General features: G+C 42.6%; 1 protein-coding gene and 1 long non-coding RNA gene across 6 annotated transcripts; both read left to right on the top strand.

Moving 5' to 3' along the window:
* Nucleotides 1–60,236: 60,236 nt before the first annotated feature.
* FGFRL1 (fibroblast growth factor receptor like 1) lies at nucleotides 60,237–215,111 on the top strand. Of its 2 annotated transcripts, XM_015862663.2 has the most exons (7): nucleotides 60,237–60,722; nucleotides 61,634–61,741; nucleotides 136,290–136,562; nucleotides 204,596–204,676; nucleotides 208,092–208,376; nucleotides 211,343–211,696; nucleotides 214,511–215,111. In XM_015862663.2, the coding sequence occupies exons 2-7, from the start codon at nucleotides 61,681–61,683 to the stop codon at nucleotides 214,918–214,920; spliced, it is 1,464 nt and encodes a 487-aa protein (XP_015718149.1). In that variant the 5' UTR covers nucleotides 60,237–60,722; nucleotides 61,634–61,680; the 3' UTR covers nucleotides 214,921–215,111. The 2 variants fall into 2 exon arrangements, with proteins under 2 accessions (XP_015718149.1, XP_032299943.1); XM_032444052.1 differs by lacking the exons at nucleotides 60,237–60,722; nucleotides 61,634–61,741 and adding an exon at nucleotides 122,645–122,732.
* Nucleotides 215,112–215,118: 7 nt separating this feature from the next.
* LOC107313939 lies at nucleotides 215,119–273,690 on the top strand. 4 transcript variants are annotated; one of them, XR_001555259.1, is made up of 3 exons: nucleotides 215,119–221,795; nucleotides 239,779–239,839; nucleotides 271,925–273,690. It is a non-coding gene; the product is annotated as an uncharacterized LOC107313939 (long non-coding RNA). The 4 variants fall into 4 exon arrangements; XR_001555261.1 differs by lacking the exon at nucleotides 239,779–239,839; XR_001555258.2 differs by lacking the exons at nucleotides 215,119–221,795; nucleotides 239,779–239,839 and adding an exon at nucleotides 254,051–254,356.
* Nucleotides 273,691–280,900: the final 7,210 nt, after the last annotated feature.

Here is a 280,900-nt window from a genome sequence, read left to right as displayed (position 1 = left end):
GCATCTGGTGCAGCCCTGGTGTCTGGGTCTGTGGCCTGGCACGCCAGCTTCGCACAGCCGGTGCCTCACATCATGGCCGGAGCGAGATCGTTACACAAACATATGGAGGTAGCTCCGGAGCGGAGCTGTGCCAGGGGTGGATTTGGACTCATCGTGCAAAGCGGCTCTTGGTCGTGCCTGAGGCTTCATTTGTGAACTCCTCATTGAGCATCATGCCTGCGGCTTGCCTTCATCCAACTTCCTTGCCCCGGCCAAACCATGTATCATCCTGAACGGTCATAGAATCGTAGAGTCATAGAATCATAGAATGGCTTCGGCTGGATCTTAAAGCCCATCCAGATCCAACCCCTGACACAAGCTGGGTGCCCCCCACCAGATCAGGCTGTCCAGAACCAAATCTAGTCTGGCCTTGAATACCTCCAGAGATGGGGTGCCCACAACTTCTGGGGTCATCTCAATACTCTGCCCAAGTTTGGTCTCTCTACCAGCCCTCATCCCTCTCCAGCCCTACTGAAAATCTCATGGAGGTGGTGAAGGCTTGGCAGCATGCTGAGGGCTGGTTGCATCCACCCTGCTTGAGCCATCATAGAGAAACTACTTGGTGACTTATAATCGGTTTGCTTTGCACAGCTGATCTCTTGGGTTAGACTACATAATTTCTTTGGTTGGGTTCTTGAGGGCCATATACATTTGTGGCAATACATGGGTACAAATGACTAATTTTAGAAAAGCATGTGCTAGGTCTGCGTCTACTTCTTTCTGTCCCAAAAAGGAGCGGGCTCTCTCGGAGAGCCCTAACCTTGTCTTGAAGGCCAGGACAACATGCTTTGCTGGTGAGGTGGCCTGAATTTCGTCACCCTCATATCACTTTTGATTCTTGGCAGACGAGAGGCCATTGCTTATAATACTGCTTACCTCTTCAAAAGGCCTGTTTGTCTACAGATCTCATATGGCTTTATAAAGAAGCTAAGATCACTATTTCCATTTTCTACATGGGGAAACTATGGTACAGGAAGCAAAAATGAGTTGCTCAGCCTACACAGCAATGCTGAGATAGAAGCAGGAAAGAGTCCTGCCTGACTCAAGTAGGTGAGCTGCCAGTCTTGGAGCACAGAGTTGAGTGAGAGAGCTTAATGGGACATGTACCTTGCTAGATTATTGAGTGAATCCATACTATCTACTTTCACTGCTCATCAGTGATGCTCTTTAACCACACTGGACATTCTCCTGGGAAGAAGGCATTGCAGGCAGATGATGAGGTGCCGTGGCTAGTTGGCATTTATGGCTTCTAGAGGGGTTGTATGGTCTGGGTGCTCTGATAAGATCCTTTCTACAAGGAGAGAGTGTGTTAATCATCTGGATCATCCTGGATTAATCATCTAGGAAATAATTTGGGAAGTATTCTTTCCCCTGACCATTGTAAGGAATTTGGATATTTTATGGTAAAATCAAATATTTTGTATCGGTTTGCAACGCATACAGATTGCAATAGAGAAGTCTCATTTTGCTCTTGACAGCAAGAAAGACTCAGCAAGGAAAAGCAAAGGCTGCAATATCCATCTGACAGTACAAGGATCTGGGGCAGGGACACTCTTCTCAAGATCACACAAGAAACTAGTGGCTGACTTGAGAATGCAATCTATTTTAACTAAAACCCTTGCTCAGTGATTAAATAACCAGCTTGTGTTCCAAATATGATTGTTTTGAGATGAAAAGAGAAACAGAAATGAAGAGATGAAGAGCTGGGATGCTGAGTGCTTTTTGGTCTTTTCTGTAACATAGCTTGATCAAAGAAATGGAAGAAAAATGTTGGATTTTTTCATTTTTTTGCCATCAGTAGCTGTGATGCACATGGCTTTTCTCCATGCATGTGGCAGAGGAGCTTTGGCTTTTTCTTAATGCCTCTGCATGTTTGTGATCCCACTTAGAAGACCTCACAGGGATTCTGGCCTGCCAGTCACAACTGGGATCTGCCTCCAAAGATCTCCAGTTTCTCTCTGATTTGCTCTTGTCTTAATCAGTTTGCCCAAATGGAAAATCACCTTATCTCCGTGTGTGCCTTTGGCTTGTGGGGTGGTTATGTTATGGGGGTGGACAAATGGGTTCTGGTGCTGACTGCTGTGTTTCACTGTGAAAATGCATCTGAACTGTACTGAACTCTATGGGTTTGGGGCTGCAGGTACAGACTGGCTCCTGAGAGAACTTCTACAGGAGCTCCTCTCCTTCTCATGCCTTGAGTTTTACCTGTGTGGATGGAGAAGGTGATGATGAGTGGAATTTTACCTCTCCTTTTTACTTCTGCAGAAGTACCATGTTTGACATCAGCATGTCATGTGCTGCCTTCAGACACAGTCTGGAAACAGATTTCCTCATTAGCAAAAAAGGCAAATCTCTAATTTTGGTGGTTGCTGGGAGCTTTCCTCCATGGGTTATGCAGCCTGGAAGAAACAGGAAAAAAATCATATTGACTCCCAAAAACACAAGCAAAAATCTCACCTCTACAGTTGGATACGTGTTAGCAGAGGGGAAAAATAGTCTTGCTCCCTGAAGGGTATCCCTCCCACTGCCCCATCCTTTCTCTGCCTGGCAGACCCAGCATGCAGTGCTGTATCTCCTGCCCTGTGCACGCAGACGGCAGCAGGCCGAACTCAGCCCCATCTATTAAAACACAGCTTCTGCCAGATGTCACCAATACGCAGCAGAGCAGACCGCGGGATATTCCTGCAGGAGCGTGCCTCTCAGAAATACCATTCTGCAGCTCCCCGGCCCCCAAACTGCAAAGGCTCTGTTTGCCTGGAAAAAAAAAAAAAGGGCAACTCCCCCCCAGCCTCCCCCTCCCGAAAAACAACACACACACAAGAAAAAAATATCTGAAGGCATCCAGTTGCTCCTGGGCAAATTGCCAGTGATTGAGTGACCTGCTGCTTCCCCAATATTGCATTCCGCTGGCATGTCTTTAGCCCTGGCTGACGCCAGCCATCTAACTCACCCCCAAAGCAAACATTTCCAGTTGGCACCGCTGCCTTGTTTTTCTGAAGAACCGATTCATGCTTCCCTTAAAAAGTTTTACTATATCCATTTTTTCTTTTTCTTTTTTTCTGCTTCTTATTTTTTTTTTTTTCTGGTGCAGGGAGCCACCGGGGAACAGCTGCCGCTTCGGGGATTTCTCCTTCATATAAAATAAAATAAAATAAAATAAAAAAATGAGAGAAAAAGGGGGAGTTTTTTTCCGCCTCCCTTTTTAGCGAGCATGATAAATCCATTCAGAGCGCTCCTTGTGCGCGAGTGTGGAAACCTTCTGCTAAAAGAGTTATTCTGTTCTCATTCACAGATAATTGCTCCCGGAGGGGCCGGGGAGAGAGCAAGGAGGAGAGACCGATAATCCGGGAGGACATGGATACAAATATCAGACTGCGGCGCTGAGTGCTTGCTTAATTTATTGGGAACGAGCTGTTACTCAGCACTTTGCAGGATTAGGCCTGCTCTAATTCTGTTATTTAAGGAGACACCGAGTCGAACGACAACAACAACCCACCCGGTGCCATTGCGGAGACGGGTGGCGTTGGGGAGGGAGAGCACATGCTGGTTTATTTTTTACACTATGGAAAGAATGAGCTTTTAGGACACAAAGTCCTGGCCGTTGGTGAGGGGGTGGCGGGAGGGGTGTGAGGGGACAGCCTGGCTCCCAGCTGACGGACAAACCCAGGTTAGGGCTGCTGCTCGGCCAGCTGGGATGATGTATGGCAGCAGGGGGGGCTCCCCGAAAGGGCACAGCTTCACTGCCTGGCAGGTAGATGGGTGACAGCACCTGGTGTCACCCGGCTGCAGGACAGTCCAAACTACCATCAGTGCCTGCTGGCCCCCAGAGCGCTGTTTAGTTAATTATAACCAATTTCATAGCACACTGGCTGTTTGTCTGACGGGCTGTTCTTCCCGAGATCCTCATGTAAAGGTGAGAATTTGGGCTCCTTCCCTCTTCAAATCTTCTTGGGACTCATTGTCCCACAAATGGGGGATAGATGACTCTGTGCTTCCAGCATGATGCCAAGCAACTTGGATAGGGTAAAGGAAAGAACCTTCCCTTCCTTGTTTGCACAGAACCACAGCATGGCTGTTCTTCTCTATTAATTACCCAGAGAGCTGTGAGTGCCCCATCCCTGGAGGTGCTCAAGGCCAGGTTGGATGGGACCCTGGGCAGTTTGATCTGGTGGGAGGCAACCAGCCCACATCAGGGGGCTGGGGCTGGATGACTTTCAAGGTCCTCTCCAACCTAATCCATTCTATGATTCTATGGATGAGGTTGGAAGGGACCTCTGGGTCCAATTGATCCAACCCCCATGCTCACCCAGGCCCAGGTGTTGATGGATCACTTCTTTCATTTTGAATTTGTCCCTGTTCATAGAAGGGGAGTTAGACAAGGTGACCTTTAAAGGTCCCTTTCAACTCATATGATTCTATAAAATTCTGGTGACATTTGACCCATTTATCTTTATTTTTGCTGACCTTTTTGTAAAAAGAAAAAAGTCCCTCAAGGAAGCCAAGGCCTTGGAAGGAAGAGTTTCGGTTTCTCTGACCCAAGTGACATTAAAATACGGTTGGCTTTTCTGCACAAGTCTTCTTTTTTCCTTTTTTCCCTTGGTCAAAAAAGATATATGTATCTGACTGTCCATTAAAGCATCTATCACCCAAGCAGAAAGGGGCTGAACATGGCTTTCTGTTTTCTCATGGAGTGTTGCAAGGAGAGATGTGTAGTAACTTGGACTATTTCCTTGTCCCAGATTCATGTTTGAATACCCATTCAGCTAGGGAAAGAGTAACAACGGGCTCGTAGAAACCCTGTTCCTCCTTGGAGAAGATACAGTTACCACCATGCCCATTTTACTGGTGGGGAAACTGAGGCAACATAGGTGAAACAGCTTCTTGAAGGAACATTCTGTCGAATATGGGAGTTGTAGAGCATTGTTAATCTTTGTGTAATAAGCTTGTTGCAACGTAAGAACTGATGATTTAGGGAATCTCCGCATGGAAAACTATTCCTGGAGAGAAGAGATTTCCTTGTGGCAGGATGATGTGAGAAATGGGGTGATGCTTGAATAAATGATTGCATACAATTCACTTGGATTTACTATTGGGTGGGAATTAATGCTGGTTTTAAACATCCTTAGTCAAGGGTAGCGTCCCAGTGTCATTTCCCATTTGAAGATCAGTAATTGTCCCCCCTCTGTCTCTCCTCTTGGCATTTGGAGAGCTTTTTGGCCAGAACAGCCCTGTGTTCATTTCATAGTAGCAGCTAAAGGAAAAGCTGACAGCTATGAGGTAGTAAAGACAAATGGTGGAAGGGAGAGATTTGGGAAATGCGGGTCTCAGGCTGTGCTAGTGAGGGGTGATGACAGCAAACCCGTTTCTCCAGCAGAATAAGACCTGAAGAGGAATACTTCACTCTTTCAGACTGCTAATGTAAATAAAAGGCACACAGTGGGTTCCCAATCAGTTAAAAGGAGTTTTCCCATCCTGCATTATTGTTAGAAGACTGTGAGCTGTATAAAATGGGATATGGTTAAGGCACCATAGTGATTTTACCTTGTAGGGCTGAGTCTGAGCATTCACTCAGCTGGAGCAAACAGTACAGCAGTTGATTTCCCTTTTGGTTTTCAGGTTCTTCATTCATGAATTTTTTGGGGATACATTTAAATTCATACCAACATTTGATTTGATTTTGGCTAAGAGAAAAACCACAGAAATATTTCCACTAATCTTCCAAGATGTATTAGCCTGGTGTGATCCGGCTGCATTGCATTCAAGTCTATTAGCCTAGTGTGATCCGGCTGCATTACACTCAGGTTTTAACTGTGCAATAGCAATACATGTCAGTTTCCTGGATATGCCATATTTTAAATGTTAACTGGTTGGTAGTTTTAGTGACAGTATCATAATTTCATGATGTCATGTCTGAATACTTCAGACCATTTCCGTGACGATTAAACGCCATCATCAAGATGGAGCAAGATGGAATCGTGTATCACCAACATCACAATTAAATCAACCACAAAAAGTGATTGCTTTTAGTCCATGATATCAGAGAGGTGTGACTGCAGGGCCTGGAACATCCAGCTGGATTTTGGCCCAGCTTTTCAAAACTTCTGCTCCCTATTTGCTATTGTTCAAATCATGTTTTATGTTCTTCACTGCCCTTCATTTGTGTTGCTATTGGGATGAAGCATGGCAGGGATCCATGGGATTGTGCTGGCTGCCAGCTGCACCTCAGGGCTGTGCCTTTGCAGTCCCGGAACCCTCTGCTCCAGCTGTCCAGCAGCATTTGCTGTCTGTGGTTTGGTGACCTCCTGGTTAGACACAGCTGGGGTCTCTTACAGTGCCAGCACTGTGAAACTCTTGTTGCTTTGGCACCTGTCTTCAAAAAAGACATGGTCTTCCTATAAGTACCCGAGTCTCCTACAGCCTGCAGTGTGTTCAGTGTCACAGCTGAGCTGTCAGGGAGGGAAAAGTGCCCCATATCATTTCGGTTATACTACCAGTGCCTGTGTGCATCAATTCCTGCTAAAGATGCTGAATCTTCCTTTGCCCTCACTGATGTACTCCCAGTTCCTCTCAGTGGGTGTAGGATGCTCTGGTCTTCCCCAAGACCTCCTCTTTCAACAAGTTTTTTATTTATTTTTATTTATTTTATCTTATTTTGAGGGTAGTTCTTTGGCCTTGGATGAGTCAAAACCCTACTCCCAAACATGACCAGTAGATGCATTTAGAGCCAAGCACTACCATACCTTCCTAGGGAGCACATAAACAGCACCTCATCAGCCTAAAGCTTGAGAATTTAAAGGTAAATTAAAAGTACACACTTAAATAGATGTATATATAGCCCTGTTTTCTAAGGCAGCCTCATGATCTGAGTTTCCTGACTCATGGCTTTGACAGCTTGCTTTTGGCAAGAGCAATTTCTAATCAAATGACAAGGAAGAGTGCTGGATAATGTCAGCAGTGGATCTGAAACGCTGCTGAGAATACAGACGCTTGTTCCAGATAAGGCCATTGCGTCCCACAAAAATAAATGGTACATGGAGTGAGTTTATGGGAATGTGGTCTCCATAGCTGGCTAAGAGCATTCTCTAGCACCATCTAGTGCTCCAAAAGCCTAGGTTGTTAATAAGTGATGAGATTTAATCATCACATAGATCAATAGCATATGCAATTTCAAGCACCGTGGTGCTGAATTGATGCATATCTTGGAATACATTACATGAAAGGGTATGCATTAAATTGAGTTAAGTGTTGGCCATGAACCCAGGCAATAAAATGTGGCATATATATTGCAGACAATGAAGATCTGTGATTTATGCAAGCTGGGCTTTGAAAGCAAGGATCTGTATTACTAAACTGTGTTCAGTCATTTCAGAAAATAAGAATAGATTCATAAATTTAGACCTCAGGAGCTGAATTTCCCAGAAGCATTTAAAATAAATCCTCCTTTTCCCCAGCTCACTGTCGCTTCCTTTCCAAATATCCTGTCCCTCACCTAAAATGTTCCATCATCTCAATTTATATAATTTCAATTTTTGCATGACTTTAAGACAGATCAGCTTCAATCCAAGAGAAGAATTCCTAACTACTAGAAACAGAAAATGGGATAGTGATGGGCAAACTACAACACTTCAAGCACCTGAAGACAGAGTTGTATTTATATACTGAATTTTCTTAGAATCAGAGAATCATATGTGTCCTGGATTGAAAAGGACCTTAAAGATCATCTTGTGTTCCTCCTTTGTTGGGGTTGTATGAAGTTATTGCTGAGATTTAAAACAAATTTGTCCAATAGTTTCTGGCTGGCTGGAGGCATGGCTATCTATTGCATGATGTACCTTAGCTCAACGTGTTGAGGACATGTCAAGCTCTCATGGAGCACGTACTTTTTACAAATATTTATAATTTCTCTGATATATTTTCATAATAACTTCCTTTCAGAATGTTAATAAGGAAGTGATTCTCATAAGAAATCTCGCCATCTGTCATATTTTCTTCCTTGAGACTCCTTGTGGTACAAAAGCCTTGATCTATTCTGCTGGTTTTAGATAACAAGCTGGTTTTTATTTCTTCTCCAACACCGCAAGTAAGCCAAAGCAAGAAACTCAGAATGTATATGCTTTCCCATTAAGTTATTATGGACCTAATCCACAAAGTGATTCAGCTCATTTTTCATTTCTCAGACAGGGGTAATGATGTCAGCAAGAGGTGCACAGCAGTGCATACTTCTCTCAAATCCTCCCTGTGTGGGTTAGTAAAATCTTAGGGTGAGAGGTAACGGCCTTAAGTTGCACCAGAAGAGGGTCAGGTTGGATACTGGGCAATTTTTTTTCTCTGAATGAGTGGTAAAGCATTGGCATGGGCTGGCAGGGAGGTGGTGGGGTCACCATGCCTGGAGGCGTTCAAGAACCTTGGAGATGTCATGCTGAGGAACATGATTTGGTGGGCATGATGGGCTTGGGTTTTCAGTTGGATAGTTGTTCAAGTGAATCTGAAGCCAGGATGGATGTCTCTGGAGGACACAACCTGCAGTCCCTGTGATCCAATGGGAAGCAGAAAAGACGTCAGACTGCAGAAGTGAGCTTTCTTTCCAGACCTTACAACTGAAGTAGAGTTGCAACTGGAGTGTCTTATTAGCAGGAGGAACTTACTTTATTTGGAAAGAGTTTGATCTGAGACTGATATGTTCTATTATTAATGAAGTTTAGATTTCATGTGTGATTTCATGTACTTGTGCATGTAGCAGCAAAAGGACTCTTGGCTTAATACTGGTGAAAATCAAACTCTTTGGAAGGATGCTTTCTTCTTTTAGGGGATCTTTTAAAAATCTAAGCCAGGTGTTTGTTCTACACTTGGAGTTTAAAAGAACTTCAGTGATATGAAGAATGTAGGCAATTGCAGGAAGGTAAATATCACTAGAATTCTCCAAGAGAAAAAAAAAAAAGAGAGAAAAATTATGGTCTGAATTTACACGCTATCAGAGTGCACAATTTGTAATAATGCACATTTATTTTTAATGGAGCCCATGTTTGTTGGAAAAGATGCCAAGCAAATACATTCTCAGCTGGTGAGGTTAGGCTCTCCTGATGTAATACAATAATCCTCCTTTGGGATCTGGGACTCAGGATTTCCCTTCTTGTGCCTGGTTCTTCAGATAGTGAAGGGCCATTACCTTCAGAGAGTTCTCCTCTTCAGAATCAGATTGTTTACTTCATTCACGCAAACTATCCTATGTCTGAAAAATACCAACCAACAGCAAAACATTAGTTTATAAACTTTCCTTTGAATCATAATAATTGGGATCTCATTTATGAGAAGAATAATTTATTGCAAACAGGTTTGTTGTTTGCTTGTTTTCTGGCCTAACTTCAGCAGTGCATGTTACCGAAAGTTACTGGAAAAGCTTGCAAAAAAAAAAAAAAAAAGAAAACCAAATGTTTAAAAAACTGCTTTTTTGTTTTTATTTTTTTGTTTGTTTTTTATTGTCTCATTCTGATTTAATACAATATCTTCCTTTCTTTTAAAATACACATTTTTCATAGAATCATAGAATCACCAAGGTTGGAAAAGACCCAGAGTGGAACAGAGTGGAACAGCATGGAACAGGTCAAAAACTTCAGTTATGGCCTTGACTTTGGCTATAGAACTTGCATCTCAATCTAAACAAGAATGTCTCTAAAGCTGTGGGTTTCAGGCTTTCTTGAAATAGCAGGTGGCTGCTCTGATAAGAAAAGCAGATTCTGCCCATTACACAGACAGGAACCAGGTGCAATGTGCAGATCTGCGCTGGAACTTCCTGAAAGTTTGGGAGTCTGGAGCCAAAAATGCTTCTTGGATCCGACTACTGCTACACTTCCAATTATAATGATTGTTTGTTATTATTTTATGGTGAGTCAAATTGCTGTGACTGAAAACACAATCTAAAAACATACATTTTTTAACACACCAATGAGAAATATGTTAATGAACAATTAATAGGCTAGTGAACAATGCTGTATTTTGAATATTCATAAGCCTGTCATTCAAGGAAGAGCAATGCAGATGTTGTGTAATGCTTTATTAGAGACACTGAGTGGATGAGGTTGGAAGCAGCTCTTGAGACCATCTAATCAAACCCCTTCCTCAATCATGGTTACCTAGAGCAGATTGTGTAGGGTCATGTCCAGTCTGGTTCTGAATATCTCCACACCCTCAATTATTAACCTGTTCCAGTGTCTGAACTACTCCAAAGTAAAAAATTGCATGTGTTTTTATTTGTCCTCATCACTTTTTGTCCTGTCCTACTGAAAAGAGTCGGACTCCCTTGTGCTCATTCCAACCCATCAAGTATTTATGTACATTAGGATCACCTCCAGGTTTTCTTCCCAGTCTGAACAGTCCCAGCTCCTTCAGTCTCTTCTCACGACAAAGATGTTTCAGTTACTGACTTGTATTTGTGACTTTGTGCTGGGCTCTTATGGTGTTTTGAAGCTAATGTGAAGGAGAGAAAAGACATTGGACACTTGTTTAGATAAACATTGTTACAATGGGAAAAAGATAATACAAGCTATATGATACAGGTGGGCCACTCAAAAGCCCACTACAAGTAACCAATGTGTAGAGACATCTTTCTGCTTAAGAAGAAAGGAGGTGATGGAGTCACCACTCCTGGAGGTGTTCGGTAAGTAGGTAGATGTAATGCTGAGTGACATGGTTTAGTGGGCATAGTGGTGATGGGTTGAAGGTTGTGAGATGATCCCAGTGGTCTTTTCCAACCTTAATGACTCTGTGGTTCTGAAAGACTCACAGAGTAGAAAAGTGAGAGCAATTTATGGCTGGAAAGGTTGGTGTTCTTTGGCTGCTAGGTAGATAAGGTTTGGTTATGCACTCATGAGGGCATATTTATCCAAGGACATTCACTGCCATAGCAAGAGCTTCAGGTACTGGTGAGCTGATGGATTCTTCTGCTACATAGGCTGGGCTATTGAGTTTAGGCATGACTTCAAACCCAGCCTCTTTATTAGTAACACACTCTTGTAGTCACCTTGAATTATTTCATCGCTGTGTTTGCTTCAATTCTGGCCCTCCTACTAAATGTTAATTTGCATGTAGATAGTGTATCCTAATAATCATTCGTCTAAGACTCATTCAACACATTTAATTAAGACGAACACTCAGAGGTGAAAACTTTCTATTCAGTGACTCTTCTCTGTATGGCAGAATCAGTTGCATTATCTATTGGTGAAGATATATTATCATGAGCAGTTGAATAACTTACAAGGCAAATCTCAGCTAGTGTAAATTTGGCTTTCTACAATATTTTTGCAACTTACTTTTTAATAAGTAACAAGACCTCAGCTATGCTCTGAGCAACTCATATTTTAATAAACAAATAATTAGTTTTCCATTTTGAATGCACACCAGAGAAATGCAATTACAGACGGTGTCTGATTAGGTTAGAGCATACATGTATTTCTTAAACTAAATGAGACATTAGTTACCTTGGTGGGCCCACAGATATTTGCATTACTGAAGATGAAGTTCTCATCTGAGGGTGTGCAAATGGCTCAGCTGCACTTAGAAACTGAGTGGTGGAGTAACTCAAATGGATGATCAGAGCCTAACTGAAGCCTGACTGAAACTTGTGTTCATAAAACATATCCCATAAAATTGCTGATGTTTTAAAGTAAGGACTGGATTAATTCTGACAAAATCTTGCTTTAACATTGCAGAGTCCATTTATTACCCTGTTTTTAGAGGTCTGCATCACTGAACGAAGCAGTCATAACCCATCTTTCAACCTCTGCCTCCAGATGGCTTTCCATTGCCTCAAGTGTATTTACAGAGTTCTTCTGAGAAAATGGAAAAGCAGTACATGCCTGACTCATAGTGAGAGCTTTCCAGAAATGGCCAACACCTCTGTTGTGGAAAAAATTCACACCCCTGGAAGACAGCATATAAAAACCTTTGTCAGAACCGTATCCAGCTCAGATAAGTTAACTTGTGCAATTGGATGAAGGTACTTTGGATTTATGCAGCTTGCTTAAAATAACCTTTGTTCTAGGTGCTCATGTATTGTTTTACATTTCATCTCACTTCTGTACGTAAGATCTTCAGAAAGCCATGACATTTCCATACTTGTGGGTTTGATTTTTAAGTACTAAAAATCTGACTATTGAATTTCCATCAAAACAATCAGAGCAACACTTATTTGGGTTTATAAAGCAAATGTTTAGCCACCTAATTTTAGGCTTCACTTTTCACAGAAATCTGGCTCATTTCGCCAATATCTGAAAGACTGAGATGAATGTAGCAGTATCTCTATTTTTGACATGCTTTGGAACTGGGTCACATACAAATGACACTAAAATGAGTGCTGTGCTCCTAATGCACACATGCTCTTAATGCTCATGAACTTAGGCCAAGACAATCCCAGGCAATGCTACAGGCTTGGGGAAGAGTGGCTAGAAGTCTGTATGGAAGAAACTGACCTGGGGGTGTTGGTTGACTCTTGGGTGAATGTGAGCCAGCAGTGTGCCCTGGTCATCAAGAAGGCTAAAGAAGAGGAGAGGCTTCCTGCAATACATGCTGGGCAATTAATTATTTGTTAGCATCTGTGAAAAGTAAACCTCCAAAGTTAGTCAGTGACTATTTAGTTTCTTTCTCTGCTCCATCTGTCCATCTTTAATGTTCTGTGGTGACTTACATTATTACTCTCCAATCAACGTGGTTGCTCTCAGGGCAGGTCACTGCACCTAAGATTGGTTCACATGAATTTAATGAAATCACAGCATAACATTTTCCATACCTCATAACATGTCCTTGCTACAGTGAGTTACATGCAGCTTGTAAAAGATTTGCTTCGTCTTTTAAAAGAGGAGGAGTGGGGGTGGAGAGAGTCCCTTTCACTACCTGATTTATATGCCAAATATAAAACTAAAATGAAAAATGTGGCTGATTGCCTACAAAGTTTTATGTCAGGTGTAGAAGCCAGTGGCCCCAATCATAAATCATGCTGCTCATTTGTAACCGTTGCAACAGATTTATACGATTTATAGCTGGGTTATTGGGCTATGTCATCAGTGTAAGCTTTTTCTTGTTAATAAAAGGGCTTCTAAGTTGAGAGATGGTTTGTAAAGCGATTGGTTATACATACATATATATATATATACATATATATATGACTGTGTTTGTATATATACACACATATGTATTTGGAAGGATGAGATGTCTTATTGTTTGTATTCTACTGACACAAAATTCTTGTGAAAGTCCTGAGCCCCTCCCTGAGCTCTTACTACTTTCTTCCTTCTCTAGAGACTTGCAAAACAAGCTCCTTATTCATAAATGTGAGATGATGCCGTAAGGATGATGTTTCCGATGGTGATTCATGTAATTTACTCAGTATGTTTGATTCATCCATGAAGAAAAACAAACTCTGACTGAGGGATGGATGTTTAGGAGGATTTGACATTTGATTTTAGCTGCGTTTTACAGAGTTATAACAGGAATGGTAGGAAAACTTCCCCTGGAGCAGGAAATTAAACCAAAATTTTGCCTCTGATATGAATTTGCAGAGCAAAGGGGGCTTTTCTTTGACTTGGTCTTTGGAAATTCTTCTTCCAAAGGTTTTCTTTATGTTGCAGGGTATCAAAGTGATGCTCTTTCCAAAAGAGAAAAGATGGCGCTGTATGGATAGATGAAGAGCCTTGTGTGCACTTGTGTTAAGATGCCTTGGGGTGAAAGGTTTTGTGACAGGTAATTCTGCTCACAGACCGCCCATCTGCACACAAATTTCCCTGTTCATGTTCATGACAGGTAATTTCAGAGTCCCACGTTTGAAACCCCAGGATATCATCCCAGTGTTATTTCCAGTTTACACTCCAATTTCAGTTAGCAGTCCCCTCTAATGACCGTTTTCATAAAAAACTACAAATATTTATGATATGAAGAAGTCTTTCAATCATTCCATTAAAAAATTGTTTTCATTTATTTTACTTTAAATTCATATGTGAAATCTCTTATAATTAAAAATGATTACAGAGACCTCAATCCTCTGTGACTTGTAACTCTGTTTTATAGAAATGCTTAAGAAAATGTCCCCCAAAGTTTATATTTGAATCTTATTTATTTTTATTTGTAAGAAATGAGAGAGGCCCTGCCCTCTGGGCCTCCGTCAGATCATAAAACCTAAAAGCAGAGTCAGATTTCATTGTAGAAGCAACTAGACCTGTACAGCAAAGCAGAAAAAAACCAAAACTCTGCTCTTACAGGATGAGTTTCTATGTGAAACCTTTAAATACTGGAGGCCATTTAGTAAAAGTTAGCTTAAAAGGACGGTAATTTTTCAATTAATTTTTAAAGTTATTTTAGTTACTTAAATGTAATGTTTCTATGAAAGTAAATCAAGAAAACAGAGAAGAGGGAATTAGGAAGTAGAAGAGGAGAGAGGTGAAGCAGAGTGGAGAAGTGAAGCGTGGAGAAGTGAAGGGAAGAGAGGAGAGGAGAGGAGAGGAGAGGAGAGGAGAGGAGAGGAGAAGAGAAGAGAAGAGAAGAGAAGAGAAGAGAAGTGAGGGGAAGGGAGGGGTGGTGGAGAAGAGAAGAGAAGAGAAGAGAAGAGAAGAGAAGAGAAGAGAAGAGAAGAGAAGAGAAGAGAAGAGAAGANAGAAGAGAAGAGAAGAGAAGAGAAGAGAAGAGAAGAGAAGAGAAGAGAAGAGAAGAGAAGAGAAGAGAAGAGAAGAGAAGAGAAGAGCTCAGTGATGATATTGAGATCTTCTATCCTTTGAAGGGTTGAGACCATGTACTTTGGCAAATCCTGCATGATTTTCTAGCTGCCAGAAGATCAGGTTTGCAGCAGTTCCTCTTGAGTTCTTTAAATTAAGCAGATAATAAAATTGTTTTGTTGCATCTTTGGTGGGGAGAGAAGTAAGAGCTGGTTGGGCAGATACAGAGAGAAACAAGATCCTGATGCTCCTGCCAGCTAAATTTATTGTAATGAACAAGGCTGGATGAGGATCCACATCCTGCAGTTGGTCTCTGCTTGTCGCAGCTACACTGAAAATGGTTTTAAATACTGCATGCTGTTCTTTAATATTTTTACCAATTCTGAGTGTGCATTGCTTGATAAGCCTCTGTGATCTTCTTGGGGGCTGACAGAAACAACTTTTGACAGAAGATCAGTGTGAACAGATAGGAACTTGTGCTGATGAGAGGGTGCACAGGTGCCTACCCAGAGGGAAGATCACACAGTGGTCTCTATCAGATGGATATCTGACTGCAATTATGTAAGAGGGAGGACATAGAAAGTCCTCCCTCATCTTTCTACAGGTTGTTAAGGTCTTTGGTATTCATTGCATTGACAACATAGTTGAAACAGTGTTGCTTTTGCCCGATGATGGACTTTGTAGTGAAAGACCAAGATCCTGTGTCCATGACATTGAAACCAGATGATCATTATGGTCCTTTTCAACTCAGACCATTCTATGATTCTGTGACATCCTAAAAACGTGCAAGTTAATCATAAATATGCTGGTGGATCTTAGAAATTCATTCAAACTTTGAATAACCATTGACCTGTTTTTATTTACCAGTTCATGTGGTCTTTCTGCTCACCACTGCCATGACAACCTACTCTGAAATACAGATTCCTGTGTCATTTGTGCAGCTCCTAAATGTATATGTCTGCCATGCAGTGTGGTCCACACCAAAGACACCCGTAAGGAGCCATATGGACATGTTGCTATACATATCCATACAATATATGGATATTCTGTAATTCTATAAGTGTAGTTTAACTTTTGGGTTGTGGAGCCAGGAGTTTGATTTGATGATCCCTGTATGTCCCTTTCAACTGAGGATATTGTGTGACTCAATAAGCCCCAAAACCTCACTTTCTGTTGATGCCATCTGCAAGAGCACGCTAGGAATGAGAAGAAGGGTGAGCCCATGGAAATCACTGATGTGAAGTATCTCTCCACCGGACCGCAGAGGGCTGAGGAAGATAAGGTGGAAGACAGCAAAATTCACAGTGGGAGGAAGGCAGCCTTGATCCCAAAGGCTATTTAAATAGCAACATAATGATGTGACAATTTATGGCTCAGTTCTCCTCTACCTTTCACCTTGTGTGGCCCTCTGCTGTCAGACACTCTCTGGGCTGAATTCCCCACTCTCCCTGTTAACAGCTTCCCAGTGTGCGAGAGCACAGATTTATTGTGGGGGAAATTGCCTTCAACTGACTGGCTCCAGGTCCTCCAAGGTTTTAGAGCAGTGTTGCTCCAGAGAGATGGGTCCAGTATCAGTTTCGTCTTCAAATATTTCATTAGAGCTTTTAAAATAAACTCTTCTGAAACCAAGAAAACATCACTGAAGCTAAGCTCTTTATTAATAAAGTACTGAATTAACCCAAGAAAAGAATACTTGAACTATCAAATGAACTGCTGGGCCATGGCTGTTTCAGTGCTGAACTGAAACTGGATCATCAGTAGTGCTGGAAGTGTAATCATCTGCTCTGTACATAAGAGAGAGTCCAAGGAGTTCACTGATTGAAACTGTTAGTCAGGAATTTCACAACTGTCATTCAACTCCATGTGTAAAAATCTTACTTCAAATACCTCAAATAGCTCGTGTCTGAAACACAAGAACTACTGACTTAAACCCCAGTTCTTATGTTCCCATCTGACTTTGCCCTCTCTTCTACCAGAGACTCCATCATTCAGACATTAAAGGAACATGTTGTAACAAGTGGTTTGGAACCCTTTTTTTGGGTACTGCCATCTCTGTTCTACTGCTAGGAATCCTGCTGCCCAGGTGGAGGAGCTGAGGTTTGATATTTCCCGAAGTACAATGGCTAAACAAATGGCAAGCTGAAGAGAGGCTGTTAGTTCACCAGCTGATTTAACAGGCATTGCTTTTTGGCAGCAGAAGGCTGCTTCTGGCTGCTCTGACCATGACTCGTAGGGATGGGTTGCAGTCAGTGCACAGGGGGTTTTGGTACTTGTTGAGGTCAGGAAGCCAGTTGGACATTTTTTAGCCATTCAGACCTGGAGATGAGAGTGTGTTAGCACATTCCAGGACCCGAGGAAATGGCCACAAGGTTTAGACTGGACATAAGAAGGAACTTTTTCTCTAAGAGAGTGGTCAGGCACTGGAATGGTTGCCCAGGGAGGTGATGGAGTCGCCATCACTGACAGTGTTCAAAGGGCATCTGGATAGGGAGCTAGGAGATATGTTTTAGTAGTTTTACTGTAGGTATGGTAAAGAGAGGATGGCTGGACTAGCTGATTTTGTTGGTCCTTTCCAAACTCGTGTTTCCATGATTCTATGATTCTATAAAGTAAAAACTGTGGGAAGCCATGGAATTGTTTGCCAGTCACGAGTTCTGTGACTCTCCCAGGACAGGAGCTTGCAAATGTGCTTACCACCTATTTAATGCTAGCTTTTGTTCCTCAGTTGCTGCCCACAGCATGGGAATGGGCCAGATTTGCAGACTGGACACTTTCCATCTAAAAATATGCCAGGAAATGGTTACTCTTCAGATCACTTTAGGACATGGACAGAGTTGTGGTACTTACAGTTTTTCTGGAAGAAGATAAGATTTTCATTGTTTTCTATGTATCTTTATGCAGAAAGTTTAGAGGAGTATGTCAGTCTCGCCTGTTTCTGCAAGACAAAGAGATAAGAAGGAATGTCTTGTGCTAATTATGGTTGTTTCCCATCTGTTTCCTTTTGAAATAATAGCTTCATGGAGAAGGCTATGTAGTATCAAGGGAGATTCTCGAGAACAGCTTGGAGCAGACACATTGTGGATGGGTGTAAATATGCCCCACATGATGACAGGAAGGTCAGGAGTACATCGTGCCTCTGCTTTGAAATGTGCTGAAATAAAAAAGAGAACAAGTAGTCTTGGAGGATATAAAATATCCCCACAGGGGGAAAATATGGGGTTGGACTGGGTGACCTCCAGAAGTCCCTTCCAACCTCAATCATTCAGTGAGTCTGTAGTTTTATAAGTGTTAGACAGCACTCTGGTGGTGTATTTTTCCATCTTTTTTGCATAAATTCATGTTGGAATGAATAAAAAAAGATGTCAAATAAGTGCACTTACTCTTTAAAGATAAAAAATAAAACCAAAATGACACATATAAAAGTAAGGTTGTTGTAATCTGGCCGTGGATCACTGCAGCCACATGGCATAATCTCACCATGGAAGCCACAAGTAGAATGCTTCTCCTTTCCCATTTTTAGTGGAGATGAATGCTGGGAAGATCCTCAGATTATTTTGATTACGTAAAATCATAGAATTGTAGAATCCTTAACATTGGAAGGGACCTTTAAAGGTCATTTACTCCAACTCCCTTGCAATGAACAGGGACACTCACAGATACATCAGATTGCCCAGGGCCTTATAAAACAATAAAAAACAATAGTATCATCAGATTTGGGGGGAATTGAGATAAAAAATATTAGTATCATTAAATAGCATTGTTTGCATTCTCCAGGAGACCAGAACAGCAGGAATTAATCTGCTTAGCAGCAAGATTTTTTTCTGCTACATTCTTTTTCTGAATTGTCTTTACCATACATCTGCAAAACTACCTGCATCTTTCTAATCCTCTAGAAGTTCTATAGGAAATTGTCCTGTGGGACTTCTCTTGGAGCAACTGCGGCTTTCCCTGGACCAAGTCATTTCTTGGCCTCCTTATTTGTCCTGTATACTCAAGTCACCCTCTTTGCATGTGCTGGCTTTGTCATTTATGTTGGCCAAGGTGTGGAAGATGCTGAGGAAAGTCAGAAAACCCACATCTACTTCTGTTCCTGACCCATCTTCAGGCTGAGTATGATGATAAGATTGCATTTCCTCAGTTTTTGAATGCTGTTTACATCATCTTCTGGAACAGGTTGCCCATGGAAGAGATGGAGTCACCATCTTCGTAGGTGTTCAAGAAATGCAGAGATGCAGCACTGAGGGATGTGATTAGTGGACGTGGTGGGTGTGGGTTGATGGCTGGGCTGAATGATCTTAATGGTCTTTTCCAACCTCAATGATTCAATGATTCCATGATTCATAAGAGGTGCTAAGGAGCTTTCCAGTACTAATCTCTGTAGTAAAGAAAGGCAAGCAGAAGTGATGCACTCAAGGGACATGGTGGGACCGCTGGTGATCCCTACATGGTGAAGTTCTTGCCTTCAAGAATTTAAAGTGGGAGGAGAGATACTGCCAGAATAACCTGGGGCAAAGGCAAACACCCAAGTGCAAAGCTGGTGCCAAGACAAGCAGTGTGGGATAGCACTCAGGCCCTTGCCAGCACTGAAAGTAGTAGGAGCCCATACATTTCAACCCAACAAGAACGAGTTCTCCCCAAAGTAAAGTAATGTGTGATCCAAGTAGGCTTATCTGCAGCCCATTGGGCTGGATGAAAATGTTGCGGTTGCCTGCATAGTTATGTTAGCATAAACTATGGATGTTATTTGTATTAGTTCCTAAGATTCTTCACAGTGAAGCTGTGGTTGAATAATTCAGCAAAATTTCAAATAGCTTCCACAAAAAAAAAAAGACATTAACCATCTCTGGGTATTAATGAAGTGAGAAAAGCAATTAGGTCTAATTTCAAATGGCTCAGCCATTAAGTAACAGATGTGAGAAAAGCTGTGTAATTCAGCTCTGCTCGTCAAAAATAAAATTGTCCACAATTTTAAACCTCATGCTGAGCCGCTGGAAGGGTTAGGCAAGGTTTGTTTGAGAAAGTACACAGGTTACACAGGGGTGTCAAGATCAAGTGTGCTTTGTGTTTGTCTTCTTCATGAAATTGGATCTTTCAGGTTTTGAGGTTTCAAAGATCAACTCTGCCCTCAGACACTCCCAAGAAACCGAGGTGAACCCAGCCAAACCAAGAGCTGACACCAAGACTGAGAAGAAGCCTTCAGTTCAGAAATGGGAAATACTCTCCTCAAAAGGCAAGTGGGGAAGCTCAGCCTGCCAGATGGCAGAACCCCCATAACCGTTCAAAATACCCAAATTTGCAACAGCAGTGTTTGCAAATGAGAGGCCAGGTCCTGGTCTCAAATGTGCGTGAACTCCATGTGCAATTATGTCACTGAATTTTGTGGGGGTAAGTGGGAGTCATACTCATGTTGTAAAGTCTAGAAGTTGGCTCTGAAACTCAGTCCTCCCTTTGCCATGCTCTCGGATATCTGGCCAGACACCATTGCTTTCTTGTGCTACATCCATGCAAAAATATTGTGCACAAGATGGAAATGACTATTGCAAGGGGCAAGGGCCAGGGTGCAAAGCTGTTATCTAAAGTGACAGAAGATCCCCAGCACAGGAGTATGGGGAAGATATGTGGTCCCCACAGTTTGGAAAGAGATGTAGATACTCTACGGTCAGCAGCTCATAGGCTCCATCACCTTGAATGTCTGACAGACTAGTTGGCTAATGAAAGCCTGGATCAGGTCTCAGATCCACACCTCTCAGTGTATTGCAAGACCCATACTCAGGGCAGATCTCCCTGAAATTCACTGTATCAATGGAGACTTTATATTAATTTGACAGCTTTTGTTTTTCTTTGGCTGCATGATGGGCACTCATATCATGGATCTGCAGATGATCAAGTGAAAGTGAAAATTCATGTTGCAACTCACACCATTTGCTCTGCTGGTGGGGTCATCCAGAGGCAGCAGATTTGGGAGCCTGGCATCTGCCTGCATGGAAATCAGTGAAGGTCACCAGAGTAGTATCACCTCCAGGTCTTTGGATTTTTTGGTTAAAAACAGCTTATAGCCACTGTTGACCTGTGCTGTGTTTGAGTCGGTGACCCAGAGATGAAAGACTTCTATCCTATTTCTAGTCCTTTGACTTGCTTTGCTGTAACAATAAATATTCCTCAGATATCTCGGAACTCCCAGAAATATAGCCTTAAAATAAACTTATATCACAGGCTAGTAATTACTGAATGTTTTGTATTGTTTCTCCTCTGGGAGTTATATATCCCTCAGGAAATGAGTTTCTAATTGGGTAGGATAGGAGAAGCAGGGCAGCAACAACAGTGTGGGAAAGCCAAATAAATAAAAGCTTCTAGATACCCTCTGGCCACCCTGTACAGAGAAGTGACAAATGACATACCTGGATGAGAGCATTTTAACTTTGGGACTCCTTGGGAGGTGCCTGCGCCATCTGGGACAAAAAAGATGGGACTGGAGGAAAAGAGAAGTAAAAACACTATTAGAGACCTGGTAATAATTTATATGAAGTGGTGCACAGCTATGCTTACAAAAAAATACCAACCAACCCCAGAACAACAAAAAACTCTTGATCGTGTTACTGGTAGTACCTGTGAAGAAATTCAGCTACTATTTTTTCTGCTTAGATTAAGAAAATACATATATGTACCCTCTTTCCAGAGTTGCTAACCAGCTAATTTCAGGTCCAACATTCCTTTTATGTACTGGGAGTCTGGATCCTGTCGAAAGTACCTACCTATTCATAGAAAGGTTGGGCTGAGCCATTTTCAAGCACTCTATGGCTTGAAGAGCCATGTTATGCATGTTCTGCATTGGCAAAGTGCTCTAGGATGTAGCAATAACAAGATACCTGATTAAATCAACAAATATCTTGAATTCAGCTTTTATTAAATTCATTATACTCCAACTGTTACATAATCTTAGGCAGTAAATGAAGCAGTTCTTAGAAGGACCAATCTCCTTGAACTATTTTCCCCTCTTGTTAACAACTTCAATCTCATTTCCTATTTCCGGCTCTAACTCCTGCCGATAATTCTCATTAGCTAATATTGAATCCAAGAGGGAAAAATATATGAATAGTAGACATCCGATCCAAGCTTTGTACAGAGAATTCAGGGATGGAATGTTCTTGAGAACAAGAGGTGTTTTTAAATAGCAAAAAATTGCTCGTTAAGGAAGAAAATTTGCACTGACACCTATATTCAGTGCTGCTGACGTTCGTTCCCACAGTGCTCTTATATCAAATAGAACCATCATCTTGAGAACTCGGTTAGCAGTACTGGCTTGGAGTGCTCTTGCCTCCTTCCCTGACTTTTAATTCCTCTACACTATACCAGTTTTGTAGCAAGCATTCTGTACAGCCATTCTGAACCACATCCAGACCCATCATGTCCAAAGAAGTGCATCCACTATACCCTGACACAGCTCTTTCTTCATGCACAAGTAGATGTGGGGATGACCAACTACAAGGGTTCATGGTTCAGACCAATCTCACTCTGGAGTTTCAGCTATTCCAAAGCCCATCTGAATGTTGCTGGGTGACTTGCCATGTGCTTTTTTTGCAGAAGAGATGAAAGAAAATATTTATATAATAATGAGTAACTGTGCTAGAGATGGATGTAGGAAGTCATCCTTAAAAAACTTGGTCATGAGAGGGTCTCTCTGATGTAGCAGTTTTATAACCAAACCTATACTGGAAATACATCAAAGAGACACTGGCTATGAAAGAAAAGCAGGAAGGGAGTGGTCTGAGGAACTGCAGCTACACCAGTGACCCAAGCAGAGCCAAGGAATGTCCTCAGGCACTGCAACTCAATTGTGCTGCTAAATTGTCAGTATCCAGCCAGCTACTGCAGATGGTCTGGAAGTTAGCAGGGCCAAAGACCAATCCCACAGCAGCTTGTCTGTGGCCAAACTGCTCTGTAGGACAGCAGTACAAACTCAGATGGACGTGTGCCAGTGTGCTGGGAGGTCATTTTGGGTGTGAGCATCAGGATGGTGAGCTGTTAGTAGGAGAAGAAATTTGCATTTCGTAGGGTTCAGTTTCTTCATTGAGATTCCAAAAATTTCTCTGCACGAATGGAGAGGGTTTGTGCAGCTCTGAGTTTTTATCTAGATCTGGAAGCATAACTTAGGCTCAGCACTGCCCTCTGAGCTCCCTATGAGGAGCTGTAACCACCATCAACCTCCCCTCATCCTTCTCTGCTCTGGGCTGAACAAACTAAGGTATCTCAGCCACTCCTCATACATCTTGTCCTCTAAAGACAACAAGCTGAAGCAACTCTTTGATAAGATCTGGTTTGGCTTTACCTGAGCCAGGTGTAACTTATTTCCTCCCAGACTGCACAAAGCCATGTTATTTAGAGCCAAAGGAATTTATGTGTGTGATTTGTTTTGTAGATAAAGGTCTGAGAAGACTGGTCTGTGGGAGTCTGATGAGTAAAGCAGTCAATGGAAAGCTTCAGGACTGAGCTAAATCTTTGTCTAATGGTTGTGGGCCAGAGAGAAGTTTTAGATCTATTTACAGCTATGTGTGAAAAGTAAGTTAGGGTTTCAAAGATAGGGAAGACACTGCTCATCTGCCTATAATGATAATGGTGCATTCTCCTTCCTTCTATTCCTACTGAGAATTCAAATCCTGGTAAGTCTCATTCTGAAAATCAGAAGCAACAGTCAGTGCCCTCCTTGCTTAGGATGTCTTGTTTCCTCTTCTCCCATTAGCTGCATACACACAAGGGGAAGTCCCAGGAAGCCTCCAAATTACTTGTCTTTAGCCATAAAATAGAGATTCTCTTTCTAAAGAAAAAAAATCGTGGTGACTAATGGATTATCAACCTAGAAAGCAAAGTACAGAGCTTACAGTGGTTTAAATAGTTGTATTCCAACTAAAGTGCCCTGGGAATTCACTTCACTCAAAAGCACAGAGATTCTGGGATGTATCTTTTGTTGGGTTGTTGTTGTTCTAAATTGCAACAAAATTAATTTCCTTACAAAATCCATTCTGTGCTGTGCAAATCAATACATATTTATAGCGCCTGAGTGGAAAGAATAATTTTGTCTTTATTGTAACAAATTTTTTAATGCAAACTAACGTCCAGTTGTAGATTCATCTTCGAAAGAGTTGCTTGAAAGCACTGATTTAATCTGATAAGTAATAGGACAATTAACTTGTTACATTACTTGCAAGTCCAAGATAAAAGCTGGATTCCATCTTAGTGATGCTTTTTCATTGGAAATAAATGCTTTTGCTTTGTCTTTATGGTGCTGATCGAGTTGTTGAGGTTGGAAAAAACAATAAGGTCATCTGGTTCAAACATCAGCCCATGTCTGTGACTGATCTAGACCACATCACTTAGTGCCACATCTACCATGTTCTTGAAAACCTCCAGGGATGGTGACTCTGCCACCTCCTCTGACCAGCTTTAAGTTGCTGACCTAAGCAAGGTATCCTGATCCCAGCAGGTTTCGTCAGCACTTTATAGGACTAGCCTTAGCAAAAGTCAGTAGTGATTAGAGTATCTACTAAGTTGTTGATGGCTCTGGGAGCTGAGGAGTGCTCTTCAAAGCAGAGACCTGATAAGCCAAGAGGGAGAGGCCATCTGCCTCTATGTAATTCTATGATTCTACGCGTGAGCTGTAAATGTGAGCCCTAGGTGCTCACAGAAGGTTATGGCATAATCATAGAAGATTTGCATCAGGTGCATGCCTATTGGCCATTCATGCTAGTCTCCCTTGTCCTGATTCCGTGGCAGCAGGGTGAGGGTGTGATGGGTGGCAAAGTCTTTCCATGAACTTCTGACTTGAGCTGTCATATGGGAGCCACACAGTTTGCTGCTGGGGATGAGGGAGTCTTGCAGACAGGCCTGCACTTTATCAAAGGCCTTTGGAGGCCTGTGGAGTTGGATGGGAAGAGGCATCAGGGAAGGGCTGCCAGTTGGATCAGCTCTGTTGTGTGCAGCCTATGCTGGCTCCTGTATCCTGGCTTCTTGCTGGCAGTTTCCACTGCTCCACCGAGATTGCCCTCTGCAGTGGAATTGCCAGGTCACAGCCTGAACCAATGGTTGAGCACCAGGTGAGAAGGCATGGCTAACCCAGGGAGCTCAGGTGCAAGCAATGCACCTGAGTGACCAGAAGGGGTGGAGCCTGGATCCATCCCTCTTCACCCTCATTTAAGGTTTAGCAGCTGAGAACAGCGTCTCTCTGGATAGAGACTGTACTTCTCTTAAGCTGTCGCTAGTTATCAGAAGGGGTGAGTCAGTTTTCCTTCTTTTTTTATGTGTTGTTGCTCTGTTGGGTTTGTATCCCATTAGAAGGCACTGACAATCACCTTTCTTTGCAGTGTACCCTCTAAGAGAAGGACTTGCCAGGATTCCTAAAAATCCAGAAGCAATAACTGAAAGGGACAATTGTTTTTCCCGGTTCTTTTTGCATGGGTAATAGTGGTAGATTCTGCCTTTTCAGTGTCCTTTCAGATGCTGCAGGCAGTTCTTGCCTCTGTGAAAAGATTTATTTTCTTGTGTTCTGAACAACGAAAAGGACAAAGCCTTCTGGAGACAGGATCTCACAGAGGAGGCTCTCCAGGCCTTGTGTCTGCCAAAACGCAGGAGAGAGGCACTTGGAGGATGCCAAATGTGGAGCAGCAACCCACCTTGGCAGGGGGTGAAGCCCATAGATTTGCCACCAACCAGTCTGATGGAAAGCTGAAGAGCAGCCAAGTTGGGTGAGAAAGAGGGAGCCTGAGGCTGGGCTCTGGAACTTCGTTTTGTATACCTGAGAATGTGAGTTACCAAAAACACCACTGATTTCAGTGGGTGCTGGCAGTGTGGTTCATAAACTGCTTCCAGGCAGAGAGTTCTTGTTATTTTCCATTAGAAAATGCCAATTCCTTACAATGGAAATGCTCTGCAGGGCTGTATTGCCTCTGTGATGCTGTGAGAGAAGCCAGGCTGCTTTCTTACCCAACTCCTTGGATCCTCACAGCCCATCCTGGCAGGATGCTTTAACCCTCCATCCCATTCTCCACAGCCAGGCTCCTGCTGACCTGTGAAGGCAACACAGCCATGTAGTTTTCTACTCCCTAATTAGATTATTGGCTCAGGCACGGGAGCTGCTTTTCTTCTTAATTGTGAAACTTCTGGAAGAAAATCTACCCCTGATTAATCTCCTTCCCATCTTTGCGTTGGTTATGGGAGATGCTGGATCAGTGCTTCCTGGTTTCCTACTGGAAGCTGTTCTGTTTCCAGGCAAATGGTATTTAAATGGTGCCTGGAAGGATACTATTAAAAGAACTTACTATAGGGAAACACTTTAGAATCCTCTTTTAGAGGGAGCACAGTGCTTTTGACTTGAAGTTTACAGCAAATATGTGGCTCTGTGGTAAGTTGTCTGTGTTGATCCTACAGTGGTGAAAAACCTGAGTGTTTTCACTTCTGCAAGTCATCTAAGCAATGGCATGAGGATGTAGTCTGGTTTCTTCCTATCTTTTTTTCCCTGCTGTAAGGGAAGGGATCCCTGGGTCTAGGAGCAGTCTGGGCTGAGCCAAATGTTTTGGGAGGAAAAAAAAAAAAATCAGAAATGGAAAAATTAATTGCGTGTTAAACAACAGCATCAAAAAACAGCAATAAAACCCCAAACATTCCAGCTTCCATCATCTCAGGATTTCACAACTGGCAGGGAGATCTTAATAAGCTATTTAGTGGCCATGGCAAATTGTGGAGGTGTTTTCTGTTGTCATAGTTGAGTAGAAGTCGACGGTGTCTGATTTATTGGTAGCTGAGACTCCAACTTGTGTTTTTTCATCAGACAATGTTATAAATGTAGAGTGTTCCCTACCTTGTCTCTACTGAGATATCGCTGATTGTGAGACTCAGCTTTAGAGCCCTGATTTTGATATAATATGTACGAAAGAGAAAATCCTCAGAGCCTGGAGGCAGGTATGAGAGCACAAACACCTCCAATGACTTAGGGGATTTAATTTGCTGCTTCACAGCTGTGCAGCAAGAGGTTGGGATCTCCTGGGCAGGTCTGTGATGCAGCACAGTGATGCTTGCAAGAACAGATAAGCATTGCCTACTTCTCCTTAAGCAGTATCTCACTCTGAATTAACCCAGTGATTTAGCTCCCACTAGAGCATTGGTTTTAGTTCCATTTTGCTTTATTGCAGTTGTGTTTAATTGATTAAACACCAGAATGGGGCTGTGTAATGAGGCTGCTTAAGTGTAATGAAACCCCTGCTTTGTTGAAAACTAATGTTTTGTCTGTGGACACTGGAAATCCTGCTAATTAAACACTTCAAAACTGTTAAATATACGGTTGTGTTTGTACTTAGGAATTCGGGGAGCTACAGAAATGGTGGACTACATATTTCTTCCTATGCTCATCCAGGGATTTTCCAAGCAATTCCTTCCCCAGAATGAATTTCAGGGTACTTGAGCTTTAAAATATGCAGCTCTAAAGTAGCTGCAATTGGGGATGGTTATTACTGAGGCATACTTTCCTGTCCTCACTTTCACACGAAGCACCGTCCTTGTGTGACTTTGGTTCAGGGTGGCTTTCACCCTTGCTCACTGCCTACTGGAAAGGGGAGTATAAATCAGAATAGCCCTGTTACATCTTTATCTTCATTGGCTGTATTTCTTGCAACCCTCTGCAAAACCCCTCTGAAGCAGCCAGAAGAAACTTGGGTTTGTCCACCAGGTGGTACTGTTCAGCTGCTGTAACGATTTAATTGTTCTATCCCAAATCCAGCCAGTTTTCCCCTTTGGCTCAAGCTTTTAAAAGCTTTGCACCTTCGTGTACCAAGCTGAAGCCAGAGCCCTGCTAATTATTAGGGCTGTGGCTGAATGTGTGCATTCATGCTGGACTTCCCTTCACACTGAGGACCAAATGATCTTGTTTTTTTCCACCCCAAACAAAAGGGCTGGGCTGAGTTCTGGGAGACCAGAATAACTTTGTGCCACTGGGATCAGTGCTTTTATTCAGATGTTTTCTGGAACAACAGTTTAACTTCATGATGGATGTGGAAAAGTACATTGGTTTTACAAGGGCTGCAGCAGGGCCTTGCTAAGAGCTTGTACCCCTAACCTGCTGTGCAACTTTCCCCCTGCAGTAACAAAAGGGGACAATCCAAGCTCCTATTAGGGCTGTTGGAACTCTTGCCTATATGTTCTCTGTTCATAGAATCACAGAATCATGGAATCATTTGAATTGAAAGGGACTCTTAGGGTCCATCTGGTCCAACACCCCTGCAATGAAGAGGGATGCTGACAGCTGGTGCTCAGAGCCCCTTCCAGCCTGATCTTGGGTGTCTCCAATGACAAGGCATCCGTTACCTCTCTGGTCAACCTGGGTTGATTGTTAGACTGGATGACCTTTTCCAGCCTTAGTGAGTCTATGAAATGAAGATGCACTTGCCTTATTGCTGTTAACAATCGGATCAATGCAATCACTGAGGTCTTAGAAACTCTAATATGAACAGGGCACCATTAATTCATTGGGTTTGCATGCTGAATTCCTGTTGTTGGCTCTCACTGTTTGTAACTGCATGATGTTGGGATGTGGGGGGAGGACAGAAAGGGATACTGCATAGAAAGGGCCAAGTGGGAAGGAGCAGAGGAGATTCTTTGCACTGATGTGCAAGTGGAGAAATGATTTCCTCCTTTAGGGATTGGCTCTGTTAGGCAGATCTTGAATTATTTTAAATGCAGCACCATGTTGAGGTCCTTGAGCCTCTCCCTTCTGGATCTGGTTCTGCATGGGTTGGTGGATCTCAAAACAGAGCAGAGTTATTCACAGAAAGGCTGTGTGGCAGATAGCTCACAATGGGAGCCAGCCTCACGTCATTTGTAAATGCCCATTCCTGCTTCCCTTCAATTTAATTTCTTCCAGGCTTAATTTGCTATTGCCCCATCCATAACCTCACTCACTGTTCTCCAGAGCTGCCTCTCTGTGCTCATCTCCCAGGCCACATCTTGGCTGTGTCTGTGGACCTGGGGAAACAAGTTTCACAAGTTTCTAGCTGGATAATGTTGTCTTGCCAAAGGGATTTGGATCCCATGTATCAATATCGGTGTTGCAAACATTGGGATCGTGGGATGTTTTCTTTTTCATTCAGGACTCCTTTGTACCAGTTGTTTTGTTCTCCTCTTAAATTTCTGTCCATTGGCAAGGTGTACCCTCATGGCTTCTGGTAATGATAACATTCATCTATCTTTTGTCCGAGTCCTTTTTTAGGGCTGCAAAAGCAACATCTAAGATTCCTCACAACTGAAACACTTTGTGGTTTGAGCAACAGGTTTATCTGCCTCCCTTTTACTTCGCGTTTCCCCTCGATGTGACAGATGATTCATATCATCCCTTTTATCCTCTCTGCTTCTCTTCTTAAAAACTGAAAAGAGCAGCAGTGTTTCTTCAGTGCAGTTGCACAACCAGAAGAGGCATTACCAGCATGTCCTTTGGCTTTCAGCGCTCAGAACATTGTGCAAAGCCCTAGTGGGCTCTGTGTGATGCACATCTTTGCTTTGACATCTGACTATTGGGGCTGGGTAACACAATACACCCACATATTCCCACTAAATGGCACCTGAATTAGAATCGTTGACATTCTCTAAATTAATACTTTATTTAATGGCTTTTTCTGCCTGTTTTGGGCTTAACAAAGATGCCCAGCATTGGGGGAAATGGAGTTTAGTATTTCAGCCTGCTGTTCTGAAGAAACCAAGATATGTGGGAATCAGATTTGCCCTGAAATACTTCTCCCTGCTTTTGTGAACCTAACTTTGAATGGTAGTACTTGAGAATAGATGCTCAAAGCCCAGCATTTCTACTGTAAATATGCAGAAACAAGGATGCTAACAGTGCACTATTCTATGAAGTCATATACATACTGTAGCTTGAGACTGCTTCTTGCAGCTGTGGGCTTGAAAGCTCTCATTATTTCATCAAGGGACCTTGCAGTGGAAGCATCCAACTGCTGGAGCCCTAGGGAGGGCAGTGGTCTTGGTCTTTGGAAGCAGCCTTGTGCCTTCATGGAGTGGAGACCTGCCACCCTTCTGCCATGCTATGTCTATATACATTACCCTCTGTGCCCCAGCCTTCCTAGTAGCTGTGCAATTTAACTCATTATTGCCTTTATTATATATTTTTTAGTTTGTCTAGGCTCCTGTCTATTCACCCTTGCTGGAGGATATATATCCAGTGGTGAAAGCTCTACTAAGGATAAACATGTGGCATGCTTGGATGTCCTTTGAGGTGAAGGACCGTCTCTTGTGGAGTGGGGAAAATGTAATTTTCCTGCTGTCAGAATTGGTTGTCAAAAAGCTGTGAGGCAATGGACCATACAGTGGTGCCCAAGTCTTGAGGGAGGAGGCAGCAAATCCACCCCACAGCTCATTAGTTTTGAGAAATGCTTCAGAGTTCATAGAGTGCTTCCTGGAAAGTGGCTTTGAAAGGCCATTTTCCACTTTCAAACACTAAATGAGTGCTTTCGAGTGAGGTTTTCTGTGCCTCGTTTTGGGAATTGATATCTGTCTCATGTCTAAGGAAGGCTGGAGGAAATTGTAGCTTCAACCCAGAGCAAACCAAAAAGGTTTTGGCTTCTCAGTTGGGTGGCTAAACTGACAGATTAATTATTCACAGTCTTGTGCACTGCAAATGGATTACTTTTTTCCAAGAGTCCAAGGGAGCCATGGCTGGTTGGATGAGACCTGTGGTGTTTCTTGTCATCACAGCTGGTGTTCAGATTGCTACATGCAAGAGCGCACAACTTGATTCCTATGAGAACTCATGTAGTCTATTGTTTTCTGTATATTATACAGGGCCAGTGTGCAAAATAGAAAACTCAAGAAGAGGTTTTTCAAGACAAAAAATCTATCTATTCTTTTTTTTTTTTTGTGGGGAGGGGGTGGGAGGGGGGGTCTATGTGACCATTGCTTCTCTACTTTAGGTGCGAGCATAGAAATCAGATGTAGTTCCTAGCTGAGGAATTGGGTATTGCTTGCAGATCACTTAGTGGAGGGGAGAAACTGGCCTATTGAGTGCTCTCCTTTAGACCAGAGGCTCGACTCTCTGAATGGGATGGTTTCAGAATATGATAGTATCATAAGCAATATTTGAAGAGCAGAAGGGCAATGACTGAGAATGTAGTTCAAGTTTTCAAAAGCATTGTGGCTGATTTTCCCCCCCAAACCCCATAATTTAAATGTAAGGGGGCAAAATGAATTGGGTGGTTTAAATTAGGCGTTAAAGAGCTTCTTTGTGCAGGGAGGCAGCAAGCAGAGGGATCTTGTTGCCACAGGATGTTGTGGAGACTGTCAGCTCCAAGGAGGGAGGCGGACAAATTCATTGACAGTGAACAGATTCAGGCTGTACTGATGTGACAAGTGACAAGTGCTGGCTGGAGATGTGGAACATTTCTCTAAGTATTTGTACAGCCAGAGCTTGGCTGTTTGTGGAGCAGGAATATTAAACCAAGGCAAGTTTGCCCAAACTGAATTCATTTGCAGCCTTCAAGGAAAACGTGTATGGAAAACCTGCTGGAGCTGATCCACCTCCGGCATCTTCTCTATGCTTGGCAGCCCCAGCTGTCCCATGGCCTCATTCCCTTGGGCTTGGCACTATCAGATGCAGCCTCTGGTGTAGCTATGATGAGGCATCATGGATGATAGGCTGTCCCTGATGGTTGGAACAAGGGGTTTGTAGGGCATGGTGTGAGGAACTGGTATCGTGCAGCTGGCTGCTGCTGGATTTTGCTCTTGCTGATATGTGTGCTGTGCAGGAATACAATCCTTCCCCTTGCACGCCACCCTTCATAACACCACTGTCTATGAGAGAAACAACAGAGTCCGTTTTTCTTCTGGTCAGGGTTATTTTGGTGTGGCACCGCGCTCTGTCGTGCTGCCCAAATGTGTGAATGAGCTATGGGGTGAAGCTGGGGTGAATAGACCCTGTTCTGTTCCTGAATGACTGCAGAAAATTCCTTCAGAGGTGTTATGTGTACACAGAGGCTATTGCAGGCTTCCTGAAGGCTGCTACACCTTCCCTCATTGATGAGCCCGTAAGGGTTTCGCATATGGGATTATTACAGGGTGCCCTTTTAGCCCCTTCTCACACGACACCATTTGCATTTGTTCTCCCTCTGGAGAACAGGAGGGAGAAAACAGTGGGATATTCAGGGGGTTAAAACCCCTGCACTTAACAAAAATGAAATGGGATCTCATGCCAACTGTGTGATTTGCACTCTCCTCGCTTTGTGTGCAACATCAGGGCTCTCCCCCTGCTCTCTTTTAGGTGATTAATTCCACCTCCCGCTAAATGGATTTACAATTAAAATGGGCTTATTTGTAGTGGCCACTGAATTTCACCCCTCCCCCTCTTTTTTTTTTTTTTTAAATTAAAAAAAATAATAATTGAAAACATATCCCAACTCAAGCTGCCTGTAAGTATTAATTTTCATTTCCACAGAATGCTCTGTCTCCAGGGCAAGGAAGGAAATTCCAGAGAGTTAGCCAAGACAATCAGGGTTAATGTGCTCTTTCAGAAGTGTGGTGCAAGCGGGACCCTCTCTTTCCCATTCAAAAGTCAGTTCAGCTGCAAAGATGCTGGTTTTGGTATGGTAGGGTTGGGTCGTGGGGCTGTGTTTTGCCCAGAACAGGGCTTGGGTGATCACAGTCCATGTGCAACAGCTATGGGAATTGTTGTGCAGCTTCTCACATTGTCTGTATGTTGCTCAGAGGGGGAACATGTGCTTCTTCATGGCTGAACAACGGCTGTTTGTGGTCGTGTGGTGGTATCGAGTACAGAGAATGTTGTGCAATGATGACTTGAGAATAATGTTTTGTGGGGTTGATACTTCTGGGATGTCCTCCCACCTCCTCTCCCCTTGACATCCAAAAGACCAAGGATAGACCCTTTAGGTGAAAGTGTCTCATTCAACTCAGTTTGAGCTGCCTCAGCAAAAGTGCATTGAAAACAGAAGTGAAAACAGCTCCCATCCCTGGAGACATTTGAGCCCAGGTTGGATATGAGGCCCTGGGCAACCTGATCTGGTGAAATTGTAAGAGTTCCCCCCTTCCATCCCACAACTACTTTAGAGTTGGTGATGTAATTAGAGATGTTTTTGCGCAATGGTATAAAACCTTCCAAGTGAGACTAACTTGCTGATCCTCCACCTCTCTTCAGTTAATCAAATTTGTATTTTAGGAGGTCTTGCTCTGTTCCATATCTAGATCCTATCCTGGAAACAGTCAGAAACACAAAGTTCTGCTTACATGATAAGCTTTCAGGGTCATTCACTCAAACTCTTCTTGTACTGCATGTCCAAACAGCTGAGCAGCAGAGGAGTCCCAAGGTTGATAAGAACATCTACAGACCCACTGCAAATACTCAGGGCAACAGCACAAGGCCAGTTGAAATGCACTGGGTTGTTAACACTGATAGAACACTGTCTGCATCAATATTTAGAAATAGCTATACCTCAGGCAAAAAGTGTGTTGAAAATCTGCATTTATGCTACTGAATAGTAGGAGTTTATGCTTTGCTCTTCAAAGTATGTAAATAGTATTCTGAAAATGCTTTTCTTCACCTGAGAATCCAATTCCTTTAACTATAAACTTCATGGCGGGTTTTCTCATTTGTTAATGAAAAGCCGAGGTCCTATTTGTGGTGAAGGAAAGAATTGCATGCAACTACCAAGAAATGGGATGGGGTTCACTGGAGATTGTTCTGTCCAAACGTCAAAGCATCAACATCTAATGGCCCAGCATCAAACTGCCACCAACTGCAAGGTCTCTGAACAGTAGTATTCTGAAGGTTTACTGAAGTAATTTGATTTGAATTTCCTTATATTTGGCGTGATGACCCTCCGTGCTGACTTGTGTAGTTATGATAAGGGTGCAACCTAAGGCAGTTTGTGTGCTCCTGTACCTTCAACCTACATGCATATGTTCAATGTACACTGAAGGTGCTTCTTCCCTAACAACGCTAAGATTGAACCATACATAGTCTCTACGCATTGTGATGTCCCTTGGTAGATAACGCTATGCCACTGAGAAAATGGCAAAAAGTAACTTAGAGAACAACTGTCCACAGCTTAGAGGCTTGACTGACACCTTTTTTCTATGCAGTACAGAAAACCTTGGTTTTGTGGTGTCAAAATGGTGTCTCCAGCTAAGTTACTTACAGCAGTTATTGTTTTTTTTCTACCCTTGCAGGAGCAGATTTGATTAGGAGTCTGGAGTACTACTTTGACAATGGTGAATAGTAGTACTTTATTCCTCCTCCGTCTTTACGCAGAGTAAATCAGCCTAATAAAATACATATTTATATAGCATGCCAAAAAGTGATTATGTCAAATACTGAACTTTTTGTGTGCAAAAAAGAAAACAACTTTATAAAGTTGTCATTTATATTTCTATATAAATTATTATTTATAGGCCAGGAAATTATACTGTGGGTAGAGTCAAACTAAATAGGTAAAAAAGGGGAGAAGGAGAAATGCAGTCTGTTCCCTTGTTCTGGTCCCCTTTGTGCTGGACTAGCCCAGCTTGAGGATGCATCTACTTTTAAAGCCTTTGTCCTTGTGCACCCAGGTCTTTGTGACCCCAGTGTTAATAGATGTGATGTAGACCTTTTTAAAGGCTCATTTGTATTTGGTCAGCCAGTAGTTTTGTTCTGCCCAGGCTCCAGCTGTGCAAATCTTGCCGTGGATAAAAGCTTCCCTGCGAGCAGTGATGTTCACTGCTGTCAGTGTCCTGCTCGGAAATCCCCTTCAGCTGATTGCAGAAATGAAAATACAGGCTTTCAAACTGTTACAACTGGACCCCAAGCAGCACTTGTAATCCTCAGAGAGGGGATTTAGCAAACTGTTCTGAAAGCTTCACAGCAGCTGAGTTCTGCAAAAGAAGTATCACTGCTGTTCACAGTGGAGGTATGCAGGTCAAAAGCAGCATGTGCTGGTCAGCAAGGAATGCGTTGACTTGCAATACTTAAAATTGAATTAAAGGCCCTCGTTGCATGGTCATTCTGGCTTTTCAAGTAACGCACACTTCTGCTACTGCGCTATAGCTCTGCGAGTTGAAGGCTTTAAGCCAGCAGTTTACAAGAAAAAGATGCAGTTTTTCTTCTCCAAACTGGTAAGGATTAGAAATGTTGTAAGTTGTCCAAGCAGTTCCGGGAGTTGAGTTGGAGCCGTGGGGCTGGATGCAGCAAGGCTCAGCAGGTTGTGTGGTGTTGGTGAGGGACAGCTGGATGTTTCTGCACTTCTACGTCCCCCCACGGCTGCAGCTGTTGGAAGAAGAAACAATCTGGGGCTGGCACAGGGGCCAGGAAGATGAAATCAACCTCCCCTGCCCAGCCTAGGGGCTTCCACCTCCTCCTCATTGCTCAGTAAAAAATAGCTGTGGCCATTTGTCATCCCCTGTTGCTCGTTTGCCTGTCGGTCTGTGCAATTGGGACTGTGGTCCTAGATTCCTTTACCAAAGGCATTGCTCAATGAGATGTGTGTTCCAGCTGCTGATGACAGCACAGCCAAGATTTTCTCATCCGTGTGGACAATTTTGCCTCTTCATCCTCTTTGCTTTCCAACTCCTTCTTGCATCTTGATATTTGCACTCAGAAGCTTTTCGTGTGGTTCTAACAGCCTCCTGTAGTCAGGGGGGTATTGCTGGAGTAATCGCTGGTCTTCAGTCTTTATTTTAAATCAGAGCCAGTGAAGTACCTGAAAAAGGTGAAAGATCATTCTCTTGAACACGAATAATGATCTCCATAGTAGGCTTAAGCCACTTAATGGACCTCCTTATTGTGTTGCCTTTGCTGTTTCCCTTGGTACCCAACCACACTGCATACGGGGAGATATGGTGGTGATATAACCCTCTTCTCACAGCAGAGTGCTGTTATTGTGCCCGCTAAAAACCCAGCTGGACCACAAAGGGATGGAGAACAAAAAAAAAAAACATATGCCAAGATCATGATTTTACAGAAAACAAACTGCGGAAACTGGTCTAGAGACTGTCGCCTTCAGAATGCCAAAGCTCCTATCTTTCATATCAGCAAAGTCTTCGTCATCTTTTCACCTCCTCCACCCAAAGCAGCAGGAAGCTGGACCAGGTGGATCTTTTTGTTGTGCAGATGAAAGTCCAACTTCAGCTCTGAGAGCATGAAGCCATTGTAGCTCTGGGAGAACAAAGCTGATCAGCTGGAAATTACTCAGCTGCATCCATCCTTTCCTTCTTTAATATTGTTTATGAGAGATTTTTATTCAACCTGTAAAGTAGTCAAGGGTTCCCGCTCCTCCAGATGTGTTTGCTCCAGCCTTTCTGGTCCAAAGCTTACTATTTGGATCCTTGGGTATGCAGAACTTCATGCCTACAATTTCGCTTTAGCTTTCTTTCATTATTTATTTTTCTTTTATTCTCTGGGGCCATCTAGGTAAACAGTTCAGTGTTTGGCTGTGGCTGATAAGTAATTATTGGGATGCTGGTATGAGGGAGATCAAGTACAATTAAGCCAATAAAAGATAGCTGTCAATTGTGAGGAAACCTCCCAGGGAAATGGGTTGGTTTCCAAATCTTTGCATCATGTTTTCAGTGGATTCTCAGGGGCAGTCTGAGCAAGGAGAGAGGCATAAAGTCAACAACCGCAATATGTTTTCCTCTAAAGTGCAATGTAAAAGGCTTAAAATGCTACAGGAATGGGAAAAGTAAGCAGGATCTTTTTCTCCCCCTCTGCTTAAGTGTGAAATGCAGCTCTGATGTCTCCGTCCTGGGTTCCCCTGGGTAGATGCTGAAACTGAACCCAACATCTCACACTGCACGTGTGAACACTGCAGTGTTGTTCAAGAAGTGGATGCTTTCTCCCATCAGTTCTTCCTTGGAGGGAGATCTGAGACTCTCACCTTGGAATGAAATAGCTGAGGTGTTAATTTAGCACTCAAACATGAAAAAGGGCTGGGAATGCAGCTGTGTCCCTATGCTTAGCATCACATTGAACCCAAGTCTGTCAGGTTCTGGATAGCTGTAAATAGCCTGTTTTCCTCCATCAGCTATGGTGAAAGGCCAAATAGCTGTAATACCGAATAGTGATGGTCTGTGCTTCTCTGTTTCTGCATGTTTCTCGAGTTCAACATTTTCCAGATTGCCATAAGCACATTTCTTCTTGGGTCGATGCTGGTATCTTGGTTTTGGGTCTCTCTCTTAGTACACTAGATGTAGAGCTGTGAACCCAAACTCCTTTAATGGACAATTCAAGCCCATGCTTGGAGCTTAGCAGGGTTGGTAATTCTGAAATTGCTGTTCTATGAGCACAGTCCTTACCAGTCTGGGCTTGTGGCATGGAAGTCGGTGACGTTGGTTCCTTTAGCAGAGGGCAGCTTGAGAAAAGCATGTAGGTGCATGTAGACTCATGTAAAACCATTTCATTGCTATCAGTTCTCACAGCCCTGAGCTCCCTAAGTCTAACTGCAATAATATGTTTGTGCTTGTCAACATGCGAAGTCAAATTAGGTCCTCCCTATGCTAGCTTTGCACTGTTGATGAGTCTGCGCATAACACTTGGGTTCTTATCTTCTCTTGATTCATGTTTCTATGCTCAAAGAGACACCTGAAACCGTGTGACCTCTGGGACTTACTGAAGGATGTCTGCAGAGGTGAAGGTCAGCAGCTCTATGGAGGCTAAGGGGGAAGCAAACTTCTAGAAAGAGGGACATTTGGAAATGGTTTCCTTCATGCTCTGCCGTGCAGCAGATGGAAGTGGCTTCCCCAGCACTGTGTACCACCAACCAAACAACTGCTGAACTCTTCAGAGCTTCCAAAGTGCAATACTGGCTTTATCATGGAGATAGTGGCTGAGCTTAGGGTAGTATGACCACTGCCATCAAACTTGCCAGATTCATCAGAAAACCTTATTAGAGTCTTATCTTTGACAAAGTTTTGGTTTAGTGATCTGGAATCATTAATCAGGCTAATTTCAACTCATGTTTATTGGCCTGTTGCTGCTGTATAGCCATGAACAGCTGAGCACACTGAGCTTATCAGCTGAGTGATTGTCTCTGATAAAGGAATTGCCTTCAAAAGAAAACAAGAGAAGGTAGCAATCCATCATCAAATGGTCTGAGGGAAACCAGTGGAAGTGTTCAGTTCATACGTGTTCAGCAGTGCTACTTGATGTTAAATAAAGGGTGAGGGCAAATTCCATCAAGGACCTAAATCCTGGGCTGTGCCCTGGGGTCATGCTGCTTCTGGTATATGCTGTGAATCCTCTCCCAGAAAGGACAAATGTTTTATATACGTGTGTGTACAACTCTACCTATGTATCTCTGACAGTGCCCCTGGTATCCTGCTTTCTTGATGTTTTCTTACCAAATCTTGAGACCTACAAACCCAAAGGCTTTGACCATGGCAAACAAGCTCCCTTTGTATGAGAACGATGGGTTTAGGGAGGTGATGGTGTAGCTTTCCCAGCTTTCTTCCCTTCTTTGTCATGATTTTTTCCTGGATATCCAGCAGCCTTAGAATTACCCTGGAAAACAATGGAAATTGTAATGTCCAGCTGTCACTATGACCAAAAGTAAGTTTATTGAGTAGCAAAACAACTCAATGGTGGTGAGGCATTGGCACAGGCTGGCCAAAGAGGTGTTGGATTCCTCGTCTTTGAAGTCATCCGTGGTTGGGCTGGATGGGGCTCTGAGCACCTGATGGAGCTGTTGGTGTCCTTTCTCATTGAAGGGGAATTGATCCACATGGTCTTTAAGGGTCCTTTTCAACTCAATTCTATGAAAATACTACAGGTAAATGGTAGGGAAAGATAGGAATAGACTTGGGAAAAAAAAAGTAAGAAAAAAGGTGATGCTCTTACCTTCTAAAACAGGGGGGGATGATAGCCCTAAGCAAAGCTCTGTGCTCTACCCTTGCCCTACAAAACTGCAGCAGCCCTGAAATGAGGAAGGAGCCAGGAAGTTGGGTAGTTTTTCTTTGCAAATGGCCACAGGAGCCATGTGTGTTGGAAAAGAAAACCTGGAAAAAGAAGGCACACGTACCTGCTCGCAAAGAAAAGCCTGTTTGTGCTGCTAGCACACTAGGGGAAATTGTTCAGGAACAGTTCATCCATGTAAAAATATGATCCTTGTGAGACTGCCAAGGCTGGTTAGAGCTGAGCGGATTCGTTGTCTAAACGCAGGTCAGACAAATTATTGGTGCCTAGGGGCAGCTTTCAGTTACACACACCTTTTTTTCCCCTATAATTTATAAAACTTATGGACAGCAGGATACAGGCAAATAGCTCATTGGGGTCCCAGTTACTCCTTCCTCTTTCAAATTCCTTGGCCTCCTTGTAGAAATGCCCTTGCTATCGTTTTATTTATCTTCAGACTTGGAGCAGGTCCTGGGCTGGGCTGGAGGGAGAGGAGTGCTTTTCTGCAAGAGTAATCACATTAATGGTCCTTTTTATGTTTTTGGCTTTTTGATAATAGAACAAACAGTGTCTTGTTCTGTTTTTAAATTATTTTTTTAATATATAAAGCTTTTATTTTGTAGGAAGCTACATATTTGTCAGGTTGTTTCAAAGCTGGCTTTTAATCACCTGCTCTGACTTCTTAGATAACACAGAGCTCATCTCTGCTACAAGCCCATAACTCTTACTAGCACAACGTCTTCTTTAAATACACCCTGATTCAAGGCACAGAGCCCCCCCAAAATGTCTACACAACTAATTCCAAACAAATGTACCAAAATCTAAGGCTAGAAACCAGTGTATTCCTTGTTCTCCTAATTATAAGGCAGCTCAAGGAAAAGAAATAGCTGTGCTCCCACCTTTCTGCTTGCTTAATTTCTTTTTTATAGAGAAAAATGGTTTACAGCCATGAGTTAAGAGTCAGGGCTCTTGGGTTCTTTTCCCAACTTAGCTACTGACTCATATTACGTTTGGCAAATCATTTAACATCTTTGCTTGGCTTTCTGCTCCATAAGAGAGATGTAATAATACTTCAGTGGCTCAATTAACTAAACCTTGTAAAGTACTTCGAGATCTTTGGATGAAATTGTTCTAAATGGTGCTAAATATTATGGTAGTGGAAAAAAAGTGTACTAGTGAAGCACAGCATTCACCAGGTGGTATAGCAAGGAGATGGAATCATGCCATAGAATCATGGAATGGCTTGGATTGGAATGGACCTCAAGGATCATCCTGCTCCAACCCCCCTACCACAGGCAGGGCCACCAACCTCCACATTTAATGCTAGAAGTAGTGAAGCTTCTGGGGATGAGTATGGAACCTAAAATCTCTCCCTGTGTTGCCGAGGATGTCTTTCTCCAAAGAGTGAAGAACATCATGTTTTTGAAGGTGTGGGGAAATGCATTTTGACAACAGGGCAGCGTGGATGGGTTAAGCTGTGCTACAAGGCTTCTGCTTCAGTTTCATAGAGTCATTCAGGTTGAAAAAGATATCTGAGATCATCTAGTCCAACTGCTCACCTACCATCAGTACTGCCTGCTAAACCATGTCTGTGAGTACTACCACTTCCTTAAACACCTCCAGGTGACTCCATCACCCCCTGGGCAGCCTGTTCCAATGCACTACCCCTCTCTCTGAGAAGAAATTCTTCCTAATATTCAATCTGAACCTTCCCTGGGGCACCTTGAGGTCACTCCCTTTTGTCCTATCAACAGAATGAAGCAAGAAAACTGTACTGCAAGAATGAAGCAAATCTTTGTGCTTTGGCTGCTTCTTTGGCTGCAGCTCTCCTGAAGTTGGTGCAGCTGCTTATGAGTGACCAACAGCTCCATGCTCCTGCAAAGACCTCCAGTGCTTTTGGTGCATCCTCCAAAGAGAGGTGATGGGTAGAAACAAAGGTGTTGGAGTTGCAGTGTCGTTCAGAGCTTGACCACAAGCCACTCATGGCATGTTCCATTACTCAGTACAACAGAGAAGTTAAGAAGTGTGCTGTATGAAGTAGGGCCTGGGTCCTGCCATATAGGCAGAGGAGGAATCTGAGTGCTTACCTCCCAAGCCTTAATTTTTAATATTGAAAAGCAATCCAGCTTGCAGCACAGAGGGAGTGAAACGAAAAGGAGGGAAGAGCAGGGAGAGGATAGGAACTGCAAGGCATGTGGTTTCACAGGCTCACTGGGTGCACAGCCACAGGGTGTTGAAATATTTAAAGGGATTCAAGATAAATAAATCTCGCCTGGGTCCTGTCTCAGCAGTGCCTGTTGGCATAACTCAGCGTCAGAGCAGAAAGTAACCCGCACTTACAGGCAGTGTGCGACTTGAAACAAGCTAATCCATCACTCAACTCTCCACCCTTGCCCTCGCCTTGCTCTGTCTGTGATAATTTCTAATCAGTGTTTGGGTCCAGGTGTCACTGTAGCAGCTGTTCCTGACTCCATGCAGCAGAAATCTCCCCTTGCCAAATGCAAACCCACCCATTCTGTAGTTAGGTCAGAGGCCAGCCTTAGCCTCTGTGTCTGTCCTGCACCCAGATGGGGCTGCCCTGGGATGAAGGCTGCCCTGACACCATGCTTGCACCCAGGTTCACTGTGCCAGGCTATCTGTCCCTTGCAGCCTGATCCTATAACCTGTGGCTTGTGAGTTGACCCCTGTTTATAGATTGGATGTGCTTACAACTGGCAGCAGCCTTGGCAACCTCATAAGCAGAGCTGCATTTTCTATTTCAGTTTCAGGGCAAATTTGTCTCTTTGGGCACTTTCTCCAGCATTCACCCATTTTCCCCTAAAAGTTACAGAAATCCTTCATGGCCCTGGTGTGCCATTACCCCTACAGGATACCCAACCTGAACATCAGTACATGCAGCAGGGCAGGACCTTGGTGGACAAAAGATGCAACTTCCCCTCTTCTGGCCGATGAAAGGTTTTCTTTGGCCATTTCTTTACTGTATTCACTGAACCTTTCTCATTATTTAGGAAGAAATCCAGCAGAAAACTCTAACAACCCTCACTTAGCTTCTAGTGATATGGTTCATCTTTGAATTGTCTGTATCTTCTGAGTTGCCCAACCCATAGCATCACTCATAGAAAGGATAAGTCTTCCATCTCCCCGTTAGGACACAGACAGTTTTTCTGCTATTCATGCACCTGCGGCTTTTCTCTGTCATCCCAGAATACTGAAAGGTCCCTTCTCTGCACTGTGCGCAAGGTTGACCTGTCCTCTCTTGGAAGCAAACTGCTGTGCTCTCTAACTGTTAGTCACCTCCTGGACCTGCCCTTTCCTGGCTCTGAATGCTGTTACTGAGTCATGCCTTCTCTTGGCAAATAGACCCCTGAAGAGTAACAATTCAGGCTGCATTGCTGCCAAGTTTGTCATATGATTGGAACAGTGTTGAGAGACTCTCCACAAGTTAGAAAAGGAAAAAGAGGCTTTCCCAGTGGATGCTCTGCTCCATTAGTACCTTCCCTTTATGGGTGGTTTGATGGTGGGGCTGGGCCAACACACACCAGTTGGACATGGCGTTCAGTGGGGAAAAACACTGTAAGATCAGGTTCCAGAAGTTGCCCAGACAGTATGGGCATGCCTGAAGATTGGTTTTTATCTCCTATCTTCGTTTAACTCTCTGTCAAGTCTGTCTTATGACTGTCTTGTGGGAGACTCTGGTTGGATATTAGGAAAAATTACTTAGAATGAGTGGTAATGCATTGGAACAGGCTACCCTGGGAAGTGTTGGAGTTATCATCCCTGGAGGTGTTCAAGAAACATGGAGATGTGGCACTGAGGGACATAGTGGGCATGGTGAGGAGGGGTTGGCAGTTGGACTTGCTGATCTTAGTGGGCTTTTCCAACCTTTATGATTCTTGTTTGATTTCCAGTGTATTTATTAGGCAAAACCTAATTTGTTGGTTCTGCTAACCAACAGCTAATTAGCTAATTTGCTAATTTGTTGCTGACCTGAGGAAGAAAAGTCAGGCTATCTGAAGGATAGTTGCTCATGGTGACAAGTGGTGCCTTCTTACATGTAGAAGTCACAAGGGTTCTGACAAGTTCACAACATGACATCTCTTCCTTCTCTGTTTCTTGCTGTTACTTATTATGATCTTTAATTAGAAGATAATGATAGAGCCTGCACATGTAGGCTGGTGTACCTACATCTAAATATGTATGTGTCTGTATCCTTCATGCTTGAAGGAAAGTAATCTGTAAGACAGGCAAACAAAGCAGGTCTTAAGTGATCATTTCTATAGAGGACAGAAGGAGGAGGGAATGCCCCAAGCCTGGGCTGTCTGCAGGCTGTAGGTGAGTCAGGCCTATCTGTGTTCAGTACTGAAGGCTTTGTACCATGCCAGGAGTGGGATGTTGGGAAGACACAACCTAACCCTCTGGTAGACTTCTGTTGGCTTGGATCAGGGAACTGAAGAGCCCAGCACTGAGTTAAATACATGGCAGAGGAGATGTCACCTGTGGTCGTAAGTCATTGAGCCTAAATTGTTGCTTTCTGTTATGTCATTTACAGCACCAGAGTGTTGAGTTTTCGTACGAGGGGACATTATAAACCTTCACTAAGAACTTATTCAAGAATTAAAATAGGATGGTAAATTTAGTGGAGATAGGTGCCAAGTCTCTAGAAGGGTCAGGACCTGAAACAAAGCATCTCCAACCTTGTTCAGTGCCATCATCTTTCTTGCCTGATGGGAATTGGGAAGCTGGTTCAATACACAATTTTTAACCAAAAACCTCTAACTTCAGTATGCTGGGAGGGACTTTTCAAGGGAAGTCCACAGACAATGTGAATCGCTTGGTGTTTGATGTCCAGCCAAGGTATCTCTCTTCAGGATCGTTGCCTGTGTTTGTGAATTAAACATGCGAGACATAGGAAGGTCAGAGCTCTGCTCTCCATCTGACCTCTCATAGGCATAATGTCAGTGCTGACTGTAAACAACTTCTGTCTCATGAGCCGAGTTGTTGTGTCCTAGAGTAATATTATTTCAAGAAATATCTCAACTTTCTTGCACTTTCTCTTGTTCACACAGGTCAGCTCCAGGTTGGCTTTAGGAAGCTGAATTTCTTTTAAGATAGGAAGGTTTACTTTGGCTTAATCTCTGTCCCCACTTATCACTTTGTTTGAGCCCAGACTGTTGTTTCTGAAGTGAGAAGCACATTTCAATAACAACATGACCATTGTGTCTTCGGTTGCCTCTTTTTTTTCTTTCACTTGGGTGTTTTTGTTTCTCCACCAAGGCAAACTGTTTCTCACACAAATCAACAGCTGAAATGCACTCAGGGGAGTTGAGAAAAGCCAGGGCCATGTCCCCTAGCCCTTGATTAGCCCCAGTTCCCTCTGCCCTCTGTGGGAATCTAACAGCACAGGAACTGCTGGATCAGGCATCTAGTGATGAAACAAGCTGCCAGTGAAAACTAAGTCAATAAATCTCTGGGTCTGAAGCATCTGGTGATGGTACCTGGCTTTAGGAAGACCACGAAATCAGGTCTTGGCACCTCCCGTGTTATTTGACTGTTTATTCTGGAGAAGTGTTGAGACTTCAGAGCGCATTAAGGACCATGTGTAAAAACATTTGGCAGAAAAATATCCAATAGTCAGTAAACAACATGAATGTATTAAAAATAGATCATGCCAAACCAATGTATAATTGTCTTCCTGTTTTATTCCAGTTTCTAGCACAGCCATGGAGTATTTGGGAACCACTGTGCTATGTGATATTGCACCATGCTAGAAACTGGATAAAAATACTAAGTGGTTAAAAATAGATTTGTACAGACTATGTATTACCAGGAGCAGTGGAGTGTTGCTGTTGAGGAGCTCCCAAGGACACAGCAGGGTGCCAAGGAGGTCAGTAGGGGAGGTGACTCTTTCACACCTCCAAGACCAGAGCAGTTCCAGGTCATATGGTGACTTGCTCTTTCTCTTGGTCCGTGATGGCACTGGGAATATTTGTGGGCTGTGGGTGTTGTTGGTGATGCTTGAGAGATGGCAGAAGCAGAAAGGAGGAATCTACAGTAGTGATGAGTGAACAGCATCCTGGGAGCAGATATAGAAAAAAATGAGTTCAATGGAGATCTGAAAGTTACGGTAAATAATGAAACGAATACAACGCTCTTGGAACAGTCCCAAGAAACAGGCTAAGAAAGACCCCTTTCTGAATGTTTTAATCAGTCTTGAGATGAGCTATGAATTGTAGTCATAATAACAGCCATAAGAAATGGTACAGTGTTTTGAAGACAATATAGAAGGAAGATAGATATTTGATATTCTTGCAGCCAGGAAAAGCATATTCATATTGTGTTCATGCAGTGATGCAAATATAGGGTGGGACTCACTCATTCTTGGAAGATGACTAGATAACAGCACTGGTCAGATGGCAGCAGGGCTTATGCCCTGCCTTTAGGCACTCATGTGCTTCAGTTCCCAGTTCAGCCCCAACCTTTAGGTCCCAACCCCTTTTCACGCTGTTGATGACTTGGATGCAGTCTCTCAGTAATCACATTCCTGTTCCCTATAGAATGCAGAAATATCAGGCATGGCCATGTTGCTCTATGCTGCAACACAAGCTCCTCATCTGCCAAACCCACCAGGTTGCAGACTTTCCAAATGGCTTCAAAACTTGTACATTTTTCCATATCTCCTCCTGATGACAGGCTTGTGCAAGGTGTGGTAGGAAGAGTGTGTAGATTATAATGTGGTTAGAAGAGGCTGAAGTCATCTAAGTCTTTTGAGACTCTATCTGTTTCGTATGTTTGAGTTATGCTAAAAACAAGGCAGTAACAGACTAATACCTGTGCATGGCATCAGGCTGCTTTCATAGTGACCCTGGTTTACTTGAGATTTCAGAGCCCATTAAAAGGCATTTTGAGACTAAACACATTTGCTCATTACAAGCCAAATAATTAAATAACAGTAGGACTGCAAACACTTGCAGCCATGAGGCTGCAGGTCCCATGCTCTGCAGTAGCCATTTCCCCTTTCCTGGAACAGGAGATGATTTCATCCTTTCCTGCAGCAACATCATTACTAGCCAGCTTTTTGATGGGGAATGCCATGCACCTCATTCATCCAGCTCACTCGAGCACTGCTGATGACAACCTGTAGCATGGATCTTCCCCCAAGCTGTGTTTGTTTAACCAGTATTTAGCAAAGTCGTTGTTCCTAATTTGTCTGTCTAATTTGTGTGCAATTAGCTACTTTTGAACCCATCATCCTGCACACCTACTTGTGTGAAGTGATCCTGGTAGGTGGAGAAAAGTTGCTGTCAAAATCAAAGCAGCTACACTGGCGCAAGCAAGCCAGGAGGTGGGTGTGATGTGGCAATGCTGGAAATCCCTCTGCTTTCAGGGGCTATACATTAAAATGTACATTGTAAATGGGGCAGCTGGAAAACAAGAGGATTTGTCAGCTGTATGTGTGTATTTGCATCAGGTCTGGGCTTGCACAACTCAGACCAGTTGTTTCTCCATGAAGACCTCTTTCCAAGATCACGCATCCATTTGCAGTAATGCATCTTTTTTTTTTTTTTTTTTTTTTTTTCCTTTTCTTTTAAGCAAAGGGTGGGTTGGGAACATCCAGTTCCTCATATTCATGATCCAGATGAGTAATTGGCATCTGTCCTAAACATGTGTCCTCATGCATTTTATGTATATTTATGATCTTCCTCAGTAGAAAGATGAATGTGCTTTGTTTCTGCAGATCCTGCTAAGCCCACTTTCCTCATCACTTTCTGCACCTACAGACTGTCCACAGACATGTAGCTGCCCAAATGGATATTGGGGTACCCCAGTATTGTATGGAAGGGAAAAGCTGGAACAACATTTCGGCTGGGATAACAGGCTTGGCAGAGCACGGCTCTGCTTGGCAGCTCCCACATCCCTCTGATCCTCACAAATGCAGTGTGATGCTTGTAGCTCACTCCTTCAGGTAATGCTGTTATACCAGAACAGCCAGGATGCTGGAGTATCTCTGGATCTTGCTTCTCGGAGGCATAAGGAAAGGGTTCTATTCTGTGCTGGAGTGACTCCCTGGCCTGGAGTCCCCCAGCCTTTAACCAGAAGATGGCACAATGCAACCGTTGTATGAACCTGGCTACTGTTCCCAAGCCCATCAGAGAGCTCTCCCTACATAAAGCCCTGACAGTTGCTAAGAGGAGAATTTAACGGTCTGAAGTTCCTTAGCAATGTCTGCTAGCACTCAGGTGAGCACTGGAGTGTTGCAGACCCCAAATCTGTCTTCTTAGGGTCTTCTTCCCTGGCAGCATTAAAGACTGGTTTGCATGGGGCCCTGGGCAACCTGATCTGCTGGGGGCAAACCAGCCCATGGCATGGTGTTAGAATTAGATGATCTTTAATGTCCCTTCCAAATTAAGCCATTCTATCATTCTGCGGTTCTTGTGCTTTTACACATGCATTCAAGCCGGTATATGCATGTGCCTTTCTCCTCTCCCCCTCTCTCCACTTACGCGTTTGTGTGCACACATATGTGGGGATATCACATATACGACTTACATAGGGTTACACCCACTTCCAGCAGGCCTGGATTTGGCAGGCATTTCGGACAGCCAGCAGCCCACCTGCTTAATTATCCCCCTGGCCCCCAGCAGATCTCTGACCCTACAACAGATGCAAGTGAGACCCCAGGAACTAATGTATTAGGGACCTTGAGCTGTCAGCACCGGCTTGAGGCCTCAGTCCCCCAGCCTGTGTCTGCACACCTGGGCTTGTTGGCAGCACCAGAACCCCAGGTGCTCCCTGCTCTCGTATTCCTCTGTTTTCCTTCCTGTGAGATCTGGGGACTTTCTGCCCGCGTTCGTGGGACTCTTGTGGACTCTCAGCCCGGCTTCATGTTGTACACCTGTGTTAGGGTTGTACCTATGGCTTTAGAAGCCAGGGAATGGCTCAGGGAGGGGAGGCAAACCCAGTAGATCTGTGGCTGTAGGTTATTTACAGTCTGTATCAGCTGATGTCCATGATCATCGTCAATCTGCCCTTGGGAAGACTGAGAGTCCAATGCTGCCTTTGAAAATAGGAAACCGAGGCTCATAATAAAGCAAAGGACAGGGCACGAATATTCTAAGACTCTATCCAGAGCTCAAGAAGCATTTGAACACTGCTCTCAAACAGCTGTTCTGATTTTTGGGTGGTCCCATGTGGAGCCATGAGTTGGACTCCATGATTCTTATGAGCCCCTTTCAAATGGGGATATTCTATGATTCTATAAAATAAAAGCAGTCCAGATCTGGATTCCTTCTTCTGTTCCTTGGCTGTGGCTATAGGTAAATGTGTATCATTGTGGCAAACAGTTACCCCTGTTGTGCCCCTGACCAGATTCTCAGGCACATTGCATTGCTTCAACAGTCGGGACTTGTAAAGCCCTCTGAGTCTTGCATGAACAGGCCTGTAGGAGTGCTAAGCATTGTGGTGCTGAGGATGGATTATTTTAAGGCAGGGCACAATTAATGCTGTTGATGATGAAGGTATGACAGGCAGCAGCTTAACAACAGATCCTGCAATCACTGAGGGCCAGGAAGTGAGCAAGGCCAGATTTTCCTATGAATTCTTTGCCTTTTAGCTCAGTACTGACATCAGATTTGTGCCAGTGGGCATCACCTTAAGGGATGCGTCCCAGACATCAGATGCCCATCTCCAGAATTACTCCCAATGTTTCTTTGATTGCTACTGAAAGTTTTTATTTCACATCTCTGACCTTCTCAAATACAAACCCTCTGACTATTTAGAAAGATACAAGTCCAAGAAAATTGTGGTGGCAAAGAGAGCTTAAAAAAAAAAATTGAAAAGAAATAGTAATTACTTGCTTGTGTTGTCTCTTAGGTCGGTGAAATTTGTTCTTTGGTGCGCCTGATAATGATTGCATTAAATAATCCTGCTCTGAACAGAAACTGTTGGGACTAATTTAGGTTTCAGGGCATAAATCCATCCTTAGAAGACTGTAATGTGGTAGTTCCTTACCATTGAATTACATGTTAAGTATCTTACAGTAGAACTGTAATTATATGCTCACTCCAAGCATTGACAAGTAAACAGGATTATAACTGTCTCTGGAACCAGTGCTTGTGTTAATTCTTCAAGAGAAAAAGGAGATTTGAGGACACATTTGGGGTTTATTTTCTAGCTGAAAGCATATCACTGTTATTTACTATTCACACACTACTGCTATACATGGCAAAACAGAGCAGAACTTACCAGCTAAGGGGGAGATGTGGATAAGAAAAGAAGAAACAAAACTAGATTTTGGCGAATTCAGAGTATAATCATGTTTCCATTAGCTGGGAAAGTGTGGGAAGGGAATAGTTAGATATTGACAGAAACAGGAAAATTTATGTGATGCATTGGGAACATAATGGAGATGTGCTTGCACAGCATCGGCACTGAATGGCTCAGCCATCCTAGATGGTCTGGAACGCTGTACACAGAGCTTATTATCCATCATTTCTTATCTTCTCAAGCACTTCTGGGTCTCAAAGGGCTTACCAGTCTGAATCCAGCAACAGGATCCTGCCAAACAGTTTTGGCCTGGCCCTGCAAATCAAATATCTGGGTTTGCATGGCTTCAGATGTAAGAAACACAATGGTGTCGAGCTGCCTTTGAAGGAACTCAGCTGGGTGCCTTTGCTTTAGCAGGAAAGTTTAGCTGCAGGGGGACAAACCACCCATCTGTTACTCACTCATAACCGGAGACTTGGCAAAGTTTCTTTCTCTCTTTCTCTGGCCAGTGCTGGGGTGAGGAAGGGGAACGATTAGGGGAACAATTACCAAGATTAATCTCCTGTAGATTGGATGGACATGTAATCTTCTGTCTTCAAGAAAAACTGTGTTGAGGCTATTGTTTACTTTTCATCTGGGTTTAGATCTTCACAAGCAAAGGCAATAAGATGGAAGTAGACACAAAGGGAAAAACATGAAGGAGAAATGAAGCTGAAAAAAAAACAACAAAGCAAAACACCCACAGAAATAAAAACAATGAGAAAAAGGACCGTGTTTTTATTCTGCAGATTCAGTGGGGGCAGGTGTAAAGCTGAAAAGTATCTGTAAAGATTTCCTCAACACGGTACTAACTAAAGTGAGTAAATGATAATGTGAGAGGACAAGGGCTTGGCTCATGGGAAGGGAAGAGGAAGGGGGTGGTGTTGGGAGGGTCATGTAGGTATTTGCATGGGGCAGTAGAAGCCAAAGCAGCAGAGGACATGTCCCACAGTTTTCTTTATGAGACTTGCTGCCTCTAACAGGCTGAACATCAGCTCCAGGCTCAAGTGGTTGTGAGCTTTGGAGAAGTTTGGACTCTGAGCCAACTTCTGTGGCTGAGGCTCATCTCCGACCATTATTTTGTCAATCTCAGCTCACAGCTTTCACATTTACTCATTGTGCAAAATCTGCTTGTTAGGGGGTGGTGGTGTCAGCCGCTTGCCCTACACCTACATTGTCAGGAGACACTTTCACACCATGTGCCCTGCACTGGGTGGTGGTATCTGGGGCTTCACACAGGCATTCTCACTTCCAGCTCACAAGAGCTGTGACATGACTTGCCATAAATCAGGAGCCTGTACATGATTGACATCTGAACTGGCAGTGAGAGGAGAAGGGCTGACATCTGGTTTATACGTGCTCTGTGTCAAAGTCTGGGTATGTCCTTGGTGGCAAATACTGTTCCAGTGAAAGCCCAGAGATATGTTGCTTCTCCATGAAATGGAGGTACTTACAGGCCAGTGAAGAGGGAGGCTGAAATTTAATTTACAAATGGTAGTAAAATGCTTAGAGATACATGAGTGACCAGCCTGAATATATCTGAATAGCACCTAAACAGCTTCTTACACAAGCCTAAGAACTGATGACTATTTGGCTTTACAGGTTTCCTGACTTTCCCAAGGATGACTGTATCTCTGTACGTGTATGGCTGGAGAAATTACAACTTTACACTTGGTATTTCAGCTTGCAGTTCCAGGCACCTCAATTTCCTTGTCTTCACCAGTTTTCCCTGAGTAAGGATCTGTTGATGTGGATGTTTTTTGTTGGTTTGGTTTGGTTTGGTTTTTTGCACATTTGAAATTAACCTCAAAGGGATGGGAGAAACTCACTACCTCCTTCTACAACCTGCATTCCCTTTCTCACATAGTTGTACCCATGATAAATGTGATTTACATTTTTGTTCAGCTTCTTGAAGAAAATAAAAAGACAGAAGGAGCAAACCAACCTGCCCACAGTTGGCTATAGAAAAGTATCGGTTTCTTTGAGTGCAAACATCAGAAGGATGGAAAGAGACAAGGTCAATTTTTATATTCTTGTCCTCAGGAGGGAAAGATCAAGAGAAAAGTTCAAAAGCCCTTGTTAGATGGCAAAAGACTTGGCCTGAAAGACTTTCCAGGACTGCTGGAATACTGCTTTGTTGAAGTTCATTAATATAGCATAATTCAACTGTGTCTTCAAACAGAACTGTCAGAAAAGTTATAGTGGCAGTAGGTTAACCTCCACTCCACTTTGAGTTTTGGGTCACTTTTGGGTGATCCAAAAAGCTTTACTTAGATCCAAAGTACATCTTTTAACCATCTTGCCCAGCACATTTCCGAGGCCTGTGCAAAAAAGTAACCACTAAGTTGTTCTCACATATGTGATATTAGATTTCTTGGGTTTTATCTTCAGTACAGCATGGACCTAAGTGTAATAAAAGTAATTATGCAAGAATATAGATGTTAGCAAACAAGTTTTTCTAATTAAAAATAAGAGTCTTCTTATTTTCTTCCTGCAGACACCATCTTGGATATCCTCCAGTTGCGCATTTAAGAGATGTGTGGATGTGATGCTCAGGGACACGGCTCAGCGATGGACATGGAATGTTAGGTGAATGGTTGGACTCAATGATCTTAAAGGTCTTTTCCAACCCAATTGGCCCTCTGATTCTTTGATCCTCTTGACAAGCAATTTTTCATGTCCAAAGTTTTGTGTTTTTTCCTGAAGGTTGCTGCTGCTTCCCAGCTTCCTTGGTTTCAAGCCATGCAGATGTACTTCCTGCACCCAAATTTCTATCAGTCCATCTTGAAGCACCTTCTGGAGCACTTGGATTAAGTGCTCAGCCTGTTGTGTTGCCTAAGGATGTCCTCATGGTGAGTATGCCCAGATACATTGTTGGGAAAATGCTTGTTGGGACTGAATGCTGTTCAGATGCAAGCAAAGACTGACTCTGTGATGATTGCCTTTGTGGGGGCGATTCTTCATCCCTTGGTTGGTGAAAGCAGAGTGCTTCCTTGGGCCATTACTGTGGGCTGGTCTTGTGAGAGCTGCACACTCTGCACACCCACCAGTGTGTCTCTCTCTACTGGACATTGTGGCTGGTGACTTGGAAGAGTAGAGCAGTGGTTTTAAACCTGGTTTTATTTGTGAGTTTCTTCTGAAGTGAGGGCCTGGTGGAACTTTCTTGCAGATACCCTCAGTGTCTGTAACCCAATGCCTTTGTGCTGCATTACGTGACAGACTTGTTCACTGCTTTGTTGAGTTTATGTACCTTGGATTACTCAGTTTCCATAACATCCAACTTGCTTGCATGTTCAGTTGAGAGCTGATATTGAATTCCTTTTCCCACACTAACTCTGCAGGTCAACACAGCAGAGGGATGGAGGCAGTCTGGATTCCACCTTGGGTTATGCAGGTACAAACACAATTACATCCTTGGTTTTTAAAAGCTCTGTTACTTGCTGTGGTCCTACGAAGGCAAGTGCTTTGTTTCTCTGGCAGGTGTGTAGAGCACCTGGGAAAAGCACGGAGTGGCTGTGAGCTTCACATCATCTGCTTCTTACTTTTTTGCTAGGGGTAAAAGAGCCTGTGGAGCAAGACAGATCAATTGTCTTTAGAGCTGGTCAGATTCGTGGCAGCACTGAACCATTCCCAAAGCAGAGATCTGCATGTTGAGGCTGCCAGAAAGCACAAGATCCATTCCTGCCTCAGGACATCACACTGCTGCCCTGGGCAGAGCTCCTGTAGGATCCCTGTGTGAGCAAAATCCCACCGCTGCCTTCAAACGCGCTTTAGATTTGGTTGGAGAGGCATCAGAGGGGAAGGGGAGGTGAAGCTGAGGACTTGACCTGCAAGCCCAGGCTGAACTGCAAGGCTGGCAGTGAGGAGAAAATGTATTTCTGCTGCTAAACAGATTTGGGCTGGAATCAGTGAGGAATTACTGGGCTGTCCCTGAAGTTTTCTTAGGAAGAGCTCTGTATGAGCAAAGATCATCTAGTTTTGCTGGATTTCTCTGCCTTACAAACACTGCTCAGGTTTTAGTGAGTGCACAATTTTCTCTTTGATCGATCACTGCCAGGAGTTATTTTGTTATACCCGGGGTTGTCTATTTACTCTTTCAAGTGTGTTCCTTTATTTATTCCTCCAGAGCTGCCTGCTTAATCCAATCTCTTTTTCCACTGAATTACACCAACACAATAAAATGAGACAAACAGGTTCAGCTTGGGTCAGAGGTGGCAGAGGAAGGGGCTATATTCTTGCCAGGTAATAACTCTAACATTAAAAATAAAAAGAAGAAAAACACACACAAAAAGAATTTATTGGGACTGTTGAGTTCTGAACCCTGCAGATGCCATTCTGTCTATTGAAGTCTCTGTTCATTGCAGGAGAACTGGACTAGATGGCCTTTAAAGTCCCATTCCACTCAAACGATTCTATGATTCTATGATTTATCCATCTTCTCCATCAAACCACATGATCTCTTTACAAGGGTACATAGTGATAGAACAAGGGGGAATGAGTTTTTCACACAGAGGGTGGTGATGCACTAGAACAAGTTGCCCAAGGAGGTTGTGGATGCCCCACCCCTGGAGGCATTCAAGGCCAGGCTGGATGTGGCTCTGGGCAACCTGGTCTGGTGGTTGGCAACCCTGCCTGTGGGAGGGAGGTTGAAACTGGATGATCTTTGGGGTCCTTTTCAACCCAGGCCATTCTATGAATTGTATACATCATAGATAGAAGCCCCTGTGGGAGCAGCTCCCATGTCTGCAGCCCTGGTAGGCACTCATGGCACATTTCTGCTGTCTCATGATTGCCCTAAACTGCACACTGCAAGTAGCAGCCTCTTTTTTTGTTCTTCATTATTAGCGATATATCTTAATTGCTCTCTTCAGCAAACAGACACCTGCACTTTAAAGGAACATGAGCAGATAAGTTCTGCAGCCCGTGGAGGTTAATTCTTTATTTATTTCCGTGGCACGTGATTTACTCTCTAGAAAAAGGTTGTCACCTTTCAGCTGCTCTGCCTGTATCTGCTGCTCCCCAGGCCACCAGCCAGCTTCACTCTGCTCCTGTTATTTTGGAAACCCGGAGCTGCGAGTTTCGTAAAGGCTGGGTTAAGTAAGCAACAGATTTATCTCTGTCTAAAGATAAAAGTGTTTGGCAGCAAATGCTGGCAGCTCCTCGCATATTTCCAGGGCTCCTTAGTGTGCTCATTGCTCTTCCCCTCACGTGGGGATGGTGGCGGGGATGGCTGGCCAACCATAGGGGTTTTCTCCCAGCATCGGGGTTAATGTTTAACCCTGATGTGCCTGGGGAGGGTGGGGTGGAGGCTGCCCCTTGTTGTCCCCAGCAAGTCACATGCCAGTAGATTTTGCAGCTTGGGTTCTCAACTAGAACATCCTAAGGTGATGGCACTGAGGGATGGGACAGGGAATTATCTGAGGTTTTGGATGCCCCATCCCTGGAGGTGCCCATTACCAGGGTGGGTGGGATCCTGGGCAGCCTGATCTGACTGGGGCACGGAGCCCATGGCAGGTGGTTGGGGCTGGGTGGGATTCCATGTCCCCAGCAACCAAAGCTATTCTGTGTTTCTGTGGTCTTCCTGCAAACCCTACTGCTGTAACAGAGCAGACCAGTCTGGCTAGATCCACACCTGAAGGAATCAGAGAGCTTCTCAACGAGCCACAGCTACTGCCAGCCAATTCACTGCCAACATTTCCTATTATTTCTTATTATTTTTATTTGTATATAGGTAAAGAAAATAATAATAATAATAGAGATTTCCTATGAGGATTGTTTCCGTATGGTTTTATGCTTAAGAGTAAACAAGGCATAGCTGTTGACTATACAGTTAACATATTTTTGGTGGTGTTCCCATCCAGAAAATGCAGCTGCATTATATTCATGATAAAGTGGAACTAATGTTTGACTTCAGCAAGAATGTTAATGAATGAAAGACATTGCAAACAACACCGGCTGAAGCAAAGTGTCTGTGTTCCCCCCACAAAGAGAGGCAAAAATATAATGCCTGACCTGGAAACCATCAAATTTCTGATTCCAATTGCATCCGTATGAATCTGAAATCATTTTCTTGGTTTCAATGGGTGGTTGTGGGTCATTCCTTCAGATGATTTGGCGTTTATCCTCACTGCAATGAAAGCTGTGCTTGTGGCACCCTATCTCACCCAGCGCCCCGACACAATGTACATGGCTATTACCCAATATCCTACTGACAGCAATTAAAACACAAACACGCGGTCATATTTTTTGGATGAAATCGTACAAACATTTCAAAACAGTTTATGTATTCAGATTTGTATGTTATCAGAGAGCACCACACAGGCGCACGGAATTTATGGAAAAGGCTGAAAGACTGGAAAGGAAATAGTTTGGGAAGTTGTCTTATTTTTTGTGAACATAAATCCCCAAACAGTTTCCCTTAACATTCCTCTCATCTATGCAACATTAAGACTTGACGTTTCTGTTTTTCACTCTGTCCACCTCGGGCTTTTTAAATGTTTGCTTATTTCTGTTTAATTTTTGCATCTCTTCCTTCATGTTTGCTACATCTGGAGGACACAAACCCAGCATCAGTGGTTACAATCAAACCTCCTTGTGCGAGAAGATGATGTGAAGGAGCAGTGAGAAGAGATTTAGGCCTCTAAAACCACGGTCACATCCCTAAACGAGATATTTATTGGCACAGGCTGCCCATGGAAGCGATGGAGTCACTGTCCCGTGGAGGTGATCAAGAATGGTGGATATGTGGCACTGAGGGACATGGTTAGTAAGCATGGTGGGGATGGGTTGGGGTTGGACTGGGTGATCTTGGAGGTCTTTTCCAGCCTTAATGATTCTATGATTTCATGATTTAGGTTCAGGGATGCGTGTTTAAAGTCTTCAGCTCAGATACCTGGAAGATGCAGTTGCTCACAGACTAGTCTGTTGGCTTGATCAGTTTTTTTCTCACTTACAGTGATTCCAATGGCTCCAAGGGGATTATTGTTGTATTAGCCAGATGTAAGAGGAAAGCAAAATCAAATCCTTCATATATCAACGTCAGGCCAACTCCAAGAAAACCATGCTGAGTGATATAAAGGATAAGGGGCCTGAGGAAAGATGTGTTTATGGAGAACATTTGGAAACTTTAACTACTTGTAGCTAGACCAAGCACTGAGTAAGGAAGCTGCCTGCAAATGTTTAAGAGGGAAAGAAGTATAGAGCATAAAATAAACTGCTCATGGTGATGCAAAGGGGGTGTGAGAAAGAAGAATGAGATCCATTCAAAGAAAGAAGGATCACAGCTCTTCCAGGAAAAAAAGGCAACCTGATCACCCATGGGGTTTTTATACCGTATTCTTCATCCAGAACACCTTCTGGGAGTGTGGAAATGGTGTGCTGTGGGCATTAGGGGAAAAGCAAGAAAATCTTGCTGGAGGAGAATATCTTTTGTTGGGTCTACTATGAGAATCCAGAGCTCCCCCTGCAATTAAGTGGAATTGGAGGGGGAGTGGAAGTGGAGAGCAATAGAACCTCCGAGCATCACATTTGGTTGACAGGACTCTGAACACCATTTTGTCATTTTTTCTTCTGTGCCAGACCATGTTGTCCATATAAAATTTGATCTTATGCATATAATGGGCCATTTCATTTCTTTGCAACAATGTTTGAAATAAAGCTTATTCTGAGGGAATAAGTGCATATGTGGGAGGAAGTGTCATTTTTTAGTAAGAAAAATATACAGTTTTCATGACTATATAATCCCAGTTCATCTTTCCTCCTGCACGTACCTCTTCTCTGAATATATCTAAGTTACTGCCAGACCTTAGTTACCACATATAGAGTAGATGACGATTTGACTCTCACAAAACATTGCTTTCTTCATAAAACATGCTTCATCTTTCACTATGACAATTAATCTGCAGACCCACTTGGCTTAGCACAGTGGCTGTGACAAAACTCATCTCAGTTCCTGGAATCTGAAGAGTCTCACCTCACCAGCCAAGTAGAAGGTCCAGAACTTTGGGGTGATCTCCAAAACTTGCTGTGCTGGTAAAAGGAGCTGTGGAAGTCCATTATCTGTGTAAGGTGGTGCCATATTTCTTGGCTTGCTCAGTGAGAAGCTGTGTGCTGGGCTCCTAGGTTGCTCAGCTGGGACTTTTTCCATGCTACTGGTCACTGGAGAAGGGTTAGGTTTAGAGGCAGGAGGTCAAGGGAATGCTTTTAATGCTGTCTGTGCCCTTCCCTCGCCTTCATGCGCTCATCAGCCCTATTTCATGGACCCTCCAAGCCGTGGACATGTACCACCAAACATTATACCCCATCAAAACATCAGTGCCAGCCCAAATAGCCCTGGTGGCCTTAGCCTAAGGGTACTTGAATGAACACAGCAGTTTCTGCGCTGGCCTATTTCATTGACCTGTCCTGCAGTTTGAGGAAATCCATGAACAGCAGGTGAGGAATTACAACCTGGAGCGGATGTGTCTCCCATATTATATATAGGGGGAAAAAAAAAAAAAAAAAAAAAAAAAAAAAAAAGGAGACAAAATAGTTGAGATGGAAAGTGGAGAAAAAATGGGTATCTGTGACAATGGAGGTGAGCAGCTCCTGGGAGAAAATAAGCAAGAAAGCTGGAAAAACACCAAGCCACAATTTCAAAGGCAGAAGGAAAGTCATTATGGGGATGCATGCTCACTAGACCATCACAAACCTGGACAACCACGTTCTAGCAACAAGGCTTTGGGGACAAGTGTGATACAAATGGACCGGGCCATTTGTGGAGACACATCCTTGGTTGCTTAGCATTTGGGTCTGTTTGTCTGTTTGTCTTCATCTTTCCCACAGCTGACTGTGGGGTGCAGGAGCAAAGCGGGGCTGTTAAATTTCAGCCTACTCAATCATCCTGTAAATTACAGCCAGCCCAGAAAAACAGAGCTCGGCATGTTTCCTTATTTAGGTGGAAGTGTTGGGAAAATGGCATGAGATTTTGTTTCTGATAAAGTAGGAGTTGTTTCAGGAATATTAATTATTTTGGTTGTATCACTGTTTTACGTTTATTTCTCTGCAGCTGTATAGTGAAAAAGATGGATGACTTTTATGGCCTGGTTTCGGGCTGTCTTTGGGGCATTCCCAAAGCTCTGAACAAGAAAGTAAGAAATGTACAGACATCTGGGAGTCAGTAGGGGCGATTCCCCGGTTATTTTAGCCTGGGGTTGGGAAACTATGGGCTCTGTTCCCTGTCCCCTTACACAGAATGTCCCTTTACAGCATTTATTGTGGTCAGATCCTTAAAAAGCTTCTGGATGCCCAAAGATAGAAGCCTAAGGGGAATCTTAAGGCACCTGGATGCTTTTGAAAATCTCGTGGTCTACCAATTCGATACTCCATCTTTCAGAACTTCCCAATGGGAAAGGCTGCAGGAGGCATTCTGCTGCTTTATTGATCATAGAATCACAGAACCATTGAATGGCTTGGGTTGGAAGGGACCTCAGAGATCTTCTAGTTCCAACCCCCTGCCTTGGGCAGGGTTGACACCCAGTATATCAGGCATTAGACAAGTTGCCTTGCACTGGGAGACCAGGAGATGTGAGAACACATGAAACTTTAAAATCAGAAAATGAGGATGTAGGAGTGGATCCATCCATAGTTATTTTCCTCTGAGCCAAAACTGCTTTAGACTTCAGTGTGCATGGGAACAGAATGTTGTGTAAATATCCTAGGACCAGATAATAAATGGTGGTGTCCTTGGGAGAAAAACCTTGCCTCCTTCATAGTAAAATGGCCAGGAAATGTTACCAAAAAGCGTTCAACAGATCATCCTCTAGTTGTAGATCTCATCTTGTGCAACTTAAAGCAACTTTATCAGGATCCATGGCACAAACACAACCATGTAGGTCAAGTCCTGGAGGTTTGACTCAGTCAACGCTGCCTTTGAAGTCAATGAGGCTGAAGTTATTGCCTGACATGAGGAACAGTCCATCTGGGATTTCTCATACGATGAACTTGAATAATAAAAGCGATGATAAAAATACGTAAAATAAATAAAAATGATATTGTCAGCCACTTTGTTTCTGGCTCAGGCTGTTTGTATGTTTAGTCTTGAGTGTTTTTCACGTTGATTTTGTGTATCCAGATTTAATGCTGTCTGGAATCGCTGAGTAAAGGCATTTAGTAACAACAATAACAGAGGGTGTGATTTCATAATCTTAACAAAACAGATAAGGTGGGTTTGGGCTGCTTCCCTGCCTGGCTGTAGGGGTTCTCTGGCTGCAAACCACCTTGGGTATTGAGATAGCTTTGTCTTTGTGCTGGAGCACAGCAAACAAGATCTGGTAGATCTGAGAGACCTGATAGCAGCCTTTCAGTATCTAAAGGGGACCTATAAGGATGAGCACAGACTCTTCAGCAGGGCCTGTTGTGATGGGACAAGGAGAAATGGTTTCAAAGTAAAAGAGGAGAAATGTAAGTTAGATACAAGGAATAAACCTTTTAGAGTGGGGGCGGTGAGGCACTGGCACAGGTTGCCCAGAGAAGTGGTGGGTGCCTGATCCCTGGGGACATTCGAGGTCAGGCTTCATGGGGCTCTGAGCACCCGATAGAGCTGTAGGTCTCCCTGTTCATTGTTGGACTGGATGGTTCTCAGGAGTCTTTTCCAACTTAAAGGGTTCTATGATTCTAAATAATGTCATCAACGTTTCTCATTCTGGATACAAAAGGAGAGCTGTATAGGCAACGTAAGTTTAGGAAACCACCAACATCGCCACTGAGCTGCATCCCTCAGTGCCACGTCTCCATGGTTCTTGAATAGCTCCAGGGAGTGACCCCATCACCTCTGCATCATCACTCTCGGAGGAGTTGTTCCTGATATACAACCCGAAATATTAGTAGCCGAATTGTAGCAGCTCATTTCAGGTAAAGACACCCCAACAGCCGACTTTCCAGCTCGTTTGGTCTCTTCCCGAGGCGAGACGTAACAGAGCGTTGAGTTGAACACGCAGCCTATGTGCGGGATGTGGCCCGATGCCCCCCGCCACGTCCCTGCTGCCCCTATAGGGGTGCCCACCCGCGGTGCCAGCGGCTGTTGAGTACGGTGGGGCCGCAGGGATGCGCGGTGCCCGGAGGGAGCTCCGGAGCTCCGGGACGGGACTCGGGAACAGCGGGGCATCCGCCCCACCGCTAAGGGTTAAGGGGAGCGGCGGGGAGGGCGGGGGCTGCCGGGGATTGGAGCGAAGTTTGGAGCTGGGCGGTGCCGGGCCGCCCTCCTCGGCTCGGCCCCCGCCGCCACAAAGCCCTGCAGGGAAAGTTGCTCGATCGCCCGTTTCTCTTCGCCCCCCCTTCCCCTCCCCCTTTTCCTTCTTCTCGCCCCGACTCCCCAGCCCCTTTCCCCTCCTCCCATCTCTCCTTAAACGGGATTCCGGCTCGGGACGGCACCACCGGGCATCCCGCGGCGGCAGCCCCCGGGGCTCCGGCAGGTCCCCACTGTCCCTCCGCGCACACACACACACACCCCACTCCACCCCGAGAAGCAGTGAGAATTATTACCCCCCACCCCACCCCCTACCCCGCTTCTCTCCCTTTAACCCCTCTCACCGGAGTGGCAAACCGGTCCGGGGGTGCTGTGTCCGCTGGGGAGGGCTCACCCCAAAGCAGCCCCCAGTCCCGGGGTGGGGGGCGATGAGTTAGAGAGCGGCGTCGGAGCGCCCGGCCGGGGGCCGAGGCAGGAGGGCATGAGACGGAGAGCAGCGGGGATGGGAGGCAGCGCTCGCTGCTGAGAGCCGGCAGCGGCCAAGGTAAGTGGGGACCCCCCTATGGAGCGGGTTGGGTTGGGATACCCCACCTGGGCTGCGGGCACACCTGGCAGCATCATTCCCCGTGTGCCCCCAAGTCTTAATTTCTGCTTCTGACCCTCTTTCCCGCTTGACCCCCCCCCTCCCCGTAACCCGTCCCTGTGGGGCAGCCGATGGTTGTTGGTTGCGGCGCGTTGTGCATCTCGGGGGCACTGGGGAGTCTTAGCGGGAGCTTTACGAAGGTGAGGAATTCGGACAGTGCTTAGAAAGTGAGAGTGTGAAGAGGGGAACGGGGCGTAACGAGCGTCAACCCGATCTGCCCCGGCGTATCGCTGCGATGGCATCGCCCGGAGGTGGTGGGTTTCACGGGGTTTGGCTCTGGGACGCACCTCTGGTGCTCGGGGAAATGAATGGGGGGCTGGAAAATAGGAAAGGGATGATCAAAAAGCGATGATCACAAAGCGATAATCCGTGCTGGAGGAGCGCGTGTTCCCGGGGCAGAACGGGGCCGGGGCACGGAGCCTGTAGGGCTGTGGAGGCAGCCCTCACCCTCTCCCCCTCCCTTTAACCGAGTTTCTTCGCAAACTGTTAACCTGAAATCCTGGTTTACGGCCACTTTTGCTCGCGTTTTGCTTGCCCTCCAGACTGGTTCTGTGCGGGATACAGGAGAATTATGCATTAACTGTAAACTTAGAGCAGCGTGCTGGCCTCAGTGGGTCCCTGATTTATATCAGGCTGAAGCAGAGCGGAGGGCAAAGTTTTGCTTGCTGAGCGCCGAGGAATGAATTACAAACACGCTGCAGTTGCGTTTACTCTTCCTGCTCTTGCACTTCTGCAATAGCCCTTAAAACTCTGCAAACTTGTGGGCTGTTTGCTTATTTCCCTCCGTAATCACTCCTCTCCCTTTCCTGCAGCTCCGAGGACGGCAGCCCATACAGCTCACAGGGATCTGCTTTTCAACATGGGATTGCAGCTGGCGCTCCTGCTCGCAGGGATCGTCGCGCTCTCGGACTCAGCGAGAGGTAAGGACTGAGCAGCTCCAGCCCTCCTGCTTGCTGCCTTGCCATGCACACGTGCTCCATTGCTGCCTCTTGGTGCTGCTGGGTGCAGAGTGGATTTGGTGTTGCGGTCGCTTAAGCACAGGTGGGCTCGCATGGGGCTTTCCTCATGCATCCCATTTAATTTTAAAGGAAAACAGCTGCATTCCTCCGTGGATCAGAAATACCTCTCCCCTCTTGTAATCCCCCCCAGCCCCTGCGCTGTATATTCCCACCAGCTAATGTAACAAACACATCCATTAACCTCCCCGGTGACAGACGAATGACAGCTTCTGATAGTGAGAACATTTAAGAACCGGGGCTCCGGCAGTCAGTCGGCTTTCAATACACAGGTTACCAAATGCGTTGACCTGGGAGTGGGAAGGTGCTTTAACCCGAGTATGGGGTCAGAGCAGGGAGGGCTGCCTTTTTCCCTGCCCCATACATGCTGTCTGAATGGGAAATCACCGCTCACAAAAGAGGGGTTACATTGTTCCAGCAGAACTGGTATGTGGCTTTAGGATGTAGATTGCTTCTGCTACACTGTCCCAAGAGGATCAGGGTTGCGTGGATGAGTATTGGAGTTGAGTGAATGAGTACCAGAGTTGCATGAATTGGTGAAAGAGCTTTAAATCACCTGATGCAATGAATAGATCTTAAAACTTGTGTTTCATAGGGGCCATAATTTGCCACAAATAAAACCAAAGGGCTGGGGAGGGAATGTTGCTCTACAAACCCAAGGCTCGATTAGTGCGTTGCTTTTTTTTCCATCTTCACATTGGCTCCCATGCAACATTCTGGAGGCAGAAGCACTATAAAATGATCAGCTGGAAGCTGAATGAAAAAGAAAACAGTGCATATAGGCTCAGAGCCCTGTAGCCTGAGTTCCCAGCCAGGTCTATAATGTAGACTCCGTCGGAGTTGTAGGCAGCAGCGTATGAAATAAGATGACCTCGTGGATGGAGGTTATTGCCATAGACTTGAAGAGCTGGTGGAGTTGGTGATAAAAATCTGAAGTGGGCAGAAGAAGACAAAAAGAGTTTTGTGTCTGTTGTGTGCGGAGTGTCGGCTGCTTTCCTGGCAGTCCCCGTTTTGATGCTGTTTGCACTTGTCTTGCTCGTATTCTTTTATTGCCTCTGGAAAATGCAGAGCGATTGACTGTGGGCTGCTGTCGTGTGAAGAAGAGCCAAACAATTAACAGCATTAATTTCAGAACATCGTTGTTTTTACCTATGGAAAAGGATTTTTTTTGTTTTCTTTCTTCTTTTTTTAAGGCAAAATTAACAGGGTCACAATAGTGATTGGGTTCATTGGACTCGCTCTATTCAGGAGCTGGAAAAATCCATCCCGCTTGTGGATGGAGTGGTGCTGTGGGTTGTTTAAACTGAAATAGAGTATAAAGCCAGGGCCAAACCCATGAAAAATATCATTTGCTCATTGGCTGATATCAAGGCGGACGAAGAGAAGGAAGAAGTGGAAATGTGGTAAAAACAGAGCCACGGCCCTATCGTTACAGTCCTGCTTTGCTTCTCTTTGAAACTGAGGGTGTTTTGAGAGCGATGGGTACAGACGAAGGATCAGATGTGTATGTGAGCGGAGGTGCCACATCTCTGGCACACTGCAGCCACATTTTGGGCAGCCAGTCATCACTGATTATTGGTTGTTTACTTTGGGATAACTTCAGATTCTTGTAAAAACGTGTCCTGCCATGAATGTGTCCGCAGATTTTTTCCATATGTGTCATGTGGTGGGTTTGGAGGTGGGTAGGTGTCACCTGCTTGGGTCTGTTGGCCACTTCTCAGCCTGAGATTTTTATTCGGAGTGAGAAAGGGTCTTTGTTTTGGCCAAACAACCTTTAGTAGCCCTGTCCCAATTGCAAATTGCACACACGTGGCACAACACGTGCCAGCGTATCCTCACCTGAGTTGTCAAGAGGTGCTCAGGTGAGGAAGGTGTCTGAGAAGGCTCTAGTGGAAGGCATTGGCCCTTCTCTTTTATTAGGCAAAAAGAGGTTTTGGCGGAATTAGGATGTTGGTTGTGTGTACTGCATTGGGTAAGGCTGTACCAAAGTGCATTTGCACAAGGGGGCAGAGGTAAGTTGCCCATGCAATGCAGCCTTGCTATTCCCTGGCAGCTCATCTGCAGTCTTGCGCTAATGTTGCCTTGTAGTATTTTTACCTGTGTATTTAGGTGGTGCCTTTTAACGTGAAGGAACCCACAGGGCTGCCTGATGGGGCCAATGCTGCAGCTTTTTCCCAGGTTGGAAGCTGTGCTCTCAGGCTCTGTCCCTTCTTGCACATTTGCGACCTGTTGTCTCATCACCCGCACACAAAATAGTGAAATAGGGGATTTCTTAGGTATTCAACATAAACTCTTAAGAAAGCAGCAAGATAAAGTATCAAGAGCAGGGCTTGATTTTAGAGGATTGGGTGTGGAACTTATTCTGTCTAAAAGGATGAAGGATGAGTTAGTTCTGTTGAGGTTTGAACCTGTATTTTCCAGTACTGAAATTTGAAGACTTTGGCTAAGGGCTTGTCTACGCTGGAATAACCCTTCCAAAACAGTTAATATGGAATAAATGCCCCAGAGACCAATCTTAATCCAGACTGAGGACCCTCTGGAAGAAGCTTGTACTTACGGGTGCTCCTTGGGAGTTGTTTGAGTGACCTTCCACACTTCTCTTTTCCCTACTGGATGAACACAGGAACTTCTGTGTGCACAAAACCCACCCTTTGAGCACATAACCTGCTCTCAGTGGGGGAATATCCCTCTTGGCTGGCAGCCGAGGCACAGGGTGACAGCTCCAGCCTTTCTGCCAGCAGCCCCAGCTACGTCAGCCCTTAACCTGGGAGAATGATGCAGGGCCGGTGGCTCGTCCCTCATGTCACTCCATTCCCCTTCCCTCTGCACAGCCCTATCCTGGGCATAAAAACCCTCCTCCGCGGGGACGAATGCCATCTTGGGTCAGTAACCTTTGGTGACTATGTCCTGCAGCAATGTGGCTCCAACCACTCCACACCTCCGGTCGGATACAGGTAATACAATCTGATATTTTCCTGCTGGTGTTAACTCAGTGACACACAACTCAATATTTGTTCCAAATCTGTCAAGTTGCCATTCGATTCACTTTGGTTACCGTATATGGTCACATTGGGATGTGCCTGGCTTGGTCCCGTGGCTTAAGCAAGATTTCGTACGGTATGTTTAGAAGGTTTTGGTAAGAGCAGTGACAACCCTCCTGTTAGCGAGTAAGCTGATATTCTGCTGGAAACTAATTAGTTTGGATGTTGATTTCTTTTTCAATGCCTTGCGTAGGGAGGGGAAGAGCAGGACCTTAATTACTTTCTACTCTTGCGCTTCTCTCTGCGCCACTTGGCTTCCAAGCCTGGTTGGGTCCTGCCCTACGGGGAATGCGTTGTTGGAACTATGTTAAAACTCAACAGTCTGATGCAGAAATAATGCTGTTTGGCTTTTTTTTTTTTTTTTTTGCTAAGGGTTGGAGAAAAGGGAATGGGATGCTAGAAAGTTTGTGGTTGCGTTTGTTATTATTGTTATTGTTATTTCTTGGAAGCTGACTACTTGATATATAAACCACAAAGTTAGGGAAGGTTAAATAAGAGTGAACGGTATTTAATGCGGATAAGATAATGATAATATAGGAGATGGCCGTTGGCTTCTGTTTACAGTCTCCTTTATTTTTGCTCCGGTGTTGTTATCAGGTATAACAATTGGGTAATTCCTCACTTGTGAAAGAGGAGCGCATTCAGATCCACAGTCTGATCCAAATTTTACGTAAGACTGCAGATTTCCTGGTTAACTTTTTTGCTCTTATTTTTGCTTGTGAATAATCTGTCATCACGACTTGTACCGAGAGCCAACAAGACAATCTACAACAATCCCAGCTATTTTTTTTTAAGCCGTGATTCCTCCCTTCTTCCGAGACCGTCAGTCTCTTTAAACTGTGGCTGTGTTTAAACACAAAGTACAACATGTGTCATACTGGAAAATTAGATTTTTTATTTTATTTTATTTTTTGAGGAATATTACAGAACTCAGCAAATGGCTCAAGTACGTGCGTATTTTCCTTAACACTTTTATAACTTTGTTTTTGACGTGCGGGCGTTGCTTTGACCTTCATTAAAGGACGCAAGCGGCAAATTCACATTCGTCTGTTCTATGATGGATCTGGACTCAGCTCAGTTCCAAAGCCAAACTGTTGTCCATGGAAGAAAATTTTATGTGTCGTGAGGCTGTGCTTGAGAAAATAAGAAAAAGCAGTTATTTCATGAGAAAATATTGTTCAAAATAAGCCTAAAAAGCCAAATTGACACTTGTTAGGAAGTTGGTACCAAATTTTATGCTGATGAAGCTGATTGTTCCTTTCCAGTGGGTGTCTTGCTGTGCAATGGTCTGGGATCTGGATGGCCACTGCTTTGACTGTTTATTTTGGATTATTTACTGGAAAAGAGAAAATATTTCTAACCAAAGTGGGAAAATAATAATACAGAAGTTGTCTTCTGCCTATCTGTAATCAGAAAATAGAACATCTAAACCCTTTGGGCACAGCTTCATTTATTCAGTGGGAGAGGAATCTGTGCAGCTTTCTGGCTTTCCCGAGATGTGAAACTCCTGGTTGTGTCTGCAGCAACCTGTAGAAATGTGCTGTTCAAAGGGAGTGTGCAAATGTATCCCTGCATTACAAGTGTCGGTGGCAATGCTCCTTTCTCCCTTTCATTTCGTTAACCCCCTCATTTTGTCTTGTTTCAAAGAGTTCGTCTTTCATCTGCCCTCTTCCTGTGTTTTCTGGTGAGCTGCTCAAGCTGAAATGCATTTGATCTTGTTTTGGACATTTAATTTGGATTTCTATCCCTTTTCTTGCTCTCTGTAATCAGTCTTCCCTTGGAGCATTCTGTAATATAAGCACACCAGTGTTTTTAGTTGAGTTGACCCGTCCTCGTATTTTGCACCAAACTTTTAATGAATGCTTTAGTTCATAGAAGGGAACTTTTAAAGAGTAGTGAAAATGTGCGAGTTGCAAAGACTTTTGCAAGCTTATTGAACCTGGCACTCATTTGTATCTGCCACGGTACTATGACAAATGAATGAAACTTGCTCAAACAGCCTGATCTTGCTGCCCCAACACTGGATGAGATAAGCAGATGCAGCCTATGCCAGGTGGAACAGGTTAGGACCTGATTTTGGAGCCTGTGAGCATTTGTGCTGTGACTCCTCCTCGCTCCCATGGGCTTTGAATCCACCTCTTAAGGATGACCTGCACAGATTATATGTGATATCAACCGCTGGGCAGATCCCCGCTGTACGCCGACAGCGGTGGGCTAAGGGCAGGATTTGGGATTCTTCCACTTGCTTGTTGGGACAGCTGGGCCAGACTTTTTCTCCCAGAAACACACAGATTCTGCAGGCTCAGGCTGGCAACTGGAGCGTGCATGGTGGGGGCTGAAAGCAACTTGGAGATTCATCACTTTAACTTTGGGTTTTATCCGCGAAGAATGGGTGCCATTCTGCAGGCAGGGTTGCTAGGTGTGGAGGAGCTGACAACTGGCCTAAGTGTTATTTAACAAGTTAATATATGCCGGCTGCTGCTGAATTCTTTCACATCTCCCATTTTTTTTTCCTTTTTTTTTTTTTTTTTTTTTTTCCTTTTCCCCTTTCTGAGTCAAATAAACGGGCTGCTCAGAGGTTGATTGCTTGCCCTCATTACACAGTCTCCCCATTGTATTGCAGTAGAAACACAGTATCCAGCAGCGCTGCAAATAACCTGAAGTTTTTATTTCATCCCAACCACCCTGATTTTCAGGATGAATTTCAGCCAATAACTCCAGGCTACTTCTTCCATTAAGTGTTCAAACTTCATTTTGAGCTTTGCTAAGGGAAGAAAAATGTAAATTGGGAACAGAGGCTTCCCAGAGAAGGTTAATGTTTCTCTGGACTTCTGCACCTCTGTTTCTAACCTCTCTTGAGTAACACTAAGAATGGCTTCTAGTTTGAAAAGGGCCCGAATCGCTGCTCCTCATGTCTGGTAAATGTATTTCAAGAGCAGTTGACGCTGTCTTGGGTAACCTGTCAGGTGGTTGAGAAGTGAATAACACAAGGATTATCAGAACTGAAGTGCCTCTTGGGTTGTGTCACCTTTAATGATTGTTTTAGGAGCTGCATTTGTGCATACTAAATAAAAATACAGGAATGAGAAACAAATGCAGAAATGTTGATATTAAAAATGTGCCTATTTTGCAAATTAATTCCTATTCTCTGTGCTGGGTTGGCTCATGTATGCCTGGTGAACTGTTGGGTGTAGGAATTTGGTACCGCCTTGTACTGACTACCAGTGGTAGCTGTGTACCTCCCAGTTCTGTCCAGAACAAGATGTCCAGGAGGGGAAAAAAGCTGGAAGAGGTCATGGAGGGAAATCTAAGCATTAGCCAACCTCTGGGAAGCAATTTAGTCTGAACTACTGTGCTGATGCTCGACTCCTTGTGAGGTCAGGTATTGAAAGGAGGCTTGAACGGGCAGCCTGTGTGTGTGATCAGGATGGTGAGATGCAGCTATTCCAAATCTGCCCTGTATCTCCCTTTTCTTTCGTGTCCTCCCAGGTACCCCATACAATTATACATCTGGTGAGGTACCTAATTGACTTTTGGCCACGGTGTGACTTGGAGCAGAAGCATCCTGTTGCAAAGGGAGGCTTTCCTTATGAATGTTAGTATTTTACTATTACTCTTTATGAATTTAAATCTTCCGTTTTCTAGACATGTGGTTGGGGTGAGACCAAATCAACTCCAAAGGAGGGGGAAGAAGCAGTTATTCGGCCCATCAGAACAGAAGCAGCCCAAGAGGAGTTAGGCTGCTACAGACCCTGGGGCATTAGGAACTGGTTTTGTTTTCTCCTTGACTAACAGATCTGTGTGAGTTGGGGTAATTGAGGAAGCTGTTTTCGTTCTCACCTAACCCAATCTGTTAACACTGGTTAAGCAGTGACAAGTGTCAGAGAAGTTGCAGGTGTATGAACTGCATGTCAAGGATGGAAAGGTTAATGAATAACAGGACAAACCTCTGGATATTATAGGATACCTCTCCAGGGTTGCTGCATGCTTGTTGGGCATTGAGCAGTTGATGTAAAATTGGTGGTTAAAAGCTTTTAAAACTTTTGGATAACTTTGGGATAGGGAATGCTTTGAGCCTCTGCTTCTGGGTGAACCAAATTCTTTAATGTTCTTCTCCAGATTAACACAATATCTTGGTGGCAATCACAGTGTCTGTTTAGCTGGATGAGTAATACTAGGAAGTACTTAATGTATTTTAAGGCACATTTAAAGTTGGATCTGGGAGGGCTATTGCCAGCTCTACCGGCAAATGGGGACCAAACTCACTGCTCCAGTAAGTCTGTTCATATCAATGCATTCAGAGTCAGGTATTGTTCTGAGTTATAAAGGTAACAGTCCTTTTAGGTTCAGTAGTAGTGGCTGAGTGGCTGTGAGTAGGATTAGAAATAATCCTATCAGAGAGCAGGAACTGGAGCCTCATCAGAGCAGGAACTGGTGCCTCATCAGAGCAGGTTGTGTGTCAGACCTGTGTAGTGTGGCATTAAGCCAAGGCAAGGTTCATCGTGATCTGCAGGAGTTAATATAAAACTAGATTAAGGGATCAGAGCTGATGAGTATCTTTCCTCCTCCTGGTATTCACAACCAATCAGAAATGCAGTATTGCCAGGGTTAATTTTGTTAAGGCCTAATGAGAGTGGAGCTTTCCACTTAATCATAGCTTCAGACAGGTGTTTACTTTTCCTTGACAGGTTTGATTGACAAGGAGTTGTAAAGCCATTATGGAGACATTTACATATGTAGGGGAACGAGCTTTGGACAGTTTATTTCTAATTGCCACATTTGTTATCTGGAAGCGTTTAAGGTAGGGATGGGCAAGGCTTTATCTAGACCAGAGCATGCTTGTTGCACTGAAGCAGAATGCTTTGTCTGATTCCCTGCTTGCTCAAACTGAGATAGACCAGAGGGTATGGAGAATTTTGAGCAATAGTTTGTGATAGTTATATATATATGGGCATTAGCCTCAGGATATTTAATTGGAAATTCTTTCTGTGGCTTTTCTTCCCAAGAGTACCCCTATTGGGATGAGCATTGAAGGCTCATAGAGGTGGGAGTCTGTCCACTCATTCTGTATTTTACTACTAATCCTAAGTAATGAGATTACTTAAGAAGTAATAGCAAGTAAATATTCAAAAACAATCTGTATGTTTATAATATTATTAATATTTATTGGGAGTTTCTGGGGAACAAAAAAGACCCAGAGCTCAGCATAAGGTTCCTCTTCTAGATAGCACTGGGAGAAAAAGGTTGCCTCTCTGAAGACTACAGACCAGCTAAGTGGAGTTTGAGGCTTATTTTTCTTTTATCCTAGAAAATCCAATAAATCCAGTAAATTCTTTCAGTGTGGTCTTCCAAGAGTTTTTCAACTTCGTCTGACTCACAGATTATTTGAGTGCCATTATAGACTAGGGGTCAAGCAAGTTAATTCCCAGAACAGTATGCTGCCCTGTTTTCAAACTGTGCTAATCAGGGTTTTGAGTCAAAGCGTGGTAGTTTGCTTAGTGAAATTATTTTCCTGTTAGAAAATTACAAATGGGCTCTGACTATTCCTACTGGCCTCAGACACTGGGGCACATACACACATCACGTGTGTACAAAGCCCCTGTGGATGTGCTCACTGGGAGCAGGGCACTGCTGGGGGCTCAGTTCTCAGTTCTTAAGGTTGAACTCGGAAAATGGGCTGGCTCTGAGGCCTTATTTAAAAATAAAATCAAATAAAAATGGCTACAGTTGCACTCACACCTCCACTGGGACCAAGGGAGGGCTGCATGGAGCTCATCCGAGCTGCAAATTCTGTGTCCTTTCCCAAAGGAGACATTTGGTGGAGTTATTGGGTTACCTCTCCCCCTCGCCTTTTTGTAATTCACTCCTGTTTACTTTTTCTCCTCCTTTCCCTGAGTTTATTGCAGCTGCTTGGGCAGAGGAAATGAATTAACATAATTTACTGGTTTTAGAGCAAGACACATTCCCTGCATGGACGTACGCACATGCGGCCGCCTTCCCAGTGCCGTGCAGAGGAGCGTGTTTACAGAGTCTGGGTCCATTTAGGGAGAACAATACCCTGATTATGGAGGGCAGCCTTTTATTCCCAGAAACCAGAAGGAACCATTCGCCTAAAGTAGCTACTGCCCCTTGAAGGCAGAGGCATGTGAGCTGCTGGAACAGGGAATAAATCTGTTGTAGACACAAACCAGCAGCATTGTTCGTGGCAGAATTTGATTTAGGGCTGGGGGTGAGAAATGGTCTTGGGACAAACCAAGAGCCAAGCTTAAGATCTACCAGCGTGCACAGAGGTGTTGTGGTTGCCAATCTAATTTCTGAGTAATAGCTGTGAGATTTGCTTTTAGTCTGGAGGAGAGTGAGGGGAGACCTCATTGGTCTCTGCAGCAGTGGGGATGGTGTCAGTCTCTTTTCTCAGATGACAAGTGGATGTGAGGAAACAGGCTCAAGTTGCACCAAGGGAAGTTTAGACTGGATTTTAGGAAGAATTTTGTCACCAAGATTGTGCTCAAGCATTGGAGCAGGTTGCTCAGGTCAATGGCAGAGTCCTCATCCCTGGAGGTATTTAAGATGTGTGTGTATGTGGCACTATGAGTTTAGCGGCAGGAGCTGGTAGGCCAAATTAATGGTTGGATTTGGTGATTCTGAAGGTTTCTTCTAACCTAGATGATTCTGTGATTTCAAGGGGAGTTATTTGGTGCTTTCTGAGCTAGTAAGGCTCTATGGATTTTAGGTGGAAAGGTAGCAAATGAACATCCAGCAATACTGGGATCACTTCTTGGATCATTGCAGCTGATCACTTCTAATTGCAATCATGCACCTGTTACTGGCAGATAATGCTGGAGCCATGTCACGTGGAGCTTTTGCTTGGTGGGATTTTTGGGAAAGGTCAAGCATTTGATTACTGTCCTGCTAAACTGAATCGTTAGCAGCACAAATAGGTTCCCCCTTCTCTACCCAATTATAGCTGCTTGGGTCCTGGCAGTAAATGCTTCTCAGGTGTGAAATCATGGCAGCTGAAAACAAAAGAAATTGATTCCAGCACTACCCTGCTTTTCTTCTGCTCTGCTCCTTGCTTTGGATGTCTTTTTGCTGGTTTGAAGCTCTTCTGGCCTTGGTGTTTTGGGAAGCAGGAGCCAATGTAGAAAAAAATGTGGGGAGTGTAATTATTACAGGAGCACAGCCTGAGCTCATGGCATAGCAGTGTGAATACAGGTAGCAAAACCTTTACCTTCCCTTTTTGGCAGGAGGGCTCAGGGTTTTGGAGGAGGAGGCCTTTATATTTATAACATTTATAACATAGCCCCCAGGGAGTGTAAAATGCGGTAGGGTCGATGGGAAAAAGCACCTATTAACCTGTTCTCATCTGAGCAGTTTGGACTGTTCTGGATGAGCAGCAATTATTCCTCTTTGTTTGTTGTTGTTTGTTTGTCTTGGTTGGAGGGTGGTTTGTTTCTGACCCTTCTGTACTAGAGCTCATACTGCATCAGGATCAGCCTTCTCTTTGTGTTGCCAGGCTTGTGTTCAACTTGTTGCCATCTTTGCTGCACCCTGGCCTTCCCTTGCTCTCAGTTCTCATCTCAAACAAGTTCCATCCCTCTGAGTCCCCTTGATCACGTCTCCATGGGGTTTTAAGTCACAGTTGCTGTATGTTTTGTCCCAAGCCCCAGAGAAGGACAAAATCACAAAGGAATGAAAAGTGTGTTCCCCCAAATGGTCTTTGTGCTTTCTCTCTTAGACAAATGTATGTCTTTCTTTCTCGCTTCCAATAAAACAAAGCAAAAACCCACAACCCTCCCCCATAAAAATCACCATCCTTAAAAAACAGCTCCAAACCAGAGTAACTTAAGCTGGGACTTCTAAGAACTGGTTAAGGATGCAAAGGGCTGTGGTTCTGCACCCTGGAGACAGTAATTGAAATAACAGCAGAGAAGAACAAGCCTGAATGAATTTTAACATCTTCTTGATGACAGTCTGTTTGTTCTTATTCTAATAACCCATTTCCCTTTTACCTCTGTTAGACTAATGCATATACAATTGTTAAATGCAAAACCATACCAATAATATGAGAAACAACTCCATTATGAGTTGAAGATGAAAAATACACCAAAGTAATTGAAAGAGCTTTGTTTTATAAGTACCCCAGCTTAAAACCAGCGCTTGGCCTTCTTTCTATGGCATGTGTTGGAGGGTATTTTGCTACAGGACAGAAATATCAAGGCATTGCTGGAGGAGGATGACAGCATTTAAAACATTTTATATTGCTCTTGGAACATGTGTCAACAAATGTGTCAGGTAGGTTTTGGGTTCTGCAACAGACACAGCATGATGCAAAATTGTTTTTATAGGTAGTGTAACATTCTAGTCCTGGGGGATAGTGCCCAGAAGATTTAATTGTGTCCAAAGCCTGAGCAAATGCCCATAGTGAAACAGGTGCAAAGGTGCAGCTTATGCATGCACTGAGGAGTGTGTACTACACTCTCATGTGACTTGTATTCAGTGACCACAATCCTGCTCCTGCCCTCTCTGCTGAGTACAAACGGGGTTTGTTAATTTTAGGGAGAACTGGACATTATGCCATGATTGTTTTTGATAGTAATTGTGGGGAGATTCCTTTAAAGGAGGGGAAAAAAACACACAATTTAGAGATGTTTCAGGTAGCAGCAATGTGTTTTCATGCATGCTTAAAACAAGGTCTGCCTGTACCTAAGCATTACTCCATGTCCTGCTGGAGCCCACCTTGGGTTTCAGTTCCCTTCCAGACCAAAGTAAAGCAACATCAACATAACGTTTTGGAATCTTAGGGTGGGGGAAAAAGCATTGAGAAAGACCAATTTCCACACATACACACACAGAAAGAGAGGTTCTTCCAAAAGATCTCATTTTGCTTGGAAAGACTGCGGTGGCTGTTGAAAGGGCATTTGGGTGGAAAAGGGCCAAGCAGCCCTAGGCATAACCAACACCCTCAATTGAGAAATGTTTTCAAACAGCGATGTTGTTAAGAAGTAATTAAAGTCAAATAAAACAAGGAAAATAATTTATGACATCCACTTGAATTCGTCCTGGTTTGAATCCACTGAAACTCATGTAGCGTGACACTGGATACACGCAAAGGGAAGTACAAAAACAAGTCTTTCAATGCACTTTTGTACACATGAAAGTTTCTGACCTCATACACCATTTCAACCAAGTGTTTAAGCACAGACTTGCTATTAAGCACCCGAGAATCCCTTTTATTCAAATAAATGCTTGCGGAGGATCCATTGCATTGCTTATTTGAAATGTGAAGGACCTAAGCATAGGTTGAAGTGGTAGTAATTATTTTGAGAGGATACTGACCCTGATGGTTTTTTCTTTTCTATTAAAATAAGTTTTCTAGAATCATGAAAACTAGAGAAATAGGGGAAAAATAGGGGAAAAAAAAGCAGAGCCCATGAACCCTGAGGGTTATGGAGGATGGATAGAAAATGAGTTGTGCAGCTTTAGGCAGCAGCAGGAGGATAAGAAAGTAACTTTTGTGTAAGTTCTCTAAACCAATCCTGTTACTTTAGAACCTATTTTATAGTTTTTGTGTTCTTGAGGTTGACTGTACTCCTGTTACACAAGGGCCTCAGCCTGGGCGGGAGAGCACCCTTTGCATTTGCAGTTCTCGTTGCTTCATCCCTCTGCCTTTTCTGCAGGGCTATCTTGATTGAAATGTGGAGGAGGAAGAGAAGAAAAGAACACTTCTGGTGGCCAACTGTGTCACTTCAGTTTTTGCCAGTTCTTGAGGAAGATTTGTGAGAATGGTCCATAGGGGAAAGGTTCAGGTCAGAGGTAGAAATCTGCTTGCCCCATATTGGAGTCATTTAGGACGGCTCTCTGGGGAGTGTACATCTGTCTGTCCTTTCCTCTGGGGTTGACAAGAGGCAGACGGCCTCCCCCTGGCTGCTCCCTCTGTCACGTTACAAATGAGATGCTGAAACACAGCCTGTGGCCTTGAGACAGCTCTTCTCTTTCTTGTCCGTTCTACCCATCAATTAATGTCACGTAAAGGTGTTTTATAAGTATTTTATAACTTTTTAAAGAGTGAGACCCTTGTGAGGGGAACTCCAAGCCCTGTGTGGGGAGACTGCCAAAATCTCACTGTACAGAGTGTGCCTTCACTACAAGGATGGTGAGCCACTGGCATAGGCTGCCCAGAGAAGCCATGGATAATCCTTCCCTGTACGTATTCAAGGCCAGGTTAGATGGGGCATTGGGCTACCTGGTTTGGTGGGAGGTGACCCTGCCCACTGAAAAGGGCTGAAACTGGATGGGCTTTAAGGTTTCTTCCAAGCCAAGCCATCATTCTGTGATCTCTCCCTATGCCAGCACAATGAGAGCAAGCAGCACTGCAAGTCATTGTTCACTCATGTAGCTCTTGGCCTGCGCAGTGGGTGTGAAGCACAAGGAGTGAATTATGAAAAAATAATTACAAATTATGCAACACGTTTCCTGATGGAGAATGGCAAGATGATGGCAGAGGCTTTCAGGCTTACCCGCTTCCCATCTCCTCTTCAGCCAACTTCCAGCAATTTGGCTGTCTGTTTTCTTAGGAAACAGCTTCCATCCAAAGGCTACTGAATTTTACTTAAAAGCTGGTTTCTGTTAGAGCTGATAAGGCAGCAGCCAGGCTGCAAAGATAACACGGGCCATTGAGGCTTCTTGGTTTTGTCTATATTTGGGTTTCTTAGCAAGCATTTGACATATGCTGAGAGCCTCTGGAGATTTTGGGTTTGGTGAGTTCCCCCTCTCTCTTTCTTTTTGGTCCCAGAATACTTTGAGGGTGGTTTTGGAGTATTAACAAAAAAAAAGTGCTAATGGAGTTTGTGAATTGGCAGTATTTGCTAAAGGGAGCAGGGCAGGTGGGCGCCAAGGGAGGCTCTGGCTCCTGCCTTTGTGGTAGTCCCAGCTGGAAATACTGCCTTGGCCCTGGTTTGAAAGGGGCGAGAAGCAACGCAGAACCACCCCTGAGTGCCCAACACTGGCAAAAACGTGTCTTGGTGTAGGAAAGCTTGTAATTGATTGATTGCCTTTTCAACTCGCTTTGCTTCCAACTCCAGCTTTCCTTTTCCTAAAGTGTTATCCCCATTTGGGCTGTTGTCTTTTGTTAATTTGAAAGGGGTTGTTTATGCTTGGCTTATGTAAACCAGAAATTATACTTTTCCAGCCCCAGTTGATTAACCTGTTGATAATAATAGCCTGGCTTTGACCCAAGCAAACCTTTAGTGACGTAAGGTATGCTTGCATCTTTGTTATGACCCTACTACATCCCAGCTTGCCCACTGCCTGAGGCCACTTTGTGGATCATCATGAGACACGTTAGGAAATCTGGCAGGAAATCCCACAAAACAACAACAAAACCACAAATAATTCATGGCACAGCCCTCAGTGCTGGGTTATTTACCTGCTTTTTCGTGTGTGGAGCTCTCAAGTGGTTTGCACAAAGCATGCTGTTATTTGCTGACATTAACGTATGTTGTTTTCTCAGTGGTGTTTCACCATAGGTGGAATTGTGATGCCCAACACCAATTCCTGCTTTTAAGTTTCAATGCAATGAGCATGCCTTCGTGAAGCTTCACAACAGTGTTTATGGGGATGTGTTCCATGCCTATAGCATCATGCAGGCATCCTCATCCAAAAAGGTCAGAGCAGTGTGGGAACAGTGCTTTTATTATGCACTTCTGCCCAGTCAATCTTTCTTGCTCTTTAATGCAACCTGTCGCATATGAAATTAATTTCAAACATGCATTTGCTCTCAAAGTAGCATTCTTCACACCAGAAATGTATAACAGTAGAAGAAACCACAGCCAGATGTCTATATTTATAGAAAAAACTGGCATGTTCTGTCTGGCGATGACAGAACGTTTCAGTGTATTTATGAAGTGCTCGTGTTTTTAGAAATAGAGAAATCCAGTCAATATCAGTAGAACTATTCATCAGACATCCTGCTTTCCACCCCCCTCCCACCCTCCCCTTCTTAATTTTAACCAGCAGAACATGTTTCTTTAGTTGATGTAGAAAGAAAAAAGGAGTTGGCCCCACCTCTCTGTCACTACTGTTTTTTGTTTTTTTTTCCAGCTTCATAAACCTATTTATTTTAGAGAGGCATATTTGGTTTTAAAATAGTTGTTACCAACACCGTGCAGTGTTGATCATGTTCTTCAACATCAGGCATTGAGAATTAACTGTTCATAGAGCTGAAGGAGTTATGTCTACTCCAGGGATGGATCTTGCTGCATTTTTTCTGTTTTAAGAGTAAATTTTTGCATAGCTGCTACTTGTTTGTGTTGTTACCATGCAGAGGTTCTCAGATTGGGATCTGGGTGGATTGGAGGTAAATTTGGATCAAGCCAGAGGTGTTGGAGGGTGCTGGAGCCCAGGGGGACCAAGTTTGAACCCATCAGAAATTGTGTCCTTGAGACCTGTGGCTTTGTCTTAACAGCTAAATCAAACAACTTGATGCCTCAGTTCAGCCAGGTGTCAAGGCTTTGGCTTATATACCTGACATAGAGACTGGAGAGCTTTCTGAATTAAAATCTGTAGAAATTTCCACAGTTGCTGGTTGGAAGATACTGTCTGAGACCAAGAATGCTTACCTGGCAGTACGTAAATTTAAGGGATTTTTGGTAGATATCCTTAAGTATTAGCGTAACAAATGAGGAGCTGTAGAGAGATAGAAGCAAAGCGGCTCCTTCTGGGATTTGCTATTAGAACACAATTGCTAATCTGTGCAATCTACAAATCAAGTTAATTGGGTTTGCTCAGGCTGTTTCTTTCACGATTGCTAAGCACGGTAGCTTGAAGGCAGTGGGGGTTTGGCCTCCCAATCTTTGCTGCATATTTGTTTTTACAGAAAATGCCTTTGATACATGTAAGTTATATTTCCGTGCATTACAAATGATAGATTCCTCCCCCATATCCTGTGACAGCCTTCCCTGGAGACAGACAGTCTGTGTTGTTTTAGCAAGATGAAGAAAGATTAACGGGAAAAGTTTTGCTAGTGTTTGCAAAGACTTGGAGCAAAAGGGAAAGGTTTGGGCTGAGGATTTAGACAGAAGGAAAAAGTGTTTCTGCAAACTGCTGCTTGCACTCTGTGCTTCTCTCACTGTCAAAGAGCACCAGTACAATCCCAATGAGCCCAAGGGAGCAGGACTAACGTGCATTTGTCTCCTTCAGTATTAAGGCACTGTGGCTGTGGTTGGGAGCTTCATACAAGCTAATTTCTCTGTGTGAAATATTGTATGTATTTAGGAAAGGAATGGCTGTTCTTCCTACTTATAATCAGTTTGTTCCCCAAGATTAATAGGCCTTGGGGCTCACTTATTATCATGCAGGAACTGGTGTCCAGAGTAGGAGGGGCTCAAAGGTCTGACCTGAAACCTTGCATGCTGTTTTCTTTGCAAAGCATGGACAGAACATAAAACAAATCAGTAAATCAGGTTGAAGCAGTTCTGTTCACTGAAAATAACATCATTTCACAGTGACCCTGAAAGCAAAGACTTTTTGTTTTGAAGCATCCTATCAGAAGATTTGTAGCTGAATTTAGGAGGTGGAGCTATAAGAAAAACTTCCCTCTCTGTCCTTGGTTACAAGGCTGGTGAAGCACAAGAAGGACTTGGTGGCCTTCCCCATGTCTAGCTATAGGTCGGTATAGCCGTTACTGCATTGTGTGAGTGGGAGAAGATGGGCATGATGGCCACCATGACAGGGAGCTGTTACAAAATGTGCTCTGCATAGAGCTCCAGCGATCCCTGCTCTGCTGTGATTAATTTCTCTTAATTTTGAGGGAAATCCTGATACTTCCTGACCTCTTTTACTTTTAATGAGGGCATGAGTAGGGATTGTTTAGCCCAACCTGTTTACCTGCATTAAAATGAGATGCATCATGCCTGAAAGCACCTCTTTGTTCTCAAGAGTAAAGAGTTGTAAAGGGAGGCAATGCAACCTTCAGGTGCCTCCACTGCGTATGTCTGAAGTTAGAAATGAAGTAGTCTTGATGAGCTGTTTCTGTGCTTGATGGTGGAAAGTAGAAATGTCTTATTGGAAGTGGAAGAGGTAACCCTAATTTAAATCCAGCAAATGTGAACTCACCCTGAGGCTGCAGTGCATGTTAGTAAAGTATTAATATATAAGCCAGCCCATTTCCATACACAGGCAAAACTTCAGGATTCAGCTCTTTGCAAAAAGCTCAGGTACCACCAAACCTCTCTCTTAAAGGCTTACTCAGTAGGTTAGGGCTTCATAGACTTCATGCTCTCTATCTGCTTGCACAGAGAGGTGTTACTGTGAGTCCATTACCCTGGATTGTTTATTTAACACCTTTCTTCTGCCTCTTGGAAGAAGCCCCATTCCAAGTCCTAAATATGTGTTATCTTCTGCTCCCTCAGTGTAATTAGGGATTTGGGGATTAGACGATGGGAGTCAATGCCATCGCTGCTGTTCTGCATGTTTTGGAATGTGAGGGAAGAGGCTGGGGGTGGAAGAGTTCTTGTATGTGCAGTTTATTGGTGTGTCTTTGGTAAAGTTTTATTGCTTTGCTAAAAGATGTTGAGCTCTATGATTTATTAGTACTGCCACAGAGACTTTATAAATGATTATTTCACATTCCATGAGATCTTAGTGAGTCCTGCCCATGGTAAGGTCAAAACGAAGGGGTATTTGACATAGTACTGCTTTACTTACAATAACAACTGATAACAAGCCTAGAAAATAAGTCAGTCTCTTTGCAGGGCGCGTTATCTGGCAGCAGATATCAACACAGCCTTCCAGAGAGAACTGTTGACCCTTTGCTACATGTTGTCAGATCTCTTAGAAGTGCTATGGCAAATCTGCATGCATGCACCCACATGCTTGAAAGTGCTTTTACTTGCTATGGAACAGCCATACCAATGTTAGTAATTATTCCTGGCAAGAGTAGTACCTCCTACTAACCATGCAGGGGAATGGCATTTGGTTGGGAATGACCATGCCCAGTTGGCATACAAATGAATTTGCAAACATTTGTTTTCCAGAGATACACTCTAGTAAAAAGTCAATATGGCCCACTTGCTGCTTTCCAGAGCGATGGGTCAAGTCCCCACACCAGGGATGGGTAGTCTCATAGATTCATACCTGACATAGTCTGTGTTTCTTGGTCTATTTCTGCTGCATGTTCAGATGGTTATTGGATTATTTATTTATTTATTTATTTATTTATTTATTTATTTTGGATTACAACTTCCACATTGCTTCAATGCTGTAGCAACTGAGGCTTTAATGAAATCAGTAATTATTGCAGCTTGCTTAACAAATAAATATTATGGAGCAGAGAACTTATTGCCATCTTGCATTGTAGGCCTATTAACTGGGTCTTACATTTGACCTTGCAGTTTTGCTTGGGCCAGTTTGGAAGGACGTGCCGTCCATGGGTCAGCCTTGCCGCATCTGCACTGGAAGAGATAAGACAGCAGTTGCATCATCTGCTAGCTCTCCCCTGCTTCCAAAGGGGATTTTATAATGCTCTGCTAATTTTTCTTAGGCCACTAGTGGCCAAGTGAAGGCATTCCTTGTCTGTTGTTTGTGAGGAGAAATGCTAGATTACAGCTTTTCTTCCTGGAATCAGTGAAGCTGATGCCTTGGATCCTCTTCTGTAGATAAGATTAAGAGCACTGTGATCAGCATGCTCCTGCCAGTGGTTCTGACAAGCTTAGGGGGCAACTGCAGAGAGGCTGTTTTGGACAATGAGGAATTATTTGAAAGGTTTCCCATATCATTTGTCAAGCACCTTTTTCTGGTAGGAACTGGAAGGAGAGGCTTTCCTTAACGCGTATATATACACGCATATACACGCGCACACAAACATACTGTGTTGTTTCTTTTGCTGCAGTGAAGGGAATGAGTCACTCATTTGTTTGAAGCACTAAGGAAAGGTTCTGCATGTTCCCATTGATACTAAACATGAAGTTGGGTTTTCGGCGGTTTCTTTTCCCGTCGCTTTCAGTGTGTTTAGGTTTTATATCACAGAGGTCAGGAATTCGTGTTTGCATTCACTGCGTTCAAGGAGGAAGGTGCTGTCTAGCGTTGAGCTCTTTTTGGCTGTCTGTCCCAATCTGCTGTCACCTAAACACTGCAGAAGTTTTCAGCTGGTGATATTTTCAGTAGCCGTTTATATAGGAAACTTGTCTGATCTGTCAGCCTCATGTATCTGAACTCCAAGGGGCTCAAACCTGAGCCCCAAAGGGACAGATATCCACCTAACATCAGAAGACACATTTACGCCACTGTTTTAACTTTAATTGGATCTCTAATGAAACAGGCAAAATCATCCAGTCTGAACATCCACAGACCGTATTTGGGATGCTCTAAAAGTTGATGCAAACTCGACTTTTTAAAGCAGAAAACGTGTCTGAAAAGAAACCTGAAGTGATGTGAAGTCGTGCGCTCTTCAAAGAAAAACTCCACCCCGTTTTTCCCTTGTGGTCCTGGAAAGGGTTTTATCTTGTGCAAAATGCATTTCCCCCTCTGCCCCCTCCCCTCACCCAGTGCTGTAAGCCTGCTTTTGTTAGGCTGCTGTCCTGGAGTTAAATCCTGGAAACGTAATTTATTCAAAGTGTTCCGCACACATGTAAATGGGCAAAACTTATTGATAGCTGAGTTAAAGTATCTCTTTCTTCTGCATAACAAGGCACTTTTGCTGAATCTTTCAGCCACTGGCTTTGTTCCTCAGATGAATGAAAAGAGCTTATGGAAGGAAAAGAGGCAGACAGCAAAAATGCCTCTGGTGCACGTTGTGTGTTTGCACAAGAAGGATGCAGAGAGATGTGCAGCACAGCAGCACGTATCCCCGTTGCATCAGAAGGTGCACAAGTAGCACACAAACCCAACAAATACATGTTTGACTGAAGATGAGCTGCTGTGGCTGCATATATGGGCATGATGTGAATGTGTTTCTCTGAAAATCTCCAAGCGTTCCCATGTCCACCTTTTAACTGTGTAAAATAACAGTCCCCTAAAGGATCTTGGTATTTGTGTATTAAATTCTGAGCACACAGCAAACTCAGCTGAACTTTCTGCTGCTTAAGCAATACTCTTTCCTCCTCCATACAAAGCCTTGAATTAGCTAATTAAAATCTAGCTGAGAGAGGGAACAGTCTGCAATGTAGTGAACTCACCAGATTTCTGAGGTCATTGCTGGTACAGAGTTCCCCCACTCTGTCCCATGAAAAGATTTTTAAGTATTCATTGGAAATCTCCCATGGATTTAACTTCTTCCTTTGTTTTGCTTTGCAGTAAAAGCTTGATTGAAAGTGGCTGTGGCAGCAGTAATGCCTGGCTGAGTTTGGAGAAAACAAGCTCTAGGCCCATTTAGACGTTTCATTTGAAAGCAGCTTCCATTATCTCCTATTAGACGCGGTTAGTAAGTAGCAGGGTGAATGCATATGTGTTTATCCATTCTGACTTCTTTATCAATTTTATTTTTATTAATCGCTGTTTTCTTTACAAGAGGAGGGAATTATTTTGTATATTAATTAATGTCTGGTAAACCTGGATCCATTTTTTCTAGGGATAAAGTTTGACAGAAATCCTTGGAGTATTAAAGCAATTGATTCCAGAGTTCAAATAGAATTTATTCTACTCTGTGCATTCATCTGTTTGAATTTCTTCAGCATTCCATGAAAGACAACTGAAGATAATTTGGGATTTCTTTTTTCCCCTCTTCATTTGTTTTTGTTTTTGCTCTTTATAAAACTTAGGATTATATACCGGTATTCGAAGTACAAATTAGGGTTAGCTGATCAAAGCTGCCCTGTGTTTTATTAAATGTCTTGCTTTCTGGACTTTATTTAACACAGAGAGCTGAGGATAGGAGCAGTCCTGCATGGGCAGCACAGCTCCACTGGCTCAGCGGTACTAGATGAAGATTTTGACTTTCCTTTACTGAAAGAATACATCAAAACGTGAAACAGAGTACTTATTTATTGCAGGATGTGGCTGGAAATGTTTGTCTTCAAGTAGTAGGGCTCATGGAAGCAGTACTAGCTTCTGTAGCATATCCTATTCTGCTGAGCAGGGAATTCATTGCATGGGGAAATTCTTCCCTCTCTATGTTGGGACAAATAACAATTGGTTGGCAGAAGTTGATGCATATAAAAGGGTGTTTCTTTCTGGAGGCCCTTCTCTTCCCATGTCCTCTCCTGATTCCAGTTCATAACACAACTGAAAAATCATACAACAAAACATCTTCTGGATTCTACTGAATGATCCAAGGGATGGAACACTTTCCCTACAAGGACAGGTTGAGAGAGTTTGGCTGATCAGCCTGAAGAAGAGAAGGATCTGGCATTTTAATATCTAAGGGGGTTCTGTAAGAAAGAGGCTGTCAGACCATTTAGCAGGGTCTGTCGTGATAGGACAGGGGGAAATGTTTTCAAACTAAAAGAAGGGAGATTTAGGCTGAATATAAGGAAGCTGGGTTTGTTTCTTTTTGTTCTTTTACAATAAAAGTTGTAAGGCACTGAAACAGGTTGCCTAGCGAGGTGGTGGATGCCTCATCCTTGGAGACACCCAAGGTCAGCACCTGATGGAGCTGTAGGTATTCATGTTCACTGCAGGAGTGTTGGGCTTTAGATGGCCCTTAAAGATCCAACTCAAATGCTTCTATCGTTCTATAATTAATGACCTAAATCTTTCTTCTTACAATGTCAATACCTGGAAAGTACTAACACTTTAAGGATAAGAACGTGTCATCTTGATTTTTCTTAGCTTTGCTTGAGGTTGGAAATCCTTGTACCTGTAGCTTTTCTGTCCTCTGGCCCCTGCCAGTGAAATTCATATGGAAATAAATGTCACAAACTAAAAATATATTTGCTCATGGTTGACAGTTGAATCAAAGCATCCTTGTGGTGGTGGTTGCAGGGCTTGCTTGCTTGCTCTTTGCAATTTGAACCTAAATCTGGAAATGTTCAGACACTTCCAGGGTCTATCTGAGGTGGTAGGAAGGAAGGAGTCCTTCTTAGCTTATAGCCGAATTGTATGAAACCTCAAGGTAATTTCTGTCCTCCATGGTAGCTTTTCCTCGCAGGCCAATTTTGCCTTGAGCAGGGAAGGAGGAGTTGGGACCACATTAGGCCTTGTTCACCACTGTCACAAGATGTCCTGAGTCTGAAGGCGTCTTTTGAATTGGTTGTGGTTTCAGTCAAGGATTTAAGTGTGCTGAGCAAAGCAAAGGACTTTGGCAAGAGGCAAGAGTCCAGAAGGGTCTCTCAAACTCTTTGTGATGGGTGTTAGTCCTAGCCTGGTGTAATGGGCAAAAACATGACTGAGTTCTGTGCTGCTGTGTGTTTTGGGCTCTTCTGGGGCAAGGCTCATGGGTAGACCAAGCAATGTGCTGTGTGGATTAGTTTTAAATTAGCCAAAACAGAATTATTTAGTAAAGACTCATTTCTCAGGAGGGAGCTGGTGCTTTCAGGCTTGGACATGGCCTGCACGCAGGGCTCCTGTGAGCTTTATGAGCACAGCCATGAAATTAGCCATTTAACCATGTAATGACTTTATACTGAATCTTCCAAAAATGCAGTGTATGCAAAAGTGTCGGGAGTGTCAAGTGTTCTAATGACATTTCTTTGGCACATTTCCTGCTCAGTCGCTGTCCTTTCCAGTCCTACATCCCTTGGCCTGCAACTGTGTGGAGGTCCCATTGGCAGCTTTGCAATGACCTTGAGAGCCTTTCTGTTCCTCATGGAGCCAAGTCCACCCTTTGCCTGGGTCTGTCTGGCTTCTGGCTTGCTTCAGCCATCATGCCTGGCATTGGCCCTGCCTCTGTCACGGACAGCAGGAGCATTATCTCTGGACCTAGCGTCTGATGAGGCCATCATGGGGCAGGAGCACTTACTGGAAAATGATTCATACTAATTAGATGGCTTGAAGGTTTCTTGTGGAGCAGTAGGAGGGAAGACACAGAGGTCAGTCATCTTTATTCTTCAAAAAGCCATCATCACCTGATAAAGATTCAACTGCCTTAGGTTTTGAAGAGGATGTTTCATGCTGCTTCAGCCAAAGCGGGGAGTGAAGACTTCAATCCTGTGACCTTTGTTCTCTAAAGAGCATGTCAAGTTTTGGCTGTGCTGCTGGCCTTGACTTTTAATTGTTGAAGAGGATGTGAGATCAGCCCTGAGCTTTTGTGCTGCAGCTTACCCGGTGAGAGAGGGGAAGTGCTGTGCTTCTCCGCACACCGCTGCCACAATTTAATTGGAAAAAAACATAACCCCTTGCTTCCCCCATACAATGAGCTACCTCTAAACAGCAAAAAATTAAAACCAAAGAAGAAAAAAATGACTGTCAGGGAATGGAAACCTGATGAGATTAGAAGTATGTCATAACCAGCAAGGAAAGAAAAAACCCACTTATGTTGCATTAAGAGTTCATTTTGCGTGTTTTCAGCCTAAATTCCAAATCCATGTGTTGTGCCAAGATCCCATTGGCTTCCTTGGTGGTGGCATTCTCTTGTGAGGGGTCAGAATTAGGCCTGGCAAAGCTTGTAGTTCTTGATGCTTCAGACACAGTTCTGTCCCCACTGTGATCCAAATGAGGCCAATGTCCAGGTGCTGCAGTGAGAGGATGCAAATAGGGTGGGTCTGTGAAGGGTCAGTATGACTATACCCACCGGGATTTGCAGAAAGGAGTTTGTTCTGTGGGAAGATCAATACTAAGTTCTTAAAGATGTTTCTCCACCTCACTGGTTGCACAACTTGTGTGTGTGAAAGAGACCCATGACTGTTTACAATCTCCTTTAGTGGCCTGTTTGTAAATGAGGTGTCCTCTAGCCCCTGTAGTGCCATCCACTATTACTCCATGAACGTGCTTTGCTCTGATTACTTGGCATTCTCCTCCTGCTCCTTGAACAGGTATTTGCTACGGGGTCCTTGGGAAATACCTACCAATTTAAAAAAAACCCTGTCTTTCCCAGTCAGCATAAATGGTATATGGCCCTTTTTGGCTCTTGATCCTTTCAGTGGACATAAAAGTGCTAGAGTAATGGCTCAGAATGTCTGTACTTCTCTATAGGAATGAGTCAGACGTAGAAGGAACTTTCTCCTTTCTTCCCACTATGGTGGCCATCTCACTCATGATGGTGGGCAGCCATGTCTTGGCTGCCCTCACCTAGGGTAGTCCCCAAAGTGTTGACTGGTTACTATCTTGGTTTTGGGGTTGCTGAGATACGTCCTGCAGGGAATGGCACTCAGGAGCTATCTCATTTTTTTCTCTTGACAAACATCTCCTTATAACCTATGCTGCTTGTGTGGGTTATGTGATTTCCAAGCTGGCCTGAAGCCTAGAAATGAACTCATAAGCCTCAAGGAGCAATAAGTGCTGCAGTGTTTTAACCAGCCCAGCCAAGCAGTGTGTGTGTGTGTGTGTGTGTGTAAAAGCACTTACAGCAGACTGGCTATCTGGAATGATAACCCACCTGGCCTTGCTCCATTCAATCATGGTATCAGCTGCAATTCTTTAGTCCCATCAGGAAAAAAAAAAAAAAAAAAAAGCCACACTAAACAGGGATATTTCCTCCTGGAATAGGCTGTTTTATACTGCATAAATGTAAACTGTAGCTTATTTAGCAGAATAAATATGCTCCCCTGGTTCCTCTCCCAGGTGCTGCCATTTTTTGCAATGCTTGTGGCAAGGGGTTTTGGATACAGCAGATATGTTTGTAATGGCTCTGGAGGTTCTCTAAGCAAAGCCTCTAACCTGTGGGTTGGAAACAGTCTGTGTTTTATACTTGCACTGTGCTGTGCTGTTTCTGCTCTGGAGATGCTGGGTTGGCTCCTGGGGGTAACCAAGGAACCTGTAAAGATGTTGAATGGTTTTAGCATGAGCTGGAAGGACCTGTGAGTGCTTCACAAGTCCATTAGGAATGAAATGTCTTTTTTTATACCAGAGCAGTTTTGTATCTGGTTGGAATGCAAGAAACAGGCAGAAGGGAAAGTGAAGTTTAGGTCTTTGCATTTTCCAAAGGGTTGTATTAGAACTTTGGATCATAGGGTTGATGAGGGCTTTGAGTTGTGGCCACTCTTATTTTACAGATCCTGCACTCATTTATGTATTGACACCTGAAGGGCCTGTCAAATGGATTCCTTGTGGAGTGAGTGTGAGCTAGGAGACCTGTCTCAAGTGCCTGAATTGTCATGAGCTGATCAGAGGAATTGAAGGGGAATAGTTTAGTTGTAGGAAAGCAGTATCATAGAAACCTAGGCAATGATAGATTTGCCTTCCCAAGCGCAGATAAGTGATATGTGGGGGCTGTTATCAAAAAGCCCTGCTATTCTACAACATTTTAGACATCTCACAGCATCTTATCTGCCAGCCCCATCTGGGTGACCTGGAGCACCTTGTGCTGACACAGACATCCCGTGTTAGAGCAACTAAAGTTTGTAGAGCTGTCTCTTAGCTTTTTTTTTGTCTCGTAGCTTTTCCCTCCCAGTTTCCATATAGAGGCTGTGCACCATTTCCCAGAGAGACTTCTGCCAGTGCCAGAAAGGGAGACCGTGCTGCTTTGCTCACAGTTGTCCTTGTGCATTTTCCTCCCTCTTGTTACTGAGATAAGGAGTCTGTGAAAGACTGTGCAAAGCACCATGTCGGTTTAATCAGCATACGAGGGAGAAACTAGATATGCCCTGTTAGTGCAGTCACAGTCCAAGCATGAAATTAAGTGGAGGTGGGGGCTGATGCGACAGAGAGAAATGCAGTCCGTCTTTCAGGCATGTAGTTAGGAGTCCATGGAAAGCGGGGATTGAGTCAATGTCCTTGCAGAATGCCTCTTAGAATCTGGCAGACCTGGGCTGCTGTGGCTTGCAATTATTGCACATAATTACCCAAAGTAAGTCACGCTGCAGTTTAGTGTGACAGTATTAAATAGCAGTTTGGGAGAACTTGCGTGCTGATTACAGCTGGTGAGGAATGCCATCACTTTAAGAGGGGTGAAAGAGAAGTGAGAGCTAAAAGGTTTCCTTTGTGCCTTGAGGGATGTGAGGGTGGTGTTTTACCCCATCACCCCGGAGATTAGTGGAGGGTTACACTTGTTCAATCCAAACATCTAAGCCGGAGGCTGCATGTTGACATGGGATTTAATGCAACCTGCTGGTTAAATGCATCTTCAAACTATGGGGCCATTCTCTGGTGAATGCCTTCTAGCCTTAATCACTGCAGAGCACTGCTGTGTGCTATCACATAGTTTTTGTTCTTCAGCTCAGAGCTGTCAGTGTGGCTCCATGTCTGTCACTGGTACTTTCAACCTTCACAAACCAGTACTGCTGCTAAGAGAAGTGCTTCAACCTGCCTGCTTCCCATGATTGCTCCTCAACCCTGCTCTGTCCCCCACTTAGTGCTTCTGTAAACTGCTGTAATAATGTGACCCAAGTTAAAACCACCTTCAGCTTCAGTAGCAGCTCACGCCAATGGTGAGTAACTCCATCCCTTCTTTCCTCTGGTAGTTGGCTCTTGTGGATACGGGATGAGGCTAAATGAGTTAAATATGGGCTGGGACTTCAGCCATTGCTGGATAGATGTCTGGAAGTTTTATGCAGAGGAAAGAGAGATACTGGATATGCTCAGGTTGGATATTAGGAAGGCATTAGTGAGGCATTGGAATCCCAGGAAGGCGGTGGAGTTGCCATCCCTGGAGGTATTCAAGAAAGGTGGAGATGTGGCATAATTAGTGAGCGTGGTGGGGATGGGTCGATGATTGGACTGGATGGTCTTAGAGGTCTTTTACAAACTCAGTGACTCCATAGTTCTTGTCATTCTCCTGTCTTGATTCTGTGATGCAGGTAATTCATGGGGTCTTCTAATAGTTTTGTCTATTAAAGCCCTGTGTTGCACCTTGCGGTGGACAGGTCTCAAAATGGTTAGTACAGATAAATGGTGACAAGGATGTTCTGTTGAAACAAGATTCTGATATACACTAAAGAATGTTATTTTCTCACTGCTGCTTTAACTGTTGCATCTTTGGTGAAATCATGCCTTGACTCCTTTGTCTTATTCTTAGTTATTGTGTTAGTTCTGTGAGTGTTTCCGTCAGCCTTGACCAGGCTCTAACTGAAGGAAGGAGCTTTCTGCAGATCAGGGGATATGAAGTCAGATGGCTGCATCACTTGTACTGAACAGATTAAATATAGCCTCTCTTTTTCTGCCTGCCTCTATTTCAAAGACAGGTTAGAAAGCATGAGAAAGTAGCAACTATTGCTTTTGGATTGCCCTGCTGCTACTGTTCTCATTTGGGCTCATGGTGTTCCAGAAGCCATGCAGTACATCAGTCCCTAGCACAGGAGGCATTAACCCTGGACAGGTGGGATTAGCTTTGCTTTGAAGCAATCATGGAGTCATTAAGGTCAGAAAAGACCTGTAAGATCATCTACTCCAACCCCAGCCCATCCTTAATATGCCCACTAACCATGTCCCTCAATGCCACATCTCCATGCTTCTTGAACACCTCCAGGGATGGTAGCTCCCAGCATTTCCATGGGAAGCCTGTTTTAACACTTCACCCCTCTTTCTGAGAAGAAATTTTTTTGAAGTGCATAGATCCTTGCTCATCCTCCTGACCATTGATCTATGCTGTTCTCCAGCCTGTTCCCTCAAAATTTCCCTTCCTCAGCCCCTCACATGGGGTAGGCAGTGCACTGTGGGACTGTGCAGAGCCATGTCCCCGCTGGAGGCTCAGGCATCCTGCCAGCTGCCCTGCTCCCTTTGGGCTGCCAAAGTCTAGGGCTGCTGTGGGAGGAAGCCTGCACAGCTCCCAAGGGAAAAGGAGCACGAGCACTTTGTATCACTTGACAGGAAGGCCTCTGCTTGACAAAAGAGCTCTGCTGACAGGCTCCAAAAAGCTGCCCTGGGCTCGTGTTTCCTGAGTCAGCATGACATCCCAAGCTGGAGTGTGTAAGGATGCAAGAGATGGAAGTTGCAAGCAGGATCCTCAGGTGTTCATAGACCCTGGCAGGTGAATAATCTAACCCCTAAAAGATGGATTTCCCACCTGTCCCTTCCAGGCTCTGGTTCCTGTGCTCCAATTGGGGCATCAGGGATGCTAGCAGCTCGGGAAGTACTTGCCAGATTTCTCTCTTCCCCCTCCACTCCCCCTGCCAAGAGCCTTGCACAGCAGTGAAGCAATCTGTGACATTCAGACAGCGGGAAGGGGAAGCTGCTGCAAAATAAAATAACAGCACCAGGAAGCGGCACCGTGCTCTTTCCCGCTCCCAGCTGGGAAATGACAACACTTCATTGAGCTGCTCCAAGATTGTTGCAGCTCAGCCCTGGCGCAGCAGCATTGGCTGATAGCTTCCCTGACTGTCCCAGCTCTGCACTGCCTGCCCAGCAGGCTCAGGGTGCTGGGAGGATGAGGCAGGCGAGCTGCCAGCAAAGAGCTGCGTTAGCAGCAGGCACTGCACAATAGCACCTGGCAAAACATTTGCTTAGGTTTACAGCTTATGTGAAGACCCCGGAGGGTGTTTCCTTTACATTTTAATTCCTGCTAGTTACATTTTTTGCAGGAAACCCACAACCCCCTCCTTGCTTTTATGGGGACTGTTACTTCTGCAGGCGGATCATGATGCAACATCTTCCAGCCCAAATCCAGTGTGTAATATGTCACAGCAAGACTGCCTGGGGTCAGCTGTCCTCTTGGACAGGTGCTGTGTGCATGCAGAGAGCTCTTTTCTTTCTTCCTCTCCTTCTCATGGCAAATCAACCCCTGGGTACATGGAAGTGCTGCTTTAAACAGGTGTTTGAGTGCGGGATGCTGATCCTGCATTGCATACGTGCTTTCTCTTTAATGTGTTAGCAATTGCAATGAAGTAGATGAACTTTCTTTCATAACCTGCCCAGACTGACCGCCAACAGCCAGTTGGACCATAGTCTGTAGTTTGATGCTATTTGTTCTTGGGGTAATATAATCCTAAAAGCAGAGACGCTCAGTTTTGTGGATGCTCAGGTTTGTTAGCACCAGTCTGACAGTCTAAAAAGGAGTGTGTGATAAAGTGGGGGTATCATCTAACTGTAGGCACCAAATTTAGGTGTCTAAGTGAGGACTCTGAGTTGTGTCTACTCTGTCCATTAGCTGCACAGGAGGGTAAAGATAGACAGTGTAAATAGCTGCAGTCATTTGAGCTTATGGGGCAGCCTCTCAAGGGAAACAGTGCTGAAAGTGCTATTGCTTTAATGGTCAGAATTGCTCTGGACAGTGCACCAAGTGAAGTGCTCATGTGCTGACGAAATGCAAAGGCTCACAGTGAAAGGTTTCCTCTGTCATAACCCACTCCTGCTAATCTGAGCCAGAAATGTATCCTTCCCTTCCCTAAAAACAAAAACGAATAAGTCAACTAAGTACATCAGACCTGATGAACAGAGGCTGGTGGCATTGGCCGAGCACCTTAACACTGATAGCAGGACTTAAAGTCCTCTAAAGCAGATTATTTATTTGTTTATGTGTGGCTGGAATGTAAAAATAAGGAAGGCAAAGGTTCCTTTGTTAACTGGAGTCCTAAACCATGGATTTGCTGTGGATTTGATGCATGTTCTCATCATCTGAATCTAAAGGGACACAAAGGAGCCAGCACTTTGTAATGGGATTTTGAGGATTCTGGAGAATTTCTGTATACTGTATGAAAAGCCCGCAGTTTCAGCTCTGGTGGGATTGCTTGTGGCTGTCTACAAGCCCTCTGTAACCTTGTGGTTCCCTTTTAGAGTCAGCCCCTAAAAGCTGCTTTCAGAAATTACAGAGACAAAATGGTTGCCTGTAAATGCACAGGCCACATGCACATCTGCACTGCCTGGGAAGGGCATCCTCTCAACATGTCAAAAGGAATGTGATGCTCCATGCCTTTTAGGGTGCCTTAATAGTTACTCCATCTGCACAGAGCAGCCTGGTGCTTGTATAAGGATGACATAAATGTCTGTCTGTGTTCCTGTGGCTTTCCTTGAGTTGCTTCTCGTTGTTAAAACCAGTTTGCATTTTGTGCCTGGGTTTTATCACTCAGGTTCCTCCACTGTCAATCCATTTGCAAATGCTTGTTTTTCTTTTTCTTGCTGGATATTTCTTTTCCTCTATCCCACCATAGCTCTCTCCGTTCTTCTCATACTGTGGTACAGCTAAATTCTGAGAGAGCTGGATTCTTCCCTCACATCCCAAATCTGCACCAAATAGCTGCAGAGCTTCTTGGCCAGGTTCAGTAAGCAAGCAAAGGTATTAAATGATGTCACCATCAATCAATAGAGACATTTTGGACCTTGTTTGCTACTGAAGCAGGAGTGCAGATGTGCTGTAAGGAGGAGGCCCTGGCACATACCTTTGGACCAGTGTGCTCTAAAGCCACATTTTGCTGTGCAATGAGTGAATTTGGAGTGTCTGATCTTTTATAGTTGTGCAAAACTGTGGGAAAGGAGGTGTGGGCTGCTCTTGGGGGCTGTGTTACTGCCTCTGCAGTCAGCTTTCTGCAATTCATTTCATTGCTTTGTTCATCTTCATGCTTTCTGTTCTATTACTCTGTTTGGATGTGCTCTCTCATTTATGTTGCTCCTCATTTGATCAGGGTTCTGACCTGCCTGGGACCTTGGGCAGCTGCTATGACAGTTGTGATGTAAAACCCCACTGTGCATTAACTCATTTTGCGTCACTGTAAGTGACTGTGCTAGACGCACCAGAATGACAAATATGCACTCTCTCTTTTCCATAATTATATCAGTTCTGACAGATAGGAGGAAAAAGTTTGGGAAAAGAGCTGTTTTCCATCAAAAAATGCAGTTCTATTGGAACAAACTGCCTCATGGAACGGTTTGCTGACCTTCAGACCTGAACAATCCTCTAAGGAAATAAGGGTTTACCTTTAAGACAATTTCCACACTTTAGGTTTCGCTGCTGCTCAGTGTCAAGCTGGATTTTGAAATTCCTGAAATCCTAAGTGAAGCAAAATGCTCGTCTTCTGCCTATCTGCAGGCAGCAGGAGGCTTTCTATGCACTGCCTGGCAGACTGGGGAGGCTGTGGGCTTTCAAGGGAGCAGGTTTGCTGGCAGGACACAAGGCATGGAGTCAAATAATCTTGCTGTAGTGTTGTCTGTCTCAGTGTGAGCTCCGCGTTCAGCCCAGGTCAGCAAGCCGAGTCTGCAGATAAAGAGCTATTCTGGTAGAGTGAGCTCAGAGGGGATGTGTAAGTGCAATAAAATCTAAGATTTGTACAATATTTACCCACAGCTGAATTGTGGCCCCCTCAGAATCAAAGTGTTTAACCTGTTTATGGGGAGGCTCCTCCTCATATTATAAAATAAGACTAAGCTGTGTGTTAACAGATGGATTGGTCCTACATGGAAGGCCCTGGCAGCTCTGACATGGGGAGCCCGGCGCTTGGCAGCAGACATTGACAGAACAGAGGGGAAACACCACCCGCCTGCTCGTGGCCCCATTAATCTGTTAACGTGAAGTGTCTGCATCCAGATCTTGGGTTGGTTTTTAAAACAGCAAGTCAAGTGGGAAGCCATGTTTGCCTGAGGGCTGAGGAAGGAGCTGGCTTTGAGACAGTAGTCTTTGACCAAGTGTCTGAACAGCATGGGTGAAAAGATGCCTGGGACCATGGCCTTCTTCTTCCTGTCATCCAGGAGATGTGTGTCTTTTTGCTTTGAAGGTGATTTTATTTAGATAAATCCCTTCTGTCCTGGAGGGTGGAGAAAGGAAGCATTGGCAGAGAAGGGTTGGTGGCAGAGGGGGGGGATGGTGTAGCGCACGGTATAACATGGTGAGTGAGGCATGACTTGGTGGGTAGGGCATGGCTTATTGGGTGATGCACAACATGGAGGGTAGGCTGCAAGATGGTGGGTCATACGTGATGTGGCAGGTATGGCATGATATGGCATATAGGGTCTGATGTCAGAGAGCTCCTGGTGTCCATTTGGATGGTCAGCGTTGGTGGATGAGGGCAGAGGAGCAAGCAAGGCCTCGAGAGGAGGGAAGGTCTTGGTGATGAGGTGAGCTGGTACAGAGTCTGCTTTCAGGGCAAAAGAGCCTTTGTTTTTTGGAGCTTGCAACTTGTTCACCTTGTTCCTCAGCTTTCATTGAAAGGGTGTTTGTTGGATTTGCCCCTTGTCTCCAGCAGAAGCTCCACTGCTGATTAAAGAGACAAAAGCTTCACTGGGCTTACGGAGGTGGGATAAGTCTCTGGTCCTCAAAAATTAGGTGGATTGGCTGCCTAAAATGGTCCTTTTCAGAACTATGATGAAACCAGGTGTCTACAAGCCCCACTGCTGGCTGCAGTCCTGTATCCTTTGGGTCATGAACTGTGTCATTTGAAGTGTATAGCCACTTCCGTGTACCTATTTTACCAGGGCAGATCAGAGGAAAACCTTCAGCCAAGAGTGCTCTCCTCATTTATTAGAGCCTTGACAAGTTAAATAGAGGTAGAGATTAAATATGAATAGGACTTATGTTGGAAAGATCAACCCTAGAGACATTAAAGAAAGGGGAGTTAAGTCAACAGGAAAGTCATCTGACTAATGTGAGGTAAATCTAAATGCAGTGGTGCCATTGGTGTCCTGTTTGCCACCTGAGACATGTCTGGATATAGCATTGCTATGCTCAAGAGGGAATGATAGCTATAGCTTGACACCATCATTTTAAGTGTTCTTACAGGTTTAGGTTTTTGTAAAACAAAAGGAAAATTGCATACAAAGCAATTAGTGGTTTCTTTCCGCGTGCTGACAGATTTTGCAAATCTTACCTGCCTGTCTTTTCCTAGTCGGGGAATTTTTTTCCCTATTTAGGGATTTCTGAGGCTGCTGAACATAAGTTTCCCATCCATTATCTTTATTTATCATCAATACTTGTCTGATGGTATGTTTAGCTGTCAAATTGAGCTGAAGTCTCATCAATTTCTGGCAGACGTATATATTACTTGCGTGAGAACAGCTTTATGTTGTCTGTTTAAATTAGAGTGAAGATGTAGTCGTGTTAATGACGAGATCAAGATGACTCCAGATTTATGTCAGCATAACAACAAAACTTGGCCCATATGCTTTTTTTTGCTCTTAAATAGAAGCTTTTCATAGTATTTGATGGCCTTTTTTTTGTCTTTTCATTTATTCAAAAACACTTACTGAAAAAAGTGAATTCCATTTTAAGACTATTTCTTTAGCAAAGGAATATGTTATAAATAGAAAAAAAATTCTCATTCCAGGAAAGTTGTGCAAATCTTGTCTGTATCTGCTGACTTCAGCAGGGTCACGTCAGGTTTACACAACATGCATTGCAGCTGGTCTCGCGTGGTCCCTATGTAGAAAAAATGAAGTCACTATTAGCAGTAATGGGAACAGCTGGGGAAAATGGAGCATTCCTGAAATTGTTTTTTACTTTTGTTAAAACCCATCTACTTGAGAAGATGTGGAAATATGATGAAAACTTAATCAGAATGATCCAAAGAGAGAAGGCAAATGAGAGGAAGAGTAAGACAAGGTGGCGCTCCTCATCTTGAGTTGCTGATTGGAATCAGAAGCTCCAGATTTGAATTTCTGATCTGTGATGAAATGCACCTTGGAATGATGAGATACTTATAACCTCATTGCTGAATAAGAGCTGAAATCAAAGTATAATGAAGAGAAAGAAGGCAGCTTCATATTTGGCATCAGGTGGTGCAGGATACATTTGTGCATTGCCTGTTGTGCTCTTGGAGGTATACAATCTTCCTTCCAGTGTCTGTTATGACAACCTTCATCATTGCAAAGGTCACCTTTTGCTTGAAGGTACAATGGCCAGTAGACAGCATTGGTGTCTATTATGCTTTATTCATTTTATTTTTTTCCATGTACTGTAATGTCCCAGAGTATTTGCCTTTTCTCCATACATTCTATGAGAACCTGCGAGAGTCACAGAATGGCTGATGTGGGAAGGGACCTCTGGAGGTCACGTAGCCCAGATTCCTTCCTCAAAGAAGGGACAGTTAGAATAGGTTGCTCAGTGTTGTGTTGAGTCTTGTGAATATGGTGGAGTCGCCATCCCTGGCAGTGTTCAAGAGGTGTCTGGATAAGGAGCTAGGAGATATGGTTTAGTGGTTTTCTGTAGGTATGGTAAAGGGAGGATGGTTGGACTAGGTGATCTTGTAGCTCCCTTCCAACCTTGTGATTCTATGATTCTATGAAGAAGACACTGCAGCCTGTCTTGGTACCCAGATACAGGACTTGAACATTCTCAACACTGGATAATTGGGATGCTTACAGACTGACTGCAAAGCCAATTAAATCAACATCCCTGAGTGTGGTGTGTTAGCACTGGATGACATATTTAGAACCACATGAGATGCATGATGCAGGATGGAGAGATATGTCACAGCTTCTGGCGACTATTGTGGGTGCATTATGGCTGTTGCTTTGCTGATGCGCTAGCCTCAAGGCACAGCAAACAAACTCAGAATCTTCTGCCTTTTTCCTGGTCTTCAGGCATTTTGCATATTTTCTATGCATTGTAATCCAATGGCACTTTGTTAGGAGGGGAGATAAGGTAGAAGACAAATCTAATAGTCAAAAATAATTAGCAGAGAGAGACTACAAAATCTTCTTTTTTACTTCTTTTTGATGACTAATGACTTTTCTCTTGTCAAACATGGACAGCGTGAGGCTCTCAGACAACTGATACCTTGTTCAGTTTACAACAAACACTGAAGCAATGTGGTGCTTGTGGTGGACTCAGTCCTATGTTCAGGGACAGGATGGCTTGTGTCAGTGCCAAAACCCACAGGCCTCTATATACAAGCTCTCGCATCACTGGAACTGGCTCCTCAGTTACCAAGTAGAGAAGGGCAAGTGGATCTCATGCTTCTTGATTGAAGCTTGGGAAAACTGGGCTCCACTAGAAGTTGCCTGTGTTGTGTTGTGTACTTCAGGTTTTTTTCCAGGTGTGGTCCTTACTCCCACCTTTCCATCTCCATTTACCTGCTCCTCCACCTTGTTGTGCTGCTCTGCCAGCTGACCTGGTCAGGTTGTTAATGTGTTTGCTTGGTAAATGGCATCAGTGAAATGATCAAGTTTAAAAAACAAATAATGAAATTCCCTACACCGAGAAAGTAAGAATAAAACCCCTTGATAGTGCTCCCTCTCTCCCATTGCTTGTTCTGTGCAGATTTAAGCATGGAGATGCAAAGGCTGTCTCTCCCTTGAGTGCAGGGAACTTCTGATCTCACTTATGTCTTGAAGTGATATGTTAGAAGTAGGAAGGAAAGAGGGAAGAGCCCAGGCCTCATTGGGAGAGAATACATGGCTAGTTTTGTGGACAGAAAACCTTACCAAATCCACTAGTATGGACTTGGATGCTCCTCTGAGAGACAAGCCACCCCTTCCCAGAACTAACCTTTTGCTCTCTTGCTGTTGAAATCCCCATGCTGACATCCTAACCCTGTTGGAGTGCAGCCTTTTCATTTCTTGGATGTGCCAGTAAGATTTTTTTTATTATTATTTTGATTTTTTTCCCACAGTCACTCTATTCAGTGCCCCTTAGAACAGTCTGTCCTGCTGGGACGTCTCAGTGCAATTAGATATTAGGTGTCAGGAGCAGATAATGGGCAAACGCGTATCAGAGGAGATGGCACTCAGCTAATCACTGTCTCTCTGTATCTAACAGGCTATTTTAGGGAAAAACAAACAACAGTGCAAAAAATCTCCCACCGTAACGCCTGTGGCTGAGATTGGCTGCTATTTCTTTGGGGTTGTGTCGGCATTTCCATTCAGGCTTCACTTGGTGCTTTCCCAGCAGCCTTGTTTTCACAGCTGCCCCGTGACTGGGCAGGAGCTGAGTGGCAAATAAAAGCAGCCACAGCTCTTGCAAGACCTTGTTGGCACCTCTGTCTTCTGCTGGATCGCTTTTTTGTTGTTTCCTTGGGCAGACCAAGAACTCAGGTATGGGGCTGTATAGGAAAAGGAGAAGAACTTTTGCAACAATTAGAATCGCCCTTTACATTTTAGATATCTGTTACATCAGAAGCATTCAGCTTTGAAGTTGCAACTTTAAGCATTTTAGCGTGTTTGAGCACTTGACTTCATGCATCTCCAGCATCTGCTTGGTTTACATGTCTTACATCATCTTCCTGGGCTCTGTTACAGCAGCAGAGGAAAAATAAAAATAAAAGTATGTTGAATAAAACGTAGGGTGGCTGACCTTACACACTCAGATTATTTGTTTAAGCATTCTTTGCCTGTAACTAATTAGCTCATACTAATTAGACCTAAGTGGTGAGTTGCTAGGGAGGCAGCTGTGGATGTTGTCAGTTAGACTCCAAAATATGGTTCCCAGTAAAATGAGAGCCCAGTGAGTCTTTCCAGTTGGCATCAAGGTTGTTACTTTGATAACTTGCCCAGGGTACCCCAGCTGCTCGAAACAGCACAGGAAAAGCTGTTTGTACCTGAAGGATTTGGGAAAATAAAGAGAAATAGCAATTCCATCTTCCTGCTTGCTGCTGTGCTATACAAAAAAATCTCACCATGTAAATCCTGAATTGCAGGAATTCCTGGAGCCCTGGCAAACTCTGTCTAATCTCTTCCAGCCCCTCACGTATCGCCTCTGAATGTTTGCAGTGAGTTCCCAGACCTCGTGCTTTCTTGCTCCTGATAACTAGCCATTGCTGAGATGCCAGAACCACCGCATTGCATAGTTCAGCTATCAGCAAAAATACAGTGAGATAAGGGGGATGGTTAATACCAGAGTGTCCGTGGTAACGCAGATGTCAGAGATACTCAAATGTCTTTCCTGGAGAAGTTCTTTAAATGGGTCAAGTTACTTTGGGAAAATAGTATCTAGCTAATTTGAAAGTGTGAACATCCATAAGAACATCAAGTAAACGTTTCCTCCTGTTGAAGAGTCAGACATCCATCAAATGTACCCATGGTACTTTAGAGTCTTGGCAAAGTAATGCTGGCTCATCTGGGACTTTCCGAAGATAGACTGTTGGGCGCTGAGCACGTCTAGTGAGCTCAGAGTTGCAATTGAAGATGAAAAGTTCGTCTGAATGCTGGGCAATGAGTTCTTTTGAGAATTAAGCCTATAAAAAGTGAAATCTGATAGAGGGGCTGAAGGATTTATTGAAATGACTGAGCAATTGTAGAATCACAGATGCCAAAAAGGAAGAATGGGGCTATTGGGTCTTCCTGCCAGGTCAGGGCTGTTCCCTGCAGTGTCTGGTTTAGCAACCTGTTCAGTTGTTTCGAGTGAAAGTTTCCATTGCTTCCCTTCTGAGACCATCGTATTTCCTGATAGGAAAATTTAGTAACAATGAGATTTAATTCCCATGTTATGCTTTTTTCTTCCATCTAATTGCCGGCTAATATTCTTAATCATTGCAATGAGAAATACATACCCGAATAAGAGAGAAGGGGGCCTTAATTGATGCAGTGTTTACTGTGATATTTTTGCTGGTGTGTCACTAGAAAGTACATATTGTCTCTGATGTATTTGTGTCTGTCCATATGCAACAAGTGCGATGATTTGGTGGCTCAGATTGCTTATGTGGCTAGTGAAGAAAGTCACAAAGCATGTTTTGTCTTAAGATCTGTAACCTGTGAATTTAGATAGCTCAGGACCTGTGGTCTTTGTTTTTAAATGTGTTGCTGGGAAATAGGATGGAAGCAGTCTCTTCCTGCCTTTTCTATTAGATTTGGAAACATCTTTAAGCTATGCTGAATTCATGAGTAAAATGAGGCTTTGTCCGTACTGAAACTGGTAGGAAAGGAGGGACTGCACTCTGTTCACCGGAATGCTACGCTTCACCATTTACAGAGGGGGATTGGCCTCAGCTGTGAAGGCATGTGCCACTCTGCCCCTCCTGTCTGCCATTTAATGCTTGTTAAATGAGCCCAACCTTTAGTTTAGGTTCAGCATTTCACTTGATAGCTCTCTGTGCAGCCACTGGGGCTGGGAAAAGGGAGGAAAGAAGTATCCCAAGAGCAGAAGCAAGACAGAGGAGAATAGCTGGGGAAGGGAAAAAATATAGAGACATTGTTTCTAACAGCACTTAGTGGCCTAGATTTTCCTTTCACAGCTATTTCAGAAGTCTGCTTTATTGTAGATCCATTCAGCTTTTATTGGTACACTGTGTAGTAGCAGCCACTGTTGTCTGCACAGCCCTTAACATGATACTCTGCCAGATGGCAAGAATATAAACCTGCGTTTGTACTCTGGGATTGATCAAAGTTTTTTGCTGTTGTCACCCCTGTAATGTTGTCGGAGATATAAGGCCCTCATCCCTGTAACCTCCTTGTGTGTAAATTCAGTACTGTGCCTCTTTTCATGGCAGTATAATGCACGCATTCCTTAAATCCCAGGAATAACCCCATGCAGGGGAGGATGCACTGTGAGGTTTCGCCAGGAGTTTGTCAGATGAGGTTTGTGTGCAGGGAGTGAAGCTGGGTGGGCAGATCTCTTGGTAGATGGCAATCAGCAGCTCAGCTAGTGGAGCTCCATTGGAGAGTGCAGCCTGGGAGCTCAGCAGGAATCCCAAAAAGAGAAGGGATTTGGGAGTGGCTAGAGAAATATGCAAGGCGACGATTGCTCTGTGGTTTGGGATGAATAAAACTTTGCAGAGGTGAGAAAGCTGTCTTGGAAATGAGGAGTGGGACTGTGCCTCTGTAATGGGTAAAGAGAAATCAAGGGTTGTGGTCCTTGCTCTAAGGAAGAAGGGTGCCTCTCAGTAAGAGTAATGAGGCACTGGAACAGGCTGCCCAGGGAAGTGGTGGATTCACCATCCTTGGAGGTGTTAAAAAACAGTGGAGATGTGGAACTGAGGGACACAGTTAGTGTGTGGGGTTGTGAGGGACTGAAGTTGCACTGGATGATCTCAGTGGTCTGTTCCAATCTTAATGATTCTATCTCCAAACCAGACAGAGGGATTCAGAAGTGGATAGGGAGCATCATGAGCAGTTTTCTTCTGCTCTGTAAGGAAATGGTCTGCAGCCATGGAGAGGAAGGAGAAGCAAAGTGATGCCCAGAGGTCTGTAGGACTGTTACTTTAGAAGGTTTTTACAAGGCTGCTCTGCTGTAATCCCACCTCATACTGCTGGACCAGGGCCTTGTCATGTGGCAGAAGGAGGTGATCCCCTCCAACATGCCGCTGTGTATGATTCACCTCAGGGAAAGCGCTGCTGATGTATGATGTAAAACAAAAAAAGAGGCAAAAGCTGCCAGTTTTATTCTTCTGACTTTTCACAAAACTGGCAACTTTCTATTTAAAAAATGTATTGGTTGCCTCGTGTTTTTCTTACACTGATGGGGAGCAGGGGAGGAGAAGCCTGGTTTGGGATGATTTATGGCTTCAAGGGTGGCTAACACTTTGGCAAACCTCATAGGAAGAACCTCCGAAACATGCCAGCTGTAATCTGCCGAGCTTTCCAGAGATAAACGGAGCAAGATAACATTTTATTTATCCTTGCACAAACAGGCTGATGGAAAACGAGCGTGTCTCAGATGGGGAAATTCTTCCTCCTCCCTCTGCCCTCTTGCCCCAGTTCAGGCTCCCTGTGAGCAGCTGAGCTTTCTTACTCCTGCAGTCCCCAACAGCTTCAAATTCACTTCCCTCAGCGCCTTCAAAGGAGGTTTTGATAAATGCATTACACTTTACAGCCAGCCAGGGCTCTAATTGCCAGGAGGATTACGATAAGCTTTTTTCTTGTTGTTTCAAAACAGTCTGGAGGACGGCATGCCTTCCCAGTGCAAATCCCCCCACCAGCCAAATGTAGGTGCAGCAGGGTGCCATACTCACTCTGATTGTTGCATTAAACTGAGCGTTATTTGGTTATAATCCAGCTGAGGTGGTGTGCTTTGGAGCTCAGTGCAGACTTGCTGGTAACCTACACTGGACAGGGGACTCATGCCAAGGCAGCTCCTTGTCAGCTCCAAACACCCAGGCACCTCTGGGGGCTCCGGAGTCCCTGCACCAGCCCAGCCTCGTGGGCCAGCAAAGTGGGAACTCAAGAGGTCTGTCAGCCCTGGGAGCTGTGTGGTTATTGTGCTTCTATGCTGTTTTTTTTCTACTTTTCAAGAGGCTGTCTTGCTCCTTTGCTGCTAAGTTTAATGACCATGGTCTGGTTAAAAAATAACATGAGGGGAAAAAAAGCAGAGCTGCCTTAAGTTGTGAGCTAAAAATAGGGAAACCTGTGCCATTAAATTGGGAGGATTTAGAAGCATAACCATAAAGCCAAGAAGAGTCTGCCAGGAGCTATCGAGTGACACAGATTTCAGCTCCCTGCTTCTTCTAATTTTCTTCTTTTAAAGGTGAACTGAACAGGCTTAGGTTACTGTTTAGCAGTTTTTGACTACAAAAAGTGTTCAGGGGTTTCCCACTGTGACAGCCACTATTAGAGTTTCCTTTGTAATTTTTATTGATTTTATTTGTAACTTATTTCCAGCCCTTTACCATCAGCAGAGAAAATACTTTGTAAGGACTGTTTAACCCTTCAGTGCCCCGATATAGGATTGATACATACAAGATATCTGTTCCAGGAGATGAATTTGAGGACTTGTAGCCTAGAGAGGAGCAAAAACGCTGCCATGGTTCTTGATACTTGATGGATGACAACGAGTGAGCATCCAGGTAATGGAAAAGGACTTGGCAAGGAAGAGTGATTATCAATGGGAAATGGAAGGTTGGAGATGGCATAGGATTGTTCCTTTGGTTTATGTAAGAGATGCTTAAATGTGACATTCAAGACAAGGCTGGACAAAGCTCTGAGCAACCCAATCAAGCTGTGAATGTCCCTGTTCATTGCAGGGGAGTTGGACTAAATGACCCTTTGAGGTCCCTTCCAACCTTTGTGGTTGTATGCACAGTTGTGTGCATCAGGATTTTTCCTGATTAACCTGAGAGAAAGCGCTTCTCTCATTGCCATCAGCAGCCAGTGCATGAGTTTCCTAGGTCTGGTGGTCCTCAAGGTAATACCTACACTGGGAAGTGCCAGGTTGCCTGTAAGCAGCTTCTGGTTAGATGTGGCATCTACCTCTGTCCCTGTAGGGCTGAATGGACTGGAGACCTGAGGCAGAGCTGTTCAGCCCCCTAAACGCATGCTGTGCTCTGGTGCCAAGACTGGCATCTACTGAAGTTCTTTTTAGGTTGATTTTTCTTGACGTAATTCCAGGTGTTTTCCTGCCTGGTGACTGACCAATCCACATTACTGCTCACCTTGTCACCGATCATCTCAGCGTGGCTCAGTTCCTTAGTATGGTTGGCATGAGACAGTGGAGCTTGATTTCAGCCCCATATAGTCTTCTTACGTGTAGAAAATTAGCTTTCATCTCAAAGGAGGATTCCCAGTTAGTTGGCATCTTTGATTAAGCAGTGTTTATTTTTACCTAATTATCTTGTCTACTTACCTGTCTTTGGTTAGTCTAGACTTCAGTGTTTGCTCTAAAGCCCTATAAGCCAATGATGTTGTGTAGTTGAGCTTGTACTCACCTCAGATGGCACTGTTACCCATCTCAGTATTACTATGTATGAAATAGAATCATAGAATGGCCTGGGTTGAAAAGGAACACAATGATCATCCAGTTTCAACCCCCTTGCTACGTGTAGGGTTGCCAGCCTCTAAACTGGGCTGCCCAGAGCCACATCCAGCCTGGCCTTGAATGCCTCCAGGGATGGGGCATCCACAACCTCCTTGGGCAACCTGTTCCAGTGCACTACCACCCTGAATCAGACAGAACACTGTAAAGGAAAGATTCTTCTCTCCTTTTTTTTCTAGACTCTGTCTCTGAGTCAGCTGGGATCTGTCCCCCTCTTGGCTTCTTGTGTATGAGTAGAGCTATCCCGTGTGCCGAAAGGCAGCATGACAGACATACAAGGAAATATTCAGAGAACTCTAAAGGTGATGAAAAGTGAAGTTATTCTAGATAAGCTCTGGAACACATTGCCATGAGATAACACCAGGGGCACATGCTGGTTGGGATTAAAAAATATGTAGATATGTTGATAATGGGAATATCTGCTCTCATATTACCCCGTTCTTTTTTAAGGGATGCTAATCTTGGTGCTTTAAAAACATATGCTGAATACTGAACTTATGGTTATTTAAGGATTGCTTTACTGGTATATAATGGTATGCTGTGCACTTGGTGTCCTTATAGTGTGAACAAAGCTGCTAAAGCAAAACCATATTGTAGTCCACACAGCTAAAGCATCCTCTAAAAACTAAAGATACTTCTGGCTTTCTGATATACATTATCTGTCCTGAGTGAATCTGGGATCACTCTTAGCCTCAACATTGTAGTGGTAACAACATTCTGGGGTTTACTATTCATGCCTAGATGTCTGGAGGCAGAAGAATTGTATGCTGTGTCTTACAGTGTTACTGGCTTTTAGAGGTAGTGCCAGGAGGACACTCTGGTGGGCAAGGTTACAGGTCAGGAAGGCTGTAAATGGAACAACACCTGCATGTCTGAACCAGCAAGGTGTGAAGCTTCTTCTGCAGAGTGCTGAGCACAGAGAGTGAGTGAGCTCTGATTAACATGTCCTAGTGAACACTGTGAGGGAGGCATGACCCCTTTGAAACACTGTGGTTGCTGGTAGCAATGTATGATGCACTGAGGTGAACTCGGCATCACTTTGGAAACACCCTTCTGCCTCAAATGGAAATGTTACCTTTAGACAATTATGTTCAAAACTGATTGGAGATGTCAGAGTAAGTTTTTCTATGGAATTCAAAGGGAATTGCATCCGAATCCCAACCCACCACAACCTCCCTACAGATCCTTCAGCTCCTCTCTTGTTTCAGAATAATCTTACTTGTTTTTTAGCTCCCTGTCACACCAGCCCTTCAGTTTGTTTAGCAGATGTTGGGCCAAACTTTGATAGCAAGGGTAAACAGAACTAAGGTCAGTGTGAGAACACAGCACCCCAGGAGAGCTGCTGGTGTGCTGCATCCAAGTGGAATGGAAGGGAATCTGAAAAGACATGGGTAGGATTAGGCCCTTTGAAGGTGTGGGGGGGTTATACCTATACGAAAAAGAAAAGGCATGCGGTACAGAAGTGTGTAACCTTAACGTGAACTGGGTAAATCTATGCTCTTCTCATGTTTCCTCCCTTTGAAGACCTTGCATTTTGTACTCTCAGCCATTACCATATGAATCAGTGATTTAAAAAAAAAAAAAAAAAAAAAAAGAAGAAGAAAACAACCCCAACATCTTGATAAGAATCTGACTATGCTTTACCAGTCCATCCTATAAGGTAACCGCAGAGAGATCCTTTTACTCCAGCCATTATTGACAACACAGATTGTGTTCTTCAGAGACTGCCTGTCTCGTTCAAATGCAAGATCCATGTCTTGGCTGAGCATTAGTGTTACCTGATAGACTGTACGTCCAGCTTCACCTTGTCCTTCCTGGAGAATTAGGCTTTGCAGCAAAGTCACAACGTAGGGAGAGGGAATAAAGAGCCTTTGTGCTTCTGTTGGGTCCATCCCTTGAAGCTGATCAGGCAGCAGGATTGATTACCAGGAAGGTAAAGTCCTGATAACCTCCCAGATCTGTATGACGACACTTTTCTGACTTCTTCCCCCTCCGATTTGCATTTCAGGCTTCTGCCTCGTTATGGAAGTGACTCTCTTTCAACTAAAGTTCAAATTGGATGAAGTTAACATGAAAAGGGTCAGGAGGGAAAGCATAAGATTGAAGACCACTGTTTTCAATTCCATTAATTAATTAACCATCTTCTGTTATTTAAAGTACAGTGATCTCTAGGCCAGCTTCTTTGCTTCACATGTACTAGGAATTAATGTTAATTTATTCACTTATTAAATGTATTTACAAATGCATAAAATGACATTAAACAAATGATTAAAGTTACAAAATAAAGACTTGGAGAAAATCACAGAATCATTAAGGTTGGAAAAGACCTCTAAGATCATCCAGTCCAACCCCAGCCCATCCCCACTGACCATGTCCCTCATTGCCACATCTCATAGAATCATAGAATCTCCAAGGTTGGAAAAGACCTAAAAGATCACCCAGTCCAACCTTTCACCTATTACCTATGTGACCTATTGTAGGGTACCTGCTTTAGCAGGGGGGTTGGTCTCTGTGTCTCAAGGTCCCTTCCAACCCCTGCAATTCTGTGTGAAAAGACTTTAAGAAACTGTGCTCCTCTCTCCTCTATTTGGGGAGTGACCCAACAGGCCCCAAATCTCTTATTGCTGCATTACAGAACTGCGAGGAGAGGTGAAGCCTCTCTTGCCTAAATCCAATGATTATAAACAAGCCACTCAGACAAAACATAAAAGACTGTATAAATGGAAGTATGTTTTCCCTTAGGGTTTTCCATCAGAGGATCTGTTTCCCTGACATCCAGCCCCAGGGAATAGCCTGCTCTTTTGTGAGCGATTCCTATGGGAGGTCTCAGGAATTCTGAAGCTGTCAGGCTATAATACCCTGGTTTTAGCTTTTTCAAGAGAGCACACTTGTTTCCAGACACTGAAGCCAAGCTGCTGGTTTAAAGCTGCTACATTTCACCAGAAGAATGCTGATTATTACACAGTCATGCAAGCGCCTGACCGGTAAAACGTGTGGGCAGTCTGCAATTATTATTATTATGTATATATATTTTTTCTGTTTTTTCACCCATTTGGCTTCTTCATACAATGCCTGAAGATCTTTTGAAAGGGCCAGAAAAAATCTGCTGACGGCTCACGCAGCTGATTTGACCCAGAATGCCTGCTTGGCTGAGCAGAAAGATGACACTGCAGCCAAAATGTTACTTTAAAGGAAAAGAAAACGCACGACGCTCCTGCCATTGTTTGCAGCCTCTGTTCTGGTGCCAAGCTTGGCACATAGGAAAACACAGAGGTACCAGGCTTTAACCTTTCGCCTGCTTCCCGCAGGTGTTGTCTTTGCTCTGAATAGGCAGGATGAGGTTCACAAATCACGCCCTTGCCTCTAGCAGCCCCATTGGCTGGATGAAGGTTTTGAGCAGGTTTTGTGCTGAGCAGCATAACAAGATTTTCAGTGAAAAGGATCATTTTCTCCATTCCTCTCTTTCTAAGCTTTGCTTTTTAGCTTAGAACTGAGTGAAGTCTCTGGTATCTTCTCTTGCTTCAATAAAGTGGAGTTGGTTCAGTGTTGGGATATCCAGCCAATGTTGCGCTATGGAGCAGGCAGGTCTCTGTGATTAAACTATATTTTATCATTGACAGAGGAGGTGGAAAAAATAATAATCTGAAATGACTTTGGTGAGGTTCCTGTTTAAATAGTTATTGTTTTGAGTGAAAATGGCTTGTGGAAGGAGAGCAAAATGCTCCAACTTCAAAGCTTGTCATTGTAGAGAAATCTGATGGTGAGTGGTCACGCATACCTGAACGTCACTCCTACTGCAGCAAAGCCAACGTGCTGGCAAGCAGCCTGGTCATGTTCCCATTTAAGTCTGGATGAGAGATGTTAAGCTGGTATAAGTCATGATAACTGTGTTTAAGTTGGTTTTTTTTCCCCACTTACTGACTGCACCAAGGGCTGGACTCCAATTCAGAGCCTGTGGGATGTTCTCAAAAAACCCCCCAACTCTGTTATTTGTTTAAATTGTAGAGGAATCCTTTGAGTTCAGAAAAATTGGGTACAAGTATGCACAGGACTTGCTGTACTCTTTCAACCTTTCAGGCTGCCTTGCTCCCCCACTGCACTTATCAGTGGTAAATTCCCTCATGCATTATGTACACCCTTCATAATTGAGTGATATGGTTTAGTGGGCATTGTGATGATGGGTTGATGGTTGAACTAGATGATCTGAGAGGTTTTTTTTTCAACCTTCATGATTATGTGTTTCTAAATCTGCTGCAAGAAACTGGTACCACTCATGTAGATTAGCTGAAGGGCCATTTTGGTGAAGACCTATTGTGATGTGTTCTTGTAGCTGAGTTAGGTGTTATGCTGCACCAAAGGGAATGGGTGATAAGAGCATGGCAGTGTTTTTTCCTGTAATTTCTTGGTGTGGTATGGAAGCCATAGACTTTTTTTTCCCCCTTCCATGTAGATGCATGTGCAAGTTGACAGGCATGTACTTTCCCACCATGCAGATTGAGTAACTCCTTGCAAGGTTGATGCAGCATTGATGACAAATTAGTGCCTCTGAATATTCAGAAGATGCCTGGAAGGCAGACAGATTATCTCAAAAGCACCTCAACTTAATCCTGCTCAAGAAAACCAGTTTGCTTAGCCTCTTATTTACCTACCAAAGTTAGGGTGGATTTGGTGCACCCTTATTTTTTTTGGAAGATTTAAGTTGATATGCAAACTGGCAGCTCAAGTCTAAAGATTTTTTTGTTTGTCTGTGAGTGTAGAAAAAGATGAAAGATTTAATATTCATTAGGTTTTTTTTGTCGATTAGTCATTTTAATGTATTTGTGAATACCCTTTTGTGCTTTTGGAAGTGATGTGTTGATACAAATCCACAGCTCGGTGATTTTGTCTTGAAGGAACTTGAGTACTATTCTATACCGGCCACACTTTATGAGGTGCTTGAACCAAATCAGACCTTTCTGCTGGTAAATAAATCCTTGGCCTCTCTTTTTAGTGCGGTGTCAACATAAGTGTTGGATGTGGTGTGCACACAGGAGGCTCTCACTGCTGTGGCTGCAGTTGTCCAAAGGCTGGCAGGTTTATCTCCTCTCATTTGTCTGTGATTTAAAAATAAAATGCTGCCCTGCACTGGAACAAGCTCAGAATGTTTCATTATCATTATTATTATTATTATTTTTATTTTTCACAAGATGGAACGTCAACTAAAATTCCCTTTGGGGATGAAAATCTTGAGCTTTCTCCATTCCTCTTGGCCACTGTATGTGTTCAGTACAACATACAGCTACTTATCCCTGCTTCCTTGGGATAAGGGTTCAACTCTGTATGTCCCACTGATCTCTACTCTCAGTGAATGCTTCCTGGGTGGAATGGTAGCCCTGTTTTAACCAGGATTCTCCTTGTTTGTGGACGAACCCATTCATTGTAATTTAAACTCCCAACCTGTGCTTTAAGTACACATACAGCCATTTCCACCTCACCAGAATAAATCTTGTAGGCATGCTGGCTGGCTCATTCTGCTTTGTTGTTTTCTCTGTTGCTTAAGTTTGTCAGGTCATGCTAACCTGACCATGGATGCGTGTTTTAGCTGGAGGAATCATGGGTCTGAGCCTTCGGCTTGGGTTCATAGCTGAGTTACAATGACTTAGCTACATCCGTTCATTATAAATGAGCATCTGTGTCTTTTTAAAGTGACCTGATCCCTATGGAAATGATTCCATGGAGCATGGGCTTGCAGACAGAGCTAGAGCAACCTGTTGGGGAAAGAGGAATGGAAAAGAAAGGAATAAGAGAGGAAAAAAGCCATAACTTATGCTCCAAGACTTTCTGGTTGTTGTGCTGCTTAGGACTGTTCTGGTGCATTCCCTTAGGGAATGTAGAAAAAAGCTTTATAAAACATGGAGATCATAGAATAAAACATGGAATCACACAGAATCACAGAATATCCCGTGTTGGAAGGAACTCATAAGGATCATGAAATGTTTGGATGTTGTGGAGGGACATGGTTTAGTGGGAATATTGGTGATGGGTGGATGGTTGAACTGGCTGATCTTAGAGATCTTTTCCAACCTTGGTGATCCCGTGGTACTATGATCATTGAGTCTAATTTCTTATCCCATGCAAGACTATGCAAAAATCAGATCATATAAAGATGAATAGCACCATTTCATTATACGAATGGGGGAATGAGACAGAGAAAGATAGAAAGACTTTGGCCTATTCATCCCACCAGGAAAACAACCACATCCAGGCCAGCCAAGTCCCAGTCTTCATGCTTTAGTCCTTAGCTTGTGGCTCTCAAACTGCCTTGCACCTGTGCAAATCAGGCAGGTGCAGAGCTACCTGAGCAGTGGCCATCCATTGGGCAGAGTTGGAGTCAGAGGGAAGTCAAAGCCTTCCTCCCACTGCTGCCTGGCCCAGACAGCATGGCTTGTGCCTTCCCCAGGGGAGAAGGCATTGCTCTCGCAGTGTAAAATCGTGTAGTCAGCATGAGAGATTTCATGCTTTGTCTCCTGAAATCCAATATGAAGCAGTTGCTTTCTCTCTGTCCCACTGGCTTGTTACACAGCTCCGTGTGTGGCCTCTCCCATAATCAACCTGAGGGGGTTACTTTCCTTTTCTAATTTGTAGGAAGTGGCTCGTGACATCTGTTGCAGCCCCGAGGCTCCTTCCTGCAAACTTTTAGCTGTTTCTCATTGAAAGAAAAGGCAACACAAAGAGGTGTAACGATTAACCAACTTGAGTCCAAGCTTTCAAAACAGCATCTTCCAATTGCTCAGCGAAGGGTACTGTGCAAAATTACAGCAGCCCTCTGTTTTGCCTGTTCTCCTTTGTGTATTTACACTTATCTGTTGCATCCTACTGTAGCTGGTGCTATGGGAGCTCCCCTATAGATACATTATAGAATTTGATCCTTATGTTGAAGCCTTCTGGAAGGGAGAAACACCTTTCCTAGGCTTGAAAGGCAAAAGGGATCATTTGGAGTCTCTTACTGTATGGAATTCTTTCAAGTTTTTCATTGCATTTTGAAGTTAGGTGGTTTGGGCAAGGTCCAAATGAGACAGATGGATGTTCCAAGCTACCCAGTCTGAGATGACTTGCAATCTCACTTCTTGGAGCCACTTGTTATTACAAAGCCACTGTTCCTCAGGCCAGAGAGAGAGAAAGTCTGCAGGGGTGAATCTGTGTGCAACAGGGCAGTGAGAAAATAGGAGGGTTCAGTGATGTACAGTGGTGCTTTAAATAAGGTTTTTGTGACCGTGACTCTTCTGTCAAACATAATTTTTCATCTGAGACCTAAAAATTGTTTACAGTGCTGATTTTGGTAGACTTTCACCCCAAATTTTTGCTTTTATCCAAGTTGGCATCTTCTGACAGAGACACAGGCAGCTGGAAAATTGTTGTACTGTGATTTCATCTGAACTCTTACACAGCAAAGTCTCATGAGGTAATTTCTACATCTCTTCTGTTGGGTATAGCACGTAAGTTGTGAAGATATAGCTGACATTTAAGAAAGCTGTTTTGTGTTTGCACCAGGCAGTTTGTGAGCAGCCTTGACTCCTCTAAGGCTCCTGATGCCCTAAGAGCAGTATTGGGTTTTGGATTGTTGCTGGGACTTCTGGGGGGTGTTAGTCAATAGCCATCTGAACAAAAGACAGCAGTGTGCCCAGGTGACCAAGAAGGCCAATGGCATCCTGGCTTGTATCAGAAATGGTGTTGCTAGGAGAAACAGGGAGGTGATGGTCCCTCTATACTCAGCATCAGTGTCTGCACCTGGTTTTTCATTAATAAATCACAAGGTATATGGGAATTCTGTGTAGGAGGCCACTGCAGGACCAGGCAGAGTGTGTGGCTGAAGAGCAGAGAAGGGAGCTTTTGTATAGTATGGTGATATTGGGGGTATAATAAAATGTATAAGGTTAGGGCTGATGGATATGGGGGTTGTTGAACTCAGTTCTGGGAAAGACAGCAGTGCAGAGATTGCTTGGAGCTGCTGGAACTTGAGCTCTGCTGAGTAACTTTGTGAAAAGTCTGAGAGTAAGGTGAATCCCTACCATGTTCCTAAGTGCTTTGTGGCCATTTAGAAACTTGTTTTGTGGGTTCTTCCAGCAAAGAAAAAGGGGACCTTGGGCCACAGGGCCTAGAAATTGCTGAGAAACATCTATCAGGCCTCCACTGCTGTCCTTCTGTTAGTGTGGTGTGTCCCAATGCAAGATGCTCCTTCCAGAGCTTTTCCTACCAAGTTATGAGACTGACATCACTTATTCAATCTCAGGTTCCTCTACAAGCACCAGAACAACCTCTTGTTGCTGGAGTAAGGCAAACATTTAGATTTAGACCTGCTGCATTGAGAAGAACTAATATTTGGAAGTCAAGTCCTAAGCATTCAGATGTCCATATTTAATGACAGCTGCTTACATCCATACGTAGAGACTTATATAAATTACCTGTCCCTGTCCCTCAGAGGCTGTTGTAATTCTATTAAAAGCACTTGTAATTCTGTTAATTTAATGCCAGTTTAATAGGCATCTCCTGCTTTGAACCCCTTCACTGCTGAAACTGAAGTCCTACAGTGGATGATGGAGATGTAATAGTGCACTTTCCAGAAACATGATTCAGTCTTTAACACTCAGAAAGACATTAGCATGTCTTTTTAAATATCCATTTGGATGCTTATTACTTGTTTTCTGGCAGAGGGTTCAAACTCCCAGGCTTTCCACAAGCTTGTCATCACAACAGCTAAAAAATTCCTAGAGGTTTATCCATTTTTGTTATCCCATGACTCCAGAAGCTGAGACTTCATAAAAACACACAGTAAATATAGTTAAAATCAGGATGAAAAGGGCACAGTTGGCATCTTGGGGAGTTTTGCATAAAAGTTAATGTGTACAAGATAGGCTTGAAATGGCACTTTCTTGTTTGGTTAACTTTTATTGGTTATCTATTGATGGAGTCAGCACAGCAGAGGGTGAGATTGCTTCACATTGATCATGTGCCTCATCAATAATAACATTGGTTACAATTTTTTCTTTAATAGAGTGAGATTATTTGGAGGCAACCAGCTGTGATCTGCATCCCAAGGGAAGCTTTTGGGCTGGCACAAGCCAGAAGGGAAGGTTGATGAACATGGGATGGAGGTGGTAAAGGAGAATTGGGTTTTGTGCCTTCACAAAACAAATCACATCTGCCACTATGAGGTCTTGAAGCTTGCAGCTCAGGAGGCAGTTGACCTTGGTTAAGCACTATGAGAGCAGCAGAAGTACTGTGGCAGTGCGTGTCATAGTTGGGATGCTGCAGGAGCTGCCCTGTTTGCTGAGGTTCAATCCACTGTCACCACGGGGGCTGTTTTTTGCTCCTTGTTGAGCTCACATAGCACCCCATAAGGCTCACTGGTAGCAATGAATGGACCCTTATCACTCTGAGATCCAGGTGTGGCTGCGCTAATAACCACAAAGCTTGGCCCTGGCTCAGCCCTTGGCTGTTGTAATGAGGTTCAGGGAATTCCGAACACAAATGAAGTGCTTCTTCATTTCCCTCTGTTTTTATCTGAATTACTGAAGTAATTTGTGCAGAGAAACAGAAGATCTTGAAGGCTATGCCAGGCAGCTTGCAGCACGGGGCAGCCTCCCAGATACTTGCAGAGGGCAGGTCACTGCAATCATTTCACCTCCCCCAGCAGGGAATGGACAGAACAGAACGTACTGGAGGGGGAAGAGTTTGTTACTGAAGTGCTTGTCTATTTCACATGCGAATGAAGCAATGGGGTCGCAGTGCGTTCCTTCCTTGCTTGCTGACGCAGGGAGCTGGTGTGCTGCTCCGCATTACGGCTCATTGCCTCTGTGCCTGGAAGAATTCAATTCATTTGGTCTTTCATTCACATCACCGTGTAGGGGAAGGAGTCACTTTGTCTTTATAAAGTACAGTCTACATGAAATCCTATGTAGTATCTTAGTTTTAGAAGAGCAGCTGTTGGCTGTACCAATATGCAGCTGCAGAAGCAGCTTGGAATAGTGAAACATCCATGAATCTCTGTGAAGTGTAGGATCATGTTCAAGAAACATGTAGATGTGGTTCTTAGGGGCATGGTTTAGTGGGCAATATTGCCTCAGGTGCATAGCTGGACTTGGTGATCTTTGAGGTGTTCTAAAAGGAGGTAGAAGGCAAATGGATGAGGCCAGGCCCTTCTCAGTGGTGCGTAGTGATAGGACAAGGAGTAATGGCCTAAAACTTGAACATAGGAAGTTCTGTACTAATATGAAGAACTTCTTTGTGGTAAGGGTGATGGAGCACTGGAACGGATTGCCTAGAGAGGTTGTGGAGTCTCCTTCTATGGAGTTATTCAAGGCCAATCTGGACACCTAGCTCTATGTGACCTATCATAGGGTAACTGCTTTAGCAGGGAGTTGGACTCAATCATCTCTGGAGGTCCCCTTTAACCCCTTAGATTCTGTGATTCTGTAGAACTTTGAGGAGCTGTTTGATTTTGGTCACTCATCAGGTCCACTAATATAAATAAAAACCCAACTGTCCTGTTCTTATCTTGTTTCATGACTGCCTGGGGAGCTTTGTCTTGGATCAGGGCAGCCAATTGTACCAATGAAGAATGGTAGGAAGAGAATTGTCCCTCACCCAGGGAGGTTGTGATTGCAGTTTACTTTCTTCAAATGAAAACCATCGTTTTCAAGTTTGAAATAGTTTGTGCGTGATTGAGGTTCATTTGTAACAAAAAGCCAAACCTTCCAAAAGAAATAGCAACATTGAAATGAAACTCTCCCAAACTACTGATATAACATTTGACCAGATAGGAAAACATTCTTAGATTATCGTTTTGAGAAAGCCCTGGTGTTCTTACTTTTCATTATTACTTGTTACCCCTCCTTGGAGCAGAATAATCCTTTTGACATTTCAGAGAACTTGCTGGAGCCTGGAAAGCCATTTCCCCTCGCCCAGCTGCAATTAGCCCATTGTTAAGAGGGGCAGTGTCAGGGTGTGGGAGTTTTTCCCAGTGTGATTTCTAACCGTGCTCTGAGCAGTTATATGATCCAGTATGAGAAACAGCTGAGTCCAGTCTTGCATTAGAGCACTGCTGTTGCTGCTACCAGCTGAACTGCACTTATTTATTTCTTTTAATGATGGGGCCAGATTTTGGAGCCCAGACAAGGTCTTAATTATTCCCTGAGTGTGGAGTCGTGCCACTAGAACGCAGGTTCTGTATATCAGCTATGGATTCTGAGTTACAGAGGGGAGCCTTGTGGCTGTGGTGTAGCACCATATGCTTCATTAATGCAATGCTATCCCAGTTCCCCTTCATTAACTGTACATCAATATACCCTCATGCGTTTGGGGTATGTGGGATCCTGGTATGTATCTTCATGCATGCATTTTCACATCTGGACTGTGCGTGTGCATACGTATGTGTGCACTGTTCATTGTGCATGCACATATAGAGCAACCAATTGCAAGCAGCCAAGCTTGACAAAAATCCTTTTTTGACTTAGAAAAACAGATTCCAAGTAGCTTTTAATATCTTCATTCTTTTTGCTCCAGTATTTAAATACTCCCTCCTTCCCTTGCCATTCCATTCACTGTGACAGTTACCTTTTTTTTTCCCCACAGTGACTGTAGCTGTCCGGCATTCTCAGTGCCTGAGGAGTTTAGCAGGGGGATTAGCAGGAGCTCCAGGCTGGGCTGTGCAGGAGGTGGCAGTACTGTTGCCACATGGGTCACTTTATGTTAGTAGTGACAGCAAAGATGCACCAGTAGTGCACAGTGAGCCACCATAGAGGTGCATCCTCCTGCTCGTGGATGGTTTCCTGGGTGATGAGGCTGCACTTTGAAAGTTAGCATTGCCAAAAGTTCACTAGCCACAAGATTTTGTAGCCTGGGTTTGTTTCTAATGTCACAAGCTTGCAGGATGATGTGGCAATGCTCACTGCTAGTAGTGTAGTCACATAGGAATGGAGTTCTTTAGGAAATGTGGAGTTCTCCCAGACCACCCCAATGGAGATGGTGCAATGGAGCTGGGTGTGTTTGTTACTGCTGCAAGGGTCCTGTCTGAGCTCTGCACTCCTGCTCATGCGTTCCCACATCTGAGCACGGTTTGCCCTGTCTTGGCAGGGAAATGCAGTCTCTGTACAGCTGTGCTTTATTCCTTGCTGTCAGCAGTTCGAGCTCTGTGAGTACTGAAACCCCCCTAAAATATGTATGAATAAGAAAATAGGATTAGATCTTGACATATTATAGTGCCACTGAAAGTTTTCTACGTCATGCAGCATCTTCCCCCTCTTTGTTCATCTTTGAAGGCTGAGGGTTTTCCTTTCTTTCTTTCCTATTTCGTTTTCCTCCAAGGCAAAAGCTGTGCTGTACCTGGAGTGCCAACTCCTTCCACTGGTGTTTATCTGCCTGAAGGGTTTCACTGAGTGGCAGAGGATTGTGCATGACAACTGCTCACTAGGGAAAGAGAGCCTAAGAGTCCAGCACTAGAAGAAAAAGGGGGGAGGGGAGGGAGAAAGCAAGTTTATGTTGTTTTAAAACAGTTACTCCAAAGAAATCCCTTTCACTAGTATAAGGATTTCTTCTCCTGGGACATCTCTCTGCTGTATCTGTCCTCTGTCTTTAAGTGGTTTCATATTGAGAATGGAGTATGCTGCCAGAACAGCCTTGATTGTTCTAGTTATGCAAAATGAACAGAAAAAGAAAGAAGAAAGGAGCATTATAAGATCTCTGCTTTCCTCTAATTGTTCTGAATTGAGGTTTTTGCCAGGTCTTCAAGCTTTGGGATCAGGTAAGAAGCTCTCACTGCACAGCTGTGCTTCTTTCACACATGTGATGGGGGGACGTTTGCAGCAATGATGGCGGGGCTGATCCTTTTCTGTTATGTCTTTGTGAATAGGAGGAAAGAACACTTACACTGTAAGAGAAGAGCATATGTAAAACTTGTGGAAGAAAGAAAAACAGCAGTTCAACACACTGCACATTGATAGGACTTATGGTCGTATCTACATGAGCACGCCCAAATGCTGAACTCTTCATCCTGAAATAGTCTTGCTGCGAACCTTAGAGCTGCAGTTGACTCTTGGTGCATCCCCTTATGGCTTTGTGTCATGTTGCCATGCCCCTGGCTCATTAAAATGATGGATCTTCTCTGCTTCACCATTATCTGCCACAATCTGCCCCACAAATCACCAGTTTCCTTTTCCTTCTCCCACAGAAGCCTTTCACTGAAATTTTCTTGGCCAGCTAATAGCATTGTGTTTGAAAACCCCAAGGCCTGCTGGGCTCCTCGTGCATGGCTGAGGTTTCTCAGGAATGGAGCATATCCCAGCGTGGAGATGCATCTTCTGGTTATCACCAGTAGAGCACTGGGGATCAAAACTGGATTCCTGCTGCTGTTAGAGAGAGACCTGCAGGGCAGCCCTGGGCAAGTCACTCTGTCCTTGGTCTGTGTTATATTTGTAGTGCAGTTAATGAGAAATGGGGAAGAGATGCCAGCAGGGATGTTCCTGACGAAGAAAAGGGTAGATGTGGCACTGAGGGATGTGGTTTAGTGGCCATTGGAGTGATGGGTTGATGGTTGGACTGGATGATCTTAGTGGTCCTTTCCAACATTAATGATTCTTTGACCCTGGCCACACTTGTTGTAGTCCCATGAGTGATGTAGGTGGATACAACGTTTTCTTCTCCATGAATTGTGGCTGATTACAGGTAAAAGCATTTTTAAGCCTTTAATTCCTGAAGGTATCCTGTATCAATATTAGTATTGATTATTGTATCTCTGAAGGGAATGGCACACACTAGCACCTTCTGGAGAATTTCCTATGCACAAATAAAGTGGTGGGACAGAATGAAACTGTTCATCTACAAGATGGAGTTTCACTTTTTTCTTCTAAATTCTGTGGATAGTTTAAACCAGATTTTTCTTATTGTTTTGCCTTAACTTTTGTATTTAAAACACTGGAGCACTATACCTCCCCTGTGCTGGATGTGCTCCAGTCTAAACAAGCTCCATTCCGCTTACCTAAATTCCCTTCTATAGTTTCAACTGAATGTGAAATTCCCTTCTGCTCCCCCATTTCAACTGCTGTGTGCCATCACTCGAGGCTGAAGGACAGCTCATGGGTTCCTCCCTGGAAGTGGCATCATCTTGGTAGCGCATGAAGCAAGGTCTGCGTAATCCTATGGGATCCCTCAGGATAATAAGCTACTCTATAAATGCTATATCATTTTCATTGTCAGTCCGGATTCAGGAGTGAAATGATCCCACTTATTTAAAGCAGGATGAAGTGTCTATTTTCATATTTGTTTAATTGAACCACTCAGCGTGCCTGATAGTAATGGCTTGATTTGAAGCATGTGGTTCTTATGAGCTGTTAAGATACCAATAGCATTTGGATTAGTCTTTCTGCCAAGAAAGCCAGGTCAATTCTTCAGGAAAATAAAAAAACTAAGGCAAACTTTATTTTAACAGTGTCTTGAGTTTCACTTTAGGTTCCATAAATATTTGTCAGTGTTCCTTTTGTAAGACCCATTCTAGCCCTTGGCAAGACGTGAGGTCTATCTCCAGAACACAGAGTATAAATAAATTCCCCAAACCATGCTGCAGAATTGGAGGCAGCTTTAGCCCATGCAAGAGACCTGGAGCCAAGCAATAGGCTGATCTTGGTTCTTGAATTACTATTTGTTAGAGTAGAGGGAATGAGGGGAGAAAAGAAGGAAAACATGGAGAGAGCAGAAATCTTTGCAGAATATATGATGGAGCCCGCACCAACCCATGCAGAAAGGTGGTCATTCACCAAGGTGGTGACAGAAACGTGACTTCTGCTTGGGTTCCTGTTGCTGTCTGCTCCTAATGCTTCCAGAACAGTTAACGGTATTTTCTCATGCCCTAGAGGATAAGGGAGGAAATTTCACATTCTTGATGAGGACTGGTAATGCCATCTGTTTCAGAGGATCAGGCCAAAAAAGCCCTGTGGAGCAGCCCTGTGTGCCCCCCTCCCCAATTTCCTTTGCTATTCCTGAGAAGTTGGTTTATTTCTGTGGTTTTTCAGAGCTATATCTAGGAAAAAAATAAAATGGTGTTTTCAAAGACTTGCTTGTAGTTAAGCACTTAACCAGAGGTTTAGGGTGTAGGGCTTTTGATTTAAGAGCAAGCCCCGTTCTGTGCAGTTAAAGGGGGAAATAGCTGAAATTTTACCCTGTCCCTGACCACAGACTGAAGTTACTGAAGCAGTACAAAAGCAGGGAGTCAGAATGAAGGAGGTGTGTTGAAGGAAGCGGGACCTTGGCTTCTAGCAATGCGCTCTGGTTGCTGGATCAGCTCCAATAAAAATCTAAATTCAGACGAGCTGAATGCCTTATTTGTGTGGTTAAGGGGGGGAGGAAGGTGGAGATGGGTGAAGTTTTCCCTCTGAATTCCAAAATAATGGTAGTAGAATGAGAGAAATAAGTATTCCTGCATAATGGGCTGTTGTAACATCCGATAGTTAGCACCTCTTTTCTTCTTTACGTGCTTCTGTTGAAAAATTACAAGGCATGGATGAATAGACCTGAGTTTGCTGGAGAAAACCCTTTTATGTAGTGAGAAGCAAACCTACCTGTCCATAAATTTAGAATTTCCTACAAAATGTTGGACACCTTCAGTCTCCCTTTAAATTAGTGGGAACTGAGTATTACTCACGCTTCTCAAGACAGAGCCATCTCTTTGCATGCAGTTTCCAACAGTGGTCAGTGATCTCCATTCATTCCAGTCCTGGGTTGTCTATAAGCGCTAAAAGGAAGAGTTAAAAAAGCCATTAACCCCATGTTTTCTGCTTTCATAAGCAGCTGTTTGGGGCCCTGTAGAAGTTGATGCTCTACAGCTTTCTATTACCGCCATGATTTTCCTATGTATGGTTTTGGAAATGGTGACTGAACTTTGCTAGCAGTTCCTTAATCTGGCTACTGTGGACAGTAAGGGAAAAAAAACAGCAGGTAATAACCTCCATCTGCAAAACCACTTCTGGTTTTGTGACTGAGTTTAATACACAGGGAGCATTTTTATTTAAAAATACCCTCTTTCCCTCAATGAAACAGGAAGCATCTTTCCAGGAATGCTTGGGAAAGTGTTTGACTTTTATGTCACAGACATAACTGGAGAAAGTTTTAGATGGCTTTAAAGCTAACAGAGGTTTAGCTGGATAGAAATACTGAGCTCTACCAACATTTGGGCTGTCCATTATTTCTTTTTCTGATGTGAGTTTGTACACATGTGTATCAGCTCTTGGCTACACAAACATTCTCTGAGCCATCAGTGGTTGTTTATTTGCAGAGTGTGACTGTGATTGGGATTCACTGTACAGGAGCATGTCCTCGATCCTATGGCACATACACCATATACCCAGGGCACCTCATGTTGTTGCAGCTGGCAGTGTGCACAAATGAGGCCAGTCCAAGGCAACATCAATTAACATCACTGCTTTTTATTTTTTATTTTTTAATTTTTTATTAAGAAATGAGTATTTCTCAGTGTAGCTTTTGTTTAAAAACAAACAAGAGGGTTTCGGTGTTATGATCTCGCATCTTTCAGTTTAGCTTTCTTCAGTGTCTGGAAAAGCACACAAGAACCATGGCTAGTTAACATTGGCAGGGTGCATCCAGGCATCTCTCTCCCTAACAAGGGAGGAGAGATGCTCACTTTGTTCCTGTGCAGAGGGCTGGGGTTTACATAGCTTCATTGTACTACATAGGGTTTCCCTGCCCTGCAGCTCAACTTGCTCTGTGACAAATTATTCCTTAATTGCTGGATGGCAGAAGAAAAGCTCTGCAGCCCTGAGGTTATTCTTAACAAATCAGGTTACGGAAGCCTTGAAAATTATATTGAGCAGAAAAGAAGCACCATGAGGTTTCCTTGGATGCTTGGGCTGTTCAGCTTGACTAAGGCAATGTGCTAATGAAGCTTGTTAAAATGCAATTATACTTTAATGCTGAGGTTGCGGAAGTGAGGATAATCGGTGGAGAGGTGCTAGTGAAGCTATGGTGATTACTCTGATTTATGTGCGTCACTGTTGTGTTCAGAGCCTTCACCCTGCTGAGAGAGCTGTTGACTGGCAGCACAAACAGGCCTTGCCCAAAGAGCTGCTATGGGCACTAAGTGAGGGAAGATAGAATCACTTAGGTTGGAAAAGACCATCGAGATGTTACTTGAGGCCATTACCTCTCGATCTATTGCTGTTGTCTGGGAGAGATGTTGATTCCCCATCTCACCACAACCTCCTTTCAGGGAATTGTAAAAAGGGTGTAGTTTAAATGCTTGGAAGATGCTCTCACATGGGACCTTGAGTGAACCCTGCTGGGGTTTCCAAGAGAAGAAGATGTGACCTAAGTGGGACCTAGAAAACATGAGTATAGATGAGGCAAGAATTGTGCTTCATCAGGGCCTGCTGAAATGTGGCAGGATCATGAATGTAAGTGAGTAGATGGGGAGCCAGGGTCAGGTTTTATCAGCAAGATGGTGGCACATGTTGGGGTGTGGGCAGCCAGAGGGAAAGCCAAGGAAAATCCAGAAGCAGTGCAGTCACAGCGTATGCAGCAATTAAGGAAGGAGGTGAAGAGGGGGAGAAAGATTAAGAGCTCTGAGCTGGAGTTGACAGCTCAACATCCATGAGATGTCAGGGAGACAGGCGAGGTTTTGTCCGGACAGAGAGAGACAGGCCTGGATGATCAGATCAGACAACTGGAGGAACTGATTTATGTGAGAAGATTAAAAGAGCTGCTTGTAAATGTATGTATAGCTTGGCTAAGTGACACCTGAGGGGACAATAACTGTCTACAAATGTATGAAGGGATTGGATATCGGAGCCAGAAGGTGGGGGAGGCAGAAGCTTAAGGGTGTAGGTGAAGATTTTGACTACAGGCAGTGCAGTAAGGTGGAACAAAGTGGGCTGTGCTGTTGTGTTAGGGAAAACAACCCTTTGGCAGGCTGGAAAGATTCTGATTGACTTAAAAGAAACCTGCATCCATCTTTTCCCCCTTCATTGTAAGGTGCCCACAATCTGCTCCACCACAAGTAGGAGATGTCTCTTTGGGTGGCTGAAGATTAAGTACCTGTGTGACCATTACCATCTGACTTGATGCAAAAACCTAAGGTACTACATAACCCATTAGCTTGTTTTTTCTGCTACTTTTCCCTGACTTTAAGGATCAGTTCTGTTGATAGGACAGTGGGAGGAAGAGCTTCCAGCTTACAATTTCTGTGGTCTTCTCTACCCATTCCTTTTTAGGATTGTTTGTTTGTTTTTTCATAGTAATGTCTTTTTCCTCTGTAAAATGAAGTGAAGAAGAAGCCTAGGACTAAGGCCGTGGTACGGATGCAGCCTTTGCTAAAAACTAGAGAGATGAATGCACCAGAAACAAACATACATAAAGTATGAAAGTATTGCTCTATAGGTGCAAGGAAATTTGTCTGCTCCTGTGGGAGCAAGAGGAAAAGGAAAAGCAGGAATGGTGAGTTAATGGCCTGTTATTGCAAATGTTGGAACAATGCAGAATGAGTTTATAGCCATCACTGGGAGACTGCAGGAGTGTGCTTTGCTGATGGCTCTTGCACCTCTTTTTGAGCATGATTGTAGGGGATGTCATTTCTTACACCTGCCAAACTGGGTGACTTGGTTGCATTCTGCATGAGCAGTAAAAACAGGTGTGATCCAAACAGTGCAGAACCAGAATTTTCTTTTGCAGTTCTTGATGCAGACTGTAGGTGCATTTTAGTGTTGCAGCTCTTCAACAGAGGCTATAGGTCTTCTCCTTTCTTCCTGCAAGGAGTTCACTTCTGACCTCAGAGCTTCCTGTTCTGACTTTCACTTCTGTTTCAATAGGACCAAAATCTATGGGGCTTTTCTGGATATTTCCCTCCCTGCCAAAAATGAGCCTGAAGTGTTGACAGACAGCAGCACACTCAGTGTGTAGGAATCCAACATAAACAGACTTGCTGGTTGTGTACTTGGACATGCTAAACGAGGTTTCAGCTTTGATCTTCCCTGCACTATCCTAAAGCCCAGCAAGCAAAGGCTAAGTAAACAGACCTTTGATTTCAGAGCAGAGGTCTTATAAAACTTTTATCAATGGCAGAACTGAGCTACTGAAGTCCTTCCTGGACTGTAGGTGCTGCAAGTGTAGTAGCATGGTTTTATTGACCCTGATGTCTTGCCTTCTCCCCTCTTCCCATAATATCAAACATCTGGGGATATGAGCCAGCTTCCTGTTGATTGTCATATACCAGTTTCCCTAGGTGAGGCACCTGCTTATAATCTCCTGTATGGTGAGTGGATTGTAAGATACATTAGATCCTATAGGTATTGGATCCTGCAGCTAGTGTAGCTTTTTGTTAATGCATGTCATAAAGACTCTTGAATATATCGCATGGGGTGCATCTGTGGGAAACACTCATGTTACTAATCCTGCGTGTTCAGGTCAAACCCCAGGAAACCAATGCTGCAGCTTAAATATCATGAATGTTACAGCAAATTGGATTTTATTTATTCGCTTACTGTTTTGAGAGCGTTTAGCGATTTTTCATCATCGCAAAGGTCACAGATTTCCTCTCCTGTTCAAACAAACAGGAGATTCTCCTTTGGGATTATGCCCTCACAAAAGAGATGTTAAGAAACAAGCACCTAATATCACAAGATAAAAGCAAGAAAATTCTCAGTGCTGGCAAATTCCTCTCAATGGGTGAAACATGGGATTTGGTTGGGCCTCTGCTTGCATTGCATTTAATATTTCTCTGTGTCTTTTGGTAAATTACAAGATGGAGGCTTTGGCTTTACTTCTACCCATAGAAAAGTGATGAGCATTGCCCAGATATTTTATTTTTGTGTTATATTTCCGTTGTTTTTAAAGCTAAGAACCACTGTGTTTTGCAATTAGGGAGCTCAGTTCTGCTCACAGTGGACCAAACCTGCCACCTCTACTACTGGGGTCATTTCAGACCAAAATTCAGTGCATTTTGCTCAACCTTACCAATGATTACTGCTTTTTTATCATGATGAATATTAGATGCCTCTCCTGTTGTTCTTACTGTGATATCTGGAGGCAAAGGTGAGACCTCTGAGCTCCTGCATGGATGTTTTGAGCCCAAGTGCATGTGGTCCCTTGTATTTTGCCCTCTCACTCTTCCAATGTAGCCTATGATGATGAAATTTCTTACATTGCCTTTTCTTCCTTAGTTATAAACTGATCCTCTTTGGTATGTTAAACAATACCTTTGTTCTCCCTTCAGAAGTAAACCTTGTCTTTTGTCAGACAGTCAAATCAGTTATTAGATAACAACCATTTTAAACAGTCTTTCATTTGTTGGTATTTGATTGCAATTGTGGTACTGTTCAGTACAGCAAATCAGTTTTGCATGTATCTATCTTCTACCATTGATTCTTACAGTGGGGTTTCACTATAATCAGATTGGCAGTTGTCATGGCACAACCGTTGGGAAAAGGTTAGAGTTTACATGCAATAAAGATTAAGGGATTAGCAGGTGATTAGGGAATCATGGATTTACCACCACAGGTAATGGGAAGAGGGTTCCTGTGCTGTTTGAGCGTAGGCTGTGACCTCCTGCCTTCTTACTCATAGATGCCAGCATGCAGCACAGAAGTGATGTGTCCAATCTAAGAATAAGTTCAACTTGTCACAACAGTAGAGACTTGTATTTCTGCAGAGAAAGTCAGAATCCTTTCCCTGAATGGGGACTTTGCTCTGCTGTGCATTGTGCTGCGAGGAGCCAACCTATGGCCACGCTTCAGTCTGCAGCCAGGAATTCCTGTTGGCAGCTGTTGAGATGTGTGTGTTGGTTATGCACACATGCGTGTGTGTGCTAGTGCCGAGACAATATTTCTCCATGCACAGATACACTAGATAGCTGCTGGGCTCTCCAAGTTTCTCCCCCCCCCCCCATGCACACACATAAGAGGGCAGCGGGGACTGTGCATTACCAGACTGTGAGGTAATAGGAGCACTCACTGATTGATATTCCAGGGTAGCCCTATCTACCTGACAGAGACGACGGTACGTGCCAGTGCGCAGCCCACCAGTGGAATGACATCATTTGATATTACAGAGCAATCAATGCTGACAAAACTCCTCCACGCTTGGGAGCTGCAGTTCGAATAAAGCTGCACTACCAACATAGCGCTTGTACTCAGTTATACGTCAGATAATAAACAGCACCATCTTCCTACTTATGTAGGTTTATATAGATATGGGATCTTCAGCAGAGGAAAAAGATTTCCAAAACCTTTGGGTTGTTTGAGGAATTTTTATTTTTGGCATTTTGATTTAGGTATAAAATACTCACTATTAGGTGCTGTTTTTGTAATACTGCTCATCCTGAGATGCTCCACATTGCTGTGCAATAGATGGAGAAGGAAAGCACTGAAGTGAAGAAGTTTTTGAGCAGCAAGGAGTGCAGAAGAGCTTCAGACACACCATATGAAATAATGCATTAATATTGTCTTCTAATCTGAGCAGCCCTAGGACTGTCCAGAAAAGCATCTGGCACTCCTAGCCATAACCAATGACTTTGACAAAGATAACTTGAGTTTTAACAGCAAGAAAAAGACTTGGGTCTACTGGTTGATGGCAAGTTGGATATAAGCTAGCAGGGTGACTTCATGGCCCAGAAGGCCAACAGGGGAAATTTTTTCAAACTGAAATTATTTCAAACTGTAAGAGAGAGATTTAGACTGAATATAAGGAAGAAGGTTTTTTTTGCAAGAGTAATGAAGCACTGGGAGCTGCCCAGAGAGGTGGTAGATGCCCTGTCCTTGAACACAGTCAAGGCTGGATGGGGGTTCTGAACACCTGACGGAGCTGTAGGTGTCCCTTTTCATTGCAGGGGGTTGGGCTAGATGATCTTTAAGGGTATCTTCTAACTCAAATGGTTCTTGCTATCCTCTGATTCTACAAAGTTGCTTGTGCGTGGACTTATGCAGGTATCAGCATGTGTTTTAATATTGTGTTGTGGCACCAAGCCAGGGTTGATCCATGATCTGCTTTCCTTTGGGTATAATCTGAAGTTGGGACTGTTGGCTGAATGAGGCTTGACAGAATATTATTCTGTAGGAGTGAATGCTTCATGCTCTAAGAAGCCCTGCTTCTGCCAGTACCAGACTTCTGCATCAGGTAGTGCGTGCTTCAGTGTCTGGGGAGCAGGAGCCAGATGTGAATGCTATAAGAATTCATTGATGGTTTCCTTATTTTCATATGTGTAAGACTTGGCATTGCTTGCGTATAATGTATGTTTTCACTGAATCAACCTATGTGAACACTTTCTTTTAAATTGCCTTTAAGTATTTTCCCCTCCTGGAAGAGATGTACAGACGTGTCAAAGTTAGGCCATGGAATAGCACAGCAGGAGTAGATCTCAAAATGAAATATTTGGTGCTGAGGAGGTGATGTTCGCACTATAGGCATCTGGGGAGTTTATTCTGGATTAGCTCCAGTCTGCTCGTGTAGACCAAGCTCTTGTTAATGGAAATCCAAGAGCACAGCTTCTGCTTTTGTTTTACCAGGTACCCAGCTAGCAATTTCTTTCTGTATCTGAATTAGCAAGTGGTGAGGATTGATAAGTTGATCAGATCTATGTAGTAAAGCATTTGGTGCTGGGGACCTGATTTCAGATGGGTTTTCACTTCAACATAGCCCTTGGCTTGTCCAATGGGTTATGTGCCCATTTGGACTGGAGGACATCTTGCATTTTAATTTAATACAAAAGCAACTCAGTCTGCGTGCTCAGTTAAAGATCTGTGACTTGAACCAAAGTATAATTGGTGAGTGGGTACGCTTACGGTAGGCCCTGATAATGAGTGTTCAGTCTGGAAAGGGAAGGGTAGCTCTGAGCACTTCCACCGCGCACAGGGTGGGCAGAAGGCTTTGGTAGAGCAACTGTGAGTGGCTGCATTCAGAAATGTAAATTGCTGTTGGCTCAGAGGCAGATGGGTTGTCAGCTTTGGTTTGCATTTTTCTTCTTAAGCAAAATGAGGATTTTTTGTTTCCTTTTTCTTGTCTGTGTGTATGTACATATATATGTGTGTGTATATATATATATATAAGAGATCTGAATATATACACATCTGTGCTTGTTAATTTATGTATTTTCATATTTCGGTGATGTAGATGTGCATTTAATAAAGATCCCTGTTCCTTAATCTATACACTTCCAAAATTCAGACTTTTCTACTCCCTTGTTTTGCACTGTTATTCATAAAAACTCTGTAGTGAAAGATTTCTCTTAATGTGAAGGCAATTAATGATAGAGAAATCTGGACAAAATCTCTGCATTTGACAAGCAAAGTCATTTTCTGATGGAAAAGCTTTTCTGCAAAACATTCCAGTATTAAGTCTGCTCTGTGGCCATACAGCTAGAAGTGCTTTCTGTTTCGGAGAAGCCTCCGAAAATAACTTCAGTTTTTAAATACCACGGTGTTTATCTCTTTGTGGTCACCAACAAACATTTGTTACTGCGTTTTTGTGGTGAGCAAACTTAGAAACCCCCAGCGACAAAGGCAGAGCAAACTGAGGACAGAGAGCAGCCTCACCATGTAGGGCACTGGCACTGATGTTCTGACAGCAAGAGGCGTGTGGACATTCTGGCAATGTCTCCTATTCAAGAATGAGCATTCAAGACCTTTTTTTTATGTTTTAATCCATGCCCTCAATGACCTTAGAACACATTTTCTGCCTTGTCTGTTGGGAATTGCCATTAATACCAGCAATGGATGGAAGAGTATGAACTCTTCTGTGATTTTGTTCTTTAAAGGATATTATTATTATTATTATTATTATTATTATTATTATTATTATTATTATTATTATTATTATTATTATTATTACTATTATTATTATTTTAAAGAGTATTTTGAGGAAAAATGAATTTCTGGATACAAATGAGAAAGGTCCCAGGTGGCTGAAGACTCATTGCTGTGGATTAGCAGCAAGGCAAACCTTCTATTTACAGATCTTTGCTCACATCATCCCTGAATATGGCACTGAGTCAGCCATCGTGGCTTCTGTTTCCCTGCAGACATAAACAATGACACTTAAAATTTCCTGCCTGTACAGCTCTCGCACAAGCATCTGTCTATAAGGGAAATGGCTAATTACTTATTAAACCTCACACTGTGCTTGGACTGGGTTAAATATTGACTACCAGGGCTCAAGGGGAAGTTGTGTCACCGAACGTGAACCTTGGCATCCCTTTTTCTAGGAGCATTCAAATAAAAAGATTGAGTGACAGGGTACTACACGGGAACAGATGGGACAAAGAAGGGGACAAAAATCAAGCTGACTGGCTCAGAAGTTTATGCCTTTCCTTGAAGCCTTGAGCTTTGGAACACAATTACAAGTGGTGACTTAAAGGGGGAGTATTGTTAGAAAATATGTGAACTAAACTGAGATTTGCAGAATCTCTGGTTTGTTTTGCTGAAAGTCTTGGAGATGGTGGGTGATTTGGCTGGGAAATGCACTGGGCTTATAAGCAGGATTTTCATAGACGGAAGGGAGGAGTGCAATAGCAATTCTGTTAAATTTGGGGTTGCTTAACCCCACAAGCTAATACAGGGCTGCCTGACTGGATTGTTTTTCAGAGAGTATGTTAAGCAAACAAATACTTTGTGCTGGCAGGAATTTGTGATGGAGGGACTGGTGGTTTGGGCTGGCTTTGGGGAGAGCAGGTTAGAGCCATTGGTCAGGATTTTCACTTGGGCTCTGGATCCTGCTGCCTCACTCAGGCCAAATGACTTCTAGATTTCTTCCAACATCAGGCAGCATGTCTTGCTTGGAAACAGGAGGCTAAAAAAAGCCTTTTCATTTCAGAACCTTGAAAACATGTTTTAATGACTTGGATTTTTTAGAAAAGGCTAATTGGGAATATCATTATTCAGACAGGTTTGCCTTCTTGAATGGGAATGAAGAAGGCAGATTACTTGGGAATGAGCGCCAATGCACCTTTTTCACACGTTTCTCTACAGAAAGTTTTCTGGTTATCCATTGTGCTACATACCTGGAGTGTACTGTCAGTATAATTTTAGCCTCAGAATAAAAATATTAGTCCTCCCTTTTTGGCCATGTGGAGTCTATTGGCAGCACTTAAGAAACAGTAAATAAGATATTTTCTTTCGCACTAGGAGAGAAACCTTCTAACACACAAAGACTGTTTCTTCAAAAGTAATTTGAAGTAATCCTAGATCTCCTTCGCATTTGCTACCTCTAAACCTAGGGGATACAGTTACTATTTTTTGCTGCTGAAAATGTAGGCTGCAGCACTTGAAACTGAATGTCGCCTATGTATATTTAATTTAATACAATGGTAATTTCATGTTAAATAAATACCAACTGATTATTGAAAACATATGCTCAGAGGATTTAAAAGCCATGTAAGAGATACGTATCTCATCTACTGTTGTTGGACTGTAATAAATCTATGCAATAATCAAGTGCCAATTGTTTAACATACAATAACTATTTTATTTTATTAAATCTTGGTGAAATGTGTATGCAGAGCACTTAATTAAATGGAACATGTTCCCAAATATTCTATTTTTTCCCTCATTTTTGGAGCACCTAGAGCAGAAAATTTACTGGCAGCCTTCACTCAAGGGACTGGTTATTGCTCATATAAAACATGGCAAGCACTTCTTGTGCTATCAGTAAATATCCATTCCTTCAGAAAAGCAGTTCCTAACACAGAGGTAGGGAAGAAAGAGAGAATAGGCCACTTTTCTTGACATAAAACGTATCTGTACAGCTGTTTCCTCTGTCATGCTGGCTCAGCTGTACAGCCTAGGCTTACAGCTTGCTCATGCAACTAGCCCACAATTTCCAAAACTGAGACTGACCATTCATTGTGGCTGATCAGCAAATACTTGTGGTGTTTCTCTGCTCCTCTCTAAGAGCCTTTGTTCTGCAGAGATGCTGTTGTTTTTTTCTTTAATCTTTTGATTGTTTTTGATAAGCATTGTTTTTGTCTGTGGGCGCTTATGTTTACAGGCCAAGAAGGACCCATTAGCTCATCTAATCTGATCTCTTTACGTCACATACCAAAGCACATGGCTCAGTTATCCCTATGCTGACCCCTTCTTTGCTTGGCTACTGCATACCTTTTGGAAAAGCAGACTGATTTGTTTCAGAAATACGAAAAGTTACTGGGTTCACCATTCCTGTAAATTGCTTATGTCAGTATCTAATGTTGCATGCAGGCACAGCTTTCACAGAACCACAGAATCAACAGAACTGCAGATATTGGAAGGGACCTCTGGACATCATTTAGTCCAACCCTCTTTTATCTCCATCAAAAAGCATTTTTATGTTTTTTGCTCCCCATGTAGTGGCTTCCCTTTGAGCAGAGACTGGGCACGGACCTTTGAGGAACACATAATAGTGTTAATTAAGATTTTGCCATCATTGCTTGTAAATCCTTCCTTTTGGGAGTCTCTTTTTGGTAGGTGTTTGTCAAGCCCTCAGTATGGTGAGCCTTCAACCCAATGTTACAACTTGACTGTCAATGCAAATAATGATAATTGTAGTGTATGAAGAGTGCAAGGAGCGCTTAAACCTCATGCTGACATTGCAGACTATTAGAACGGGTTAAGCTCCTACTCTTAGCAGAGATTTACAGTCCCATGGATTCCTCAAATTCATCGAGTCAAGTTTAAAACTTGACTTTTAGATGATTCTGTACAACCATCCATGTTAATTCTGAAACACGGAAGAGGTGACAGAAGTTGTTTCTGCTGCGAGCCTCCCTTGCAAGGAGGACTTTGGAGGACAAAGTTTGGCAGTGATGAGTACAGTGAAGGCCAAACGTTGCGTCAAATGGTTTAAGAGATTGGGCTCACGCTGAACAAGTGGTTTGGTTAGTGGCCCTTGTCCAGCTCCTTCACCTCATTGTCATAGTGGAAGATTTCTGTGTTTTGCTGTATTCTCTGTGTAGGACACATGTTGTCTGTGGCACCTGGGTCCCTGATGTTAATTTCTTGTACGCATTGATGGGTTGTTTTGGGTGCTTTGTGGTAAAAGACTTTGCTAATTTGCTAACGCAGAACTTCAAAAGAAATCTTATCTTCATGGAAAGTGAATGTGTTTGGTATTAAATAATAAAATATACTTAACCCATGGGGCTCTTAAAACTTATTTAACTTCTTTATAAACTTTACAATACAGTATGTGGATATTATAAATTACTTTCCATTCCAAGAAACTGTCCAGGCTGGTTGACCTTCCTTGGAATTTCCTCCTTGTAATTATGTTTAATGTGTTAATAAAGTTCACTTTGAACTGTATCATGGCAAACGGTCTCTTAGGATGTGGGTCAGTGCTGGTGTGTTCACCATATGTGAAGCTTGAAGTTTGTGTGCAGTTCAGTTCAAGGAATAACAAGGCTAAGTCCAAACAATTGGAGAAGCAGTATCTCCTCCCCAGGTTAGCAGTAAAAAGGGGTTCATGGAAAGTTAGGAATGTGGAGTGGGAAATCATTTAGCTTTCACTGCTAGGTGTTACTAAATTATAGTGCTAGGTTTGAGTCGCTATCAAAACACCATATATCTGGAGGTTTTTCACACAGAGCTATAAATCATGTTTACTACATGTATGAGTTGAATGAGTGCGTGAACTTTGCAGTGCAGTCCAGGAAAATATAATTACATGTGTGTGTGTTTTTGACTGTGAGAAATGTGGACAGGAAGCTCCAGACTATTCCACTGTTGTGTCTTAAATATACTTCTAGAAATTGTTTTTGCTGCTTCCTGGAAAAAGAAAAAGCAGGGAGGCTTTTTAAGTTTTACACAACCCCTTTGCTGAGATGTGGCAACAAGAGCAGGAATGCTTGTAAAGTAGTGTCAGCAACGCAGCAGCAAGTGGGGCTTTTCCGTGGTATAGGATAGTAGAGAGCAGAATTGCTGGATATAAATTGAAAATTGACCAGCTGTTCAGTAAGACAGGTGTAGGATCTGTCTTTTATATAATGGAACAGAATGGAAATTCCAGTTGCTTGTATTTGTAAATGAGGCAAATAAATCTGCACACTTGTCTGCGTGTACATGAGCAGAAATATTTAAAACAAATGAGGTGATCACAGCATTTCCTTGTTAATGTTTGACTGGACTTATATGATCTTGAGCAGAAAACGTGACATCTGGTTGGGACTGTGTTCTTTCTGAGTGTACTCCTATGTATTTGCAAACTAAAAGCAGGAAAATAACTTGGTGGGTAGGGATTGTTTAAATTATATTTTAAGCCTGATTGCACCCTGGCCCTTGGAACTCCAGGCATGATCCCTTCTAGTAATGAAAATGATTTGAATGGTATGGGGCAAAGTTATATTTAGTTTGTATTTGGAGAAAGAATAACAACCAGGCACAGGGAAGGCAGCTGCATTCCTGTCACTTCTTCCCTAGTTACATCCATGGATGTCAAGCCCCACCCTTCCCCCGCAGCCCAAATATTAAGAAATGAATCCATCAAACCTTAGGGCTGAGGACAAGGGGAATGAAGGAGACCAGTCCCTGCGGGGTTTGTGTTGAGGGCGGGTGTAATTTATTGCACCAGCTCCTTCTGTTTGCCTGGGCTGTTGAGGTCAGCTGCACCCTGCCAGCCTGGTGTGGCTTAAAGGGCTGTTCTCAGCAGCACCCAGTAACCATAGAGAGCTGCCTCTGCAGAATGGAGAGCTGAAAGAAACAAGGAATGGTGTTTGTTTTCTCTCCCCACCATTCCACTCCCAACTATAGAAGCGTGCAAAAACCTGCATCAGCAGTTTTGGTGGAATACCCACCTACAGCCTCTCCTTTGAGCTCTTCTCCTATGTCCCATGGAAAAAACACTGCGTTAAGGTCTCTCACTCCAGGAGGAGCAGAGGCTGCAGATTCTCAGCACTTACAAAAGCTGGTCTATTTCAAGAAGCACTGCCCAGTGGCTGAGAAATGAGGGAGGTATGGAGTAGGAATTCAGAATTTCCAACCAGGAATGACAAACACTGCTCTCTCCTGCTCTGTTTGAAAGCACCCAGTGTTGTGCTTTTGCCCATGAATCCTGTCACGTGGCAATTGGTTCATGAGTAATAGATAAGTGTAAAGATAGAGGGATTGATCTGGAAGGATAATGTATATTGGCATTGAAAGGTCTGCTTTGGTAGATGTCTATGTTAAATATTTTAATAATCTGTCTTAAAATCATTTCAAGTTTTAAAACAATTCTCTATAGACTTTTTAAACTCTTCTGGCATTGCTGGAATGCCCAACCCACAGACTAGGTGAGAACATCTCTACAACAAGTAGCTGTAGGGTATTGATCCCCAAATCCATTTCATCACCTCTGCTTGTGGAGAATCCAAAGCTGGGATCTAGAAAGGCTTGAAACTGTGACCCCGGCTGCCTGGGGAGTGATTGCATCAGCTTTTTAGGTCAGTATTTTAGCATGAGGCAGAAACCAGCAGCATCAAAGGGTGGGGAGTTGGCAGCATCCAGCACTCAGCCTTTAAGTTTGCTGTCAGCTGCATGTGTAGCAGCCTGTAGATGTCTTCAGATCATTGCCATGGGAGAACTGGTAGTTGTCAGCAGCACTCCAGGATATTATGGGATGATTCCTTGAGCTGGGGAGCTTACTTCAGTACCAGTGGTTCATTTGAGATACTGGGGTGCATAGCATCTTTTTACTCTCTCCTTTTACTAACTTTGTTTAACAGAAGATGAAACTGCCATAGAGAAGCCCTAGAAATCACAGAGGACCTGAGCAGTTCTGGGCAGCTTAATGCATAGATTTGGAGGTGGAATGTGTTTCTCTCTGGATGCTGTGGGATTTCCATGGTATGTCATGCTGTGCTAGGGGATGTGGCAGAAAACTTATTGCAAAACACTCATCCCCTTCCCCGCTCTCTGCCCTCCAAACACTGCTGGTGAGATGTGCCATCGTGTATCCTGGCTTGAAAAGCATTTATCTGTCCCTGTTGTAGTCTCAAGGCAGACCTGCACAGCTAAGTAGTGAAATAAGACTCAGAAGATGCTGGTATGTTAGAAAGAGAGGCAGAGATCAGTGATGGGCAGCCTGGTCTAGTATTAGATCTGGAGGTTGGCAGCCCTGCCTCTGGCAGAGGGGTTGGAGCTTGATGATCTTTGAGGTCCCTTCCAACCCAAGCTATTCTATGATGATATCAACGTTTGCTTTTGCTGTGAATATCCATGGGAGGACTGGCTCTTGCTGGCTTGCCAAGGACTCTGAAACCTCCGGTATATGTGAAAGCACTGATTGCAGAGGGAGAATAGTGCTTCCATGGAAAGTTATTATTACAAAGATGATGGGTAGTAAAATAAAAATACTGACAGCACCAATGAGCGGAAGGGAGATTTTAGCATCCATGCCTGCATCCATATTGTATTGAGGAGTGCATGAGCTGTACCCCAAAAAATTCATAGCAAGAAAAAAGCCATCAGAGGGGCTGATCGAGGGGGAGGGGGTTGCAGAGAACTCCACTGGTGTTTTGCTTTTCAGACGGAAAGGCTCTGCGAAATACACCCTTCACTAAATGTCACAAAGGTCTGCGAGTAGATCCTATGACTGCGAGCGATCCAACAGTTCCTCAGAATGAAAGGTCAATCAAAGGAAAATGGCATTTAGGAGGACCAAGCTTTTCGCTGACCCAACCATGTGACAGATCCAGAGGCAACCCCGGTGCCATCAGGAGAGCTGCTTGTGCAGCCCGCCTCAATGAGGGACATGACGTGACTGGGAAACTATCTGACTCCTCCAGGTCTCAAAATTCATCAGGAGTCAACGTGAATGTCGGAAGGAAAAGGGTTTTGAAGGAGCTACAGGGAGGAGGGTGCTTGCTCTCCACTGTCCCTGCTTGCCCCTCACCAAACATTTTCCCCCAGCACTAATTATAGGTCTGCTTTTGCAATCTGAATATGCACTGAGTAGTTTCCTGGCTTGCAAGTAAATTGTAATGAAGCTACTCTTGAGGTTCCACTTGACTTGGCGGGGCTCTGAGTCAGGGAGGACCTTTCCAAAAGGCAACCCAGAATTTTACTTTATCCCGAGTAACATAGAAGGATTTGGGGCTGGATCCTCATCTGCTGTGAGTGAATTCTGCTTCTTTAAGCCAACAGGCACAGTTCCTCCTGGTGGGTGGATCTCTTCTTTAAAAGATTCAGCGACGTGGCTTGTGTCAGATCAGCATTCAAAGGATCTCAGTATTATTTTCCCATCCACAGAGCTGGTTGGAGGTTCCTCACACTAAAAAGTATCAACAGTGTGGCTTCCAGTGCTCAGAAAGCTCTGACCAGGCAGGATTTCTCACGGTGTTTTGCCATTTCCCTTGGTGTACCATTAGTTCCAATATCCTGTTCCACATGTGTCTGTGATGGTGGGATCTTTGCCTGGGAGTGAGATTTTCAGAATATGTGGCTCTCAATATATCCCTTCTTTGAGACTTCAACAGATCTCCTGAATGCATCTGTCTAAACTAAGCCACTCTGCTTTAACCAGACTCTTCGTTAAGCTAATTGATGAGTTTTGCACTAATTCCTGCCTCTTTTCTCAGCTTGAGCAGCACTTCTGTTCACCAGCAAAGCTGTGAAATTCATGGGAGCAACTGTGACAGCAGCTCTGTAGTGACCCCTGAACTGGGCTGTATGTGCTGCCTTAGTCATACTGGAGAAAATTCTGGCAGACACTAAAATAATAGGAATTAGTCATGAGGAAGTGCAAATGTGAACTCTGTAGTTTGCCCCAAGTGAGTCCTATCCTGCAAAACACTAGAAACAGAAACAAAACACCAAGGAGCAGCTTCAAATCCCACAAACATCTTGTGGGTTTGGGTGCAACTCAGCATTAGCAATCCTTAGCAAAACATTCTGTCCTTATGCAAGAGCAGGGCACTTATTATCACACCCATTAATACAGTATTCTGGGAAGAGCATTGCTATTGCATTTTGAGCTTGTGCAATGGACTGATTAATGAAAAAGGCAGATGCTGCAAAAGGAAACTGTTTCAGTTTTTCAGAGCCCGGGGAAGTGATTCCAGGTTGAATTCAGCTATGGGACCATTCCTACTGTTGGAGTCTCTATCACTTCTTTTTTTACTTATTGGCCTGTCCGGATGCATCCTGTTATCACGTGGTGACCAGTGTGTTCTCTCTGTAGCATATCAGGGACTCCCTGTTGTGCATGAAATTATCACCTTTTGCAAAGAACAAACATTTGACAGTTGGGGGAATCCTGCAGGGTTGCAAAGACAATTTATGAATATATCCTCTTCTGGACTGCAAGCAGTGTTTGTGCATCAGGCTACGCTGTGCTTTGGTGAAGCATTATCCAATGAATGCTTCATGTCTGACAACTGCAGGCTTATGCGTCTCAGATAAAGCCCATGTGGTGACTATTAAAGGGAATTACTGTATGTATAACATGAAAGGGCTATAACTTTTTGAGGGGGGGGAAGTGTTTTGTTTTAAGTACCGGTGCTGTTACTAATTTTGCCTTCAGGATTGGTGTTGAGTTTAAAACAACCACAGTTGCTTTACCAAATACAGCTGAACAGTTTGAGCGTAAAGCTCCTTCTTGCTATAGCAAGTCAGCTTTGGGAAAGGAAGAGAGGATTGCACTTTCCTGGTGTGTTAGAGCTGTGGAATAGTGTGAGCTGCTGCTGATGGTGAAGATGTTGCTTCAGGTTTAGCACAAACTGGAATCTCTCTTGATATTCCCCTCTATAATCACCTGCATTTTTAGGTCTAAAATATTTTTGTGAGCACTTATTGCTGTATCTCTGTGTGGCAGTCAATGTAGTGTCATGGCAAAAGCAATAACGACTCTACTTCTCTCTTCTCTTTCTTAGGCCCCCCGAGGATTGCAGATAAAGTGATCCACCGTCAGTCAGTGAGGCTGGGCAGGACCATCAAGCTCCTGTGCCCAGTGGAGGGCGATCCCCCACCCCTCACCATGTGGATGAAGGATGGACGTACCATCCACAGTGGTTGGACGAGGTTCCGGATCCTTCAGCAAGGACTGAAAATCAAAGAGGTTGAGAGTGAAGATGCGGGAACCTACATTTGCAAAGCCACCAATGGTTTCGGCAGCACCAACGTGAACTACACCCTCATTGTGATAGGTGAGTAAAGCTAAATAAACACCAAGCCTCACTTTCCCTGCAGGGAGGAGAGGACAAATTGATTTTTGGGTAGCTGTCAGTGATTGTAGGTTTACTTTGCTAATCATTGACTGATCTCCACTCTTAAGTGGATCCTTCCAGTGTTTGAGTACTGCCAGAGCTGGCTGTGTTTCTGCACATCTTCTGCTGCAGCCGGCTGTGGGCAGATAAGATTACACAGTGCCAAAGGTTACAAATAAACAGAAATGATGCAATAGTCACTAGGGTCTAGATCACAATGAATTCCACACAGGAAAGGCTGTGTGATAAGGAGAGGTCACGCTGATCTTTATGTTTGCTGTTGGAATGGGGTAGTTCTCAAAACAAACATTAAGGTACCTATAAAAAAATATACAGCTGGAAGATCCACATACTGAGCTTTTGTGAAGTGTTGTTATCTTTAGGAGTAATAATATTTAGGTTAAAAAAAGGTTCAGAGACAGTATATGACTCAGGGGTGCTCAGTTGCTGAGAAATTAAATTGATGGAAGCAGGATTTAAAAAGCTTGGTGATCCCATGATAAAGTGAACAGTTCTCTGGTTGTGCTTTTGACTGGCCCAGAACTTGGCCTGGTGATGGGATTTTAGGGTAAGCATTCCTGAAGGTCCCCAGAGAAACTTCTCTGGATAATCAGAGATTCCTCTGGTGTGGCTGCCACAGAAATGTGCTCATTACTCTTTGTCTATGGAGGGAAAGAGCTGGGAAGAGGCTGGATTTGGATTACACTTGACAAGCTGGCGGATACTGAAGGAGCAAAAGGAAATGTTACAAAGAGAGAGGAAATAAGGCAACTTGCTGATGCTATTGCCAGGTCAGCACTCCTAGTATCTGGTCCACAGAGTTCTGTTTGTCCTTGGATAGTAAAAGTGAAGATGGAGGTTAGGGCTCCATCCTAGTGGTTGGCACTCGGCCTATGTGTTTCTTTCCAAATTGTTCTTCTTCCCATTCTTAGTAGGAGGACTGCTATGGACTCCGAGCATGTAGCAAACACTTGACACTGCTTGGTAAAGGATTATCACCCGATAACAGGGTGATTCTTGGTGAATGCACTTTGCAAAGCTAACGTGGGAAAGAAACCAGAACATTTGTGTCTTATCAGGAGAGAGGTACTTAGGTGAGGGAACACTCTTGCAGTACAACTCCTGTAGCATCACTGATGTAAAACTGTAAAAGCCAGATTATAGCTTACATACTCTTTGTGGCTTGGTTTTCTTCATACACATTCCTTTCCTTGTACTTCCTTTCTTTACTGCTACTCTGAGCTGAAAGGGTGAAGTGAAAATCATTTGTAAAGGTTATTGCCTCTGCAGACTCTTGGACATGGTTTCCAGACTATTTAGTGTGGAGAAGAGAATGTTAGAGGAAACTGCTTCAGTCATGATTGTGCTGTACATAGAGATTGCCAAAAACTTTAATATCTGTCATCCTTTGCCTTCTGTAACATTCAGGATCCAAGCTGGCTGCTGTGATTCCAAGGCAAAGTGGCTTTTCAGTAACAGTAAGACAAAGAAGGCCCTTGGTAGCATGACTGAAAGAGAAATGAGAGGGAAAAACGAGGAGGCATGGGGTAAAAGCTGACTTGTATTCAGGAAAGACTGAGGCAAAAATTGCAGTTCAGTTGGTCAGGGAAATTGGATTATCAAATTAAATTGTATCAAGAACAATAGTGTTCATTATATTTGGCACTGAAAAGCCTTAAGCACAAACACCAGTTATTTGGGGCCTCATCACACAGCTATGGAAGGAAATAGCAAGCTCCCACCAGCCTCTGTGGGTGTGAGATTGAACGCTATGCAAACAAATATTGATAACCAAGTGCCAAGAAAAGGGTAACTTTAAACTAAATGCGTGGCAGGCGTATGGACTGAGTTATTGTTCATCTCTTTGCGTCCTTATTATGATACTGGCTAAAGACTGTAATTCTTAGTCTTTGCAGCTTTCTACCTTGTCTCGCAGTGTACCTTTGTGCATTGTTGCTCAGGCCATTTTTAATGTATTATTGCTGTCACTCATCTCCAGTGATACATAAGTGTTCATGCAATGTTCAAACCAGTTTCTTTTCGCTACAAGAGTTTCCCTGAAAACAAATGTTCCCCCAGTGCCTTTCTTTCCAAGGTCTTCAAGTGAACACAAAGTATCAGTGACTTATTCTTTCAAAGGATGCAGGCATTTAATGCTTTAGCCAGATGCTCATGTTCACCCTGGTGAAAATGCTTTTGGTTGAGAAAGGTCCTTTGTTGATCTTTGAGAAGGAGGCAGTGTTTTAAAACCAACCACATGTCGGTTTTGAGGATGAAGATCAAATTGATGGAGCTGTTTTGTTTGTGTTCCGGAGAGCACAAACTTCATTAGGCACAGTGGCCTTTTGATCCACATGGGCTCTCATTCTCCAGCTTCTTCAAAGGAGAAAAACCCTCCTATAAACAGCTTTACTGCTGACACCTAATGCGTATAAACCATGCAGGTGTCGGACATAGGCAAGGTGGTTAAGATATTAAATCTAGAACAGAATCAAAGTATTCATTAAACAGTATTAAAAAAAAAAAAAAAAGCATTCTATTTTGGTATGGAAACATTCTTGGAATTTCAGTAGTGATATCTGAAATCCATACAGTAGCTTATTTAAGGATTTCCTAGTTACGTTATACAGTTTTAACTGACTTCTTCCACGCCACTGGCAAGTGAAGAACTGTAACTGCTATGTTATACATGTTATACATGTATACATGTTATAAAGTGCAGAAGGTTAACCTGAGGGCTTACTCGAGACCCTACAGAGAGCAGAAGCTAAAGTTTAGCTGTGCTGAACCTCTCTGCATTCAGTACTATGTCACTCTTAATAATATTAACTTCAATTAATCCCTGTATTCATCATAGTACAACAGAGAGCCAAGAAAAGTTTGTGACACTGTACATAAGAAAAAAGATCAGTGGATCCACTGACATCAGTGGGAGGCAGAGGTGAGCTCCCATGTTTATTTGTCAAGCTGGTCTTTGTGAAATGTAATAATGTGGGTTTAAGCCTCTTCTAATGACACCTGTGACTCTCGTGCCAGGTCTTGCTTACAACCAGCTGGCTCAGTGCATGAGTACAGCAAACTTGGGGCTGCCTCTGCCTGTCTCATATCTACACGTTGCCTGGCTGGAGAACTTCCAGTCTGCATGTGTGGATGAGAAGGATTGCTGGGTTTTTACAGATGGTAATCAAGGTAAAGAGAGATCAAGTAGTTAATTCAAGACCATAGAAAATATGAGATGTGGCTCAGAGTTGAGTCTAAACTTCTTAAATCCCACACTACTCCTCCTCCACATTGCTTAGTAAAGTCTTTTCTTCCTAATTTAGCATCTTCCTGCTGCTGTGTTGAAAGGGAATCTTCTCTTATTCTGAGGTTTTGATCTTCTCAGACAAAGGTTTTGCCAACCCACATGGTAGCAATTGGTTTCTGCCTTGCTTTTTTTTCATCCTCCCAGACTGCAGGACCCAGATCCCAAAGATCCAAGGAATCCTGATCGAATACACCCCTGCGTGAAATGTAAGCCAGTAAAAGCAGATAACCAATATAAGTCAAAACTACAATTTCCTCTCCTAGCCAGCCTTAATAGTTTTTGTGGCTTACCACAAGATTTGGGATGCCAATTATACTGCAGACAGATTTACTAATGTTGGAAGAGGAACTCTTCTTTAATCAGCATTAAATCTGCATTGCAGTTATTAAGTACAATGGTTCCTTATTATAGGGAATTATCTGTTGCTTATCAAAAGAAATGTGCTGTACTTCCCCAAAAACCTACTCATACAGTGTGCCTATGAAAATCTTATCTTTGAATGCCCACTACAGGTTTATTTCTTCTTATTCTTTTTCTCTTTCCCAGCTGAATCAATTCAGAAAGGATGGTTTACAATCGACAGGTGTGAAACTTAACTTTATTTTGTTATTAAATTCCTGGTTGAAACCTGTGGTTTCTTTACTGCAGAATAAAACTTCCTTGCCAGTAAGCTATAAAAGGAAGCCTAAAGCCAAAGAGGAAGAAACAACATATTGAGTAACTGCTTATTATTTGAACACTGTCCACCTTATGTACTGAATGAGGCATATTCTGCAGGAAGGAGTTCCAAGCGATAGTTCAACTGAAGCCTGCACCAAACTGCAGCAAGTAAGGAAAAATTGGACCAAGTGAAGTCATCGATTGCTTTGCTACTTATCCTTTGATTTTACAGTCAGATGTGGATTCCCTGAGATTTTAGTGGGTCATGTGAGAAATAAAGGAAAACAGGAAAATAATGTTCCTGCTTACAGTATTGCATCAATAGCCATGGTCTTCTGCACACACTGCAGATGCTGGTGCAAAGGGTTTCACAATCTGGAAGGGCGCTGGACAACATCCACTACCATCCCTTTCTACAGTAATAAACAGGATCACTTGTTCCAGAGGTCTGCTCATTCTCTGAAGGGAAATTCATTGATGAACACCTGTAGGAAAGACTATTAGTAAATATTTATGCTGTGGCATAATGACCTCTTTCACTAATGCACAACACAGAAGGCTTTTTACTTGCAGAAATGTTCTAGGTGAAACCCTGCAAGGTGTGCCAGCGTTGCAACACACAGGGCTATTGCTACAGGTGCTACCAGTAAATACTTCATCTTGCATCAACTGCTCAACCAAGTGATGAAAGATCAGACATTCTGTATTTATTTTTGTGTCTGCATTCATGCTTATTATTACCTTCTGTAGCAAGAAAATTAGGAAGCACTAGCATCTGTAGGTTTCTTGCTTCCCTTGATGCTTGTCAATTACATAAGACATCTTGCTTCATTGCATCTCAGCACACTATCTCAGATCAACATTTATATTCAAGGAACAGCTACTCCAGTGTTTTTCTTTCTTACCATGCATCCCTGCATGTCAGATTTGCTTTTTCTCTGGGTTTATTTGGAGAAAGGTTTGTGGGAAGAATCTATCACTGTCCAGTTCATGCTCCTCTTACCACTGCCTGGCTCTCCGAGTGGCAAAGCTCTGTGGTTCCCTTTTGGGCTGTGGAGCAAGGAAATGTTGAAGCACAGAGCAGCAGGAAGAGCACAGCTTGTTGTCCTGACCGTCAGATACGTTACTGAGAAACTGAGCTACATCTTGTTTTCAAACAAATCAAATTTGCTATTAAATGGCTACTGTCTGCCTGCTGCAATTGATTGCTTTGAGAATCCCCCCTGACATCAGAAGATTTATTTTTAGAGCAGTTTTTTTTCCTGCTGAGCCAGCTGCTACTTTATGCTTTTTACAACTTGACTAGAGGCAGCTCTCTTGGATAACAGGCATGTGTGAAAAATTTGCATTAAAATAACCTTTTTGTTTTAAACTGTCAGCATAAGTATCCTGAAAAAAAAAATAAAAATCATGGCAATGTCTGAATGGATATTTATTCTAATGTGCTTTTTTTTTCTGCTCACAGTAGTAGAAAATACCAAGTGAAATAAAAAAAGACAAGTACAGTAAAATATGGTTTGCATTACAGTTCTCCAATGAAGTCATCAATCCGTGTCTCAGAACTCATTTATAGTGCAAAAGCTGAGAAAACATTTGTAGCCTAGAGTAGAGTCAGGTGCCACCAGCCATCTTGGAAAAGCATGACAAATTCATTTATGTTTGGATTTTGGCCTCTTAATAAACTCCAGGGAACAGAGAGAGATGTGCTCAGCAATAAGATGTGAATCAACATTGAGTCAGCAGTGTGTGCACCAAGGGACTGCTAATGCGAAGCAAAAACTGAAATGAGTCAATGCTTTAAAAGGAAAAAGAAGTGTAGTCTTTGCATTTGAGCACAAGGTGGTTAAGCTTGTGCTGGTCATGGTAGGAAACTAGCAACCCTGCTTTAGCACGTTTACATTAGCACGAAGTGGGAAAGGCAGCCCATCCAGCATGGGACCGTTAACACGATCACTGGGCATATAATCATGACTAATGATGATTAGTCAGTTGTTATATGGAAATGAAGAATTCCTTGTGACAATAAACAGTAACAAAGTTCTTGTGTTTAATTTGTTAAGGCAGCTGGACCTACGTTGGTGGCCTTCTGTGCATACGCAGCCTGATTAACACCAGATGAGGATCTGGCCATAGTCACTGATGCTTAGTAATGGTTATGTTGCTAATTAAAGCTCGGTTTGTAATTGACCTTTGGGAGCTGCACTGCAAAGGGGAGACCTGATGTACTCCTCAAGGCCTACTAACTGCAATGACAGCACAAGTCCTCATCTACACATGGTGCAGTGTCACTGGGGCACAGCAAGACATCTGTGCTGATGCTCGGGGCTTTGGATCACAGCAAAGCCTGTCTAGGGGGTGGTGCTGAGTAAGGGGAACCTGTGTGTCAGCTTTTAGCATGAAGCTGGTGATGTGAATGAACTGATCCTCTTGACTAGAGGAGCCAAGCACAGAAAACGTGAGTATTTTCACGTTTTGGTGCAAATACGTAGCTAAAGACTTTTCTGTCAGAAATGAAGCTCCTTTTCCAGTGGAAGTGACTCATCGTTGACTAATGATTGTCTCACCCAGGCGAAGGCTCTTCCATCCGAGTATTTATTAGCTGAGGCATGAAGATACACACCCTTGTCACTGTCCAGGGATAGTACAAGCTTACAGGTCTGGATGTTAAAAATCAACTGAAAGGTGTTCACATCCCCCAAGTTCATGAAATCATAGAATTATTTGAGTTAGAAGAGACTCTTAAAAAGTCATCTAGTCCAACTTTATGCAATGAACAAGGATACCTACAGCTCCATCAGAGCCCCATCCAGCCTGACCTTGAACGTCTCCCAAGGAGAAGGGTGTCCACCACCTCTTTGGGCAGCCTGCGCCAGTGCTTCGCTACCCATGCTGTAAAAAACTTCTTGCTTATACCCAGTCTAAACATGCCCTCTTTTAGTTTGAAGCATTTCCCCCTTGTCCTATCAATAGTTTCACTGGTGCTTCATGTCTTCGTCATTTGGGGAATCCCATTTATAGTCTGTTTTGTCCTGGGAGAGGAGAGAGGAATACTCCAAAATGAAACGATGGCTATTTCTGGGTTGTTTGAGAAAAATGATTTTACTATTTTTAGTCATTTTGATGAGTTCTGTACTAGTTTCATGTCAGAGCAGCCTGTAGCAACTCGTTCTTGAAAAGCCTACCTCTAGGAAGAGGTGATGACGTGAGTGCCACTACCAGCTGAAACCATTCTAAAAATGACTGGTCGAGAATGCAGCAAGAAGAGATTTGAGTGATGGCTGTTGGTGTGCAGGTGTGAAGGGCTGGAAAACATCACAGGCAGCAGTCTGATTTCTTCCAAGTCCAGATCCATAATGTAACACAGTGCTAATTCAGTGAAATGTCCACAGTTTTTACAAGATCTTTGTTAGATTTTATTAGTTTCATTTGATTTTATAACAAACTTTACAGTACGCTTATCAATACATCATGTTCTGGCTAACAAAAGCCTCACTGTTTTGGGTATATTTCTTTTCCCCTTCGTGAAGCTGTAACATAGAAGCCAAGTTAAGAAGGTGACAACACCTGTTCACAATTTAAAGGAAATGAAAAGAGTTTTTTCCATGGATGTAAGCATGAAATTCATATGTATATATATGAATATATAATTTTCCTCTGTACGCCGTCCTGTGGTAGACTGTGGCAGACCAGAGCTGCAGCCAGTGTAAATTTGAGGCATGCAGGACATATGGATGCATTTAGCCCACAATCCTCTGCAGATGCTTTGGAGTGTGTAGCTGCTGCTACACCCATGCAAGTATCAAACTGCAGCTTAGTTTGCTGCACAAATATTGTTTGGGAATGAAAGCAGTACACGCCAGGCAGGCTGACATTAAAAGCATGTTTGATCTGAGCAGTTTATGGCTTCTGTCAGATGATACTAATAGAATCGGCCTCTGACTCCAGTGGGTTTGTGGTGTACGTTAGATTGTTATGTCAGTATGTCTGAGGTGAAAAACAGATTTTGCCTGAGTTTGTTAATCAGAGTTATCTTTGTTATAATTCTCCATAGGGCTAATGGGCAGGGTTTCAGACTGTGTGAAAACAGAGCAATGTGCACATCTGCTGGTCTGCTCACATCTACTGGTCCGTAGCATTTAGTAATAGTCCCATGTCTAAGTAAAGCCATAGCAGTCCCTCCAAGCAGGTGGCATGGATGTGTGCAGAGAGCAGACCTATAGAAGGTAGGGTCTCTTATTAAGGGTCTTTTGATTCATAGAATCATAGAATGGCCTGGGTTGAAAATGACCACAATGATCATCCAGTTCCAACCTCCTGCTATGTGCAGGGTCACCAACCACCAGACCAGGTTGCCCAGAGCCACATCCAGCCTGGCCTTGAATGCCTGCAGGGATGGGGCATCCACAACCTCCTTGGGCAACTTAATACACTTAATTTTGCCCTGAGTACTGGGAGGTCATCATGCTAATTGCAGACCTTGTCATCAGCAGTTTTGAGATACCTTCCCTCATGCCTACCATCCTCATGCCTACCATCTTAGATCAGCTTCTCCCAGCAGCAAGATCTTTCTGTTAATTTTTTACTGCTACCACTGTCCTCCCATTTTTTGGACAGAATTTCCTTGGCACTTGTGTCCCTTCTTGCCACAAACTGGACTTCATCTGGCCACATTGAGCACAGGGGACTCTGAGGTTGGGTTGTGCTTCTTGAGCAGTGTCTACAGGAGGTCTGTGCCAAAGAGCAACATGCCCCATTTGTTACTCAGTGTCCCCTGTTTGCCCTATAAATACCACAAGTAGTGTTTTGTAACTAAATTTCAACCCCTTCATATCAGTTAACTGAGAAATGCACAAAAGGCACACTTATAAATTAAAGTACAGTGCATAATGTTTGCTATAGAGAGAACAGCAGAAGTTGGGCTAGTTTATAGGGTGTGACTTGACTGTTGATTTTGGAGACTCTTTCTTTAAGCATAAATGCACACGCACACACTATTGATTGTTCATGTACTGCTTCTCAGTCAGTGCAAGTAGGTACATTGATTGTTTAAATGCATGACTGTAGAGGAGGTATATTTTTACATTCCTGTAGAATCTGGTTTCCTGTGCTGTATTTGACATTTGCATTAAAAAAATAAAAATGAAGAAAAAGATTAGAAAAAATACCCAACCTTCTGTCAATTTGGGTATAAACGTATTTTTAAATCCAATCTTTCTTTTTTTGTTTGATGAGAGAAAGAACATATGATGAATAATAGCATTGTGCTTGACTGCTCTGATTCATCTCACTTTATAATAACGTGGGTTTCTTCGTCAGACGAGCTGAGTGTTTACGTTATACAGTTCTGGCAATAAATTTGGAAAAGCAGAGGAAAAAAACACACTAATCCCAGGAGTTCTGAAACCTACACTCCTTCTTGAGCATACCCTGTTAAAGACATTAAGTCCCTTGCAAACATCCATCTATCAGCAGTTGAGAGTTTGTAAAAGGCGTACTTTGTTCTGAACTCCCTGCCCTACTGATTATGCACAGTTCTTTTATTTTGTGAATAGGATGATGACCCCTTAGCCTGGTAATGATGACAGATTTATGTATTTTAACACCCAGACGCTGCCGTATTTGTTAAGGGCTGCCAGACTCCAGCAGTGCTGCAACTGTAGTTTATTTTCACTGTCAGTTTGTGCTGCTTTTTAAGGTGTTCTGCAGCCACTGGAAGCAGCGCTGCTGCAGCTTTCAGAGGTTGAGATGTCAGGATGTTAAGAGCATAAGCCACCATTCTTGGACTGTTTCCACTCATAAAAAGTCAGTTTTTCTCCAGTTGCACTGATGAGGTGGAACCTGCTGCTCTCACTGAAGCCGAGGAAATGAAGAGAGAAATAAACCCCTCTAAGTGGTAAAAGATATCAGATACCACAGAATCTCTCCCTTCTCTTTCTACTCCCATAATGTCTTTTGCAGCCTTCAAAGTCATGTTTTAAAGGGAACCTTCTTTTGATGTTCAGTGAAAGTGAAGAACATGAACGTTATCTTACAAGCTTAGCTGTTAAAGCACTGTATGGGTCAGCACATCTGTCCTCTGCGCAGCACATCTGTCTGTGATTTCTTCTGTATTGTTTTAAATTGCTGCAAGTGGCAGAACAATAGGGAGACAAGCAGTAAGAACAATGCTGTCGTTTAAACATCAGCTAAATTACAAACAGCCCTGAACAGAAAATGTTTCATGCAAGTTAAAGGGAAGAAAATAGTTTTATTTTCCATTGCAAATTTCCAGTCTCTCTCTTTCCCCCCCCCCTTTCCATTCATAGAATCGTTTGAGTTGGAAGGTACCCCTGGGGTCCATCTGGTCCAACCCCCCTGCAGGGAACAGGGACACCTACAGCTCCATCAGGTGCTCAGAGCCCCATCCAGCCTGACCCTGAGTGTCCCCAGGGATGGGGCATCCACCACCTCTCTGGACAACTTGTTCCACATTTAAATCTCCCTTCTTTTAGTCTGTGTGTTCTGGAGTGCATATATAATTTTTTTCTGGACACACTACAAAGCATATAGGGCAAGAATTGCAGAATATGGATCTCTCTGATCCCTCTGATCCCTCTCTGATCTCTTCATGCCAACCAAGCCATTAAATCTGAGTTTATCACAAATGATGCATAGGGCTTTTATGCACTTATGACCTTTCTGCTGAGGTCTCCATCCTGCCCTTGCTGAATTTGCATCTGGAAGGAGAAGGTAATGGTGACAGTCCTCCTTGTTCACTGGTGGGAGCTTGGGAAGGGAGCTGGACTTGCATCATTCATGGGGTGGGATTCCCAGACCTGCCTGCTGCTCTTCAGAGCAGTCCCAGGAATCAGGTGGCAGAGGAGAAGGGCAACTCCCCAGCGCTGGCATTGCCCAGTTTTTGTGCTGTGTTTGCAGTGTCTCCTGTCAACTTCAATCCTACTTCGGCTTCTTCTGGTAGCCCTCATGTGTGCTTTGGCTGGAAAAATGGTCCAGCCCAAGTGAAAATTGTGGGAATTGAGCGCTGAGTGGGTTGTTCCAGCCAAGGTCTCTGGTGAACTGCTTTAGTTTGAGTGGAGTTTTGTTAATCCCTTTCCTTCGAGGAAGCTTGGAAGATACATTAGCCTTCACCCCGACAGGCATATCCTTGCACTGTGAGCTGACCTTGCTCATGTTAGTGACTATGTTGGGATCACCTTTGGGCACCCCATCAGCCATTTTTCTCTGGGATGGTTTTCAGAGCCTACAGGGAGGTGTCTGAGGGGCTGTAATCGTGGCCATTGTAAAAACGTCTCTCTGCAACCTTCAAAAAACAGTGTTTGTTATCCGAGTGCTTTGTTCTTGTGTAATTAGGGAGAATTTTGTGATGGCTCCCTGAAGCCTTGCCAGGATAAACAGACAAAAGGGCAGCGGCTGCCGGGGGTAGACCCATGGAATTGCGTCAGAGAGGAATTTGACCGCCTGACATCCTCAAGACCCTCAGCACTGGAGTGTATCTTCCATCCTTTTGCCAGGAATGATTTGGTTACTTTCTGCCCTTGTTCTAGGCAAAACCTGGGTCACGGACGCGTTCAACTATAAATTTAAACTCTTAAACTTCAAATACTGAAAATATGCTTTCGATGTGGCTATTGCCATTTGTTTGTTTGACCTGTGTTAACCCTTCTGAGGAATTCTTGGCTCTTCTCATGCTCCAAGTGCCACATTTTACAGGACAAGCTGCACACCAGACTGCTCACAAGTGGTATTTTTCCCATCCTTCGGTGCCTGCAGTGAGGGAGGGAATGCTACTGCTCCAACAAGGCCACGCTGACATGTCCTGAAGGGCAAACTCATTAAAAGATTCACCAGATCCTATCCACCTGGTATTTGGAGAAAGCACTCCTCTGTGTTTAAGGCCAAATCTATTTATCTTTGCTCATGTGCTATGGACCGCAGAAATAGTTTCAGACATAGGGAATAAAACCCAACAACTTCCCCCTCACTTCTTTCCTGTTATTTCTGCTGCAGCCTGTTTTTACAGTGTTTTATTGCCTTTCTTATTGACAGTTACCTCCCTGGAGCTCCGTACCAGCTTTTCTGGCACTTACCATGGGGAAAATGTTTGCTGTAGGGGTATGAACAGTTGCTTATTTGCTTAGTTTGAAGCTACTCTTTTTGTCTCTCCCAAAACCTGATACCACCTCATCTCTGCAGCAAGCACACTGATAATGATATAAATTCTGGGATGACCCTGGTTCTGTGCATTGTTTATTCATGGTCTCATGGACCCCAGAGTGTAATTCTGAGCCTGTTCACTATGTTCTATATAGTATGGTTTTTTTCCTCCAACTTCAAATACTGAACTGAGATGATACAGCCAATTCTTTGCTGATACTGTTCAGAGTATAAAGCAGTGGGTGGATATGTAGCCACCACTTCTTACAGTCCTCTCTTCCAACATGGCATGACTCAGTCCTTGAGTGAAATGTTTTTTGCCCTCTTAAGGAGGGAAGGAGAGGATTCCATTGAGAGTTCTGTAATTTTAAAGGATGCTAAACTGAACTTACAGCAATTTATCTCCGGGGCCAGAGAAGATGGAAGATAAAGGGAATGCTTTCAAAAGCGCTCAGCCAAGGCCTTCTGAAGAGCTCCTATTAACTTCCTGGGAATGAGCATTGCCGATGCTGAAAGGTTTTGAAACCTTACCTAGCCAACCAGTGACACTGTTTGAAAAATGTATGTACTGAGCAGACATTGAACCCTAATTAAACTGTGCATCAGCTGACTACTGAGGTGCTTTCTCAAGAACTGGTGGTCTAGATGGAAGTTGAGAAAATGGGCTTGTCCAATGCTTTGGGATTCAGATTGTGGAAGACATTTAAGTTAAGTACTGGAATATGCTTCCCAGGGAGGTGGTTGAATCGCCATCCCTGGATATGTTTAAGAACCATTTGGATGTGGTGCTCAGGGATATGATGTAGCAGAGGGTTGTTAGAGTTAGGGTACTATGGTTAGGCTGTGGTTGGACTTGATGATCTTCAAGGTCTTTTCCAATCTGGGTAATTCTATGATTCTATGATTTAGGTACCACCTCTGGACATGAGCTGTGCCTGCTGCAGCTGTTAAATGCAAATGAATAAGAATGTGGAAGGTGAAGTCTGAGACAGTCCCAAGGTTGCAGTAATCAATTATTCTTTTCCACTTTAAGGAAACTCTAAGCTCAGATACCAGAACACTATCACTGGATGCATTCAGTTACTGTTGGTCATAGCAGGAAATCAGTAGAATTACTCAGAAAGAATGTGTGTGAGTCAGGAGCAGGATGTTCTGCCTGTGTTGCCAAGAGTCTCCCTGATACCTATCCTCATTAACTTTAGGACTGCTAAAATTCATTGCACACATCCAAGAGGAGAGGAGTAGCTTTCAATGGTGGTTCTGCAGGGAGGAAATGAATGAGAGAAGGAGTAAAAGGAAAAAAAACATCAGGGGAGGGATTCTGTAAAAATCTTTCCTTCCTTTTGTATTGCAGACATATGAAGTACTTAATATTTTAAGAGCATCTTACTTAGAAAAGCTGGCAGAGATGGGATTCACTATGAGGCTGCCAGATAGATTTACAAATCAGCCTTACGAACTCCTACTGCTTAAACATACCAGAATGTGACAATTAAAGCCAACATCTGGAATTCATTGGTGGAGCAGATCCCAGATAAACATTAAATGAATGTCCATTTCCTTAGCATTGGATTTCCTCTGGCTACCATAGCTTAAGCAGTGTCATCCTATCAGATAGAGCTGCTGGTGATAGCAGAGTGAATGTCAAAGTCATGAGCCAGGTCTCTTCTCTTTGTTTCATCTTCTAGCAGCAAAACTAGGTCTAGAACTGGGCTGAACAGACACCTGCGGTTATTTCCAGCTGACTGCTGAGATGGCATCCTCATGTCATTAGCCTGGGCTAAAATGGTCATGAGAATCCCTTTTTCTTCTGGCAGGGGAGAGTGGTTTATGGGCTGTTAGTAGAACCCCATGTTTGGACCCCATGAATGTGCTCCTGGAGGGGGTGTCTAACTCTGCCTTGGATTCAATACTTCAGGTTAGTTAGGTTAATTTCCCTTGGAGATTCAAAAGAAAGCACCGGGTAATGATCATTTCAACTTGAAAAGTGTTTGGTTTTGCTTTATATATTTATTTACTGCATAAACCCCTTTCTTCCATCACATGTTCCCTGGCAGAACTTTTCAAGACTCAAACACTGCTCAACCCTCACTAATGGAGTCAGAACCATCAGGGAGTGTTGTGTTTGCACCAAGCTGTCTCTCTGCTTTGACATGTTGCTGGAGGAGGCCTAGGGCTGTAATTAAGTCCTACAGAATCTATTGGGATATGATTTTGGTAAACAGCAGTTTTAGAGGTTTTCTGTCACTCAGTGCTTAGTTATCTTGCTGAAAGACCTTCACAGTGAGAGATCTGCAAGTGAGATCTGTATGGCTCTGGCATTTTGCATTCTGATCAAATAGAGTTGCCTGACTCAGGGTAGACCCAAAGAGGCAGAAATATTTTCTGCTGGTTGGTCCTTTTCCCCTTGTATGTACCTGGATTTATCAGCAAGCTGAAACTGCAGCATGAAAGAGCTCCACAGAGAGGAAAGATTCATATAAGTTTGTGGTTATGTCATTTTGCTTTGCTGGTGACTTCTATCTGGTGGGCTTTCCAAAGCAGATGATAAATACCTTCTTGTCTGTTATAGTGCCAATGATAGTCTGAAGTACCAATTTCCTCCTGCGGAAGATAGGATTCCTAGGTCTATAAAATTTATACAGTATACTTTCTGATTTTTATTAGCCTAGTAAAAGATATCATATATTGTGTGCTTCTGTATTGCTGGATGTTATGGACTGGGGAATTATTCTGCAGGGCAACGGGCTGAATGCTGTGGCTGAAAATACTGATTTATCTGAGCTGTGAAACCACTCAACCCAGCAGATAATGAAAGTCCTTGAAATGCTTTAGACATCCACAACCATTTTAGAATATCCCACAAGGAGGCTATGGGTTACGCTGTCATTTAGCTTTTAGTTGTTGCTAATTAGTTCCACCTAAATTTCCCCAGCTCATTCCTTGTTTCTCAAATATAACACCCCCAAAGCGTGAATATTGTTTGCTCTCTCAGTTGCTTGTGACAACTGGTTTGTTTGTCAGTGAGCAGAATCTAGATATCTTTAAAAATATAGTAATTTACAGGAAAAATACACTGCAAGGCCCAACCAGGAGTGGGAAGGGCAGGGGCAAGAGCAGAAAACAAGACTCAGATTTATAGTCCAAGCACGCAAGGCTGATCAAGGACTGGAGGAGATATAAGATGTTAAAGGCAGTTTCTAAACCTTGTGTGGAGTCAATGGGATAAGTGGACTCTACGTTCCCTATTAGTTTTGTGTCTTTGCATTGTTTCTCTTATCTGGACAGCTAAAAATAGAAACAAAGCATTTGCCAGTAAAGCAGGTATTGTCTAAGAGCCTCTCTTGCTATTCAAATAGAAATTCACAATAAGAATGGGTTAATTGTTCTGGGGTCAGAGCAGGCTGAGTGTGGAGATACATTTAGGTACCTACAGCTTCTCCTTGCAAGATCAGCAATGACTTCGACTTTGTACCTAAGAGCTGTCCTACAGTGAAGGAGGGGAAAATATAGTAGACATGCACAGTGAAGGAATAAGAGCTCTGTTCACTGCTTGGCTTAGGCTGGAATGTTTTTAGGTAAGCACATTTTGCTGATATCATTCATTTGCGAGCAAGAAATGCCCAGGGTGACCTTGTATCAACACGTTGACAGATGTGGGAGTGGAGAGTATCAGGACTGTGTTCTGGAATGGGATATTAAGAGGATCTTTGCCATCTGGGGGCTCCTGCTCTTCCCTCTGGGAAAATAGTGGCCAAGTGGAAATAGAACCCAGACACAGCCCAGAACTTGCCTCCATTGCGTTGCTCCTCTTGCAGCCAAACAGCACAGAGCTGTGGAGACTTTGGGCTGTGTTACCCCTGCCCAGCCCCAGAGCTGCTGTCAGAGAGAGATACCACATCCTTTTGACCAGGCTAAAACTTAATAAAGTGCTGTTTCTCTGTCCCCATTTCTTCCACATGGGAGTAATGACCAGGTTCATTCACCCTTTGTTTAGTAAAGGCCAGTGGAAGGTAAATCTGAGGTAATTCTATTTCCTTCTGCACCACTTTTCTGACTGAAAAATAACACCACAGCCCCTGTGGTTGTCTGTAGGGTTATTTAGTGCTCCAACCTCTTTTTGTTCCCCTTCCCTTTCCCGAACTCTAGCGCTGCTGAGCAGAAGAACTGCTCCATTGTGTGAGCCCAAAGGAAACACTGCATAGAAAATGCGAGGAATTTTTAGGCCATGATATGTTTGGACTAGGAAGCAGGGGAGTCAGAGGAATGCGGTGCGTGGTTCCAAAAATATTCCTTGCAATAGCTCTCTTGGTCAGTAACAGCTATTTGTGTTGGCCCGCCGGCCCCTGGAGCAGTGGTGATGTCATTCCCTGGTGCAATGGAGGTGGAAACACAGAGACAGCCCTGTGGTTCTGTGGGGCTGGGAGCAAGCAGCTGAACCCAGTGCCTTCTCCTGTCTCAAATGCTCCTTCTGTTGTAAAAAAAGAGGAGAAAAAAGAGAAGTATTGTGGGGGTTGAGGATGGCTTTAAAGTGATTAACAGCATCACAGAAACACAGAATCAGAATGGCTTAGGTTGGAGGGGACCTTAAAGATCATCCAGTCCCAACCCCCTGCTGTGGGCTGGTTGCCCCTCACCAGATCATGTCACCCAGGGTCCCAGCCATGGCCTTGAACACCTCCAGGGATGGGGCACCCACAGCTTCTCTGGACAACCTGTTCCAGTGCCTCACCACCCTCTAGGTAAAAGTTTTCTCCCTAACATCTCCTCTTTTTTTAGTATAAAGCCACTCTCCCTTGTCCTATCATTGCTAGGGCATGTAAAAAGTTGGTCCCCTCCTGCTTATAAACTCCCTTCCAATAGTGGAAGGAAACGATGTGAAAACAACCCCAAAGCATATGAATGCAAAAGGTTTCTTAGTCTTGATACTTAACTTTTGTCTTGATAAAACCCATGCCATGCTGACAGTTATACAGTGGCAGGAAATTGTTAAAGGTGTCAGGTTTTCCATTTTAATTCTGGGAGCACTCTGGGAATAGATTTTCTTGAAAATGCTGTTGAAAAGGTCCTATTTTCTAAATTGGAAGGATTTACAATTTACCTTTTCTGTTAACCTCTTGTTCTTCAAAAGGTTAAATAAGGGAAATTCCTCTTTTTGAACACTGGTAGCTGTTTGACAAGGTTCCCCTTGCACAGGGTAACACTGGGATTCTCAACAAATGAACCAGTGTAATGGTAGTAAAAGAAGTGCCTACTTGGAGGCTCTTTACAGAGGTCCTAGAAAACTACTTAAATTGCATTATTTGTACACACTGCTTAATATACTCTATTAAAGCTTAGATCTCGCACAGGTGCCTTACCTCTTCAGTGTGCTATACAGTTTTGGGTGAGTTATTCCTCAAAGAACTTGGGAGGGAATCATATTACCAAGGTGGAACTTGGGATACCAGCACAGCTGATTTATTAGCGAGCAGTTGGGTTCCTTGGTGTTGCTTGAAGCCTGAATTCTGTTAAGATGTCTTTAAAGAAGAGCAGAGTCTGATATATTTGCAGTAGGCAAATATGAGATGGAGGCAAAGGAAGTGCTGGATGGTGGCTGAATGCTGGATGGTAGGGGAAGGAAAGGATGCTGCAATATGATTTTGAGGTGTCCCAGGCTGTTGGGAAATGCAGGCTAAGGGCAGTGCTGAGTTGCTATATATGGTGCTAGCACAAGTAGATGGGAGATGATTTGGATTAAAACTAGAGCCTCTGTGTCTCTAGCAGCTCTATAGCTCTGCAAAGCTGATGTCCCTTTAGGAAGAAAAAGCCTGTGGAGCTTGTAGAGTGTTTGGAAAGGGATCAGGTGATCTCAAGGAGCAGTCTTCCCATGACTAATCAGCATCTCGGTTTTCAGTCCATAACAGCTTATGTAACCATCTTCTGAATCTGTGCCTGTATTCCAGAACTGGTGTGTCAGCTAACTATGGAGCAGGCCTGGAAGACTATGGGGCAAACTATGGGCAAGGGAATATGTCAGGCTTAATAGGACAGCCAGTCCCTTGATTAGCTCTATTCTGGCAGCTGCCCACTAACCAGCTTCCAGTATAAATAATCTGGGGTTGATATTCCCAGAGCTTAAACTATGAAGGCCATACTGTGCTCTTTCTCAACACCATGACCTTAATAGGTTTCCAGTAAGAGCTGTAAAAACTGTCCCCCCCACCCGCTCTGCTTTGTGACTTGAAGACATCTGTGCAGCAGTGTATGGCTTAGTGACCTGGGCAGAAGACAGTGAAGCCCACTGCTTAATAGGAGAAGAAAGATCTTTGATGTGTCCCAGATTAATGGTCTGTCTAATTAGTCACTGAAGTAGATTTGATAGATCTGAAGTAAATTGTATTAGAAACCTTAATGGTCATGGGTAATTCTTTTTTGTATTCTCCAGATAGTCTGATAAACTGCAATTAGGTGATTGTTTTGGGACATGCAGTGAAGAGGACAAAATGGACAAAAGAAGCTGCATTGGAAAAAGGAGGAAGAGAAGGCTGGTTGTACAGTGAGATGTTCATTAGGTCTCAGGTGCTTTAAGGAACTCAGTGGGGCAGGTTATAGATGCCTTATGCAGAAACCTAAAGCATCAGGTTTTTATTGGTGCACAGTTCCATCATACCCATAGATGAGTGCCAAATGCCAGCAAAACTGAAGCAAGGTGGGACAAAGGCAGTCTTATACAGCTGGCAGGAGCACTGAGGAAATATAAGCAACCTTTGGACTGAGGGGCCCCCTACCCTTGTGATGGGGATGGTGAAATGGGAGTGGGTAGCATAACAGTTTCCTGCAGGATGAAGCCCTATTTGTCAGTCTGGCTACATGGTCGGGATGGGCTACTGATACAGGGGTGCTCCCCTTTTCTCTTTCTTGTATTAGCATTGTAACCCCACCCAGTGAAATTCCTGTCCTAATTTCAGACATTATCAGTCTCAATTTGCACCCAGCCGTTCCCCCATGAGGCACAGCCTGCTCTCTCTGCAGCCATTTGCTGCCCGGTCTGGATTGTACCACGCTGCAAGGCCAGCAGTGAACACTGGATTCATTTTCTGTGTTATTGTTAGAATGAGCTCTTTATAACCATTCAATTTTCCTTTAAATAAATCCCATTTGGAAAAACAAATCCTGCCCATAAAAGCAGCTCTCTGTGCTGGGTTAGTTTTCAGTGTACTGTACATGGCTGTATATTTGGGTTTATGTCTCCAGGCTAAGCTCCTGCATACAGCCAGTATTCATGCTGGAGCAATGGCAAAGCCATTTCCTGGGATTCGTGGGGTTTAATTGGGTGTAATGGCATTAGGGAAGATGGAAGAAAGCAAGGTGGGAAAGTAAATAAGCCAGGCAGTTTGTTCCAGTGACCTCTGTGTGAAAGATTATATAGGATTCAAGTTCATACCCATAAAGTCTGAGGTAGAAAAGATTGTCTTGGCTTATACTCAGCCTATATTGCACATCTTGACTGCCTGACTCCCATGTTTGTGTCTGCTCCTTGCCCCATCTTTTTCCCTGCTGTCCCTATGCCTTGTGGATGTAAAACCTCATCTGAAAGCTGCATCTGGAGGCAGGAAAGGTACCTAACTATTGTGGTCCCCATCCAGAGCAGATGAGAATTTTCTGTGTGCACATAGGATGTTGGGAGGACTGGCTGATTAGGAACAGACTCAGCTTTGTGGCACTCAACAGGTTGCACATGCTTTGATAGAGAAATGAAGAGGGACTATATTTGCCAGATTGAATATCATTGTGGACTCTTAGCAGTTCCAGTGTGGAAGACACTGTGGACCTCCACTGTTAGGACACAGAGTGGGAAATTTCAGCTTGAGCAACAGTAGTCTGAAGGTGTAATTGTGAGGGAGTGTGAGGCACCCTCTTCCTTTCCATCCCGATTACATCTGGAATCAGTTCACCCTGCTATTTAATAGCACTATAATAGTATTACTTTGCAGTTTTGCAGTACGTTTGCAAATAAGGCCTCAGTCTCTTTTTAGTGGTGAGTCACACTTAAATTGCAAAAGCTTTTGAGTATTTTTCTCCTAATTTCTTCATGTAATCCTTGAGGAAGACTGGCTTATTTCTGCTCCTGCCTATCCTGGATATGAGAGAATACAAAGAACTACTTCTGGATTTCATCTTTGCAGAGATCTTGGAGCTTTTTAATTTTCTTTTGCTTTTGCTTTTTCTTCCTTTTTTTCTTTCCCACTAAGCTTTAAGGGATGGAAGGAAACCTGGTCTAATACTTTAACCCAGAGCACAGGATGAGATAATTTTAGGACGTTTCTGCTTGCTGGAGGGGCTGTGTGCCACTGTTGAGATAGGTTGGGATTTTTGGACACTGCAAAGGGACTGCATTGTTCTGTATAATGCAGAGCAAATTCCAAGTGGGACTTCCTAGACCTCAGCAAAAAAAACTGGCCAAAGGCTCCTGTTCCTGCATTGCTTTTGACCTCTTGTTCATCCTTCCTTGTGCAGAACAATGCAGCGGTCACGGGAGAAAAGTTCTTCAGTTCCTGTGGATCTTCACAGCTTGCAAATGGTTCAGCTTGCGTGGCTCCTGCTAAAACCATTTCCTTTGCAAAAGCCATTTAATAGAAACTCGGAATGTAGTCCCTTCATTTCAAGCAGCAAGTCTTAGTCTTAGGCATAAGCAGCTGAGCTCCGGATTTCATTGTAATGATCCTATTTTAGGAGTTAAAGTGAAACTTGGATTCTGGTCACACCATCAGTGCTCTGTTTTTCCTCAGGTAGAAGTTTTGCCAACTGTACTTGTGTCCTTGGGGAAAAATAACAAGTGTGTAGGATTAGGATGATATTTGATAGTGCTGAAAAGGAGAAAGGTTTTACATGGAGGTAAATATTTAGTGTTTATGTCAGTTGGGCATACAGCATTTGATTTCCTAAGTTCTCCTCTCTCCCTCTCCTCTTACCTCTCTCTGTCATGTATGTGTTCATATGACATGGGAACACCTGTCAGAGCTTTATAAGATGGGAGATTTTATGGACCTTTAATTTGCATGATGGTGTTGGAACAGCCAAAAGGCAGCACAGTGCTAAAAAGCAAGGTACTGCTTTGCAGTCCCCTGGGCTTCAGTGTAGCCTGAGATGCTTGGGGCTGTGCCAAGTCTGAATTTGACTCTCTGGTTTTGAAATGATTCTGCTCTCTGTCTGAGGGCAAATCCTTCATGTATTTTCCTGGATCCAAGGCTTACACCATTTATACCATGTCTGCTCCCATCCTGCTGTCTTGGATATCAAGGCAGCTACATCCATTTGACAGATCCTGGGAATCTTCTGCCCATTCTTGGCTACAAACTCTGCCTAATCTCACCTCAGGACTGGATTTTCTTTGTTGGGCATCACAGTTTTCCTTCCTGCTTTACACCATATTTGTGCAGGCATGGATTATCATTCTTGGTATTACTTTATCCTCCAAAAGCTATTTTTTAGTTCACGGTCCCAAACAATTTAAAATATATTGGAGTTATTTACAGTTCATGTCATCGTGCTCTGAAATCCAAGTGGAAAGCAAGGCCGTGTTGTGCTAGACATTTTTCTTCCATGTAGTAAGAAATAGATCTCACCCTTATGATCTTACAGGCTGAGTCAATTCTACAGACAAATGATGAGTGGCAGCCCTTGTCCCAATTCTCACAGGAAGTTTGTAGAGAAACTGGAAATTGAGCTCCTTTAGGAACTTGAATTGAAATTGAACTCTGTGTTACAAGTCCCAGTGTCAGAGTCAGAAGTCTGTCCTTCTTCTCTAAAACTTACTTATTAATAGATGTTATTTCTCTGCATGGGAGGCTTTCCCAAAACCTAAATATTTTCTTATTGGATTTCATCTTGCTTGTTCGAGATAGACACACTCTAATGAATTTGATAACCCATTTTTGCATTTGGCTTTCTACTATTACAACTCAAATACATGATAAAGAATAGAGTTAGGTCCTACTTATAAAAACAAGATCTGGTAATGTGTCAGGAAAATTCTCTTAACACATATGGTTTTGAGTGTCAAAACTTGCCTGGAAGACATGCTTAAAAGAGAAAATAAAGCACATTATAATGTTCAGGGAATGAAGAGGATAAGATGTGAGATAAAGGTGCTTCCATGCGGGCATACCTGGCCCAGATGTGAAAGCTTCAATCTTTTAACAACTCAGAAGTTTCTGTAATCTGTCCTAACCCCTGACTGTGGTCAATGTTTCCCTCTGAAGTTTATATATATGCACATACAAACATGTATTTTTGGCCAAATTTATTTTACAGGCATGAGGATTCCCATGATGTACCTGTTGTATTAGTGACCCAAAAGTGTCCCAATGCGCTGGATGTACCGTAAATCTTCTTGACCTTTTCATAGAATCAGTTTGGTCTTAGAATTTTACAGATTTATAGCATTACATTAAAAGAAGTGCAAATTCTGTTCTCTAAGGAGTTGCTTTTTTGGGGAAGTCTTTGAACTTATAATCTGTACTGGGCTGTGTGCTACAAAATTATATGGTGAAACTGTCTGTACTATCACTGATATCTGTATTATTGCTGTACTGCCTCTGAGTTTGTTCCCTCAAATAGAGTCTTTATGTGCTGACTTTAGGAATGGGACATCAGAACAGTGTTCTATAACCACTTTAGATAAGCGTATGTGACTGCACAATCCTCAAGAAAGCAAAAAAACAAAGGCTGTTGCTTTTGATAAGAAGGTATTATAGAGCGATGTGACTGAAACTGAAGTTATTGAGGTAAATATGAAGATATTGAGGTAGACAGGATACACAGTAGTTACACGAATTGGAATATTGCCTGGAACAACTATCTTTTGTAAAAAAAATACAGTGAGGTTTTTATATGATGATAAATGATCAGCGTGCTGGTTTTATGTCTTGCCCAAAAGAGAGATGAATCATAGATATGAGAACTAGAAATGACTTAGAGAAATAGATTATCTAATTCATCATCAAGACAGCATCATGTTAATGCTTGATGGTCCAAGATACTTAAAGAACACTTCAGTAGTAGCAGCGTAGCTGCTGTGTTCACTTGCTTCTTTCCTCATAATTTCAGGTTGTGTTTCATTGCATTCCTGCAAAAGAAGAAATCTCATTCTAAGCCTTTCTCCTGAGAGATGCTAAGCAGTGTTGAAGTGATATAAGCTGGGTTCTGCCCAGGATTTTTTAGCAATTGCCAGCCAATGGAGAATTTCTTAATTTGAGTATTTTGCAAAGATAACAACCATTGGATCAGCCATTTGCGGAGTGCCAGGAAAATACTACACTGTTTTTTTATGAAGCATAAAGCTGGCATTTTCTCCGCAGGGTTTTAATGGTGGTTTCATTTAAGATTAGGTGGTAGCCCAGTCTTTAAAAAAAAAAACGTGTGTGTATGGATATGTCTAGAAGTTAAACAGAAGAGTATAAAATGACATCCATTTCTAGGTAGGGCTAAGCAGACGGATTTAAGAGAAACTTTATTTGACAGGATCTTCTAAATACAGCTTTGAAAGTAGCTCTCTGGAAAGTGATGGCAGGCTTTTAAGGTGTTTTTTTTTCCCCCTGAAAGTAGATGTCTACAGAAGGCACCCCCAGGATTTTGAGAAATGTTTAGAAAGCCATCAACTCAACATCATCCTTTATTTTCAGGCTTTTCTGTAACTGTTTCCTTTTATACCATTTGGATTAAAGACACTTAAATTGCACTAGACTAGGGGCTGCGTTGACAATTTGCCAAGCTCTTGAAAGCCAGATGTAATTTGCAAAATACAGAGAAAATTGCAGCTGGTGCTTATTTGGAACATGGCAGGTTACATCACTTAACCATGCAAGATCATTACTATGTCCAGAGAGGGACATGTATTTTGACAGAGCTATGGTTATACCAGTCTGTCCTGGGTGTCCTGAAAATCCTCTTCCTGTGCCCTGTTTTCATAAGTGGGGATTTCTGAGTAAGTTCTGAGCAGGAGACGTTGCATCATGAGATAGCATTAGGAAAGTTGTCTGAACAGCTGCAGCTGGGACAGTCCATCCTCTGCTGAGCAGGATGCTGCATGCTTAGTTGAGGGTTGTCAAAAATACCTGCAGCAGCTCAGAATGCAAAGCAGCATAGAATTCTGCAACCAAATATTGCTACCAACTCTTCCTTAAAGGTGTAAAGTTCAAGTCCTTTGCAGGTGTAGAGATAAGCTTGTCCTTGACTTCGTCTTCCTTGAGTGCTTAGGCCAAGACACAGTTAACGTGTTAGCAAGTAGCCAACCTGGGTTTCCGTGAAATGTCTGAAATCACGTTGTCCTAACAAATATGTTTGCTAACACAGTGTTTTTCCCCAGTGATAATAAGACAGAAGTATATTGTTGCAGGTAGACAGAGGAGGAAATTGTGCGTGTCCCTCTACTGAAAGCAATACCATAGGCTTTGCTGCTCATCACTTGTGTGACTGGGCAGATGCTGGGAAGACTGGCTTATACCATTCCATCTCATATCTTATTATGTATATACACATATATATGTAACAATGACTCAAAGGCTATAAACCAGACATAAGGCTACTTTGTGTATCTGTGTCACCTTGGGCATATTCTCCTGCCCTGCAAGTCTCACATTTTATGTCTGTTTTTAATGGGGAGAGCAGTGTGGCCAGATGCTGGAACTGAGTGTCCTGCCTGAGCGGTAGTATAGAATTAACAATAATAATAATAACGTGCAGTCGTTGCACTGATTGGGGTACTACACTGTTAAAATTCATAGGTTACACAAAAGTAGGAAAAATATGAAGAAAATAGATACTACCACAGAATAATTCTTATTATCCTCTTTAATAGACCACTCCAGTAGAGCATACCAACAGAACAGAGACTTTTTATCTTATTTCTGAGAAGCAGAAAATCACCCTGCAGCTGCAGCAGTTTCCATGTCTGTCTTCTTGTCTTACTTAAGTGGTGAGGGTTATTCACTGCCAGACTGTAAGCCAACCATTTTTTGCTCATGAAAGTGTTGGCAGGAACCTCTCAAGATTTACTTTTTGTTGTTTGCTTGCAGTCAGGAGTATTGCTAGCCCTGAGGCCTAGCTCAGGCAATTAATCCTCTTCCTCACTGGGACCTGGAAAATCAGTCAGTGATTAGGCTTACACTGTTGTGCTCTACCTAGTTGCCTAAAAATTGAAAACTTAGTGTAACTAACGGCTTTGGGGTTTTCAGTGAAGAATTTAGACAACGTATCATGGCACATCATGGATCAGCAGTCAGAACAGATTTTTCAGAGCACAGGTTATGGGGGGAAGATCAGTCTGATCCCATAGGCCCTTCCAGAGAGGAGCCATCTGGCTTCCGTGGGCAAGGACTTAGAATCGTAGAATCATTTGAGTTGGAAGAGGCTCTTAAAGGCCATCTAGTCCAGCTCCTCTGCAATGAGCGGGGACACCTCCAGCTCCTTCAGGTACTCAGAGCCCTGTCCAGCCTGACCTTGAGTGTCTCCAGGGCTGGGGCATCCACCACCTCTCTGGGCAACCTGTGCCAATGCTTCACTGCCCAAGTTGTGAAATAAGTTTGTTCTTATATCCAATCTAAATTTCCCTCTTTTAGTTTGAAATCATTTCCCCTTGTCCTATCACAGCAGACACTGCTAAAGAGTGTAATTCAGTAGCTGCCTTTGCAGTTTGTAATGATATTTGATCCAGATCAATGTTTGTAGCTTGGAGGGACTGAAGTCTAAAATGAAAGGTTTCACTCTAAGATATGGAAGCAAGAAGTAAATATCCTCTTCATCACTGGAACAGCCATCTAATAGAACTGGTATCTGCCAAGGCTGCATTTGAGAATCCAGATATACTTTACTTTTACCTGGGGATCCCTTTCTCTGTCTGAATCTGCATAAGGACTTTCTTGAACAGCAAGTAAAGGTTAGGACCAACTGCTCAGCTGTACATCAGTTTTACTAGCACTGACAGGATTTTGTTCATGTTCTTATTTGCTGTGTCTGTTTGAGGAAAGAAGGGGCAGGTAATAAAGCTGTGTAGGTGTAATGTTTGTGCCATAGATGAGGCATCAGTAAAGAGGTTGTGTTGAAGACAGCCTGGATTGTATTGGCTAAGTGGATGGAGCACAGCAGGCAGATCACAGTTCTGTTTAGAAGCCTGTCCCCATGTACAGGACTAATCTGTCTTGCTAATGCTTTTCATGTGTCCTCGAAACATGGACTGTGATTGAAATGAAGAAAGGTCAAGCATATCTAATACAGTGTCCACCCATCTTGCATGGACCTTGGCATGGATTTGATTTTGCAGGAGCAATGTTCTACACCTGGATGTTAACTCTCCCTTCTTAGTATTCTTCCACTTGTTTTATCCTAGACTTTCTCCCTCAGTCCTTAGAGTTTACAATTTGTTAATAGGCAAGTAGATGATCAAAACAACATGAGGCCTCATAATTACCCTGTGCTCAATTTTAATTACATTCTCTAATCAGACACTCCTGAAGCCTTAATCATAGCATGATTAAGGTTGGAAAAGACCAAGATCAACCGTAATGAGACAGAGGGAATCAGTGAGTGAAGAAATAACGTGCTCTGCAGTGATTATGGGCAGTGGTTACATCCTTGAGGTTCTCTGAACAGTATAGGAAACCCAGAGTTGTTGTAGTAGAAAGGACTTGGGTCGCACACGCTCTGTTGAAGAAAAAGAAATTGCCTCTAGATTAATTATAATTGAAGAAGGCTTGTGAAAATCTATGAAACTATTGACTGGAGTTTAGCGTAGGAGCGTGCCCAGTCTTGTTTGCTGATTATTTTGCTGATTTTTTTAGGCTTTTACCCTTTTCAGCAGAATCTCACTCTGTGCTGGCACCAAGTCTGATTTCAGCAACCTGTTAGGATTACAGACACATTGCCTCTGGACTCTTTGGTACAGTGCAGACAAAAATACAAGACTAATGTGTTGGCTCCTTTCCACACAACTAGGATTTTTACAGGGTAAAGCATCAACTAAGTTGTTGAGTGAATGGGGATCCTTGCTATTCAGCACAGCTCTGCCTCTCAGAAGGCAGATTAGCCAACCAGTGCCTGAACATGTTTTTAGCAAAGGGAGAACGCACCAGGGGGACTGTAAACATTCCCATTTGTTCCTCTTCAAAGAGACAGTGTTGCTCTCATTACCTCCCCTCTCTTCTCTTCCCAGCTCTAACCCTGCCCTGTTTAGGCACATGATTTACTGGCCTTCCTTGACCTCTGCCCTGTGTCAATAGGACCATGGTGGTGTAAACATCTTCCTGTGGCTACAAAGCTGTGACCTGCAGAAGCAGGTGGGGGATGAGAGCAGTGTTGGGGTGAGGGCAGTGTCATGTGTTCCATCCTATTTTTGGTCCAGGGTCTAATTCAGAAGGCTAGATCCTTGCTGTCTAAGGGAGCAAGAGCCATGGAAATCAAGAGTCTTTCACCTGGTTGGATCAGGCCACGTTTTTGCTGTGCAAACTGAAAGACAGCCCCCATAAAACCCACTGAGAGAAAGAGAAAGGTTTCCTCCAGGCACAGGGAGGACTGTGTGGGTGATCCCTGCGAATGCAAGCAGACATGGGTTCCTTGTGTGAGATGTGCCTCAAAACAAAAGAGAAGCTGGCATTGCGAAAGCCAGGCAGGAGAGTAGCTGCTTCCAGACACGTAGGCATAGCTCAGCACCTTGCTGGGAGGGCAAGATGTTTTGTGCTTTATTGTTCCCGTTCCTGCCGGTGTCAAACTTCAGTCCACCTGGGAGGATGTAAAGTCAGGGGAGCGGGAGTGGAAGGCAAGTGGGTGCAGAGAGATGTTAGTTCTGTGCAGCTCCCAAAGGTTACTGGGAAGGAGTTGGGTGTCAATCCGTGGTTATAGCGTTGCCTCCAACCTGCTTTGTGGAAATGCCAGCTGTGCTGTTCATTTTTCCACAGTGCTTGGTTTGAAATCAGGTTTCAGCCTGGCAGCGGGGCCTCTGCAGCTATCACTGACTATTTTCTATTATGTGTATTTATGAAAATGAACATTAAAATTGTTTTGGGTTCTCGGTGTGCTTCCTTTTCTACCTGAGAACAGATGTTTTTCCACAGGACCGCATCTGTTCCTGATACATTTGTATTTGTAACATGATTTTCTCCAGGAGCCGTTTATGGAGCCAGTATTACATGCATGAAATGAGATCTCAAACTGAAAAATGTGGATACCGTGGTTGCTGTAAGAAACTCAGATACTGTGTTATTTTTTACTCTGATGAAAACAGTGGAAAATCATGTTTTGTTTTTCTTCTACTGACCTCAACTTCTGCTGAGCTCCTATGCAGACAAAATGAAGCTCAAAACTGCATCAGTATAGAAGTTGGCAAGGAATTTGTTAGAGCTCTAAATGATTAACCTTAATTTCTTGTCTTTTTCAACATAAGCCAGTCTGAACAAATCCTTGTTGGATGTATATATGCACATTTGCATTGCAGTAGGTGGAGATTCAACCCTTTGAGAAGAGCATGGCCATTCAGGCTGTGGCTTGTGTGGCCCAATTAGAATCACCACAGTCTCCTTGGGAATATTTCTGTGTACATTTTTGCACATATACCTACCAAAAGGATTTGGTGCTTCAGAAGGCTGAATGCTTTTGGATGGGATACTGCAAACAGTGGGATCTTGAATTCTTTTTTAACACGTGATTAACACATACTATACGATTAACATAAATTGTAACCAACATTTCAACAAACAGCCTCTGTCATCAGTCTATAATATCAGCTTTCTCGGGTGGTACCAAAATACTTGAAGATAGTATTTAGAGTAAGGTAAGGACTTCCTACCCCTTTATTACATTTATAGTTTGGCTCAGATGGTGGGTGAAGGTTCAGGTCAACACTTGTGTTTTGAGCTCATAGACAGCTGATGATTCTTGATGTGCTACCCCGAAGAAAGCTGAAGCAGAGGGCTGAGTCTGAATACATTTGTATGGCAGTAAGTTGCTACTGAAATTGCAGCTATTAAAACTCCAGATTTTGGATGAAAAACACTGATGTGATCACTGTTTAATGAGCTACCCCTGATCAGCTGAGCTGCGTTAACCAAAACTGGATGTTTCTGTGTTATCACATTCACAGCAGTTTGGATTTCCATGTTTAATTTTCTGCTGGGGCAGGTTGACTTATTATGCGTTGTGATAAAGAGGTAGCTGGGACAGACACAGCAGCTCTGCTGTCTTTGCTTATAAGCCTTGATGCTGAAAGGGAGCGTAGCCACACAGCCTGTGTTTGTTCTCTTGGAGTTTCCAATGTACTGAGCAGAAAGCACGTGTATGGAGAAGGTGAAAAGCGTGGAGGAGCATCACTGCCTGCCAGTGTTGAGATTAGTTGCCCCTGTAGACTGCAGCATCAGTGAAACCTCCCAGCAGGAGCATTCTGAAGGCATTAGAGAAGTGGGACTGAGACCGGATTACAGACACAAGCAGTCAGGAGGAAGGCAGCAGAAAAGAAGCATTGAAGAAGGATATAAAGAAAGAGAGCAGATAGGCACATGGCAATCCAGTGTGAAGAGCAGAGGGGACTCAGATAGGTGCACAAATGGAACTTGCTCACTCATCCTTGGTTAAAAGCTCCTTTGGATCTTGGCAGTACAGCAGAATGTCGAGGAGAAAAGAAAGAGCAACTGTTTTGGATAAAGGACATTGGAATCTCTGGTGACCTAGAGAGGAGACTGAATAGCATTATAGTGGCATGCTCAGCATGTAATAACAATTCCTCAGAGTCCTACATCTTGTTTATTGGGGTGGGTTTTTTTTTCCTTCTTTCTGCCTATCTCAGTAGTGTGTATGAACTACAGCTGCTGACAAGGAAAGTATGTAGTTCTCTGCAGTGGCAAGAAGGATAAATAAATCATTCTTCCCCCACTCCTCCTGTTACTATTGACTTTCCAACGACTGTGCTAAGGTTAAGACTACATAGAGCTGCATGTGTAAATGACAAGGAATTTGCTCTGAAACGGAGCACGTTTCCACACATGACAGATAAATTCTCTCAATTCTAACTGCATTCCCCTTGCAGGCTGTATGGCAGACTGGAGATTAGAGTTATTTCAGCAAAGTTGCTCCTATTCTGTGCCAACATAATGCTTGGAGGAGATCAGCTTTATCAGGAGCTTTGCAATAAGAATGGTGAATTCTGGGCATTGGGTTGATCGTCTGAAACAGAGTTCTGGAGGGGTTAATTGTCTTCTGTGCAAGTGAGGGTGGAATTTTCTCCTTGAGATGCTTAATGATGTAGTGCTTTTTATGCCAGAGCACTCCCTCTGCCCCTCCTGCTTCTCCCAGCAGACATAGTCACACATACTCACCAAACAGACTCGAGAAGATAGTAAAATTTGCCCCAGAAGGCATACATATTTGTGTGAATAGATCAGATGTGACTAAGGGCACAATCTTAGTTTGTCATGGATAGATCCTCCTCTGGTTTATACTCAGTCTCATTAGTGTAGCTATATTCATTTACACTAACTGACAGTATAGCTCTACATTTTAGATGACTTCGGGAATATATATTCTTTTCTTTTCTGAGGCTTTCTGCCCTCAGGCTTTCATTCTGCCTGGCAAATGAATGTTTCAAAAAGACATCCAAACCCCATCTCTGTGTCCTGCGGTGAAAACAAGGCTGACTGTATTCATTCTTACTTGTCACTCTCTAAAATATGTCTTCCTGATTGAATTAGTGGACAAGAGCTAGTCACATACTACAATGCAATACAAAGAATATAAAGATGCACACTCTGCTCCCCATGACCTTTCTTCCTTCATGATCAAATTTTTTAGGTCTTTTTTTCTTTTTTTTGTCTTTGCTGTTGAATACCTTCTGTCTTGAGAATGCTTCTTCCTTTGGCTGATCCTGCTGACTTCTGTGTGAACAGATCAGGCATGAGCAAGGGCAGAATTCTGGCCTGTCTTGCACAGACAGCACATATTTCTGTTTTGCTGTGACTGTTTATATCAGGATAAGCACACCTATAAAAATCTACATTCAACGTACCACATAACAGATTTGGTGTCGTTGATCTACACTGCTTTCTACTTGCCTGCTAAAACTTTTCAGTTTCAGTGGCTTCATGGGTTTGAGACAATTCAGTCTTCAGTCTCCAGATGGGAGATTGAAGCTGGATTATAGGATTATCTCAAATGTCATCACATTGGCTACCTACGCTATACTCATTCCTTTTGTTTGGAAAAATTATGACATATTTGGGTTTGGTTGTTTTGTTTTCATAAATAAAGTAGGGTGAAACCTGCCAAGATTAAAGTTGATGAAAAATGGCAGGATTAGGAATCTGTGAAAGATTTGCCTTGAAAAAAAGAAACAACACCACAACATAGAACGGTTGACTTCTTCAGTCCCATATTGCAGCTCTGTGTCTAAGTCCTTTCATGTCCAAGGAAGTGCATGTGCACAACGCATCTGTGTGTGCAGGGATTAGTAAATTAATTTACTTAGTGGTTCATGTGGCAGTTCTTCATTAGTCTTACTGTAAATGCATCATGGGTTAGAACCACAGCTACACAAGGTACTCAGCAGCTGGAGGAAACAGCTCTGAAGATTTAATGGTAATTCAAGTTCAATCAATGAAATGGCGTAAGAGCTTTGCATAGAGAATAGTGGACTGTTTAGATCATTATAGCGTGTTCTAAACTTCTGAGGCTAGGTGCACTCTTGATAGTAGAGAGCAGATGTTGGCTGTATGAAGATGTTTCTCTCAATGACAGAATTAGAGATGTATTTCATAAACTGTCAACCTGACTTGTAATTTTCTGTAGCCAATGAGTGAATATAATAAGTAGAAAAGAGATTGGAACTACTGCTTTTAAGACTAAAAGCAGTGAGGAGGAATAGTGTGTCAAAGGAGCCCAAGAATTCACAGCCAGCTTTGAAAATGGGAAGGAGAAAATTAAGCTACAGGTGAGGAAATGGTGGTGGTGGAAATAGGGATATTCCAAGGGAAGGGTTAGATGTTGTTTAGTCAGGTGTAAATTCTCCTTTGCCATTTGCTGACTTCCAGCCCCAGTCACAAGTTTCCATTTTACCTGGATAATTAAGATTATAGAGGTTCTAATTTTATGTGTTGCTTGCGTAGTAGTATCATTTAAGGAAATTCAGCTCACTTAACCTTCTAACTATTAGGATGTGTTGAGGACCTTAACACTAACAAGTGTTCTCTCCCGGTCTCCTTATTTTTTTTGGCCTACTTTTGTACTCCCCCTTTTTTCCATTATTTATATTTCATTTTTGATCCATGATTTCAAGTCTGGACCCAGATTGCTGTCACATATAGAGGCAGACTACCTATCATCTTCTTCTACATAGTATACCCCCTACATTAAAATAATACCTTTGCTGTTTTCACCACAGCCTTCACTCCTTAGAGATCATGCTGAGCTGATTGCCTCTGCTCCTGTATGCACTGACCTGTATTTTGCTGAATGCTTACCTATTCAGTGGAGGGTGTAGTTCATGCTTGATCACTCATCTCTTTTCTCTGTATGTACAATCTCCGCAGTCATCTTTTTCTCCAGTCCTTTCTGTGCTGCCGCTGATGGGTTTTCCTTCTCCATCCAGCAACAGGCTTACCCTAAACTGGAAATGGATTTTTAAATGTTGCTTTATTGGTTTTGGCTCTATGGCTCCCTGGTGTTTCACTCTTTTAGCTTGAGTTTTATTGCAGGCTGTGTTTTCTAAAGACTAGTAACATTCTTTGCCATCAATCTTATCCCTGTTTTTCAGGGGAATGTATATACACCCTTATAAATGAATGTGTATGCATTTTCATAATGTTTTAGCAGTACTCTCACACACCATTTTAGCCAGAACAGTCTTTGATGAATGGGAAGTTTACTGGCTTCATGGGGAATGGAGTAAATACTCCATTTACTTGGAATAAATGCTCCAAATCATCCCAGGAAAGTTTCCTTTAAGAAAAGAAAGAGGGGGGAAAAAAGGAAGAAAGAAAGAAAAAGACATTTTATGACTAGAGGCTTAAGAAGCAGCCATCGTCTTTACTAATGTAAATGGGTAGTCTGCCAAGGAAAGTAGATGCTCTGTGAAAAAGCTTCATGATTGTCCATCCCTTGCTCATTTGACTATTGTATCTAATGTACCTACTTGTTGTAGGTTAAAGTTATAAGTCCCTCTCCTTCCTTCACGAGGTCTAGAAATCTTTAGGTTATTTTGCATTATTTCGCACAGTACAACATAGCCATTATGCTCCCTCCATCCTGCAGACACACCTGTGTCTGTGGAGGAAGTTGGGTGCGTAATTCAGCAAATCCTTTAGGGGATGATGACTGCTGGCAACTTCCTCCTCACCCACAAGTTATTTAACACATATTTTCTGTCTGTTTCTACTGACTAATCAGATATAGAAACTGGGGTCTGATGCTAAATGTGAAAGCCAAGTCAGGTTCTTTCTTTGGGAAGAATAAGACCTTCAGTTTGTCTGTCCCACTCTAGAACCTAAGGATGCCTTATTGATTGAGCAGTCAAGCTGGACAGGTACGCTTGTTTTGTTTTCTACAGAAATATAAATTTCCATGTTAATTCGCCTCTTCAAGTTTGTAAAATGAGTCACTAGTGTGTTTCCTGCTTTGCTTCTCTAGTCATACTAAAGTGATAAGTGAATCATTGTTATACAAGATAGGGAAGAACCAACAGGTCTCAAAACCATCATGGTGCACATTCTGTTTTGTACTTTGAAGTTCAACTTCATGGAAGATGTGCTTCAATCATTCAAGTTTTTTGCAAGTTATAGAGCTATTGAGTTGCAGGTAGCTTCACCTGATATTTGTTTTTCCATCTAAAGCAAAGCGTACTTGCCATTTCAGCTTGACTGCACCTCTATATGGTATCCCTGCTTTTAAAGCAGTGAAGAAAAACAAGTGCCTAATCTTCTGTAACGAGGAAACCAACCAAGGTGTGCCTGTGGTGTTATTTAGTGTGCCATACAACAAGGATGAAAGGGAGCAGAGAGGAAGAGAGCTTAGCTGGAATCATGATCTAGTTGTTAGGCCAGTGAGGCATGCTGTATTTTCCATTTCTCACCTCACCAGTAGGCACATGTGTAATTGTTTGGTACAGGAGAAGAGCACAGAAGGTGAATGCATCGCAGCTTAATGAAGGCTGTGATCCAGCCCAGGTGCTCACTCCCAGCAAATTGCCTGTAAGTCACTTAGTATTTAGAGTCACTAATACTTGCTCAAGGTGCCAGAAAATAAAAACAGATGCTGACATGTAGTGGGCACAAAATGAGGTTCCAGCATTGCAGATGTGAGGTTGGGTTTCACTCCAGTGCTGGAGAACATGGCCCTGGGGGGATTGCTTACAGAGAGGCCGACTGGGTCACTCTCTGAATGAGGTGTTCCACATGGTTTCACATCAAACACACTTGTTGTGATAAAGCAGAAATGTGATAGTGCATTCATCGAGGATTTATTGATTGGGCTGTTTTCCTAAGCTGTGATAGCACGTTTTGAATGGCATGTTCCCATGTTTCATTGGCTCCAAGGGGCAGACCACAGCCATTCATCTCGATCGGTTACTGTCGCATTCTTTCCTCCAAGCCCTGAAAATAACTTTTCTTGCCCAGAGGAGTAGATGTGTGCCATGTGAATGGAACTTATTTATCCCCCACCTAAGAACTGGTAGCAACAGGAGAAGACCTATTCAGTGGTGTGTTGATGAAGTGCAATAAGTTAGTGTGAAAGTTCTCATCTGCATGTTTTCAAAAGTAAATTTGTCATCTGAGCCATGTTGAGAAGAGTTTTGCCAGGAGCTGGAAGCCTTGCCAGCTTCTTTCATGATCCAAAGACAAGCTCTTTATATGGCAGTACAAGAAACTTTGTTAATGTCAAATTGACTTATGTCTTGGAGAGAAAAATATGCCACAATAAACCAAAAATCTATTATAAAACAAGGCACTGAGAGTGTATTTCTTCTAGAATTTAATGATATTGGTAACAAGGTAGGATTTAGGAGCACCGTCACAAACTGGGAGCCTATTATGCTAGCCAGTGTGCAAGGAACAGAAATGATTGCTGTCCCAGAAAGTTTCTGAGAGCTGATTGGGGGCTTTTTCCCAGAGACATTTTCTACTAGAAAATGGAATTTCCATTAAATTAAAAAGCCATTAATTCAGAAAAACTTCTGATTATGCCAAAACCATCAGTTTTTCTGTTGGGAAAATCTCAAAGAAATGTTGAGTATGTATGATTCAAATTAAAATATTTTGTTTTATTGAATCTGACTCTACTTACTCAGTTTTGAGTCAATTCAGTAAGGTATTAAGTTGCTTCTATTAATGCACCAAGCACCTTCTAGCAGTTATGCTTCAGTCTTTCCCATGGAAAGACTCATATTAGTAATAAAGTACATATATCTCTTGTCCAGACTTGTTTGATCCATCCCAAGAATCAGTCATACTCCTCCTGATAGATGATGAGGTATGGCCAAAAACTACAGTTCCCAGAAGGCAATGTGCAAGGGTAAGAGAAATTATGTCAAAATAGGAGAGAAAATGTAGGTTCTTTCAATGCATTTCAGTAGGATATATATATATATATTTTTTTTTTTGAGAATATTAGCATATTTTGATTTCATTTGACAGCACAAAAATGAAGCAACTTGACATTTTGGCCTACTGGACAAACATTAAAAGGTGTGAAAAATTTATACAGCCCGAGGATACAAAACCAGTGTTGAAATGTCAGAATTTTCCATAGAGCAGAAATTCTGGTGTTTTTTTTTCCTGTACTTTTCAGTTTGTTCCATGCTCAAAGTTGTCTCAAGATCTCTGTGCTGGTCACTTTTTCTTCTTCTTCTTCTTTTTTTTTTTTTTTTTTTTTTGTACATTGGTCTTCTAGATTGCATAGTTGTATTAGAAATAACACAAAGGTGGTGCTGGTGTTCTAGAAAGCCATTTAGCTTGAAGGGCAGACTCTGCTAGAATGTATGTCTTATTCAGATGGAGAAGGATCCCTAATTCTTCTGCTGCAGTGTATCTTCATGTTATCTTACTAGAGATTGGCCTTAACACTGTTGGACCCACTTGTTTTCTGAACCTGGTTTTGTTCATATCCTGGCTTGTGGTTCAGGGTGATATTTAAGTAGAACCATAGTGTGTAGAATAGGGAATGGAAATGTGTTTATAAATGCTACTTATAAAAATGCCATTCTCGTTTTCTAAGTTTAATTCGACTTTAGTGAAGAAGGAATAATATGTCTTTAAGATGTGAAGCGGCAATTAGCTATTTTTTTACATGCAAACCTTGAGATCTGAAAGCATCCATACATGATAGCTCTGCTGTGATCAAACAGTTGTGGTTTGGTGTTTAAACAATCCCCTTCCTTTGTGATCCGGTGCAGTGGGTGTGGCATTGAAAAGGGGGATTTGATGGTAAAATCCATCTCTGAAGGAAGGTTTGTCTTCTAAGGCACGGCTTGTAAGCAGAGCAAGTAGAGGCAGTGATTAAACCCTACCCACACGCTGCTTTGATGGCAGACAGGGGTTGTGTTACATGAGGGGAGCGCGCACAGATTTAGTTGTGCAGCAGATGAGGAAACCTCACCCTTTCTGCCCGCAAAGACAAATATTTAATTAGTGATCCTGAGAAGCGATTCTTTTTCTAATTATCATTATTGTGAAAGCAACAAAGTTGCTAAATTGTCTTTTGATGTAAAAAAGACCATTGTAATTGGGGTTTCAGATGAACATATTTCTTCTGCCTTCATTACAAACAGCGCTGGCTTTAAAAGAAACTTCGCCATCTCTGCTGTTTTATAGAACTCAGTTCTCTGCAGCAGGAGCAACCACAGTTAGAGAGAGGCACAACACAGCCTTAGCATAGATCCAGAACGGTTACCAGGTCTGCTGTAATGGTGAGCCTCTGGATCCAGCAGCACTGTGCACCACAGGATTGCCCAGGGTGAGAGAAAGGGGAGCCCTTGGCTACTGCCATGGTCTCATTCTGCCTGCAGGGCAGCCTTCCTCAGGCGTCGGCCTGTCTGCCGCCAGCAAAGACTCCCATCCAAATGGCAGAAGCCAAGCCAAGGTGAAAGTCCTGGCATCACCAATGAGGAGAGCCTGCCAGCCCTGGACACAGCTGCTTATGGGAAAAGCGGGGCCTCGTCTGCGTTGTGGGATGGCCTGGGTTCAGCAGACAACAGCCAGCACTTGGCTGGGCCACACTGTATGACTGACCTTGGCGGTGGGCTGGAGGGCAGGTCAGCATTTGTCTTGGCTGGTCTGACTGGGGTTTATTCCTCCTGGAGGTGGCAATAACCACTGCCTGCTCCCTTCCTGGAACTCCTTGTGTGTATCTGTAGCATTGCTGATGGGATCTGACCCTCTAGCTATCCCATGTGGCAGCGAGAGGTGACCTGTCTTGATTCTCATGCCCACAGTGTTCTCAGTAATAGCCCCAGCAGGGTAGTCTGTGTGCTTGACTAATTTCCCAGAAAAATCTTGTTTGTTCAAAAGATTCTATGTGAAAATGGCAAGTTTCTGAATACTTGTGCTAGGAGATGTTCATGGAAAACATGGCTTGGAAGAATTAGTGCTGAACTGGTCTGGCATTTTACCTCCTTATGGTCACTCTCTATGACAGGGACAACTATGTTGGTGGGGACTGGGTTTCCTTCATGAGTTTGAGATTTCATTTGCAGGAGAACATTCCCTTTCTCATTCCTATTTAAAAACAGTTTATTGCAAATATACATTCCCATGTACTAAATGGGGTCATGCTGAAACATAGGTGCAATTATAATGCATATACATGCAGGTATTTTATAGTAAAACTCCAAGGCTACTTGGAATTTTGTATTCCCAAGAGAGAATGAGAATCTATGTTGCTTTGGCTGGAAGATGCCAGAATAGAAAGAGGTCAGCATTTGGTAGGACTGACAACTGGAGTTCCAGATCTGACCTGTTGCAGGATACTTTTTTTGCTTTGAACATTTGCCCCTCTCATTAGGTCCTCTTTAGTTCAGGTCAAAATATATATCAGTAAACCTTATATATGTTCAAGTGGCAGATTTTTCCCCCCACTCTTGAAAGACAAAGGTCATAAGGGACGTTTTCCTTGTGATCATAAGCCAGGTCCTGATCTTGTTTCCACAGCTAAATATCTGGAATAACATCATGTGTTTAGTAGATTTGCTTCAGATCCTTGGCCATGTGAATGACAACATGAAGAACTCTTCCATCCCATCTAAGTTATATTGCACTAACACACTGAGTCAAATTACAGGCTCATCAAGGAAAACGTGCTTTCAAAATATGTATGTGCAAACATACACTGGTTCAGAGCGATGAACGCGGTATGCAACTTGGTGCAGTTTATTGTCAGAATGTTTCATTAGTTAAAGCCAATGACAGAAGCTGATGCTTGGACATCACCCAGTAAAGAAACCGTATCCCTTTTCAGAAGGCGCTTTGAGTGGCTGGGAACACTCTGGTGATAAATATATGCATACATGCACATTTGCCCATCCTGCTACAGCAGATCACCTCCCAAGCTTTCATCTAACTTCTGCTCTGGAAAATATCTCTGGTCATACATGAGGAAGATTATATGCTATAAAGTTTGGGGTCGGTTCCTTTACCCTCTTTGCTTCATGCATAGGTGTGTTTGTTACTTTGCAAATAGAGATATGCTGGTATACCAGTAGCTGCTGCCAGTAATCATGTATTTAGTTAAGAATTATTTAATATGAGGTTGACCTTGTGAATCAAGGGAGCATTCCGCTTGCTTAGTCCAAGATCACATTAGGTGATTTAAAGGTACCAAACCCATGCACTGCAAATCTCATCTTGGCATACCTGATCATCTATTCCTCAAGGTGATCCCAGTCACATAAAAGCAAACAGTGGCTGTGAGCATAGTGTGGATTGCACATACAGCTTCATTGGGAGTGGGTTCTACTGCAGAAGGGGAGAGGAAGTATGAATCTCTGGCACAAAATCTAACTCTGAATTATTTTGTCTGTTAGATGCACTTGTTCCACACTAAAAAGAGCTGCCGTCTATAATTACCCATGGAAAACAGTGGAGATAGATGAGTAAAGAAGAATTCCTGGTTGATCTCCATAGCAGAGAGCACTGATAAGCACTTTGGTACACCCAAAACTCTTCCACCATAGGTGCACATCTGTACTACTTACCTTAGCCGCGGGGGCCAGGAACTAATAGAGGGACATGGAGAGTTCAGTGCATTGCAAAGCAGGCTCTGCAAAAGGAAAGAGAAGGGACTCTGAGACCTGCAGAGCTACAGCTGTCCTAGTTGGCTGGAGTATGTTACTGGTCTTTTAATAATAACCAACTCTGAGTTTAAAAACTGATTACTTTCATCAGTTTTTTCCTCGCCTCTGAAGGCTGAATGAATCTCATCAAGCACTTTTGGACTTGGATCTGCTAATGCCAGTGCAGCTGCATTGATTCACAACAGTAACATGATCCAGTTGCTTTTTCTAGTAACACATTCACAAAACCTTGCTGCCTGCTTTCTCCATCTCTGTCAGGGTAAAGTCCACATGGGCAGACTGAAGCTCCACCGAGCTGGTGCCCTTCCTCTTTCAAGCACCCTTCCACTTTGATGTATTTTGCTACAAGCCCGTAACCCCAAGCAAAGCTCTCTGGGCAGGGAGTCGGTAGCACTGATCTGCTGCACCATCTGCTGCTTTTCTCCCAGCTCTCTGCTGCCTGAGTCCTGAGCCCTGCTATTATGTGCCCTCGCTGGTACTTAAGGTTCACTAAAAGGAATAGTTTCATAGTTTCACATTCTTCACTCTGTTTCCTCCCCATCTTGGCTCCAGTCTTTTATCTTGTTTTTGCATTATTGCTCGTGGTGTCTGGTTTCTAGTAGCATATTAGTAATGTAGAAAAAATGAACGTAATTGCAAGAATACCACACAAAGGGCTCGTATGTCAATTTCCTTGCTTAATCCGCTTGCTGGGAATAATTGAATGGGATTCCTTTTGTTTTGTGGCTGTTTGATTTGTTGGGTTGAAGTCCCCTCCTCCTAAGCCCGACCCTGCAAATACTGATGGGCAGGCAGACTTGAGAGAAATGAGAACCAAATCCAGCCCTTTGAAACCAAACCTGTTCTGCAGAGGCAAAAAGCCCTGGTTGAGAGTACTAATGATTGTCATTTCTCACATCCCAGGTGCTTTACAAACATTGAATAGGGCACCTAGGCTGTGATGTGTCCTGTGCTGCAAGCTGATCATGATAAGCTCTGTGACACTTTGGCAAAAGCCTGGAGTAACTCTGATACTGGGGGCTGTGTTGCTTTAATGTGGGGAGCCTTTCCCAAGAGAGGCAAAATTCAGTGGCGTAGTAGTGGGGAATGGCCTTTAAAAGAGTCCTCTTCTGTCAGAAATGTGATTTCCTGATTCTACGTAGCTGCTACTAGTTCTGTTTAAAGTCTCATTGGTCCAAATGTATGTCATCACCCTGGTATAAGATAAATGTGGTGGTTCAAGGTGGGCTCAAAGCCACAGAGCTTCTGTTTGCACCAGCAGTTTTCAGCTTCTCCCTCCTCTGCAGCACACAGAGATGTCAAATCACTTTGGACAACTCCCATCATGATTCTGTGATTCCATTTCCTTGATGGCCTCTGCACTTATTGAATCCTCCAGGGCATGGGCAGAAATATTGTGATAGAAAAGCAAGACAGGAACAAGAGCTGCTTGGAGTCATACAGGGAAAAAATGCATCCATTAACTTTTGTGCAGCTTTTGGGTTTGGCTGGTGATGTATCCAAACTCTGAGTGTGCACACAGGGGCCTATTGCTATGACAGTTTGTAATAGGAAAGAAAACATTATGTATGATGGTCCAGGGACATGCTGTGGGTCTTATTGGACACGACATGCTTTTTTTCCTGTTGTGAGCATCTGATCAAAACCAATTTACAGCTGCAATTTAATTAGTAGGCAATTAATTATAACATAAAATGACAAGATATGAAGTCCACTGACACATAGTCAAAGTCAGGATTCAAACTCCAGCACTATTCTTTAATGGAATCAAGTCAAAAGCCTGTGTCCAAAGACTGTTCTGGGATAGGCTTAAGAGCTTTCCCATCTCTCTTCCCTCCCAGTCAAATCCAGTCAAACTGAATATTGTCTTGCAGTCAAATTAAAGTTTGCCTTCTCTTTAAGTCCAGATGCAGAAAATTAGTGATGCTGTTGCAGAAGTGCTGGTGTGGTCTCGTTCATAAGGAGCAGGGTGTTGTTTTGCCATGTGAAAACAGTGGTGACATAGCGGGATGTTGCACACAACCCAGAGTGCCCATAAATTATAAATCACACTGACTTATGAAAAGCTGCAAAAATATCAACAGAGGGAAGATAGGGCTTTAAAGGAAGAGATTTAAAGAACTCCAGCTGTAAACACTGTCAGCAAGAAGACTGAGAAGTGTCTTATTTGCAGTATGCAAGTACATCATGGGAGCAAGGTACAGGGTATTAAACAGCTCTGAATTCAGCAGTAGAAAGTGGTATGTTAATGTGAGAGCTGAATGGTGACTCGGGGCAAAAGCAAGTTAGAAACTGGTCAGGCAGTGGAGGTGAAAAGCCCCTAGGGCAAGATGCTGAGGGGAGGGGTGGATTATCCACCTCTTGGTGCCTTCAGCTTCTTTCTGTAAGCCTTTCTGGCAAATGTTTCCACTGAATTCAGTAGCACTGACCAGATGGGAGTTCAGATTCAGATTAGATGACCAAAAAAGTCTATACATCTTCTTGCCAAACATGAGTATGAGATGGGACGTAGCTCTTGAGGGAGGCTCAGAAGACCTGACTCCTTCCCAAGTGTGATGCTGATGTGTTTTATAAACCTGGGGAAATAGTTCTGAGTGGTCATCTAAAAAGTCATCCAAGACAAAACATACTGTATTTAAAGATTAAGCACTGATGTAACTAGGCTGACTTCACTTCTCCTTAACAGAAGTGAGATCTGCAAACTCTTTATTATCCTGAAACAACGTACCTAAATAAAAGTTGGGTGCTTGGGTTTTGATACTCAATTAGACAGCGTACTTTTTCCCCGTATCAAACTGGCACTACCTGAGTTCATCCCACACATTGTGAAGTGTTATATAGGTGCTGTAAAAGTCATGCCTACTATTTCACTCTGGGGGCAAACCAATAAATGTCTCTTGCAGTAAGTTGCTGTCTGTATGGAACTCAGGCTGGGCTGTGGCAGCTTTATTGTGCAGCCATACAACATTCCTCCCCATAATATATGTATGTGTGAGCAGGGGAGAGAGGGAGGGCAGGAGGTAATTATTTCACTGACAGAAAAGATATAGACAGATGCACAGAAGCATTCTGGAACAAAAATGGGGCTGCATCCACTGAAACAACAGATGCTGCCTTGTGAAAATATTTTTTCCATTATAGCTCCAATGTCATCTCCCACTTATCTCTCAGAAGCTCAGAAGGAGCTCATTTCAAGGGTACCTATTCTTGCCTGTGGCATTCCTCCTGCCTCCAGCCTCAGAAAAGGGAATGGGTTTTTAACAGGCATCATGGTGGGGGGACCATTTGTCTGCGATTAGGCCCGAGAAAGGAAAGAAACTTTTGTCCAAGTGAAAGGGAAGCTTGTAGTTCATTAAGCGGTGGGGGGATTAACCGTGTCCAGGGCTCTGCTCTGAACAAGTGCTGGAGAGGGCCGGGAGGGGAGGTCTCTCTCTAAGAACTTTCTTCCTTTTCTATTCTGCAGGACTTTAATGGCTTCCCCGCGGTGGGGCATGGTGTAAGTAGGGGATCCTGTCCTTATTAGCGTGCTCCCCCTCCAGCCCAGCCTCCTTTTATCATCCTGCCAGTTCATTGTGGCCTCAGCAAGGACTTCTCTGCCTTGGGATAAGCTGAAGGGAGTGAAAGAAAAAGGGGCTGGGGGGAGGGAAGGGGACCTGAAGCAATTAATTTGGGAGCATTCAGGCCTGAGAATGTAGGGCACTCCAGAAGAAACAGTCCCCCAAAGAAAAGAGAAACTAGGAACCTGAACAATGTTTTCTTTCAGGGTTTTGGCTACTGTTGCATAAAACCCTCTGGAGCTTTGATTTATTTATTTATTTATTTATTTTCCACTACTAATTTGCCCTCACTGAGGAGTTTCTCCATAGAAATGTTTCCCTTCATTAGGAGCTTTTGAACTTCCCTCTAATCCCAAATCTGCCTTTGGAGGCAGAGAAGATTTCTTCTTTCTTTCTTTTTCTTTTTTTTTTTTTCCTTTTTTCTCAGGTATCAAGTATTTGCTTGGGTCCAAAGTTTGTGCACAGGTAAAGCTCCCTCCGTGCTGAACAAGAATCTCACTTGAGCATCAGCCAATGTAGCCAGCAAGCTCAGGGCTCCAGGGCTTGCCTCCTGCTGTTCCAATGGAACATTCTTTTGGCAACCAAAATAGTTCTTGTTCTTCCTGGGGAGTACGGCTGAACGCAGAGTTAATGCAAGTGAACTGGCACAGAGACTCGTCCAGGGAGCCTGGTTTGCTTTGCTTGTGCAAACACTTGGAAATTCTGGAAAGGTTTTTGTGTCATAAATTCAATGGTGACATCGATTCTGGAGTGCAAACCTCCCTTTTCAGGGGCTTGTGCTCACTGCTTATTCCTCGTCTGGAAGAGAGTTTGGATGTAAGGGTATTGTCAGGGGGCTCACAGCAAAGTAATTATCCTGGAGCCAGCTCCAAGCACAGATGCTCTCGGAGTTATTTCCCCTGGAGCAGTGGGAGTTTTGGTGGGCATAGAGGTCCGGTCTCCCCTTCTCACCATGCCAGCCTGAATCCAGAGGCATCCAAACCATTTTGCTTGATGAAAGAGTCATGATTAATATAAAAACCACCTCTAATAGGATCAAAAAATATTTTCTAAAACTCATCAAGTTACAAGCTTTGCTTGTACCCTATATGTACTCTCTTGTTATTTCCTGCTCCCTGGGGGCACACCATGACAGACCTCTAGGAAAGAGGATATATATGTTGGAACACTGGAAAGTTTATGCATTTTTTTAAAGAATCTTAGGGTAGATGGAGGTTGCTTAGTGGTGAAGGAGCTGTTTGAGAAAAGTCTGTGTTGTACAGCCTGTAGAAACAGCCATGTGTTTCTCAGGGCTTGCATTTCTCTGATAAATGCATTCGCCACATCACTGAAATACTCAGCATATGCTGCATTTCCACTCGAGATGAGCCACAGCTGAACAACTCATGTGTCAGTTTGACTGAGGAAATCTTGGCTGATTTTTTTCTGCTTTCTCCTACTTTTGGCTGCCATGAAATGTCCATTTTCTTCATGCACATCTACCTGTTTGTTTTCTAGTGATGTAAATGAATAGCATTCACACCGCACTGCAGGAGCTGTTGGTTGCAGAAATCACAAATCAAATATTTGTTTTACAGAAGTCCCGCAGTAGCATGGTGACATTTGTAAAGGTGTGTCAAGTCAAGGAGGGACGCAAACATAATGTGGGAAAGGGCATCCGCTCTGTGTTGGCATAATATGAATCTATGAATGTATGAAGAAGAATCGGGGATAATCATCTCCAGGGAGACCTGAGAGTGGCTTTTTGCTACCTGAAGAGGGGCTATAAGAAAGAAGGGGACAAAGTGATAGGACTAAGAGGAGATGGTTTCAAACTATGAGATGGGAGAGTTAGATTGGAGGTGAGGAAGAAGTCCTTTACGGTAAGGGTGGTGAGGCACTAGCACAGGCTGCCCGGAGAGGTGGTGGATGCCCTGTCCTTAGAGACACCCAGTGTCAGGCTGGACGGGGCTCTGAGCACCTAATGGAGCTGTAGGTGTCCCTGTTCATTGCAAGGGGGTTGGACCAGATGGTCTTTATTGGACCTTCAGACTCAAATTGTTCTGTGATTCTGTGGTCTGGAGGTCATGAGATCCATAACGAGAGATGTGAGGATGCCCAATAAAACCAGATCAGCCACACTACCAGCATTTCATTGTGTCAAGCAGAAGCAGCTTTTAGCAACATCAGGAAGGCTGCAGAAGAACTCAGTTGACCTAAGAAGAGATTTGTATGATCTAATTCATGCTGCTGCTTTGTACTACAGTTGGTGCTCAGCCATGGTGCTTCTGGTGTCTCCTGGCCCACTAGAACACTTCAGAGCTCTGCCTCTTTGGGAAATGACCTTTCCCAGTCTGAGAAGGGCAGCAAGACCATTTGTATGCAGTAGCCTGTGGTTAGAAGTGTGGGTGCCAAATTCTTGGCTCAAGCACTTGTTTAGCAGCCGAGTCGCCTGTTTCTGTCTGCGGACAGGAATTAGGCACATGAACCAAGCATATTATCAGGAACGCTATCTTCACTTGTTTTCTTTATTTCCCTTTTCACTTCCTTTTTGGCTAAGGTTAATTCAGAGCTCTCATGGGCTCTCAGTGGAGTGAGTGGAGAATGTGTCTCGATATTTTCCTAAAAGTTTTCCAAGCAAAAGCTGCTGGTACAAGCAGCCACGAGGCTCATACTGGCAATCAGCAGCTCTGACTTCCAGTATCTCACCACAGGGTGAGCCATAAAACAGGAGGTGGTGGGTAAATTGAGAATAAAATTGTGGTGGGGAGAGCTAGAGGCTACATCTGCCTTTCCCATCAGGGCAAAGGCAGAACCGCTACCCCTTTTATTTTTAGCAACTTGATTTGAAACCATGTGATATTGCACTGACTTAGAGTGGTCACTGAAATGGCTGTTTTGGCAAGATGCTTTCCTCCTGGAGCCTTGACTCAACAGAGTGGGGCTGAGCTGCGCCTGGACCTGAGCCCGCATCGCATCCCTGCTGTCCGTCCCACACTGTTCTGCAGATTTTGATTCATAGCCTGAAGAGAGAAAAGTTGCTTTTCAATTATGAATGGAGTTAATTAGATAAATTAGAAATTTAATTAGAAACCCACTCAGATTTTAGCACAGAACTTACTCTGTGTGTTTGGTTTTTTTTGGTTTTTTTTTTGAGTTATTAGAAACCCAGATCCTAGTTCTCTCTCCCCCACCCCAGTCTGTGTATTCATTGGTATTTCTGGGTTTTAATCTGGTCCAAAGGCAAAAATGCTGAGCGTAATAAAAATCAAGGCTAATGTACCATAATATTGAGTCAAGTGACTTGTAAAAATTCTTCCTTTAGTTTCTGTTAGCTCACACACAGAAGGTTCAGAAGTTTTTACCGCAATATTTGCCATTGCAACATGCTGTTATTATGACAGCTTTTAATCTTAGCAATCTCAAGAATCTCCTTGGCAACTATTTTTGGGTCGTCTGCTCAAGTACGCTAGCACTTTTATTTTTGTTTAATTACTGCACACATAGTTCTGCTTTAATGCTGTTTTTATTTCATGACATGGAAATCTTTAGTTGAGCGAACTCAAACATACGAGCGGTTCATTTGCTGATGTGTATATTGAGAAGCGTAGAAACAGGAATCTTGGAGCCAAAACCATGTGTTTGTCAAGTGAATTCAGATTTCAACTACTACATGATTTAAGTGAGATAGTTACCTGGGATAAATCTTCATGGGCAGACCCTCAGGACCCTCAGATTAATTTGAGTGAATTTTTCCATGCAAACCATGGAGCTGTATTTAAGGTGGTGATCCTGACTCTCCATCCTGCTTCAGATCATCCATCCCCTTCTGTCCTTTCAGGTAAATCTTCTCCATGCATCCAAGCTGCTGAATCACTTCCTATCACTTTGTCTACTTTTTTTAAGCACTTATTACTTTCTTCCATCGTTATTCTTAATCATCCAATTGCTCTGTTTCTGCTTTTACTTGCAGAAACACTTACTGCCACCTCAGTCTATCTCCACAGGGCTCATTGCTGCACTTCAGCGGCCAGTTTAGGAAAATATCAGCATGCCTGTGATTTTACGAGTACTCTGCAATGAAGAAATTGGATATATTTGTGTCCAAGTCAGAATGACAAGGGGAGAAATGCATGGAAACATTTTAATCCAGTATGTTAATAGCTCTTTTCCTGTCTCATAGATGTCTGTTTCCCACTCAGGCGAAAGAAATAGAAAAAAAAAAGTTATGATTAACATCTATTTGAAAAGCCATCTCTGGTTTTATGTTTTAGAGCATAAATTGACCACAACAACTGCCCATGGAAGGTATTTGTCAATGCCATTATGCAGAACACTGAAAAATGCCACTTTTCCTGGTAGACTGTTATCAGGAACAGTTATGGTTTTTGCCTAAAGACTATTGCTTCCATTGTTTTTGAACTGTGAACCAGACATACTCTATCACAAAAATAATCACTTGTCTTGCGACAAAATAAACCATTCCATTTCTTTCTTTTTTTTTTTTTTTTCAAGGCACCTCATTATCAACTTTGGAAGGAAGTTGAATTTATAAAAGGATAAGTCGTGTAAATAAGCTGGAAAAAAATCTAATGAAAGTCCTTTGTCTTCTTTGGCAAGCACAGCTCCATTAAGCCACTATTCTCCTTTGAAGCTTCAGTTACCTGACCTACCAGAGCTGAAGCAGAGGAAAAATGCCCAATATTTCTGAACAATGTGCACATGTAAGGGGAAGTTGTTACTTCTGAAAAAAAGAAAAGTCTGAGCACGTTTACAGATTGCAGCTTTATTGTTTTGGCCATCTGTTTAAAATCACAGGATGAAATGTATCCCTGAAGTATCTCCATCGTAAGCAAGTGGAGGAGCAGTGCCAATAAATGTATAATTCCAGTGCAATAGCTCCAGAGGTGCACATCCCCGTTCCCTTTCCCACATGCATGAGGGTGGGATCCAGTCAGCCTTGGATTCATACATGTGTACAAATTCAGATCCCCCATGCTGCTTTTCTTTTGTGCACATCAAAACTGCCACACATCACTCCCATACCAGCACTTCCCAGACAGTACTGCACAGGATACTGGTGCTGTTCTTCACCAGCATGCTTACATCACTTAGACTCATAGAATAGAATCATTAAGGTTGGAAAAGACCACTAAGATCACTGAGTCCAACTGCCAGCTGCCAATTCCGTCGTCTGCTCATGTAGACATAAATGTCCTCTCCCTGTTTTCTGGATATGCCCCAGTGCTGTCACCACTGTAATGGAGTGATGACGGATGTGATCAGAATGGATACCAGGAGGAGCAGCATCCCTCTGCCACGCTGCTCTGTGTGTCTTAGGAGAATGTTAGGCTGAGTAAATCAGAATAACTCTGGAATCTGGAGTATTTGAGTAAAATCACCCCTGCTGAGCTGTGTGCTGCCTGGAGAGATGTTCTAATATTCTTCCTCTGAGCTCAGGTAGACTCCAGGATTTGCTACAGCAAGCTGTAGGTCTTGCAGCAGGAAGACCTATCCACCTCCTCCCAAATGGCAGTTCTTCAGGCTGCAGTCAAGCATTCAGCTGATGTATTTCTCTTACAAATGGTTTTAATCCTTCCAAAAGCTCTCCCCATCATACTGGGTTGTGTAAATAACCTAAAAGATGAGGGCTAAAAACATGGATTTTCTGTTCTTCGTTGGAATGCTGCTCTGGTGTAACTGAGAAGAGAATTCGACCTGCTGTATCCGCTTTTGCAAAGTTCAAACCGTAATTCCAGGGCAGATTCTAATCTGTGCCTCTCGCTCATATTTCACTGAAGCTCTCAAAAAATACATGTGCTGCAGACTGGAGCGCAGTTAGTGACTATTATCTGGCCTGAAGGGTCTTCTGGCAAAAAAAAAAAAAAAAAAAAAAAGAAGAAGAAATAAGATAGTGATCAAATTGCTGAAGTGAGCAACTGATGGGTGTTTTGAGTCTTTAATTTGTTTTCCTTTGCTTGGAAAAGCAGAACACTTTTGTCTTTAGAGCTAAAGGTGGTTATTGATAGTGCTACTTAAGTGAGCAGAATAAAATGCTTGCAATGACAGTTATTAAAGGTTAGGTCCCTGGAGATAAAAAGCATTTGTGTGCGTATGTGTTCCAACCTAGTCTTGCTATGGGCCCACATAAAGTATATAACAATGTGCTTCCCTTCTGAACTTTTTTGGGACATGGTATGGAAAGACTGTAGCAGTCTTCATGAAGTCAAATCCCAGATGGGTATTGGTTTCAAAGGGAACGATGACTAGCCAGTATGTTAAATATTTTAATTCAGTAAAGCCTCCTGTTCTCCTTGATGTTTGCTAAAGTTACGTTCAGCAGCTGTAGAGGAGAATGTGCACAAGAAACCAAAGGAGAATCCTGTGTCCTCCCTCCTCATGCCCAACCAATAAATTTTAGCACTGAGTAGGCAGCCACACGCCCTCCTCACCTTGGCCATGGGGTTGGGAGATGAGCAGCGAGGAGCTCGGATGGAGCTGTGAGCAGCTGGACCAGGTGCTTTGAAATGTCGCTCGAAGGGCTATTAACATAGTGAAGGCTTTTGAAGGCTCCAGAAGTGTTTGTAAGCATAATCCTTCCGCTTTTCTCCTGCGGCACTCCACGTGTTGTATCTATTGGACACTTGTGCGGATGAAGCCCACTACATGCATATCTCGGAGGAGGAAAATTGCAGTAGGTGCCTTAAAGACAGGCAGTTGGTGATAATTGCTACTTGTCCTCACAGCCTAATACAAGCAGTGTGATCTGCCCCATTTTTAGGTTCATTTGAATTTTCCTAAACTCCTGTGTCATTTGCCAGGTTGGATGGGGCCTTGGGCAGCCTGGGCTGGTATTAAATGTGGAGGTCGGTGGCCCTGTCTGTGGCAGGGGGGGTTGGAGCTTTGTGATACTTCAAGTCCCTTTCAACCCAGGACATTCTGTGATTCTGCAAATTTTTGCTCCTTTCAAACTTGTCCAAACTTCCTTTGCTCAAGCTGTGAATCAGGATCTTTACAACCTGCTCAAGTTATCCCTGTGGGTTTAAGGCAGATCTGTGGGACTTCTTAACACGTAGCTGACTTCTCACTGATGCCCCGCTCTGAACACCTCCCTGGCTCTCATGGCCTTTCTTGGCCAGACTGAAGTGAAAGTGGGAGGAAGCCACTTCTCATGCTGAATATCCAGCAGTTAAAACATAAGAAACCTTTTTTTTCTCTACTGCTATCAACAAGCCTTAAAATGCTCTCAGCTGTGGCTTTGCACTACAGGTGTCTGTGCTTTTATGTTTGGTAAGTTATGAGGCATTTAGCTCATTTTCCAAGAGCATCTCTTTTACCTTTCACAGGGCAAAGCTCAGATGTGTCATTATGCACTACCTGTGGCTGGTTAAATCATTTTCCCTTCACAGCAATTTTTTTTCAGGGCTGATTATTTGATCGGCTTGTTTCTTTTCATTGTAATTTATTGCCAGTTATGTTTTCCTTGTTCAGAAGCAGTAATGTATGACATAAAAGACTTCTTTCCCCTGCCTCCTGGGTTGTGCTTGTCAACTGTGTTCACTCATTGCTACTGTTTTAATAACATGTTCCTGCTCTCAGATCTTGAGAATGTATGATGAAAAAAATATCCAGCAGCCAAGACCCCCAGTGAAATGCAGAGATTTTGCTGGAAAAGCCAAACCTGCTACTTATGTTTCACCTTAAGGAGATGGTGAAGGTGTGGATAACATTTGTTATCTGGGTGCTCTTTTTGCACAAAGGCCATCTGGACAAGTAAATCCTTAACTTTCTGAGAAAGGGTATCTTCAAACCCAAGGATTTTCTGTGTATCCCGATGCCCACCCACTCCTGATTAAGCACTGTTTGATCCCTTCCCACTGGCAATTTGCATCTTTGTTTCTGCTAGAGGCTCATCTCCCTTTTTATCAGTGGACATGGTGGTAATGGGTCAAAAGTTGGGCTAGATGAACTTGATGGTCCTTTCCAAATTTAATGATTCTACAATTCTATGACTGTGAATTGCCCATGCTTGGGTGGTTTCACCCTGTCCATCACCTGTCTACAGGTGTATATTTTGCCAAATGTGGATTTTGGCAATGGTGAAGATCATTTGTTATATGAAACAGCAAGAACAGAGAAAGCAATGTAAGGCCAGGTGGGATTTCTCTTGCAAACATGTATTTTGAAAACAAAAAGTTTCCCTTTAAAGCAAAATCTGTAAGAACTGTGCACAGATCAGGATTTATCACAGAGGTCGCTGCTTGTTCAGCTCACCAAAAAAGCAACAACACCAAAACATCAAAAGAAACAAACCCACCAAGAAGATATAGATCAAATCAGGTGTCAAAGAACACACACAAATAACCTATGCAGCATATGTTGGCCTACAGCAAGTTTTTACTAAACAGATGGTTTTGCATCTCACTGCCTTTCTCTGCATTGCTGCTGTTAACAAGGCATTTCATCTCCCCCTCTGGTAATACCTCTGTGCAGTTTAGGTGTGAGTTAGATTTGGTTTCAGGCAGAAACTTTGATGGATGAAGTTGGTAATTTTATCCAGGCTTTTTTCCTACATAATCTGTATTGTTTCTTGTACTGAGAACTTCTACAGCTTGTGTTTCCGTTGTTGGTTTTTGTGTTTGTTTGGTTTTTTTCCTGTGGCATTGCTTCAGTCTTGTCCATGTAATCCCTTCTTATATGATGGAGAATATTTCAGCCTTTCAGAGAGAAGCTATTAAAGAGAAGTTTCAGGTTCTTGGTTCTTTCAGTTTTCTTGTCTATCCGTAAATATTAAAGTCCTCCATCCATTAGACTTTGAAGCCAGCGAACAATTTAATTGGCTTTAGTGTACTTTCATAGTAGTATAAGGTTGCAGTCATGCTGTATAAGTTGTTGAAAGGAGATTGTATTGAGTTTTTCCTCTGAGAGCATCCCAGCATTGCTCTTAGTTCTTTCTAACTTCTTGTAGCGGGAACCTATTGTGCAACTGCTTGTAGACAGTTGAAAAACCTTCTTGCAGTGAATAACAGCAGACAGGGCAGAATTAATACTAACATAGATAATTTGCTCCTTTTTACTTAGAGGCATTGGTAAAAGCTGAGAAAAGGTCAGCTCCCCTACACCTTATCCTTCAACCAGTTGTTCCTGAGCACACCAGCAACTCCCTTTTCAGAACAGCAGAAACAGTGTATTTATCTGAAAGCCTTTCCTATAGGAATCGGTTTGCCCATTGCTATGGAGGAACTACAGAGAAGCTCTTTAACAGTACAAAACCCACATTGTATGTGAGATTAGAACAGGAAATACGGGACTGCAAGTTGAAACTGCATGGTAAATTTAAGTGAGTTATACACACTGACTAAAACAACATGCCTGTCTATCTGCGTCTATGCTTCTACTAGAGGGGCTCACAGATGGGCTGCAGTTATCCTCATGTTACTCCCAGTTGGTGGGAACCTGCTGCACCTGGTTTCACGGATGAGGTCTAGGCCCATCAGCAGGGAAAGTCGTCTCGGTGCCGGAGGAGCACCCAGAGTTCAGCTTGGGGTTCATCTGTGCTGCTTCTCCTCCTTAGAGATAAGGAAGTGGAGAGAGAAGGGGTTCTGAGAAGTTTGAGCTAACAGCTCCCTTAAAGTCTCTTCTTATAGATGCCTTCTGCACAGTGTTCATATGGCATGTTTACCTTGGAGGCAGGTACGTGTTCCCTGGCCTTATCGTCTCCAAATCACATTTTTAACTTATTATTTTAAATCAGTAGCTAAAAAATGCTTTTCACTTTGTTATGCTTTTCATTTGTGTAAGTAGGCTAATGGGAACAGATGACCTGCTTTCCAAGGTTGTTGTATTTTTTTCAGCTGCCAAGTTTAACCCATTGTTATAAAACAGAAAACTTCATTTTTCCACTGAGTAGGATAAAACACGAATACTGCAATGACTGATGTATAATTAACCCTTGTCTGGAGGAGTTAGCGTTTAAAACCCACTGCAGTAGTTTCCCTGTGGGATAAAGAAGCAGTAGTATTAATCCAGGCCAGCCACTGAGTTTTTATGGTCAGTTGTGTTATTATTGAAGTTGTAGCATTTTTATAGCCAGAGCAGAAAGCTTCTGAAATCAAGGTGACAGATAATAATCTTCTTAAGACTGCTGGCCATCATCTCACCATTGGTGCTGTGGGAAGGAGATGGATAGTATTCTGCCTTCTGCTCTTCTTTATGTGAAATGAACAGCGCATCTCCATTTCTGGGAGGTTTTCATTTGGAATATCTGACACTTGAGTAATGCATAGAAATGGGATAGAAGCAATTAAGAACTTAATCCTCAAATCCTCCAGCCTCGCCTTGGCAAATGAATGGAAGTTTTTGGTATGGGGCTCTGTGGTTGAATGCCATGTTTTGAAGCCTGTTTGCATCTCAGGTGCACTGGTGGTGTGGTTGCACCTGTTTTTGCTTCTGAAAGAACAGCCTGGTGCATCCAGAGAGATGCAGGTTGGGCAGGTGGCCTTGGCAGAGCTGTCCTCGAGGACATGGGAACCTTTTGAGCACTTGGTTGGGACAAAGTAGGGTGGATTTCAGTGGTGGTAATGGATATCTGCCAACTGGGCTGAGCACCATGGGCTATACTGGACCGATTCTCTGTGCATAAGTAAGTCTTGCAGGACGGGATGCTTCTAGTTGGAAATGATGGGAAATGATGGTTACACCAACCAGAAGTCAAATTAAGAAAGATTCATGTGGAGGCTGATATCATTTTCCAATGGTATAATTTTTAAGTGCTCACAGAGCAAAGCCAGCACAGTTAAATCCCGCTGAGCTTGTGTTCCTTGCTTCCCTGCTGTGTTATCTCAAGGGGAGCTTGCCAAATCACTCAACTTTCCTCTCCCTGCATGGAAGTCTGCTGGGGCTGTTGCTAATACTGGTTTCGGGGCATATGGATATGGGATCTCCAGACTTCGGAAATACATCAGACAGCAGGTCTGAGTCCAGGAGTTTGCTGTAAAAACAGTGACTAATCTCTACCCAGATGTGATTGGTTTGGAACATACAGGAATATGTAATCAGGTTTCCTTGCAGCAGGCTGGTGATTGTGCAGTGAGATACCGGGCCAGTGAATTACACATCATGTTGATATGGGAAAGTCCTGATTGCCTGGGTGCTTGGAGATCCATGGAGTTCAGCAGGGAGATGCAGGAACTGGAGCTATTTATTTCTTATAGAACTCCCAGGGATGTGATCCCAAAACCTAGTTGAGATGAGTTTTGCTTTCCTTCTGAATGAGAATGTATTCATAGTTACAAGGCTTCCTACTTTGTGTTTGGCACAAGGATTTTGTTTGCCTTTTATCAGCTTTTCCAGCAGAAATAGAGACAAATCTGTATCAAGAGCACTGCAAGAACCTGACTGCTGTCATTTGGTTTGTACTCTTGGGTTATTTTCTCTGGGTCTCCAGCAGCAGCCATGAGTTTGCAAAGCAGGGGTTGAACAATCACACTGTCGCGCTTCCCACATCATGGGCTTCATCACAAGGGCTTGCTTCTTCTCTTGGAAAATGTGGCTTAATTCAAAACATTCTTCTCCTTGGGTGCTTCTCCCCTCTTTTGGTGGGTATCCTTTGGAGCATCCCCTGTCCTGCATTCCTCCCATCCCAGGGCCATGCTGCTGCCCTTATTCGAGTTCGGACTGCTACAGCCTTTCCTCCTCCCCACAGCATTCATGTGTCTCAGAGCAGGGTTTATCCCAGGCTTCCCATTGCGTTGGCCTCTGTACTGCTGCCAGACGATACTCGTACTATATGCTGTGGGTGATTTTCTCAGTCTCTGGAATGAATTATTTTATTGTTGCCAGCTTGTCAGAGAAATCAGCTTGAAAGCTGAGCCAGAAAGTGGTCCTCAGAGTGACCAATTCAAAGCAGAAGCAAGTCACCAGCATGCAAAATAAATAGGGAATGCATAGGCTGGATAATATGAGCACCAGTTTATAGGGGAATTTCAAAAGAACCAATTAGACCTCAATAGGGAACCAGGTTTTATATTTAAACCTTATAAATACACACATGACGACATTCCAATTAAGCGCTGTTGTTTCCCAGGTTTTGTGTTTTAAGGGTATAGCTTTCTGTTTAACTACCATCCTTGTAAAGAGTTAGCATGGTTGGGGACATTTTTTCTCATCCTGGTTACCTCGCCAGGAATTTGCATTCCTGCCCTGTGCCTGCACTTTGCTGTGCATGCTGCCACTGAAAAGGCTGTTAGTCATAAATAAAAGAACAATATGACCACAAGCACCCCGTGCAGAGGAAGAAGAAAGGCGGGAGTAAAATAATATGCCAAAGAAAATCAGAGACCAGATAATTTATCCACCCCTAATTATTTCTGGGCCACAATGGGGGTATTTCAAATAGCAAGAAAGCAAATCTTTCTTTCTTCCTCTTTATTTGTTTGTTTGTTTGTTCATTTTGCCTGTGATTTCAAACAATTTGCCTACTACAATTTAGTTGGCTCTTTGTCAGGAAAAAGATTGCTGAAGGTCACCCGCCAGCAGTACAGAGTCAATTGTGTATACATTTCTGAAGCAGAGGGGCTGTTTTTGTCATGCATTTCTGACGCTTTCAGCTATTCAGACTTCTACGTCTTGAACGAAAACACATCTCAGGTGTCAGATTAATCTGGCTGGAGTGAGATTATGGCTTTCCAGTTTCTGATTTTGGAAATGAGTCCTGGGTTCATTTAATTGACTTCAGTGTAAATAGTAATAATAGGCCATAGTGGCACAGTCTTTCAGAAAACAAATCCAAAATCTACACCTGGTTAATGAAATGGTACCCTAGAAGTGTGAAATTTAATAGTATTAATGAAAACTGGAGGAATTAATAGGAATGCTCTCACATGATGAAGCTCCTCATTCAGGACGTATGGCCATGGGGACCGCACAGAGGGATCTTGTGGGATCTCTTCTCTTGAATGCATCTGCAATGCTGTGAACATTCCTCCACTGCAATCTATGATGTATTTATAACATTTGCATGTAATCTGCCAGGCAGCGCCTGTGCTGTAGAGCGTGGGAGTTTCAGGCCCTTGGGATTTGTGAGGCTGCAGATGCAGGAGCTGGAGGCAGTTGGATTTGTGGCAATGGTTGGGGGTTTCCCCGGCACTAGGAGAAGTGAATGGTAAGCCCTGAGCATGCTGCAGTCTGCCTTCACACAGGATCTTCTCACAAGGTTTCGATTTCCAAGGCTTTGTTGCTTTTTGGCCTTGAGGTGCTCCTTTTAAGCTGATCTTCCACAGTCTTAAAAGGTTCACCCACAAGTCGTAACTACCCCGGAGAATAAACAGCACATGGATGCAATGAAATGCATTCATAAAAGTGCTTGGTTTTGTATTGATGGGACTTGAGATGCTTGTTATCTCCAAGTGGGATTTAGAGGGACATAAATGTAGCATCTCATCTTTACACACTCGTAACTCCTTCCATCAAAAAATCCCAAAGCATTTTACGCACAGATGTAACTGGATAATACAGCCTGTTGTCTGTGTGGCATCTCCGACATCAGTTAACATCATTCTAAACCATATGCCAGGGTCTGGGAGTATTCCCTGAAGAATTTTACATAGGAGGAGTACATGTAAATAGAATATCTGGCAATCTATGAATGGCTCACAGGATTTTAATCAACTGCACAGATTTAAAACTGGCATTTAAATCCTCTCACATCTGTCGTTTAAAATAGCCAGCAGCATGTGGGATAAATTCAGTGTGTAATATTCATATGAGAATGTTAATAACAGTATACACTATGGCCATGAAAAATAAGGTGTGCAAATGCAGTACTCATAAGAGTAAATATTTAGAAGTTTTTGGGAAAACACTGATTAATTGTTAAAAATAAGCGTATTTTCCCTACAGATAAGGGTAGGATAGATTCTTTGTAGTTTAAATGGGGGCTTAAATGTTCCTGATTGCACCTTCAGAGTGAATTGTGGCTTCCAGCACTCTCCAGGATCAGTCCTTATGGGGTAACTCACATAGAAAGCCAATAAACTGCACCTGCTTTAGCTTCTAAATTTCAGAGGTGGTGAAAAAAGTTCTATATGGATCATCAAGGCAAGGTCATAGGTGGCAGCCAACTCTGGTTTGGTGCTACCCAGCTCTGGTTCATTCATAGCCACTGGATTTGAACTGCATACCTACTCCATCTTCTCATTGCATTTGAATGGTCTTCCTGACTGTTAACTATTCCCAAAATAGATTTACTACTGCAGATTCTCTGCTACTTTATCTCAGCAAAGTCTTCTAAAGAGGCGCGGGGTATGCAGCGCACTGACAAGGGGTGACTTATGCCTCTGGATTCAGCTCTGACTGTCTGGCAGAGCTGCACCATCCCTCCCTGAAAAGTGCAGTAACTGCGACTGAGGAACCAAATACCATTGAATGCCACCTAAAAAAAGTGTTGCTTGTATTGTTAGATAGCTCCTGACTGTGGCTCCTTTCTGGTTGCTCTCTGTCCGCTGTTCTCTTACACCACGGGCCATGTGCTCGGAGGGGGATTTAAAAACATTAATGTTAAATCACAAAAGCACACAAGGGAAGTTAATTCCATCCCACAGGAATGGCTGTGCTACGTTAGTCATTGCTTTGAAGTGTGCTTTAGAAATTGGTAATGACAGCATTGCGAATATAGAGTTAATTGTGGAACAACTCTTTTTACAATTTGTGTTTTACCCCACATGGAAAGCTACAATTTACTCCATGTAATTAGGTTAAGTTTAATTCTGGCAAGACACAGGCCAGAATTACCCAGTGTAATATACTGTAATCCTCACGTTATTTGAGGTGCCAAGTATTCCGTTTGTTTTGGGAGCCAGCAAAATTGCCACTTGTCCAGAGTTGTTCTTGGACAGAATGGTGAAAGTGGTAACATTTTGCTCCTTGCTATTATTAGTCAGACAATGACCAGATATGTATGCAGCATTCATTGAAGATCATGGAGAAGGTGTTAGGCACTACAGTAATAAAATTCTGCATTTGACAGCCTATGGGGAGAATATCAGATGAGTGCTTGACGTCATCAGGCACTGAGGGTACTTTGTATTTTCATGTTCAGACCCCAAAGTTCCAGTTTCTTTAGCATCTTGTCATGCTGAAAACTATAGTGATCAATCAGAGAGATGGTGTGAAAAGCCAAGGTTACATCACTGCTGTACTGCTGTTGCACTGCTCCTTATCACTTGTTGAATCAACATTGAACACAAGAAGCTAACAAAATTTTACTTTCCTCTCCACCCTTTTTAGTGCCTTTTTTGTACTTCCTATCTTAGTAGCTTACCTGTATCCTCAAGAAAATTCATTTATGGAAAGATATTTGATATTGTTCAGAGACCTGTAGCTTGTTGAGGTGATGGTGGTTGCAAATGATGTCATTTATGAAATCCTGTCTATTATGCATGGACTGTTTTGTGAAATAGGAGATCTCTTTATTCCTGAAACTTGAGGCAGAAGATTCCTTACTAATGTTCTGTGTCTTCCTGAATATAATTAACAACTTGAACACTCCTATTTCTTTATGTTCTTTTAAAGGCCAGTTGAAAACCATCATCTAATACCCGTTTCATAGCACTCTTAACACATACAGGTGCCATTATTGAAATCAAAGTTAAACTTAATATGCTATTGATGGATCTTGATGAGGTGTGAGTTTCTGCCACAAACAAAGAGACAGAGGACTCAGTTTTCCCATCAAAGATGTTAAGCAGCAGTTCTCTCTGGGGATTAGCTTCATTTCATAATGGCTCTACTGCATAGGATGTTCCTGCATAGGATTTTCTTCCATAGGAGATATTTTCCCTTTCTTCCAATAGACTGTGAAATATGCAAGCCCGTAAATGATGTTTAAATAATTTTTGTAATGGCATTGAAGAAACAGCTGGATTCACATTCCTATCTGTATCATTCAGAATTGCAATTCCCAGTTCATTGTGATGGATTGGGTAATTCCACACCAAGGAATTAGCTCAGTGTTTGGAAGGGTCAGGACTGTATGATTGATTATTTTTGTTTGATCATGAATGCCATCCAAAAATAATCATTGCACTCAATCACTGACATGTCTGACTGACTTTTCTTTCCCAGCAGGCCCTTTGGAAATTTCTGGGAGCTGGCTGTTTTGACCACATGAAAGTTCAGGGAGATTGAATTCATCATATCAGTTCATACACATCTTAATAAAGGAAATAATGAACATCGATCAGCACTACTAGGAAGGGGAAGGATAGAGATAACTTTATGTGAGGAACAGTAGCTGCATAGTGGTTAAAATAGAAGGCTGAGAGCCGGATCTTAGCAGTTTATCCTTGGCTCTGCTGTAATCTTCTTCTTATCATTAACTTTGCATTAGTCCCTTCAGTGGCATGCTTCCACCCCCAGCCCTAAGCAGTTTAGGGTTGTTGAAGATGGAATTTTGGCCTATGTTCTTGGGTGGAGCGTTCATACCACCTCACTTTTGGCACGCCTCCGTCATCCCTTTTGCACTCAGGGAAAAGAGGTAGATGTCAACCTGACCTTCTCATCCTCACTCCTAATTTGAACGCTTATTTCTAAAGGAGAATTATTGTCAGACAATAAAGTAAGCCAAATGAAACACACCGTTTTTTATAAACTTAATGTAAGTCACAAATAATTCATACATAATGAATGCAACAAAATTGGTGTAAATTCAGATATTAGATTGATTAGTATTATAAGTTAAACTTAGTTTCTCAGCTCTAGGAATTGATGAGAAACCCTCATCATTCCCCTAGCAGTCCAGAGTGACTGCAGCCTAAAAAATAATGTTATTAGCAAACCTTAGTGTACTTTGCATCCACTCCATGCTCACAGTACTAAGACAGAAAACCTTGAACAGGGACTGTCTTTTGCGCTATGTGTGAGGAGTATTTAATATAATGGGAACCTGGCCCTAAGAAATCCTTGTTATTGACATGGTACAAGTAATGATTAGAAGATGCTGGAAGATATTCTCAAGTTATTCAGCTTGGTGCTGCTATTTCATGCCCAGAAAATGCTGGTGACAAGGCAGAAGCCTAAATACTTCTCTGATTTCTTTGCCCTTTCATCCTCACCAGCAGTAGATCAAGAGCGTAACCGCAGACTGGTGCCTGCGGTGCAGAGCTCTGGGAGCCACTGTCTGTGTATACTGTAGCATGCTGATAAAAAAAAAAATAACCTCAACAACAACAACTAGAAGGAAGAGTTATTTTCTTGTCTCCTTTGGAATAGAGACCTGGATGCAGGCGGGAGGTCCCGGTGTCTGGAGAAGTCTGCGTGGCAGAAGGGTTTTGATTGCCTTTGTAATTGTTATAATGGTAGGTTGGAGAATTGCAGTGGTTCCATGAGTGACTCCAGCCATTCCTCCTTGTGGTTCTCTGTGTGGTTACAGCAGTAGATTGAACATCCTCATGTGCAGATGTTCCATGTCTGGGAATGTTTCAGATGATTTAGTGAGGTCTGTGGGTAATAATGGGCCACAAGGAGCAAGGGAAGAACCCAGTCTTCAGGAAGGTTTCTCCCTCTACAGCAGTATGAAAAGTGGTTGGAGAAGAGTGGTGCAGAGGTAAAGTAGGTGGGAAATTGACCCAGATACAGAGAAGCCAAGGGGGCAGATGAGCATGGTATGTCCAGGGCTCATCCTGTCTGGTATCATGAGCTCAGAAGATCTCTGAAGTTCCTCTGTATGGTTACAGCCACTAGTAAAGTTTTTTATTGTATTCTTAAGGTTTTTTTTTGTCATGAACATAATTTTCTGTTGAGCACTTTCATTCTTATTGATCATACAATTATACCACATTCACAATAACAATGGAGGAGTTACTACAGCGTGCTTTGGGAATTAGATTATCCAACGTTTGCCAAAGCACTCATAAGATCTCTACTTCAGCCATAGGTAGACCATTATAATTTTAAATCTCAACTGTTCCAAAAATTGAAGGAAATAGGCTTTTGGTTTTTCTAGGTGACATAGTCACTAGCCCTTTTGAGAAGCTCTCTCATATGCTGAAATTTAAAAACTTTCATTCCTCATCTCATTATTTGTGCATTAATACTTTTACATGTGCTTTAAATAGCTCACTTTTTGCTGAAATTCCATCTCTCCTCTTCACACATTTACTTCTCTAAGGAAATATGTGATCCCTTTCCAAACCAAAGTTTTTTAAATCAAGCTTAAACTATAAACCACAGCATTCTTTGGGGATATGTCTACATTGCACACTCAGCAGAGGATTGCTGTATAAAGAAGGAATTGGTGGTAAAAAAGTTAGCTCAGGTGCTGGTAGCAGCTTATGCATAGCAGCTCTAGATTCTCTGTGGGCTGCTGCCCAGAGAAGCAGAATAGGTTTGCCTGTGTTTTTGGAGCTAGGTTGGTATCAATGCATAAAACAAGCCGGTTCTGTTATGTTTATGCTACACCATGGTCCCTCCTTCTTTTGTTCTTTCAAATGGTGTTCTATCTTCTTTGGCTTTAAAGCAGATGCTCCTAATGTGTGTTCACTGGTTGAGATGTGGGTTGCAGCAATAGACAACAACTAAGAGCTTTGTCATCTACAATGACAGATGGTATAGCTTAAAAAAGGGGAAGGGCCAAAAGTTGAGTCTCCTCAGTTCCTCTCCAGGGCTGTAACCTGTAGCCTTTGGTGTCCCTCCTGAATTCACAAGGTGGGCTGCAAAGAATTCTTTTCAGAGCATTGTGTTTACAGAGTACTGAGGCTGAAGTGAAATCCATGAATTTTTTAAAATGGAAATTCCCAAGAATTTGACCAGAGATGAAAATACCAAAAAAGCCCCTAGCGCAAACCATATTGTATATATATCTATATATACACAATCTATATATTCAGGAAATTCTAGTACCAATAGCTCTGGTTATTTTTGGCCCATATGAAACCAAAGGCAATAAGCAGTAAAGTCTGCAGTGCCCATTACAGAGGCAAATTCTCTGCCAGTAACATTTTAGTTTTTTTTAAGTAAATAAAATAAAATAAATAAAAATAGGTAGAGTGTTCCTTGGCTGTGTGCTCCTCTGAGTGGGTTTCTTCTTTTTCATCTTCAGGGGTTTAGTTTGGCTGGGCCCAAGGAAAGGGGTTTCCTCCAAGAGTCTTTTTTTCATCACTCCAAGAATTCCTGATCACTTTGCTTTTGCTGCACCCTTCCAAATAAATTCCAAACACATTTCCTGCCTTTTCATAGCATCAGCACTGTTAATACAGTGGATGACACTGTTAATATAGTAGTAGGCAGGTTAAGGAGTGGCAAGCATGAAATGAAGGGTTGCTGGAGGAACTATGAAAAAATGTTAAAAATACCATCTAAGATTCAAACCAGGTTTGTGTTAGTGGGATGAATTCATTGGATTTTTTCCTACCTGACTCTAGTATAAAAGTCTTCAAAGAGAAAGCTTGCTAAATTAAACCTCAGCAATGTGAGGAAATTCAGGATCAGTTGAGATACAGATTTTGCTTGTTAATTCTTACTGTGATTTCAAATCAGGCTTTGAATTCATCTGTGGATCACCAGACACAGGAGACTGAAATCTGGGCCTCAAAGAAACATGAGGCAGACTAAAAAGGTCACAAGATCTCAAAAAACAACGTTTTCTTCCTTCCAAGCCTTCATGCGTATTTATGCAGAATTCTTCTTTGCAATCACAAACTGCAGTTCAGTAATAAACAAAACCCTGAAATTCTCAAGCAATCTCATGCCAGGATCAAGGTTCTTCAGAAACCTCAAATATCACAAGCGATAAAACCCTGGAAACTGGCATAAGTAGCTTTGAGATTGAAATCATGCACTAGCCAGTAGTCTGAGACTCATTTCTCTGGCCATTGGGAGTTAATACCAGCTGAAATTCTAAGTGAAACCTGGAGTGTTAATCTGCACTGAGGAGATCTAGGGAAAGCAAGTGCCTTAATCCCTGCAAACCCTGTGATAAATTTGTTACTGCCTGTCTACATGCATAACTCGTGGACCATTCATTTGGGCATCAGTTGAACCTGTTAGGATAGAAGGAGGCTGACTAAAACAGAATGATCTTACCCTTATATTTCCCTTTAAATTTCAGAAAGTACTGCAGGAAATCCTGAATTTATCTGAGATAAACTGTACATACAGACTTTTTCAGATGGCGCTTACTTAGAAGACTAAGTTGTTTATCCTCTGTTTGCTGCACCATCAGGACTACTGAGAAAGAAGTGCAACCACTTACTGATCTGTTCTCACCCCTTAATTTTATGGTTAAGGTCATTATAACAGATTCTGATTTAGCTCCAAGGAAGGCCCAAAACCCACCACCTGCAGCAAACTTCAGGTGTGTCATTTACTGGGCCTCTGCAGCAGCAAAGTTAGGGTACAAACACAATGTGCAAATATGGTGCACCTTGGTAAGTGCGAGAGAGAGCGCCTAAAGCTGGAATTCAGAGAGATCCCTTTCATTCATCCATGAGAAAAGGCCTCATTCTAATTGTTCAAGCCTGACTGGATTACATCACTTTCCCCCTCATTTCACTCCCTCCCTCCTTTTATTTGCACCCCTTGTTGGGCAGGAGCATTGAGTGTTGAGTAGAGGCTGCCTTAATGATGCATGCTGATTGCTTCATTCCCTGCTGCCCCCCCCACCCCCCCACCACTGCCTCCCCCAGGGCTTTGAAGTGTGTTCACGTCTCAGGCTCCAGTTCAGAGGTCACTTTGTTTATTTATGCAAAGCTGGCTCATCTGTGAAATGGGGCTTTCAAGGCCTCTGACATCAAAGGCTCCAAAGCTGGTCCCATCAAGTCAGAGCAGGGACTGGCCTTGCATTATAACAAATTAAAGCAACTTTGTGAATCATAGAGAAACATTATGGCTAGAGTTTTGCTTCATAAAACTGGGGTGTTGTTTTGACTTGGGGATGGGTGTTCAGAACATGGTATTGGTCTGAAAACAAGTCATGCCCACTCAGCTAAAACATGAAGCCTTCACGGAAGGTCTGTGGGTAAATAAAATTTGATCCAGGCTCAGTAACAGCCTGTGAATATTTCCCATCATCTCCTCTTGGAGTCAGACCATTAGGTAGAATTTTCCATTTGTGGAACAATTCTGCTATGGCAATAAATGGTAACTATACTCTGCTTATATGGCACTCTTTGTCCCATAGGATCCCATTTGTCAACTGATGAGGTTACATGCAGAAATCCCTGTCTGAAGAAATCTAATCTGTTTTGTGAAAGGAAATCAACCAGAAAGACACATGGCAGGTGATATGCATAGAGTGTCATGCTTTCTGGAGTATAAAAGAGCAATTTGGCCATGATGTCAGCACTGATAGCTGAGGCCTTGTACTCTCAGATGCATCAAATCTCATGCAAAAACAAGCCAATGATCCCCGTTTCATCCCACTCAACACTTCCCCAGACCACACCAATCTGTGGCATCTCAGCCTGGAAGCTTGCTTGGAACAACATCATGGGGGGCATCAGCTGGGGGTCAGCCACTGAGATGGCATTCCTGAACAACCACATGCCTTTGGACCCATTCTGACCTGACCTTTAATGGTCAGGTGTGATACTTGGAGAGGATACTTGGAGGCTACATACGTTTGTCCCTTGTCTCCAAGTCTATCACTTGATGTGACAGGGGAGACAATCACCTGACCTGATAAGGGAATCTTCCACTTCAGGTTTCTTAACCAACCAGTCAAGCTTTCTAACACATCAGAACCAACTTGTACAGAGAGGACACCCAAATCATGTGCACAGTGTGTGTTTTCCTACCCCCAAGGTACTCGTGACATAAAATTAGTCAGTGATTATTTTTCAAGTCAGGTTTTCCACATAGTCTTCCAACTGGCTGCTCTCCTAACCCTGTGATAGTGTCCAAGATGTCCAGCACATGATGACCTTCCAATATAGGTCACGGAAAAGGGAGCTCGTAGGAAACTTCAGCAGCTCATCCTTCTTAGCACTGCCCCTTGCAGTCATATGCTGGCAGCAAGGCTGGCCCTGCTGCCCAGCTGGTCTCACTGCCCTTTGGCTGCTGCTGGATTTTTGTGTGTGTTCTTGTCACACTGACCTGCCTCTGTGGGAAGTGACAAAGATTTGAATAAGCAATCAGCTTATTAGGCCTTTTTTGAATATAGCTAAGACTCATGATTTCTATTACCAGCTCATTATTTACATGATGATCATATGTATTTTATCACCCATTTTCTGTCTAATAAGAGAATTCTTCAAAACAGGGAAGAACAGATACTTCTCATGTATGCAGTAGCAACTTTGGGTGTGATTGTGCTGGGTGGAAGTCAAATCTCAGTGATATATCTGAATCAAGCAGGACTCTTCCATAATAAGATTGTTCTTGAGGTATCTACCCCCTGCTTTGCTGCTCCACTTTATAAAATAATGTACTTCTTTTTGGCACTCTGGTACCACAGTTTAGAACTTAAGACACTCACCCAAGGTGCATGAGGGGAGGTTCAAATCCCTCTGTGGAGGTAGCAGAAGGACTTGACCCTGGGGTACTCACCTTCCAGGCTAATGCTTTATTGTTATAATACTGGCTGCTCTCCTGGCTTGCTCACACTTTTAAGCTCAAACTGAGATTCCCTTGTTTCTAGGAATCACTCCCAAATGTGCTTTGATGAGTTTTATTCACTTTCTGTATTTCACAAATCAGCTTTTTTCTTGCAGTTCTCAGGTTTTCTTGCAGTTCTTGCAGGTGGAACAGAGATTTCAGTAGCATCCCCTCACCCAGTGTGCACCTCTGGGTCTGAGAAGAAGTAGTTGTATTCTACACAAGTTTCCATGTTTATGACATTTCCCTTCCACCCAAGTCTTCTGCTATGTCTTGGTGTTACTGTTACCACATTCCTAACAGGCATGAAACTGGTTCCAGTGGATCTATACCAACAAATCTAAATGCATGTGGATACTTCTTGCTACCCTGCCAAATTATTTGTTTCATATGCTCAGTATGGTGGCATTAGCTGTCCCAATCTCTTCCTCCAAAACAATTTTCTCTGTGTTAGGTAAGTTACTCCACAAGTTTGGGATTTGGTGGGGTAACAACCCAAGAGACATCTTCAAAGGATCAAACAGATTCAGGACAATTTTACTGACATCAAAAGCTTGGCAGCATGTCAAGAGGTGTTGAGGATGCCAGTCGGTCCTGGTGTGCAGGCAGGAGGAGTGCACATGGACTGACATACTGTAACACGAGGCAGGAGGCAAGGGAGGTTGCCCTGCTCTTTGTACACTGAGCTGGAGAGGATTGAGATATAATTGACAGAGCATCGCCACTTAAAGGCATTAGCCACTTTTAAGATATTCAGCAGCTTAACAACAGGCAGGATTCTAACATCTCTGACCATGTTTTTCCTTTCTTCTTCATTATCCAGTACATTTTTATAATGGTACTGAGGGATCTACTAAGTTCTCTACCACAGAGCATCCAGAATTTCATTCATAGCCCAGCTGGTATTTAGGAGAAAAATACAGGCTCCAGAAAATAATCAATTCAGCATTTTGACTGAAAGGAGACAATGCATCATAAGCAAGCCACCATATATAATGGATAAATTTGTACTGCCCACATTTAGTTTGCCAAGGCTGTTTGCTGAGCGTGGCTGTGTTTCACGCTGCTTCCCCACTGCTCGGACAGGAGCTGGCCTGGGAAAGCCTCTGGGATTCCAGGGACAGCAGAGGGTGAGGGAGGTGGGACAGGGCGGGCGGCCAGAGCGAGCTGCTGGAGCAAGGGCACGGCGTGCTGTGGCCCTGAAAGTTTTCTTTACCCCTTGAAGTGACAGCTGCACATACCTCCGGGGGGAACCGAGCCGAAGTCGCCAGTAGCAGAAGAGAAAAATCTGCCTGGGGTGAGGGAAGACAAAGTCCAGCAAACGAGAGCTAAGAATGTGGCAGCATAAAGTACCCTGTATTGAAGAGACAGGGTGGTTTTCCAAACTAGTGGAAATTGGGCTGAGGATGGGGTTATAGCCTTGGACTTCACTCACAAGGCCTACATGCACGTTTGTGCTCCAAACACTGTTTAAGCCCAGTGCATCTTCTAAAGTAAATTTTTGCACTGCAATAGATGTAGTTCTGCTAGTTCTTACTGAGGTGGACCCTGCCTACCCCTGAACTCTCTCTGCCAACCAAGATGCTCTCACAAAGATGAAATAAGACTTTAGTCCTGGCTTTATTACACACAGAATCATAGAATCATTAAGGTTGGAAAAGACCTCTGAGATCACCAAGCTCATCCCCACCATGCCCACTGACCGTGTCCCTCAGTGCCACATCTCCATGGTTCTTGAACACCTCCAGGGATGGTAACTCCACCACCTTCCTGGTCAGCCTGTTCCAACAGTAGTGAGTGATTAGGGACAGAGAGCTGTATCATTGCTACAGGTGGATGGGCAGACTTCATTTCTTTTTTTTTTGTTTAATCATATATATGTGTATATATACAACTTTTCCATGCTTTGACCAGCCATATCTTTGTGTTCGTTATCCCTTGAGGGCTCATTTGACCCAGCAGCAAACCTGCTTGCTTTCCTGATTTTGTATGGAAGCTGAAAGGCAAATTAGTGGCCCTGATTGCACTGCTTGTGCTCTGTGTGACTGATCACATAAGCCTTCACCACCTCCCAGGTTTAATTATCTGTAATTTTTATTTATACCATTATTTGCATAGAAGGTACAACAGATTGGCTCCTCCTAGAGAATGGCAACCCGTAAACATAAACAATGAGTCTTTTGTCAGCTGTTGATGGAAACATTGATTAATCTCCCATTGCTTTGGTAGCTTGCCGAAAAGCTTGTAAAGCAGCAACTAAATTGTTTACTAAACTGGCTAAGCTGTACATGCCAGGATGTGAATGCCAAATGTATGTCGAGTGCCTTTCAGCTTCATGGTGCCTGCAGGAGGAAATGCAAACTCCCTACATCACACTGCTGCACTGCAGGAGATCTTCCTAACATCTTCGCTTTCCTCTCCATTGCAGATGACACCAGCTCAGGAAAGAACAGCCAGACACCCGAAGGCTCTAATGGAGAATATGAAGATCATTCTGGGAAGCAATGGGGTAAGGAACAGTGTGTGTTTGCTTTCTATTCCTGGTTCAGTGCTGTTCACCCAGCGTGTTTCTCAGTCACAGAAGGAAAGGAAAAGGCAGAGCAAATGGAGTGAGTTCTCCCTGCAGATGGTCAAATAATAAACAGAGCCTCAGCTAAACGTGTTGGTGTGAATGGATCCCATCCAAGGGTACTTCTGCAAAACACAGCCCATGACCTGCTTTAGGGCCCCCTGCCTTATACTCCAGCATGGTTCTCCCTTTCATTTGTTTTTTTTGGGGCAGTGACTTTCCTTTGCATGTGCAGCTATTATAACTTTCATAGACTCTGTAAAAGACACATTGACTTCTACAGGAATATTTTCAAAAGCCTTCATTGCCAGCACAACACTACTCCCATTGAGGGCAAATGGGAGGTCTTGACTTCACTTCAGAAGTATTAGCATTAAGTCAAAGCAGAGTACTTTTGAAAATTACCCTCTCCTTCACCTGTATGAACTTCTCTCAATCCTGGGCTGTTCAAGAAGAGGATTTCAATACTGTTATAAAGTTTAGGAGAAATGTCTCTCCTAAAACACATGAATCACAGCAAGATTCACAGATCCAACATTTGGTCCAAGCGCTCCTTGAAGAATAAGAAGTTGTCAGGCTGATGCCAAACATCTCTTAGCTATTCCTGTCAGGAGAGTTTAAGACCCCAAGAGATGAAGCAAGGCATTTCCATTTTGCTCTCAGTCTATCCCTTTGAGTACTGTGACTGAGAGATGGCTTTCTCCCATGTTCATGGCCAGTGAGTATCCTCATCGCAATGGTAGGGGTGGAACCTGTCAAGCTGTCACCATGAGTCCCCACCACTTGAACTAAGGCCAGCTTTTTTCAGGAGCTGGCAAAAAAAGGATGCGGTGTACTGAAGTGTAGTCCCATCCAAAGCTGTGGCATAATGGCCTTGAGTTACAATTTCTACTGAGCCTGAGTTTGTTCTGAGAGAGGAAGGCAACCTCCACACATTCCTTCTGGAAAAGGATGACAATGTATTTGAGATAGGAAAAGCATAGCTCCAAGCTGGGAATCCTTCAAAAGGGATTCATCATCTAGCGAGGACAGTTCTCATCTCTCTACCTTTTGTTACCCAGGGGAAGATAGGAGTAGGTATTAAAAGTTATGTTAGACGTACTGCTGTGAGAGCCTGGGAGACAGGGAGAGGAGATAGCTAAACTCCTTCCCAGCTTTTTGTGCTGATAACCTCCTGCTTCATTTCACTTTCATTAACTTGAACCTTCACGGTAAACAGGTTTCAGCAAGAAACCCATGCACAACACTGTTTCTTTGTCCCTATCTGCTTGTGTTTTCCCTTGCTCTTGTGCTTGGCATAATTTATACTGTACAAATGTGCCGTTCATGTTTATGAAGCAAACACCAAGCGATGTGGAGGAGAACAAGCAATGAAGTATAAATAACACAGAGGCACTTTGTAATGACCTTCTCTGGCACTCCAACAAGCAAAACTTCTGTAAATGGTACAGATCTGGGGACAGACATTTACCAGCACAAACTCAAAGGAGACCCTTTCTGTCTCACAGTGACGCTTCTCTCTCCATCTCCTTTGTGACTGCTGAGCCTCATTTTCTCTCTTATGTGAGTCTCTCTTTTTCTCTTTTTCTGTCGACTATCCTTTCTAAACTTGTCCAATTCAGGCTTTTGTCAAGGAAGCATTCAGGGCTGTGTAAACGAGATCTGATTTCAGCATATTGCATGCAGGCTTTTGAGAGTACGCAATCACTTAACCTTCCCTAAACAGAACAGGAAAGACAGAAAGAGCCAAATGAGTTTAGCTTTACCTGTAACTTGGTGTGTATCTGAGCAACGTTGCATGAGAGACAGATTTATGGGAATCAGAGCAAGAGAAAAATATAAAAATATTATAGACCTGCTTTTGGGGATAAAGTTTCTCTTTTGCACCATTATTACTGAACAGGGAGATCATGATCTGAAATACTGCTGTGGAAGCAGGGAAGGATGGGGGGAAAGGTCTGAGCTTGCAGTCATTCCTAATGTTCAGCCCTGATGGGGTTAATTTTCCCTCTGGAGGCCAATTGTTTTGCTGGGAGGGAGCCTTCTCTTGCAACAGATCCTTAAGGGAATACCTAGAAATTTACACAGCAGGAGCTGTGCATGGGGTTATTTACGCACTAGGAGCTGTGCAGGAGGTTAGTATGTCACACTTGCTGCTCAGCTGTCATGGCAAGGATTCTCAGGGCCAGAGTTGCTCCAGTTCATTAGATTACACATGAAAGTCTCTGCATGGAGAGCAAAGCATTTCTGAGCAAGAGTTTGAAATAACATGAAATGGCTGGGACCCAGAATGACAGTCAAGGAGGGCAAGAGAAGGCTGCAGAGGCAGATGGTTTCTCCTAAAGAAAGAGACTCCAAGAGCGGGGAATGCCAAAGGGTGTCTTCTTCTGAGGGAGGGTTGTAGGTCAAGGCTGCAGGGGGGTGAGAGCACCAGGGGACAGAGACACAGACCTCAGAGAGCAATGGCTGCAATTCGCAGATGCGTGGAGAGAGGAAGCTGCAAACTGACCTCCTCCATCAATCAATTCTTTACTATGATGCACATCCCAGAGCTTCTGCCCCTGTCTCTGTGCAGCAGGACTGGCTCTGTAGTCCCACCTGCAGCAAACTTCCCCAGCACCCAGAGTACAACCTTCTCAACTTGCTTCAGTGTGTTGCGATCTACTGTAGATCTCTAATTGTAGTGGTTGATAGGCATGTCCAAGACAATGGCCAATCATCCTCTGTTTTTTGTTTTCTCCAATCAAAGAAACAGGGAGAATATACCAGGGAGTATGAAAACGTAAAGTGATTGCCATCATAGGCTGAAAAGTAACATCATACTAAGCATGAAAAATGATTCAAACCAGGGAGGGAAAGCTATTGTGGAGCTGGCAAGGAGAAAGTGGTTTTGTCAAAATGAAGAAGAGAGATGAATTAGGCAGGAGCCTTCTGGAAGCAGTGAGAGAGTGCCAAGTAGGAGTCAGAAGTGGTGTTAATCTCAGCAGCAGACTGTAGCTGTAAGTGCCCTTTTTCTGACATGGCATAATTAAGATATTACAAGGAAAGCTGTAGTTTCTTTTGGATTTTCAGGCTTTCGCCTGATTGTTTGACTCAGTTTCATTAAGGACACTGATGGATGCTGGGGTTGTTCTATGCAGGAGGGTAATGTATTCATAGCAGTCTTCTAGACACTCAACTGCACCAGGCTGGGTGGTGCTTTCTAAATAAATTGGTATGAGCTGGAATATGAGATATGCTGGTTTGGATGGTGCTGTGAGTGCCTCTTGGGAAAATTCACTCATAATGCTTGACAGTACTATGCTGCTTTATATGCCTTTTGCTCACCGAGGTCAATTGCTCCTGCCTCTTGCAGCCCAACCCAGGTTCACGCAGCCTGCAAAGATGAGACGCAGAGTGATCGCCCGTCCTGTCGGCAGCTCCATCCGCCTGAAGTGTGTGGCCAGCGGCAACCCACGACCTGACATCACATGGTTGAAGGACAATAAACCCCTTATGCCCCATGAGATTGGGGAGAACAAGAAGAAGAAGTGGACACTGAACCTGAAGAATCTGAAGCCGGAGGACAGTGGGAAATACACCTGCCGAGTGTTTAACAAAGTTGGGGAAATCAATGCAACTTACAAAGTTGAAGTGATCCGTAAGTGCAGCTTCTATAGTAGAAATGGGAGGAGGAAGCTATCAGAAAGGGGTTGGATGAGTAAAGAGAGTGTGGTTGTAAGGATGCAGTGCTGATAGTTGGATATAGACTTGTGTAAAGGTTAGAAATACCAACAGGAACCATTAGAGAAAATTTTGTTGAAACTAGAATAAACCTAAACATCCAATAAAGACAGAGTGTTAATAATACAATTTAGAAGTCTGAAATAAAGATAAGCATTTAGGAAGCTGTCATCTCTAACATCACTCGCGTGGCATAAGTTCACAACTGACCAGTTTAACTCCATGCAGCTGACAATCAGTTTAAGGGCAAAATGAGAACTTAACGGGAAAGCCCTACACAGAGGGCCATAGAGGAGGGTGGAAATACTAGTAGAGTTCAGATTACTTTATCAGAGTAAAGTGAAACCAATCAACTGAAAATTTAGACTAGATATCTGTAATGAGAGACCCACTTCATTAGAGAAATGTCCCAAGGGATTGAGCAGAAACATTATGACTAGATTGATTAGCCAGACACGACTTTAAGGCCAGGTTTTTGAAAGCATTTAGACATTTGGAAGTTCACGTGGATACAAATGAGATGCTAACAAAAGTTTAAAATCCTGCTGAAGTCCTGTATGTATCTTTAGTCTCAGCCCTTAGAAGATGATCTGTGAGGGATTACCTTACTTTGTGGTGTAGTAAATTGCTCTACTTACCGGCTAGCTATTCTGATTTTTGGCCTCTAATCTCCTTTTTCCCCTATTACTACTGAAGATAATTATACTCAAAGCTACCTAAGTCTACCGAAGTAGAACTCTTATTCTTAAATCATCATGCTTTATCTATGACATCATCATAAGTTGCCATGGAAATGATACTGGAACAGCCAGATGAAGAAGAAGAAGATGAGTGGAGTGGGGGAAGAAGGAGTATCCTTCATTAATGAGGAGCAGGGGCACAGAGGGTTGTTTCCAGCCACATGGAAAGCATGTTGTTTGTCCATCTGTGCATGTGTTTTAGCATGAGAAGGTTTATCCCAGTGTGAAAGATTGTTCTTAAAGGTAAAGATCTGGTCCCTGATAAGTCCTTTCTCTAGAATAACAGGAATTAAAAGCACATGTGGGGAGCTCTGTTGGGCTCTGAAGGCACAAACCTGCTGGACATCTGGATTTGATAAAGATGCAGCTGTGTGGAGACAGTAAAAACATGTGTTTACACTAAAACCAGGAGCAGAGACAGGGAAATGAATCAAGCCCCATCCTAATGGCAGCTGTGGCATTTTCACTTCATCAAAACCAGACAGCACCAGGAACAAACCCCTTTCTGTGTCCCTGTTTATCTTGGTTTTTATCAACTTAGAGATGTATGTAACCTTTGTTTTCATTAGCTTTTGCTGGCTAGGAGTGAAAACAGTAACGAAAGCTGGAACCAGAGTCAGGCTGATAAGGGCATTAAGCAGTCTTCAGACATCTTTCTATTTTTAACATCATTTTGTGGAGTATTTCTGGTTTTATTCAATTTCCTCTTTCTTTTTTTAATTTTTTTTCTTTTTCTTTCTTTTCCTTGAGCCTCCACTCCTAAACCCATCCTGCTTATCTGAGTCTCAGTCTCCCCAGCTGTGATTTCTACTTGTAGTCCTATGGAGACCGTGGTGGTATTTTTGTTTCCCAGGCACATCTTTAGAGCTCTCATTGTTGACAGTACCCTGACTTTTTGAAAGAGGGTCCATTGTTCCTTGCTGTCACCTCAAAGCCTGTGCTGGTGGGAGCTGTTGTGCTACACGATCAATCCAGCAGTGTTTTGCCTTCAAAAGTGGTTGATGATTGCCAGCAGTTACCACCCACTGCGATACCATCATTTCTCTCTGTACCTAGGAAAGGAGTTTCCAGTAAATCCTTGTCTGGAAACTGAGACTCCTTTCTGTGTTGCTGCCACCAAAAAACGATCCTAATATTTCAAGGAATGAGGAATTTAGTTTTCTTTTGATTTTATGTGGTATTGGCACAACCTAAGGCTTATGATCATGCTGGAAAGCATGGTCTTGTGAATGTTCATGTCCAATTTCCTTTCCTACCATCTTGTTTTCTTCATCAGCTGAGACTTGAAGCAAAATCTGAGTGAGAAATGGAAGATTTTGTCATTGGCTAGAAAAAAAATATCTCTGGCCTATTACTCCACAAATGTTACTCCAGTGAGTAAGTGGACAATTAGACTGAAGAAAGAAATAATAAAAGCAGATGATGGGTGAGGCTGATGCAAGATTTGCTGCACTCGTGGTGCCTGTGGCTTTAGCTGCTGTAGCCTAGCAGTGGTGCCATGGTTTTGAACCAGAGTTTTGATCCCATGGACACATGGCAGGCCCAGCAAGAAGGGTGACAGTCTGCTCCCCAGGGATTCCCAGAGCAAAGATATGAGACACAGCCTGCTATCACTGCTGATAGAGAAACCATGAAGGAAGGGGTTTCTTCCTATCTATTTGTTTTTTTGTCTTTAGGAGATATTTGGGAAGACCAAAAGGAGAAGGAACATGTCTTACACCAAGTTCCTGTACCCAAACTGTCTGTAGCCTCACACTTGCAAATAATCTGATCTAAAAAAAATGAAAGCCTGGAGGTTGTGCCTGAGAATACAGCTGTAAATTACACCCTAACAGAGGCAACGATAAAAGACAGAATCACAGCATGGATGAGATGGGAACCTCTGGGTTTTTCTGGCCCCATAAGGGCCCTTCTGAGCAGATGCCCAGTCCCAGGATTACCACTTTTAGCTCTTTCTTACAGCTGCAGCATAAAACAGTGTACTGGGGAAATTCAGCTGAGGTCTCAGCCTAATGTGGGGCAGAGATTAAAATTAGACAATTTTTTGCATGCATTCTACACCTTTTTCCAATGTTTCTGGAATCATGAGTTAATCAGGTTGGCAAAACCCATTTTCCATGGAACTCCTTTTGTTTTTGTGCAGAGAGAACCAGATCCAAGCCCATCCTGACAGGGACACACCCCGTCAACACAACAGTAGACTATGGTGGGACCACATCCTTCCAGTGCAAAGTCCGCAGTGATGTCAAACCTGTCATCCAGTGGCTGAAGCGAGTGGAGTATGGCACAGAGAGCAAGTACAACTCCACCATTGACGTCGGGGGACAGAAGTTTGTTGTGCTACCCACAGGGGAGGTCTGGTCCCGTCCTGATGGCTCCTACCTGAACAAACTGATGATTACTCGAGCCAAGGAAGAGGATGCAGGAATGTACATTTGCTTAGGGGCAAACACCATGGGCTACAGTTTTCGCAGTGCTTTTCTCACAGTCCTGCCAGGTGAGTTGTGCTTTTATTTCCCCAGTCTGAATGAGTATCCGATATCTTGGTACTCTTAGTAACGCAACTACCTGTACGTGTTCTCTATGAGCCTCAGTGATGCTGTGCTAATTAAACCTAGTCCAATTCTACTAAGAGTCAGTGAGCAACTAAATCAGCCCCTGCTGAATTTCTTTCACTGATGGTTTCTTTTCTCCTTCTGTGGGGAACAACAATTCCAGCAGGGTGAAACACAATGCAGGATCTGGAAATCATACTGCAGTTGCAGGGTTCATCAACAGGGTGCAGGAGGTGAGAGGGGGACTGAATAGCAGCACAATTTGCCGCCCCATTCCCTGACATTTCTCTTTCCTCTTGTTCTTACTTGTATTGCTTTACTGGTAAAAGAAAACAATGATGCAAGCCCATAAAAGGAGAGAAGAATAAAAACTATCCCAGTCACAAGAAAAGGAAAAGAATGAGTGTGAAAGAGGGAATGATTGATTAGTTAAATTCTTACCCAAAGTTCCCCTGAGGAACGTTGTACCAAACTCGTTGCTGCTTCCTGCTCTCCCCAGGCCTCAGAGCTGGTGTCTGTGTCCAGCTGAGGCTATATCCTGTGTATTTCAAGCACACCATCCTCATGTTATCATTTACTTCATTTAATTCTGCCCGATAAATATTTTTATTGAAAGGAGCATCTCTGTCTGCATCATTTGGACACATGAATCTAGCTTTAGAACCACCAGCTTTATAACAAAAATCCATCTTTCTGATTTTTCTTCCCTGTACCTGTGACAGGGCAACACACATAAGAAAGTGCAGGAGCTGAAGCCAGTATCAGAACATTTTAGCTGTCAGATCTAATGCAATGTCTCTGGTCAAGATATCAGTAAGAGACCATAAACTCTCCCAGAGTATTAGAACTGTTTTTCTCTGTATGTAGTGGGGAAAGTGACTCCTATAACTAAGGTACCATGGCTGCTTTTGCTCTATAGTTGCCACACTCTGCATCTTAGTAGTCATCAAAAGTCACCAACATGAACTTAGGCACCAACAGTATATTGCTAAGCAAGATAAAATGTTCAATTTGTCCTTAACATCTTCTTCTGCATCACTTAGATTTAGGACTAAACTCCAACTAGAAAGCCAATCTGAAGCAAAATGCTGTGTGGGTGGGATATAACTCAAAGCCTCTGGAAGTTTCCAAACTACAACAGCCTGATCCAGCTCCCACTGAAATCAGTGGGAGACTTTCCATTGATTTGAATGGCACTATAATGAGGCCTCATACCAGAACCAGTGCCCACAGGCCTGCTGTTATTGGCAGTGACGGAGGAGGAGAACCCAGCTTGCCCTCAGAAGCAAAGACGTGGTTGCAAGGCCAAGAGTTAGAAAAACAGAACTTTGCTCATAAATCTATCAGAATTGACATAGACAGCTTAGAAGAATAGCAGGGTTGAATATCAAAACAGCCCAGCAGATTTTTGCCAAACAATGTGAAGACTATTGTTCCCGTGGTCAGCTGATGGGTCATTTCCCTGATCCTGACTTGCTTTGAGCAAGAGGTTGGACCAGATGACCTCCAGAGTCCCCTCCAGACTAAATTATTCTGTAATTTCCAGTGTTGGTGGATGAAAGTTTTGTCTATTGAGGTCAACAGTACACGTCCTCCTGACTTCAAAGAAGCCACATGGTATATATTTAATATTTCAAACTAGCCATAGGACTATTTGTCAAAGAGAGAAAAAGACAAGAATATTTTAAAGAAGTTTGGCTTGAAAGTTAAGTGATATATGTTTGAAAATAACATTCTGGGCTGTTTGGATAGCCTGTGGTTTCCCAAGTTTCTGAATGTCGCCCTGTAGGCTGAACTCTGCACCTAGGTATTTTTCAGGGCTTTTGAAAACAACAGCTGGTAGCTATCTAGGCAGTGACTTTGATAGCTGGGGTCCTATCCCACTGCTCCTCTGGGGTCTATAAATCGAGAGATCAGGTTGAGAAACCAGAGTGACTGCTCAGGAAGGTGCAGGCTGCCAACAGCAGAAAGGTTAGGGGGAAGGCAGCTGTGAAAGATGCTGTCTGGAACATCTGACTGCCTTTCTTAAATGAGTTTGCTGCCCATGGAAAGCCAATAGCAGCTCCAAATAAGTTAGTGGAGATGGAGGCTATTTGACATCAAGAGTTGGGTGAGTGAAATGTTAGTTCTCCATTGCTTAGGCACCAAGGGGAAGACACCAGCTCACCTGTGATTTTTGACCTTTCTCTCAGCCACACAAGAAACTCAAGACAACCCCTCTGGAACACCAAATTCTTGCTTCCTGCCCCGTCAGAGCATAGTTTAGTAGTTCCAGTATCGCTAAAGTATGTCTAAAGCTGTGCAGACACAAATACACTCAGTAAAAGCAAGCATACAGCATGTTGTGGCTCTGTGTGATCCAATTGTGCTGCTGACATGGAGATAGCACTGACATGCCATGTGCTGTGTCCTTCCATCTGGTCAGGGAAGCCCATGCCATCACAGAGTGAAAGTGTTAGGAGACTCTTGGGCTGCCTCTAGTACATGCACATCCATTAAGGCTTGGATAAGTTAAAAAATCCCCCAAAGTCCTCCTGCTACACCAGAGAAAATTAGTTTCTTGTCCTTCCAGGAGCACTGAAAAGCACAGCAGTTACCAAGCACCATGTGCTGGCTTGATTTCTCCCTTGTTACTTGGTCTGGCAGGGTTGCCAGACAGCCTGTACAAAAGCCAGCTCAAGTGTGACATCTGTTTCAGATTTACCTTGCCTGCTTTTAATTAACTCTTTCTGTCTCTTCCCTGCCACGATGTCCAGATCCCAAGCCTCCCAGTGCACCTGTGCCCCCCTCCTCAGTCAGCAGCCTTCCCTGGCCTGTGATCATTGGCATCCCCGCCGGAGCGGTCTTCATCTTTGGGACAATCCTCCTGTGGCTTTGCCAGACAAAGAAGAAACCTTGCTCTCCACCAGCTGCTGCCCCTGTGCACCGGCCGCAGCCCCGGGACAGGATCTGTGTTTCCCAGGTCCCAGACAAAGACTGCATCTCCTCCATAAACTATGAGGAATACGTCGCCCAGCAGCAGCATTTACTGTCTCAAGGGCCTGCGCTCGCTCCGGCCATGGCATCCAAAATGTACCCAAAGATTTACACAGACATCCATACCCACACCCACTCACATGTGGAAGGCAAAGTCCACCAGCACCAGCACATTCAGTACCAGTGCTAAGAGGGCGTCCGTGTACAGAAGCTCGTGTGGGCTTTTCCTCCTGGTACCTCAGAAGAGACTGCTCAAAGTCAGCTCACACTGCCAGCAATAGGCAAAGCAGACAGAAAAGATTATATATATAATTTTAAATATATATATACATATATATATAATTGTATATGCGTGTGTATGTGTGTATATATATATGTGTATATATCTATATCTATCTATATAAATATATATATAATAGAGAAAGACAGAGGAAAGAGATTTTGTTGTGTTTTTTTTTGTTTTGTTTGTTTGTTTTGTTTTTTCTTAATTATTGCAATCAGGATGTAGCCAAGGAATAATGAAGGAACTCCAAATCCCAGCAGCTAAACAGCCATCTCCACCAGTGGAACCTTCCTGGATTTTTTAAGCAAGGTTGTGGCAAGTGAGACAGGATACAGGGATATAAACTGCCACCCCCTTCTGTTCCTAAAAGGAGCAAGAAAAGGTGACATGGTGCTTTTCCAACCCCTGTTCTTGTGCTTGCTGTATATCATGTGTTCTGGTGGGAAGACCCCAGACCTGTCCCACTCATGTGGGAGAAATTTTTCCCTTAGAATGACTCAAGCTGTAAAGATTTAGTTCCAAAGCACAAGGAGAACTTCTTCCAAATAACACAAGAGGGAAAAAAAATGAATTTCTGTTCCCAAAGTGAAATGTTGAATGTTTCTCAAGCACTGTCGTCTTGTCTATAATGCCAACCAAGATGCTTGGCTCTATTTCTTCAAGTTAAAGCATTGAGTTCCCTCCTAGAGGATTCTACAGAGCAAATATCACTGCCCTGGTCCCATGACTCAGTTCCACTGCCATGAAAAAGGAAGGAAGGAAGGAAAGAGGAACATTGTACAGAACACCTTTATATTTATATTTAAGAAATAATAATAATTAATAATAATAATAATTGAACTGCTGATGGTGAAGAAAGCAAAACACGCTGATGGCTTACAGTAACAAGCTACTGGATTCTCTACATCAGTTCAAAATACATGAGAACACAAGGAGAAACAGGAAAAGAAAATGAGATAATAATACTGTAGGAAAAATTGCATTTGAGAAATACTCACCTAGGTTGTGTGTGGTTGCCCCCTCCCCACAGATAGCATTTTGGAAATGATACAGCTTCGTTTGGATTTGAACAACGGTGAAAGCAGAAATAAAAGAGATTAATTAAGGACCATATTATATACCTACGTGGACTGGAAATTAATCCCGTTGCACATGCAAAATTACTTTGTAATTCTATATAGAGTTTAAACAGAAGTCATGTATATTTAATTTATTTTGTTAAACAAGAAAAAAAAGTGTATGATATTTTCCTCAAAACTGGCATTTCTATGCATATTTTTGATCAAAGAAAATAAAGTGGGTTTTTTTTGTCAGGTTCTATAGATACCATGCTCAGAATATGCTCAGTGTAACAACAGTAAACAGCTGCACTTCTCTGTATGTCTTCTCACTCATAATCTCCTCGTATCTTCTCAGGTTCTGCTACTGCCAACATTCACATTAGAAAAATTACCTTTTTTCCACCATTTATATTGTGATTTTTCAGGTTGGATATTAGAAAAATACTTGCTCACAGAAAGAGTTGTGATATATTGGAACGGTCTGTCGAGGGAGGTGGTGGAGTCACCACGCCTGGAGCTGTTCAAGAAACATGGAAATGTGCCTCTGAGGGACATTGGTTGGTGGATGTGGTGGGGATGGGTTGGTGGTTGGACTTGATGTTCTTAGAGATCTTTTCTAATCGTAAGGATTCCATGACTGTATGATTGCAGTGACGGGGTCATTTCCCACAGAGTTCTTGTCACCTCCAGGAGCAAAGAGCTCTGCTTACAGAGAAATCCATTTCATTATGCTTTTTATTTTGGTGTATATTTTTTCAGGGAGGGTGAAGGGGAGAGGAGGAAGAGGTTGCAAACCACAAACCTGATGGATTTTTTCTTTTAAAAAGAAAGTTTTATAAATCAAAGCATAAAAACACGTGAGTCTGTAAAATGAGCTTTAGCCTCAGGGTGCTCAGGAGGAGAAAACATGTAATGGGGTGAGACCTTTCCATGATGCTTCAGTGATGGAGCAATTGTTTGCTGCTTGCTTGAGTGCCACTCAAAGCTTGTTGCAGGGAAAAAAAAGAAGAGATGTGCCAATTTTTAGGTTTGAAAGTACTTCTTTCTCAAGCCTGCTCTGCAAAAGAGATCTTCAACTTCAGCTGCTCTGACTTAGAGTGAAACACTTCATTTAAGCTGAAACAAAAGAGTGCTTCAGGCTTTTGTTTTTCTCAGAATGTTTCCAAAACTATTTTCTCTGCATCAACTTGCAGTTATTTTTCTGCTGACTTCTTGCATCCTCATATGCAAACCAAACAGCTCCCTTTTTGCTCAGCCAGATCACTGTGAGATGGGGTCCTCATCCAGCAAAGCATGAATGCTCCCACTTTCCCTCACCGTCACATGGTATCCCAAAAGTCCCCTTTTTGCCTTGGCCACCAAGGTCAATGGCTCTCTTAACACAATGGTTTTTCTGTAGAGGTTATAACAAAGCATCCTACTGCTATTTTTTATTATTATTACCAATATTTTTTAAGTGGCATAGTTCATTAAAAGCACATTAAAACTACACTTTACTGAGTCACTTCATGGAAAAAGCCAAAATGCCTTTATGCACTACATGCATCACCTACTTTTTAAGAAGACAGCATGTGGCTGACACTAAGGGCTATGTCTTACAACTCATGCCTACGTAAACCTACTTTTTGCACTGTGGTAGGTACTGAGAACATCTCAGCAGCATTCAGGGCACAGTAGAAGGCAGATCCACCTGTAAGCTTGCCAGCTTTCTCAGCTATCTGTGTTGGTGCTACAGCAGTATGGTGCCTAGCTCATACTGATACCAGCTTTAGAAGAGGTGCACAGCCAGTTTCATTTGGTTCAGCCCTATGCAAACCCTAAGTGATGGCCTTACAACTTTTTCTAATGGCAGTTATGTCACTGACCCTCAGATCCTGTGATTCCCATAGGGTATAATCTTCCTGCTGAGCACTTGGCTCTCAACTGCGACCTTCTACCTGCTGTGATCCAGGGTGAGGCCCTTCCATGATGCTTCCAAGATGATAGCGCCAGGTGGATCAAGTGAAAGGAGCTTCCTTCTGCCTGTTGAAGTTCCAGTTCGGAAGGAGATACTGCAAACACTTGGATTTGCACGTATATTTTATATCTTGTCTGGGTCTTGCACTGATTTGCTGGGCCTAGGTGGATTTGGTGTTTAGAGGAGTTATTTCAACTCTACAGGACACCTGTAAGAAATCTTCTGAGTCACTTGTCTCTTGCCTACCACATGCCATTTCTTTTAGGGCTCAATTGTGCTTTGCATGTATTGCAAAATCTTCTTTAGCCTAAATAAATTCTGCCAGGTCCTGCTCATGCCTGAGTATTTATTTTTTCACCAATGAGACAAGATTTGGACTCATCTCTGCTCATACATACAAGGCATTTAGAGGAAATCTTAGTCTTACTATTAACTACTGACCCTATTTGGAACACAGAAGAGTTTGGGTTTTTTTGTTTTATACATAAGGATGTGGGCATATGGATGTAAGTGCTGGGCTGTGATACAGAAAAGAGTTGTACTTTAAAAGCCATCAAGCTTCAAAGATCAAAAGAACGTTAGGCTTAGAGTTCTCCATCTTTGTTTAATTTATTTGCATTACAGATCAAACATGGCCTTACATGTCGGTTTGTGTGTGGCATTTTTAAGCTTTGTATGGACAATGCTTGTACTGTCAGCCCTTTTAAACTGAAAACCTTTATCAGACATTTACAAATAAAAAGTGTTGTGTGATTTTCAAACAGTAGCAAACAGACTAACCAAGGACATCAAAAAGAGATGGGATGGCACTATGTGTGCATCTGGCTGTGCAATAAAAGCTAGAAAGGAGAAAATAATTATTCTCTTAGGTTGTTTTGAGGGAAAGGGTGGTGGGATGTGTGTGAATACACATGAGAAATATGTGCTGGAATGATGAATATTGAAAAATTATCTCTGCACCATGACTCGGGCCTGATTAATTAATTGTGTATGTTGTGAATCTGGGGCAGACTTTTTGGAAAAGTCTTCTAATTACTGAGTAAATAGGATTAGGAAAGACATGGACCTGCTGGAACCATAAGAATGATCCAATGGATGGAACACCTCCCCTGCAATGACTGGATGAGAGAGATGGGGCTGTTGAGCCTGGAGAAGTGAAAAACTCTGGGAAGACCTGATAGTGAACTTCCAATATCTAATGGGGTCTATCAGAAAGGACAGAATCTTTAGCAAGGTATGTTGTGGCAGGACATGACTATGTAGGTATCACCTCTGCCTATGTGGTCTACCAAAGGAAGGGACAGAGCCTGCATCTCTCACAAGTGTCACATGAAGGATGGGTCTATATGGGTGCTGTGTTCAGACACAATGTACTGTGAATGCTGTTATAATGAAAGGCCATAGGGCTTCATCCAGAGGTCCTTCTGGCCTCGGAGACATGTAGCTGAGGATACAAGCACAGCTTTGTGCCCCAGAATGGTTGCAGATAATCACAGATGTGCAGCTTAGGCATTGCATCCACATCTGGCACGGGGGCTGCAAACTCAGCTCTGCTGCTCACAGCCCCACTTCCTTCCAGGCTGTAAGTATGCCAGCTCAGCATTTTATGGCTTATTACTAAAGTAATGGTGTTATTTATACAAAATGGAGTTATGCATTGACATTTTCAGCATCTGCAAATAACCCCTTGCGTAAACAGCAGCATAATCCTGTGAATATACACATCCCACTCCTTTACACTCTGTTTTGGCAAATCTTGCTGGGTTTGCTGCAGTTGGTGTCAGGGAGGATTTACACGTGAATTTGAGTGTAAACACATGTGGTTAATGGCCTGCTGAGTTGCTCAGACTTGTTATTGGTGGAAGTCTCTTCAATCCTTTTCTTTTTTGCTACGCATGGAGGAGTGCGGAATCCTTCTCAGCATTCATATTGGTGTGGACACAAGTCTGTCCTGGCTCTCATTTAAACACACGGGCTCACTAATTGGGTTGTAGTGCTTGGCCGATGTGAACCATGCAGGTCTCCTGCACACACCTGGTCCTAGTGGCCATGGGCATCCATCTGCATTCTTCTGCTCACTCATCCATGTAGTGAGGATTCGAGGGGCACAGCTACAAACACACCCAGCTTTATGGGGTAGGTTTCACCAATGGAGCTCAGCAAAAATTTCACAGAGGGTAATAATGCGGCAGGAAGATGTCAGCCTGATGAGGGCCAGGGTCTGCAATCCAAATGGGATGCACCCAGGCCAGTTTGGTTCCACAATGGGGATCTTGGGAGAAAATGCTACTGGTTAGGATTCTGTAGGTATTTCAGACTTGATCTTGACCTTATCTTAACAGCAAAATGTTTTTTGGGTTAAGATTTCTAGGTTTTAAAAGTTTGCTACAAATGCTAATTGAATGGAAAAAGAAAAATGGATTATTGAAGTTCAAAACAAAACCAGAATTAAAATATTGGTATTGCTTTGACTATTAATTAGTCTACAAATAGAGTGGAGTCTGAACAAAAGAGGGTGCTCAATGTTACCTTTCATGTTTAGCTCAGGCATCTTTGTGTCTGTTCACCATTTTCTTATCCCTCAGAATAATCCATGGTGCAATGACCTCTATTTGTTAGTATTTCAGCTTTTACACTTCTTTTTCTCTTTCCCCTTCTGCTTGTCTCTTGTAATTAGGATTTAATATATCCCGCAGTATATATGGGCATCAGCAAAGCAATGCATATTCTTTTATTTTCCCATTTTCACTAACCAAATCCAGTCTGTAGAGTGATTTCCATCTGAGTTGATCGATGCTTTGGTGAGAGGAGTAATAAATAACACTTTAGAGCAGACTTCAAAATGCCTTTTTTCTTTGATCTGAGTAATTAAGGAGTCAAGTTGCTGTTCCTAAGCTTTTTCTGATGGAATTACATGAGTTACACAGCTCTTCATTTGTATGTCATTAAACATTATGTTTTATTGCTGCTGTTCAAACAATTAGTACCTAAATATGCCCCATATTCTCATAAAGAGGCGGTAGCAGTGCTAATGTTAATGCCCTGATTAACAGTTTGTTCCCATCCAGTGTCCACCATCATGCCTGAATGCCATTTAATGTCAATCAGATCTTTACTGATGCCCTTCTGAAGTCATTCTCTTCTACAGTCATTTAACTGCAAAGCAAAGTGAGGGTAATTCAAACAAGAAAGTTAACTAAAAATGGCATTTCTTTTAACACAGGAATTTTTTAAACTTCATTACAAGTTTTGGTTATAAAAAGGCCACTGCTTCATGGTGATCAGTCATTTTGACATTTTTATGGTGTTTTTATTACCCCTGGCTCATTTCCATACTAAAGGGAACATTTGTAACAATACTTGCTCTTTCTGTTATGATTAGGATTGTGCTTTTGCCGTGCTTTGTTGGGCTGTTGCAGTGCTCAATAATGCTCTTGGCACACGTCCTCCCAGACCCTGCGGTGTGTTTATTCAAAGGGAAGGAAAAAGAAGTGTCTACTAAAACAATAAACTACTACTGCTTGCGTTAACATGGCCATAACTTCCTTGTTCTGCAGACAATCAGTTAGCAAAGCTGTTAGGTAAACTTGCTCCTTCACTGTTGAAAAAATAAATATTCATGAATCTTGCAGCCACGTTTTCCCATGCTTTATAATGGAGTTGAAGACGATGAAGGATTTTAAAGCTAATAATTTAACCAGAGAGATAAGGATGGGGGCCCAGATCCTGAAAGCAGTGGGAGCTGGGATCCTAAATTGTACTGGGTAAGTATTTAAGGCTGTGTTATTTCAATTTTAATGTTTTTTGCTAGTGCTGCTTAAGACAGGATGTGAACTTGAAAAGAGAAGTTGTGAATCAGGAATGTTAAGGAAAAATTCTTCTCAGCATTGGCACAGGCTGCCCAGGGAGGTGGTGGAGTCTCTGTCCCTGGAGGTGTTCAAGAACTGTGTAGATATGGCACAGAGGGCCATGGGTTAGTGGGCATGGTGGGGTCGGGTCAGTGGGTAGACTAGGTGATCTTTGTGATCTTTTCCAAGATCACCTTAATGATTCTATGGTTCTATGAAAAGTAAGGAGGGACAAATAAAATGAACAGAGATTACACATCACAGAGATTTCCAGGCTAAAGTGAAATCACTGTTTTTTCTGGATCATACAGGTTGGAGCCCAGAAATAACCAGGATTTTGTGTTGGGTGCTAGGAACTTCCCCTGCCTCCATACCCAGGACAAACCAGCACAATCAATTCCCATGTAACAGACAATTTCAATGAAACTTGTCCCTAGAGAACATCTTTAATTTTAAGCATGTTCTTTAATTTTAAGCATTGCCTGAGTCTCTAAGAGCAGTAACGATGTGTTTTAAAGCTTGAATTCATCCTAATGAAACAGATAGCAAAGTTATGGCCCGACTAATCATGAGCTGGCCCTTCCTGCAGATGGTTTAGTTTTTGGGTGGAGCAAAGGACCCACAAAGGCCCATTGAAGCCAATGAGCTTAGCTAGATTTGTCATCAAGGTACCATAAAACAAAAGGATGAATCTGGGTTTGGGCACAAAATATAGAGTTGGAAAACTACAGAAACGCATAGCACTTTGGTCAAGTGTCCATATATATCAAATTTACCTATGTCGGGTAGAGATCTAAGCAGATAATTCTGCCTTTCCCTATGCTGCTGAGCACCTCCTGCCCATGAATGGGGAGGAAAAGAAGGTACCCATGGTGAGGCTATGAAGGGCTGCCTGCTGGTGCAAGTCCCAGTGTTCATTGCACTGCTCCATTGCCCTGGGCCTGTGCTGCCAAGGAATGTCAGGTGCCCTCTGTCATGGTTCAGAAAGAGCAAACCTTTCCTGCTTGACATCAGAGAAGATGGCAGTTTGATATTTATCTGGAAACCTCTTTCAAATGTATGCACGCAATAGAGGCTGCATGTGGGGACAGGTCTGACCTGATAGTGATAAAACATCTCTCTCATTTTGGTGTGTGAAGACCTAATACTCCCACATGCCAGAAAAGATTTGTAAGGGGCCATAAAGTCAGTACAGCTCTGTTTGCACTTGCTCTTGGTTCCTTGATGGTGCTGAAGGGGCCTCTGTGCAAACACTGCTCTGTGGTGAGCATTTAGAGAAACATTCCCTGCGGCGTTTAGGCTGATTAGCCACTTGTGCCAGAACAGACAAACAGCAAATGGAAGGCAGAAAATTTAATGGGTAAAACAAGGTCATAATGGTACCTACCACCAAAGAAATGTTGAATAGTTTTGTTGAATAGTTTTAGAGGATATGATGATTTACCTCACGTAGGTGAATTACTATGTGCCATTTCAGATTGCCCAGAAAGCTGGTGAGTGTCCCATCCCTGGAGACACTCAAGGTCAGGCTGAATGGGATCTGAGCACTTGTTGGAGCTGTAGGTGTCCCTGGGGGGTTGGACTAGGTGGCCTTTGTGGATCCCTTTCAACTCAAACAATTCTATGATTCTATTCTAGGATTGCTGTAACCCAGTGCTGAGCTGGGTTTCTCACCCAGCTGAAGGCACAGCTGATTTGTTATTCTATTCAGGGCTGTGATTTATCCTTATTCCTCCCAAAGCACGGTCTAAAAGCCATGGACAGAAACAGAACTAGTTCCCGAGCTACTGGCTGAGGACATCAGAGTGGCTTTGATTGAACTCAGCTTGCTAAAAGTCAGTGGGAATCTTACACTGAATTTTTCAGGAAGATAATTCATTTATCTTACAAAGCCAGCAGCTTTTTGACAGCTGCTGTCATCAGCACTGAAAGATGATTATTTTTTGATTTCTCTATTTTTGAAGTAAATACGTGCAAAAGAAATACAACAGGAAATTTTGTACCATTAAGAAGGACGTGTACAAGAACTGCCAACAGCTCCTACAGAAAGCTGTGTGTGTCACTGGCTTATGCACCTCCAGTAGTAAAAAGCTTCTATGAAAGATCATGTGTCATCTTTCATAAAGCTGGAGAAAAAAAAATCATGACAAATAATTCACATTTCAAATAGCATTAAATGGAAACTTCACAAAGCAGATTCAAATTGTTTAATAAACGCTGATAAGTCCCTCCAGGAGTATCAGGCAACGAATGATAGATAATACTTTGGCAGTGAAGAGAAGTGTCTGCTTCCAACAATTATGGATGACCGGACTGTCTAGGAAACATGTTTGGACTGTTAATCTTGATGGTTTGTCACTGTTGAGATTGTAGTGGGAGGCACCAGTACAGGAAAACTGTATCAGATGTAGAATTTATGTAGTCGTGTGGTGTTAAATTTTGGAGGTTTCATCATTCAAAATAATTCAGTTTCCAAATTCCTCCATGTCTGTACTCTTTCTAAATTTTTATTATATTTATTCTTGATGATTTTTAGTATTCCAGAAGCCAACACAAATCATATACAGAGACAAAATATATTATTGCTGTTTTCAACCACAAAGTCTGAGTGAGTTATTATGATCACTGCTTTCATATTTGTGTGCTGGATTATATGGAAATCTGTTTTTATTGTTTCCAAGACGAAGGACTACTTAGCTGTCCCATGACTGTATACATAATATTGTAAATATTTGGAATATAAACGGTATTTGGAGTTCAGAGACCAGATTTCTTTAAATGCAGTCTTGGTTGCTGCTTAGCTGACACCCCAGAAACCTCAACCTTAATCCAATGGAACCCTCAGCAGATACGTGCAGAATGGGATGGCTTCAAAGAAGAGATGGCCACAATTACTCTTGGACAGGTGGTCACATCTCTCAGTCCTACATCCCAGCACACGAGCAATGGTAGTGCTGAAAACGACTTCGCCTAATGTAGGCAAATGAAGGCAGGAGTTAGTGACCACAACCCTTATTTGGAAATCTTTCACGGCGCATCATCTGCCATCATCTCAAGCCAAGAATCATAAGCATTATAACAAGGAGATATACTTGAGCACAGAGGATTACAGTTTTCTCAGGGATTCTTGTCATAAACCCCATAGTGGGTAGAGCTTAACATAGTTTATGATAATAACTGAGTATCACATTGCCTGTAGCATCAAAAAATGACAGCAAAATTCAGAAGCAGGTGGGCAGCTTTAATTGTATAGGCTCCGAAAGGAATAAACACTGGGATGATTTTTACTCTCTGTCTGCTGTAAGTCAGTGCACAGTGACCCCACTGGTGCTGATTTGGTGAGAATAAAGCACGTAGCCCATATTTAACCATAGAAAGTATCTTTACCCCACCCCTCCCTGTGAGAACAGAGAAAATGGGATTTGTAGGAGGAACTGGGGGTTGTAATGCTGCCAGTGATTTGCACATATCAGGGCTGAAACATCAGATGGAGGAAGTACCCGAACAGCTGTGACTGCAACAGATGTTCTCCAGACAGCTCTGCCTCATGAAGATGTAGTGTAGCAATAGGTCATGTTACAGAAACAGAAAATTAAAAAGAGTGATTTTACATGCATTAGCACTGGCTCCCCAGGCCCAGCAGTATGAGTGACACTGAACACGGAAAGCAGCTGGGACTCTTCTGAAGAGATCATTGTGCCCCTTTTCACCAGAACTCGCTTTTCTAACATATAGATGTCTCTAGCAGGAATAACAAGGCTTGTGGTACCAAAACACAGAAGGAATGAGTGCAAAATCTGCTTATTGTTCCTGCAATTTAAGCATGGTTTCTCAATTTCTTGGCTCCTCTGCTTTAAGGCTCCCAGTCTCTTCTGCTGCCTCCCCTTGGTTCATCAAGAAGGGAGTTTCTGGTATACGGACCTATGAATGGCAATAATGGTAGGGCTTGTATCATTCTAGCCTGAAACTTCCCTGAATGCTTATCTGTAGTCATAATATATGGCCAGAAGACCATTTTCTGGTAAACTCAAGTGGTAATCTCCCACCTGGTGCTCCATGGCTCAAATCACCCAACCCATCACTGCCACCCAAGGCCTCTCAGAGATGGCTCCAGAGCATAGAATCATAAGAGTGTCCATAAATAGAGTCTATGGGTTGGAAAAGATCACTAAGGTTGTCCATAAATAGAGTCCATAGCTTATTAAACATATTTAAGTATGCATATTAAACAAGCATTCAAAAACTGCATACGCTTAATTCCATGAAGTGAGGTTGCAAGTACACACAGGCCCCATCATGGCAGTTTCAATACAGATTTCTGTATATGTATTCACATATCCCAGCCCTATCTCCTGTTATGAGAAAGGTGTGATCTGCTGTGTCTTTGCGTGGAGACACTGCTCTGATTACATTTAAATGATTACAACTATGATGAAATACTTGGTGCTTTGGTGCATCGCTCCACCACCAGCACCTCCATCTGCACAGGGGAACACTGATCAATTTCTCACCACCCAGGAGGGAATGAAGTTTATTCAATAGCAAACCCCTTGATAAGTTCACAACTATCCCCATGACTGACTGGTGACAAAACTCCATGAGAGAATTTCTCGCTTATGGTTAAAAGAATTCTTGAGCCTAGGATCTACATGATGTGACATAGATAATTCTCAAAAACACAGTTTATTTTGCAGAGGCTTCTCTGAACTGCTCCCAGACACCTCTGCGGTTCATTCATCTCTGGGATTTTGGCTCTGATGTATGAGGGCTCCTACCAATTGTTCCCACATTGCAGAAGACCAGCGAGAAATGAGGCTCCACATCTTGATTGATAGATTGATTGATTGATTGATTGATGGGCGAGAAAGACAGTAAAGCACAGCAAAGAAACTGATTGGAACCCACATGCTGCTGAATGTATTTGTGCTGAATTCTGGGTTGTTTCACTAGCTGCAGAGATGATAGAACCCAGAATCCAAATTGTAAAAAAAAAAAAAAGGGGTGTGAAGAGAAGATGAGGGAGAATAGGAGGGTGAACAATTAAAGCTTCCTTCTGGAAGGCTTTTCTAAAAGATAGCCTGTTTTATGTGGTCTGGAATGCTTCAACTGGAAAATCTGCAGATGAGGGAGGCACAAGAGGCTGTTTCAGGATTTGAGAGGCCTTTTTGAGGGTGAAATTCAAGGAATAAATGGCAGGGACAGAGAAGTCAAAAGTAACTGTGAGTGTAGAAAGCAGGGGAAGTTTGGGGTCAATTGGTGTAATTTAATATAACCTACACTTGCATTTCCCACCACCATAGGATCTCAACTTTCTTTCTTAATACTAAGCAGGAGATGTGCAATGGACCAAGTTAATCTGGAGGAGGAAGATGAGTTAAGAATGAAAGTGTTGACCACTTTGACCTAATCTACCTCAGTTTTTTGATTCTTGTTCAACATCTTTATCAGTGATTGGGATGAAGGAATAGAGCTCACTCTCAGCAAGTCTGGTGATTATACAAAGCTGGGAGGAGTGGCTGGTGCACCAGAAGGCTATGCTGCCATTCAGTAAGACCTGGATGGGATGGAGAGGAACATGATAAGCTTCTAACATGGGCAAACATAGAGCCCTAAAACTGGGTAGGAATAACCTCATGCATAAGTACAGCATAGAGAATGACCTGTAGGAGAGGAGCTCTGAAGAAAAGGACCTGGATGTCCTGGTGGACAACAAGTTGGCTGTGAGCCACCAGTGTTCCAAGAAGGCCAGTGGTATTCTGGGGTGTGTTGGGAAGAACATGGCCAGCAGGCTGAGGGTTGTGATCCTCCCTTTCTACTCTGCCTTAGTGAGGTCCCTTCCAACCCCAATGGTTCTGTGATTCTGTCACCTGTGTTTCCTTGAGAATGGGGCATTTTCTCTCCACCCACTGATAGTAAGAAGCCTTCACAAGAGCTGATTTGCTGTGAGAGCAGATCTTCCTGAAGGATTTGGGCTCCACAAGCAAGCAGGAATCTCATTGCCTATTTTGTGAGAGTTGTCAGGAATTTCTTTTCCCCTCCTGGAATAAATAGAAACAAGTAAAACTGCATGCCAAACTCTTCCCCTCTGGTTTCAGATTGGTTTCCACTGAAATCTTTAATCTGAAGCATATGGGAACAGTTTGTTTCAACTCTGATATCTAAAGATAATTGAAAACTTTTGAAACATTTAGCACGCTGCAATTTCAAACCAAAGGTGCTTCAGAATCAAAATAAATTCCTCATCTAAAGAAAATACAAGAGACAAAGACCACATTATGGCAGGTTGAAAAGTATTTTCTTTTTTAATGTTTAGTCTGGAGATTCTTCCTTCTCCAGTGCTCCTGAAAGCAGGTTGCCTTTTGACAAATTGAGTTTCCAGGAAATCTGGCTTTTCTCTTGCCAGTTCCCTGCTCCACTTGGGAGATCCTCATCTCAGTAGTCCTATGTCTCATCAGCCCCTTGAACTTGTGCTAAAATGAACCAAACTGAGCTTTCTGCTTGTGAAATTTGTCCATTTACATGGGCTGAGCAAGCTGAACTGAACAGTAAGATGGACTCTTTGCTTAATAAGAAAACAGAAGTGAGTTAATGATCAGTAGAGAATGAAGAAGGAGGCTGTTTGTGCTTTTTTTTCATTATTATTTTTTTTTTTTAAGGAAGAACTGTGTGAACCAGACAGCTTCTGTCACAGACTTGAGCAGCAAGCCGTCTGGTGTATACAAAATATAAAGTATCAGGAATTTTGGAGACTGGGACACAACCCAAAACCACGTTAACAGGGCATTCAGATGAGAATAAAAGAAACCTTATTTGAGGAGTTATGAAATCACTGCAATATGTTCCACGTATAGAAGGAACAGGAGGTCACTGAAGTGGCCAGTTGGGCTTACACAAGGCACCGAGAGCAGAGAGCTGGCAGTACACAGGCTAAATTAGTGCCAAAGAAATCAAATGTAGTTTGCTTCAACTTAGAGAGGCCAAGGGACCAATAACACAAAGCAGTTCAATTATAACTTGGTCAGTACCCTGACGCTAGCATGTTTCCAGACCTGGACTGAAGTTTTTCCATCTAAAATAGAGCTTTTGTGTATCAGTCCAGTGGCTCACCATGTCAAACTGCCTCTTCCAGGCTGCCTCTTCCTCACTCTGAGCTGAGCTTTAGATTTTATTCAGGCCATAGGTGGTTTTCTTCATGACCACAGAAAACTATGCTAGATTGAAGTACGTATCCCACAGGGTACTGCAGAAAGTCTGATCCCTGTTCATGCACTCCCACTACACCCAATCCCCATCCCTTCTGCATGAAAGACCTTCACACCTGAAGACCAAATGACCTGACTTCCAATACAGTCCTCAGTGCAGGAAGTGGTGAATCTCTCAAATCAAAGACACATAGGATAATGTTTGAAGCAAGAGATTTCGGCATACAGATATTCCATCTGTAGGATTTTTGAAGGGGAGAGAGAGGAATGAATGACTGATTTAGTGCTTGGATTTAAGAAAAAAAAATCTCCACCTGTTAATCCCACATGAAATTTGTCCCATTCAGCATTTTGCTGTTTTGTAGGTTTTTTTTTTATATAGAGGGGCTGGTACTAGGCAGATCCTTGCTCAGGGTGCAAGGTTTTGTGAACAAGTACTGCTAAGAACTGCCTAAATAGGATTTAGGAGTAGAGTCTAATGCTGATTCTTAAATCTTTCCTGTGAATCTAGTGCCATACATACAGACATTTAGTCTTTGGGAACAATCGGTACAGCTTGACACGTTTTGGTTTTCCTGCCTCTAAAACACTGAAGTTGAATAACAACAGGGGAAATCCTGTAAGAGTTTGGCTCTGTATTTGTGTAAACCCTCTGCATGGCTATTTCTAAATATTTATGTTACCTGAGATTTTGTTATAAACTTAATAATAAGTGCTCCTGTACTTCAGCAAGTAACAAAGACGGCCTTTGGCTTGCACAGTGCTGGGAAAGAGGTGCATTCTAAAGTGTCTGGAAGGAATTTTGCACATGGAAGAGCATAAACACACTTGTGTGGTGTTTTGTGTTTGTAGCAGTAAATTACTTCTGCTTTCCCTTCTGAGAAGTTAATCTGAAACGTGGTTTCCTGTGCAAAATTAGAGAGAAGTTTATCACCCACAAAGCCATAATTCTGTAGCTTATCTGACTAAATTTTGTGGTTAAATTGAGGCATATTTTCAGGGAAACATCTAATTTGATACTGGTTTTTTTTTCCTCTGTCTACTGTTCTTTTCATTGTTCAGATAACAGTCACTATTAATAGACATACCATTGAAATCAACATTTGGCAATTCTAGTTTATGGTTTTCATTGAGAGAAGCATATCTGAACCATGTGGACCATATTGTCCAAGTCTAGGTATTACAGCAGAATCAGAGAATCATAGGATGGCTTGTGTTGGAGTGGACCTCAAGGATCATGAATCTCAAAAATCAGGTTTACTGAAAACCAGGAAAGCTTTCTAACTCAGTGAATAGATTAAGTTGGAGACTATGCAGAACCAGTTCTAGTGGGAAGATTTTGAGAAACCTGGAATGGTTGTATCAGGCCTTGAACTGACCTGTTGCAGATAGTCATTGCCAGACATGGTTTCATTGTTTTTAAGAGCAATTGTTTTCCTAACTTACACCTGTTTTAGGTTAGACTTTTAAAAGTTGGTACCATAACATGGCATTTAAAGACTGGGGCAAATGAATAGCAAAACCATTCCAGATCTCCTCCAGGTCTTTTCTTGACAGGTGTGGAGGAACTGTTCAGCACTTGCGCCTTGGGCCGTAACCTAATCAGATCTGGTTTTGTTCTGAGAGTTGAAAAGCCGGCTAGTAACAAAAACTTCCTCTTAAAATGCAGGTCAGCATCTGACTGATGGAGGAGCAGCAGAGCTAGGACCACACTCCTACATTTGGGTGTAGGCCCCAGTTCCATCCTACCTGATGATTCTTTATGGGCTGTTAATGTAACCCGTGTATATGATAGCAGTCTTTTTAAAGAGCTCTGAGAGGGTGTTTCTGGTTACTAATTAATCTCTCCTAACTTTTCCTGTCTCATTTTCCTGTCTCTTTGCAGTTCCCTATGGGTTTCCAGGCCTGGAAATCTCGTTACCACAAGCTCCATCTTTGCTCCCTTCAAAACTCACATCATTATAGTCCCAACTGTTCTTGTAAGAAAAGGAAAAGATCACCTTGGAGCTTCTCCTGGGTCTTCCTAAGCATTTTAAGCTATGCAATTATTTGGTCATCAATTATGTGATTTGGGTGTTGCACTGAAAGGAGGGCTCTGTTGTCTGAGGTGCAAATGAGGCAAATAAACCTCAGCCTTCTCACCAGGGTATTTACAATCCACCTGCATGTTCAACAATGCCTCTCTAGGGCGTCTTGTTGGAAAAATAACCATACAACTGTATGAAAACTAACCACTAATTGAAGGAAGAGTGAGCCTAAGCAGCACAGAAATACACAAGAGGGTGTTAGCTTGGAAATCCACAAAGAGAATTTCTGGCACTTCAGTTTGTTTGTGGATGTTTTATTTCTTTTCAGCAAGATCTGAGTTCTGAGAAGATGATGTTTATGTGAGAAATAAAACATCGTTGAGCATTTGGGTGTTGGTCAGATATGTTACTACCAACATTCTCTTCTGGGAGATGTTTTGCAGAGCTTTAGGACCAAGACCAAGTCAATAAACCTCTTTGTACCCTTACATATCATGTAACACACTGGAAACTAACTTACAATTGGAGTCTAACTTACCTAAATGGGAGGCCTGAGGCAAATTACATTGTTCTCCCTCAATTATTGGGAAGCCTCTCAGTGCTGATGATACCTACCTTTTTCCATTCACTAAAGCTGTGATAACTCTCTTCTTGTCATTCTTACATGTGCAGTGCATCTCTCCCTGTCTAGATGCCAAAACTGCATTAATCAAGGCCTCATGTATTCAGTTTTAACTTCTACACTCATTAACTATGTACTAGCCACCTGATAATCTTGTTCCCATTCTCCTCTGCCGCTTCTTTTGAGGTGTACATTCGAAATCAGAAAGATGCAAGCCCACAAGACTTGTCTGTAGTAAATAGCCCCAAGTTCATCCTTGATGAAACTGCTTCAGTTCAGTGGGACCCCAGCAGTGATGAATTCTGACCTTTACAAGAAATCCAAGGCAGAGCGAGCAAGGGTGTCTCTGTTTTCTAATTTAAATTTTACACTTGAAGGATATACATACATTTTAAACCACCTCTTTAATCCTCACAGCTGAACCACTCAGCTCTTGTGTTGCCACTGAGAACTCGGGCAAAATGTTTGACAGAGGGTGAGAGAACTGCTTCGCATCATTAAAGAAAGCACTGGTAGGGGGCGAGAGTGTGTGACCTCTGAGAGAAACAACCTGCGCTGAATGCACCAAACAGTAAAAAGTTGTTAGAAAGGAAGAGGATTAAAAATCTTAAACCGTACTTGAAATCGCATATGCTTGAAAGTAGAGAAATTCCTTCCTAATTTGTTTTCTCTCTGTATAATTAGTCTTCAAATATGCTTACTGGAGTGAGCACATTTGTCCCAGTATAAGGAAACAAATGGAATGATGTAACTGGTTTCTTTCAGTTCCCACTTCAGTGCAACTTCACAATACCCTTGGACTTCAGGGGATTAAGTTCCTGTCTTGGCCGTGGTCCAGTTACTGGTCATTGCTATTTGTCGATTATCCCAGCATTCCAGAAAACATTTTATCCCCTTCATTAACTCACAATTGACCAATCGCATAAATCAGGTTAAGGGCTTGTGGACATGTCTACTGAAAAAGCAGAAGCTCAGAGAAAGGCCAGATTAAAGAACAGGTTGAATTATTTACTTATTTATTTATCTCTACTCTTGAAATTGCAAATAATGACCTCTGCCAACAAAACAAACAAATAAACAAACAAAAACCCCCAAAACATTAATTAAACCTACCACTCTTTTGTTTATGCTTTCAGAAGATGAAAAAAAAAATAAATCAGTTTCTCCAAAGGAAGTCTTCATTTTCTTAAAGATACGTATCTTATTTCCATCACCATGTTTACAAACAGGTTACACATATAACATCTGTGAAAACGTGAATATACAGACATGCATATGTGTGTCTGTTTTGGGTTTACCATGCACAAGTACTGGTGTGCTGTTATATAGGTAACTGAACAGTGTCAGCATACTGATGTAAGATTGTATTCAGGTACACACAATTATTTAACTCATCTACAGTGAGGAGAAGTCTCAACACTGGTTTCACTGAGGGCAAGACTGTACGGCATCAGCCAGGAGATCTGTTTATAGCTGAGGGCCAGTCTGGTTGCAGGGCTGTAACTTCTTCTTGAACCCAAGGACCTCCAAGCTACTGCCAGTGTAATGATTAGGGCTACAGTTGTGGATTCCCATGCTTTCTCTTGTGTTTTGCCACAATGCAACCCTGGAGTCATTGGATTGCAATGCAGTTCTTTTTGCCTATTATTGGTATTTTGAGTATATTCTCTCAGTCTGACTTGGGGACAAATGTTTACAAGAATGTAGCTGGATGAGTTTTAAATTGTATGCTTCTGTCATGGGCTTCTCCAAGCTCCTTGCATATATGCGGCCAACAAGTCTCTGTGGGAAGGATCAGTAAATGCTGCCTGATGATGGGTGACTTGTATGCCCACATCCTCCCCATTCAAGCCCTGGGTTGCTGTGGGCGCCTAAGGAAAGGCAAGTTATGTGGTTCCCTTCTTTTGTGTGTTTGATTCTTTGTAATAAAGGGCATGTCTTATTTTTGTGTACAAAGATTGCTCTAACTTAGATACGTGATCACTGCAAGACCATATATTCTTGTTGCAACATTAGTTACAACAGGAAAGAGAAGCTGAAGCTGTGTAATCAGTGTGAGGCACATTCACATTTCTCCTCAAGGAGATAGGGATTATCATGCAGAGAGAATACAGAGAGTTTTTCTTCCTCTGCATCCTCTAGGCACTGGCCTTCATGATGAACTTCTTGAAAGACCTGTGAACACTACCTTTAGCAGAGTCTGTTTTGGTAGGATAAGTTGAAATGCTTCCAAGCTAAAAGAGGGGAGATTTAGACTGGATATAAGGAGGAAGTATTTTACAATAAGGGTGGTGGGACACTGGAACAGGTTGCTAAGGGAGATGGTGTATGTCCCCTCCCAGCAGACACTGAAGGTCAGGTTGGAGGGGATCTGAGCATCTGATGGATCTGTAGGTGTCCATGGTCATTGCAGGGGAGTTGGACTAGATGGCTTTTAAGAGTCTCTTACAACTCAAACAATTCTATGATTCTACCTCTGTGGAAGTATGGTATCTCTTAAAGCAAGGAGATCCTTGACTTGGATCTTGAATTTCAAGTTAGTAGATGAGAGTTGTGGACTATGTCTGAGGAAGTGCATCTTTTAACCAGTATAAGTCTGGTGTTGTGACATCCATAATTGATATACACCTTGGAGTACAGGACTTTGTGTGACGCCACAGTTAACTGATGTGAGTCATGCATATTCTTGTGGCTCTGAGATGCCATCTTTTAAGTTGTTAAAACAAATATGGAAACCAGAGGTGGGTGGCTGAAGGGCTGAGGATTCAAGACACTTTATTATTGCTCAAAATGGTTGTTACTGGCTGTAAATTCTGTGCATGAGTGAATTACGTGTGCTTGTGATCTGTGTCTGGCACTAAGACTTGCTTGCAACAGTCTGATTTATTAAAAACTCTAAGTCTTACAAATGGTGACCATAGATAACAGGAAAAAGATAGGAATTGCTTACCCCTGACCTATACCCAGCCTAGGATAATTTTATCCAGCCCTGGACAAAACTGTGCAAGGAGATGTTGTAGTAATGCAAGGTAAAGAAACTGAATTGCATTACCCAAGCAATGAAGGACCTCTTCAAGGGAAAGGCAGAAAACTATCCGGTTCCAGCAGCCCCAAAGCCCCTAGACACCCCATGTTGCCTTCGGCTGTACTACAAGCTTTCACTGGGCCTACTGCCATAAGTAGGACCTAAGTCAATCCCTCAATATCAGTGGATAAATATCCAGAATTATGTTTTGTAATTCCTCACTATATTGGAACAGGAAAAGATGTAAGTCAGCATGAATTTAAGTTAGAGGGTCTAAAAGTGGTCCCTTGCTTGAAATTCACTGAACTTAGTGCATTAAATATAGACTGTGATTTAAAATCCCAGATGCAATTTGGCATCCATGCCTAGGTGATGCCTAAATAAGAGTAGGTTTTCACCCATCATTATTAAGCAGTCCTCTTGGCAAAAGGACAATGATGTAGTGTGTTGCTATTACATTTGCACCAACTTTTCACTAAGTACTGATTTATGTTTATTTAATCACCATTACTGGTTTATATGTTATGCCTCATTTCTTTAAACAGTATGACTTTTTTTCCCCAAAAATATCTGAGTAAAGGATTTATGATGGAAAATCCATAAAAGATTCCTTTTGTTCCACCTAATTGAATTTCACCTCCCATTAACATTACCTTATTCCTGTTAGCAGCAAATAGAACGAAAAGCATTGGCAAGTTTTTGGGTGCGTACATCCAAGAAGTCAGAAATCTTGGCCTTTCTTCTGGAAGGTATTGTGTAAGGCAGACACCCCGGACATATCCCTCTGCTTTTCCCCCTTTCTTTCTGTGTAATTCCTAGATCCAGACTGAAGTTTTAGGGCACTTGCACTCGAGTTTTCTATAGGATAGAGTTTCCCAAACCTATGTTAGCTCACCAAGCATAGCTACATCTGTCTAGTATGTTTTATATTTTTATTTTTTTAAAGAAAGGAGTCATACAACACTGGCAGTCCTTAGAGCCTATTTCTGTAAGTCTTTGGTTCAGGAGTACGCAACCCTAGCACTTACCTGGCAACATCACATTGCAGCTTTGTGTTGTGCCTTACTTGTTTTTGCAGTTCAATGCAGCTTGGTGACTTCACTCAGAGTGAAGCCCACATCTGTGACTTCCTGCCTGCAAAGGGCAAGTTTCCTTTGTGCTTTCATTTTTAAGCATGCACAGGCACCATCTATTCTTAACAAAGAAGTGATGCTTTGTGTGATAATGAACTATCCAGACTACATATAAACTTACTGCTGGAAAGAACATGCTGCTTGCAGAGGTCAAAGGCCCTCAGTTGCCAACAGAAATATAATGTAATGAGTAGAAGGCATTTATTTCTGAAAAAAAAAGTAGTATCTCTGATCTAAAGCTTGCTCCACGGAATGAACAGGATGCCTGACTAACTCCCCATGGACATAAGTGCAAAAAGAGGTCTTCCAGTGCTTCACTGTATGATATTCACAGTGGCCCAGACATATGAACAGATGCTAACACTGGAAAGGAAGGACCCTCAGCATGAATGTTTTTGTGCTTAAGGGCATTGCAAGACCGAAGAGCTGGGACAGGTCTGTAGAGAACAATGTTCTGGTACTTGAAAAAAAAGTGTTTTTCTAGATATTAGGAATGGTTTTATCTAGATAAGTATCCATTCTAATGCTGTGCACATCTAAACTTTGATCAACCAACTCATCTACAACTAAATCCTGACAGTGTACAAGAAGCATTTCTCCAGCTGTTTTCAGCATGGTGCACACCCAGTGGTGCTTGTAGGGCATCTGTTTCTGCACGGAATCATTAAGGCTGGAAAAGACCACAAAATGCAGCTAGTAGATACATAACTGAAGGAAGATGTTCTAGGAAGATGACTTTATGCTGCTAACAACTTAAAGTTATTAAGTTATTTAGGTGGCTTCCATTCCACATCACTCATACTAATTATGTAGTGTTAAAATCCTTTTTCTGGATTAAAATCATGACTTTGTAAGGTATAAATGAGGTTAACTCCTCTCCACAGATATTACTCTTGGCAAAAGTCTGTCTCATCTCAGGAGTAAGGGCATTCTTATGGATCCAATTAGAGAAAAAACACTGTCTGGCAAGGAGGAGTAAAACCTATAACACATGTTATTATACAATGGCAGCTGGAATAGAATTTTCTCTTATGGGAGCGTGTGAGCTTAATGTGAAAGTAGAAACTGGGCTTGTCAGACTTAATTAGAGTGAGAGAAATGGTTTACGGTCAGAAACGGCATACATTATCCACTCCTGTCTGCTGGGGCTGTGCCAGGCTCAGAGGACAATGGGACAGCATCCAGAACTGAGGCACATCCAGGGAGACAAATGTTCACACCAAGAGCTTCTCAGTGGTGATGGTGAGAACGCTGTGGACTCACACTTTGCTTAAAACATTATCTCATCCCCATGACCAGATGATAGTTCACCAGAAAGTCTCAAAGCACATTCTAATTATCAGTCAGTGAAAGGCCCTCTGTTAGACATGGGATATAATCCAGCATGATGCAGCTTAACATACACATATTGAAGGCTAGTTTGGAAAGTAAGAAGGGTCATGATGGGTAATACATTAGATCTGTCCACCTGAAATGCATAAACGGCTGTAATTCCATTAGTATCTAAGTACCTCATAGCACTCTTCTAAGCTAGAGATTTCCTCTTATTCCAAATTTACGTGGAAGGCTATAGGATTTCAGTGGGATCTGGATGTTTAGATACCCATCTAAGATCTATCCTTGGAACATATATTTAATCATGTGAGAATGGTCTCTGAAGGGCTGCCAGGTGTGTGCCCATGAGATGGTGGACTGGGTGTGCACTCTTATGGGCACACTGTCCTGCTGCATTTATTTGGGCACCAGAGCTCACATGGCTTTGCAGAGAAAGAGATACAGATTGGTTGAGTACTAAAAGAACTGTACTTTTCTTACTGGTAACATGCACTGAACAAGGAGTGCACTTTTTTCCTGAGTTAGGATCCTAGATCATGGGGGGGAGCTGGGTCTTTACTCACATAACAGCTTTCGAGATGAAATCAAGGCAATTTTGTTTGCCTTAAGCTTCTGTGAATCTTAATAAATCAATCTAAAGTAGAATCACGAGGTGGTGGAAAATCTCTAGAGAGAAAGTCAGCAAAAGGGGCATCTACCAACCTGCTGGATTACAAATGTATTTGGGACAATTCTATCATATGAGGACTTATTAAGTGTGAGCAGAAGACTCAGAGGGGCTTTCCACATGCTTTAGTATGTGAGGAGGAACAAGTCATTTTATCCATTTCTCAGTAGCTAGATAGAGGAGAATATTCTCATCTTTCGCCTTCTGCCACTTTGTATTTTATGTTTCCAAGGAAAAAAAAGCTGCCATGAAGAGTGATGAGGGCTTAAATCGCATGAGTTCTCAAGGTGTTCCTGGAAACACAAAAGTAGTTCACTGCATATCCTCTTCTGCATCAAATCAAATATTTCTGCTTGCCATACAGACTAAAGATCTTGGCTTTTGGCAGTAAAAATCATTGGGGCGAAGGGAAAGAGAAGCTCATAAAATTTTTAATTTTCATTTTAAGGGGGTTTTCCCACTTGATGTAAAACAAAAAGCACATTTCTCAATAGAACACAAGAGAATCCCTGCTTTTCCACCTGACATGGTTATTCATGTCATCATGCTCTTAAGTGAAAGGACATCATGTACTCTGCTAAAGACCAGGAAGGATTATGTCTCTGTCTTCTTGAGGCAAATGTACAAGTGGTATCTTGGACTCAGATGTATGCAGTCCTTTGAAATTTGATTTGTACCCTGGTCTGGTTGCCTGATATGCAGGGTGGAAGTGGGTGGAACTGTCATGATGATGTCCCCATTGGTGACCACATGTATTTCAGGAATGCTCTGTAATACAACCTACCTCATTGTTGACAGCCAGAACTTTCCATGAAGGCCACAGACTCCTTTTCTTCTCTTCAGCTTGCTTACTTAATGTTGGTCCATTAATGAAACAGGTGTGCCTGGAGTGGAAGGTTGCATCACTGCAGCAAACTGCATCCTTCAGGCAGAGCAGAAGGCACCTCCTAGGGAAGAGATCTCTTGCTACTGTCTGCAGGCTGTTCTTATATATTCATCGCTGCTTGGTATATTACCCAAGGACAAAGATCTGACCAACTTCTAAGCAGGCACTGTGCCATCATAACAGATGAGCATAAATGGGGCAGCCAAGAAGCCATGTATGTGCATCTAGTGAGTTTAAGGGTTAGATTCCCATCCAGGAACGTCGCAGCAGCTGTCCACCCTCAGTTTACGTGCCTATAGTTTAGGGGGATCTGCCATCACTAATCCAGCTTCAGAGATGGTTTAACTTTCAAAAATTAAAAATAGCACTCACTGCCCCATATGGAAAGTAAGTCTTGACCCACATCAAGGGGTTGTGTGGGTGAATGGAGGGGGGCTAGCATCAAAGAATGGCAGGGCAGGGAAGAGTGTTGACCTCCATTTGTCTTTTTGTTGGGATCCACTGTAGGATTGTATTAGGAATGCCTCCACACACTCTGGTTCTGGTCAAGATGCCCAAGGCAGGTTTGGGCTCTGCTAGAAGATCTCTGTTTCCCTGCATCAGAGAGATCCAGATTCTGCCATCCCATTCCACTCCACCCTACAACTCCAAGCTATTCCATGTCAAATCTGGTGGTTAAAAATTTAAATTTTAAAGTTTAAATTGACTATAATTAAAAGTGTCTAAGGTCTGGATTTCAGATTCTACCACTGACACACACCTCATTGAAGAACTCAATGTCTCAAAAGGATTCTCTGGTGTTGCAGTTACGTGAATGCAGCTCTTTCCACGAAATAGATATTTTTCTCTGAATGTAAGAGTTTTTAGAGCCTCAGAACTAGAAGTAATAAAGGATTAACTGATAGGAATAGATCAGCCAATGGAGAGTGTACTTTAGGAGTTCAGCTGTTTGAGAGGAATCTGGATCTCTGAACTGAGGTCTGTGGATTTTGTGTTTCACAGACTACATAAGGAAGGATGGGAGCCAGTCAACACTGGGGAAGCCACGCTAATTAAACCCAAGGTAAGGTTTAATACAGGTCAGTGTTTGCCATCTTTCCACATCGTGAAACCTCTGGTGGTGATTGCCCAGTGGCTAAAGCATCTTGATTCATTTCCAATCCAAACCATGGAACCTTACGCCTCAATCTCTATAATTTAAATATGTACCAAACATTACTAAAGCTCGGGATTTATCCTACTCCCATAAGAGGTTATTCTCTAGCCAACAAGATATCTACAGATGACTGCACCTTTTCATAGCAGGTGATCTGAGTGGGAGCTCACTGTGGAAGCTCTTCTCTCAGTGATGGACCCTGCAGGGTTTCAACATGAATTAGGAGTCTTGATGAAGGGAAAGGTACTCATCAAAACAAGTCAACATATTTAGGGAGAAGCTCAAGGACTCGGAAGAGCTGAATTTTACACAATGCACATGTTAGATACCTGGACTCTTTTGGGATTTAGATGCTCAAAGATTCTATGACCCTAAGATAATTCAACTTAGATATCTTACTGGGCAATTGTTGCAAATAATAGTAATAATAATAAATAAAAATAAAAATTAACTATAAATTAACCAAACTCTTATTTTTCCAAGTGCCTTATGCTTAGTGACTTGAGATTTAGAGTTTGGTTGTACAAAACTGTCATCACAGAGTGAGCCAGAAGGTGACTTTATTTCACCTTCAGCATGTTCTTACCTGTGGTGATGTGTGAAGTAGATCAAAAGCACTGGGATTAGCTGTCACAATGGAGTGCTCCCACACACAGTTGTCATGATGTGACCCCTGATCTGCACATCCAGTCTTCCCATGGTTACTGCCTTGCCTATGTGGACATGTTTTGTGTATTTACCCCTCAAACACAGCTGGAAATGTTTTCTATCATCTTAAACATCTCTTTTCCACCTTTCTCTGTTATTACGTATTTTCTCTTTTTTCAGCATTGCAAATTAAGTCCCATACAGTGTGTGAATTTGGAGTTCACAATGAGAGAAATGCAGCAAAATTTGAAATTGTGTCACAGAATCTTCCAGGGGCCCTTGTGCACACCACGTTATTATGCCATATTTGCAACTTACCAGTGAGCTGTTGGGATATGCCCACCACAGTGTAGTTATCACAGCCATGAAAACTAGCACACCTCACTGTGGTATGTGAATTCTTCTGAATTACTGAGTTCAGACCATAAGGTATGAATGGTGTATGTCTATGTAAGAATTTTCCATATTTTCTGAGAGGAAATTATCATCTCAGTGTTTATTGTATCTCTACAAAACAGATCTATATACACAACAGTTAAGTTGTCACTTCTTTGGGCTGCTCTTTGTAGCTCACCCTTTTTGTCACAGCTGGTGAATTTCCCCTAGCTCTACTCCCCTAATCTCAATAAGTTGTTCTGAGACTACTCACTATGTGCAAGCATTGTGTACTGCAATGTAAACCAAAGAGAGGAATTTCTGCAGTCACATACCTTTAAATGGCTTTATTAGCATACACAAAAACAATTAACTGAACAGGAAGAAAGAGGACATAAGATTAAAAAATGTTAATTTTGCAGAGTTGTTGGAATCTGTCATTGGCAATTATTAGAAGCTTTTATTACCTGTGTTATTATATGTATTATTTCTCTACTCTGAGGGTGCCAAGACATCCTGGATTTGTGTAAGGGCAGCACTTTCATAGGCAGTTTTTAACCCAGGAATTCAGGAACTCTCACGGTGCAGGATTTATTCAGTCTCCAGCCACAGCCTAAATAAAGGCATGCTGTAATTTTGTGATATTCATCATGAATCTCATATCATATAAAATATTTCTTAAGCTTTCGGATCTTATAGTTAAAAACGAGGCCAGATTTGTAAAAATGAGTGAAATCCATCAAAGAAATTGTCTGTTGAGGTCCACGTATGAACATTACTTGAAGCAGGGAGGGATGCCCTTTTGTTCATATTCAACTTTTACCATCAGTTCGTGCTTTCCTTCTTAGTGGCTTAGCGGCTTTCTGTCTGTATGCGACAGCAGAATGCCTTCCTCAGAAATGGCTGTAATCTCACTCTCAAGGAATGGTTTAGACATTCTGTGGAGGAATTATGACTTATTAACTCGGGTGCAGCATGTGGAGAGTCAGAGTTATTCTTCATCCGGGCCAGAGTGGGGATGTCCACAGCACCATTCTGATTTGCACCCTCTGACTCCTGCTGGCAATGTGGCCAGCACAGCTCCTGGCATCCAGCCCTGGCATCTGAAGTGCTTGGGATTGATGCTTGAAGAAAAGGCCTCTGTTACAACAAAACAGAATAAGACTTTGCTTTCTGGAACTTTCTGGACTTGCTCTATTCCCCAGCCACCGTAACACTCCAGCAAATACTTTTTGAGCCAGTTTTCACACTGCTTCTAGGAACACACAGAATATTCAACCAAACTATCATGTGTCATCTATTTGACCTCTTGGCATCCATTGACATAAGTTTACCTCATAGCTACTATTTTCCTAATAAATTATGTTTAAGGTTTGTTTTTCAAGCTTCAGTGGAAAATCCCAAGTTGTGTCATGACAAGAGTAAACACTCCTACACGTTAAACATGTTCTGCTTTCCATTGCTCTGCTGCCAATGTCTGGGGGTGAAAAAAGGCCTGAGAATGCTGAGTGTCAAGAGTAAAGTACAAGGGAGCTGCAGCCGATGTGGAGTCTGGAGCTGTGTGTTACTGTGGCAGCTGAGTAGCTATTGCCCTGGTCCATCAACAAGAACTCGATAATCAAAGCTCCCCTTAATTGACAAATGTAGCTGTCCCTATGCTGATGAGCTGCTGGATGCCCAGGGAAGTGGTGGAGTCACCATCCCTGGAGATGTTCAAGAAATGTGGAGATGTGGCACTGAGGGACACGGTTAGTGGACATGGTGGGGATGGGTTGAAAATTGGACCAGATGATCTCAGAGGTCTTTTCCAACATTAATGTTTCTATTATTCTATGGGCTGCTCTTCCACAAAAGATATAAATTAAATTTTCAGAATACCAAGTAGATCACAGAGTCTGACTTGCGCATCTTGAATGTCTGCACAGTGGACAGTTCTGGACCAGCCCAGAGGAGAAGGGGTGTGCTGTAATTCCCTGCTTTTTCACCATCTGAACCCAAGCTTTCTCTCAAAATCCCAAGGGATTCCCATACCAGCTGTTCCTCTTTCTCTCTCCTTCCTGAGGACCAAAGTATGGGAGTATTTAGATTCCTGCTCATCAGAAAATGTATGTAGGGGTATGACATGTATGTTGGCTGGGGACAGGGAGGGATATGGTGGAGAAGGAATATGGTTTCCAAATCTTAGATTCAGTCTCCTGCATTTTAGCTGTGTGTTTCACTCTGTGGCTGTGCTGGATTGCTGGAGAAAAGGCAGACCAGCCTTGCAGACCTTACAGTAGTGTAGGACTCATAGCTAAGTTATGTACTTCACTGTACAGCAATGTTTAATTTGCTGTGTCAGTTTGTCCCCATTGCTCCTAGGATCTTTCATATTTAAATACAAGTTTAAGCTGTGCAGTCCTTCCTTGAGACGTGTTCCAGGTCCAAACTATTGTACAAGAAGTCAAAATGTATCCTTAAAAGGCTGATTCTTTGAGACTCCTCCAGTTACACTGTTTTTACCCCACTGATTTCTTTGGCTTTTTCCATGTGGAGCCAACTTCAAGATCTGACCCACGAATCTGAGTTCAAGCAGGCTGTGTCCTCATCTGCCTATGATTTCCTGGATCTGTCTGAAGCAGCAGGTGGACGTCTAAGATCTCCCCATAAGATACTGGTGTAAACAAAATAAGTGACACTGTAAAAAAAAAAAAAAAAAAAGAGTAGACTCCGGGGAGAACTCATTGTGGCCTTCCAATACTTGAAGGGAGCATATAAACAGGAGGGGGAATGGCTGTTTATGAGGGTGGGCAGTGATAGGACAAGACGGAATGGTTTTAAACTGAGACAGGGGAGGTTTAGGTTAGATGCTAGGAGGAAGTTTTCAACACAGAGGGTGGTGATGCACTGGAACAGGTTGCCCAAGGAGGCTGTGGATGCCCCATCCCTGCAGGCATTCAAGGCCAGGCTGGATGTGGCTCTGGGCAGCCTGGTCTGCTGGTTGGTGACTCTGCACATAGCAGGGGGTTGGAAATGGATGATCATTGTGGTCCTTTTCAACCCAGGCCATTCTATGACTCTGTGACACAACTGACAAACCTTCTATGGACCTTCCTCACTGAGTTTGTTAAAAGCAGTTAGATTTCAATAACAGAAACATAAAAAAAAATGTCTCGAATGCTGATGTGGTCAAAGTTTTCATGTTGAAATGAGAATCCTTTTGCAGGGATGTCTCACTGGAAAGAAACTGAGGCAGCTTTGAGAAGGATTCACTCAATACTTTCCTATTTATATTACGCTTTCAATTGCCCAGAGAAGTTATGGATGCCCCATCCCTGGAGGCATTTAAGGCCAGGCTGGATGGGATCCTGGGCAGCCTGATCTAGTGGTTGGCAACCCTGTCCATGGCACAGAAGTTGGAACTAGATGATCTTTAAGATCCCCTTTAACCTAAGCCATTCTATGATTCTATATGCAGAGAATTACTGGACGTGGTGTTTGAATTGCCTCCTCCCAGCCCTGAAAAGGGCTTCTCACAAGGTGAGCATTCAGATACCTCTTTCTCAAGCTGGGCACATCACAGCAGAGTTTCCCAAAACTACTAGTCACTCCAGAAATGCTTGGCTCTGGGTTCTGTCTTGAAAGCTTTCTTGACGCTTCCAAAGATAATCTCTAGTCTGCCAGAAGGACTTTGGAGCCAAACTATTAACCTTTCATTTTTCGTTTCTGTCTCTACTGAGTTCACTTGTGCTCTTAGGTAAGAAGCAGCTTGCTTGTGCTGGGAGCTACTTCGCTCAAGCCTTGCACTGCACAAGCTCAATTGTTTTTGCAAGGAGAGAAAAACCAGCTCCCCACCAGGATGACTGCTTCATGGGAGCAGGAAAGGGGATGGCAGCTTGCTAAGGAGAATTTTTACACTCTTTGGGTTTTGTCTGTTCTTTCTCTTCATTCTGATTGCCATCCAAGGCATATTCATTCTTGCTCTGTAAAAGGAATACTTTAATAACTCAGTGGCTCATTCACCTAGCAGAACTCAGATTTTCCAAAGAGGAACGCCAAGGTAGGTTTGAGAATTTACATGCAAATAGGTCATGGGATACGTGTGACAATTTCATGGCTCTCTATAACACTGTTATTGTGAGAACAGCAACATACTTTTGTGTGTTAATGCAATGACTGATCCATTTTCCAGAAATTCTTACCTTATGGTAGATAAGACAAGCATAGATGTAAAATACAGTGCTCATTCACCCCCCACACAAACCCATCTGTTTCCAGATGGAAAGCTGCCGTAGTTTCACAGTTCATAACAACGCTATGTAAAATTTTAGAGCTGAAACCATACTTCTCCCACATACTGATGCTGACTGCTGTAGATGTTGTCACAATCTGCATGAAGGTTACAGCTGTGTGGCTAGGTAATGGGGTGCCATCTTCATCTGTAAATGGAAAGTGACCAGCATCAGTGGCCTGATTCACCTTCACTTTTCCAGCTGCTCCCAAATAAGAAGATCACAGAATCATTAAGGTTGGAAAAACCAGTAATACCATCTAGTCCAACCATCAGCCCATGCCTGCAACCACTCTAGACCATATCACTCAGTACAAAAACTACCCTTTTTTTGAGCACCTCCAGGTATGGTAGCTCCACCACTTCCCTGGGCAGCCTGTTCAAATGCAGTGTCACTCTTACTGTGAAGAAATTTCTCCTAATATCCAACCTCTACCTGGATATTCCCTGGTGCAACTTCAGGCTGTTACCTCTTCCTATTGACAGTATCTTCAACAACTGAACTTCCCCCAGCCTGTATCTTTCTTTAGTGTATTAACTAATAGAGCATCTATCAGTATTGTTGCCTAGAAAGACAAAGAAATTGTTCATTGAACTGAGTAGGTGAGTGAAGTGACTGAACTGGAAGAGATTGGTATGAATATGGACACACGTCAGACCAGTTAATAACAGTAATATGAATAAACAGTATGAAAAAAGAGCTGGAATGAAGGAATAGTAAAGAAGAAAGCAACATTTAAACAGAGCTCAGTAAATAAATACTCTGTTTAATGGGACAGAAAGATCCAAAATGAAGAAAAGTGGAAAGGGTGTAACTGCAAACATTGGGATTTAGGAGGTGTGAGCGGGGAGAAGGAGGCAGATCAAAAAGGGCAGCTCTAAGAAAAATGGGAGCAGAGTCATAGGAAAAGAAAATGGAAAACTGAGAGTAGCAGGACAAATAATGAGATCTGGGGCAAAATCACAGCTTGCAGAGAGGTTACACTGCTCCTCATGGCACAACAGTTGGATAGAAAAGATAGTTTTGGAAATAATGCATTGTAAGGGAGCTAAAATAGCAACAGTTTCAGATGGCAGTAGGCCATGTGGTCCATCTACCCACTATATCTGTCCACCATGGGATGTATTTTCTCTCCAAACACCAGACTGACTCATGCCTTAATGTGTTTGCAGTTGCACAACTGCCTTTGGATGTCTCTGAAGCATGCAGATATTTCTTTTAACCTCCAGCCTCAACCGCTGTTTATGAGCTTTTGATGGTGTTGTTTTGCATGTTTGAGTAAGTGCGACTCAGACCTCCTGACCCTGCGAGCTGGAGGGGACCCTTCTCCTAACTTGTCCAGGGACTGTTAGCTCCATTTAACAATATAACTGTCCCAGGGCCAAACCTAGTGCCACTGGAGTCACTGGGATGGTTGCCACTAGTTTCAATGGATCCAGAACTCAAGGCCAAAAGTGTCTTTGATCCAAGTTGGGGAGACGCTTGCAGTCTGTCCGTCTCATAGAAGCTGTGTTCTGTGATTCATCTCTCTTTTTCTGTACATTGTGAAAGGAGGATGGCCTTTGAATATAAACATCCAGTGGATGTGTGTGGTTAGCATGAGACTTGTGCTTGCTAGAAACTGTGTGCATGTTAGAACTGAAGTCCTTTAAAGCCAGACAAGCTCCTCTTAACATGACAACTCCTAAGCAAAGGGCTCTTTAAGTTCAGATCTGAACTTACTCTTTCCAAAGAGAAAGATCCAGAAGCACAAGGCAGTAGGATCCAGAGGAGTTTTCCCACTTCCAAGTGAAAAGCAAGAAAGAAAATCAAACATGTTTTCTGCAGAGTGAAATCGGGCTGACCAGAGATCTCCTGACCCCACCTCTGCTGTGGTTTAGCATGAACACTGCACCACCTGCAAGTGTCCTTACCAGACCAGAGGGCATGGCAATGGGCTGGGGAAGGGCTCCCAAGGTTGTTGTGGTAAGGAACCATCAGAAATGGCAGCTGCCTGTGGCAGGTGGAGAACATCAGGTAGTAGGGAAGTCTGTGCCTGCAATAGATTTGTGTCCTTGGAACAAACAGAGGGATGAGAGAGCAAGAAAAGAAATCCAGAGATGAAATGAGAAAACAAGCCAAAAAGTCATTTGCAAGAAATAATTTCATTTGACTTCCTTCTCTTGATGCTTATTTCTTTCCTTTTTTTCATATTGGCCGCTTTTTCTTTTGAGCACCTTGAGCATCATTAAAAATCCATTTATTTCACTAGCTTGTGCCTCAGACTAATTATATCCTGAGCAGAGCACGCTTGGACTTGACTACCCAAAAGGGACAGCTTGAACTGGATTCCTTAAAAAGAGTTTTTTATTTTATAGCACTATAAAAAATAATTATGCTATTCAGTCCCAAACTCACAATAACCAAAATTGTAAGGCACAAAATCCTTTCCTTCAAATTTGGACTTAATAGATGAATCTTCAAGTCACTTTCTCTCCTATTTTTTTTCTTCTTTACACTGGTCTCAGAGGATATCAGGTCATTTCTCCATCTGGAGGTGTCCTGAGTAAATTAGCTAATTATTATTATTGTTGTTGTTGTTATTGTTATTGCTAATATTGTTATTATTTTAACAGTAATTCTGAGGTTGGCCAAAACAGCATAATTGATTCAGGAAAACACTGACTTAAAGATAACATTTAATCTGATATTCTGTGTCTCTGAGGCCCCTCACAATGAGGTACTCTGAAAACATAAACACAGGCAGTTTTGGCCTTGAAATAATTTGTGTGCTGGAGGCTCTTATCCTACTGATATAAATCAGTGCCCAGATGGAAAACACTTTATCTTGCAGCAAGTTGAGTACTGCTAAAGATTATTGAGCCAAAAATGACTCCAGCTATATCTCTGCTCCCTGACTTGAGTTGTGCTGTTGATAACACTCTGATTCGTACACAGAATGAAGAGAGCTGCTAATGAAAGGAGGCCTAACCAATGGCACATTTGAGGCCATTTTTCTGATTGCAGCTGTGCCATAAATAACCTGAGACAGCCCTCTTTGGTAATTGTTTAAAATCTGGAAGCATAGCTAACAATTTCCGAGTAACAGGACTTTCACTTCTGACAGGATAGAAGAACACAGGAATTTGGGGTGTGACTGAGAAATGACATTCCACAACTGTGCTCTGGTAGCTCACCAGAGGCTCTTCGTTGGCCAGGCTTTGCTCTGTTTCTGCACATGTACCACTTGGCAGATTTGGCCTAATACAGAGCTGGATTTTGTAAACCCTGTCCATAAGTGTATTCTGCATATGATTTAAACTGTTGGGATATTAGACAAAAATTCTTCTCCTAATGAGTGTTTTGACACTGGAACAATCTGTCCAGGGAGGTGGTGGAGTCAGTGCCTCTGGAGGTGTTCAAGGAATGCATAGATGTGGTACTTAGGGATGTGGTTTAGTGGGCAATATTGGTGATAGGTGGATGGTTGGAGTGGATGATCTTGGAGGTCTTTTGAAGCCTTGGTGATTCTATGGTTCTATGATTATGTGAAAGCATGAACAACATCCTGTATTCTGTGTTGCTTCTGAGCACAGGATGTTCTAAAACTGTCAGGTTCATGATATGTGAAGGACATATCTAAAAAACAGACTGGGGGAGCTGGGCTTGTTCAGCTTGGAGAAGGGAAGGCTACGGTGTGACTTCATTATAGCCTTCAGTTACCTAAAGGGAGCTGATAAACAGGAGGGGAGTCAACTCTTTGAAAGAGTAGATAATAGCAGGACAAGGGGAAATGCTTTTAAATTGAAGGAGGGAAGATTTAGATTGGATACTTGGGGAAGTTCTTTACCAAGAGAGTGGTGAGGTGCTGGAACAGCTGCCCAGAGAAGTTGTGGATGCCCTGTCCGTGGGGGTGTTCAAGCTCAGTTTGGATGGGGCCCTGGGCAGCCTGGCCTAGTATGAAATGTTGAGGTTGGAGGCACTGCCTGCAGCAAGGGATTGGAGCTCAGTGATCCTTGAGGTCTCTTCCAACCCAAGCCATTCTCTGATTCTATGATTCTATGAGAACAAGCCACCAGGCTTTTCTAAATTTGCCTGGAAATACACTTGAATCCCTACAGCTCCCTCTGTCCTTGGCCATGCAACCACCAAATGGAAAGACCAGAACAAAACTGTCCCAAGAGGAACATAACCCAGCAGAGCACCCAGCACACCCAACACTGGTTGAGTTCAGACTAGGCAGAAGCCTGCTGGAAACAAAAGCTGTCATTAGCTGGTTATGTAGCTGCCTTTTAGGACTGCAATTTCAATTGGAGTCTGGAAGTGGATTTATATCAGGTATGTGTTAGCATGGTGCACAGACATCTCATTTTAAATTCCAGACATTGGGGTTTAAGTCAAAAATTATTCATGGCACCTTCTTTCTTTCCATCAGTTCTCTGACAGAGAGTCTTATCCCTTCTGGGGAGGTAGAGCAGAACTATTTCTTCCTATTTCAGAAAACAACAACAAATCGTTGAAGATTTCTAACTAATTAATATTAACTTTGATGTTAGTCCCTCCTATGAGCAGTGACTGGTCTTACAAAGGGTAAGGTTTCTTACCCTATGATAAGAAAACATGTTATTTCATCAATATATTTTCCAGTGTACGTGTTCTTTGGCAGGAACTGAAAACTGTCTCTTTTGAATGTGTGTGTGTGTGTGTCTGCACAGATCAATGTGTATGCACAGGGATTCCTTTTTCAGAAAACAGAGTTGTTGGACATGGATAGGAATGTATCTGGCACCTCTAGTACAAAGACTCAGAAGAAAATCAGTATTTGAGGGAGTTTTGCAAGATATCCAACTCTGACTGCTTTGCGGTTAACTTTCCATTCCAAAATTGCTAATGGTGAGCTGTCCAGACCATGTCTCTTACCAAAGAATTTTGGAATCGTGAGAAAACAATGAGTTAGCCGTTAGGAAAGATTAACCTCCTAATCTTAATCCTTCCAACTATCGCTTTACATAAAAAGGGCATTCATGTTTAAACCACTGCTAAAGACTCACGGATAAATTTCTCTCTATCCTAATTCCAGTGAAACTGTCACTGCTACATCAAATATATGGTGATTTTATGTGAGTTGGCTACAGTTATTGTTGTAATAGTATTAGAATTGCCACCCTATATTGGTGTCTTGTTAATATTGCCAAGTGTCGTATTTACACAGAGAAAACTTATAGGCAGGGCAGGACAAAGAACTGCAGAGAAATAAGATGTTTTTGTACATTTTGCATAGGCAAAGTAATAAGTTCATTTAAATACAAAAGCATAAAGAGTTTGAGATTGAATGTGAAGCAAACCCAGCTGTACTAAAGCCCCCATCAGCCCTCCCTGTTGCTTTCCAAAGCACTTTAGTGTTTAATTCATTGTGGAAAGGGCTGTCTGCCCCTTCTGATTTTGCCAGCGCACCCACAACCAGAACAAAATGTAACGATTCAGAATAACTGAATAAATAATTTCCCAGGATAAGTCTGTTGGCAATCCCTTGTATCAATAACTTTTAGGCAGAGAAGCACAAAGGTGCTTAGTGCCTGTCACTTACTCAGGCATTTTAATCCCTGCTGATTTCCTAAGCAGGACCTCCATTTCTCAGTATGTTTGTAGTTCTCAGGCTTCAGGTTTTCAAAACAACTTCCAGATATTTTTTCCCCCACATGTTGAAAGGATAGCCCTGTTTTGTTCAGGAACCTACCTGGCAAATACATGTTCAATCCCCATCAGCACTGAATTATCTGGTTGGTGACATAAAGTTGGCAGTAACAAACTCCCTTCCTTGACATCCTCTATCCATATGGCTGCATTAAAAATATATATACTTTTTAACCCTTTTAAGCATTCAAGGCCAGGCTAGATAGGTCTAGAGGTGTGCCTGCCTATAGGAGGGGGGCTCTTAACTAGTTGATCTTAAAGGTCCCTTCCAACCAAAACCATTCTGTGATGCTATGAACCAATGATTATGCAAACTATGGAGACAGCCGCTAAAACCTCATTCAGTGAAGAACTACGACAGCAACATTGTGGTTTGGAGGCTCCAGATTTGGTGGCAAGACAGAGGACAGCTGTGTTAGCACATCAGCTGCCTATATCCATCCTATTTTTTTGTTTTGTTTTGTTTTGGATAGGTCCTGTTGATCCATGTGTTGATCCCACTGACCATCTGATTGCAGCTTTCAGATAAGAACATTTTGAAGAGGAATAAAATGGGAGGAAAAACAGTCCATCTCACACAGCTTTGTATTCTGGGCTGTTGTCAGTAGCATGGGGGTTTGGATATGGAACTCAGTGCTCAACCCACCATCAAAAAAGAGCACTAACACTGACTGCATGAAAACCACCACAGAGATGCAGACCTGTCTGATGGGATAGAGGGCTACTGGGGTTGTATGCCATACCCCACTGGTATGTTTGGTAACTTTTTAGCCTGAAAGCTGAACAGCTGTAATCGGATGGTCACAAGCTTGCCTCTGGCAACCTTTGCTGTAAGTTTTCAGACAGCAGAAGTGGTCAACGCTGTCCCTGACAAAAAGAAAAGAACAACGCAAGTTATGAGAGATAGAATAACTGCTTGCAAGCACTGCAGACAGAGGTGAAGGGAGACATTTTTTTGCCATTTTAGACCCCCCCATCATTATACTGCACCAAACTAAATCCCATATAAAGAAAGCAAAAGAAGGATCATCTTGCTTTTAAAGGCTGCTGTGCTACCAGGAGAGCAATGTGGTTAAAATCACTTTGATCTCAATCTTTTTGTAAGCCCCTCGAAGAACCAGATGGCTTTTTTCACACTCAGTCGGGGATACAAATGCCATGTTGTGTCACTGAGAGTGACAGGAGGTCTTTCTATCTGTCCTGAGTCCATCTGATTACATGATGTGTCTTGGTGTCTCCTCTGCATTGCACAGAGGGGCAAAGCAGAACCACCTCTTAAGCACTTTGAAGGAGTCCATATCATCTGCATGCTTTGATTGTCAAATACAAGATTTGCAGTTTTGAGGGTCTTAATTCTTGAGTTCCAAGACTGAGTATTAATGAAGGCAAATATTAGGTAGGTACGCCTACAGCAAGAGGGAACTGGGAAACAAAGTTTAGGACATTCTTTCTAGAATGTGCACTCACAGGATCATAGACTATTCTAAGCTGGAAGGGACCCACAAGGATCATTGAGTCCAGCTCTGTTTCCTGATCCAGACCCCCTGATTCCCTGTTCTCACTCGCCATAGGTGTACCTGCTTTGGGCTGCTGTGATCATTGCATAGTGTCTCCAGCTGCAGAAATATTGGTTGTGACAGCAGGATGGAGGATGTGTCACAACAGGAGATAAATTGCATGGAAGCCACACTAATGTTTTTGTTGATGATATCACTGGAGAGCTAAGGCTCATTTATCTCATTGCTGAATGAAACAAATCAAAGGTGGCAGCTTCTTCAGGCTATATACGCTACCATGTCAATAAAAATTATCCAGATGGGAGTTTATTTTGCTACATCACTTGATGCTTTTAAAGGAATTGGAAAATTTCTTTAATATCTTGACTGCTTTGTTGCATTTCTTGATAAATTTGGATGTAGTAAGCTGCAGTGTCTGACCAAATTGTTTCTAAGATTGTTATTGTCTATTACAAAAAGATGAAGAAAAATGGGGAAAAAAAAGTCATTTAAATTTTCTGGAACTATTGCCACCATCTGTGTTCTAAATACACCTGCAAGTCCCTCATTGTGCAATATTTAGGTTTCCTTGAGAATTTCCTCACCTGCCAAAACAGCAAAGCTGTGCTAAGCAGCTTGAGGAGAACATGACCGTAACGGAAATGCTAAGTCACAGCCTGCAACAGTGACGGAACTGTTGGCAGGGCCAACTCAGGGGAGCTCAGGTGTATGCAATGAACCTGGGTGACTGTAAGGGGTGGAGTAAGCCCTTCCAGCCCTTCTCAGACCTCATTTAAGGGTTGGCAGTGGAAAAGAAGGTATCTTGCTGGAGATCCCTGCCTATCAGGGGCCTTCCATAGGTAAGCAGTTTTTCTTCTTTTGTTTCTACAGCTGCTGCATTTGGGCTCGTTCTCATTAGCTGTAGCCTAGGATTGTGCCACCTTGCTCCTATTGCTGTACTTTTCATCGTATTACAGTATTACAATGATGATGCCAAAACCAGGGATGATGTCTGCCACAAAAACAAACCAGTCTTAGTTCAAAGTTACAATACCAGACTCACACTCATAGCTGGTGAATATTCTGGATTTCATACATATAAGCATGGAGGTATATGTATGTGCGGACTTTAAATATGCATAGGCTATGTACATTCATGAACTGGAATGTACAGGTAGTAGCAGAGTGGAAGTACTGTTGCGTACTACAAGACAGATGACCTCACATCTGTAAGTGCTACAGGACTTGTCCTTTCCAAATTCCAGTGCTGGCAAGGATGATGTTAATATCTGGTGTTGGGCATGAATGGTTTTCTTGAAAGCATTGAGGCTCCTTATCTACACAAAGCCAACTTTAAAAGCCTAGAGCATTAGTTAACAGAGATAACAGAGTACATAAAATTTCTGTTTGTAGTTCAATACTTGGTTTCATTTTATTGCTGTAAATGAGTTACACAGACAGAGGAGATAATCAGTTGTCTGGTCAGCCCTCTGGGCATAACCTGGACTACCAATTTCCCCCAGCCATTCCTGCATCAGATGCAATAACAATAGACAAGGAAGTGTCAGCTATCAAACAGGCTGAAAGCACTTTCCATTGTTAAGTAAAGGATTTCCTTATGATTTCCCATGCCAAATAATAAATTGTGAGTTAAACGATGTATGCTATGACAGCTTTGGGCTACCATGATGACATTAAAACTAGGTGACATCTTTACTACATCTTGACATAGCCTGCCCAGGACTACCTCCCCTAGCTGCAATGCGGGAATTAACCCTTCCCTGGCTTCTACTCCAAGTGGAAAGTATGGAAAAGGAAAGGGGAATTCTGCATTTCATGTTCCCACCCAACAGCTGCCAGGATAGGCAGCTCTTCAGAGAGCAGAGCTATGGCACAGCCACGAACTTTTCCATTTCACTGGTAGCAGAGAATACAAACTTGTTCACTGCTTCATAAATACAGTAAGTGTTATTTTTTATGGCCTTTTTCTCCTTCCTGTTTCTTTTTTCATCCTCTTTTTTCTTTTTTTCCCCCGTTCCAACAGCTAGAGAACACTAGTGGTGAGGAGAAGAAGGAGGACTGCAGGGGAACCCAGTTCCCTTGGGAAAGCTGTCGTACATATGTACAGGAAATTGAATGCAGAAATTATAGCATGTGAGGCTGTTAAAGAAGTGACAGGGTTATAAAGCAGATCTTTCAACTGCCACACATTATGCGCATTCCAGTTGTGAAGGGTCACATTTTAATACAAATCTGCTGTCCCAAATTACATTTGTCTTTTTCCATAAACTAGAAATCAGCAAAGGTTTACAGGAAGGTAATTTTCCTCCTTGTTATTTTAACTCATTTATCTCCTCTATGAATTTCAAACAAAGAAGAAAAACCTACTGGTTTAGTAGAATTTATTAGGTTGCACTCTTATAGTGGCTTCTGTTCTTGAGTTGCTGAAATGTCCATGAAAACTGTGAGGGTCTCTTTAAACATACTCTAGACTTCATAAAACGGATAATGTGGTGCTGCAGAAATAGAACACAAAATCTTATTATGCTGGATGTGACTAATTTATTACCTAAATTCTGCACTCCTTGTCTGATATTCCGCTGTTTGCCATGTAAGATTATGGTGCATACTGGAAGTGAGATGGCTTCTTTCTAAATAATCATTACAATGAAACAATTTGATATTCAGGTCTTTAGTTACTACTTGGTATTTTGATTATGCTTTCCTTTCTCTCTCTGCTTTTCTTCGTGTTTTCAAGGCAACAGACAAAAGATGTCTCAAGGCTATTCACAGAATTAGATTTGAGATTACAGTGTAAATACATAGACAAGGTGCTGGTTAATTTGATTAGGTTTGAAAATAGGTGAAGGGAAAACAAGCTCTCTTCCTATCAATGAAATCATATTTTAGAAGCTTGCTAGTCTGTGCTATTATTTTTCCCCACATTCATCTGACTTTTGCTATCGGCAAATCAAAATCTGATCTTCCAACCTTAACACCAATTCTGATCTAAATCCTTCTTTTCACTTGAAGCCAGACACAAAACATGTTTTTAAACACCGCTACTCAGTTTATACCCTTGCAATCACTGTTTCATCTGGCTGTTCCAGTTCTATTCATTATTCCTTCAGAGTCTGTAAATGTCCAAAGCAAATCCCCCAAGTTTTGCTTTTAAGTCAGCAAATTCAATTTCGGTGGCTTTATGCAAACTTTGAAGCTCTGCTGGAACCAGTTGCTAGGAACTGCAGCTCCTACTTTGCAGAAGCTTAGCCTTGATTTTGCAAAGTGCTTTTGTGTAATCAGTCAATTAGAGCTGTGACCAGTGATCCATATCAGCAATTGATAGCGAAGTGCAGGATTGGTACGCTTGGAATCCAGGTTTCAGCCTTTCTGGTTAGGTAGCACTACTCACACAAAAGTTATGCTGATTTCTTGAATTTCTTGACTAAAAGCTTTGTATACAACTCTGCATTAATTAGAGAAAGTTGGGGAAGGATTTAGTTTAACATTTCCACCTCCATTTGCGTTATTAGGAAATCCCTCCATGCTGAGGTTTTTTTTGTAACATCATCTGGAAATGGAAATAAATGCAGTGATATGATTACAGTCAGTTAACAACCAAATCATGCTTGAAGTGCACTTGTTTGTAATCTATAATGGGGTAGACAAATTGTTTTATCTTTTTTATTATTATTATTTTTAAAGCATAACTTTAAAATGAATATTAAGCCTCAGTAAAGTTTGAGTTAGTGAGCACATATTTAAAAGCTGCAAATCTAGCAAGACACAATAGCTGAAATTCTATGAGAAAGAATAATGGAAAAAAAAAAACAAACCCTTCAGAGATTAGCATTATTTTATACTTTCCCCTTTCATTGACCTCCCTGGATCATGTTTGCTGAGATCTTTATTGGTATAAAATACTTGCACAGTTACTGGCAATAGATGTCGAATGCAAATACATTCTTTGGTGCTTACAGTGCCGATAGAAGCTTTATTTGCAGTTGATAGTGATAGCTATTAACTTTAAATAATTAAATGAGCTGAAACCTACTAATGCATCTCTAAGCATAGTTTTGAATATCTGTGAGTTTAATAGTACTTTATTAGTGCCATTTACTACAGCCTGGATGACAGAGTGCATGCTATGGGGAGCCATGCACATGGGTGAAGTGGCTTCCAACTTGGAGGAGCCCCTGAAAGCAACGTCAGGAAAGAAAGCAGCATAGGTACAAGCCTGCTGGTGCTTAATTTTTCTGGGACTTGAGAATTGTTCCATAAATGGGCTTTTTATCTAAATTTGCCCATAAACAGACAGCAGTGGACTGTTCTGTGGATGAGCACAAGGGAGAGAGATCTTTGAGGACATGGTTGTCCAAAGGGAAAATGGCACCAAAAGGAGCAAGGAATGGGATGTGCCTGAAAGTCAACCTTCTGCAGGTGCCAAGCTCCTGGATGAGCATGGCAGGAAAAAGTAGTGCAACGACCAAAACAGCTTTGCGAACTTAAGTCATGCTGGAGAAGGAGAACTCCTGGATTGCCGCCATGAGGACTGCTTCTGCCCCTTCAGTTGACTAAATGGGCAGAAAAAGGTCCTTGGGTCTCTTCCTGAGAACCTGCTCCTGCCATCTCATCTGTGTCCTTGAGTCCCAGCTCTTCTGCCAGGCAACAAACCATCAGAGTTGGCTTTGCAGCTCCCACCTTGCAGGAGTGGTGTCTCTGAGATGGGTTAACTCGGGCCTGTAGTGCCCTCCTCTTCCTTCCTACAACGTCAAGTGATGCTGAGCATGCTCTTCCTTGCCTCATAAGAGGTAGTTGTGGCACTTGTTATCAAAGAGGCAGAGCAGACCTGTGGCACATCTCACTGGCTAAGCACACGAGCTGGTTTGTGCATAGGTGGCCTGGAGCACTTTGGGTATTTTGATACTGAAGTATTTAAGCACCTGAACCCAAAGTGAAGCTGGAAACTCAAATTAATTCCCTGGGCTCCTGTGGGTAGGGTGGCCTTTAAACCACAGACAAACCAATGTGGTAGGCTTTATCTGGGTAGGAAGCTCATCCCTTTTGTAGAATGTAGCTGCCAGGAATGGCAGTCAATGGAATGGGGGCTCATGCTGTTTCTTCAAAGACTGTTGAGTGAGCGACTCAGACTCTGTGAGAGAAGACTGCAGCTCTACTGCTATTTCTCTTCCAGCAGTGCGACAGAAACAAACCTGCCAGTGAGAACTAGAAGTCATTTAATCATAGGCTAATAGAATCCCGGAATCATAGAGAGGTTTGCGTTAGAAGGGACCTTAAACATCGTCTAGTTACGATGCCTGTGCTGTGCTCTGGGTTGCCACCCAGAAGATCAGACTGCCCAAGTCCTCTCCAGAAGTGCTTTCACTCATAAACTTATTTTGATGTTGTTTGCTCACCTATCCTTAAGGAACTGGGTTGTCCTTAGGAGGAAGGACACAGGCATGCCAAACCCCTTCTCCCAAGCATGCATCCTTCATTTCCTGCTCTTCTAGGGCTTCTGAAGAGAGATTTGAATCTGTGACAGTTTTGAGCAAGGGACTTGACCAACTGAGGGCTTAAACAGAAAAATGGCACCCTCCTGTGGCAACGGTTTGTTTGTTGTTTTTTTTTTTTTTAAAAAAGAAAATATTTAATAAATGCAGATTCTAAGTCAGTCAGTACATGTGACCCACATGCACATCAGCAGGTGTTTTGTGTAAGGGATGATCGTGCCCCTCTGCTTAGGGCTACAATTGCCTCTCAAGTTGGGCTGGTAGAGTGAAGCCTAGCTGTGGGCAAAGACCCTCCAAGGTCAGGCAGAGAAACATGCGGTGAGTTGTGAGGCAGCAGTTCGGCTGTGTGGAGCCACCCTGCATCCCAAAGTCCACATCCAGCCAACTTCAAGAGCCTACATACTTTTTTTGGACTTGGCTCTTTGTCAAAACCATAGGGTACAGTGCCTGTGTGGACTTCAAAGGAAGGACACCAAATGTGATTTGGCCCGGGCCATTTATTGCTAGCATCTTTGTTAGATACTGCTGCCAAGGGTTAAAATGTTTACATGCCCCCTGATTCTAAATGGACTGGGTTGCATGTCAGATGCCAACGGGAGAGACAGCTGGAGTATCTAAACCAAGAGCTTTGATCTTAGTATCTGTAAAAAAGAGGTCATTTGGTCTCCCAGGAAGCAGAGACATTTAGAAGGTCCCTGTACAACTCATGCAAGTATTTTATTAACAACAATTTTTATTCAAATGTAGGTAGGTTCTATTACAACTTTCTGAATGCAAAATGTATGTATATGTATGAATGTCTGTAAATATACGTGTATATATATGTTTGTAGATACACTGAGTTGTGTGCTTTTGTATGTGTGCATTCTAACATCCCGTGTTTCTGTATGTACTAATCTGTTTGCTTCATTTGCAAAGACATGACCATGCTTCAAGCGTGATGTTGCTCTCTCCATGCTTTTGGCGATAACCTGAAGCACTGCCGAGCAAACGCAAATCTTTGAGCAACGCTATAATTGCAATAAGTCTGTGCAGCATTCTCAAGGAGATGCGGGGACGAAAACACAGGCTCCATTGTCCTGTAATCATGTCTGACATTGATTCAGAAGAGAGGAATTCTAAAATATGATATTGCACAGGGGAAATATTTCTATTCTTTTAGTAGAAGATTTTGTGGTTAGTTCACAATGCAATTAAAATAGCCACCAGATGTTTATGGCTTCAGGCAGCAGTTAGCTTTAGTGTCCCTGATTGCTGTCCTTTGTCAAAATAAGTATTTTTCTGTGCTGGAGGGAAAAAAACAAAAAAACAAAAAAACACCTTAATTTTTAAACATAGTGAGGGGGGGGGATGGTCCATATTTCCATTTGCCAGCGCTCATGTTGCTCTACAACAGGCTTGTAAGCAACAATAATCTTAAAGTTAAAATAACATCTCTCTCCAGGATGAAATAAACATTCTATTTAAATGTGAGACAAAGCCTACAGTATCTTACCATTAAGCTGATTTGTGAGAAGTAGTATTAAAAATAATGTGGCTTTTCCAGAGTATGTTGTAAATATGAAAATATACTTTATTTTTTGTTGTTCCCTGTTGAATAATAGAATTATTAATATGCAATTTATTTTTAAAGACACGTTTAAAGAAAGCCTGCTGTTCTCAGTCTTTGGTAATTTTCCTTAGAGCCCATTATTCTTATTTGTTTCAGGGCTATTAATTTTGAGGCTACATTATATTCAAATTATCGTTGATTACTAGGCTCGATAAGTGATCATAGTTTGCATTTCATTACCCAAAAGGCAGCTAATGAAGTTAGCTGTGCACTGACATTTGGAGAAGGAAATTATTGGAGCTCTGCAGAACAGATGAAGAAAGAAAAACTAAAATGAGCTGCAGAAAGTTATGAGAGCAGCAGGAGATATCATGGAGGGGGGGGGAAATATCACCAACAGGCATCCTAATTGTGTAATTTCAGCCTCCTAGAGATGCCTGAGATGCTGGATTGATAAAATAATGGAGAATTTAAGTGAAAGGTTCTGAACCATCTCAGGCAATGTGAGAATATATGAGAGAATATTACACGCACGAGCTCAGTGTTAAATAGTTAAGTGACAGCACAACCTTCAGAAACACAGTAGCGGCGTTTAAAACAAATCACACTGAACAAAGACACAAAGAGGTTTTGTGTGACTTGTGCGTGTTGATGAAGGCAGTGGAGAGCTGTGTTAATGCACAGAAAACAGCAGTTTCTTACCTAAGCTGGTTACTGGCATGGATTGCAGCAAAGAGGGAGTCTTGCAGGTATTGAGAGAGAAATAAGCAGAAGGATGTGAATTTTCAGGGCTGTGCCGAGCCTTGAGGGCCCAATGAGATGATGTTCAGCACCTCCTGCACCAGAGCCCCTCAAAGTACATAGAATACAAAGAGAACCCTGAAATACCATTTTTGTGTCCTGTTTTGCAGCCTCTCATAGAAGTGCCGTCATCCAGCACTGTGGGGCTTTCCTACATATATCCCCAAACCCCTTCTCCAGGTGTTTGTCAGATTTGGGAAGCTGCTGCAGTGCATTTCAGCTTAGACAAACAGGCATTTTGCCCTGCTGCATGGCTGCTGCTTTCTGTGCTCTCTCCTTGCTCTGCTCCCATTGCATCTGCTCAAGCTGAGAGCTGCAGCTCTGGGCACTCATCAGCTCCAGCTGACAGGCACTCATATACCGCTCATATCAAAGCCTCACACTCCACCCAGAGCCCTGTGTTTCATTAGCTCCTCAGTGCTGCTATTGTGAAAGTTGTTCAGATTGCAAGAGGGTGAAGGAGGGAGCTGGGATTTTTTAATTTTAACTCCAGAATGCAGTGTTTTGAGATGCTTCAGCTGTGTCAGGTTTGCTGGTAGTTGTTGCTTTGGAACGTTTGCATTTCATCCCTGTAATGAGGGTAAGTGAATTGTAATGGGTCAGCTAGTCAATGCAAGTTACCCTACATCCAGGAAACTGTATTTCTGTAGAATACCAGTTGGTCACATTTACTCAGATCAAGGCGCAGTGCCAAAACCAAGACCAAATCATGCTCACGTCCTTATGCTGGGCTGTCAAAGTCAATGGAAGGGCTCATTTTGCTGTGTATCAAATCCCAGCAATTGCATTTAAACTCTGAATGAGAAGTGGTACCCTGAAGCATGTGCATCTCCAGCATTATTATTTCCCCCCCCCCAACTGATATTTTTTAAAACTTCCTTTTCTGGATTAATAGTACCTCTCTGTACTAGCGTGCAGGATTGCTCTGCGAATATATTTAACTACACAGTTCTCTGCTTCAAAATACTTTCCATCCCAAAGTGTAAACCTCTTTTTCTCAGCTGCCTCTTTTCTCCCTTCTTGCTGAAGAAGCTCTTGCTGAAGAGGGGAGTGCATCGTATTTGCGCTGCTTCCTTTTTCAGCTGTGGTAGATATTACCCAGACTCTAAAATCAGTGTCAGTCATTTTTGCAGCATGTTTCACTCTGTGCTGAGGAATTCTCTCATGATTGTTGCTGTACCTTTTTCTTTGTATAATCACCCTGTGTAGCTCTCATTCTTCCACAGCTAGGAAGAGGTACAATAGTTCCCTTGTTATATTTTTGATTACTTTCCAGCATGATCAAGAGCTGCACAGGAGAATTATGAGCCTTGATTAAATACCAGTATTTCCTTCTGTCATTTTTCAGTGTGTTATCTTACCTGTGTCACAAGAAGTTCCTTATTGTTTTATTATGAGAAGTTAAATATTAACACCTGATCTCTCAGCCCGATGTTCACTAGTCACTGTGTTTTTATCATGTCCTTCCTCCACTCTGACCCCTTTTGGCTTCTGCTTCTCAGCTCACTTTGGATGTCGGATCTGCATCTTGCAGACACTTACCCACTCTGATATTCCCACCGGGTCAATGGGACTGTTCAGATGTGCAAAGTATCTTAAGTATTTGAGCGTTTGGGGGAGCAGGGTTTGAAGCAGGGCGTGCACCAGCCAGGCAGGCTCTAGAAAAGCTTTTCTGAACCACAATGAGTTTAACGTGTTAAAATGCACAAAATGCAAGACAGATGGGAAACCGTGTTGGCTACAAAAGATAAGAGCACTCCGATAACTTCTGACTCTCCCTTTGATGTTCTCCACGCAAAGCCGCACTGGTAACATGGTCACCTAATGCAAAATAATAAATAAGCAGGGAGGCGGCGCGCAATTAGTCACCATTCAGAAAGTGTTTGAATAAAGCACAGTTTTGCCCTGCTGGAGCTGTTGAAGTTGTTTGTATAACAGCCTCCCTGTTGCCCAGAAACAGCACATGAGACCACTGAGCATCTGCGGAAACTCAGATCTGGTTTGTTTGACTTGGACCTGCAGTAAAACTGACTTTAAATGTTACTTCAGCTTTGAGTTGGTGATTACCCTCGTACTTTTACAATCCATGCCTGGAAATGGGATGTTAATTGTTGTTAATGAGACTGTCCACCTGGGTAAGCTCTGCAGGGTAAAACTCACTGAATGTAATTGCTCTGTGTTGCTTTCGGCCTCCCCCTCCAACCCTGTTGTCTCTTGCATTTGTGAGCAACACCTCTAAATCTGCCAACTCAGATCTCAGAGTTTTCTTCTTCATTCAGGACAGTAGCCAATTTCTAACCCTCTCTCGGCTGAACTTCCACGTGATTTTTTGGAGCATTACCGAAATTCAGCTCTTACAGGCACCTTTGGCACAGGGAAAGGACACTGATGGGTACAGGCTTTGGGGAAAGTTTAAACATTGAGCTGGAGCTCTCTATTCCTAAAGCAAATTAAATCATAGTCTGGGTGAGAGTGCAGGGTGCACTAAGCTGCTTTATCTCAATGGCATGTTTTGTGCACAATTTCTGTTCTGTTTTTTTTCTCAAATTAAATTTTTCTTCACCTTTCTTCTATACCATCACAGCTTAGGAGCAGCTGTTTCCATTTTTCTTTGCAATCCATCCACCATGCTCTCCTACAGAGTGAGATTTCATGGGAGCTCTCTCTGGAAATCATGAGTACAGACATAAAAAGAACTATATTCCTGTTCGAGACAGAGGCAAGAAAAAAAATTTACCAGTTTGAAACATGGGAGAGAGTTGGATTTTACTTTCTTCAGTGTTTTCTGCCTGATGTTCATGGAGGTGTTCAAGGCTGGGTTGGATTGGGTACTTGGTATTTTGATCTAATGGTCAGCAACCCTGCCCACGGCAGAGAGTTGGAACTAGGTGATCTTCGATGCCCCTTCAAACCCATTTTATGATTCTGTGGTGCTCTGATGTTATTCATATGGAAAACAAACTATACTGGATTCTGAGATTTTGGGGATAATCTGAGCTAGTTTGCAGCTATATTAGATGCTAGGATCTTTTTCCAGGCAAAGGGAAGTTTGAAGCTTGCATTGCATTTTGGATGGGATGGGGACCTGCTGTTTATTTTGGTTACATTTGAAGAGCCATAAATTTAAGGGAAAAAAATCACAACATGCTCCCATAAAGAATAAATACATGAATAAACTAAAAAAATAAATAATCCAAACTCTCATAGTTAAGAGAAACAAGATCACATTGCATGTTGCTAATAGTTCTTGTGAAAACCACCTCTGCTTTATCTTTATGCAGGTAACCTTGCTGCTCTGAATTTGTCCCCTCAGTACCCAGACATAGTGACCTCAGACACATATAATTGGCCTTTTTGTGTTCATAGAACAACTTGGCAGAAAAAAAAAAGAGGGTTGAAAGTCACCTTTGTCTGATTTCACTCTTGCTCTAAAAGGACAGGTTCTGTACAGTGCCCACCCCATGCTTTAAAGCTTGTAAAATGCTTTCTCAGTGCTGCGCTACCGTAGGGTTCAAAGCATAATTCAACTGAAAGTGGGATGTAAGTGGGATGTGTACCTGGATTATGTGACACACTAACATTAAAATTATCCCTGCAAACTGTTCTTGTTTTAAATTGCAACTCAAATATTTGAACGTGTTTTTTTGCAAATTCTGATGGTAACAATTTTTGGTATCAGCTTCAGAAGAAAGAAATGCTTTGAGTTTGGGTGACAGCGATTGTTCTCTGCTGAGAAAAGGCTATGAGAACGGTTCCAAAACTAAATTATGGGAAGATCTTAGTCCAATAATTCTTAGGAATCTGTTCTTCCTCTATTAATCTGGACCCCGAATCTGAAAGTGACCATGAAAATTCAGTATTTGATTTTAAAGCTCTTCTGTTGTTCCAGAGAAGTTTTATGAAATGGACTGAACCTCCTTTCAGCTTGCTTTCATTTCTTTATCATGCTGCTAAAGCGTCTAACTTTTGAAGTGGGCATTTTAAAGACGCACTGAGGATCCAATTATTTATTTTATATCTCTTTAGATATAAAATAATAGAAGATAAAAAGTCAATATTTGGAACGGGCAATGTAAAAAAAGGTCCCAGACAAGGTTTATATGTTTAATTACTGAATGAAGTAATCAATTTGTGCCTCACTCATGTGTTAACATTTTCCTTTGAAAGAAACAATAATTTCAGGACCCTCATGAAATACGTGTGTAGAGAGATGAACTACAGAATTACAGGTACAATCAGTCTTATATTTGATATTTTTATGTTTATGTGATTTGTAATGAGGAAGAAGATAAATCAAAGCAAACAAATAATTTATAGTGTTACCTTCAATGCCAGAGAAGTCACATTGTAAACTGAATAATACATGTAATATGTATATGTGACATAAAAAATATTATTTGTAATGTATGTTATAATAAGAAATTAGTATTAGATAACTATATGAGTTACCTGAAAAATATTATTTTTATATATTAGTATTTATTTTCAATAATGCTTTATTGAAATGCAATTCTGTTTCTGATAATAAAATATAATAATTAAAAATTATAAAATATGTAAAAATTTATCAAAATAAACTATAATAATTAAAAATATAATAAAAATATAATAACATTGTGTTTGAAAACAAAAATTGTACATACTGTTCATATTATTAATGATCTTTTCCATACTGAATAATCTAGATTTATTTAATCGTTTATGCTTATGGCTTAATGCTTAATATAACTTTTTATGTCTAGATCACATTGCATTCATTTTCTTTGGATTTTGGAATTTAAGGCAGGAAGTTTTCTTTATTTTGCAGCATAATTATTTTATCTTTACTGAATATGCAGTGCTCTGCCTGGGCTGGCATAGTCTGATTGTATATTGGATAAATGCTTCTTGGGGTTTCTCTATAAACAAAATCTATTCTACACAACCAGTCTTTTTCAGTAGATATTTTTCTCTTATCTTGATTTTTTTCCCATATTCATTGCTAAAATCAATGGACATATACACACATTTTTCTATTCTACACTGACATAAACAAAGGAAGTGTTAAAAGAAGACATAGTAAATTAGCAAATATTAATTTAAAAATCAGTAGCATAGTCTGATGTCTGTTCTCTTTTACACTGTCTGTGACTTTTAGAAAGAGCAAAAAGATCTTGTAAGGATTGTAGTTAAAGCTAATACTGACCTCTGGACAAATGAAAACAATTACATACAGAGCTTTCACTTTCTTTTTTTTTTTTTTTTTTTCCCACTACGTTGTTTCTTTACACATTTTGATGCAGAATTTAACCAGCAAACTCAATAATATCACAGTTTTTCCCTTCTGAAAAAGAAAACCAGTCCTTCATAGTGAATAAATTATCTAAGATTCACTGCCTTCTGTTCTTCTTTTTTACGGGGTTTCATAAATGTTATCTGTCAAACTATTAACGAGAATTGCCAGGTCCTTTGGCTCCTCTTTGGTGAGCTCAAATGCTCACCAATAAGATCGCCTTACACAAAAAAAGCCCAACCCTATATTTTGAAATATTCACCAGAAATAAACAGCAAAGCTTTTGATTAAATAACAGCTTTGGGTTTATTGAGGAAAAGAAATAATGGCTTTGCCCTTCCTCTTTGACATCCGTTGCAATCATGGCAGCATTCGTGTTTTTGTTTTATTTCCTTTCCCAGTACTCTGGACCACTCTGTCTGGATTTTGTCTGATGTCATTTTAAGCTTGACCAGTAGAAAGTGAAGATCAATGTAAATAAATTCAAGGGCAAAAGTATGGGGTAGTGACATGTCTGCAAAACAAAAAATAAGACTCTACAACAGCTGTGTGGTATCAGTTTTGCTCGATGCTGCGAAGACCTGGGGCATTACGCAAGCTGACAAGAAAAGATTTGATGCATTTGATAGCAGGTGTTTAGGAGAGATCAGTAATGTCAAATGGCTTCACTATGCTGGGAACATCAAGTTTCAGGAGAGAACAAGAAAGGAGAAGATTATGGACTTCCTAACAAGGAAGTGGCTTTGAAGGTCTTACCACCCAGTGAGCATGGAGCAGGGCTGGGTGGTAGGAGATGGTCTTGTTGTCTGGTTTTCCTCTCCAGGCTTCCCATCCAATCCTGACTCAACAAAACATTAGTGAAAGCAGGCAAAATCTCTTCTTGATTTTGACTTTTTAAATCTATTTGCTAAGAATGGCAAAGCTTCAGGCCAGGCTTGTTGTTTTACTTCTCCAGCGTGTAGGATGTAGTTGTTACTCACAAACCTGGTGGAGAAGGAATTGAATGGGGACATGAAAATGAAAGACAACTTCTTTCAGGAAACTTCTCACCATCAGGAGTATTCATGGGAATCAAGGATTTCCAAACCAGGCCTCTGGGCTTTTGTAACACATAGACCATGGAGGCAAAATGAGGTTTTACAGACTGTCAAGCCAAAATCTACATCAATAGACTCCACTGACCTCAGTGAACCTTGAACAGATGTGAAACAGAGTGTAGAAGTCACCTGTTGTTCACATTTTCTTTCAGAAACAGCCTTTGTGCATGTAGCTAGGGAGCATCTCTTGAAAACTGTAGCTCAAGAATGGTAACTTAAAACAGATGGGAGCAAGAAATAATATAGCCAGACCATATGGGTAGAGTGGACCTGTTTGAAGCAAGTGCAGCCAAATATATTATGCTGTAGTAATGTGTGAAAGAATTACTAATATATGGGCTATCAGTAAGTTGGATTTTTTCACGACTGAATCAAGAAAAGGAAATGTCCTCTATATGAATGGTAATAGAGCCATATTTCAAAAAGATCCATGCTAAGTTCTTATATCAAGTAATGTCGAAAGTAGTTCATCATCCAAACCAGGATTTTACCTTTGTAATTTACAAAATTCTGGTTTATCATTCAAATGTTCTTGAATAAGAACCAGCCTAGAGTTTATTAATATTCTTTTTTGTGTAACATCTCTTTAGGCTGCAGCAAAGTAGACAGTAACTAAAACCAGACACTTCTGACATATAAATCTCTGTCAGCAATAGACCTGTATCACTGTTTTTGGACTATCATATTTTCCCTTACTTTTCCATGAAAAATGTAGGATAGCCTTCCAAAAATAGGTGAGTCTAAAATCTAATAGTTCAAGTGGTTAAAATGTTATTTCTCTGCAGTGTTGTATGGTGCACTTTTAAAAGCATAAGAGCACTAATCCATGAGTCCACAAAGAGAATTTACTCTAAAATTCATTTAAAACCAATGATACTTACCCCAAGCTATTTTCAGTTAAAACATTGGCTTTAGCATTCAATGAGAGCAAGTAAAAATATTTACTCAGGCAGCTAATTGGCCTATCAAACATCCAGCATTCAGAAGATCTCATGACAGAGCAAACACTCGTGAGTGCAAAGGGAAGGACAAACTGCCTTTAGCAGGACTGCAGCGTGCCAGGGCTCTGCAGAATGAGACCTGGGTAAGGGCAATGACATTTAGCAAATTACTGTAGAAAACTGATAAGGGCATGATCCTTTTTTATGCTGAAGATCATGTATAATGCCTGTGTGCTGTGCCTGAGTACCTATTCATAAATTTAGAATGGAAGCTTGGGGTAAGATGCTGACAGGTGCCACAGAGCGAGTAATGAACCCCCTGACCCAGGCAACAATGTTCAGGCACTGGTTTGTACCTTGCAGCCTGGTACTGCAGTGGCCAACAATCCATCCCACATAGCTCTGAAGGTGATGTAGCATTGGTGTAGGCCAGGAAGTTGAATGAAGATGCAGTTTTTGAATCATGAAGTTAAATCTTAACTATGTTTTGTGTGCTCTCTAACAAAAACAGCATCCTTTTGGGTGTATTTCAGATGTGTGTGCAGAAGTGTAGCATGCCACTAAAAAGATAAGTGATGACTGTTTACAGTTCTACTCTTTTAGCATGTTTGTCGTGTCATTTAATATAACTCTGTTTTAATGTTAGTATGAGTGGATTCTAAGTGTGGTAGTGCTGTGAAATCGCCCCATGCCATAGTTTCTGTTTTTCCTGACCACTCTTGTCTTTCAAATATTCTTAGAAGGGCAAGAGTGCTTCTGGGAGGACTTTTACACAGAATGATAGAAGCTCTTTCTGGAAAGTGTCTCTGATTATATAGTATTTCTCACAGAATGAGCAATGCATCACTTTGTTCAGCGTTTTGTGGTATTCTAGATTATAGGATGGATGTAGCATAGCAGATCAATCACACTGTTATGTGTTAGAGTTTCAAGCGAGGGTGCAGTTCTGTAAGTGAAAATGTACAATCATCTTGGCCACAGCCAACAGTTTGCCAGCCCATAAACACATCTGTCAAGAAAGACTCTTTAAGGAGTCCTCTGTTACCAGGTCAAGAAGTGCTGAGGTCTCAAGTCACTGAATGGCCCTATGTTGTAACGTGTAAACACGTGGAATGAATAAATTTTGGAGATTCGTATCTTAACCAATTCCTAGCTGAAGGTGGAAAGCAGGTAGATGCTCAGGTCTCATTTAGATGCACATGGATTCATAGAATCATAGAATGTCTTGGGTTGGAAGGGAGCTTAAGGATCATCAAGCTCCAACTCCCCTGCCACAGGCAAGGCCACTAGCCTCCATATCTAATACATATCCCAGAAAATGCCACCTTTCGTTCTTGTATGATTGTCCCTGCTGCTGGCTCAGGCACCACGGTGACTTATTGTTAATTGCAGGAAGCATCTATGAGCAGAAATTCCACAGCGTTTATGGAAGAAAATGACTGAAATTATCAGTCTTCACACAATCAGTGTAGCTGTGTAAAAAAAGAGCTGTTCCGTTATAGCTGATGGCATTTCAATAGTAAAGAATTGGGTATATAAGTCATCCAAACAATACCTGGATCACCATCAAAGGCAGGTAAGGAAGGGACAGGAAGGGAGAGGTTGGCAACATTAGACACAAACTTTTGAAGGTCTGAACAGGGGAGTTTACCTTGTTCCAAAGGAAAAACTGGCTGCTCATGACAGCTCTTATGAATTTCAGGAGACAGATTCACAGTTTCCCTTCAGCGGGGCAAGTTTTGTACAAGATCAATAAGAAAAGCATGCTTATTCCTTTACACTGGATGTTATGTTGCTAGCCCAAAGGTGCTGTGGCAATGGTCATTTGTACAGTTTGGTTATTAGCCTGACATACTGCAGGTTGCTAAGAAAGCAGGCAATGTGTGTGGATGCCCTCCGCTACCATGTTCCTTGTGCACTGGAGCTAAATACTCCTTTTTCATTTATATCAGCCATTAGATTCTGTTCTGGAGGAGTTTACAGGTTTAAGGTTTACCTTAGGTATATACATAATGATTTCTGGCATGAGGCTGTGTCTACTCCCTCTGCAATGAGGGGAGTTTCACCACATGCTTCAGGCCGTGTGCTAAGCTCTACTGAAAATCCCACTCTGATAATACAACAACCTGTAGCAGATTATATTGTTTTATATGATTTTCCCCAGCTGTGTCTTTCATTCCTTCAGGAAGACTGGACAAGGCGGTATTGAGAAGGAGGGCAAAATCATCAGTTGCTCAGAGCATAATAAACAGGAGCTTCAGGTTGGTGGGAGCAGGCAGTGCTTGGGCCCTCAGGTATAAAATCCAGAGAGTGGTGGAAAGATGTAGGATGTACTAAGAGATGTACCAACCAGTACCTGGTACTGCCCAGAAAAGTCTCTGGCTATCTGCAACCAAACTTAACAACTACTTCCAAGCCATTGCCAATCTGGGGTTCTTCTTGCGTTTATTTTGGTCTTCATCACATGGTGTAATGCTATTTCTCTTTCCATGAGACATTTTTGTTACAGGTCTGATCCTCCTCACATTCAAAGCAAAACTCAAGGGAAAGAATATTTCCAGAACAGTCTGCACAAACAAGGACATGATGTAAGGAGTTTTTGGCGTTTGTACCATTTCACCATGATGGGAGTCATGATATAAAGCAGGAACAACAAGCATAGCACGCAGCTTAGTTCCCTAAGCACATATTTCTGCTCAGAAAAATCTTATAGAGATGAAACTGCAGTGATCTTTTTGTTGCAGCCTCGGAGTGCCCAATATGACATCCTCTTCCACTTAGAGTGCTGCCATCTTACAGATGGGTAATTGGATGTAGGGCTGCATTGCCTTTCAATCACAGACTGAAACTCAAACTTTTACTCAAAAATTCATAGAATCATTAAGGCTGGAAAAGATCTCTAAGATCATCTAGTCCAACCACTGACCCAACCCTTCCATGCCCACGAATGTCCACATGCCCACATCCCTCAGTGCCACATCCCTGCAGTTCTTGTACACCTCCAGGGATGGTGACTCCATCACCTCCCTGATGAGCCTGTGCCAGTGCCCCACTAAGAAATGGATATTCAAATATTATATACATTTGCACTGTGACAACACATTGTCTGTGCTCTGGTGGAAGAAAGGATGCTGATCCTGCAGAACTCTTGAATCTACAGAAAGCTTTTCCTTAGCCTGGCAGGGTAAGTAAGTGCTTCACCACATGTGGTTGCTTGCGAAGTACAAGACTCAAAATAAAGGTCGTTTGTCCTGAGGATTCACAGACCTAATAATTCAGCAAGGGGGAGGTGTTGTTTTTAGTGAAATCCAAGGTGGCAGCATCTTTGGAACGCAGCTCCTGTTTGTACAACAGAGCTTTTACACCAACATTTGTACAGCTCAGCTTCTCCTCTTAAGCTTTTAAGACCTCAGCCTGCTTTACGGTAATTTAAAGGGCACCCATGATTTTATTCACCAAGTGTCTTCTGCTGTGTGAAGCAAATGCTGTATGGAGTTTACAAGAGCTTGTCTATGACATCTGGATAAGGCATAGATGGCAGTGGGGGGAAGAGGTTTTATCATCCAGACCTTGGGCTTGGCACAAAGCAAGTGGTATAAATAATGCAGGCAGCTAAAGGAGTGCCATAAAAACTGTGCCTCCTCGTCATGCATTCAGCTTATGCCCCTTCCCTTACACAGACAGCTATTTTAGGAAAGTTTAGGAGAGCTCAAAAATATTTAATTAGGACTACTTTTTTACATACCTTGTAATAAAGTAATGGGCTTTATTAGCTTTGGTCCATCGCAGGCCTTCATCCTGACCAAAAATAGCCTTCTCTGTTCATAAGAACATTGCAAATTTAAATTCTGATAACTTGAGAGCTAGGAATGAGCATCTCGTATCTAAAAACATCCCTTTTCTACAGCACTAAGAGGCGAGTGCTAAATCTAGATGTGAAGCTATGACATTTTTTACTATAAACAAATGCTGCCAATAACTGAGCACTTTGATCTGCTGGACCACGAGCCAGAGTAGATTCGTGGGGAAATATTCCAATGCCAAAGCACTGGGGAGTGGGGAAGAGACAGGGCTTAGCTGGGAGCATGCAGTCTGACAGATCAAGAACTTAGTGGATGGAATGCAAATGAAGCTAGGAAGGAAAGTGTGCTTCGGTCACTTGTCACAGTTCTCCTAGGAGGTGTGTTTTATTGCATTTAGGTGCTTCCCTAGAAATATGCATGTTGGTTCATTTCTACGTATATACATGAAAACGTGCACAGTGCCCTTCTGCTTGTATTGCCAAGCTGGTGTGCAAATACGGCTTCTTGGATATTTATAAATGAATCAATCCAATTGTGTTTTATCTGCTAGATCTCAGAGCTCATGGGGAAAACCACCCTCACCCACCCTGCAGGAGAAGCACAATGGCACAATGGCACCCTCTGTTGCCCTGCACGCTGCTCCCACGTGGATGTATGAACTCCCAAAGGTATCCATTCCCCATCTCCAAATCTCATCTCTTCCTGTCGAGCTTCCTGGTTTGTTTGGAGTTATCCTGTTATTTCCATTTGTAATAAAAATCTGTCTTGTTCTTTTTGTACTGAGTGGAGAAACACTGAGAGGATCGTCACACTCTTTTCATGAACAGTGGCCCCTTGTCCCCATTTTGTCCTCCCTAAGTGGCAGCTCCTTGCAACAGTGGTATTAACCCCTGAGCTCAGCCCTGCAAAGCGGTGGTCGTTCCCAGCATTAACTGGAAAGCAATTAGTCTTTATGAGATTGGGTTGTCCAACTCTCATGCAATTAATTAAACAAAAACTTTGTTCATTAATTAAAATACATAGTGAATCTGATTTTTGCTCTGATCCTCTGTGTGTTCATAAGCAAACAACCAGTTCCTTTTATTCTTGTATCCTTGTGAACACACTTTAATTGCTCATTAATATAAAGTTAATGGGCTGACACACAACTAGCTGCTTCTTTCTTTTTGGACTTCTCTAACAATGACTTTTTTGTGTGTATCTGGCAAAGAAGCCAGAATCAACCAACTTTTTTTCTGTGTTTTACTCCCATGCCATGCTGTAAAGGACTGCACAATTACCTTGCTGTAATGTTATTATGCAGGACTGATTTTGCTGTGATGGCATAAGAGGAATTAGATATGCCCTTTCTATTGTTGTTGATATGACTGTGCCTGTTTTCCCCATATGCAGACTGAAAGAATTATCAGAAGCAGTGAGTAGAACTTATCACTTAGAAATGATTACTCAGAAGTCATGAAGTGATGTTAATGTGAACAGATTTCAGTGCATCTATTTGACAAACACAAATGGTCTGTGAGTATGTTGAAGTATAACAAAAAACAAGTTGGAAATATTTGACATGCTGTGTCTGTTCAGTTTTAAGCAGCCTCACCTACTGTGCCAATGACTTACAGTCAGATTTGGATCTTGCATGCTCATCATCAGCTTTCAGGACCCACGCTACATCATTTGCTTCCTTTGATTCCAAAAAGATTTTGTCAAGACATTGAATCGAATTTTATCCCAGGCCTCACAAATACATCCGTGTTTGACAGCTGTGGGAAAGAAGGGGGTTCAAGCTGAATCTATTGTTTGTTCAGAAATATCTAATTTCATAAGTCAAATTACTCGTAATGATTCCACACTAATTTGTCATTTGAGTCCTTTGCAGGCCTACTTTCTCCCAGATGATGGGAGATGAGAAGAATTGCCTAAGCTTTTGGTACTGTGTAGATCTCTGCTGAAACACATTCTGATTGCTGCTGACCTCGATACATCTTTTTTCTTATAAGCTTAAGCCCGCAAGCTTCAGAATTCAACATAAAAGAGCAGCTGCCATCTGATTTTGTTCTCATTTATAGAGAAACAACTCAATTTCAGGAAATAAATAAATAAATAAGCAATTCAATTTTAAAATGACCAAGAAAAGTTTGACTGAAATGAAAACAAAACCAAAATAGCCACGCTTTAAAACAGTGCATTTCAACAGGACTTAAAGTGTTCCTCCCTGCTGTTTTCTCAAACTGAAGTGCTGACAAAATCAGTATGTTTCCTGAAGTGTTTCTTTTTTATCAGATTTGCATGTTTTGGTGAAATATAGATCCACTGAATTGACCCTGGCTTGCTGAATGTGTTGTTTCTTTTGGGTTATGGCATTTATGGGCCTACCAAAACTGTCTCAGTCTCCCATGAATGGAGAAATGATTCCAGTTAAGTGAAAAAGAAAGAAAGAAAGAAAGAAAGAAAGAAAGAAAGAAAGAAAGAAAGAAAGAAAGAAAGAAAGAAAGAAAGAAAGAAAGAAAGAGAAATCAACCCCAAAGAGTTGTCACTCATCCAAAACACCAGGCCCAACGGAACATTTAGAAAAAGGACAGAAAAAGGTGAAAGAGACGTCATATGAAAGTGTGTCCAAAAGGCAGAAATTAACTTGTACTCCCTACTACTGGGATGGGAGATGGAGTGACCCTACCTGCGGAATCTGGATTTGATAGAAAGGTTTGGTGCTTGAAGATGAAACAAAAAGAGATGGGGGTGAAATATATTCAGTAACAGGAAAGTGTTTATTCCTTGTGAAGAAGGGGGAAAGTATAGGTTAAATGTTAAGAAGAAACTCTTTTCTCAGAGGTTGGTGAGGCACTGGCACAAGCTGCCCAGTGAGTTGTGGATGCCCCATCCTTGGAAGTGCTGGAGGCCAGGTTGGATGGGGCCATGTGCACCCTGACCTGGCATGGAGCAACCCAGCCCACAGAAAAGGGTTGAGAGAGGATGAACTTTGAGGTCCCTTCCAACCTAAGCCATTATGTCGTTCTATGATTCTTTGATTCTGTGAAGCCACCTGTCTTTGTATTATGGAGAATATCAATCCTCAGCCAAAGACATCCTCATTCATTTTATATTTCCCTCACATTTCCCTGTACACAGCTGCCACTGACTTGATGTGGCAAAAAATGCCTATTTGCACAAGCTGTGAGTCTTCTAGGGACTCCATTGCCTAGCTCACCACTTTACCATCTGATCTCCACTCTACTTTAAAATACAGAGATAGAACAAAGGATGCCAAACCAAACTGTGCATGTGTCCATCTCCAGCTGAGAAGAGGACAAGAAGAAAAGAAATCTGTTGTCACCTCTGGAGATGTGCTCCATTTCCAAACAAAATCTGGGTACAATGCAGAAGAAAGTCATAACATGCCACAGAGCTCTTTAAACCCTTAAAAAACAAAAACAAAAATAAATAAAAAAAAACAAACCAAAAACAAAAAAAAACACAGATTGTTGAGAGTTATTCCTGTTTCCCCACTAGTACATAAACACTGTGTTTAGCTACACCAGTTCCCTGTTCCCTGGGAGCGATGAGCATGCTGGCAGGTCAGGGGACCTTCTGTTGGGTTATATCATTGTTATGAGAGTCACGCTGCTAAGGAGCTTTGAGTTGTACCCCATGCTGAGAATAATCCAAATAATCTGCAGCTCAAAGCATCCCTCATCAGGAATCACCACGAACACAGGCAGTTTCAGCTGACCTGATGAGCTAAACATAAACATGTCAAGATCTCAATAGTACCGGAACATTTGTTTTAAATATCCTGAGTGTGAAATCAATGCCAATGGTCAACATCAATTGTTTGCCAGATGTTCTTTTCTCTAATTTTACTGCAGAGCACATACAAGTATGTGCTGGAATTAACATGATGGTTGGAGAGAACACAGTAGCCAACGCTTGCTTTATTGACAGAAATTTCCAGGAAGAGAGATTTCTCCTGCTTCACATGGCTATGAGATACGTATGCAGCCTCTCAAGGGACATATGCATCTCCTGCAAATAAATAACATGATTTATGAGCCCTTTATGATTAAGTTTTTATAGTGGTAGGAGAGAGCTTGGACTGTACTGTTGTTTTCTCATGAGCTAGATGTTATTATCCTGAGAAGAAAGCAAAGTGCTTTCTCACCAGTACTGAGGCTAACCACAATACTCATCAAGGTGCCGCAAGCTCAGAGCTATCTACAATCTGCAACAGACACCCAGAGTGGTAAAACTGCAACTGAAGTGAGGCATAGAGATGAGTCAATTATGAGAGTTGCTCTGAAAGTAGTGCCTCCTATTTTATTCTGTTGGCCCATTATGTCAGTAGTAGATTATGGCAGTAGGGATTGAACCTTCCCACCAATATTCTGTTTCATTTTGTTGCTATGTGACAGATGGCAGCACAGGGGCAGTCTGATAAAATAGTGTCTGATGTGTAAGTGTGTATGAAACAATGGTGAAGATAAGGAGAGCTGGGACCACAGAAATTTGTCTGGTAATTGCTAAGATCTGCATCTACGGCAAATGTATTCTGCATGGAAAGAGTGGATGCACAGTTCCACATCTACCAAAGTATCAAATGATGTTTTTCAGGGCACTGCTGATGCAACATGGTCTGTAAAGAAACTAGATCAGAAATACCAAAATACAGATAAAAAAGATAATGTCTTTCCATCCACATTGTCAATAGATTCAGAGCAGGAGCAGCGTCAGATTAAAGCAAAGCAAATATTTGCAGTATAATATTTTATTCAGCAGAAATTCCTCAAGTTTTTAATAGATCTTTCTGCTCATACAAGAAATGGTTGGCTTAACTGCAAAGGTTTTTGTTTGTTTGTTTTGTTTGTTTGTTTGTTTTCCGAAGGTGAATATGAGTCTCTTAAGACTGAAAACCTTTTAAAAAAAACAAAAACAAAAAACAAAAAAAAAACCCTTCCTCCTTCCTTCCTTCCTTCCTTCCTTCCATTCCTTCCTTCCTTCCTTCCTTCCCTTCCTTCCGTTCCTTCCTTCCTTCCTTCCTTCCTTCCTTCCTTCCTTCCTTTCCTTCTTCCTTCCTTCCTGCCTTCCTTCCTTTCCTTCCCTTTCCTTCCTTCCTTCCTTCCTTACCTTCAAGCTCTCCTGCCTCCTTCCCTTCCTTTCTTTCCTCCTTTCTTTCCTCCTTTCTTTCCTCCTTTCTTTCCTCCTTTCTTTCCTCCTTTCTTTCTTTCCTTTTCCTTTTCCTTTTCCTTTCCTTTTCCTTTTTCCTTTTCCTTTTCTTTTCCTTTTCCTTTTCCTTTTCCCTTTTCCTATTTCCTTTTCCTTTCCTTTTCCTTTTCCTTTTTCCTTTTCCTTTTTCCCTAGTGTTTGCCCTCTTTGTTGCTCAAAAAATAAGTGTTGAGATGATAAATGGAAGAACTCTTCTGGATACAGTCCATCCTGGAAACCCTCATACTATTAAGGACTGTAATTACAATTTGGAAGGGAATCCAGACTTTTCTAGGAATGCTTAAGCCTTTCAGGACTGTAAAATTCCTCAAACTGAACAGGCTCTGTACAGTTTGCCTACTTGGGGATACGCATATTCTCTTCACCAAAGGAAACACAAGCTAGAATTCAGTAGGGCTCATTAGGAAATCCCACACGCTGAGCTATCTTTATAAATGCCTAAAGCAATAATTTGTAGGTTCCCCAGAAGATGGAAAGAGAAATACAGTGATTTTTCCATAGATGGGTAAGTGAAAAATGCTTCTCCGCAATTTTGATTACTTTGAAATGATGTAAATTAATCCTAGCTTCTACAAAGCTGGTTTCACTGGCAGAGACTGTCAATAAAGTAACTAAGATTAAGGGTCTTGATCTGGATTTTAGAAGCACTTTAAAACAACAAGCATAAATTTAATTTTCTATTTAAGATAGAATTCATTGATGTGGCCATCCTGTTTAATACCCATAACTTATAACTATCTAGTTAAAAATAGGCCCATAATAAGCTGGCTAGCAGCAGAGGATCCTATACAATCCCTTAAAGAGCCCGAACATGAAAGCATAATAATCTAGCTTCCGTTCATTCACGATGTTATTTCATCTTGAAGCTGGTCAGCTATCTAAAAAATCCATGTTCAGCCTTTCTTTTGGCTTTAGCGCAGTACAACTCAAAAGTTGATGCTTGGTGCTGTATTTTTCTATGGCTCCTTTAAGGTCATAGAACCATAGAATGGCTTATGTTGGAAGGGACCTTGAAGATGATTCATTTCCAACCCCTTGCCTGGGCTAGCTTCCCCTCGCCAGTTTAGGCTGCCCAGAGCCCCATCCAACCCAGCCTTGAGCACCTCCAGATATGGGGCACCCACGGCTCTCAGGGCAGCCTGTGCCAGTCCTGTCTGTTTGCTCTTCTAAACTACAGCATTTACTCTTGGTTGCCAGTCACAGAGGTCAAAGCAATGCAGTTTTCTGAACAGTCCTGTGGAAAGTAGACCTATGGCAGAGCAGCTACAGCTTGATGCACAAATGCATTATTATTACTATTATCTTTTTAAATATTCCATTAAAATTATTTAGATTATTGAATACATTGATATATATTAAAATATAGTCAAACAGCCCGTCGGATCTACACCCTGAACGCAAGCTGTTCATGTAAGCTTTCCTGGATTACAAAATTCAGTCTGCTCTGTGTCAGCCTTGCCGTTATACTTGAGAACAGCTGTCAGTTCTTCAGTTAGGTTCTGATAGCCAGCATTACCCCTTTGATATAAACTACTGGATTAAAATTGTTTATACTACTTAGTGAATACTTAGAACTGTGCATTTTGATGGAGCTGCTCCACAAAGAATTTTTACGTAACCAGTGCTATTATTGATTGCACCCTTCACTAAAGTCACATGTAGTTATCACAGTGTGCACAAGAAACAAAAAGAGAAAACAGCCCTCCAACCCACATCACACCTCCAAAGAGAGACAGACACCTGAAGGCTGTCAGCCATGAGATCAGTCCAAGCAACCATGCTTGGAGATGATGCATCATAGTTTCTTCTGGAAACAGGGGCACAGCTCTAACTACTCACAGCCATTCAAAATCAAAGTATGAACAGAGATTGGATGCATCAGAGCAGTGATGGGGTTTTATAGCCAGGTGCAACAAAATGTGTAAAACTTTTGAGTCTCAGAGCAGGTTCGTTTGTCCTTGCCTACCATGTAAGTCATATTGAAGACTTTTTTCTACACAAGCATGCAATCACAGAGTACCATTGCAATTCTATCATCCCATCACAGAGCTGTTGCACAGCACAGGCAAGTTCACATAGCTATGAAAATACTAACTCTGGTATTGACTGACTTTCATGCTTTTTCCAGACAACCCTGCAATTATTTTCACATCATTTCTGTCATTTAAAACTGTTGCTAACCTTCATAATTGTTAAGGGATTGCACAGTGCAATTTAGCATAGTAAGGGCAATTAGAAAGTTAACCACCACGAGCCAACAGTCAGTAGCAGCATTTTTTGCCAAGAAAACCTAAAGGCTCCATCTGATGCTATGTAGTTCTCGGGATTTTGCTTGCAAGTCCGTGGGCCGACCTCCTGCTTTGTCAGGCTATAGAAGATCTTCTGCCTTTTTGCCAGGTGCATGCTGCTGATGCAATAGCATGACCTGAGCCTGTGTCCACTGCCTCACTGGTAACCGCTTGGGAACTTGACCTCCAGGGTTGTAACTGGAGGTAGACTTGAGATCTCCCCAGTGGAAGACACTTAACACATTTCCCTTGCTTTTTACATCCATCTGAAATGTATTTAGCTGACTTCTGAGCTACCTTGCATGTAAAACCTTGAACCACAATTGTAAACTCTCCACTTTCCCCTATTAGTACAATATTTGATTTGGATTACATGTTTTTTATAATATTTATTTTCTGGCCCATTTTGAGTCTCTCGTGTTAATGCCACAAAAACTTCACCCCTTGTATAATATTTCAGACACGGAGGGGAAAGAAAAAATGAAGTGAAAAAAAAAAAAAAAAGCAAAACCAACCGTCTGCATTCACTTAAACTACATTACAATAAAGCTCAGTAAAGATCTGATCAGCAGGTTTTTTTTTAGCTTTCTCTGATTCAATATGAAAGAAATTAGTGGAAAACCTAAAGCTGAAAGGAAATTTTTGCCACTGTTCAAAACAGGACATGAAACCTTTAACATAATATTTACACATATTACGCTAAATACTTTCTGCAGAGTTAAAATTTAGCACTGCCAGCTTCAGACAGACTGGGAAAGACATTTAGTTATATCTGATAAACCAGATTTTGAGAAGAAAACGTTTTATTCTTTTTCTTCTTCCTATGTCTGCGCTAGTGCTGGCAGAACAATTGTGATTTAGAAGTATGTAAACGTTCATTAAAGACTTCTAAACACTTACAAGGCAAGAAACAATTTGTCTTATACTCTTTTCTTCTTGCCTTCACAGCTGTTATGATTTTACCTTAGGTGGCCCAAAAAGCCGCTGAAATTCTGAAAGCACTGCAGCGTGACCCAAGTGTAGCTTTCTTCATGATCATTGTTTGCAGAAAAGACTCAGCTCAGCTCAGCCCAGAATAAAGACCTGGTACTAAAATCTTAGAGCCTTACCAGGTGGCTTTTAATTTAATGGCATTAATTAAATTAAATATTAAATTAATTAATAATTAATTAAAAAATTAATTTAATGGGCATTAAAAGCACTATGGCTTCAGCTCCATGAAGCATGAGGACATTTTGAAAAATCAAGAGAGTTTTCCCACAATTGGAAAGCATCTCCCTACTGAGCTGCAATTAAAATCAAGGGATTCACTCAAATGTGCCATAGCTCCCAGGCAGAGGTGAGAAAAAGGTTGTAACATCTACTTCCTTCACCTGGGATTTACCATCTAGCCAGCTGACTCTGACCAATAGCACAACAAAGATCTCAAATACTCCCTGATAAAAAGGAGAACATTTTAAAGGGTCCGATATTTCAAACATCAGCCACGTATTTGTAGATTTTAAGATCATATGGAAACTCTGCAGTCACCTACTCTGACATCTGCAGAGCACAGAGCAGAGGAGACTGCCCAACAATTCCTAAATCAATTCCAGTAAGTTGTGGTTGATGCATGGCATCTTTCTTGGAAAGACATTCATTTTGATTTAAAGACTATAAGCAACAGAAAATCCACCACATTCCTTGGCAAGCTGTTAGTTGTAAAGAAGAGCAAATTCTCACCGCCAGAAATGGGAGTTTTGGCTGGACTTGCATTTGACTTTCATCTTACACATTCACTGAAGATCAAATCATTATAGATTCACCAAATAATAAGTTGGTTATAATTTACACCTGTCATAAATAACAGGCATCTAATGATAAGTTGCAGAAGAAATTAAGTATTCCCAATTTTAAAACAATTTTTTGAAGTCAGTGTATAGTGCACAAATATCCCCACAAGGAGCATTAGATGATTAATTCAAGATGCATTTATTTATTCACTTTGGAGCCTAAAATCTCAAAGTTCAGAGGTAGCATCTATT

Source organism: Coturnix japonica, chromosome 4 (genome assembly GCF_001577835.2).
Source record: "Coturnix japonica isolate 7356 chromosome 4, Coturnix japonica 2.1, whole genome shotgun sequence".
NCBI lineage: Eukaryota > Metazoa > Chordata > Aves > Galliformes > Phasianidae > Coturnix > Coturnix japonica.
Note: the sequence above shows the minus strand (reverse complement) of the source record. Positions and strands in the feature narration are given on the sequence as shown.

Bases quoted from the DNA above. Each gene is read 5' to 3' on its own strand.
- FGFRL1 (XM_032444052.1), top strand. From the start codon at position 122,660: ATGAGCCAGCTTCCTGTTGATTGTCATATACCAGTTTCCCTAGGTGAG. The intron at 204,677-208,091 runs GTAAGGAACAGT...TGCCTCTTGCAG, and splicing joins TCATTCTGGGAAGCAATGGG to CCCAACCCAGGTTCACGCAG. The intron at 211,697-214,510 runs GTGAGTTGTGCT...CACGATGTCCAG, and splicing joins TTTTCTCACAGTCCTGCCAG to ATCCCAAGCCTCCCAGTGCA.